Source organism: Sarcophilus harrisii, chromosome 2 (genome assembly GCF_902635505.1).
Source record: "Sarcophilus harrisii chromosome 2, mSarHar1.11, whole genome shotgun sequence".
In the NCBI taxonomy this organism is placed as follows: Eukaryota; Metazoa; Chordata; class Mammalia; order Dasyuromorphia; family Dasyuridae; genus Sarcophilus; species Sarcophilus harrisii.
The window spans coordinates 522697989-522966765 of NC_045427.1; the positions used below are offsets into that span (position 1 = coordinate 522697989).

General features: G+C 35.2%; 3 protein-coding genes, 1 long non-coding RNA gene and 1 pseudogene across 11 annotated transcripts; 2 read left to right on the forward strand and 3 right to left on the reverse strand.

Moving 5' to 3' along the window:
* Positions 1-7527: 7527 nt before the first annotated feature.
* Positions 7528-78273, forward strand: CA12 (carbonic anhydrase 12). 4 transcript variants are annotated; one of them, XM_031955425.1, is made up of 11 exons: positions 7528-7789; positions 15216-15236; positions 49474-49653; positions 51964-52106; positions 57399-57494; positions 58507-58570; positions 59547-59704; positions 62087-62213; positions 74509-74541; positions 75270-75357; positions 75979-78273. In XM_031955425.1, the coding sequence occupies exons 1-11, from the start codon at positions 7702-7704 to the stop codon at positions 76046-76048; spliced, it is 1068 nt and encodes a 355-aa protein (XP_031811285.1). In that variant the 5' UTR covers positions 7528-7701; the 3' UTR covers positions 76049-78273. The 4 variants fall into 4 exon arrangements, with proteins under 4 accessions (XP_031811285.1, XP_031811287.1, XP_031811286.1 ...); XM_023497758.2 differs by having other exon boundaries at positions 7531-7789; positions 75976-78273; XM_031955427.1 differs by lacking the exon at positions 74509-74541.
* A 10416-nt stretch (positions 78274-88689) lies between these two features.
* APH1B (aph-1 homolog B, gamma-secretase subunit) lies at positions 88690-119600 on the reverse strand. Its single transcript, XM_003755626.4, has 6 exons — positions 119251-119600; positions 118217-118387; positions 109110-109183; positions 106159-106281; positions 91382-91509; positions 88690-89143 (listed from the first exon to the last, which is right to left on the reverse strand). The coding sequence occupies exons 1-6, from the start codon at positions 119361-119363 to the stop codon at positions 88976-88978; spliced, it is 777 nt and encodes a 258-aa protein (XP_003755674.1). The 5' UTR covers positions 119364-119600; the 3' UTR covers positions 88690-88975.
* A 331-nt stretch (positions 119601-119931) lies between these two features.
* LOC116421844 lies at positions 119932-193801 on the forward strand. Of its 5 annotated transcripts, none has more exons than XR_004232402.1 (8): positions 119932-120104; positions 128033-128075; positions 142909-142969; positions 148630-148725; positions 154744-154859; positions 157085-157138; positions 163843-163971; positions 193529-193801. It is a non-coding gene; the product is annotated as an uncharacterized LOC116421844 (long non-coding RNA). The 5 variants fall into 5 exon arrangements; XR_004232404.1 differs by lacking the exon at positions 119932-120104 and adding an exon at positions 120112-120772; XR_004232405.1 differs by lacking the exon at positions 142909-142969.
* RAB8B (RAB8B, member RAS oncogene family) lies at positions 129251-205260 on the reverse strand. Its single transcript, XM_031955428.1, has 8 exons — positions 205073-205260; positions 151705-151765; positions 149245-149305; positions 146104-146181; positions 143999-144088; positions 142715-142780; positions 134428-134478; positions 129251-133669 (listed from the first exon to the last, which is right to left on the reverse strand). Exons 1-8 carry the CDS (start codon positions 205194-205196, stop codon positions 133577-133579), a joined length of 624 nt encoding a protein of 207 aa, XP_031811288.1. The 5' UTR covers positions 205197-205260; the 3' UTR covers positions 129251-133576.
* Positions 205261-259717: 54457 nt separating this feature from the next.
* On the reverse strand, positions 259718-259807 carry LOC111719400 (annotated as a pseudogene).
* Between the last annotated feature and the right edge of the window lie 8970 nt (positions 259808-268777).

Genomic DNA, 268777 nt, shown 5'->3' on the forward strand with positions numbered 1-268777 from the left:
TGAACCAAGATAGTTGTTTTGACTTCACTTTCTCCTTCTGAATTTGTATCTTGATCTTTCCTGTCAGCATAGTAACTTTTTATGGTCAGAGTCTTTCTTCTTGTTGTTGTTTGCTCATTTTCTGCCCTATTTCTTGATTTTGGACTTTGTATTAAAGATGGGCTTTGTTCCTGATATAGGAGAGAGGTACTGTCTCAATCTTCAGACTTTTTTACACTGCTGTTCTCAGAGTTAGTTCTGGAAATTTGGAGAATTTCAAAGTTTCTAAGGTGAAGTGATCTGGGAAGAGGTGTGGTCATTGCTCTACTGCTCTTTTCTCTGGTCCTTAACCAGGAAGAGTTCCTGATGCCTTGGGATCAGAAAATATACTGTTCCTCAAAGTCCCTGATTTCCTTATAACCAAAATTGATATTGCCCCTCAGAGTTTCTCTACTTTCTCCTTGATTTAAAGTGCTCTTCCTCTTTATTGAATTATGACCTAGTAGTGGTTCTAGGCAATGGAGTTGCCAAGTAGTGTCTGGTCCTACGTCCAGTGCTAATGCAGGGGTCCCCTGTAATTTCTTTTTGACCAATTACCAGGTTCCTTTACAATCTCTGGTGAGCTTCTGAAATTGCTCCTACTTCTGTCATCACCCCTAGTCTACCAGTGGTATTTCATGAACATGGTTCTGGGTCAACCTCCACTCTGGTGTCACATTTATTATTTCCTATCTTCAATCTGTTAGGCTGGAAGACTGTCTCATCTTGACCTTTTGTTAGCTCTGCCACTCCAGAATTTCATGTGAAGCATTTTTTTTTTTGGAAGTTATTTGGAGAGGGATGTTGAGAGAGCTCAGCTAAGCAGTTTTTCTATTCTTACACCAGTTCCATCCTCAGAAATCAGAAAATTGGTTTTGAGTCGAGTCCTAAAGGAATGCAGGGAAGCCAATAGGCTGAAAAAAAGATGGAGAGCATTCTAGAGATGCAGCACAGCCAATATAAAGTCACAGAGATGAAATGTCTTCTATGAGCCCCAAAAAGAAGGCTGGAGGCAGTGAAATGTAAGAAGGCTAGAAAGAGGGGCACCTAGTTGGTGTAGTGGGTAGAGCACCAGCCCTGAAGTCAGGAGGACCTGAGTTCAAATATGACCTCAGATACGTAATGCTTTCTGGCTGTGTGACCCTGGGCAAGTTACTTAACCCCAATTGCCTCAGAAAAATAAAAGGCTAGAAAGATAGTGTGGAGAGTTTACCTTTAATGGAAGGGAAGGGGCTAGGGTTGTGGAGAGCTTCCTGAAGATGATCAAAAACTATTTATTTACTGTATGCCATTTGAGGTGAATCTTGAAGGAAGCCAGAAAAGGCTGAGAGACTGAGGAGGGAGAGAGTGTCCTCTGAATAGGGCACAGCCTGGAGAAATGGAATATCTCTCCTTATGTATGGAACAGCAAATAGGTCAAATTAGCTTAATCACCATGTCTGTGAAGGGATATAAAATACAAGAAGACCAGAAAGGTAAGAAGAGATCAGGCTCTAATATCCTTTAGATGACAGAGAAATTTAATATTTGATCCTTGAAGTTAAAGGAGCTTCTGGTATTTGCTGGATGACATGGATGACATGGTCAGGTTCTACATGCTAGTAAGATCATTTAGGCAGATGAATGGAGAATGGACTGAAGTAGGGTGAGACTTGAGGCAATAAAACCAACAGGATGCAATGCAATAGTACAGGTAAAAGGTGATGAGGGAATGGTACAAAGAAAGAGAGGAAGGAGTCGAGGGTGACACTGAGATTGTCAACACATAGTAGGAATTTAAATACTTGTAGAATAATTTTATAACCCTAATAACCCAGTGAAGCATTTAGGAGAAGTATTGGTTATACCCTATCAGGAGATGAATAAATTAGGAGGACACTGAGAGATTAAGTGACTTGCCTGCCAGAGATTAAGTTAAAGATAAGGCTAGGACTAAAATTCAGAATTTTCTTGATGCCAATCCTAACTTTCAGTGACAGTCTGTGCAATGTAGCAGTTTTAAAAGGATACTTATTCAGTTTATAATTCAAAGATACAAGTGCTGAACATCAAGTTAACATAGATAACAAACAAAAGTAACTGTTACCAAGACTGGAAGGAGACAGGAAATGATTGATGAGGAAGCATAGTGAGCCTCCCTCTGCCACTCCCCCTTTCCTGTAATACCTTCTGAACATTTTCGACCTGATTTTTCTTTTTGATCAAATGGAGGGCATTATTAAAATAAGGAATTCTGGTTATTTTCTCATTTGGTTCCTTGAAAACTACATTTAAAGTACATGGTTTTTGCAGTTTACCATGTGTCATTTTGGCAGGTGTGCTATTTATTGAATAAGGGTTAAATATCCCTTTGTACCCTAATTCAGCTTGATGAGATAAACACGCAGGCAATTTTCTGGCAGAGATGATGATCCATGGTTTGCTATATAGCCATATGATCAAAGTATCTAAAAAATAGCAGTTCTCCAATGCAAAGGAGTGTAACCAGAAAAAAGCCACTTGAAGAGTTATTGACCTTGGAATATAGTAGTACTTGAAGTAGACTGACATTGTCCAGAAGAATAATTTTATCTTTGAGAAGGGTGGGGGGCAAACCCACTCTAAATTAAACCTTACTCTTGAAATGGCAGGGATTAATCTATTGTGAGGGGCTACATGAGCCAGTACTGGGAAATGAAAGTAGATTAGATTTTAGTGCAAATTGTCAGTCTCAAAGCTCTGACACCATGGCAAAAAAAAATGAAATGTAAACGCAGGTTTTTGCAGGTGCTTGCTAGTTAGATTGTTTTGGTACACCATCCTCATCTGGGTCTTTATTGGGAAGGGGTGTTGTAAATTTAGAGGGGTTTCCTTGACTGCTTCTCCAGTCTGGATATGCTATTTGGGGCTCAGTTACAGCATAGTTTGAATGGAATTTGGAAGCAAAAGATCTAAATGCAAGTCCTAGCTCTCTTTCTTGCTACCTCTGTGATCTTTGGCAAGTTACTACATTTTTCAGGGCTTCATTTCCTTCATGGATAAAACAAAGGACTTGTGGTAAATGATCCCTAACTTGCTTTTCAATTCTAAAAATTCATATAGAATCCTACTTATTCTATTTATAGTTATCTGATTGTAGTTGTCTACATATTGTCTCCCCCATTAGATTATTTGCTCCTTGAAGGCTGGTTGTCTTTTACTTTAATTTGTATTCTCAGAGCTTAGTACAATGCCTTGGCACAATGCTTAGCAAATGTTTATTGACTGTATGTTAGATTGCAGGTCAGGGTCTATATTTGCCCTATATTTGTACATTTACCAATGTAATCCAAGAAGGCAATGCATCATAGCACCATCACCACAAGATGGTGGCAAGCACAATTCCTTTCAAACCAATGCCAAATATTCTAACCCTGTGCAGGAAAGGTCCCTGTCAATTTATTCTCTGGTTATTCAATTGAGAATTTAAGCTGTTTAGCTTTATGTTATGGATCTTTTTAGTCCCCTGACATTCAATTTGAAAAATGTTCTTTTGAAGTTTAATCATTTCACTCACTTCTGATCTCTTTAGTTTTTTTGATTTCCTAAGAATGAAAAAAATGTCCTCAAAGCATTAATGGCAATTGAACTCAGTTTAGATTCTCAATCCCCTCTTTATTGCTATGAATCTATTGAATGATTCAGTACTGAAAGGTAGATTCATCTTATTCTACCATTTTCTTTGTGACAATAATCACAATCTAATGTTATGAATATACTAAATTACCCCCACAACCACCACTTCCTTCCTATCTTTTATCTTCTAGTGCTCATTTGAATTGTTTGTTGCAGGACTGATTACATTTAATATTTAGTATGGTCTAGTGAAAAGAGTAGTAAAATAGGAATCAGGAGAGTTTGGTTCTTGTTTTTGCTTCCAACTGTATGATTCTGGGCAAATCAAATCACCATACTTATCATTATTATTATTAAAATAGCTCACAAAAGGACAGCTAGGTGGCTCGGTGGATAGAGCACCAGCCCTGAAGTCAGGAGGATCTGAGTTCAAATCTAGTCTCAGGAGTTTAACACTTTCTAGTTGTATGACCCTGGGCAAGTCACTTAACCCCAATTGCCTCAGCAAAAAAAAAAAAAAAAAAAGCTCTTTATATGTGTTACCTCTTGATTCTTGAAAGAACTTTATGAGATAGGTACTACTATTATCTCCTTTTTACAAATGAGGAAACTGAGGCTGAGAGAGGTTAATGTGCTCAAGGTCACACAACTAATAAGTGTCTGATGCAGGATTAAAACTTGCTTCTTTCTGACTCCAAATCTAGCACAAACTCCCAAATCCATTGACCAACCTTAGTTATCTCATTGTTTTTTAGGTCCCATAGCTATAAAATAAGGAGATTAAATTAAATTACCATTCCTTACTACTCTAAAATTCAATGGTTTTTATACCCATGTATGTTTGTATTCAAAATTATAAAATGACATAAGCATTGTAACATACAGTTTTGTAATTCATTTCAGCTTCTAAATATTTTGCTCTTACTAGGGGAAGAAGGGAAAGAATCAGCATTTATTAAGTGCTTACTATATTCCAGGCACTGTGCTAAGATTATCACATTGGATCCTCACAACAACCCTGTAAAGTAGATGATATTATTATCCTCATTTTACTATTGAGTAGACTGAAGCAGAGATTAAGTGACTTGTCCAGAGTCACACAGCTAGAAAGTATCTCAGACTGAATTTAAATTTAGGTCTTTCTTACTCCAGGCCCAGCAATCTATTCACTGCACCACCAGCAGCTTCCTTATTCTAAAAAGGCAGTCAGTGAGAGGTAGACACTGAATAGTGTGTTGTTGTGTGCTTTCTAGGGCGCCCAAGTTGGGGTACCAAAATGTACTATGCTTTCTAGAGTCCTGACACTGGGATGCCAAAATATACCATCCAGACTAGCTCTCTGGAGATCTCGGGACCATTCTGAGTCCTTGGTCTTAGTGGAGTAGTAATGAGGTGAGACTCACATGGATAGTCAAAATATGGAGTCTGTTTATTCCAAATTCTCTCACCCTTATATATCCTAATACCCTTATATAACCAAAGCAACTCTGTGCATGTGGTGGACCACATAACAATGCTACTTGGTATCACTCTGCTTCAATTACAATTACAGGTTGTCACTGCCCAGACTTCTCAGGAAGGCCCAGAGCCCTTAGGGGAGATGGGGAGCTGAACCAGACATTGTCAGCAGGTTCCCTCTGGGCTGAAGGATCTTATTCCTCACCCAGAATTCCCCCACTGACTGCGGCCCTCTACAGTGTATGGACAGTGTATCTTTGAGCCAGGAAGACTTCTGTTTAAGTTCTGCCTCTGACAAATCACCATAAGCAAATCACTTAGCCTTTCAATGCACTAGCCAGAAGCATCAAAGGGCAATACTCCCAAGCATGCTGAACCAGATTAAAATGTAATTAGACATTTTTTACCAAAATAAATAAAAATATACCATAACATAGATAATGTCAATTTGTAGTTTTCTAAGTCAATATGCTGCCAAAGGGATGTTTCTATTTGAGTTTGACACTATTGCCCCAGGTAAGGCTACCAGTTATGGATAAGTTGTTGATATGTATTTGTATCTGAAAATTTGAGGAAATAATAAATGCTTTATTTTGCTTTATTGCTTTATCTGCAATAGTAGATGGTGATTCTCAACTGAGAATTTTCCACAATGATGAATTAATGGGATAATAGGATATAGAAAGAACCTCAGCAATTATATATTCTAACCCTCCCATTTTACAAATGAGGAAACTGAAGAATTTAAGTAACTTACCCGGAATCACATGGTTGTGTTTGAAGCTATATTTGAACTCAAGTATTCCTGATTCCAAATCCAGTTCTCTATCCATTATATCATACTACCTTTCCATCCTATGTATAGACAAAAGTAGTTGTATCCATATTAAAACTCAACACTCCTGAGAGTGTTACCTAAATACTTACTATTCTTTTATCAGAAATTCTAATACAAAAAGTCATTATCCAACAAATATTCTGCTATCTTACAAATAATACTTTATTAGCTTTTATATAGCACTTTGCACATTATTAGTACTTTATTAGCATATAGTATATTTATAGTACTTTAGGGTTTACAAAACACCTTGGAAATCTTCTTATTTTATCCTTACAAAAACCTGGGAAAGATTAATCAGTTAACAAACATTTTTTAAGAGCTTACTCTCCATATGGCAAGCACTGGCTAAATACAGGGGTTATAAAGAAAGGCAAAAACTTGCCCGAAAAGAACTTATGAGATATGTCCTCAATGACAGCATGGAAACAAGGCCGTGCAAACAAGATATATACAGGATAAAATGGAGATAATATCAGAGGGAGGACACTAGCATTAGATGAGATCACAAAAGCCTTCTTATAGAAGGTTGGATGGTTGGATTTTAGCTGCAGCTTGAAACAGGGACGTTACTAGGCAGAGATGAGGAAGGAAGGAATTCCCAGCATGAGTGACAGTCACTGAAAATGAATCAAGACAGGATATAGTGTCTTAAGTGAGGAATAACAACAGTCCAGTATCACTGGAGTGTTATTATTAACCCCATTTTACAGATGAAGAAACTGAGGCTGACAGAAGTTAAATGGCTTGTCCAGATTTCACATAGCTAAAAATGATAGGCAAACAATTATATAATGGTTACTATGTGCCAAGCCCTGTAGTAAATGCTTTATAATTATTTCATTTAATCTTCATCACAATCCTGGAAGATAGGTTCTCTTACTATCTCCATTTTACAGATAAGGAAACTGAGGCAGAGTTTAAGTGACTTGCTCAGAGTTCACACAGCTAATAAGGATCTGGGACAAGATTTGAATTCAGGTATTCTGGACTTTCAGCACAGTGCCTTGCACATAGTAAATGCTTGGTAAATGCTTGTTGAATTGAATTGATTTAACTCCAGATCCATTCCACTCACTATGCCACCTGTCATATTTATTGTGTATATTAGTGAGGCAATTGGGGTTAAGTGACTCACCCAGGATCACACAGCCAAGAAGTGTTAAGTGTCTGAGGTCGGATTTGAACTCAGGTCCTCCTAACTCCAGGAGCCAGTGATACTCTGGCCACTGTGCCACCTAGCTGCTCCCAAGCTATATTTTTCCACCACTGATACCAAGAGAACATAGCAGCTTCACCCACATAAGAGTGTCGTTTTTCAATAGTGCCACAGGGGTGAAAAAAGAAGTTCTTAATGTATGTCTACACATACAGATATGACTCAGAGGTCACTAGATCCAGCCAGAGGCAGGCGAGAGCGACATTGTCAGGGACAATGGCCATCCCCATTCTCCACTGGGCTCCTTTCTCCTGCTCTGCACCATCATAGATCACTTAGGAAATATGGAGGGTATCTATAAGGACTCTAACTTTCCTAAAGACTGGGACTCCGGTAGGCAGGGCTTTCCCCCTGCATAATGACATCATTTGTTTGGGGCTGAGTCTTCCAGGAGCGCTTATATAAAAACAGCCCTAAGAGAGTTGAGAGCCTGAAGATCAATCCCGCTCGCCACAGTGCTCCTGCTGGGAGCACGTGGTATCTATCCCTCGGCTTGTTCCAGGAGAGGCTCTTCCACTGAGTGAGAAAAAAGGAAAATCTGTGAACTGCCTACCCGGAGACAGCTTTCCCGATCATGCCAGCCCAGAGTTTTAGTGCAGCTGGGGCCACCGTGCTTATCCTTTTCTTAAAGGTGCAAACCTCTGTACCAGCACCACTTAATGGTAAAGTTTCTGCCTTTCTTTTTTGTCTTTATTAATCTTCCTGAGCTCTTAGATTTTGTGCATAGAATCACCGATTAGAAGAATTACTTGATGTCTTATTAAATAGTCCAGTGAGCTCTTAGTCTCACCTAATACGGGTGGAGAATAGTAATGTATAATCTAGAACAGCAAATAATTAAGTTATTTTTAGTTTTCCTTAGAATGTACTACGTGGGATGGTCAGAAGAAGAGGTCAAGGCAGAAAGCAAATTTACTAATTATATTTTAATCATCCGTAATGTTAGAGTTAGTAATCCTTCCCTGGATTGTACACTGAACAAAAAAGTAATTTGGGAATGTGCTGACCAGTAGGGAGAAATTGCTGTGAGACTTAAAATAGGTTATTCACGATCCACCTGCAGACAATAAAGAATTGACTAATGTTTTATGATGTTCTGAATACCAGAAGCAGGAAAATTGCATATTGGTTTGGGAGATCTCTGGGACGAGATTCATTCCCTTAGGGAAAGGATTTTCAAGCCACAAACTTCATTTAAAGATTGAAAGATGATGTATATTTGCTTCAATCGTTATCTTCTCTGAAAAGAGTCAACTCTCCCCAAACACGCACTATGTTTTTTTTTTTTCTTCCCCTGAGTTTAATCAGTGCTATAAGATTTAAAAGTTAAGATCTGAAGCTTAAGTCGTGAGCTCCAGGTATGGGTCAGTGCATTTTGCTGAACTGCCACATTATGTGTGTGGGGGGGAGGGGGATGTAGAGGGGAGAAGAAGGGTGTTAGCGGCGGCGATGACACAAGTTTTAAGTTATTTTGGGGAGACAAAATGCCAAACTTTGCCTGCTGGAGAGTGTGCAAGGTGGGGGGTTCTCTTAAATGCCTGGGGTTAGTGCCTTTCTGGAGGAGAAGACTGACACTTATGGATAGCTCATGGATAATTCATGGGTATTTCATGGATAATTCATGATGGTTCATACCCAGTGTGGGGTATGCTCTGAGACCGTAAACCCGGGTCATTTGTGGGAGTTACAAATCCAGAGGATTTACGCCTGCTCCCGGCTAAGACATGCGGGATGTTTTGCTGGCTTGGCAGGGGAGCTAAAAATCACTTCAATTCCTGACCAGAAAGCTTACGTGCCTCCTTTCTCTTCTATCCATAGTTACTTTGAAATTTCCCTTAAAGAAATTAAGGCATTGAATGCTTCATAGTATCTTACGGTAAGAAAGAAACGGCAAGGAAGAAAAGAAATAATACAGAAGTTTAAATGAAAAGTAGCAGAAGTTTAAATATATTGTGAGCGTTGGAATCTTGTTAACCCTTTCCCTCCTGCCTCAAAAAAACAACAGTAAACTAGATCTATATTCAGTTTAGGGACCTCCTCCCCTTCTCTAACCCACTTAGGACAATAGAGACAACTAGCTATTCATCAGTTCTTTTTATTTTCCCAACACCCTTGAAAGAAGGACCTTTACTCCTAGAGGGGCAGTTACCTCCCATTGCCCCTTTCGGCAACAAAAAACACTTTCCAAAGACTTTGAATGAGTGGGAGTCCGGGGGAGGGGGAAAAGTAGCCCAGGGGAAAGAGCTCTTCATCTCACACTCTAGTTAGCTGACTTTGATACTCATTCCCATTCATGAAACATATTTTTATATAGTTGCATCTTTCTCTCTCCCCTGGGCTTCTCAGCTCTTTTAAAGCTTCAGGGCATAAGTTCCAACACACTGGCTTTTCCCTCCCCCCTCCCAAATACCAATCCCACCTGTGGTATAAGACTAGACCATGGGGGTGGAGGTGGGGAAATGGAGGTTAGTATAAACTATGGTTTGTTCTTTAACTAGATTTGACAGTTTCTGATTCCTCCAGCTGCTAGAATTGGTGAATGTCAGAAAAATGCATGGGGGATGGTGTGAGTGAGAAAGCAGTGAATAAAAGGTGAAATGTGAAGTCCTGGACAGAGAAAGTCTCGCATTATGGCTTTATATGGCTGGGGCAAGTTTTTAATGAATTCTGCAGAGCCAAATCTTGTCTAGCCTAAACCAGTTTGTACTGTTTCAATGTGAGGAATTGAGTTTGCAGCTGGGCTGCTCTGCCTCAGCATAGGGTTACATCGAGAAAGTTCCTACAGTGGGTACAAGGAGCTCCAAATGCTCTAAACCCTGTGACCTGGATCTTTACAAATCAGGTTTGGTTTTTTTTTTTTTTTTTTTTTTTTGGTTGTTTTTGTTTTTTTTCTCAAAACACACCCTGGACATTTTCCCTGCCCAGTCTGTATTGAGTTTGCAGGTTCAAACAGGCATTCAAGGTTGAGTTACTCAAGCCTTCCTAAATCACTCAGATGACCTTCTTTAGGATGGAAAAAATCTCCCACACAGAAGCACCTACTAGTCTCAAGAAGCTAGAGTGGTACTGGGATGAGAAATTTACCTCACCTGTTTTGTGGAGCTTCAGCCCTGTCCTTAGGCACGAGTGTCCCTGATAATCCAGGTTTATTCTTTCACATCTTATTTTCAGGGAGGAGGAGAAGCAGCCCATTTAAGGTTCTTTCAATAAGGACCTTAACAGTCTATTTCAACAGTACAGGTGTGTGTCAATTCTGGGACGGGCATATCACCTCAGAAAGCTAACTAGCTGGATACGGCATTGATTTGTATCTGTAAAAGTAGGCAAACCTAAACCCTGCTGACTCAGTCCTTATTAACTTTGGTTTTTCATTAGGCTGACTGCGCTTCCTTTTCTGTACCCCGCCCACTCCCAAATCTATCCAAGAACTGACAGTTATTCCTCCCCCACCACACCCTACTCACCCTCTTCTCCACCCCACACACCCCAAAAGCGTAAGAATCCCAAGGCTCAGAGAGAAGACAACTCAAGAGGGTTGAGGGAATAGTTCAAATGTTATCTTCTTTGTGAAGCTTTCTTTACCCTCACTTGATTGAAAGGGTATAAGGATGGATTTTAGGAGAAGTGGTTGTGGAGGAAAGGGAGAAGATGGTATTGGTTTATTATGCCGCTCTCTTCCAGTAGCCAATTCCCAGCTTATCTCGTCAATAAGCTGATTCTTATCCCTGACCATGAGATGATGTAAGAGCTCTCACTGAGATGTTTTTAGACACTTTGCAGATGCTTTTACTTCTATTAAGAGCCATATTAAAAAAAAAAAAAAAAAAAGGCTCAACCTGGGAAACTTCTACAGTTAGCTGCAAAGATGTTAAGTAACAATCTTCTTGTTGGCAGTTATTTAGTGTGGGGCAGGTGCAATTTAAATACCCAGCTGGACTAGTCAGGGAAAATTGGCTGTTTACTTGGTGGTCTAGGGCCAGGTAACTGGCACTTATTGTCCAGAAGAGAAGTGGGACAGAAATACCTTGCCATTAGTGGAAACTTAGGCTCGAGACTTCACTTGATAAGAATTTTGAATAACTTTGTGGAAGTAGCTGCCATATGCAAACTACCATTATATTTAATAAGACAAGTGAACAAAGATTTAGGAAATAAGACAGGACAGTAAAGGGGATCTCCTGTTGTTTATCCCTTGAAAGTCCTCTTCTCTTTTTCCTTCGACCCTATTTCTGCTGAGAGAACTTGTAGTTAGCAAACCATAGGAACCCATTTGAAGAGTTTCGTTGCCCCAGAATTCCAACCACTTCTTTCATGACAGTGGGAAGCTAAAATAGTTAATCTATCCAGAATAAAGTTAGAATGAGGGAGCAGTAGATACAAAAAGACTTAGGTTCAAGGTCTACCTCTGATACACCTGTGTGATCCTAGAGGAAGTCTTTTTAACCTCAATGTCACCAGAAAACTCTCCATAATAAGCTGTAGAGAAAGTGCAGATCTTCATTGGTATAGGTAGTTTCTTACTTGGGATCTCTATTTGCTGATAATCACACATCCGATCTCATTCTATCATCCCCAAAGTCTGCAGAATCACTCTTAGAGAAATTCAGTTTGATTCCTAATTCACATAGAAGATTCAGCCAAACATTGTTCATCTAAATTCATAGTAACACACAGGCCATTCCAAAATCTGTCCCAGAGGCGAAAAGAAACCCTGTTTTCCTGGTTGATGACTGCCTTTCCAGGTACACTATTTCAAGAAATCCCAGACCAAGCTACACTTTAGTCTCCCTGTCTCTTACCACTTTCTCCCTTTCCTCCACAACCACTTCTCCTAAAATCCATCCTTATACCCTTTCAATCAAGTGAGGGTAAAGAAAGCTTCACAAAGAAGATAACAATTAAATTATTCCCTCAAGCATGACTAAGTTTTCAATAGATGGAGATGGAGTAGGCAGAGATAAAAGTAGTCTAGATATTGAGAAAGGTGTTGAGGTGTTAAGAAAGTATATGCTGTATTTGGGGTGATGCTAATTTAATTTTTCTGGGATGCAATTGTATTATGGGGTAATATTGGAAATTAGGGGTGGAAGAATAGATTGGAACTAAATTATGGAAGGCCTTGACTGTTGTACTAAAGAGTATAGACTTTAATTGGTCAATTGTGGGGAGACAGGAAAGGTCTTTGAGCAAGACAGTGATGGGAGCCTAAAATATGTCTCCAAGAAAGAACAACCGAGTAATTAGATAACGTCCTAATCATGTAGAATGATTTGGAGGCGGAAGAAATTAGGACAGAGAGATGAGTTGGGAGGTTGTTTAAAATACCAAGGCAAGAAATACAGAGGATTTTAACAAAAAAGATGGCAGTGAGAAAAAGGAAGAAGAAGAGGCTTTAGGGAATGTGATCAGGGACAATAGCATATTAATATAAAACAGAAAAAGGGCAAGATCCAAGGTAATCCCAAAAGGCTCAATAGAAAATGCCAACTGCATCCAGAAAAAAAAAAAAAAAAAAACAACCCATGGAAATTGAATGTAAATCAACACATGCTATGTTCCCTTCTTTTTTCTTTTTTTTTCTTCCCTCCTATGATTTTTACCTTTTGTTTTGATTTTTCCCTCCCTACATGATTCATAAAGCAATGTGTATTAAAAGTAAATAAATAAACAAAGAATAGTAGTGGGGAGGATCTTTGTTGTAGACTACAAATACCTTTTGGGACTGGGAGTTGCATTTAGTTATATTCATATAACAGAAAGGGAAGTTAGAGATCATCAAATCCAAAAGTGTCAAATATGTGACCCCAAAACACCTCTGAATGCAGCCAAAAACTATTTTAAAATATAATTGATAAATATTTAATAAAATAAAAAATTAAATGAAACATCGGAAACACTACTTTTTAAAACGAAGTCAATATGTGGCTCACAGGGATCCTTATGTATAGATTAGAGGCCCCCTTAACTATTTGAGTTTGACACCACTGATCTTGCCCCACTTCATTTTATATCTGAGGAAATGGAGGTTCATAGGAGTAAATTGACTTTGCTAAGGTATATGTGATGGAACTAAAAGTCTACTATCCCTGGAAAATCCTTGAAGGGAAGAATAGATAACCACAAAGTGAAGACTTCCCACTTAAACGATTCTTTGAAATGGCTCTTGGGGCTGCTACTATTCACAAGTCAAGACTAAAACAACCAAACAGAATCAGGGTTCTTATTTAGGAGCCCAGGAAAAGCAGACTTTTTAATTCAAAATAGCTGATTTGCTGAAGAGGCCCACAAACTGTGCTACACCTGAGCATCATCCTTCATCTTAATTTAATGTATTTTAAAATTAAGTTGGTCCTGTTTAGTTTTCTCTCTTGATTATCTAATCAGCTCTCATAGGTTCAATGATCATCATTATGTAGATGACTCCCAAGGTCTCTCTATCCAGCTGTAAGCTCTGTCCTTGGCCACAAGCATTTATTAAGTATTTATCAGACCCATAACCAGCACTGGAGATTCAAAAAAAGGCCAAATCAGCCTCAGCCCTCAAGGAACTTACATTCCAATAAGGGAGACAATATGGAAATAAATTATCTGCATGCTAGAAATCTCCACCTGAATGATTATAGACAATTAAATTTGCCAAGACTCAAGGTGGAATTGTGGTAGTGATTCAATATTTTCCCCAAATCTATCCTTCTTCTAAACTTCTGCTGATGATACCATCATCTTTTTAGGCTCCCAGTTTTACAGTCTTGGAGACATGTCCATCTCTTTCATCTCTTTCAGTCTTTACTTCCAAACGGTTACCAAATCTTGTTGATCTTACCTCTATACTATCTCTCTTCATTCACTCAGGTCCTACTCTCATTCAAGCCATTATCATGACTTGACTATTGCAATAATGCAATCCTGTTTGATCTCTGCCTCCAACCCATCTTTTTCTTTCCCCAATCTATCCTCTCTTAGGGTAGGGACTAGACCTGTGATTTCTTTAGTATATGGAACTCCCAGATAAGAAACCTGCTTCTGCCAATGCAAATTGATACCTTCTTTATAATTTATAGACTCAAAGTGCTGCTTGAAATTAAGTGACTTCCCTTATGCATCAGTTAGATCTTCCTGCCTTAGAGGTCAGTTCTCAGTCAACTATACCATATTGCCAATCTCTTCCTTATAGCTTGCCAAAGTGATATTCCTAAAATATGGATCTAAATCTGTATTCACTCTACTCCAGAATCATTAATGATTCACTCTTGCCTTGGTTCCTATATACTTTTCTGGTCTCATTCCATATTATTTCCCTTCATATACTCAATATTCTAGTCAAATTTTGCCTGACAGGTCACTGTGTTCCATCTTCTTTTCAGGAATTGTCTTCCAAGTATGGAATATATTCTTTCCTCACCATGTCATAAAATTATTGGCTTCCTTCAAACCATAGCTGAGGGTCACCTCCTAAATAAGGTCTTTTCTGATTCCTCCTCATTTCCCCTGATGTTAACATTTCCCACTCTCAAAATTATTGTGAATTATTTTTGCATATACAGTTTTATTCATGTTGTATCAATCTGTCCTCCTCCCTTCCATTAAAATATAAGGTGCTTGAGGATAGACTTGTTATTTTTTTTCTTCTATATTACTAGAGCCTTCAAAGCACTGGCATAGAATAGATAGAGAGTGTTGAAACCTGAGTTTGAGTTTTGCTCCTGACACTATCAGGTTGTAGTGAGGAAGGAATAAGATTAATTGTAAGGTGCTTTGCACATTTTTTAAGGGAAACATAAAGGTAAGTTGTTAGTAGTAGTAGCATTTCTTCCTAAACAAGTAGCCCATTCTACTTTGTATCACTGTTTTTCCATTGTTCTTAGGAAATTTTTCTTCACTTTGAGCCTACAGCTAGCTACCTCTGCGAAACTTCCACCAATTGCTTTTAGTTCTGGGAGCCAAGAAGAACAAGTCTAAACCTCTTCCACAGGAGAGCCTTTTAGATACTTGAAAACAGCTATAATGCCCCCCCAAGTCATATTTTCTCAATAGTAAAATTCCCTATTCTCTTAACTTGTACTTACATGTTTTAATTTTGTTTTGCAGGATCAAAGTGGACCTATGGTGGTAAGTAGTGACTTTTCATTCCTTTCATCAGGAGAGGGTTGACCTTAAGAGAGGATGTCAGAAAAGAAGAGTGATATTCTGAAGCGAGTAGGGAGATACAGTGAGGGTAAGGGCATGGGAGTGCTTATCATTGCAATCAGCAAGTATAATGAAATAATCCTGGAGCTGGTCTCTTGAGAACCCAAGGGCTTTCATTATTAAATGAAAATACAAAGGCTTCTATGAAAGATTTGTTCCCTGCTTGGTTCCTATCGCTCAGGAGGGTTGTGTTACATACTGTTCTCCAGAGGATTGAACAGCCTCGGTTATCAGCCTACCCAGTGCTCTGCATCACGTCACGACTTCCAGAGCCTCACAAGGATTCCTATGAGAAAGGAGTGTTCAGAGTTACAGATACTGGGCAAGTAGCCTCTAGAAGGGAATGTATGAAAGTGGTAGTCCTCTTTTCACCAGAGATAGGTTTACTTTCTACTTAATAATAAATAAAGGGAGCTTTTCTGAAAATGTGGCCGAAGGAGGCAGAGGACAAAAGATTTTTGCTGCCCTGTGAGAAGGAAGCTAGAAGTTCTAATGCTTAATCCTCAGACACCTATCTGCCCAAAGTTAAGAACAAAGTTTTGTTGATTATATTTTATAGGAATCAGTCAATTATCCTGCCCTATCTCTTCAACATCTCATCTGTAGGCAATGAAGTTTTCACTGGATCACTATTCAATGTGAAAGTTTTTTCTTGCTCCTGATCTCCATTTTGATCAGAACCGCAAGAGCACAATAAATTAAGCTTGCTTGGTGTGTGGAAATGAAAATAACATGTTATTTAATGATTAGAACAGAATTGGGAAGTAAAGAGACAGCATCACTAATTTTTCATATGACCACAGGCATAGGAGACAGGTCTCTTCAAGCACAGTGGCTGTATCATTAATAATGACTACTTGGAAATTGTGAGAGAAGAGATTGATACAGGTTACATTGTTAAAAAGAACAGGAAGGCAGGACTAGGGGCAGTGGCCCAGGGAATATCAAATCTGCTAACATCCAAGATCAAATGATTCATGAAAAAAAGTTCTTTCTTTTTATGTAGCAGAAGTTGAAGAAATGGGTTGTCGTAGCTATATGGTAATGTCCTTAGCAGGGTAGCCAACTATTGCAGTGGAAGCAGAGTCTGGGGAGAGAAATATTTGACCTGGATTTCTAAAACGAAATCTCAGCAGAGGCAGACTGAAAATCGGAAGAATTATATTGTAACATTTCTTTACCTATTTTAATATAATAGAAACCATCCTGGTTCATGAATAAGAGTGGTTCAAATACCATGTATGATACTTGTTATCCATGCGATCTTGGACAACCCACTCCCTGCCCTCGTAAAGTACTTTTATTTGTAAAATGAAAGGGATGGACTAGATTAGGCTTCTGAGGTCCTTCTCAGACATGATCTTGTGATATTTATATCGTACCACATATGTATGCACATGCACGTGTGCATGAGTATATATATACATGTACACCCTGATACTCATGCACATGGTATCTCAAAAGTCTTTGTGCAGTTTTAAGCCATTGAAGATTTTGGGACATGGTGTATATATAAAATCTCATCTAAACTTTAAAATAACCCAGTGAAATAGGCTGGACTGGTACTATCCCAATTTTACAGATGAAAAGCAACATGGAGTACTAGATAGAGAACTGGTATTGAAGGCAAGAAGACCCATGTCTAAGTCCCATCTCTGATACTGGTGGGATGACCCAGGGCACATCATGGAACCCTTAGTGGTCTGGACCAGAGTTGTCAAACATGATTGCAGCCCATAAAACTCTTCTGAATGAAGCCTGATCCAGATTAAAATGGAATTGGGAAATATTTAACAAAGTAAATAAAAATATAGGAGAGCACAGATAACATTATTATGTGGTTTTCCAAGTCAAAATGTGGTCCAAAGGGATTCTTCGGTGTGGTTAATGGCCCCGATTCCATTTGAGTTTGACACCCCTGTTCCAGGCAAGTTGACTACAAACTGCAGAGAAGGGATGGGCTTGCGTGGGTAGAAGCTTTTTCCTCAGCTGAGAATTTCATATTCTGATGAAATCCTGGGCCCGGTCTTTGTCTTCATCTTACAAAATAAGAAGCTGAGAATCAGAGAAGAGATCACTTGTTTATAGTTACACCACTGTAAGCGTTAGCTGGGGCTTCCTGCCTTCGAGGCCATTGCCATATAACTAGTCACATGTCTGATACTCTGCACTTGTGGCTTATGTAGCAAAACGACATTCATTAGTATGCTTCTCTGTGACTCTCAGCCCTCTCCGTTGTTCTAGTGTTCGCCTGGGATAAACAGGGCATTGGACCAAGTGACTGCTGAACTGACAAAACCTCAACCTTTGATCATACATATATAAACAGAGTACAATGGACAGGATTGAAGAACCCAAGGAAGTAAAGTTAATTTCAAATGGGCATATAATAGATTCTTTCTTACACATTGCTTATTCCCCTCAAGGCTAGTTGCTCTTGGCTTAAACTAAAATGTCCATTATCCTGTATGTTTTTCTTTGAGGAGACACTCATTCATTAGAGGATAATAATTCTTCTTTGAAATAGAGCATATAAACCTAAAATATTAATATTATTTAAGTTAACATGTGCATTTTCTTCCATGTGCCTTATAGTGTTAGCATTTCCTCAATATGATCCTATTTAAAGCTTTCATTCTCATGATTTCTCATAATAATGATGATGATGATTATAATGATAATAGTAGAAATTTATGTAGCTCTTTAAGGTTTGAGAAGTATTTTACAAATACTACTTCATTTGATGTATATACCAACCCTGGGAGGTCGATATCATTAATGTCTCCACTTTACAAATGAAGAAATAAAAAGGACAGAAATGAATGCACTGCTCAAGGTCACAGAATTATTAAGTGTCTGAGTCTGGATTTGAACTCAGGTCTTCTTTACGCCAGGTTTAGTACTCTATCTTCTGTGCCACTTGCTATCTCAAGAGCTAGAATTTACAGAGCACTGTAGGGGGTACAACACATGTTACAAATATCTTTGTTCCCCCTGGGGGGTAGGTGTTATTTTTATCCCCGTTTTATAGATGAGGAAACTAAGGCAGATAGAGATCAAGTGAAATGCAGTTAGTAATTGTCTGTGGTCAGATCTGAACTCAGCTATTCCTGACTCCAGGTTCAGTACTCTATCCACCCAGCTGCCTTTCATCCATATGGGAACACTCTATATTCTGGAACACATTTTGAATAAGTGTAGTTTAGCCTTGATTTTCTTCAAAACAATAGCAAAAGACAGGGGCCAGTGTGGGATAGTGCCCAAAACATCAGCTGTGGAATCAGAGATCTTGGGGAAATAAAAATTGAAAATCTGGGAAAGTCACTTCATTTTCTCCACCTCAGCTTCCTCGTCTGTACAAGGAGAAGTTTGGTTGTAATGATTCCTAAGGCCTCTGCCAGCTCTAAATTCGATTATTTTATGTCTCAGTTCAGAGACAGTGATAGGGGTTCACATTTCTCTTATACTCCCCTCCCCGCCTGCCTACACTTATTCATTCAGACAAGGATGATTAAATGCAGCAGCGACATGTGCCATCATGATCCCTCTCCTGGCCTCCTGGTCATCTGTCAGTTGTCACAGCAGTGGCTGTGGTCTGAAGCGGGCCATAATCTCTGTCCTTTGCAATCATTGTTAAATGAAAGTCATATTCTATTCCTCCTCGCTACATTCATTGGGATCATTTCTTGACTAACAACAGCCCAATAGGAGATAACATTTTAACTTAGCTTGAAAATTATCTATCCAGTTCTCATTTTGCATCAAGCCCATTAGTCACAAAGCGTAACTAAACCTTATGCAACCACAGGCCCAAAATGGACTTCTAAATTGCTTTTATTGGGTCACTTAAGTGGAAAATTATTACCTGTCTCTAATGATCCTATGGCCTACATAAGCATAGATTTCTGCAAGCACTAGCATTTTCTATGACCAAACCAACACCTTGGTGAGTTCTGTAGGAATTAGCTCATGGTTTTGAAGTAGGTCTTTAACTATAGTTAGATTAGTTAAGGTAGCCTGGAGGAGGCCATTTGGCATTTATACCATTCAGCTCCTATCCAAAGGAATTACCTTTCTCTTCTCTTGTCTCAGGAAATCTTAACCTCTTTTATGTCATGAGCCGGTTCTCAGAATCATTTTGTAAATGCATAAAATAAAACACATAGAATTACTTTTATTATTACTATTTTTGCTGAGGCAATTGGGGTTAAGTGTATTGCCCAGGATCACACAGCTAGCAAGTGTTAAGTGTCTGAGACCAGATTTGAACTCAGGTCCTCCTGACTTCAGGGCTAGTGCTCTAACCATTGCACCAACTAGTTGCCCCAACACATGGAATAACAAATGAAATTAATTATATTGAAATAGTTATCTAATTTTTTTTTAAATTCACAGACCCTGGGTAAAGAATATTTGTCTTAGATAGATAATTGTAGGGAACACTGAAGCATTGACATAATGTTATATTTAGGAGTCTTTCTCTGGTAACTACTTAGCTTGAACGACATTTTCTCTGTCTCTATTTTTCTATTTCTCTGTTTCTATCTCTGACTCTTTCTCTCTCTCCTCCTCTGTCTCTGTCTCTCTCTTCTTCATAACAGAACCCACTTAACTGGGAACCCAAATTATAAATTTTCATCAAGGAAGTTCTCAAGAGAAACCCTTGGGAAATTAATAATTCTTTGTTAAGGATTTCCCCTGTACCTACTAAGCTTCTGGAGATACAAAGAAAGACCAAAACAGTCCCTGCCTTCAAGGAGTTAACATTCTAATGAGGAGACAACACATAAAGACTTAAGTACCAAAGGGACATACACAGAGCAGATGGAAGGTAACCTTAAAAGGGAAAATTCTAGAAGCCGAGAGACTGAGAAAGGAAGGTCTTTTACAGAAGGTAGTATTTGAACTGGGTTTTGAAACTTGGATTTCTAAAGTTAGAGGTGAGCAGGAAGGCTCAATTTGAGGTGAAAGTCAACTGTAAAAGGCATTGCTTTTTGTTTGTTTTAATGATGATAATACACCTTAGAACAGTGGTTCTCAAAGTATGGTCTAGAGAATCCTGGGGGTCTCTGAAACCCTTTAAAGGGTCTACAAATTCAAAAATAGTCTTTATTTCCAATATGGGAAATGTCTATAAATATAACCCAGATAAACAAAACCGCTTTGGAGAGATCCTCAATAATTTTTAATAGGATAAAGATACTGAAAACAAAAGTTTGAGAAGCACTGCAGAAAGTTTCTATGTTGCTGGGTATTTGTTGTTAAAAAATAATTTAGCAACAAGGATATGAGTGTGTTTCTTCCCTCTCCCCCTTCCCCTCCTTGTTGCTAAGATACATTGTAATGATTAATAAAGCATCTGACTTAAAAGTAAAGCTATTATGTCCTGGGTCAGATTGTTACATAAAGAATGGAGGAATTTGCATGCTAGGCACTCTTTGTAGGAGGGGAGTGTGTGTGTGTGTGTGTGTGTGTGTGTGTGTGTGTGTTTAGGGGCTATTGCTGCTTGAAGCTTGTTAGGGTACTCCCTGAAGTAGAGGGGTTTCCTCAGACCATATTGACCATTTTGATTTGATGTAACAAATTTTTATTAAGTGTTTGCTATATGCCAAGGATTTCTAGGTCTTGGGACATAGTTAGCATTTAATAAATCATTTTTGATTGATTGTAAGGGCTTGTTTTAGACATTGGGGATATGAAGACAGAGTAGGCCCTGACTTCAAGAAGTTTAATATATTAGGAGGAGTAGGACACAATATGTATTCAGAAAAGCAAATATAAAACTTAGAGACAATATGTAGTCAGAAAAATAAATACAATTATATACTCGGAAAAGTAAATACAAAATTTTGAGGAGGAAGGGTATAAGAGGTGAATCTGAGGTGAGCATTGAATGGAGATATAATAATGATAGTAATGGTAATAGCTATCAGTTATATAGCATTTTTATAAGATGCTTTAAAAAAATCTCCATTGATCCTCTTGACAACCCCTAGAAGATGGGAGCTATTATTATCCCCATTTTATAGATGAGGAAACTGAGTCAGAGGTTAAGTGACTTGCCTGGGGGATTAAAGCTGAGGCTGGATGTGAGCTCTTCCTGATTCCAGGTCTGGTGCTCTATCCATTGTACCATCTTGATGCTTCTAAAGCTAGGTAGGATGTTACAGTGGAACAGAGCCTTAAGAATGTAGCCAGAGGACCTGGGTTCAAGTCTTAATTCTGAGGAACTTTAGGCAAGTCACTCATCCTCCTTGGCCTTGGTTTCCTTGTTTGTAAAATGATATGCAAATATTACAAATATTTAATTAATAAATAAAATAATGTAAAATAAATCTCTTTTCTTATCTCTTGGAGTCACAATTACATAAACCTCTGAGGTTTTTTCCAGTTCTAAATATATGTAATTGTGACTTCAAGAGGAAACGGTAAGGAAAGAGCAATTCAGGCATAGGGGACAGTTTCTAGAAACTTTCCCCTTAAACCATCAAAAAAAAAAAAAAATCCATTTCCTTTCTCCAATATCACCCTTATGCTATGGAGGTCAAGACATTACAACTAGAGCAGGTCTTTGCCGAGAAAGTCCAGAGCAGGGCTGGATACTACCAGAGCGTCATGTAATGAAGACAAATAGTAAATTAGGTGAAGCGCTACCCTTTTGCAGAGTAGGGCGGAGGAAAGGATATGGGTTAGAGAAAAGGCAATCAGCAAGTCTTAACTGGCAGCCTTTCACCGGTGCCCAGAATTGCTTGGAGCTGGCAGAAGGCGCTGGAAACAATTTGTTTCTGAACATGTAGGGCTTCTAGTCAAAGCCCCATACATAGTCTGTTTCCCAAGAGGCATGCATTGGTTCATTAAAGAAAATCCTCATAAGGGCCTGGTATTCCTGATGCACTGTGCTAAGTTGTGCTAGGGAAGATGCAAAGATAACAGACATGGTGCCTGTGGAACTCCACGTAAACGCTGCTGAGTCATCCTTCTGTTCTTAGAGACTTACAGCTTAGAGCATATAATAATGTCCTTCTACAAGTACGCAAGGACCTGTTATTGGATAGTACCTCACCAGACTGACCTCAGAAGGGGCTCCCCAGGACACAGATTTGTGTGACTACTCTCCAGATCACAGCCTCAGACAGCAGGACTCTTTCCTTTCTGATGGTAGCTCCTCATTCATGGTGATGGAGGTGACAACCAGGCTTATATTTTCTCCAATACTGGTGAGGAGTGAGAGAATGTGGATGGTGCTGCATAAGCCATCCCCAACAAAAAAAAAATCAAAATCAAACATGAATTCTGCTGCAGCTGCTTGACTACAGCAATGTTTTGTGGGGTTAGGAGACAAGAGACCACCTGGGTACCAGTCCTAGCGCTGTTACTGACTTAGGTGATCAAGTTAACCTACAAAATGATGGAGTCGAACCTCCAAAGATCCCTTTTAATTCTAACAATGTATTACTATAAAGGCAAAATACTTATAAGCTCCAAGAAAACATTTCCACTACTGTAAGAACTAGATATGATAGGTGATCTGACCTATAGGAAGAACTATTTTATGCTAAGAAGTTTCCAAATTAGAAAGCAATGCATTAAAGAGAACAACTTGAAAAAATATATTTATATTTTCATGTAATTTCATATTTATATTTAATATATGTTATAATAAATTATACATATTAATATATAATAAAATATTTATATAGATATATAAATAATATGTATTACATATAATAAAATATATATTATTACATATAATATATAATAAAATAAAAATATATTGAAGAGCACATGATGCATATGATGGATCTTTGCTACTAACATCAAGCATAAATTTGATTCTTGGTTTTTAGAAACTTGTATATTATGCACAGTGGAACAGGTAGAGTGTTAAATAGGAGTTAAAAAGATCTGGATTCAAATCTTATCTCAGACACTAGCTGTCTGGCCTTGGGCAAATCACTCTTTCTGAGCCTCTGTTTTCTCATGTGTGACTTTATTTTCCAGCAGTAATAGACATGTTTGTAGGTGGAGGTTAGAGAAGGAGAAGAGAAGGAAAAAGAGAAGGTATTCATGTGTCAGTCAGGTTATAATCTTTTGGAAGCCTTTAAGAGCTATCATTATCGTTGTCACCATTTTCATTATTGGGAAAACAGATCTTAGGTCCCATTGATCCTACTCTCTATATTTTGTAGTTAAGAAAACTGAAGGTGAGCATCTTGCCCGGGGCTATATAAATCTATTGAAATAGATTATGAGCCCAAATCCTTCTGACTGCATATTTGTTTGCCAGATATTCTCTTTCCGCTATGCCTTGTCCATATTAGAGCTGAAATGATGCTCAGAAAGGAAGGATTATAATTTGATGGACACATTAATTCCTATTCCTTACCCTTGCACTTCCCTTCTCCCTCCCTAATACCCATTTATGAACATGTCTGTTGCTGCTGGATTCAGTGTTGGAAGAATTCCCTATGAAGATCCTAATTCACCATGAAACCAAATCACATTCTTGGTCTCCCAGGCTTCTCATGCTTTCCAATTTGGCACTTCCCCTTCTCATACATGCACACAATTTTCTTGCATGTACTAGATATTAACCTATAATATTCACACTTCTGCCATATTCCTTTACCACTCCCAAAAGATTCTTACCAAGTACTATAATAGAAACACATGAAATAAAGTATCAGAAAACTGAGAAGAAAAAACCTCCACTTTCCTTATCCCTCTACTTTATTGGCTATCTTTTCTTCTGTGGTGGTAAAGCATAGATATCTTCAAACAGAAACCACAATATTAAAGAATAGGTTTTGTTAGGAGTTAAAATGAGTTTAAAATGGCAGTTACCCCAAATCCCAGTTCCACATCAATTAGGGAGCTAGTACAATTACATAGAACTGATTTAATTAAGGATAACTTGTTTTCACAAAAGGTTTAAAGTTATAACTTAGCTGAAAAGAACACAGAAGCCTTTATGCTTGGCCCTGCCTGTGTCCCAGAGGAGGAGGGTAGTCTGTATAATCATTGACAGAAGTCAACAAAGATCTTTTAGGAAAAAGGGACCAAAATACTCATGGCATGCTTTCCCCCATGTAAACATAGCCCTATTCCTATGCTCTGGGGATTTCTGTTAAGGACAGTAATCTGATCCATTATCATTAATTGAATCTGCCCTATAATTTCAGTTACTTTCTAATTGAAGTTCTAGCCTGTTATCCTGGGTTCTGTCATACCAGTTTTGTGTGAATACTCTGTGATATGCCCAATTGTAATTATTTCTTAATTTTTCTGAATTGCAGTACTTGGATTGTAGCATCTTTCAGAGAGAGCTTCACTTATTACTGGGAAATTCCCTCTGAGCTTATGTGTACTGACCAAAGACCCATATTTGTAGCTCCCAAACCTCCAGGGTTCTGGATCTTGGGGTGTTATCTTTGCAATCAGCAGAGCATTGTGGGTATTGATCAGTTCCCCCTTTTCTCTCAGTTGAGAATCTCAGGGCACTTAGCTGTCATCTCTTTGTTAAACTGGACTAGGTTCTGACCTCAGCTTAACTGTGTGTGTGTGTGTGTGTGTGTGTGTGTGTGTGTGTGTGTGTGTAATCTTTGGGTTTATATCCTTACCTACCTACTAGTCCCCTTCTTCCCCATCTCTAGCATGTGCTTCACCAGGTCATCTCTATGAAGGTCATAATGCGTTTAATCAAAGTGATAAGAGAAAACGTGAGCAGATTAGAATCAAATATATATCCGTATTAGACCACAATTTCCATTTAGTTCTGCAGTAACTAGGGAAGGAACTTTAAAATTAAAATTTAATTAAAATTAAAATTAATTACATTTAATTAAATTAAAATTTTGATGGCTCCCAACTCCTGGCCCATGAGGCAGAAAGTGCTCTGGATTTGAAATCTGAAGACTTTGATTCAAATACCTGTTTTTCTACTCAGTGCCTCTGTAGCTTCAGGCAAGCCAATTAATCCCTGTGGGCCTCAGTATCCTCATTTATGAAATGCAGGAATTGTACTAAAAGACCTCTTTAAGTTCCTTTCAGTTCTAGGTCTAGGAACTTGTTATCTTCATCTATGTTTATTCTCTGGGAACTGAACAAAAGCAATGAACTCATGAATATGCTCAGCTACACTGATAAGATTGGAAACCAGAAAAGGCCGGACAATTTCATGTTTGCTGGTAACCATCCCGGAGGATAAGTATCAGTGTCACAGTCTCCAGGATCCCTATCAATATAGTTCCTACAAATAAAATACATATATCTCTGTCCTTCAGCACAGGAACAAAAATTGTTTGGGTTAGTCAAAAGGAAATAACACCACCCGACTACTAAGGACTTGGCAAAGACAAATGACTGGAGGAGAACAAGCTAGGCTGTTCAATCCTGATAACTTTTCTATCCCTCTCTCTTCCAGTTTATTCATATTTGCATTAATCACTGGTCACCAGGATGAGTAGCAGTCCTTGCACTATTATTTTTTGTCTTTATTGAGAATTAACTAATTGGACTTGTGATGGAAAGAGCCATTCACATCCAGAGAGAGAACTATGGAGTCTGAATATGGATCAAAGCATAGTATTTTCATCTTTTTGCTGTTGTTTGCTTGTTTGGTTTTTTTCTCATGTTTTTTCCTGATTTCTCATGGTTTTAATCTGATTTTTCTTATGCAGCATGATGAATACAGAAATATGTTTAGAAGAACTGCACAATGTGTAACCTGTTGTGGGGAAGAAGGAATGGAGGAGAAAGGGAGAAAAATTTAGAACTTAAGGTTTTGCAAAGGTGAATGTAGAAAGCTATCTTTGCATGTATTTCTTTAGTTTTTTTAAAAAATTATTAATTTAAAAATTTTTTATTAAATCTTTTTATTTTCAAAACATATGCATGGATAATTCTTCAACATTAACCCTTGCAAATTCTTGTGTTTCAATTTCCCCCTCTCTTCCCCCTTCCCCTCAGCTAGATGCAAGTAGTCCAATATATGTTAAATCCAATATATGCATACATATTTATATAATTATCTTGCTGTACAAGAAAAATCAAATCAAACTGGGAAAAAATGAGAAAGAAAAATCTTTGCATGTATTTTGAGAAAGAAAATATTATTAAAGAAAAAAGGGAAGTAACCATTTGAAAGAAAAAAAATATGGCATGGGACAAATGTGGGGATTAAAGTAGGATAGGAATGTGGTGAAGATGGGAAAGAAGAATGAGAGAATGTTAAGGCTTCAAAAACCAGGTCCCAAAAGGCAGAAATTGCTCTTTTTGTCTTTCTTTTTAAATCGGGGTGAATACGGAATTCCACTTCTTAACAAAAACAATTGTACTTTGATATCCATTTTCAGGTAGCAGATTCCATGATTCCTCTCTTTCTTCCAGAGATAGGACATATGTTCATACCCAAAGCCTGCCTGTGATAGTCACAAAGAGATTATGATTTCCAGTTTTAAAGATGACGCATCAAAGGCACAAGGAAGTTGGGTACTTTCAGATGATGCAATGGAATAGTTGAGCTATACCATTCATTGACTGACTGATGAAGCTCAGAGTTCTATTTCCTTATAATCATGTCCTATAATCATCCAATTTATTATTATTATTTTTTAACAAAGATGATAAATCTTTATAAAATAGTTCAGGATAAATAGAGAAGTAATAAGAATTATATTGTCTTGTCAGTTATCTGCCTGTCATAGTATTTATCTGTTTTCTGCTTTCAGGTACAGGAAGTTGTAAAGGGCCAGATTTGGAGGCAAAGGCAGGATATTGCCCCTTTAGTAGAACATAGTAATGTAATCTTGGGCCCCAGACACGAATGTATCATAACCGGTCAAAAGGCACAAAGAACCCCTAAGACTTTCATGTAAAGAATCTCAGAAAAGAAATGGAGAAGCAAACATGTTGAAATAAAAACATGTGACAGGAAGGCCGAATTTTTGAGGGAATGGAAGGGTTAGTTTAATATGAGGAAACAAATGGATTTTTTAGATTGCTTCAGAGGAATCCCTTTGAAATCACCCATGTGATATTTATGGAGTTGAGTTTCCAATTTAATGCCAGATATTCATTGTCTTTTCTCTGTACAATAAACTTTAGCTTTCTGACACAGTAACAGGTGCTAAGAAATGACATGACAGAAGAATAAAAGCACCATTATCACAATTACCTAAGCCAAAATGTATACATCTCTAAGAATTATGTCAAAAAGCTCCAGATATGGAGCAACTAGACACAACAGTGACTTAGTGGTAAACATAGGTGCTGAAATTGTTAGCTATAAGACTGGCTTCTTTCTCCCATACCATCCAGTAACTGCAGATAGAAATGATCTTTTTAAAAAAAAATTTCAAAATTTTTATTTTCAAAACATAGTTTTCAACATTTACCCTTGCAAAACCTTGTGTTCCACATTTTTTCCCTCCTTTCATCCCACCTCCTCCCCTAGACAGAAAGCAATGCAATATATGATAAACATGTGCAATTCTTCTACACATATGAAATGATATTTTAAAAAATCATAACCAGTGGTTATGAGAAAAAACTCTTGCTCTTTTCAATTTGGGGAAGGCTGACTTTTTTTTATTTATTTTTTACCTTCTATATGCAGATTGCAGCTAGTTTTTTTGCATTCTTTTTTGGTTTGCTTTAGGTTGAGGTTGCTTGGTGATGGAATGGAGAGAGTATTTAACTTTGAGTCAGGAAGATCTGAATTCAAATTTTGCCTCAGATATTAGTTTGTCACTCTGAATCAGTCACTTCATCTCTCTCATCTGTTCTTTCTTTTTCTCATTTGTTCTTTCTTTTTTAAAAAATCAAATTAACCAATGAGGTGTTGAGATTCCTCTCTCTTTCTCCTTCCCCTTCAAGACTTGAAGTTGAGTAGGTAGGCAGATTTGTGCCCTTCCTATAGATTCCCTATCATCACCATCTCTGTATCATTCCTGTGGGGAAGAACAAGCGGCTAACTGCACTTTGTTTTGTTTGAGGTCTAATGGTTCATAACAGCTGCAAAATTCAAAAGGAGTCAGATTTACATTGGAGGCCACTAAATCTGTAAATTTTACTCATCTGTAAAATAATGGGAATTATAAACACCTACCTCCTTGGGATTATTGTGCAGATCAATTGAGATAATATATGTAAAGTCCTTTACAAACCTCAAAGCATTACATAAATGCTTATTATTATTGTTGTTATAGCAAGATGAAGAGCAAAGAGAACAAGCATTATGGGGTTGTCATTGTTGCTTTGAAAGATAAATAAGAGGATTATTGAAAAAAGTTTTTAAAAATTTAATATGTAATTTCCTGCTACAATTCCTTTATGTTTATTCACCTGTTTCATTTAAAATATTCAACTTAGATAAATTTGCCATGTGCACAATTTTTCAGGATCAATTTTGTTGTGTAAAATGACATGCAAGTGTGCTAAAATTCCTTGTTTGCCAGTTAACTTCTGATATACTAGAAAAGTTAGCTCAGTACAAATCCAGAGCTAGATAAAGCTGATAAGAAATCTTGATTTTTAAAAGTTTTCCTTCAAGTTGATATATGAGCTTTGTACCTTTTCAGGATGTGGAACAGAAACAGTTACTTATCTACAACACAATGCTAATAGAATTATTGTTAAGTGGCTTGAAATGCTCTCTCCAGTGACTCAGGAAGCTCTTTTGTTTTTAACATATGTGCGGTTTGATTTTTACCTGCTATAAAAGGTCATAATGATGTTGGCAAAATATAGTTGCTGTCTGTGTAGGAGGCTGGGTTTTTTTGAAGCTCTTGGTTATTAGCTCCTCAGAAAACATCCTAAGGCTGGGAGAAACTTGAGAGTTGTAGTTGGTTTGGTGAGAGTTATTGAATATGATATTATGAAAGCAACTCTTAAGCTGCTGGGTTTCTTTTTTTCCTGATCATTAGACTTATGAAAACTCAGGTGTGCAGGAAAGGCAAAGAATATACTCACTGTTGGGAGTAAGCAAGGGAGAAATCAATATCATAAGTTAAAGTGAAGAATTTTTAAGGTTGATCAGAATCTTAGAATCATTTAAGGATTTAGAGCTGGAAGGACAAGTCAAGTTAACAAGCATTTATGTGCTAAAAGCTTAAAGGTCATCTAGGACAAAATCTTCACTTTACACAGGAGAAAACTGAGGCCCACAGAGATGACCAGAGTGACTTAGTAGAACAGTGGCTCTCACAAGTGATCTACCATGAAATTTTGATCTTCATATATCCATTTAAAACTTCATAAATTATAAACCAAATACTTTAGTGGCCTCCAATGTAAATCTGACTCCTTTTGAATTTTTCAGCTAAGGTTATGAACCATTAGAGCTCAAACAAAACAAAGTCCAGTTTTCCACTTGTTCTTCCCCACAGGAATGGCACAGAGATGGTGATGATAGGGAATCTATAGGAAGGGCACAAATCTGTCTACCTACTCAACTTCAAGTCTTGAAGGTGGGGAAGGAGAAAGAGAGAGGAATCTCAATACCTCATTGGTTAATTTGATTTTTTAAAAAAGAAAGAACAAAGAAAAGCAAATTACCAGTATCAAAAATGAAAAGGGAGAATTTACCAACAAAGAAGAGGAAATTAAAGCAAATATTAGGAACTATTTTATCCAATTATATGCCAATAAATCTGACAACCTAAGCAAAATTGATGAATATTTATATAAATATTTATCACATAGATCAACAGAAAAGGAAACAGAATACTTTCATAGTCCCATTTTAGAAAAAAAGATTGAATAAGCCATCAATGAGCTCACTAAAAAAAAAATCCCCAAGGGCCAGAGAGGTTCACAAGGAATTCTATCAAATATTTAAAGAAAAATTAATTCCAATATTATATAAACTATTCAGGAATCCCAAGACCTGGGCAATGACTGGTTCTGGAGGCCCAGCTGCCACAGAGCTCTTCTCTGCTGACAGTTGAAATGTTTCATGTGCCATCATTCCTCATAAAAAGTATTACATCATGAACAAACAACAAAAATTTAAGAAGCATTGTAGTAGAAGGCAAGCTCCTTGAGGGCACAGATTGTTTCATTTTTCTCTTTGTAGCCTAGGATACAGCATATTATCTTTCTTTAAAATTGTTTATTGAGTTGAATTGCCCACAAACCAGATAGTGGCAGATGCAGGACAAGAACATGGGTGTCTGCAGCCTGGCTTTGTGCTATTTCCACCAAACTACTTATATGACTAATTTTTTTTTTTTTGATTGAAACAGTTGGGGTTAAGTGACTTGCCCAGGGTCACACAGCCAGGAAGTGTTAAGTGTCTGGGATCAAATTTGAATTCAGGTCCTCCTGACTTCAGGGCTGGTGCTCTATCCACTGTGCCACTTAGCTGCCTGACTAATTTTTTAAAATGTTTTTAGGGGAAAATAAGGTAATAAAAATTCAATAGACAATGTCATTTGATCAAAAATAAATCAGTCCAGGCAGTGTGAGGCACTACAGTGCACGGAGAATTGGCTTCAGAGGCCCTAGGAGCAGGGTTCAAGTTCAAGACAAACTGCCATGTGTGATTCTAAGCAAGTCACTTAGTATCTCAGTGCCCAGGGCACTCCTCTGAGACTGGAAGTCTGAGAGGAAGTGCCAACGTGCACTGGTAGTGGGAGTTCCTCCCCAGACATCAAAGCTATGAATTTATAGGTCTGGTTCCAAAACAAATCTAGGAAACAAACAAAAAAACCACATCATACCAAGTTAGCTTGATTTTTCAAAATCAAGATTAAAAAGCTCAAGGGATAAAGAAACACAGTAGACTTAGTGTCTGTTGAGATAAAGCATTTGATATGGTTTATTGCAACATATCCCTGAGGAAATGTGGATTAAAAAAGATATGTGGTTGCTGAAAATGTCAATCAAATCTCTCCATATTAATGACTGTTCTTCAGTCATTTCAGTTGTGTTCGAATCTTTGGGACTTATTTGAGATTTTCTTGGTAAGGATACTGGATTGGTTCACCATTTTCTTTTCCAATTCATTTACAGATGAGGAAAAAGAGGCAAAGTTAAGTGACTTGCCCAAGATCATACAGTTAATTTTGAATTCAGGAAGAGAAGTCTTTTTGACTCCAGATCCAGTACTCTGCCCACTATGGCACCTTCCTGTCTTGGTATTATTAATATTGGTCTCCCATTGAGAAGAGATATCAAACAGCTTCCTATTAGGATAATACTGGGTCAGTTCTGTACTAGATAGAATTGGGGAGATGACCAAACCAATAATTTGATCCATTCCAATAATATTAAGTCCCTAGTGTGTGCCACAGAGCTATGCCAAGCTCTGTGCTAAGTTAATGGGGGTTGGGGGCAAAAAATTTGGAATGGAGGATATGCAGAGAGGACTGCCCTGTGATCTGAGAGCTGAAGTGATAAAGTCTTGAATGAGGAATAGAAAGTTAGTAACCAATGAACTGATACTAGGTGAAGTGAACAGAACCAAGAGAATTCAATACACAGGGACAAGATTATGTGATAATTAACTGCGATAGACTTAGCTCTTCTCAGCAATGTGGTTATCTGCAAGACAATTCCAATAGACTTGGGAAACAAAATACCATTCCACATCCAGAGAGAAAACTAGGGAGAATGAATGCAGATCAAAGCATAGTATTTTCATCTTTTATTGTTGTTCTTGTTTGCTTTTTCTTCCTCATGATTTTTTCCTCATTTGATCTGATTTTTTCTTGCATGATATTACAAATATGAAAATATGTTTAAAAGGATTGTACAAGTTTAACCACTGTCAGATTATTTGCTGTCTTGGGGAGGGGGAGATAGGGAGGAAGAAAATTTGGAACACAGAAACCTTATAAAAATGAATATTGAAAACTATCTTTACATATATTTGGAAAAATAAAATACTATGGGGGGAAAAATGAAAATAATCAGTTGGATAGTCACAGTAGTGAATAAATGAATGAGTGAATGAATATTTATTAAACAGTTACTATGTGTCAGGCATACAAATACAAATACAAAAAAAAAAAAAAAAGATATTTCTTGCCTCCAAAGGCCTTATATATCAGTAGAAAATAAATACATAGAGAAGTAGTGGCCAGGAAGGAAGGGTTTCAGTCCATAAAGTTAGAAGGAATAATGAGTCATAGGGCCACTGATTGCCATGTCCTTTTCTAGAATGTTAATGTATGTTTGATGACTTCCCATAGTAAGAAGTAGAAATGTAAGGATTGGAAGGGCAGGAGAGGATATGGATGCAGAAGTGGTAGGGACGAGTCTAGAGTGAATTAATTACAAGAGAAATTGAGACATACATTAAGTTCTAAATTATGACATTGAGTCATATGTGTGTACACACACATCCAGGAAGTAAGTCCCGTGGGGGTAAACCATTTTTCATTTTGTCTTGCCTGGTCTCTATCATATGGCTTTATACGGTACGGGCACTTAATCAATAATAATTATATTTGGATTGGATAGGCATGCATCCTTCATTTTCAAAAAGGAGACAGGCAGTCTTATGTAGTGAAGAGAATCAGAAAACCCTACATTTGAGTCCTGATGAAACACATACTGATTGTGTGATTCTGGGTGAATCACTTAACTGCTCCAGGATACCCTTTGAGACTATAAATTTTAGAGAAGGGGCTGATCACTATCAATAAAGGAAATTCCTCTCTGGAACTCCCAGCACTGAAAAAATTGCTGCATTTTCCAAGAGATTGCTGTTGGCATTTAGAATCTTTGAATGGAAGTAAATCTGAAAAGAAACAATATTGAGCCAATTCTCTTTCCACACCATGTGCACTTCAAAACAAATTTCCTTTGAGGGTCTTTAGCTGCTTCCCAGAGTTGTATGTTGCCAACATGCCTCTACCTGCGTCAGAGAAGGCACTCTGCTCTATGAGCAAAGCAGAATAGTAGTATCTTGAAAGAAACATGAGATGTGCAAATTTAGAATCATATCTACTCCAAATGTTCAAATGGATTATTTGTGCCTGGCATGTGGTAGAGCATTTGAAATTCACATTGGTCTGATCAGTCACAGTTGGACACACTGTACATTGACCCCAACATAGTGTTGTCATTTTGGTCTCCTTCCAGTATGAAAGACAACTTTAGAAACTATATCAGCCTTTGCTCTGAAAGAATGCTATTTCTTCTTATTATTATTAAAACTTTTTATTTTCAAAACATGTTTGGATAATTTTTCAACATTAATCCTTGCAAAACTTTGTGTTCTAATTTTCCTCCCTTTCTCTCCACTCCCTCTTCTAGATGGCAAGTAACTCAATATATGTTAAACATGGTAAAAATATATGTTAAATCCAATATATGCATATATATGTATACAATTATCTAGCTGTACAAGAAAAATCCAATCAAAAAGGAAAAAAATGAGAAAGAAAATAAAATGCAAGCAAACAACAACAAAGAGTAAAAATGCTATGTGTGATCCATACTCAGTTCCCACAGTCCTCTCTCTGGGTACAGATGGCTCTCTTTATCACAAGATCATTAGAACTGGCCTGAATCATCTCATTGTTGAAAAGAGCCATGTTCATTAGAATTGAGCATTGTATTATCTTGTTGTTGCCGTATATAATGCTCTCCTGGTTCTGCTCATTTCACTTAGCATCAGTTCATGTAAGTCTCTCCAGACTTCTCTGAAATCATCCTGCTGATTATAAGAATGCTATTTCTGATATATGAAAGTCAGCTGGTTCCCAGCCATCTGAGTTTTTGTGCTATAAGAAATAACAACCAGTATGCTTTAAGTAAAATCTAGACTTACCTAAACTGATAAATAGTGAAATGAACAGAACCAGGTGAACATGGAATAACAATATTGCTTGATATAGAATTGTGAATAACTTAGCTATTCTCAGAAATACAATGAGTTAAGAAAAACACAAAGGACTAATGATGAAGCACACTATCCACCTTTAGAGAAAGATTTTGTGTGATTTTGAACTGAAGAATGTATTTTTCCACTTTCTTTGTTTCGTTTTTTCTTTTATTCAAGTCTTCTTATACAAAATGACTAATATTGAATTGTTTCATATAGTTGCAAAAAAAAGACCTAAGTTTGAATCCTGCCTCATATGTAATAACTTTGTGACACTAGTCAAGTCATTTAACTTGACTTTGTCTCAGTTTCCTCTTTTGTAAAAGGGGGGGGTAAAATAGTACCTATTTTCTCAATTTATTATGAAAATAAAATCATATAATATTTGAAAAGCACTTTGTAAACAGTAAAGATATTATTATCAATCTCTTAAAGGGAAAGACAGCTTTTCTATAATATCAATTAGCAGAGAAAGAAAATGGATGCTGAATCACTAATAGTAAGATTGTACAGAAGGAATTCTTAACCTGAGATTTGTGGACTTGTTTATGTTTGATAACCATATTTCAATATAATTGTAATCTTATGTATTTTATTATTTTTATACATGTATATTTATTTTATTAATTTAAAAACATTATTCTGAGGAGTCCATAGGCTTCACCAGTCTGACATATACACAAAAAAGGCTAAGAATGTCTGCTAAAAGTACTTTATGAGGAATATCCATTTGAAAAATCTTGGACGTAGAGCAGAATGTAGATATATGTTGAATTAAAAAAAAAAAGCCTTGGAGACATTGTAGTACAGTAGAAAGGACACTAATCATAGAACTTGTATTACAGTTTCACTTTTGATATTTTTTGTGTGACCTTGAACAAGCTGCTTTACCTCAGTGGGTTTCAGTTTCCTCATTTGTATATTGAAGGGGTTAGTGAGTTGCAGTTTCCAGGAATAGAAAAGGGATAGATAGTTGTGTTGTGTTCTGTTTTCATCATATCTCATCTGGACTTTCACATTTGGTCCAGCATTCCATAGCTTAAGAACATCGATAGACTGGTTTACATCTAGAAAAGAGCAGCTAGGATGCTGAAAACTCTTGAGTCTACACCATATAAGGATCAACTGAAGAAACTGAGGATGTTTAATCTAGAAAAGATTTAGTGAATCAGAATAGCTGTGGGTAAAATAGGTGAAGGACTCTCATTTAGAAGATGGATTGAGTCTGTTCTGTTTGGTCACTGAAGACAGAACCTGAAGCAGTGGGTGGAAACAGAAAAAAGACAAATGTAGATACCATGTCAGGAAAAGTTTCCCTAGTGGATTGCCTCAAAAGATCATAGGCTCTCCCTTCTTGGATGTCTTCTAGCACAGGATGAACAATCACTAGTCAGCCATGTTAAAGTGCATAATCCTTTCATAGAAGGGTTGAAGTAGAATAACTTTCAGATCCCATCCACCTCAAGAACTATGGTGCAATTTAAAATTGTGGAACAATTTAGTGATCTTTAGAATACTACATAGTGGTGTAAAGAATTATTCTAGGAAGTAAATTGCTTGAGAGGAGACACTATTTTTCCTTTTTTGTGTTTAATCTACTGGAAGCATATTTTTAAAAAAATCACCAAAAAACTTTTCATATTCCCTATTGATATTAAGAAATAAGTATTTCTTTAGCTTAAAAACACTTTCCATTCTTTCCCTTTAGGAAAGTGGATAGAACAAAAGGTCTTTTTTAGGGAAATGGTTAAGGGTGGAAACCAAATCTTGTACAAAGAATACCTCTGGCCATTTTCCCATCTCCAGAACGGGTTGGGCTATGTATGAACCACCTAAGGGAAATATATCATCATTTTTCACTCTGAGGGAAGTGCCCTCTTCTGTTATTCATAAAGCATTGCAATATAGATATTGATTTCAGGCAGGAGGCTCGAAGGAAAGAATCAAGGCAGAAATTGAGAAATTGAAGGTTAAATATTTGTTGTTCTGGAATGTTAACCCCAAACTGTATTTGACCATATTATAACTTTTTCTTTCTTCAAGATTCTTATAAGTATTATGTCAAATTTGCTTTGTAAAAATTAGTAGAGTAGAGATATTAGTAGAGCTATATATGAGAATGGTGGGGATAGGCTAGGGTAGGACAGAACTATTTCAATATGGACATTTTTTTCCTCTAAAATAGGAACACTCAGATATTAGATTAATGTTGAAATAATAAAAATTGTTTCTGTCAGACTTGTACCTAAAACTAATACAATATTAATATTTTTTCTTTCACAATATCTCATACCTATCAAAGTTCCTGGTATATACTGGGCACTTAATAAATCCTTAATAATGAATAAATAAATTACATCTTGGAGATTTCTTTTATGTCCAGGATTAGTTGTTAAATTAGAAGATATATATCTTTTATCTTCAGAAAAAAGCCTCCATTTATTTATTTAAAAATATTTATTGATTGCCTTCTTGTGCGAGGCACTGAGATTACAAAAATGTTCTCATTCTCAAACTTATGATTTACTTGTGAATTTAAAACATATGGATAAATAACTACAAAACCAGAGAGAAAATGATAAATCCTATTAAAAATGTGTACAGTTTACAGCTGAGTGCTGTAGTATGGTAGAGATATTCAACTTTTAAATAGGATGACTGAGAAAAGTTATAAAAAGGGAACTGCTGAACTAGATCTTAAATATGATCTTGATAAGCAAAAGCAATCTCAAGTTATAAATCAATATCATTTTCACCTCTCTTAGGAGCAAAAAATATATGTATAAAAAAGATACTAGAATTCATTAGGAAAATTTGGCTAAAAATTTGGGAAAAGTATCTTTAAGAGAAGTTAAGGAATTGAAATTAACTTAAAAATTACTGAAAAATGACTTTAATAATAGTGCTCTTACTTAAGAATTATTAGAGATGAAATAATTATTGGATCTTTTCCCACAGTAGGAAAGACTGAGAAAATGGGCTGAAATGAAGGAAAGAGGAGTGTAGGATAGATATCAGAAGAATTTCCTATTAGGATTATTAATAATATAGTGCTTGCTAATTTTGTGCTTGCCATAACTCACAGTAACTCCTCATTCACACTAGTCTTATTATATAAAAGCTTAAAAATAAAGATGATTTGCTAAAGTGTTACTTCAATGCCTCCCTGGGGTGTGTAGGTGACCCTCGAAGACTATGTAAGCCAGGGAACACAAGCCCTGGCAGGTAATGCTAAGCTGGCAAAAGTTCTTATACAGCCCTGGAGACAAACTGTTTGACAAGAAGCTGCTTACCTAAGTTTAAAAAAGTTCATGCTGTATCTTCTTACCCCAGTAATTAACACAGACCATCTACTAAGTTATAAAGGAGTTGAACTCTCCTTTGGAGAGAGATACCCACACTGACAAAATCATTAACTCTTAAAGAGCTGAAGAAAAAGAAGACACTCAACTAAATGTCTGAATTGAATCTGGTATGGCCTGAAAGAAATAAAATTTTTCTCTTGGCAATTAAATTGTAGTGACTCAGCTAGAGCTTCTCCTTCCTGAAGTTAGTGCTCTGGGGGTGGACAGGTAAAATGGAAGAAGCAAGCAATTTCTTGTCAGAAGAGATAGATGTACTGTTCTAAGAATGTACCAATAATTAAAATCACCCTAACTCCTCTTAATAATAAAAGGAATAAGTCTTAAATTTATCTTTTGGATGCCATGCTTGTTCTCATTTATTTTTGAATGTTTTTTTGAATTGCATCTAATTTAAAAGATGCCTCGATTTTTAAAAAAATTTTTTATTATTTATAGGCTTCTCTTTTCATTTAGAAACTAGGTTCTTTTACATAGAGCTATAGTTTGTCATTCTTTCATATACATTACAATGTATGTCCTAAACTCCAAACTCTAAACAGGAGAAAAACCCAAGTTTTATTTGCATTCAAATGAAATCAATTCTGACCTTTTAGTAAAAATAATAATAACAATTACAATCTGACCACATTTAGATATTTAAACTATACCTTAAAAAAATTCAGCCATGGAACTGGTAAATGAAGAATATCTAAGTGCTTTAGTCTGGTGCTGAATTCTATCAGGCTAAGAATTTTCACTGAACTAAATAAGGTGTGGACTTTGATATCTATTTATTATATATGTTTTATAAGGATCCAAAAATGTAAGCAATATTCAGAGTGACAGTTAGAGTCACATGTAGACAATTTAACCGGTAGTTCCTCCCACACAATATTCCATTTCCCTTTTCCTTCCTTTCCTTTTACCCTGACTGGCCCCTATTACTGAAATACTCTCCCTTTTCACATCCATCTCTTAAAGCTCTCAACCTCCTTCAAAATTCAGTTCAAGTTCTGCTTTCTGTATCAAGCCTTTCTTTACCCCACCTCTAGCTATTAGGACCTTTCTTCACCCCTCCCTCACCCCAATCACAGAATTAAAAGCTCTCAGAGGGTAGGGACAGTTTATTTTTGTCATTGTGTACACTGTATCTGGAAGATAAGATATTAGGATGCCTAGTAAATGTTTATTGCATAAAAGAGTTCCATAGAAGTATCCCAGCCAATTAATTAATACGTTGTATTAAGGACCTACAATGTGCCAGGTCTTGGATTAACCACAAGGGATACAAAAAGAGGCACAGACAGTTCCTGCCCTCAAGGAGCTTAATATCTAATGGAGGAGATAACAATTATGTACAAACAAGCTACATAAAGGATAAATAGGAAATAATTAAAAGAGGGAAAGCACTAGAATTAAGATAGTCTGGTAGAGACCTGCAGAAGATGAGATTTTTTGTGGGGAAGCCTAGGAAACCTGTAGGAAAAGATGAGGAGGGAGAATATTTTGGAGTAGAGGTAGGAGTTGGAGAGAGGGAATAATGAGAGAAAATGCCCATAACTGGACTGAAGAGTCCATGGCAAATATTAAGGCCATAAAAGCCTGCAAAGTTAGGAAAGGGTTAGTTTATGAAGGTCTTTGAACACTAGATGATTTTTTGATTTGGTCATGCGGATGATAGGGAGCATGGTGTTTCTTAAGTGGCAGGAGTTGAGGGGGATGTATGTGTGTGTGTGTGTGTGTGTGTGTGTGTATGTGTGTGTGTGTGTGTGTTGGTATATGTATGTGTGTAAGAAAGAGACAGAGACAGAGAGAGACACACACACACGCAGAGAGTCTTAGACTAGTGCTTTAGGAAGGCCATTTAAGAATAATTTAGGAAAATTAGGTTAGAAGATGAGGCTTTGAAAAACTCTCTCCTGGAAGAAGCAGAGAACATGGTACACAGTAATAACGATATTGTTCAAAGAAGAATTGTGAATGACTTAGCTAATCTCAGAAGCAGAATGATCCAAGACAACCCTAAAAGACTAATGAGGAAGCATATTATCCACTTCCAAAGAGAGAACTGATATTGGTTGAATACATACTGAAGCATACTATTTTTCATTTTCTTTCATTTTTTTATTTTATTCGAGTCTTCTTGTACAAATATCTAATATGGAAGTGCTTCACATAATTGCACATGTGTAATATATATCTGATTGCTTACTGTCTCAGGGAGCGGCGAGAAGAGGGAGGGTTAGAATTTGAGGATACTTAAAAAAATTTTTTTTAAATGAAGTTAAAAAAAAAGAAGAAAGTTAGTGATTCCATGAAGTAGAGGTAAATAGGAGTGCATTCCAGACATGGAGGACCTCTTGTTTAAAGCAGCAATAAGGAATATCATGTAAAGAGAGCAGCCAGTAGAACAGCATTATAGTCTGAGCATGGAGAGCATATGAAAAGAAGTAATATGAAGAAAGAAAGGAAAGATAATTGGAAAACAGACTGTGGAACCCTTTAAAATCCAGACTAAGGATTTTGTATTTTATCTGAGAAGCAATAGAAAATCATTGGAGATTGTGGACTGGAGGGTGAAGAGGTCAGTATGGGATATATATGTAATATAGTTCTATGTTTTAAGAATATTACTTTGGCAGGTGATTAATATTATAGGAATCATCTTTGAAGGCTGATGTACCTTGGCTTTGGAGCAGGCCGATTTTCATCAAAAAGAAACTCTACCTTATCTTAAACTTTGGTTTGCATTTCAGTTCCCAAGAAGAGCCCAGCTTAGTCACATCTCAAGAATCTTGCTTCCCCAATATACTCTCCCAATACATATTGGCAAGGCAGGTGCCCTCTGGATGGTACAGAAACAACATCAGTAGCAGATTCAATGGATGGAAGTTGAAACAGAGTTAAGGGAGAATTGCTCTTGAGATTTTGGTAACAGTCATATAAAGTAAACACAACTCTTTCTGGAGCTGAAGTATACACAGGAAATGAGAAAGACTCATACTTCATTTTTCAGGTGCTCATGAGGGGAAAGGACAGAACAGATTTATTTCCTTTTTTTTTTTTTTTTGAGCAAAGATATCAATTTTGTGATTTTAATTTACAGGAATATTTTTATTTATTGAAATAGTCTATAAAATTACAATTAAAATTAAAGCTATGAATAATACCATTCTATCAGTATATTTATTATTGGGAACCTTCATGCAATTTTTCCTCTTTGTGAAAAACATTGAAAGTAATTTCTTCATTCAAATTATGTATTATCACCTTCTCATGTAATTTCTATCAACTACACATTCCATGGAAAGATTACTAGATCTAACGGTATAAACAGCTTTATCTATGTCTACAGCTACACATACATACAAATATATGAATAATATATGTCCAGAATGGTCTATATAAAAGATAAGACCGATATATAACCTTATCAGAGCTCAAATATTGTTGAATTTAATAATTTATTTTGTTTTTTCCCCTAGTTTAGTCTGAGTATAATGATGACAAAGCTATTTTACTTTATACTTTCAATGTAAGATATTAGTTTCAGAATCATAATAAATGCTTGTATGTGTGTATGTGTGAGCTCACTCATATATATATGATTTTTGTGTGTGGGTATGTATGTGTGAGTGTGTGTGTATATAACAGATCTTAAAGGACTTCTGTTCTAACCTCAAGAAAGTCCAGTGGATCTCCATTAGTTCTATCAAATTCCACAGCCTTTGTTTAAATTAAGTCCTTAAAAATCTGACTAATTTCTCATGAAAAAATTTGTTTCACATTTCTGTTTTTAATGCACTTTGATGACTCATTGATGCAAAGATATTTTGATTATATAAATTTTCTCTTTGTTATAATTGTTTTTTTATTACAGCTTTTTATTTACAAGATATATGCATGGGTAATTTTTCAGCATTGACCCTTGCAAAACCTTCTGTTCCAACTTTTCCCCTCCTTCCCCCCATTTTCCAAAACAGATGGCAAGAGCTATAACTTGTATAATAAAAGTATTTCTCAGAATGATAATGGTTCTAGATTTCCTCTAGTAATAATAACTCAATAGCAATATAATTTGCATAACATGAACACACTTGATACTCATAATCACCCTGTGAAATAGGTGTTATCACATTCCCCAATTTTCATTTATTTATTTATTTATTTGCTGAGGCAATTGGGGTTAAGTGACTTGCCTAAGGTCACACAGCTAGGAAGTGTTAAGTGTCTGAGATCAGATTTGAATTCAGGTCCTCCGGACTTCAGGGCTGTTGCTCTGTCCACTGCGCCACCCAGCTGCCCTCAACACATCCCCAATTTTTAGGTGAGTAAACTGAAACTCCACAAAATCATTACATCATTACATCAAAAACATCAGGCTCACAAGGTTAATAAGTATACAGGATAGAATTCTAATCCATATCTTCTTAATTCCAAGACCAATATTCTGTTGGCTACTTTCTGGAAAAAGAATTGGCTTTCTATATTTCTATTACAAGTGTCTTTAATGTAGTATATGTTTAACATTTATTGAATTCCATGTTAATATTCAGAGGATGGGGGAGATGGGTCTGGGTGGAGCAGAGATTTGGGATGGAGGAATAGATAGGGTTTTTTGGTATTTTTTTGGCCAAATAGAAATGGAATTTATTTGTTTTGCTGAGGCAATTGGGGCTGAGTGACAGGGTCACACAGCCAGGAAGTATTAAGTGACTGAGGCCAAATTTGAACTCAGGTCCTCCTGACTTCAGGGCTGGTGTTCTATTCATTACACTAACTAGCTGCCCTGGAATTTATTTATTTAAAAAAAATTTTTTAAACATGGTAAAGTATATGTAAATTCAATATAGACATATATATTTATACAATTCTCTTGTTGCACAAGAAGAATAAGGCTAGATAAAATTTGATAGTTGTTTGCAAAAGAGTAATTTATGGAGGGCTTTCAAAGCCATCATAAGTTTGGAATATATCTAAGAACAGAGGAGTCCCATCAAAAGTTGCCTGACATGATGAAGGTGATGGCTCACAAAGTTCATTCTATTGGTAACAGGCAGAGATTAGAGGTGGAGGGACTGATTAGAAGGATTGTGCTGCAATCCTGCTCTGAAGTGATAAATGTTTTAAACTAGGGAAGTGGCAGTGGTAATGAGCAGGGAGAAAGAGATAGGAAAGAGATTTCAAAGGTGAAATCTAGAGTGCTCAGTCTCAAAAGGTGGAGAAGGATATAAAAGTAGACCCAATGTTTGGAGAGTAGAAGAATCTGTAGGTCTGTTTTTTGAAGAGTATTGCAGCATCAAATTCAAGTTAAAAGCCTAGATCACTTTTTTCTTTGAACCCCACAATACTTTTGACCAGAATATTAAAAGGGGAAAGGAAAAAATGGAATTAAATCATTTATTAAGTGCCTATTTTATGTCAAACACTGTAGTACATGCATGTTATAAATATATATATATAATATATATACACATATGTATTTTAATCTTCACAACAATCCTCCTAAGTAGAAGCTATTTTTTATACCCATTTTAGAGATGAAGAAACTGGTACAGAGTTTAAGTGACTTGCCCAGGGTCACACAGTTACTAAATGTCTGAGGCTAGATTTGAATTCAAGTTTTCAGGACTCCAGACCACTGCTCTTTCTACTGCACCATCTAGCTGTCTTGTGCTAAGGAATTATCTTGTTTACTCAATAATACACAGAAGAACAATGAGTTCCCTCAGCTTTTAATAAAACCACAAAAACTCTAACTTTTGATTTTATCTGGAAAAAAGAACTATGATTTCTTCAGTACCATGGAGGAGTTGATTTTAGGGTGGGGCCTGAGCTGGGTGGGGGAGAAAAAGGGGAAGAATTATTTTAAATAATATTTGGAAACTGTCTACTTAACTTGGAAACTTAGGCTAATTCCAATAAAGGTTTTCTGGCATGTATATGCTATGGAGGATAGAATTTAGAGATCCTGGAGTAGAGTTTAGGAAACTCCCAGCAAAGAGGTTAGAATTAATTTCTATTTACTGAGTGATGAATTTCTCAAGCCAAAGAAATGATAGAAAGATGTTACCAATTATCATTTACAAGTCTCTGTAGGGAAGACACAATGTCTTTCCTATCATTCTTCCCTAATTCTTCCTATCATTATCTCATATTTTACTCCAAAAAAAGAAAGACAGGTTTTATATATATTATAATTTATTATGCAAAGATTGTTTTTTACACACACACACACACACACACACACAGACACACACACACACAGGATCAGAAAATTAGAGCTAGAAGGGACCTTAGATATTGCCAAAATCAATTCTCTCTTATTTCTAGATGAAGAAACTAAGCCCCAGGTATATTTGACATACTAGTTCTAATACTGTATTAATGTTAGTGATCACTTTCTGAACTACCTTCTTTTCTCTGCTGCAGAACTTTTTAATGTTTTATTAAAGAGTTAGCAAATCTTAAGATCAATGCCATTAGGATGCCTGCTTCTACTCTTATGTGGCACACTGATCATTTTACATGAACAAAACTGGAATCTTTCCTTATACTTCTTGAAATGCCTGACATAGCTTTTGGTGCTTTTGTTCCATTTTATTTGCTTAACACCATTCCAGAGTCTGGAATTCCTCTTCCTAGATACTCAAGTGCACTTCTGTAGAATGTCCCTTTTAAACAATTCCAAAAAGAGGCAGCCAGAAAATTTCCTTGCCAGGAATTTCACTTTTTTGCCTACATCACATTGAAATAGTAAGAAAAGAAAAAAGTACAATTTATTAACTTCAGGTCCAGGAAAGAATTTGGGTTGTTGGAAGGAATAGTCTTCTCCTCAATAATGCCACGTTAAAGTCAACAAAAGGAGGTAGAGAATAAATTTTAACCTGAACGAGTAGATTCTCTTCTTTCCACAAATGATTATTATCATCATAATCATTATTTATGACTTTAAGATTGGCAGTGTACTTTAGACAGCATTTATTTTTCATAACAATCATTTGAGGTAAGTTCTATGGTACAGTTGAAGAGACAGGTTGTAGTGGTAAGAGCAGCCAACATGTAACCAGAGGAATCTTGATTAAAATCCCAGTTCTGCTACTACTGTCAATGTGACTTTGGCCATGAACCTCTTTGGTTTTCAGTTTCTAATCCATAAAATGAGAGACTGGGTTTTTGTTATCATTGAGTCATTTTCCAGTCATGTCTGATTCCTTGTGACCCCCTTTGGGGTTTTTTTTGGCAAAATTATTAGAATGGATCGCCATTTCCTTCTCCCATTCATTTTACTGATGAGGAAACTTAGGCAGTTAAGTGACTTGCCTAGGGTCATACAACTAGTATGAGTCCAAGGCCGGATTTGAACTCAGGAAGATTAACTTTCCTGATTCCAGGTCCAGTGCACTGTGGTGCCATTTTGTTATCCCTAAGCATTAGCGATACAAAGAAAGCAAACAGTCTCTGTCTTCAAAGAGCTCATATTCTAATGGAGAAAACAATAAAGCAATAACCATGCACATACAGTATAAGTGGCAGGTAATCCCAGAGGAAAGGTCTCTTGCAAAAAGTGTAGTTTAAGCTGAGTCTTGAGGAAAGTTAGGAAGCCAGGACAGGCAAGAGAAGGGAGGACATTCCAGATTTGCCACACAGTAAGACTACTTTAAGAATGGATCACAGATAAGGAGTAGGAAGCAACTTTAGAGCATCTCTCATCCAATCCCTTTTTTATATATGTGAGAAAATTGACATCTTGGGAAAACCGAATGATATGTTGGTGGACACAGAAGCAGAAAATGTCAGAGGCAGGATTTCAGCCCAGTCCTTTATGGCCAGTCCTCTTTCTTTCTTCTTTTTTTAAAAAACCTTTTCACTTGCTTTTTTAAGAAAATATTTATTTCATTTTTAATTTATGGAATAAAACAAGTATTTCTATAACATATCATTACAAAAAAGATGTTTGCACATGAAATTACAAATTTGTTACGTAGAACTTGCTATTCCTTTATTTTTGCTGAGGCAATTAGGGTTAAGTGACTTGTCCAGGGTCACACAGCTAGGAAGTATTAGGTCAAATTTGAACTTGGGTCCTCCTGACTTTAGAGCTGGTGCTCTACCCACTGTATGACCTAGCTGCCCTCATTTGCCACCTAGCTACCCCCTATTCCTTTTAAATAATAAAGTTATCATGTAAATTTCTTCCTCCCTTCTTTCTACTATATCATTTACTATATACTCCCTTCGTATAATATTTTTGTCCCTTTCAAATTATTTTTTCCATTTGAATCACCAAAATGCTTAAGGTGGCCTTTTAGAAAATTGGGGTAGAGGGCAAGAATTAGACATAATGGAGCAAATGAAATATTTTAAAACTCTTCCATACCCTTTACTACAAGCTAGCAATGAATGATTTGCTACAGTTTACTAAATGAGCCTTTCTTTCATGCTTAAGCTGCGATCTCTGTCACCTTGGCCTTAGGCCAAATTTATCCTTTACGAATAATTATCTTCTCTACTCTGATAAGATAAAGACAACGGTCTCAGCTCACAAGACCTATCAATTTTGTTTATTCCTCTATTCTTCCTGGTATACCTGATGTTTGGTTTTTTATTTTATTTTATTTTTTATTCTTTTGATTCCCAGTAATAAATTAGTCCTTCAAACAGTTTCCTTTTATTCCCGAATGCCGTTCCTTTGAACAAACACACAGCACTCCCTCCCCCATAACTACATTGCTTCAAGCCACAAGAATATTATAGTTTTAATGTGTGAGAGCCTCCCACTCTCAGTACCTGTCAAGCCTGATATAAAGGATCTGTCATGAGCAGGAGCTTTGAGCACTTGGACCATACTGGGATAATGGAAAGGAGTCTTGAACTAAACTCATATTCAGCCCCCACTAATTAGATGTATAACTTTGGACATATTTTATATTTCCTGACTTGTTTCTTCATCTATATAGTGAGGTGATTGACTTATCTAGTGCTAAAATCCTGTGAACAGTGACCACTTCTCTAGAGAATGTGAATTTGAAAGACCACTGATATTTTTTGTTTTAAATATGCTGTCTACGTTCTATTTCATATCATCCCTTTTTCTGTAATGCTAAGTAGACCCCAGATCATAAAGGTCTGTTCCCAGATTTAACAGAGCTTACCATGCATCCATGTCTGTTACCCAACGAGCTATAACATGCCAATTACTTGATATTCTAGAAATGCCTCAAACCAAAAATCAGCCACAATTTAATTGCTATGGAAGATAATCTTTTAAACATATGCTTTAAATTCCTTAAAGATTTTTCCCTGCAGGAACAGAAAAGTTTATATGAACTCGGGGGCAGTTTATTTTCATTTCCAGAGGATAGAATGTTATCTAATAAATAATATAAGAACTGAGGTCTTAAAAAATTGTTTCCCCAAAGTTTTTTCGTCCTCAAGTATTACTTGTCACCTATCAACTACAGGTATATCGTTTCAATGAGTTTTTAGTTCTCTTTCTCTTCTTATTCAAACAGAGCACTTAATCTTGTAATACTAACATTATAATTTTTATGTTCTTCAAACATTTCACATGGTGAGGGATGCTGTATGCAATCCAAAAGGCACATCTAAGGATTTCTATGAAATGAAATTAGATGACACAAGCAGCATAAAAATTGATTAATCTACAAAGACTTTGAGGTCAGAGTCAAAATTACTTAAATATCAAAATGCACAAGTCAGGCAGCTTAATCTGACCTAGAGAACCATGAACACAAGTCTTTAAGTGACAACTATGTGCCAGGTTCTATGCTTGGTTCTATGCTTTGAATCTGAAGACTCAAATATGAAAGTGACATAGATTGTCCTCAAGGAGCTTATCAAGGGAGACATATGAGTATACACAAAATATGGGGCATCATCAAATTCTAAAACTACATTAAGACTTTGGGGATATCTTGTCCATACAAAGTATGGTAATTTGGGTGAAGCAGCAGCTGGGAAAAGGTATCAAGAAGGGCTTTATGTTGAAGGTGGTCTTCGAAAGAAACTAAAAATTCTAAGGAGGCAGAATTCTAGGCATGAGGGAAACAAAGAAACAGAAATGGGAGATGGAGTGAGAAACAGAAAGTTTGGTTGAAACATACAGTGCATATTAGAGAATAGAAGTGTATAGAATATGTATAGAGATGTATAGAATAGAAGAATAGAAATGGATAAGGTTGAAAGATAGTTTGGATCCAAGTTGTGAAAGGCTAGCACTGCCAAGCCCAGGAGTTTGCAATGGACTACAGGGGTAGAAGGAAATGAGATGGTTAGACTTATGCCTTAGAAAAGCATCTGTGTGGAGGATGGATGGGAGATGGGAGAGACTTGAGGGAAAAAGTTATTAGCAGTAGTCCAGCAGACAGTTGACCAGTGTCTGAAGAAAAATGGTCATAATGTGAATAGAGAGAAGGGGTATAGATGTGGAGTGTGACAAGGATTGGCAACGGATTAGATATATTTGGTGAGTGTGAATGAAGAGCCAAGGAGCACTCAAATTGTGAGACTTCATGAATGATGATGGAAACAAAAGCTCATAGCTAATGTGAGCTCCTATGAAATCATTTCACTTTTGTCTCAAGATTCCCTAACAAGGAACAAAGTACCTAGCACATAGAAAAGGGAAGAAACAGGAATAAGTTTCTTTCTTCCTCCCTTCTGAATTCCCTTCCTTCTTTTTTCTTCCCTCTCTTCCTTTTTTCTTCCATCCTTCTTTCTTTTTTCCTTCTCTTCCTTTCCTTCTTCCATCTTTTCTTTCTTTCTTTCTCCCCCCACCCTTTTCTAAAGGAATCTACCTTAAAAGGTTGTTGTAAGGATCAAATGAAATCGTAATTGTAAAGCATTTAGCACAAAATTAATGCCTGGCAAATAGTTAATGCTAAATAAATGTCATTTATTATCATCATCCCTATTATTATTATATACAGCTCTTACTATGTGCCATATAGCATCTATTATGTGCTAGACATTGTGCTAAACACTACACAAATATCTCATTTGATTCTTATAACAATCCTTCAAGATAAGAGCTGTTATTATTCCCATTTTATTCATAGGGAATACACACATTTTATACATGGAGAAAGAGAAATTAAGTGACTTTCCAGGTCACATAATTATCAAGTGTCTGAGGCTGGTTTTGAATTCAAGTTTTCCTGACTTTAATCCTAGTACTCTATTGACTGTGCTACCTAGCTGCTCCTAGGAGACTAATTGTTATAATAGACTGATCATTATGGAAGCAGCACACTCTCAGAAAGAGTACTAAACTTAGCATCAGATGACCTGGATTTGGTTCTTGACTGTGCCTTTCATCAGCTGTGAGACTTTGGTAAATTAAATTAAATTTTATAAGCTTTAATTTCCTCCTCTGTAAAATGGAGTTAACACACAGGGTTATGATGAGAATTGAATTAAATAATGTATGTGAAATACTTTATAATCATAAGGCACATGTAATGTCAACTCTTCTTCTTTTTTTTTTTTTTTGCTGAGGCAATTGGGATTAAGTGACTCACCCAAGGTCACACAGCTAGGACGTGTTAAGTGTCTGAGATCAGATTTGAACTTTGGTCCTTCTGACTTCAGGGCTGGTGCTCTATCCACTGCACTACCTGGTTGCTTCAGTAATGTCAACTCTTAATAGTGGTTGGGAAAATTTCTCTTTATACTGTTCTTAAATTTAAAAAACATAAAAAATCATCAGTTTGGGTTTTTGTACAAGTAAGTATCAGAATATATGTGACCAAACTTCTCTAGGTGTTTCTGGCTTCCTCTTATGCTCATCCTGCTAAATGCAAACAGTGAGTATTGGCTAATGGAATAGGGCGAGAGTTGTTGTCTTTGAAGAATTTGCTCATTGCTTTCTCGTTGGAAACAAGAAAAAAGTAATCGTCCTAAAAGAAAAACTAAAAGACAGTGATCACAGTATGTCTGCTTCAATTTTTCTTCCTAGGTGATGATGGGGAGAAAGCCTGGCCAAAGTCTTTCCCTTCCTGTGGAGGAATGTTCCAGTCTCCCATAGATTTTCACAGTGACATCCTTCAATACGATTCTACTCTCTCATCATTAGTGTTAGAAGGTTACAATATATCTTCCAATGAGGAGTTTTCTCTGACTAATAACGGACATTCAGGTAAGTTGGAAAGCTGACAAGTCTGTTTTCCCACTGTTTCTCTCCCGTCCCCTGCTTGATAACATAGGAAGCTCCAATAACAGGCCCCAGTGTAGCAAAGACTATCTACCACCTGTGCGGGTTCTCTAAGGGAGAATGACTTCTCATTATGGGATCTGCCACGGAGTCACATCATCTAAGACTAGGTGAATCTCCAGGAGTGAGAGAAGGAACAAAGAGAAAGCCAAATTGAAAGAAATTAAGAATAAAATATAACTAACAGGATATACTCTTTGGGAAGCTAGGTGGTACAGTGGATAGGGTACCCAGCCTAGAGTCGGGAAGTCTCATCTTTCTGAGTTCAAACCTGACCTCAGACACTGCTTACTGGTTGTGTGACCCTGACAAGTCACTTAAGCCTGTTTGCCTCTGTTTCCTGATCTGTAAAATGAGCTTCAGAAGGAAATGGTAAACCATTCCAGTATTTTTGCCAAGAAAACCCCGGATCAGGTCAAAAAGAGTCAGAAGTGACTGAAAGGACCACACACCGTCACCACTAGCCCCACAGCCATTGTTACTTTGCCTTACAATTCACCCAGGCTATTCAAAGTCTGAAAACTGAGTCATGGCAAAGTCATCTTAGACCACAGCTTCAGAATCTAATCTCAAAGTACTATCAGCAAAGTACTATGGTTTCTCATTGATTTAAAAGATAAGATTTAAAAAAAAACCAAAAAACCCTATCATTGGTCAATGAAGTGAGCAGAACCAGAACATTGTACACAGTAACAGCAACATTGTGCAATGATCAACTATGATAGATTTAACTCTTCTCAGCAGTGCAATAAATCCAAGACAATTCCAAGGGAATCGTGTTGGAAAATGCTGTCTATATCCAGACAAAGAACTACAGAGTCTGAATGTAGATCAAAGCATATTATTTTCATATTTGTTTTTTCTTTCATTTTTGTGTCTTTTCCCTTTTGTTCTGAAGTCTTTTTTCACAAAGTGACTATTGTGAAAATATGCTTAACATGGATTGTACATGCACAATCTATATCAGATTGCTCTCTTGGGGGGAGAGAGGAAGGAAGAAAAAATTGGAATTCAAAATCTTACAAAGATGAATGTTGAAAACTACATGTAATTGGAAAAATACTATTAAATGAAAAAATTAACTATTAATGTGTCATTGGGTAGTGGATAAAATAAGTCAGTGTTTTGTATGTAAATAGTGGTTGCCATAGTTCTACATGCATTCAATCCTTTATTCTGATTTTATATGAAGAGTTGAAGGTGTAACAAATAGCTGGGTGTAATACAGATGGTTCCCAATTAACTTAGCACCCCCCTTTCCCCATGGTTGGACTATATGGCCTCTCAGAATCCTTTCTGATTGGAGATCTATGGTCCTATGAAACTCCAGGGATACATTAAAACTCATCTCGTACAATTAGGATGTAGGAATCCTAACAACATAGTGTGCCATGTTATCACTCTAAGCCTAGGACCACAACTCTTTTTTAGCACACAGAGCTCAAATGATGTGCTGTCTTCCATCTCCCTAGAAACTCAGTGATCAGTCTAAACACCAAAAGTATGCTGGGGTTTGCTGTACCTAACTTCCATGTAATTGCCATGTAATCCCTTCCCGTTCTTCTCTCTTTCCCTCCTCCCTCAAGTGCTCTTCCCAGATGTCTATTATTTCTGTCGGCAGTGCCCCAGAAGTGTGGCCATTCCACATCTCTATCAGCTTTGTTGCTATTAACAAATGGTTTTCAAAAGATGGATGTGGGTCTCCTACTGCTTTCAGTTGAAATTTCACTAAGAATTATATCAAGAATTTCAGGATCTGTGAGAAAAATGCCTCGTGTGGAGCATTTATCTCCCCTGATTATACTCACAACAGCAGCAGTAACAAGAGATGAGTTTCTACATCTCAGCCACCCAGCTTAGATGACTTACTGATACCTGGTCCTGGCTCCTACTTACAACCTAAGGTACTTAATGATAGTAAAGATTAATTAACCAAATGCCTAATTGAGAGTACATTATTATATGCCAAGCACATAGATTAATAAACTCTTCTGAATTCTCCTGTGAAGTAGGTTCACACATCAAATGCATTTTACAAGTAGAAAAATTCCCTGAAGGTTCACAGAGTTAGATCAAATCCATCAAAGATGATCCTATCAGGGTAAGAAGAAACCTAGGACTTTGATTCTCAAATCTCTTTTATCTCTACTTATCTGGGTCTCAGAGTTTTGTTTTCTCATTGTTTTTAAACCCTTGTTCCTGCATTGATACTAATACTTCCTTTTTTTCTCACAGTGAAATTAGAACTGCCTGCAAATATGTACATTAAAGGCCTGGGTCCCAAATACAGAGCAACAGAAATTCACCTCCATTGGGGCAATCAAAATAACCCCCATGGCTCTGAGCACACAGTTGAGGGAAAGCATTTTGCAGCTGAGGTAAGTAGAGTGGGAGAGAAGATTGCGGTCAGAATTCAGTTTGTCCCTAATGCTGGCCTGAAACTGTTTCTGGCCCCTGATGGGCCCACGTTTAGGTGACTAATGGTTGTGTTTTTTGGAGGCAAACAGTTCAAATGTTGATGTTATTCATCCCTATACCACCTGGCTATGTGAATGATAAGGGGAAGATCTTGAGCAGCAATCTAGCTATTGTTTATGGGCAGGAAGTATATGAAAATTCATTTTATTTCTTCCTCAACCCTCCCCAATTAAGGTGAAATACCCTAATGAACGTGCTGGGAGCCTGTCCTGATGCCTTCATGTGGCTAATTAAAAATCAGATTAGGATAAAGGAGGATACACCATCATACAAATAAAATATTAGTTTTTCTTCATTTTAATTACTTTTAACTACATTTATGAATTCAGCAAATTGCTCAGGGTGACTGCTTCACAGAGATTTGTGATTTGTCCATTTCCCAGGCAGACAATAGAGACATACTACAGTCTTTCAAGGGGCCCAGATAGGGGAGGATTACTTCAGAGAATATGAAGACAGGCTGTCAATATTTTGTTATCTCCTTCTCAAAGATGAGGGTGCAGAGGCACAGAGATTAAACAACTTGGCCAAGAGTATGGCATCTAGTAATTGTCAGATTCAGGCTTTCCACTCCCAAGCTCAGTCAGTCAGTTAGCATTTATCATATACCCACTAAGCGCATGGCACTGTGCTGAGCCCTGGAGATGCAAAGGGAGGTGAAAATCAGTCCCTGCCCTCAAGGAGCTTGCAGTCTAACGGGGTCCTTATCGTCTCTGCAAAAGCCCCGAGTTCAAATCTCACCTCTGCCACTTACTATGCCTTTGGCCTTGAACAAGTTCCTCTGAGCCTCAGAAAAGGCTTATATAAAATAAAGGGCTTACAAAAGATGACCTCCGAGGTACTTCCAGCTCAAAGTCTATAATGAGCCATTGAAAATGGTCATGTACTCCTTCTAATATCATCACATTAGGTACTAATAGTCTCCCTAACCTCTGCATCCCACACTTCTGTAACATCATGATAATTAGCTTCCCTTGCCAGTAACGGTCCATTATTATTATGCCTGGCCTGTCCAGGAGTGTGCTATCACCCCTGCTGTGTATTGGAGCTTTAGTGATATAGAATCGGGGCACAGGGACATGGGCTGGAGTGAGCCCCACATTCTCTAATCTTTACTTTATCCCAGCAGACTCTTAGGAGATAATAATGAATGGTACCAGAATATCAAAGCAAAAAGCCCAAACTGCCTTAAACTCTGGGAGAGAAATGATGTTTTCTGCTTAAAGATCTGCTGAGAGGTAGCTTAGCGTTATAATACATCACTGGGTGTTATGCTGCACTGCCCAACCCTGGTGTGCAAATCCACAATGTCAACAGAGAATGGGAGGAGGGGCAGAACATTATTCCCTTAGTGACAACTGGGTAATTGTTGGCTTTTTACTCCACTTTTTAGTTCCTACAAGCCAGAACACAGGGGAGCAGTTGTGAATGTTTATAGTGCAATACAAGGGATAAATAGCACAGATCAAGAAATGGATTCTACAGTGAATAATTACATGTCAATTCTCTACTGTTCATAACCACTAAATGGTTTCATGTCTCAGGCTAATTATAGGTCTACTTACAAGTAAGGTGGGGTATAATTCTGGACCTGATATATGATGGCACTATTAGAAGCTCACACATCTTCATGCCCCTTTCTGAACCTCATACACTGCAATTATTTCTGGCTAATTGTTGAGTGGAGACTTCCCTTCCTCAGGGGGATATAAGGAAGCTAGGACACAGGTGGGAATCAGGGTTTAGGTGGTTGTAGATCATTCTGGTTGCTTTTCTTTCTGCTATGAAGACTCGGGTTATTATATCTATGTATGTATATGCATATATGTATATGTGTGTATATATACTTCTGTGTGTGTGTGTGTGTGTGTGTGTGAAGAAAAAAATCTGATAAAAGGAAGCATTGTGGTGTGGAACATTACTGTCTTTGGGGTCAGGAGACCCAAGTTCAAATTTTGCACAGGCCACTTGCAAGCCAAGTGCCAAGTGATCCTGAGTAAGTTATTTTCTCTATGTCCAAATTTCTTTATTATATGTAAAATGAAGGTAATGACTCTTATGCTGTTTTCCCTTACAGAGTTAAGGTAAGATGCTTCTTTAAGAAAATTTTAAGTAAAGTAAAAAATTTAATTGGGGTAGAGCTGAGATATTGTAACAGCTGAAGATAACAAATATATAACTAATAGTAAAGAGATTTGATTCTTAATTAGCTTTCTGGATAGAAAACAAAAATCAAATACATTTAATTTTAACTAAACTAAATGCCAAGTTGTCTTTAATGATCAGGATTATCTTTTTAAAAGTACCTTTGAAAAGCCTCAAAAACTGGATAAAATATGGCTAGAGGGCCTTAAGTATCCTTGTAAATCTGACATCATAAGGAACAGAAACAGTTAAGTTAAACTCTATCTCATCTCTTTGTTTCTCAATTGTTATTTTAAGAAAGGTCATATTGATGATATGGGGTTAAAGAGTATATTTTATTCCTGAGATGATTTAGAAAACTACCTTCATACAGAAATTAGGTAGCTGTTTGTGTGATCAAAAAATGACACATAAATCACCAATTTAGAATTGCAAGGTTTTGTTATATATTAACCTGAAAGACAGATTTATATCCAAAAAGGAACCTACAGACTTTGTTTAGCTGTTTAGCAAGCCCAATTCAAGATTTTATTTTTCAGGCAGCATATTTTTAGGAAGATATCTTAGACATTGGAAGATTGTTAAATGGGGTCAGTTTTATATCTATCTATCTATATATTTACACACACATATATATCACATGGAACATTTTATTGAAGTACCTGTCTTAATTATTAGATAGAATCTGCATCGTACAGTGTCAAATGTGCTTCTAATCCCAGTGCTTTTCCTCCAAGATTATCTTCCATTTATCCTTTGTGTGTATGTGCATGTGTGTACCCAAACGTGTGTATATATATTATTTATATATATATATATATATTGCAGATATAATTATTTATGTATTGTCTGTCCCATTAGAGCTCCTTGAAGGCAAAAACTGTTTTTGCCTTTCTTTGTATTTCTAGCATCTAGTACCGTACCTGGCACAGAGTAGTGTCTTAAACAATGTTTGTTGAGCTGACTAACCTTACAGAACTCTACAAATGTGAGCCATTCTTTATGGCAATTCCTTAAAAGAAAACCTAATCTTCATGACTAAATTCAAATGAAGATTATTTCTGAAGGTTAAAAACTCTTGATGCCTGTAACAGATTCTCATATAAACTCCAGATCTTATTTAAATACCATTAATATTAAATACTACATTGGCAAAGTTGTGGTCTTACTAAGTCACCCATGGAAGGACATAGTACCTACTTTAACCAGAGCGGAATCTTAATTTTAAAAAATCAAGAAGTATGATGAAGGAATCAAACCTATATAAATTTAATATTATTTGTTAACTCTTTTTTTCTTTTTAAAACAAGATTTCTTGTCTTTATTTGATTTTCTTGGACCTCTATTGTAGTATTCAACCCAGCATGTAATTGTTATAAACAGGAACTTGTGTTTCATAGCTAGTGAACCAAAACAGTCAGAATTCTGTTTTTCCAAATCAAGAAGAAACAGGACTAAGCTAGTCTAGGGCTTTGCCCAAAGCTAGGTGAGATAGTTAGGGTGAAGAACTCCTAGACTGAGTGGAAAACCACTTTTTCTTTGAGTAGTTGACCCTTAGAAAAAAAAGTAATCAGGGCCACATTTTTTAAGTTTCATTTTTTTTTAATTTGGGGAAGATGAGGTCAAATGTCCTCAATGATTCATAGATTATTAAAGCATACATTATTATAGATCTTCTAGTCCAAATCTATTCTAACAGTAATAATAGCTAGCACTTAAATACCACCTTAAGGTTTGCAAAGCCCTTTATATATGTTATTTCATTTTGATCTCATCACAATCTTAAGGGATAAGTGCTATATTATTATAACTATTATTATATATTACATTAATTTCATTATAATATATTGTTTTAAAATATTATGTTATGATATATTAATGTAACTAATACATATTACATAGATATATTATGACTATATTGTTACAGCCATTTAAGGGATGAGGAGACTGAACTCAGTCTATTAACAAGCATTTATTGTGATCACATATAGGCCATGCATTGTGTTAAGTGCTTAAGATATAAAGAAAGGCAAGACACTGATTGTTCTCAAGGAGCTCCCATCTAGTGGGAAAGATAAACCTGAAAGCAACTAGGTACAAACAAGATACATAAAGGATAGGCTGGGGGCAATCAGCAGAGGGAAAGCAAGAATTAAAGGGGATTGTTAATGGAGAGTGTTACACAACTAATAAATGTGAGGTAAAATTCAAACTCAAGTCTTCTTGACTCCAAGAATGATATTCACCAAGCCACCTATCTCTTTCATGTTCTATTTATCCAGTTTTAAAATTTAAAACAAAAAATTTTGTATTTACTAAATATGATCTCTACACACATTAAATTTCTATATTAGAGTCAATTATGATTGATATGTTGAGAAACAGAAAGGAGAAAACAGGAATGGGGAAATAAAGACTCAGAGAGACAGTTTCAATGGTTGCCAAAACCTTAAGAGCCAAAGATTTAAATAATTTACTACTACTATTTTTTGTGTGGAAAATAATAATGATAATTGTGAATAAAATGCAGCCAACAAAGTGGGTAAAAGTCTCAGAATGTATTATTAAAAATATATAGTTTGCTCATTTGATAGGGAAAATATTTTTCTTGATTGGAAATCAGAGAATATTGTCATTCATTTTAAAAAAGAAAATTATCTTTTTTCATGGAGTAATATTCTGTTTTTGTGGCATGTTAGAATATTGTTGATAAAGACAAATTAAATTACTTTTAAAACCATGTTTTCATAGTTTACAGGCAAAATTCTGGCTTTTTAGGCTGAATGAAAATAAACTGATGGTGGTTGGAGAGTTCTCATCTCAGCTCTTGAATACTTCTAGATTAAATGGTATTTAGGAGTGACTGAGTTTGAGGGGACTATGTAATAAAAACAGCCTTACCATAGGATCAAGAATACCTAGTCATAGCCTGAAAAAAGGAATGCAATTTCTCTAAAATAGTTTAGCTTTTCTATGACTTCTTACAGGAACAAAAGTTGCATGTTCCTTTGACACTGACATTTTGGCCTTTTCTCTCTCTATTATAGTTACATATTGTCCATTATAACTCAGACAAATACCCTGATATATCCACAGCCAAGGACAAATCAGAAGGACTAGCTGTTCTGGCTGTTCTTATTGAGGTAAGAAGTTCATTGCTCTCCTCCCCCTTCATCTTTTGGTTTAAAGAGTTTCCAAATGTGATTTCAAATATGAATTAGCAATTTTGTCCCTGAACTTCTATCTCAAAGATTCAGTTGGCTGTATTGTGTGTTCTTTAGATTAAAAAAAAAAAAGCCTGTGTGACATAGTGCACTTCTTTTGAGAAGATTCTCTTTGTCTAGAAGTAATGTTTTCTTTTTCTTGGGGGATGGGGGGGGGGGAGTAGGACTACAGTAATGATGACATCCTTTTAAACTGATGAAAGGTCTAGGTAAATGGAGCTTTACCTAGACCTCTCAAATGGTATATTATTAGATGAACTTTTATTCTTAGCACAATTCTGTATTAGATTTCCCTTTTAATTGCCATTTCTTCAGTATTATAGCAAAATAAAGAGTATAATTTAGTACTGAGTATAATGCTTTGGAAACTCGAGAGGTACCAAATTGTGAAGGGATGCAGAATGACAGGAACTCAGTGGCAATGCTGTAATAATAGAACAATATCATATGATCATCCTTGATAATTGTACTATCAAAGAAGATCTTCAGGAGATTGAGGTTGCTAAGGAAAAGCTAAGTGGATATTGCCTGCTAAAGACTGAGATCTTCCTCTAATCCAGGAATAATTAGCTTATAGTCCATGAACATATTTCACACATATATTTATGTATAGATAGATAGCTATAGATATGTGTATACAGGTACATATGTGTATATTTATACACATATATGCATGTGTGTATATATATGTATATATATGTACACTTGGATAACTATTTCAACATAATTTGTTTTATGTGTGATCTTATGTAATTTAATCAAACATTTAAAAATTTTATTGTAAGAAGAGATCTTCAGGGGCTTCATCAGACTGCCAAAGGGGTCCAGATACAAAAAAAAGGTTAAGAAAGCTTTAATCTGATAACTCAAACTACCTCAGTTAGAATCCTCCCTCAGTCCAAGCAGTTCAACCATGTCATTTGTATTGCAGATAGGTTCCTTCAATCCTTCCTTTGACAAGATCTTCAGCCACCTTCAGGATGTTAAATACAAAGGTAAGTGGTCAGAGTCCCTTATTTGATCCTTCAGTCTTTTCTGGGGGTTGGATGCAACCACTGAGTATGACAAAGAAAAATACAGATAGTGGTATCCATGTTCAGAAGACTGTGGACAGCGAGCAGTTGTAAACAATTTGAGAGAGGAACAAAGCTGGTCCCTGCCTACCCTCAATGTATCACATTCTGAGGAGAAAAGGCAACTCAGGAAGAGGGAGCTGGATATGCAGAGAGAGTAGGGACATAGTAGTTTGGTGTAGCGATGGCAGGGGAGGGACATAGAGACCTGGTTCCTGGCAAGATAAGGTAAAAGCTCACCTATTAGATATAACGTGGCAAGAACCCCCAGCAGAACCAGGGACAGAATCCAACACTGTGGTGAGGAGGACAGGTGGGCAGCAAGGCAATGGGGAGTTTGTGAGATGTTGTGAAGGGAAGCAACTGTCCAGCCCAGGAGCCAGCACACTGGTGTCAAACTCTAATAGAAACAATGTCCTTCAAGCCACATAATGACATCCTCTGTTTTGTTAAATATTTCCCAATTACATTTTAATCTGGTTTGGGTCAAACTTGGGTGTGTTGAGGCTGCTTGTGGCCTGGTGGCCCTGGTCTGCAACACCTTTAGTGGGTTAGAATCAAAGTCAGGAACACCTGGGTTTAAATCCTACCTTAGATAATTATTAATTGTATGACACTGAGCAAGTCAACAACCTCCATGAACCTCAGTTTCCCCATATGTAAGAAAGGAGATAATAATAGCACTCATTTCCCAGCACTATTGTAAGAATCAAATGATACAATTTGCAAGTGCTATATAAATGTCAGTTATTATTCAGTAAATTTGTGGGATGGTCAGCAGTGATAAAGTAGATTTAGGGTGGTAGAGAAATATACTCCAAGTTTTTATTAAAATAATATTTCTATGTGTTGCAAGCTGTTAATATCACTCTCTCCACTTCCATTGTGCTTCTTTCAGATCAGAAAGTTAAAATTCCAAGTTTTAATATTCAAGACCTTCTTCCTCCGAATTTAGATGAATATTACCGCTACCAAGGATCTCTGACCACTCCTCCTTGTTTCCCCACTGTGCTCTGGACAGTCTTCCGAAATCCTGTTCAAATCTCCCAGGAACAGGTAACTTAGGAGCTACTCTGGAGTCTAAGTCACACTTCATTTTTTAGCAAACTGAGATATTGCATCATTTGAGTAAGTTTGGGAAAACTATAGGAAAGCAAGAGGCAAAATGCCCAGGTCCTTTTATTTCCTATACCAAAAGGGTATTGGAAGTGGAAACTTGACGAAAAATGAGAATCACAAATACATACCACCACAGGTCTTTTAAAAACGATCAAAAGAAAGTGGAAAAGAATATAGAACGGAGAAGGCCCTGGAAGTCCTTATCCTCCAAAAGCCCTACCTTGCTCTTTCCCTAAACATTATTCAATACATAGCCCATGTCAATGGAATGAAATGGTGACTTTTTACTGGAGAGTAAAAGTCTAGCCTTCTTGTACACAGGCTTTGGATTAAAGTTAAGAACAGGTTTTAGATTAAAGTTTAAATTAAACACTGCTTTCCTGAACAAAATAAAGGGACAATAGTTTAGGAAAATAAGTGGACCCCTCTTCATTAGGGAGTGGTCTAGAGCAAAGCTTCTTAGCCTGTGGATTACAACTCCATATGTAATCACGTAATTGAATATGGGGGGGTGTCATGAAATTATGATTTATTATCAGTAAATGTTTGATTTGTATACCTATTTTATATACTCAAGATTATATAAAAATTTCTTTAGCAAAAATTGGTCATGAGTGGAAAAAATTTAAGAAGCCCTGGCCTAGAGGATAGAGACTGGTCTTAGTATCTAAAAGCCCCACATTCAAATCCTGCTTCAGAAACTTACAGATTCAGTGACTCCTGGGAAAGTTATTTAACCTTTCTCAGCCTTTCTTCAATTGTAAAATGGGGATAATGGTATCATACCTCACAGGGTTGTTGTGACAGTCAAATAAGGTGACATTAACATTCTGTCTACCTGAAAGCACTATATAAATATTAATTTTCATTATTTGCAAAGATAATACTGGGTTGTTTTTTCATATTCTTACCTTTTTCTTGGCTTACTGCTTCTCCTTCTCTTCTGTAAGTTTTTGGTATAAGTGGTCTACATCAATGGATAATAAATGTTCATTAAACTAATTTGGTTGGCAGAAAGGAATTAAGGGAAAAAAAGTGATTTCTACAGTGAAATAAATTTTTCAGCTCAAAAATTATTTTGAAAGAGATTGCATAATTTTCATAGGTTCATGAAATCATATACAAATAATAGGCAAAATGCTTGTGCCCAATGGTGTGCTAGTAAGTGTTTAATTATTGGTTCTCTCTCTCTCTCTCTCTCTCTCTATATATATATATATAGAGAGAGAGAGAGAGAGATACACATATGAGTAACATACTTTTAAATTTAATCTGCACTATTTAAATTTTTCCTTCATCTTCTTAAGTCTAGACATTTAACAAAACCGTAAATCAATCCTTGATTCGTAATAGTTGCCAGTTTCCAAACTGTAAATGCTCACACCAAAAATTTAAACACTGATTCTCAGAGCTAGTTTCAGCATACACCTGCTTGAGTCCCTCGTAAATATTTAATATAATTCAATGTGGTATTGGGAACCTACTGGAAAATACTCATCTACAGCTTTTTGTCACAATTCTGGCTTTTTTGACTTCTCAATATAAAGAAGACTTAAATTTATATTGTGCCTTAGATATTTATCAACAGTATAAGCCTGGGAAAATCAGTTTCTTTTGTCCCCAATTTCATTATCTGTAAAATGAGAGGATTGGACTTGATGACCTCTAATGTCCTTGCTAAATCTAAATCTATAATACTCAATGACCTATGACCCCAACCAGAGTATATTCTTTCACAACTCCTAAAATGATCTATAGGTCAGATTTCAATTAAAATAATAGAGAACTATTTAAAAAAAAAAGCAATTCTTCATGGGAAGTACAGTGGAGATGAGAAAAAAAATAGAATAACAAACCAATAATTATTTTTGGTAAAATAAGGGGACAGCCAAATGTAGAAGGACAGGAGCAGTCTTTGATTTTCTAAAGTGAAAATGCTTGCTCTTGAGTCAATCTTCCAAAATACATTGTACCTTGGATAGCAACAATGATTTCCTGAGCCTTTCAGGGGCTAAGAACTAACATTCCTCAGAAAGAAACCTATGGTTCAAACCTGGTGCATTTGCATAAGCTTTCCTCATGAGTAGCAAGAATGATTCCATTGAGTGCTCCACGTCCATGTAAAGGGCAGAGCTGGCAAGAGCTTGGGAGAGTGGATATCCTCTGTGTTTCTGGTTTCCAGCTTTGAAAGCAGACACCCATATACAGATAAGTGGGGCTGGTATCACGCTTCACCCAACAGAAGAAAAGCCTGAGCACTGTTCTTTTTCCTCGTAGTCGCAGTATAATTTGAGAATGTGTGTCTCTGCCCCTTCACAGCTTCTGGCTCTGGAGACAGCTCTGTATTGCACCCATATAGATGATCCCTCACCTCTGGAAATGATCAACAATTTCCGAAGAGTGCAAAAGTTTGATGAAAGGCTTGTACGTGTCTCCTTCCACCAAGGTAAGGGGATGCAGTCCTTTCTCAGTGGGGGAGGGAAGAAAGGGAGAATGATGGAGAGACCTCTGCTCACCCAGGAAACAAAGAACCTATTATTTTCACAGCTGTCTGACCTCATTAGAAGTTGAACTAAGGAAATTGGGGGTGACTTAGAAGACTTGGGTATACTAATAAACAATTTGGGAGGTACTAGAAAGCTTTCCCATCCATTCTCTCAATTTCCCACCTTCCAGCTGGTGTTAATAGAGTTTAAAAAAAAAAAAAAAACAGGAATTCCAAGAAAAGGACTCAGGACGTTAGGCCCTTATTAAATCAGAAAGACTTTCAAACTTAAATCAGAATGGAGCTCTTCTAGACTTGCCCCTCAGTACAAGAGCTAACCTTGAAGTTATAATTCTGCCCAAGGAATTCTTTTAATTCCCAAGATACTCAGTGAAAGAGAAGCTGACTTTGATTAGATATTCTGTTCAGCCCCATATGGCCTTTTGCTGCTGACACTACCAGCTAAGATTTACCACCATCTTCTCCACAATTTGTGTTCATGCGCTAAATTATTGACAGACCTTGAATGCTTTCCCATAGTAAAGATGTTAATCATATTTAGTATGGCCCTCCAAAACAACAAAGCCCATCATTTGCTTCTCTTTTGCCAAATTTTCTTGGCACTCCTTTCTATGTACATACACTACTCAAAGAAGCTTAATAGTTTTTACTTCTGATGGTATCATGAAGAGAAGTTGGTTTTTCCTTTTAAGCATCCAACCATGGTGTCCAAGTTTGATGGAAAAGAAATTAAAAAAAAAAAAAAAAACAACCCAAGAGTTCTTAACTTTTTTTTTTTTAATGTCCTGGACAACTTTTGACAATCTGGTAAAACACTTTCCAGAATAATTTTTTCAATGCATAATAAAAGAATCCACAAAATCACAAAGGGAACCAATTATTTTGAAATATAGTTAATAAAAATATTAGGAAAAATACAAGTCTATGGACCTCAGGTTAAAAATCCCGTCTTCTCTGGACCTACTCTCCCTGACTCACATCCTGCAGCTTCTGAGAGAATAATGATGGAATTAAGTTCTTTCTCTGATGTTCAACGGCAGAGGACATATTTTTTGAAGGATGTTGTTTATACTACCTTAGGTTTTAAAGTTAATTTTTGTCAGAATCTATTTTCCATTTGTCTGTTACAGACAAGGGCTTTATGTTACTGCTCCCAAAAATCACTACAAGTATTCTTTCTAGTTGGAGGTATCTCATATAAAGTGATTCATCAACTGAAAATTGCACATTGTCTCTTAAAATGGATTTTACCATCTATAACCATCCCCCCTGCCCTAGTGCTTAAAGCTATGAAAGTAAGGTCTTCCTGGGGCTCACATGTCTTTTTGCCATCTCCTCTCTGATTGAAGATAATTAGAACTAATCTCTTTACTTCAGAATCATTAGCAGGACAATTTTCATGTTTAAATCTCATTTTCTGTCCAACTTACCTTTCAACACTTTATGAAATACTGGAGTTTTCAAGAATACACAAAGAAGCCACTATTGATCCTTTGTCAGAACAGGCTTCAGATTTAATGCATTTCTCACTTGGCAATGGTCTTTTCTTTGACTGCGAGATGATAATATTTAACCATTTGGGTTAAATTGAACAGATGAGGGTTTTTGTCAAAAAGTATTTTTTGGAAAATGTTCTAAAATAAGAACTTTGGGATTTATCTAAATAAATTCTATTTAATCAATTATATTTTGTTCTGTTTAAGGTACATTGAGAAAACCTATTTTTGTTGTTGTTGTTGTTGTTTCCTAAAGGCAGACAGAGTGCCTATGTCCTGTTCTCCTAAGTTTTCATTTCTGTAACCTCAGGCAGTTATAGTATCCTCTTTGTTCCTCCATTGGAAAGCTCCATCTACCAACACTAATGGTTCCTAAGAACTTGAATGTGCATCACAACAACTGAGTTTGGAGTTCTTTTGGGAACTTGAAAGGACTTTATTTGCCTGGCATTAGCTCCTGCCGAGATATGACTTCTTTTCCATTTTTTTCAACTGCATACTTCATTAAATAACTTTAAGTGTTAGAACTTAAATTATTCACTTTTTAATTTTTTAATTTTTATTTTTTTTATTTATTTAATAGCCTTTTATTTACAGGATATATACATGGGTAACTTTACAGCATTAACAACTGCCAAACCTCTTGTTCCAATTTTTCACCTCTTACCCCCCCACCCCCTCCCCTAGATGGCAGGATGACCAGTAGATGTTAAATATATTAAAATATAAATTAGATACACAATAAGTATACATGACCAAAACGTTATTTTGCTGTACAAAAAGAAATCAGACTCTGAAATATTGTACAATTAGCTTGTGAAGGAAATCAAAAATGCAGGTGTGCATAAATATAGGGATTGGGAATTCAATGTAATGGTTTTTAGTCATCTCCCAGAGTTCTTTTTCTGGGCATAGCTAGTTCAGTTCATTACTGCTCCATTAGAAATGATTTGGTTGATCTCGTTGCTGAGGATGGCCTGATCCATCAGAACTGGTCATCATCTAGTATTGTTGTTGAAGTATATAATGATCTCCTGGTCCTGCTCATTTCACTCAGCATCAGTTCGTGTAAGTCTCTCCAGGCCTTTCTGAAATCATCCTGTTGGTCATTTCTTACAGAACAGTAATATTCCATAATTTTCATATACCACAATTTATTCAGCCATTCTCCAACTGATGGACATCCATTCAGTTTCCAGTTTTTAGCCACTACAAAAAGGGCTGCCACAAACATTCGTGCACATACAGGTCCCTTTCCCTTCTTTATAATCTCTTTGGGATATAATCCCAGTAATAACACTGCTGGATCAAAGGGTATGCACAGTTTGATAACTTTTTGAGCATATTAGAACTTAAATTATTCACTTTTTAATTAATAAAAACTCAAAATTCTCCCTTGAGATAGGAGAATATACCAAGCTAGATGAAATAGTATTCTGGTTAAGTTATTATGAACTAGCAATAGGTACTTCAACCAATATACTTTATCTTCCTTGTCACTATTAGAAAACTTCTCTCCTAGAGATGTCTTCCTTGTTGAACTGCCTGTGAGTGGGCAAAGTGGATATTTATCAATCGAAACCTGATTTTACATTGCAGGCACATTCTATGAGGGCAAATACAGAGGATCGGAAGAAAGCTTGCAGGACTTTGGGTTTGCCATCTAAAATAATCATTGCTCTGTAATGCTGAATTGATGTATTGAGAAAAATTAGCCATCTTCTTAGACCAGACCCAGGTCTAAGGTCATCGCTTCAAATGTAGGCAGATTAGTGGGGCATGCTAGAGAGTGCTTTAGTATCCTATTCTGGTTCTGCTGGTGGCTTTATGGCAGAGGTGGAAGCCCTTGGGGCACCAGGCCCAAGGAGTCAGATTTGCTCTTCAGAACAGCAGCAAAATGAATGTCCCATTGAAGCTTTGTCAGTTTTGCTAGTGCATAGCTTGGCTGTGAATGCTGCTTCAGAAAACCAAGACTGGGTTTTCTCTGTGGATGGAAACTGACCATCTTGGACAGTAAAAGATGGATTGTAGAAACTTGGTCAGATACTTCATTCTCTCAGTATTCCACTTTTTAAAGACAGAATTGGGGAAAAGGCTATTTTCCCAATATTTATCAAGAGGCAATATTAGAAATATTAAATTCAAGATCTTTTGGAAGCTGCTAATATTCAGGAGTCTCCCTATTATCCAATGCAGTTAAATCCAACATCAACAACGAGTTTCCACACAGTTTGAGGTTTATGGTGTAAATCTTCTTATAGAAATGTATTTTAAATTATTAGAGTTCATCAGCAGCCTGAATTATTAAAACAAGAATTATTTTGAAGTTATAATTAGATTCATTTAAATTATTAAGAGTGAGCTATGAGCCCTAGAAACAGTTAGAATGAAAGTTATTAGTCTCTAGAAGAGGGATAGTTAATTTTTTTTTCTTAATTCTTAGTAGGAGAAAGCCTGAAGTGCTAGTGTTAGAAACTGATTACTCAACAAGGGCCCACAAGATATCCAGTTCTGTTCTTAATTCAATTTAGTATACAGAAGTAGAAGACATGATGTGCTTATCCTCCAGAAGTTTACAATCTAGCTACAGTTTAATTGGGAAAGGAGGAGAGGGTTTGTTTCTAATTTGGCTTCCCAGAACTCATTTAAAGAAATTTTCAGCTATAAGGAACCAACCAAATATTGTAGAAAAAAATTTAGATTTTTTCATGATATGAACAGAAACTTAACACTTCTGTGCCATGAAACTGAGAGTCTGGTAACATTTATGATTCAATCAATCAACAAGCATTTCCTAAGTTTCTATTATGTACCAGACACTGTGCTAGGTGCTCATAACAATAAAAAAGATTGAAGCAATTTTAAAAAATTTAACTGGACAGGACTGTGGGGTCCAGAAAATCTTAAGACAAATGAGTAATACAGAAACAGTATGGTGTACAGGATAGAGGACTGATCTTGAGATCAAGGAGAATAGGGTTCGATTTCTGCCTGACTCAAACTGGTTATGTGATTATAAGCAAATCACAACTTTACAGAAATCTAGGTAACCCTCTAAGATTATAAATTACAGACTAATCGATTATATCAGTGGAGGGAATTTCTGCACTAAGTTCTTCATAATCAGGAATTACCTAGTCTAGATCAGAAATAATAATAACAATAATAATGATAAAGATAATAATTCTAAAAGCATAGAACCCAATTTCAGGGTATTTAAAATTTTCTATTATTCTAACTAATTTTCCTTTCCCATTTTATTATTTATATCTTTTCTACCAAATCCTTTCCTGCTTATAGACAATATCTTTTTGAGATAGAAATCATATTAGGTGTTTTCTTTGCTCTGGAAAAGTATTCTTTCCCTAAGGCATTAGTAAGCTATAGGACTTGAAAAAAAGGAAATAAGATTTGTGTTTGTAAAGGTAGGGTCCTTAGAAAGGTATATGCTTTGTCTTCTTTGGCTCTCATTTAGAATCAGATTTTTTAAATAAAAAAACCCTATTATTTACGGTATAGAAATGAGAAAAGTGGCAGGGAATGAACATGCTATTTGCTTCTTAATGGGAGATTCAGTGTTCAATTCTTTGGCCAAATTCCATTGGAGACTCTTTACACCAAAGACAACATTGGATCTAAATAAAAAATGGTAATCAAAGCAAATAACTCTTAGCTTTAAAAAACCAGCAATATCATGCTATGTTTTCATAGGTCAGGAGTAGGTAAAATGTTAAATAGGTGTTTACTTGACTGAGTGGGTCCAATAGTTTCTATAACCATAAGCTTGCTTCCTGGGTAGACAATCTACAGCTAAAACTAGAGCCCAGTCAAATCACACTATTGCTCCAGAGATGTAAGGCATGTGAACCCATTCCTTCCTAAAGCCAAATCTATGAAACAACAATTAGAACATTAATGCCCAAATTATTCAATGGACTTTGGTGTTCTGGAGTTTATGATAAAAGCCATAAAACCTTGCTATAAAAGGAATCATTCTCAACACAGCTCTCAGGGATTAAATATTTGTGGAGAATGAGAATGAGGTGAAAGATGGTTTCTTGGTGAACTAGTTTTCAGCTTGACCCTAGTAAAAATTAGTAAATCTTGCTTAGCCCTAACCAATCTTGCAATTCCTTAAAAACCTAACAGCATAAAACTCCCCAGAGAACCTAAAAAAGCTAAGATGGCTAATTTTGGAATTGTTGGGGAACTTAACCATCTTAATTGATGTTATTGTATTTTACCTGTGGTGTCTTGAGGCTTCATTATTTGAAAATAAAGAAGACTTAATGGTAATTAGTGCATCAAAATTTTTTTCTGAATTAGTTCAAATTGGAGAATAGTATGGTATGACAGATTAAAAACATATATCTTTTTGACTTTACCTGGAGTTAATAATACCTGGGCTCCAATCCCATCTCTGAAACTCATTAGCTGTGTGGCTGTGGACAAGACACCTAAGCCTCAGTTAACCCTCTAAAATTACAAATTAGACAGAGGTTGGGATCTGCTTCAAAGGCCTTGATCTACGAAGTTAAAGTCATCACATTGCAAACACGTAGACCAGGAAACAGGGTGTCCAAAAACAGGGAGCACTGGACAAAAGCAAAGGAAAAATCACTTCATTTAAATGAATGATACATTTATTGCCTGTGCACCTATTATGCATACCAGCACTGCCAGGAAAATGAAACTCACCTAAAGTGAAGATTTCCTGTGAAGGCTATTCACTTGCCAACAAGGCAATCCTGCACTGGATTGTCAAAGTAGGGCTTGAGAAGCACAGATAGGTGGGTAAACATTGCAGGGTAGAGTAAATTCCAGGAGCCATCCTACTCTCTAATGAAATTTCAGGGGTCCTCAAACTTTTTAAATAGGGGGCCAGTTCACTGTCCCTCAGACTGTTGGAGGGCCGGACTATAGTAAAAACAAAAACTTTGTTTTGTGGGTCTTTAAATAAAGAAACTTCATAGCCCTGGGTAAGGGGGATAAATGTCCTTAGATGCTGCATCTGGCCCGCAGCCATAGTTTGACCCCGTGTTTGATCTTAAATGCAACATTTTTCAGTGTTCAATATTCAAACTTTAGCTTTATGTAAGTGTTGATTTGTAAGAGTATTAATTCACTAATGGTGTTAAGAAGACCAATTTCTTTAGAAAAATTAAAGATCTAAATAGGTGGAAACTCCATAAAACTCTCAAATTTACATAATCCTCTTTTATTGGATTTACAGATTTGAGATTTTTTTCCTACTTACCTTATAATGTCTTACTGTTGATTTGATTTGGAAAATGGATGGGGGTGGGGGGAGACTAATGCTGCCATCCATCAATCTTCCCATCACAAACATCCTTGGTATCTGTAGAGTTCATTGACCAGGGACCAAAGCTTGCAGTGAATTCTGGAGAACTCCTAGTTTGAACTAAATCCCACAGAATACCATAGCATTCACTCTTTAAAATAAAAATTTCCCATGGGGAGAATTTTTTAGAAGTTTTTTTTTCCTAAAATCTGGAAGCAAATGAGTTAGTCTGGAACTGAGTTAGGAATCTTTTTGACAGAGCATGCTATAGAGTGGTTTACCTGAAAAGTAGCAAAATTTTCAATTTGTCACTACTGATGCCCTCATCAATGGAAGTATTCCTCCAATGATGCAATTTACAATTTATATATGTCTCATTCTTCCTGAATTCTTGCAGCACAGGAAAATTTAACAGATGGTCAGTATTATGTGATGAACCTCTCCAAAGTTAGCAAACTTGGTCCTATAAATGGCAGACATACAATCTAGTATGATTCCATTTTCAAAGCTTTGCCATTTTGGCCTTCACATGACCTTCAAGATGCCAGAATCAAATAGGGCATCACAGAAGAATTATGGTAAAGGAACTCTATGTTATAAACTCTAAAGTTATTTTTATTCTGTGTGTTCCATATTCACCCAGTCTAATTTTCTTTAAGATGAATTTAGTTCTGGGGACAACTAGGTAGCACAGTGGATCGAGCACCAGCCCTGAAGTCAGGAGGATCTGAGTTCAAATTTGATCTCAGACACTTTTTTTTTTTTTTTTTTTTTTTTGATCTCAGACACTTAACACTTTCTACCTGTGTGACCCTGGGCAAGTCACTTAACCTCAATTGCCTCAGGGGGGAAAATGAATTTAGTTCTTTGGTAAAAACTCATCCAAAAAGAGAATCAATGTTTTCAGGTATTTGGTAGCTATGGTTTTATATTTAGTGTATTTCTCCAAAGATTTTGCAGACTCAGTTGGCAAAAGGTATGTTTACATCTCAAACTTCAGTTCATTCAATTCTGTGAAGTCACTGAGAATTATGCTGTCTCTTTCATCATATCCTATCATCATTATGTCACACATTATCTGCAGAAGGTTCTTAACATTTCTCTGAAAAGAAAAGAACATATTTTACCTTTAAATCAAATACCAGCTCTTCTTAGAGAATGCCAGATTGATCCAGGAACCACAAGCTGTATAAATGAGGTGCGTGTCCCTCCTTTTGGATTTTTCTGTGCTTGTACTTAGGAACTGTAGAAGATCCTTAAAAACCAATTCACCAGTTTCTCTTGGTCCAGCAAGATGCCAGTGGAAGAACTCCGCTCTTGTAACCATGGAGACAGTTTTAAGAGCAGTGAGCAGTGTGCTCTTGTGAGAAGTGGTGGGCCCAGTCATCCTACTTAAAAGTATTCTGCAGCTTGCTTGAATTTGCAGCTTTTCTGAAGTTGGTCATATATTTTTCACTGTACAGCTTTCCTTTTTTGTGTATTATATGTTCCTGTCTTTGTTGTACCTTGTACCCTTTAAGATTACTCAGACTCAACTCTCCCACCTTACTGCAAGACATTGATCTTTGATGAAACAACTCTACCTTCTGTTGAGTTGAAAGCATTTTTTCCTTTTCAAACTCCCTAATTTCATAAATGATAAAAGTGAACTAGCTCTTCTTTTTCTTCCAGTTATTCTATTTCCCTCAAAGAAAACTGCTTGTCTCTTCTCCTTGCTTTTTGGATTCTTAGAGGGGGCCAAAGTGTTAGAGTCACAGATTTGTCTTCTAAGTTAAAGTTTTTGACAGGAAATGATTTAGCACCATTCCTGCATACAGATTCCTGCTAATATTGCTTAGCTTTGAGCTTGGGGAGGGAGAAAACATTACTACAATTTGAAAATCAATGTGTTTTAGTTCTGTCTTTCTATCGATATTGCTTGTATTTTCTCTGGGACATAACATTCTGAATCCTTCCTGTAGGCTAAGGTTGGGCAGCTTTGTTTGGCATTATAAACAAATGCTGCATAGTAGCAATAGTGGTGGTGGTAGTAGTAGTAGTAGTAGTAGTAGTAGTAGTAGTAATAGTAATAGTAGTATTAGTAGTGATAGTAGTAATAGTATTAATACTATTAATTATAATAGTTTGCTTTTATAAAATGCTCTAAGGTTGCAAAATGCTTCATAAATATTATTTCATTTGATCCTCAAAATAATCCTGGGAAATAGATGCCATTACTATCCCTATTTTCCAAAGGGGAAAATGGAAACAAAGAAAAGTTAAGTAGTTTGCCCAGGGTTACACAGCTAAAAAGTATTTGGGGAAGGACTTGAACTCAAATTCTCTTTACTCCACCACCAGCATTCTATCTTCTTTGCCAGCTGTTTGATTATATCTCTTGAAGGTAAAGATCCTTATATGGAGGATCAATAAAGCTGCATTTTTCTTCTTGATAAGCCATGAAGTTTGAGTATGTGTTCTTAAGGAAAATTCCATCATCTTCCAGTAGTTCAGTTTCAAAAAGGGATTATTAAATGCCCCCATGGTAACAGGATGGAAATCATGTTGTTAGGCCAAGACTGGGATTTCTTAGCTGTGTGTTGTACTTTTCGTGGTATCTAAGTGATTATTAGATTGACAGCTTTAGAAATTCTCTAGCTTAGAAGGCTTGGTCAAACAGTCAAAGTTGCCAAAATTGTCTTATGCAGAGAGAAAAGGGTTGGCAATAATACATATCCTGGGATCCAGGAACAAAGCACAAGGGCTATTTCATCCAAAAAATGGGAAATTTTAAACCACAAGTAAAGTTTTTCCACCCAATGCCTTATGATTAGAAACCTCTGGATACCTTAAAACACATCTAAAACCCAAATTATACTATTTCAATGCTACAAGCTACAGAGGATCAGAGTGCAGGTTATATAAATAGTATAAAGCCTTCCCATAAGGAACAGCATTTCTTAAAGCCACAATGAAGTCCTTGTGTCTGGGCATGGGAAGAACTACTGGGAGCAGTGGATCTGAGCAAAGGAGCCAACTCTCTCTTGCCTGTTCACCAAAGTATTATCTATGGCAGATGTAGAGTGAATGGTAAACATAGGCAGATGGCCTCTTAGATTGATAAGTGACTTATTTCCAGGCCATTTCTCTCCAGTATCTCTGCTTATCATAATGAAAAGTCAAAAGCTGGGCTAGAGGAAGACAGATTAAGCAGGAGATCAAATAGAATAACAGAACAAGAGAGAATATGTGGATTAAAGGAGATACAGCTTTATAGTAAAGATTCAATGTAGTCGGACTCCAGCCTTGGCAAGAAAAAGGAGGAAGCTCCTTCTTCCAGGGCCTTGCATGTATTATCTGTTTGATAAATGTTTATTGACTTTCTTAAGTAGATGTGACATTGTTTCAGAGCTTAATTGAGTATGATGGGAGGAATTAGAATTGCTTTAGGTGTTTTATGACCATGATCTAGCAATAGACAGAACTGCTTCCTACTTGGATTAATAATCAGTCTACTTCAGGGATCCTCACTAATGGGATCCATATCATTTTGAGTGTTCATTTTAATATCTTGCTTCAGAAAGAAGAGAAATATGACCCTTTGGGATTTTTCAGCTCATAACAAAAAGTTTTCAGGGAAAAGTCACAATTTTCAGAGGTTCGGTTAGGCCACGGGAAAGATGAAAGTAATTTATGTATATAATTGAATCCAAAGTCAATGAACACCTCTCAGATTTGTCTAGAACCTTGAAAGCTAAGAATGAATATTGTTTCTTCTCAAGGCAGTATGGCACATAGTACTGGCCTTTGAGACAAAAAGACTTGAATTTAAATTTCAGACACTAGTTGTATGACATTGGGGCGAATCACTTAACCTGTCTGCTGTAGTTCCCTCAGCTGTAAAATGGGGAGAATAATAGCACCTGTGTCCTAGGGTTGCTATGAGGATCAAATGAAATAATATTTGTAAAATACTTAGCATAAGGATGTGGTAGACACAGAATAAATGCTTGTCTCTTCTTTCTTTAATGGGTCAGGAGGTTTATGGTGGGCATAACTAGGCTGCAGCATATATTAACAATGACTTGCATGAAAGAAGTGGCATAAATATATAATCTAGGAAATGTATAAAAAGAAATGAGGTGGGTTGGCCATAGTGATGATAGATAGATTATTCAGGCGCTATACTCTATCCATAAAATCTTAAAAAAAAAAAAAAAAAAAAAAAAAGACTAGGAAAATCCTCCAAGTGTTAGGTAATTCTTATGGAGGATTGCAATTCTGGAGAGGCTGAAGGTAGGGAGACATGAAAGTCATCGCAGTAACCCAGGAGAAAGGTGATAAGATCCTAACCAAGGGTAGTGATCATGGAAGTGGAGAGAGTCCAGGGGGTTTATGAAAGAAATTTCAGAGCCAAAATAAGCAGAATTTGTCAACTGACTAGATGTGAAGGAGAGAAGAATATGGGGAGAGCTAAAGTTTCAAAACTTATTGGTTTGAAGAGTAATAGTACCACCAAAAGAAAAAAGCAGCTATGGGAGAAAGGATGAAAGGATCATAGATGTAGAGGTTTTATAAATGAGGAAAGAGGCTTGGGGAAGCTAAATGATTTGCCCAAGTTGATATGAAGGATAAGCATCTAAAGTAGGATTTGAACACAGGTCCTCTGCAGAGGTTTGGGGAAAGAGATGAGTTCCATTGGGAGAAATTTTGAGTTTGAGGTATCAACAGAACCACACTTAGAAATGTCATAGGATCGATTATTTAAAACTGGAAGGGACCTTGGGCATCATAGTTAGATCTCCTCAATTAATGGATGAGGAAACAGCTCCCTAGAGGAAAAAATAGTTTGCTTAGGGTCACAGTCTGACCTTTCTGACTCTCCATTTAACTCCTAATTCAGGGTAAGAACTGAATAGAAGGGAAAGGGGTGCAGACATTGTAGTCATCTATCTAAAAGTGATCAATGAGGCCTTAGGTGTAGATGAAATTGCCAAGGAAGAAAGTGTAAAAATCTCAAGAAAGCAGAAAATAAAAGCCCAGGAGTTGAACCCAGAGTAAACAACTGACCTTCCCAAGTTAGCCTGCTTCTAACATAGCCCTTCTTATATCTCAAGCAAGCATCTCTCTTTCCTTCTCTGGCAGCACTATTTATGACAGTAGCAGGGAAGTTCCTCTGAAGAATAGTTCTAACAAGGTAATATAGCAATTTCTCAATAGATAGGAATGCTTGTGGGGTCTCTAGAAAGAATGACAACCTCTCTTCTTTTCCTGGAAGAGAATTTATCCCTACCAGTGGTAAACCTGTCTCTAAGTTTAAACATTCCTAGGAGACCTGCATAACCTCAGGACCTCCACAAAATCAGATGGGATAGAGCCTGATTCAACACATGGAGTCCAATCAGAAAAGACTTGATTCTGGGTTAATTTCCACTTTTTTTTTCCCTCCTTTTTTAAGAGCAAGACTTTTCCTACGCAGGACTGAGTATGGGTATGTGGCTGGCTAGCCAGCTGTGCATGTTCCAGCAGAGTGATCTTTGTGATTCTGTTTGTGATTTGTGCCTGTGGTAACTGATTTTTCTTTCCTTGCTTTTTTTGTGCTGTCGCTATGGGTACTTTCCATGTCTTTGCAATGGGTCTTATATGTGGAGTAATTCCTGCATTTTAAATTGAAATGAACTTAACAATCAGACATTCCCTTAATGAAAATTTTAATCAATAGTATATTTCCAACAAGTCTCTCTCCTAGGCTCACTATTGGCCAGGATATGAAGCCATCTCCTAAAGATGTGCTGGTGAAGGTTGGGTGAGCCAAAGAAAAATTGTTGATTGGGTGTATAACCTTGGGAATGGGCTGCTTCTTGTTCTATGGATGCCTAAAATTCTGCTTTGTAATTTCTATTAATAATCAGACATGAAAATTGAAGAATATTATCGAATTTGGCATATAAATTTGCCAAAGTAAAAAATATATATATTCACATAATTCTGTAGTATCCTTGTTTGTAGCTGTCTCCTTTCAAATGCCTCATTGGAGGATATCTAATTTTGTCCTGCCAAGATGAGGCACTGGAATCAGATATTATTTTCCCAATTTATTTCTCTAACAGTGAGTGATTTTACAATTGTGATTCACCTTCATATCTATTTACAATAAGATTAAGTAGCGGGGAAAGGAAGGTCAAGGTTTAAATGCTGTGTTGATTCTCTCATCACCAGGAGTCATCCTCTCTGTGGCAATAGCTGGTGTTTTAGGTGTTTCGGTCATCCTTGCACTATCAATTTGGCTTCTCCGACGAAAGAAGAGGTGAGTTAGTTTGGTGTCATCCTGCTCCAATACTGTGGAAAGGCTAAAAACAGATTCCATTTCTCCATTGATGCTACTTATACCCCAAAGCCTAGCTAGAACATATGTCAGAAAGCCTGTGAAGTCCAATGAAGATTAGGTATAGAATGAGACGAGGGGAGCATCTTCATAAACAAATATAGATTTTAAAAATAAGATTATAGATTTAAGTCTAGAAAGAATTCCAGATTCATCCAGTCAAATCCCTCATTCTTCAGATGAGGAACCAACATCCAGAGACTTGGTGATGCATCCAATGTTACAGTAGTAGTAAGGGATAGAGTCAGGAGTTGAACTCCCTTCCTAACTCATGCTCTCTCAAGTGAAAATGACCTAGACTTCTGACTATAAATCTGACACTTATACTGAGTCATGCTAACTCTCTGACAAGAGAGAATGATCAGGCCTATAAGTAGTAAAGAGTGGGCTTGACCCTTTTTAAGGCATCCTATCCCAAGCTTAGCCATCCCAGTCATGAACTGGAGAAAGTCCCAAGGGCCTTGCCTCCCCCAGGATGCTATAGCAGCCCCGCACTTGGTGCTCTTCCCTCAACTGACTTGTGTTTTTTCCTCATTCCAGCAGCAAGAAAGAAGAAAACAAAGGAGTGATTTACAAACCTGCTGTCAAGAAGGAGGCTGATATCAATCCCTGAGAACTCTCGACCTCCTTTGAGTCCCTCATCCAAGGAAAGCTCCTTTGCCTGGGACAATCTGGAGCCACCAGGCGTTCTCCAGAGCACACCAACCCAACACTCCCACTGGTCTTGTTATTTTTATTTGACTTAGGTCATCCCCTTATGTTTTTCATTCTTTGTACCTTCAATAGGAAGAGTTTTCCTATCAGGAAGAACGAATGCTGAGCCATTTGGTCACTCAAGGCAAGACACTGAAATGATCTGGATTCTCAGGAGCAGAGCTGGTTAGCTAGATTAGCCCAACCACGTTCTGCTAAGGAATCTCTCCAATACCTTAAGGATAATTGTATAGGGTCACTAGGCCATGTATCAAGGACTTACATATCATGCTATGCTCTTGCCATCTATTTTTAAAAATAGAATAATAATAGAGTAATTAGATTTTCTCTCTCTCTCTCTCTCTCTCTCTCTCTCTCTCTCTCTCTCTCTCTTTTTACTACCTTTCCCCTTAATTACCTGCATAGAATTCAAAAGTATTAAAATTAAAGTCCTATAAAAGGCAGAAGATAGATCCAACCATAATCACTAACAACTCTCATTTTCATAACCTTTAAATCTCACGACAAAGAATGTATTGTTAGGGAATGTATTTGTTCTTTAAAGCTCACTTGTAAGGTCTACAAGCCTCTTATTATCATAGATCTAGTCCCATATCATAGACCTAGACCATTTAGTTCCATCCCCTAATTTGACAGGTCAGGTAACTGAGGCCCAGGGAAATGAAGTGAATTGTACAAAGTTACCCAGGTAGTAATAGTTTTTAGTAGGATTGGAACTCAGGTCCTCTGACTTCAGAGCCAGTTCTTTTTCCCCTGTATTTCTGCTAAGCTAAAATGAATGTTCACTTTCAAAGTTTGGTTTGTGGAAATAATTTTCCTTCTGGTTAGGAGAGTTGTCTTCCAATTCACTCCTTTTAAACAATGGCAAAACATTTTCACGTATTATTGCAAAGAGAAGACCTGGGGCAAGAAAAGTTATACACTCTTATGCGAAAGGCATTTAAATCAGGGTTGATCTTGGACGTTAATGTCTGCATACTAATTAATTGGAGAATCTTGACTTTTCAGAGTGAATCACTGAGTCAGAGATGCTGATCTTGGGTTTTGACAATGATGGTCAAGATCTAAATGCTTTTGTATGTGGGAGGGGAGAGATGAACTTGGGATGGACAGTAGTATTCAACCTAGAGATTTTAGATTGCTTGCAAATTTTCATGTAAAGTTCTGAGTATTCAGTTACTTAAAGGCATTTTCTAAGCTCCTAAAAACTAAAAATTAGCTAAGTACAGCCCTACCCAGGATGCTTTTTGGTAAGACAGTGATGTTTTATGTTTTTCAGATTTAAGAAATAGACATATACTTGGACTCTAGAAAGAGATTATTAGGATAATAGAAAGCTGGCATCAGGTAGGATGATTGCTGTTTCGATTTTGCATCTGATACAAATAAGTTGTTGAGCCAGAGGAGTAAGTACCCCTCAGATAACCCTCTAGGACTTCAGAGTGCTTGCATTGGCAGAGGGTTTCCTCAACATCAGTTTCTTACACTGAAATCAAATATTCCGAACAAAACCAAAAACAAAAAGAATTGTTCAAACAGCAGAACAGGGTAGAGGGAGAGGCTGTAATGTACTATTGCTGTTTTCCACACCAGAGCAGAAATGATATCAGAGGATACTGAAATTATCTTTGGATCTTAAGGAAAAAGCAAAAGCAAAGAATTGGTAGATTTTTATGACCACAGCCAGATGTCATATGTCATTTTGCTTTAGGGAGGGGAAGATCTATCTACAACAAACACATCCATCAGAAATATGAATGTCCTTTGTATTCATGGACTACAGTCAGTTAATACATCTGTGAGCATTTTCTTGAGTGTACCAACTAAATATAGTTATTCCACTTCACAAAGTTCTTTCTGAAGGGCTTGTCCCCTCATTTTTTTTTCCATCAGAGTTTTAACAGTAACAGGAATCTAGTTGCAGAAGCCTATATTTAGGATAATTCCCCACATGGGCCCCTCACATATTTGATTCCTAAGACTTCCTTTTTGCTGCTTCCTCCTCACTTGGCTGCCTATACAAAGCTGAAGGGGTTCTGCTGACCAGTAGGACTTCTTTCTAGGAAGACTCAGGAGTAATTTCCCATTCTCCACAGGGCTTGGACATCTGATCCCACTGAACACTAACGTATTCTTAATGAGGCCTGTTGTATGAGAACCACCCAGGAATTGAGGAAGATATAGAGATCTAAGGACTGTTATTTAACAATTTAGTAGACTCTTAATCTTGCAATATGATCCTTTTTACCCTATTCTGGAGGGTACAGTCTTTTTTAATGAGTAGTATGAAACTAATGAGATTTGTTTGCCTTGTCCCACGGCAGTCCATCAGAAATGAGTACAATTATTCCATAGCAGAGTGAGGGCCCTTTAAAATATTCTTTACACGCTTTATAGACGGGTTTTATGTCAGAAACCAGAAAATCAATCATTGTACCTAGCACAAGGGTAGTCATAAAATAGAAAACTTAGTGTTTGATGGAGACATAGCAGTATTTTTCCTCTTCCTTTTCTTTCTACAAACTCTGAATGCATGGCCCCAAGAGAAAGCAAACCCCACAGCATATACCTAAGAAAATGGAAGTCAGGTTGCAAAAATTCAAAAGCTCCCTTCCAAACTTTCAAATCCCTTGTGCAGGTAAGGCAACAAATTTAGGAATTATTTTTCTTAAACTACCAATTGCTTTAGCTCCAAGAAAAAAAAAATATGATGATGAATGAAGATAATATATTTTACTTTTATCCTGAAACTATCGTGTGTCCAAAGAGATTCCAAAAATTTCATTTCTCTTATGCTTCCCATTGATTACAATAAGGATCTAGGTCTCTCTGTCCAGTTTCTCCAATAATATCTGGTTGAAATGATGAAAAACCCTATCATTTTCATTGTCAGATACTTACCATCTTTTGTGTTATGAGTAATTTTAATGAAAATGTACATTGTAAATACAAAAGATTACAAATAAAATGTTTTCCATTTCAATATGTGGAGACTGAAAATAAATATTAGCTCAACATCTGCTAAGTGTGAGGGAAAATGCTATTTTCTGGTGATATTAGCCCAAAACAGGGTCATTCTTGGAGGACATTGTGTTGGAAGATCATAACGGATAGTAAGGATACTATATGTGTGTGTGTGTGTGTATACATACACGTATAATCCTACATATATACACACACACATAACCCTATACACACACACACAATCATACATATATACTAGATAATTTGATTGAGGAGAGGAGAAAACATTAACACCTGAGGGCAGTTTCAAAAAGGATGTGTTAAAACAGTTAAATAATCAGGATGGCCATAAACTATCAGATCCACCTTGCTGCCTACTGTTATCAACACTAAAGTTCTGCATATTGGCTCAAAAGAGATAATTACAGTTGTACTTTCCTTTGTCCAATCAGATAGCTCATATTTTTGGAGACCTCTTCTGTGCTCAGTGCCGTCATTTTACCCAATTCAAAGACAACATCTAATTACTGGTAAATTGACTGCCTTAGAGAATCACAGAATCTCAGAGTTGGAAAGAATTGTAGTGATTTTTGCACAAAGCTGTAACGTTTGCATTGCAGTTTACATACTTGATTTCATTGACCCTCTGTACTACAACAGAATTGTCAAATACTGGTCTACAACACTCCTAGTCAGAACTGGATTAAAATATAATTGGGAAATATTTAATTAATTAAATCAAAACACAATAGAACATGTATAATATTAAATATAGTTTTCTAAGAGTAACTAGGTGGCTCAGTGGATAGAGTGCTGGATCTGAAGTCAGGAACACTTATCTTTCTGAGTTCAAATCCAGCCTCTGACACATCAACTGTATGATCCTAAGCAAGTCACTTCACCCTATTTGTCTCAGTAAAAATGAGCTGAAGAAGGAAATAGCAAGCCACTCCAGAATCTCTCCCAAGAAAATCCTTTCTCAAGAAAATTATTTGAAATGCATAAAATAAAATTCACAGGATTACAAAGGAAACCAATTATCTTGAAGTATTGCTATTAAAATATCTTTTAAAAGTAAGTTCATAGATCTTTGTAGAGAATTTTCCTCTTTAATAAGAAATCCTTCCAACTGGACACTGGGAAAGATGTACATGTTAGTACACATAGATTGCCCTAGATTGTGCCTTTCTTGATGTTAATAATCATAGAGTTCTTGAAGAGGGTTTTGTCATTGATCAAGGAATTTTAAGATAAACATATGCATGAAACACTCCTTGAAGGAAAAAAAAAAATATATATATATATATATATATATATATAGACCACCTTTTGTCCTAGAAAATCAAATGCTTTTGCAACAGGTAGAAAACACCAAGGGATCTTGTACCTTGGAACTTTTTAGTCAATAGTGTGATGAAAAAGATTTGATTCTTAGAAGAAAATTGTTGTTTGCACATTTAAATTAATGATATCCTGAAGATGGTGAAGTTAGGCATGGAGTCAGGGAGACTCATGTTGAGTGCAAATATGGGCCCACTTACTAGCTGTGTGACCCTAGGCAAGTCACTTAAGCCTATTTGTCTGTTTCTTCAGCTGTCAAATGAGCTAGAGAAGGAAATGGCAAACCACCCCAGTATCTTTGCCAAGAAAAGTCCAAATGGGGTCACAAAGAGTTGCACATGACTGAACAAATCCTGAAAAAGTTATGCAGATCTTTTTATAAAGATTTTATGTAGATTGAGAAAATAGGCTTATTAACTCATGAGTCAGGAGTGATTGTTGCCTCTATTGCTTTTGGGGGAAAATTACGGAGCAAATAGGAGAAAAAAAAAACAAGTACAAAAATGTGCCCCTAAGCAAGGGGCATATTCTCCATTTTATTACCTCAGTCCCTAGGAATTGTCTGTTGGTCAGTCATTTTTTTGTTGTCCAACTCTTTGTGAACCCATATAGGGCTTTCTTAGATACTTGAATAGTTTATCACCTCCTTCTTAAGCTCATTAAAAAAAAAAAAAATTTCCCTCAATTACATGTTAAAATAATTTGTAGCACATGCTTTGTTTTTAAATTTTAAATTCCAAATTCCAATTTCAAATTTTAAATTCCTTCTGTCCCTTCTCTAGCCTCTCGTTGAGACAATAAGCAATTCAATAAGCAAATGAGAGCATAAACTGAGACAAATAGGGTTAAAAATTGGTCTAAATTTGAACTCGTCTTCCTGATTCCAGGTCCAGTGCCCTATCCCTTTGGGGATAGTGGATTCCAACTTAACACAGTTATTACAAGGCACCACCCCTTCAGGTCAACTGAACAAGGTGTTTCCTTGCTGAAGGACATGGTAAACTAGTTATCAGGGTGATCCAATGATGGGATGCTACACTGGTGTACCAGGCTTAGCTGCCAACAAATTCTGGTATGATCTTCTATCAGTGGACCTCTATTCTCCAATCTTTTGAAGTTCACAAATCCCTATATGAAAAAAGGAGATACAAATAGAAGCGACTCTATTCCCAGCATAAATTTACCTGGGAGGCTATGGGCTGACCCAGTGTGAGTAAGGGACCTCTTCATTCCTACCTCACCTGGTCCTCTGGAAGGACCAGAGAGCTGTCTTTCTACTTCAGACAGAACCAGCAAGAAAAGAGTGAGTTTTTCCAATTGAGACTTCTGGATATGCTGTCAATTCTAGCTCAGATACTTTTTTGCCTTTCACTTATTACATAGTAAGTTACTGGAAACAGGCACAGAAGTCTGAGCATACTTTGAAGTAAGAAAGCTAAACTCCACCAATCCACATTATTACAGATTTCTGAAAGCAGGTCCTCAAAGAAACAAAGTTCTGGATCTTCATCAACAGCTCTCTCTTTTATAATACTGTAAGATATAATGGCACTTTTGTTTACCTAGTTCATAACATAGTCCTGCACATCATAGGCAATTAGTAAATGTTTGCTGAATGAAGGGTTTGAATCATGTGTAGTTTTTCCAGTCCTAATATCCTAAAATCAGCACAACAGTACTAGTTAGAGCCTTGCCACTGAAATTTCCAAGGGAAAAAAAAAGTAGAGAAAGGCCACATAAGTTCTAAGAGTTGCTACCCAGTAGGCTATGCATCTAATATATGCCAGTGGTGACCTATGAAATTATCCTCCCAGGAGCAGCTTGCTTAAGTCCGAAGAAGCTATGCCATGTTGACTGCTGGCTAACTGATTAATCAGCCACACTGTAGAGCTTAGTTGTGGAAAGTCTGTGATCTGTGCCTACCTCCTGAAGTAGTATAGTTATTAAGTTTAAAATATTCTTTTAGTCTATTCTCTAAGCCTATTTGTCTGTTTCTTCATCTGTCAAATAAGCTAGAGAAGGAAATGGCAAACTACCCCAATATTTTTGCCAAGAAAACTCCACTAATACAAACTTTAGAATGCTTTTGTCATAACTTATCTGGAGTACTTAAGTTCGGGGAATGATGTTTAAGGAGTTGAATAAGCTGGAGAATGTCCAGAGGAAGGCAATTGGGATGGTGAAGAACTTTTGAATTCATATCCTATGAGCATCAGTTGAAGAACCTAGGTCAGTTTAGTCTGGAGAGAACTCAGAGAGGATATGAGAACTGTCTTGAAGCATTTAAAGGGTTGTCACTTGTAAGAGATTTTGGAGTTAGGGGCAGCTAGGTGGCACAGTGGATAGAGTACCAGTCCTGAAGTCAGGAGGACCCAAGTTCAAATCTGACCTCAAACATTTAACATTTCCTAGCTGTGTGACCTTGGGCAAGTTACTTAGCCCCAATTGCCTCAGGGAAAAAAAATTTAAAAAAAATTATAACTGTCCCAAAGTGGATTGAGCTGTCTTGAGTAGTTAAGTTCTCCCTTCTTGGATTGCTTCAGAGGCTAGAAAGTTACTTATGGAGCACATTATAGGGATTTCTTTCATGGATGAATTGAATTAGATGGTCATTGAGGTTTCTTCCAGCTCCCAAATATTATGGTTCTAGGAAGGCTAAACTACTGGAACTCACACCTCCAACTAGATGAGAACAGCCTCAGTGAATGACAGCATTGGGTTGTTTTTTTTTTTTTTTTTCTTTCCCTATTTTTATTTTTGAATAGCAAGAGGAAGAGAAAAAAAATGATATATATTAAGAATATAGTGTAATGGATGGAATCAGAACTGAGTCAGTGTGGTTCACTCAATTCCCACAGTTCTCTTATTAGTCAGCTTTTTCCTCTAAGGTGATACTTTTTTTGGTTCTGCCCCAATTACTTCTACAATTTTTATGAATTTTCAAGGATTTCTCCACTTTGGGACACATAATCATCTTTCTTCCTCCCTGATTTGAATACTATATACTTGTAGGCAGTTCAGTTTTCATAAAAAGGAAATGAACAACAGAATGACTTTGTTTCATGTAGAAAAGTCACTTTTTATTAAAAAGTCTTTATTAATAATTAGGAGAGGCCAACATCACTGCTATTCATTGCTTAGAAGGTACAAAGATGTTGATCCTTCTTATTCCACATCCCTTAAGATTTCCCATATAAGGTTATGTTAATTCCACCTGCATTTTTGCTGCTATAAATTATACAAGAACCTGCACAATTAATGACACCATTTAGCTCTTCCTTTCATGCAAGGCCACCAGGAATCATGAGTCATTGCTTAAAAGTCAGAGAACATGAACAACTGGAGCCATCTATAGGGAAGTCTGGGAGTCACAATTTTCAGGTTAGACTAGCTAGTTTTATTTTCTCAGGCAGAGCTGCTATGATTTGATTTTGACTTTTATTTGCTCCAAAACTTTGCCCATGAATCTATCACCCCTGACAGCTGAAAAGGATTAGTTTGAACCACTACAAGAAACAGAAACTTTATAATTCATTCTTAGTTTGTCTCCATTAATTTCTGGTCTCTCCCTAGAAAGAATTAGAATAGCAACTCAAGTGAGAATTTGGAGATCTGGAGTGAATTCTAGCTTTGATACTGACTTGGTCAAGTCATTTAGGATGATAAGATTTTAGAACTAGAAAGGATTCTAGAGGGTAAAATCATTTCACAAATGATAAAATTGTAGCTCAAAGTTAACTGATTTATTTTAAGATTACACAGGTAATAGGAGCAGACAGAGAGTACAATTGATAAAAAAATTGAATTTGATATCAGGAAGACTCATCTTTCTGAGTTCAAATCAGACCTTGGACACTGAATAGTGAAACCTTGTCTGTCTGTTTCCTCATCTATAACATGAGCGAGAGAAGGAAATGGCAAACTGCTAATTTGTCAAGAAAATCCCAAATGGGAGTCACAGAATCAGATATAACTGAAACTAAATAACAAAGGTGATATATCAGGGAACAGATTTGAACACAAATACTGGACACTCGATTTCTTTTTACTGTAGCATATCATCTCCCTTTCTTTGCCTCACTTATAAAAAAGATAATAGTTATTCATTTCACAGAATGACTGCGAAGTAATGATGGATGAGTTTTTTTGCAGACTCTGAAGTGTTATGTGCAACTGATGCTATTTGTCAAAGAGTATTCTATCTCAGTCTATCAAGTTCACTTATAGCATATCTCTGCCACAACCCATTTGGAACAACTTTCTATTCATAACTTGGAACTGGCATGATAGTTCTCATCTATATACTCTAAATATGAAAGCACAGGAAAAAATGTGATCTCCATTCACATAGTAGAAAATGACCTCTCATCTTTTAAGTCAAAGTCATTACTTCTGTTGTTTATTTTCAAACATTAACTTTTTAATTACCTGCAGTGAAAGCCAAAACTTGCTGATTCCAAGGACAAAGATCTATGGAGTACAATAGCATGACAATGTCCAGTCAATTAGTGCCTGTTGTTATAGAAGTTGAGTCTTTATGATAAAGAAACTAACATCACCAGTATAATCAATGAGCTCATCTGCAGAAATTAGCTTCCTAAGTCACCTATTTCAAGTTCACTATAAGTCCAACTTAAGACACTTATTTGATCTCCCTTAAGGTAAATGCCAACTGTACTAAGATGAAATTCAATATGGTTAAAAATAAATCTTTACATTTGGGTTTGGGGAGCCATGGTTACTTACCAGTTTATCAGAAAAAGATCTCGATAGCAATTAAGTGACATGATAAACTTTAAAAAGCTAATGAGATCTTTCCTGGAATAAGGAGAGCCCTCTGTGAGCAACTAAGTGACTCAATAAAAATTGAAAGTGTCAAACTCAATCTTTCTTTGAATTTTCAATGATAAATATTGATATTTGAAAGATGCTGCTACATTTACATATTGAAACTAAAGTCTGATGTTGCAATTAAATATTAAATAATGGTACAACTTACACAGAAATTTATATATTTTTAATACCAATACATCATTTTAGAGCATCATTTGCTCTCAAAGCCTAAAATGTATATTTCCTATCTTTTAATTATGAAAAAAAATGGATTAGAGTATCTCATTAAATAGAAAATATAGAAGTAACAGTTATGAATAAAATGTAGCACCAAAATTGTTAAGAAAAGCAAGTGTGACACATATTCTATCTCGGGTTAGAAATGGAAAAAATAACCAAAAATAAAAACACGTTTTGGAAGCAATTGTGAGGAAAAATGATTATTTCCTGGATATTTACCCTAAATACAAGGAATACCAACTCCCAAGACAAAAATAAGAGGTAGCTCTCCTCAGAAGGCAGAAACTACTATTGTATCCTAAAAACTGGCACTCATATTCAGTGAAATAATGAAAAATCTGTTTAGAATGAAATAATTTCTTAACCTTTAATCTAGAATCTTCAAGAAAGAGCTCAGGCATGGTGGAGTGTCAGAAGCAATGCTTGTTTATGCTTATCACTTACTTGATAGTTAAAAAGATCTAAAAAGAATTTTAGAATGTCAATCTACCACTCAACAAAGACTTATATTTGCTTAAAAAAATACAAAAAAAAAAAAAGCCATTTCCTATAGTTTATAGACTTCATAATTTATTTCTTTGGCAAATTTATAATTTTCAGTTACCCAAAGAGACATTTACTGTATCTTTATCACCAGGACCACAAATGGTCACAATCTCCCCATTTAAAACATGCTATAATTTCAAAGACTTAAAAAATAAATATAGATTCTTAAATAGATCTAATTTCTATCACATGCCAATATATCAGAGCACTGCAAGACAGTGTTCACAATTTCAAGGTCACGTTAACTTCATTTTTTTACATGCTACAAAGATCCTGCTTGGGGGACAAACTCTCCATAAGCACCATCTCTTCCCTCAAGCTCCTCGAGGACTAATAAGGCTTTTTATAAATAAACAAAGGCAAAAAAGCCTCTTAATACAAATTCAGTAAAAAGGGAGAACATAATCTCCCTTTTGTGTATTCCTTAGAATCAGGCTAAGCATTAAAACAATCAAATTAATAGATCCTATCTCTTCAGCTTATCCTGGCAAAAATGAGAAGGAAAAAGAACTTGAAAAGGCCCTTTACTAATGGCTATTCTAGAATCACTAGATAATGGAAATTTTTCTAAATGAAATGAACAATCTCAAAGTAAAGGATAATTTTCTTCTGCATCATGACTAAGTATTTTTTGCAATAGAGATTTTAAAAATATTCTAGACTTCCTTATATATTATTAGAGTGCTATTGCTAGAGTATTTCTCATACTCCTGGTTTATGCATAGATTTTATTTCCATATATGTGGATTATGTTTTGAACTCTCCTGTCTAATGAGAATTTTTAAAGGCAAGAAAATGAGATATTCAAGTTGTCCTACTCTTTGCCCAAGGTAAAAAACCAGGGTTGAAGTAAAGCAAAATAGTTAATTCTAAAGGAAATGGCTATAGCTCCTTGCACATCTGTCTGAGGTATATTAGGATTTCATTTTCCTCTTCATTCAACAAAGTAAAATGTGCAATTTAGACAGGACAAAAAATTTACAAAAAAGGTCAAATTCACACACAAGGTTTAAACTCTCTGGAACTTCATGTATAATCAGCTCAGGACACTGGTTACAATCTTTTTAAAAGTCTTCATTGATACACTACTTCCCTAAAGTTTAACTAGATTCATCAGTCTGTTAAGTTAGCATTCAGTACTTCTCAGTATTTCTCCCTTCTCTTTTGGCTAAAATTCTAGTGCACCCAAAGGATTTGTTGATTTGTCACCTTAACATGTATATCTATCATGTCCATTGCATACCACACCATTTTCCCTAAAGCAACTGCTGGTTAATAACAGCATGATTTACTGTTTTTTTTTTTTTTTTCCTGAACAAATGAAGGTAAAAGAAGATTTAAAAATTGAATAACATTGAGAATATTGCATCTTCTATTCAAAACAAACAAAAACACTAGTTTTGAAAAATATACATATCACATAATGCATAAATTTGTTAATTTCAAATATATTTCAATTTTATATTACTCCATGGTCAAAAGGATCATATACTATTTTGGGGAATAAAATACTATTTAGCATTTAATAGCAAATGAATAAAGTAAAACAGTCAATACTTAGCTGGTTTTTCTAATATTTTCTTTTAACCTTTTATCTACTTTGTTGAGCTTTATTCAAGTACACACTATCTGGCTTCTTAAAAAGGACATTCAGAGATAAAATATAATCTGAGCACAGTGAAACAATTTAAGCTGAAAGCCACAAGAACAACCCATTAAGAACCTCAAAATAAAAAATGGGGGGAAAATGTTGATGAAATTTAAAAAAAAAATTCCCAATTTCAAATACCTTCCTGGGCAATCTGTTAACTGTTAAGACAGATTCTGGTTATAAAAATGTTATCTCTGTTATTTTCTAAACTTATCTGGACTATGTTGAGCATGCTTTAAGTAAGCGAATCCATGGTAAAATTGCTAATATCCTTAAGGATTTTTGTTCTACATTGTACAATGTACACAGTAACACCAATATTGTACAATGATCAACTGTGAATAATATCTATTCTCAGCAATAAAATGATCCAAAACAATTCCTTAAGATTTATGATGAAAAATGCTATCCATCTCCAGAGAAAGAACCTAATGGGGCCTGAATGCAGGTCAAAGGTGTTTTTGGTAACTTTCTTTATATCTCATTTTTCTTGTGGCTTGGGTTTTACAACAAGGACTAATATGGAAAATATATTTTACAGTACCATGTATGTAAAGCATATATCAAATTACTTGCCTTTGCAATTGGAAGAAAAGAAGTTATTTCAAGCTGAAAAATTTTTTTAAAATATTAAAAATTGCTTTTACATGTGATTGGGGCAAAATAAATTATTAACAATTTTTAAAAGGATTGGAGTTTTAATCATGTTACTTCCCTATACTTCAAAAATAATTTTTAAATCCCCAAAGTCAATTCTGAATGGGAAAAAACCCTTCAAAAATAGAATTATTAATAAATATCTTATTTTGAGTAAAGAACATTTGGAATTTTATGTCTCATAAGCCATTAACTAACTTAATTAACCTAACCCTAAAAGGGAAATGCTTTAATAACACACTCAAAAAAGACCATAGAAATGATAGCCCTTTAACTTTTTGTGGATCTATAACTTAAAAGACGCAGGTTCAGCAAAGAGTATATTCTTGATGTATTAATTTAACCATACTGAATGTATAAAGACACAGCTACATATTCCTTTCATATATTTTTGGACTTCCCCCAGGAAGTTATCATTCATATATGCATTTCAGACAGCTGCTATATAGAAGCCTTATTAGATGAGAATCACGTATTTAGTTAGCATTTTCTTTTCTTCTAAATTCAACAAGAAAAAGAATTTTAGAAAAAGGCACACTTGTGCTTCCTCTAAAAACACAAAAATCTGTTCAGGGAGGTCCCAATTCTCAGATGTTATCTGGCACGCTGGTTAGAAAGAAGGAAGTCCTTGTCTCGGCACAATAGGCATCGTTTCAAATTTCTACAAGAGCCACCAGCAGTGAAGAACGCCCAGGTACCCATGAATAGCATGATAACATATGATGCTGCTAAACTTGCTTTATAATAGGGATTCAGGAAGGTCTGTAGGGAAAGAAAAGTAAATTAGCTGGGGTGATATAAAATTTTAAATAGCTGAAAAGATTAAAGACAAACACAAAATATATTCAATAGCTCAGCCTTATTTCACCAAATATTTAACTTATGTGATGTACGATAAGTACTAAACCAAAAAGTCTAAAATTAAAAAAGAAAAACAACTGAAAAGGCAAGAAATTGGTTTAACAAAGAGTGAGCTTTGTCTACTGTAGAAAAATTCAAATGGAGGAAAGTGAAGGAGAATCAATAAATATACATTCCCTAAAATGAAAGTGAGAGTCATGTGCCGAATTCATTGAGGAAAGAAGGAATGACTGTAGGTTTGCAGGCAACAGCTACCAAGATTTTGATTGGGTGGTAGATACTGATTTCATGAATGTAAAGGAGGAGAAGTAACTGAATGATAAAGGTAGAAAGGGGAACCTAGAAGTGGCAATAGGGAGCAAGGAATATTCCAACTCTTTCCTCAATCAGTGAGCCAAGGAAAATGAGTGAAGGTGTACTTAAGAACTGGAGAGGGTTTCTGAGGAAGCTGTGTTATCATGGGGAAGCCAGGTTCAGTAATTGCTAAAAGATGGGAGAGGAATTAATTAATTAATTAAAATTAGTGGGAGAGGAAAAATTTGTTTAGAAGGGAAATTGTTGCCAATGGAATAGGCATTCCAGCCTGTTGAGTAGAAAGGGGGATATTATCTAGTTAAGACTCAGAGTGAGAGGGTTGAGGTGGATGGGAAATGGGATTTAAAATGTTAGGTATAAGCCTCCCAGATGAAACTGGAGATCAGGTATGAGGCAAGTAGAGCATAACATGGAATGCACATGGTCAGATGAGAGGCTGCTTTTCACTTCTCCCCTTTTTTTTGAAGGTTAAAGACTAGGCAAGAGACAAGTGGATGAGAAGAAGGAAATTGAAAGCAGGATAATAAAGTCTCACTTCCTGTTAACTTTCTTCTTCCCTAAGGGGACAGATGTAGCAGAAGATGAATGACACAAGATACATTTGGAGGTCAGCCTTGCTGCCTTCTCTCAGGAAAGTGTTGAAGGATGACAATGACATAGCAAACAGACAGCACTGGAAAAAAAAAAGGCTTGTTTTTCCAGAAACTGAGATAAAGGGGATAGGGATATGCTAACCACTAAAAAGTAAGTCTAGACAGAGCATCAATAGGTAGGAAGAAATCCAACAATAAAGATATGTGATTAGAAAGTGTAAGGTCTCTATTCTCATCACAACCATCAACAGCCCTGTCTTGTGGAAGGAGATACCACTGAATCTTAATGGGGCAGCATCAGTAAATTCCTTCAGGGAAAGCCTGAGCAGGAGGTAATATGTCTTGGGTCTCATGGAAAGCACAAGCAGAGTCTGGCAGTGCTGTAGCCCAAGATCTTCAGCAAGCCCAATACTGTTGCTTCCATAACTATGAGTTCTTAAATGGATTTCTGTCACTTGCTTTTCCCCTTGGATGTAGAAACTTGTTTGACCCTGGGTTGATTTTTGTTTATTTTCTGATTGTTTTTAAAGTTTATTTTATTGTTTTTTTGTTATTGCTGTTTCTCAATATTTTGAAAGTTTAGGAAGGGAGATGAGTAAAGAACAAACCACTTAGGCTGTTATTCCATTATCTTCTCAAAGGTCTTTTGTTATTACTATTATTAATAATTGATAATAATAGAATAAAAGTACTTCAAAATCCCAAATTATTTTTTTGTTCCCTTGTAAAACAGGAATAAATGAATAATTTTAAAGTTAAAATAGTACTCACAAGAAGTATATGATGTTTTTAAAAACTAATTTTTGAGACTAAAGTACAGACAAATGAGAGTACTTTAATTCTAAGAGAAACCAACTAAATGCAGATGAATAGAAAACTAAAGATTCTAAAACAACCTGAGAAACTACAAAATAGAAAAATTTATGAAAATTTATGAGTCTTTATATATATATATTTTTTTTTGGGGGGGGGAGGGGGGGCGCTAAGGCAATTGATGTTAAGTGACTTGCCTAGGTTCACATAAGCTAGGAAGTATTAAGTGTCAGAGACCAGATTTGAACTCCAGGTACTCCTGACTTCAGGGCTGGCGCTCTCTCTACTGTGCCACCTAGCTGCACCCTCATATTTTTTTTAAAGTCCTATTTCTAAATGTCATTTCCTTCTTTAAGTATATGAAGAAGTATGTAGTTCTAGAGAGTGGCTATAGTATGAACATATAAACTGGACTCACCAGACCCGATACCAGCAGATGACTCACAACGACCACGATCAGTGCCCACCAGTTTTTAGTCTCACATGCATCGAAAAACACAACTCCCCAGAAGACATGAAGCAAAACCATAACTAGAGTCATGAAAGCTGAAAGAAGGTGAATATTAGTGAACAGTCATATAAAGGATATTAAAATTAGGATATAAAAATTCTCTGAGTGAACTGCTCTTTCAATGTAGATGTGTGTTTTTGGGCTATCATTCTGCTTATTACTTACAACAGAAATATGTAGGCATTTCTCTATCAGTAAATACCATAACATGCTATACAGACAACATGTGAGAAAGAAATGGATGTAATTTTTGCTTTATGATAATTATGTTTCAATAAATGCACTGAAAAAAGTTGCAACTTCACATCTAATGTGTGTGTGTGTGTATTAAATAAATGACAAATCCAAGAGTTTCAAGCAATTTCCTTAAATGGTTCAAGAATACTGTTTGTTTTGAATCCAATTATGTCTTTCTCTATTTGCTCTGTCTGCAAGAAATAAAACGATGTTTATACTTATTCCTTTTAAGTGAAAAATATCTGACGCCCTTATATATCCAATAGCCTCAAAATTGATACAAGGTCCAAAGTAATACCACAAAAAAATTTTATGAGAAAACAGATCAGATACCTTTACAGTTGTGGCTAAGTGATGAATTCTTAAACAAATAAAATAGTGGTTTGAAAGCACAGAAGAGATAATTTTGATTGAAATTAAAAAGCTTTTTTGAAAACAAAATCAATGAAACTAGGATAAGAATTAGAAGGGAATATATATGCATTTAACATATCTGATAAAGGTCTGATATTGAAGAGATATAAGGAACAAATATCAACATATAAAGCTAAATGCCATTCCCTAATAGATAAGTGATCAAAGGATATGAACAAATAATTTTTTAAAAAATTGTAAATAATTAACCATATGAACATATTCTTTAAATCATTAATATTAGGAATGTAAGTCAAAACAAAACCTCCTATCCAACAAATTGTCAAAAATAACCAAAAAAATTGCAAAGAGTTAAATTTAGAGCATATGAAAAAATAAGCACAAAAAATATATAACTGACAGAGCTATGAGTTAGTATAAACATTCTGGAAAACAATCATATCCTATGAGAAGCAAATATTCCCAAGGAAATCAATGATTAAGGCCCCATATATATCAAAATATTTTTAGTTCTACTTATGGGAGGAGCAAAGAACTGCAAAGCAGATATTTATCAAGTGGAACTAGACTCAACAAATTGTGGTACACAAAGGTAATGGAATATTCTTGTGCTATAAGAAAAAATAAATATAGAGAATCATGGGATGACATACGTTTGGTGCAAAGTAAGCAGAAGGAAGAAAACAATATACACATGATGACTATATTAATGTTTTAAAAAAACCCAACAACAATATAAAATGGATGCCATGGAATTATTATGGCCACGATTAGCCTCCAAAAAGATATATAATGTCTTTCCTTCCCTATTTATAGAGTGGGAAAACTTTGGATATAGAACTATCCATATAATGTTAAAACTTGGCTGATGTTTGATTAGTCTTACTGATTTTTTCTTTTCTTTTATTCTTCATTATAAAGAATGGACTTCTAGGGGAGAACTAGACAGTAAAATAATGCTAAATACGGGTTATATACATGTATGTGTGTGTATGTATATATATATATATAATTAAAATGTAAAAATAAAATAAATATGATTTTTAATGAATCACATCACTAAACTGAAATTTTTCCACTAAGTTTTTGAACAAAGACAAATGAAAGAATACTAAAATAAGGAAAGATAACAATCAATGCGGAGGATATCCTAACTGTGCTACTATGAATGCAACGGGTATGTGAAGGACATAGCAGCTAAGAAATAAGGTTAAATTGCTGTTGATGATGTGTCTGGTCCAGCAGCAAAACTACTTTATGCTATCAATCAGTTCAGGCGGTTGGAAGGCCTATTTCTATTCACGGAAAGGAATAGACGGGTGCCTCTACACACGATCCTTTTAGTTACAAATGGTGAAAGCCACATCTGTCCCCATGTTCTACCACTACTGTCATGAAAGAAAAACTGAACCTTCAGTTTTGTGTCACTGCAAATGGCAAAGGAAGGCAGATGGGGATTGTTAAAGAAGAAGACATATGACTATCACTCTGGCCAATACCAAAGCCCTAACTCCTCACTAGAAATGTGATAAGAGGGTGGTAATGAAGTGGACACATGCTACCAAAGACTACATGCCTCCCTCAACATATAGTCCTTAATGCCATCCTCTGTTCCATCCCCTCTCTCAAAGACTCTTACTGAGATAGGACTAACTGCTTCCTTCTTACCCTCTGATTACTTTACCACTGAACTTCCTCTCTCTTCTTCAACTCTTTATTAACTTATCACATAATCAAGTGATCCTTTGCCTATGGATAACAAATTCTGACCTCCCACTTTCTTAATCCCTGTGATTCAGAGATTCATCATTATTTGCCAAAATGAAAACTTCTTTTCTCTGTATCTTTCCAAATTCATTCCTATCTTGATCCAGCTTCAATCCTTTCCTTCCTTCTTTGCTTCCACTCTGCCCTCTGACATTGTTAATCTATCTCATTCATCCTATATCTCCTTCCATTCACAGTCTTTCATTGTTCTTTTGATTGTGGAAACCTGGCTTTCATTGGTTCAAACTTCATCACTGGCCATGCTCATATTGTTTGTTATTCCTCATACGAGCCACAACAGACTGGGCTCTTCTGGATACTATCCCTCTTTTATTCAAAGTAATGACACATTAACTTTTTTGGAAGGAGGAAGGAGGCGAAAGGAGCATATATCTTATTTGCCAATGCCACTTACATATCCTCCTCTTTGCAAACATGACCCAGGAACGTCTTTTGAGGTACATTCATTCTCTATGATCCTTCCCAGATCATTGTTTCTTGTTATTTCTAAGTCTAGGTCATTATTCTTTCTTCAAGAGTTGAGTACTTGACTTTCAATCATCTTCTCTTTTATAATCCAGCGGATTCTAAAATAATCTTTTTAATCTCACAATACTTATGTGTAGATATTGTTACAATCTTACTCCAAATTGAAAATGTCCATTTGGAGGTATGGGCAGGGAGTAAAAACATTATTTCTTCACATAAACATATACAAAGCAGAATAAGTGGCTTAAGGCAGCAGATGATTATCTTTCTCTTGAATTTTTTGACTTCTTATTCTTTTGAAAATCTTGTCCTGCCAAGTCTCAGTCTGAAATTACTCCTACCATCTGCTGCCTTCATTTCTTCTCATGTGTTGCTGAATAAAACTGGAGAAAATCGTGTAATTTTGCTGACAATACAGAATTACATGACACATTCTCAAACAGGCCGTCACCATGGAAAAATGACCCTTTCTCCCTAATCATCACAGTGCCTTTCCCAAATCTTTTCCTCTCTCCTCAAAACTCTACTGGCTTATACCTAGCTCCTCATCTTCCATTTTCTTCTCCTTTACTCCCATTTCACATAAAAAGGTAGCCCTTCTTCTTGCCAAGGCCAACCCTTCTATATGCCAAGTGATCCCATTTCATCTAGCATAGAAGATTTATCCCTCTATCAATCCTACTCTCTCATCAATCTTCAATCTCTCCCTCTGTACAATCTATTTTTTTATTACCTACAATAAGCTCTGTTCCAAGTCATCTTCTCTCTACTATTTCAATTGGTGAACTCATTGTCTTCCATGGATTCAATTATCATTTTTGTGCTGGTGATTCTCAAATTTACTTATCCAATTCTAAATTCCATCCTGACTTTCAGTCTCACATTCCAATTACCCATAAGATTTATCAAATTGGATATCCTGTAAAAATATTCAACTCAATATGTCCAAAGTTGAATTAATGGGGCAGCTAGATGGTACAGTGGATAGAGCTCTGGCCCTGAATTCAGGAGGAATTGAGTTCAAACCTGGTCACAAACACTAATGTTTCCAAGCTATATGACTCTTGGCAAGTCACTTAACTCTAACTGCCTCAAAAAAAAAAAAAAAAAAAAAAAAAAAAAAAAAGCTGAATTCAATGTTTCTCCTCAAACTATCTTCCTAATGTTCTTATTGCTATCCAGGGCATCACCAAGGCTCACAACCTAGATGCCATTCTTGACTTTTTTTTTTAAACTTTTTTTTCTACTCACCTACCCCCATGTTGTATAACTACTACAAAATCCTGTTGATCCTACTTTTGTAATATCTTTCACGTGCTCCCCCTTTCTCATCTGACACTGCTACCACCATCTTAGTTCAGGCCCTCCTTATTTTACTCCTGAATTACTACTAACAGCCTGATGGTTGATCTCCCTGGCTCTATTTGGTCCATCCTCCACTCAGCTATCAAACTGATTTTCCTAAAGCACAGGTTTGCTCATGTCACACACCTATTCAGTAAATTAGTGGCTCCCTATTACCTCTAGAATCAAATATAAAATTCTCTATTTGGTTTTTAAAGCCATGCACAAGTTCAACCTTTTTATCTTTCTAGATTTTTCCACTTGTGTCCTCTTCCACATCCTCCATGATTCTGTTTACAATGGTTTCCTTGCTGTTCCTTGTTTCCTTTGCTCAGAATTTTCTCCTTCCTCATCTCTGCCTCTTTTTTGTTTGTTTGTTTCCTTCCAAGGTTTAGCTAAAGATAAAAACAGAACAGTGCCCTCCCTTTACAGAGCTTATATTTTATTGGAAATGTGTATGAGTGGATGCAAAATATACACAAGATAATTTCAAAGGGAAGTGATACTTGCAGCTGGCGGGGAAGAGGGATAGGGAATCAGGCTTCCTAAGGGGTGGTATTTAAACTGGGCTTTGAAAAGAACTAAGGATTCTAAAAGGCACAAATGAGAAGGAAGTTCATTCATACAAGTCCACCTGTGCAAAGGTATGGAAGTGGGTCATGGAATGCCAAGTGTGAGAGACAACAAGTAGGACATTTTGACTGGATTGTAGTGTAATGAAAGAAAGCAATGTAAAATAAGTCTTTAAAGGACAGAGTGTTCAGATTAAAATGCCAAAAAGAGGAGTTTGTATTTATCCTAGAATCCTAGAATGTATTGATCCTAGAATCAATAGAAAGACAATAGCGTATTAAGGAAGAGGACCAACAGGGTCAAACATATGTTTAAAGATGGTAATCTGTTTAAACACTGTAAGTGGTAGGGAGCTATTTGATGAGCTAGATATTATTCACTGTCACACAGTTTTTCATGTTATAAAATGATTTCTTACTTTAAGTCAAACATTGCCTATTGTAGCTTCCATCAATAGTTTTGTTCCTATAAGCAACAATGAACAAATCTATATTTTTCCTTCTACTTGGCAGTCTTTTAAACAAGGGATATTCCAAAAGTCTTTGGGTAGTTTTCAGCTATTATAAAGCAAGCAGCTTAACAATTCACCGAGACTTCTGGGATATCCTGTAAATGAAGATAGGCATCATGTTCCTGCTTAGTCTTCTCTTATTGAAGCTAAATAGCCTTAACTCTTTCAATTATTCTTCATATGACAGTTTCCCAACCTTTAACAGCCTTCTAATTTTCTTTACATGTGTTCTAGTTTGTCACAGTCCCTCTTAATATTGTTACTTCAAACTGGAAAAAACAACTCAGGGTTATATGATACAGAGGAGCTTATCACCAGTAAGTTGGCTTCTTGGTGACATAACAAAAATACAAAATGGTCTCCAGACTTGTATAGCAACAGTGATGAGGTAGCAGGAAAGGATCATAAGATGATAGATTGTAGGCATAAAACACCTTAAGAGGTTATCTAATTTTTTAATTTTGGAAGTGAAGAATCTGTGTTTCAGTGAGATTAAAGCAAGTTACAAAAGTAGTTAAATGGCAGAGATGGGATTTAAATTGAGTAGACTAGGGGTAGCTAAATGGCACAGTAGATAGAGCATCAAAGCCCTGAAGTCAAGAGGACCTGAGTTCAAATCCAGCCTCAGATACTTCATACTGCCTTAGCCTAGATAAGTCACTTAACCCCAATTGCCTCAGCAAGAAAATAAATAGTAGGCTAAGGGCAATAAATGATAATATATGATGGGCATACAGAGGCTGCAACATATTACTAATCATAACCTACATGTAAAAAAGTAGTGTAAAAGTAAAAGACATTAAGTAAAATAAATGATCAGAAAAAGATCATGTAAAAAGAAGAGAAAGAACTGAAAGCTAAAATATGAAATTGCTACACACATAACATTTTTTAAAAGGACTTCCAGCACACTGAGATTTTTCCATATAAAGGCTTATTTAGAAGCACATGAACAAGAATTACATGGGATAAAAAGATATGAATGGATTGTAATCTGGGCCACTAGGCCACACATGTTCATGAGAACATGAACTGAAGTTTAAGACTGCATTGATCTGGGGCATCTAGGTAGCATAGTACATAGAGCACTGCCCTGGAATAGGAGGACCTGAGTTCTAATCTAGTCTAAAACACTGATTAACTATATGACCATGAGCAAGTCATTTAATCCTGACTGCCTCTCCAAAAAAAGAAAAAAAAAGTTTCACTGATCCCTAATTTTCCCTGTATAATTTATTAATGTCAAATTTCATACTCTTGCTTTCTGTTTACCAGTTTCTGGGAACAAAATCATTCTAAATCCTTTTCCTGAAAAAATAATTAAAGAACAAAATTTGGGGGTAAGATGTATTATTTTCATTATAATCACAAGTGAGTTTTATGACTGGGTGGGCAAGCAACTCCACATTGGTCAAAATATATGTGGTGCTTTATGCTCACTACAGAATTCACACATTAGAATAGATAATAATGAATTAGAACATGAAGCGGAGGATAACCATTATGATGAGTGGTTTGGAAATTATTTCTTAGGAGAAAAGTTTGAAGGAAATGGAAATGCATAGTTTTGCAAAAAAGAAGCCTCAACAAGGATATAATAACTGTCCTTAAATATCTGGATGTCATGAGCATGACTTATTTTGAACTGCCCAACAAGGTAGAATTAGGTAAAAGTTCAAAGTTATAAAGGAGTAGATTTTGATTGAGTATTAAAAAAAAAATTAATATAATTAAAAATGTTTCAATAATGGAATGAGCTGCTTTACAGAACAGAGTAAGCTTCTCATTAGCAGACATTCAGAAGTTTAATCTAGATAAACATCTGCCAAGAAGTTTGTAGTCAGGATTCCTGAATAGGATTTATAAGGTTTATGGTTTTAACTTCAAGGCTGCAGAAGTACTAAGTAGCAGAAAAGCTGATATGTAAACCCAGACTCCAAATCTAATGGTTTTTTTTCCTCCCATTAAACTGTTACCCTTCATGCTAGAAGGGAAGAATAAATTGAACTCAAAGGTTCATTTCAAATCTAAGATTGCAATACACATAGTGCTTATTATTGCTAAACACTGTACTAAATCCTGTAAATAAATACAAAAGAAAAAAGAAAATTTATATCAGAAAATATAGTCGGACTAATATCCTACTACAGTTGTTGTATGGTTGCAAATAATAACACAATCAGGATCTCTGAAGAATTACAAATGAGTATCATCCAGAGAGCAATAGGTATGAGCAAAATGCAACACATCACAAAAAAAGTAATTAAGAAGGCAAACAGGAGCAAAATATGGCACTAAAAAAATGTCTGGAACAAAAAAGATGATGGGCTAGTGACACAGCTAGAATAAAAGATAACTAATGAATAGTCCATGAATTCCACTGATAGGCTTGTGATGTCAGAATAAAGCAAGGAAAACATTTAGCATAATGGATGTAACTTAGAGGAGGATCTGGAACAGAATTAGTTGCAAAGGACAGGCAGACTCAAATGGGTTGAGACTTGCACTGATGAAGGAAATTTAAGTACTATTATAGCTGGACATCCTTGACTAACGAAGGGCCAAAACCTGGCTAAGAGATTTAATTAAGCAATTTCTTTGTAAAATATATTTATGTGTTATGTAGACATTTTTGCTGATGACAATTAGAATATCTATTCTATTAAAATTTACCACAAAATGTTAGCCAATATTATAACACATTTTCACTTGGGAGTGGCATAAAACTTCCAAAACCCAAAACAGAACTAAAAAGAAATCTGTAAAACCTAGAAGTCCAAACTCACATTTTGCATATGAAGAAACTGAGAATTTGAAGACATGCCATTTTAGTTCTGGTCGAGTTCTCTTTCTAATATATGTGTCCCTTATTGATTGTTGCAATATTTTAATCATTTTAAATTTTGATTCTATCATGTTTTGCATTAACTTTCCCTCTCAGTTTGACAAAGTTCAAAACTGTCATAACTGAGAGTCAATCAACAAATGCCAAAAATCTTATTCATGAAAACTACCTTTAAACCTACAGTACAATATATCATAGGAGTATTCTCTAGTGCATGCCCTCATTACTTCATGAATGGACTATTGCAATTCTCTAGTGCAACTCCTCTGTTGACAAGTCTATTTGCCTTAAGTCTTTATCTACTTAATCTGCCCTCCATTAGGTTATCAAAAGAATTTTCCTAAGGTCAGACCATGTCTCTCTGTCTGTCTGCCTGCCTCTCCCTCCCTCCCTCTGTCCCCCTCCCTCCCTCTCTCTCTCACTCACACACACACACACACACACACTCACACTCAGACACACACACCACAGAGACACATACACACAAAATAAATTCTAGTGGCTCTCTATTGCTGCCAGGATCAAATACAAAATCCTGTTTTGTGGTGAAAGCCCTTCTTAACCCACCCCCCTCCTACTTTTCCACTCTTCTTACTTTTCACCACATACTCCTCAATCCAGTGAAATTGACCTTTTTTTGGTCAGTGAACAAGACATTCCATGTCTACACTGTGGGCATTTTTTTCTGGCTGTCTTCCAATGTGTGGAATGTTCTTCTTCAACTATGCCTCATAGCATCCCTGGCTTCCTTTAAATCCTGATTAAAATCCCATTTTTTATGGGAAGCCTCTTCCAAACTCTCTTAATTTTAAATTATTTCTTAAATCAAATCTCTCAAATTATTTTCTAAGGGCAGCTAGGTGGTGCAGTGGAATAGAGCACCAGCCCTGAAGTCTGGAGGACATGAGTTGAAATCTGACCTCAGACACTTTACACTTCCTAGCTGTGTGACCCTGGGCAAGTCACTTAACCCCAATTGCCTCAGGAAAAAAAAAGAAAAAAAATCTATTTATCCTGTATATAGCTTGCTTTGTATATATTTGTATCCTTTCTCTCTTGTGAATTTGTAAGCTATTAGAGAGCAGGGGCTATCTTTTGTCTCTTCTAGAATTAATATTGTGTCTAGCACATTGTCAACACTTAGTAAATGTTTACTTATTTATTATCCCAGACCAGAGAGTCTTCACCTGGAATCCATAATCCCAAGATGTTCATAAGCTTAGGTAGGAAAAATTACATCTTTATTTCAAAATAATTAGTTGATTTTATGCACTCAAAAACATTATATACTCAAGGTATCCAAAGGTTTCCCTACACTGCCAAAGGGGTCCATGATACAAAAAAACCCCAAAAAACAAACAACAATAAAAACATTGTTCAGAGAGCTTAAAAATGGCTAAAATTGATAGTATCTTTATAAAGAACAATTAAATGAAATTTAAAATTAATGAATCCTCTACATTGCATACAATAAAAATTTTAAAGTTTGACTCTAGGACTACTCACAGTTAAAAATTAATATAAATTAAAAGGAGCTCTGTATTTAATTTGCAAAGTTCTAGCTACAACATTTTGCCATGGAATAAGACTCAAAGACACATGACCAATAAAATGGGGAAGAAACTGACACTCCTATATAATTCCGAACAACCTATTAGTAAAACATTTTTCTGACCTTAAAATCTAAAAACTATATTGCAGTATATGTTTAGTCCATAGAACAATTCCAATAAATCTAACTGAAACTACTATATTACTTTACCAAGGCTTCAAGAAGAAATAATTTGAGTCAGTAGATGTGTTAAAAGTTATTTATTTTTCAAAATTTAATATCCTCTACTTCCATTTTTCCTCTACTTACAGATGATGAAACATCATTTAGCTGGGATGTCCACCTAAATCCTGCAAACTATCAAGAAACTGTTGTGGTACTTTCATTCTTTGTACATATATTTTTAATAACAGAAGATGAAAATGAATTTAGGAATTTGCTATAACTCAGAGTTGGCCTTAAATATTAGGATGATTAAAATAAGTTCTAAAATCATCATGAATGTACACTTTAAAAATATTTGTACTATCTTTCAAAAGCAAGATTTAAAATGATAAAAGAAAAAAACTGCTTGACTTTCTGAAATAAGTCAGCACCATCTAGTGAAAAAACCTGGCATTAGAAAAAGTTAACATTTCATTAAAAAAGTGTCATTTGGCAGCAAAAATTAAAATAATTTTTAAATGGTTAGAAAGCATAACCATTGATTACTACTACCAAGGCAACAAATTTGAAGAAACCATCAAAAGAGGATATTGAATTAGTTTATAAATTGGGACAATAAGCCAGGCTCTAATTATTTATTACATGTGAATAAAATACAAGTAATATGTACTAATTAGTACTATATGTGAACCATAATTAAAAAAAGAAACAAAAAGTATCAACATCGAATTATAATTTTTTAAAGTCCCTAATTTTGTTAATAAATTTAATTGTGGATTGCTAACAAGATAATTTCTTGTACAGTGCCACCAGAACTATCACAAAAATAAAGTATTAATAGCATAGGTTATACTAACTCAACTAACTTCTACAATAAAATTTTCTCTTAATAAAAATTACTAAATGGTCCTCTCTGGTTATCTATATATTTGCAACAGCAACCACAGCTATATCAAAAGTTAAATACATTAAAAAGTAAAAGAAATGGACTGAATTAGTTCACAATTTCATGTTCTCTGGAGGAAAGAAGCTTATCAAGAGGTTATGCTTAATATTTTAATAGCATTTTCTACTTCTACACATTTGGTTTTTGACATTTGGCATGTAGAAGAAGAAAGGTCACCTTCTTCATGTACATCAGTAAAAGAGAAAAAAGTGGGGGAAGGCACTTGAGTGATATGAGAGAAGCTGGGCATGAGGAAGCTTTCCTTGAATTGTCTGATTTTTTTTCAGGGAAATAAGAGCAACGTTCTTAACTTTACTCAATATGAGAAGAGATGCCACAGGAAGTTTGAACAGGAATGAAAAGTGTGTTAATTGGCTGGGTCAAAGTTTTTCAAAATAGTTACTCATAATTCCAAGAAAAAATAAAACAAAACACCTTTAATAGACTAGACTGAGTTCTAGGAAACTGGCAGGCAACTGCAAGGAGAAAAACAATTTTTTCTTCTAATCTACCTGGCTATTAAAAAACAAGTGACCAAAAAGAACTATAAATATACTATGTAGCCAGGAGAAAATATCATATTTCTGAAAATACACACACTTATCATAACAGGAAGATAAGATTCATTAACTGAATATACACTTTTAAAAGTCGAATATTAACAAATGATGTAAAAATAAACATAAAAGAGGAAATCTTGTAAGTCAGAGAAGAAATACATAAATGGGGGCGGGGGGGAGAATCTTACAGAACCTGGTTCTTGGAAAAGCAATAAACATTTAGCTAATCTGCTCAAAAAGCAAGGAAGGAAAAGCAAATTGCCAAAATAAAAGATGAATAAGTCGAAATCACAACAAATGAACTACCAAAAGGGATAAAAATCTGGTCCTGATGGATATGGAAGTGAACTCTAATATGTAAAAAGCAATGAATACTTATGCTATATAAATTATTCTGAAAAATTGATAAAACAAAATATTTTATCAAACTTTTTTAATGAGACAATTCCAGTCCTAACACCTAAACCAAGAAAAGAAAGAGAACTATAGTCCAGTCTTAGTAATGATACAGATACAAAAATTTGGAATAAAATTCTAACAAATTGACTGCAGAAATATACACAAAAACCCCTGTCCCTTAGATTTAGTTTGGTTTATAGCAGGAATGCAAAGATGAACAGACCACATGAATATCAAAAAACAAATGAATTCAATAATCAGTATTTAATAAACTTAAGAACAAATTATTTGAGGAAAAATTTGTTGGGTTTTTTTTTTTTGTCTTAATAGTTTACATTGCTATATTAACTTAAGTTTATTGGGAATAAAATGTATAGTCCATCATATGTTTTTATATTACGGATATAATTCAGTATCAGAATAGTAAACAAAATTCGGACAAAAATACAATGTGATAGAATAAGGTAATTTAAAACTGAAATGGCTTTTATGGATGAAGGGAATCTCCAAACAAAAAAATCTGATGTTTATAAAACTAGCTATTCTCTCTAAGGGATGACAAAACTCTATTTTGAGAATAATTTGGTCAGTAAAAGGGCAACAAGTTATTTGAGCTTAAGAAGAAAGTGAGGAAAAATTTGTTAATGGCCAAGAACTAAAAAGAAGTTTAGTGAGGTTTAGAGCAACAGCTATATCATCTGATGATAGATGCAATATTCTGTACCCCATGTTCATCTCTGCAAAGAAGAAACAGAGGTGCATTTTTCAACTCTTTTTTAGAACCAAGCTTACAAATCACAATAAGCTAAAATTATATATGTGACCTGAATACTTAAGAGATATATCATTAAAAAAGATCAGATCAGTTATCTTTTATAGATATAGCTAAGGAAAAAATTCTTAACTAAAGAAGAGATTAACATAATAAAAAGGATAAATATAATTTGATTGGATAAAATTAAAAGGCTGACAACAAACAAAATCAATAGATGATATCAAAAGGGAAAATTTCAATCAGGGGGAAAAAAACACTGCAATTTTTATCTTTGCTAAGGGTCTAATCAAACATACAAGGCCACAAATCATTCTCTAATAGGTAAATGATCAAAGGCCATGAATAAACCATTCCTAAGAGATTTGCCAAATATTAACAATCATATGAAATAATGCTCCAGACCGTTCCTAAGAGATTTGACAAATATTATAACAATCATATGAAATAATGCTCCAGATAATGTAATAAGAAAAATGCAAAAGAAAACAAAACTGAGATTTCACTTTTCATTCAATCATTTGTTAGAGATGAGACAAGATAGTTAAAGAGGCTGTAAAAATTAAGTATACTACTAATATGACTGAGGCTGGGAATTGAACTGCTCAAACCATTCTGGAAGGAATTTTGAAAGTGGCTAAAATGTTCACACTCTTTAACACAGAGATCGTACTATTAGGCACATACTTCAAGAAAAATACAGACAGAAGAAATTTTTTTTAAAAAGGTTCCATATTCTATATAATATTCACAAAAGTATTTTTTCTGATAGCAAAGAAATATAAACAAAATTGGTGCCCAGTAAATTGAGGAACAGCTTCAATGTGATCAATGATTGTAATCAACTATTATTATACCATGATAAATGATTCTGAAGGATTTAGAAAAAGATGTGACATTGAAAATATAGCTGCCAAGCATAGATCTAAAAGAGTTGAAAGATGCATCTCTATTCCTTCTTTGCAGAGATGGGTACTAAGGGTACAGAAATCTGAATCTATCATCAGATACAGTCAAAGTGCTGGTTAGTCTTGCTGATCTGCCTTTCTTTTAAAAGTTTTCCTCTTAAATCTTTTTACAAGGAATGGATTGTTGGTTAAGGTAGGGGGAGTGTTGGGGGGGTTGTTTTGTTCATAATGATGATGACATGAAAGTAAACAACATTAATAAAAATAGATTAAGAAAAATAAAGTTAAAGCATAACTTATTTGATAATCCTTCTCTACTTCATTTCAAGACACACAAACACAGGACAAAGAACAGGAAGATTCATCACAAGATCAACCCCTTTCCCTTTGTAGATGAGGAAAATGAGGCTCAGAAAGAGGAAATGATTTGTCCAAGGTCTCAAGCATAGGTAGTAAATAACAGAGCTAGAATCTAAACCCATGTCTTCTACTATTTTGCACTGTTTTATGTCTGTAAATCTTTTGTCTCCCAATATTATAAGACTGGGGGAAGAATTCTGACCAGTACTCACCATTATCGATGTCAGAAAGAAATCAAAAACAACAAACTAACTATAACTCAAGAAATATTCTGAAGATTAATAAAAACTAAAGAAAACTTAGGAAGTGTGCTGCCCATCTTTACTTTCAAAATTAAAAACACAGCAAAGTTCTTAATTTGGCATAAAAGAAACAATTCTTATCTATATAGTTCTTTAAAATTTTATGCAAGTCTTGCTCAGTACATCCTTTGTGGGAGACAAAGCAGAGCATCATTATCATCATCATTTTATAGGCAACTAAAGTTCAAAGTTTAAAATTATTTAACAAAGAACAGAAACCTAATGAGCACCTTTGCTGGTTCTAAACCCTTGTTTCTCTCCAACTATAAGCTCTTGGTTGCTATTATTCCACAGCTACCTTTCCTACCTATATCAGACTAAGTCTATGTGAGCTATTTTGAAAACATTTAAAATAAAGTTGCCATTTTCTCATGTTAATCACTTTAGCTATCAAGCTAGTGAGGGAAAAATGTCTTCGGTTCTCATCCCAGAGTAAGCACCAGCTCACTAAACTGGCTTTTTTTGTGAGACTAAAATGTCTTAGAGAAAATGTGTAGGATTAAAATAGCTAAAATCTATGAATTATGTTTGAAGACAGACACAAAGTCTTCATTATCAATAGCTTTATCAACTACATACCTGATGCAAGGAAGAACTGAGGAGGATCTCCATGTATGCCTACTATTCCCGGTCCCAAGGAATCAGATAGGATATTAACAAGGGAAAATACTCCACTCATAATTCCAAAACCTAAGCCAGACACTGAAAGAAAAAACATATGATGTTAATTGGTGACCAAAGGTATCATGGTATAGAAAAAAGATTACTGTATTTGGAATGTGGAGGACTTGAGTTCAAATTCTAGGATGAGATTTTGGGAAAGTCACTTACTCTCTGAGCTGTTTTCTCACGTAAAAATGAGGAGATTGGGCTAAATCCAACATGTTATGTATACACTAGAATGAGGGCCATGCATAATCTAAAATACTTCTGAATGCTGCAAAATGCACACATTTTAGTCTAGCCCAAATGTTCACATCGACAACCTATACTTGGCCTGTGGCAGACATTATTCTAAGCCCACACTGGACTGATCAGTCACAGTCAGACACACTGTAACTCAACTTTAACATAGTGATGTCATTTTGGTCCTCTTTGAGAATGAAGAACAATTGAGTACAGGCCAAACTAGATTAAAATGTAACTGGGAAACACCAAAATAAATGAAAATACAATAAATATTTCTTCAAAGTGATTCAATTGGATTTTCTTCAGCATGAATCTCAGAAACCCACACCAATATAAAACCAGACCAAAATTTTCAACAGAATTATAAAGGAACAATATGTCAAAGGGGAAAAGCATATTTAATATACATCTTCCTCAAGTACAGACCTGACCATGTCCCCTCCCTAACCCTACCCAATAAATGCTAGTAGCATCTTATTAATTCTAGGGATAAATATAAAATCTTATTTGGCTTTTAAAACCTTTTCTTTTTTTTTTTTTTTTATTAGCCTTTTATTTACAGGTTATATGTATGGGTAACTTTACAGCATTGACAATTGTCAAACCTCTTGTTCCAATTTTTCCCCTCCTTCCCCTCACCCCCTCCCCCAGATGGCAGGATGACCAGTAGATGTTAAATATATTAAAATATAAATTAGATACACAATAAATATACATGACCAAATTGCTATTTTGCTGTACAAAAAGAATCGGACTCTGAAATATTGTACAATTAGCCTGTGAAGGAAATCCAAAATGCAGGTGTGCAAAAATATAGGGATTGGGAGTTCAATGTAATGGTTTTCAGTCATCTCCCAGAATTCTTTCGCTGGGCGTAGCTGGTTCAGTTCATTACTGCTCCATTGGAACTGATTTGGTTCATCTCATTGCTGAGGATGGCCAGGTTTAAAACCTTTTCTAACCTCGTGCTTTCTTACTTTCCAATTTTTTATTTTACTTCCCTCAATTTGATTCCTCTATTCTGTGATCTAGTGATATTGACTTCTTTGTTATTCCACAATTTCTTAATTTCTCAAGTATGCAATTTCACTGACTGTCCCAATGGTTGCAATTCCCTTCTTCCTATCCTCGTCTCCTAGTTTCAATTAAGTCCTTTAGTACCCAGTTAAAATAGCAAATGCAAAAAACTTTTTCCAAATCTCCTTAATTCTAGGGCCTTTTTTATGACATTATCTCCAACTTATCCTTTCTAGATCTTGTGAGTATATAGTTATTTACAAGTTGTCTTCCTCATTAGATTAAGACCTCCCTGAGTGCAAGGATTAATTCCTTCCACTTCTTTGTATCCCCAGCATAGTGCATGGCACATAGAAAGTGATTAATATATGCTTATTAATTTGACATATATATTCTTTCCTTGTGGTGCTCCATTGTGAAAAACAATAAATATCTCCTTCAATACCAAGGATATTGAAAAAAAGAACAAGCCCTAGGAAAGTCTGTATTCTTACTGACTTTTGGAGATCATGAACTTCTGAAGGAACAAAAGATGTTTCTCTCTTTAAGGATCTATTTGATCATTGTTTAGACCTTTTAATCTACTCAAAACTTAATTTACCTAAGATTCTCACCTACATTTTTGTTCAAAAGATTCTAACAGCTTTCAATTATGTTAATTTCAATTAATTCGATTTTCTTCTGATTAGTATTAAGTTCAACTTGGCACAATAATTTCCTTTGCCTTGAGATATTAATCTTGTAATCTTTTCTTATATTTGTTCAGTAATTCTATATAATTCCAGTTAGGATTTCTTACTATATGATTTGTTTTTCCTTGGTTGCTTGAAGTATACTTTTTGACTGGATAATCCTGGTGTTTGGAAATCACATTTATGGATGTATTAACTCTGGTGTTTTTGCTGGGGGTTTTTTGGGTAGTTTCTCTTTTAAAGTTGCCCTTGGGTTCTAATAGCCCTGGGCAATTTTATTTTGATTACTTGCTCAAGTTTTTGGTTTTGCAATGGTTTTAGAGAAGCCCAAACATAAAGTTCTCTTATTGCCTTCTTTTTTCCAACTTACTTCTCTATCATAATTCAAGTAAACATTGATTAAGGATCTAAAACAGTAGTTAAGGGGTGATGAGAAAATACATAAAAGATATTTTGGATATGGAATAATAAAAATATTTGGGAGAATAAACCTAATGAGTAACACATTAGACTTAAGAATTAAAAAATGTTGATGGGAAAAATAAAGTACGGTTTGATTAAAGTGAATGCACTCTGAAATTGAGCTTCTTTATCTATAAACTGAAGAATTGCATTATCTAGTTTACAGAGTTGTTTTTAGGCAAATGTTTTATACATCTTGAAACACCATACAAATGTTAACAATCATCATCATTGTTATAATATACTCTCTTCTCAGAATAATTCAAGATACCTTGAATTATTTGATTTTTTTCCCTCCTTTTTAATTCTTTGTTATAAGGGATTGCTATCTAGGAAAGGGAGAATGAAGGGAGAAAGTTGAAAAATATAAATTATATAAAGCCAAAAGATATCGGTAAGATTTTTGGAAAATAAAATTATACACAAATTTTTGATTGAATTCTAACTTACCATAGGCCAGCTGTCTTATAGAAATGGGTGATGTCTCCTCTTGGCTTATAGTCATCAAACCCTTATTTGCTTTTCTGAAATATATACATGTATAATTTTTTAAAAATGAAAACCTAACAGAAAAATCTGAAACATATTTCAAATTTAGATTTATAAACCTATGTGCTAAGTCATGAATTACAATATTTAAGTGAATATATAGTAAACCCATCAATTAATTATAACTCAACTGGCTAGAATTATCAATTCTTTTATGATTTACTTACAATATATTAAAGCACGAGAAAAGCTATCAATCAAGGATTAATTCAGAAAACTCATTTCAGTTTAACCTTGAATTCAGCCCAATCTCAGGCTCCCATTGTCTCCCACACATACAATACTTTTCCATCCTTGTGACTTTATGAGCTATAGTCTGTTGCTGTAATGTTCTCCCCTTTATATTTTGTCCATTCTAATTCTATATCCTCTAAGACCCATCATATTGAATTCTGCCTCTTCTAGCAAGTTTTTTCAGTCTCCTATAGTAAATACTGGTGTTTTCCTTTTCTGAATATTATCTAGTATCATTATGCAAAAGTATGTCCTGTTTCTTCAACTGTTTTGTAAGACAGTGCAGAAATTCTTATGCTTTTTTTCTATTCAGCACAAAAAGATTTTTTGAACTTCAACTTGACAGAATATAAGTTTCCTTAAGGGCTGGGACTGTCACTTTTGTCTTTTAATCTTTAGCGCTTGATAGTGCCTCAGTGCATGATACCTTTAATGCTTGTCAGATATCTGAATGAAAAAAATTCTTTATAAGCACATGCATGACTACACTGGTTCACTTGAAAAAGGTCTGCATTTAGTGGACTCTGGAGGCTCAATGAATTCAGTATGATCCAATAGCCAAAAAAGTTAGTAAAAGCCGGGGGTACATTAAGAAAGGCCTGCTCTGGTCACATTACAGCTAGAATCTCATGTTCTATTCTGGCAATCACATTTTAGAAAGGACAATGACAACTTGAAGAGTTAACGAAATAAAGTAGGATAATCAAAGCAGTGAGGTTTTGATTTCATACCATATGAAGATAGACTGAAGGGAGAAGATTTGTAAGGGATGGAAACATGATAGCATTTTACATTATTTAAAGGGTTTTTACATGGAAGGAGGATAACACTTTCTATTTGGCTCTAAGAGCACCAAAAACCATGGGTAGAAATTGCAAAGAGGCCTAAAATAAGGGAAAATCCCTTAACAATCAAAGATATCAAAAGTAAAAGCCACTGTCTCAGGAGGTATATAATGGGATCATCCTCTCTGGAAATCTTCAAACAGTCTAAAAGGGCATTTATTACACTATGCTGCAGAAAGGATTTTGTTCAGGTATGGGTTGACTAGGGTTGACTAGCTGTAATGATCTGCTCACAAAACATTCATTCAACAAGTTTAATTAAATGAGTACTCATAAAAATGACCTTAATTTCAGCAGACTTTGAAACAAATAAGTTTCCATTGTAGTCCCCATTTTTTATGGGATTCCCAGTAAGTAAAATCTTTCTACTAAGGTAGATTAGTACCTACTGTGCAATTTATAGCCTTTTCAAAGAACTCTAAAAGGCTGTGCCAGAAGAGGGCAAACTCTGGATGGTCATACCAAATATAAAGGCTTCACTCAGAAGGTGATGATAAACTGATGCTAAATTTTGTCATTAATAGGCTCAATAAGAAAAAGAAGACTGAACACTAGATTTTAAACATTTTTGACCACATTAATTCATGAAGGTTACCTACTAAAGAATGAAAAGGTTGAATCCCGAATTGGTGACAAAATTGTGGGGATGAAAAAATGAATCTTTTGAAACTGAATATAAATACATGTTAAATCCTAAAATTTGAGATTACTTGTTGCAAAAGAAATTCCTTTCTTAAATGTACTAAATTACTACATATAGAATGTTAATCCAGTTTAAATGTCATCTCTTTTTATGACCTTACATTTTTTTAAACCAGGATTTCATAGTATTTTTCATTTCTCTATACACTTATTATACGTATTTAACATTTCAATTATTTGTGTTTTACTCTTCTAACTAAAATTTAAATTATAAGGACAAATAGAAAAGGGTAATAATTAATTTTCAGGATTAGTTAGGTCTGTACCATAGCTGTAGCTTCCTTTTGATGAATATCAGGAGTTCCCAAGGTCCCAAGATTTTCAATCACAATGGGACGGAAAAAAAAAAAAAAAAAAAAAAAAAAAAAGATTCAATTCTACTGCTAGGTGGTAGAGTAGGGAGCTGGGACCGGAGTCAGGAAGACCTAAGTTCAAATCTGATCTCAGATGCTTACTAGCTATATGACTATACAAGTCACTTAACCCTTTTATCTTTTCCTTATCCGTAAAATGGGAATAATACATCTGTTTACCAGAGTGGCTGTGAAGTTAAACATGAGCTAATATTTGCAAAAGCACAAAGCACAATTTTCTTTCTTACGATTTTTCCCCCTCTTGGCCTAATTTATTTTCTATAAAATGATAAATAGAAAAATATATTTAAAAGGATCATACATATTTAATCTATATAAAATTGCTCGCTGTCTTGGGGAGCAAGGAGTGAAAAGGAAAAAATTTGGAACACAAAAATCTAACCAAAATGAATCTTAGAAACTATTTTTATATGTATTTGGAGAAATAAAATACTATTGAGGGAACAAAAGCACATAGTATAGTGCACATTCTAAGTGCTATATAAATGTTAGCTATTATTATTAGTTCAACTATAATGGCAATTAAAAAAAGGAAGAGTGATTTCCTATTATAATTAACTTACTAGAAGGATTGCAAGAAACAACTAAAATTTTCCCAAAGGACTTCTCTGTGACTATAGATAACTTACACCCCAATATTCCTATCTAAGCATATTTATTTAGTCATCATAACAAGACCATTAAAGGCTCTTCAACTAATACAAAATATTTATTAAATGCTAAATGCTATGTGATTGGTGAACTCTCCAGTACATTTTTGCATATATATATAACTAGCACTGTCTTTAATTATCTAAATTCTTAATGAATCTATCTAACAAAGTGTATGAGCAAAAAAAAAAAAAAAAATCGTATCATATGAATAACTTTTGTAGCCAGAAAATGAACACTTAAAGTTTTCTTCTAGAGAAAAAATTCTTAAATCTATCAAGTCAAAAAGTATGTTGGTTTTTAATTTAGGTCTTATGAATTGTTCAGAGATGTTCTTATCATGTTAATACTGCCTAATGGTCAAATAAAGAAGTGAAAAAGGACATAGGAAGATTCATTTCTATGCTTCGGATGATACAAATAAAAGGATGTTGAAAATTCTATATATATAAAGAGTTTTCTGTTCTTACAGTTCCAAGGGCACTTCATTATTATTGTTTCTAGGGCAATAAGATAAATAAAACACTGTAGGAACTTGATTTTAAAGTATCAAAAAAATCAGTTATATTCCTTTTTTTGCTTTTATTCTTTTTGTTATATTCCTTGCTCTTTAAATTTAAGATTTCACACTATACTTAACATTTATGACAGTTAACACTGCTGAGATTTAATGTTTCTGTCAATCCAAAAGGTAGACTGTCATATGATGTCATTTTTTAAAAATAGCTTTTTATTTTCTAAACATATGTAAAGCTAGTTTTCAATATTCATCCTTGCAAAACCTTATGTTCCAAATTTTTTCTCATTCCATTTCCCCTGACTCCTGCTCTAGACAGCAAGTAATGCAAGTTATGTCAAACCTGTAAGTCTTCTATAAATATTTCCACAATTATCATGCTGCCCACACACATACAAAAAGATCAAAAACATGAGAAAGGAAAACAAAAAGCAAACAATTTAAAAAAAAATACTATGTTGTGATCCACATTCAGTCCCCACAGTCCTTTTTCTAGATGCAGATGGCTATCTTCATCATAAGTCTATTGGAATTGGCCTGAATCACTTCATTGTTGAAAAAACCATGTCCATCAGAATTAATCATTGCAAATTCTTGTTGCTGTGTACAACACTCTCTTGATTATGTTCACTTAGCATCAGTTCATGTGACTCTTTCCAGGCCTCTCAGAAATCATCCTGCTGATCATTTTTTACAGAACAATAATATTCCATAACATTTATATACCATAACTTATTCAGCCATTCTCCAACTAATGGGCATCCACTCAGTGTCTAGTTCCTTGTCATTACAAAAAGGGCTGCCACAAACATATTTGCACATGTAAGTCCCTTTCCCTTCTTTAAGATCTCTTTGGGATATTGGCCCAGTAGTAACACTGCTGGATCAAAGGGTTTGCACAATTTGATAACTTTTTGAGCATAGTTCCAAATTACTCTCCAGAATGATTGAATTTGTTCACAGTTCCACCAACAATGTATTAGTGTCCCAGTTTTCCCATCCCCTCCAACATTCATCATTATCTTTTTCTGCCATTTAGCCAATCTGACAAGTGCACAGTGGTACCTCAAGAGCTGTCTTAATTTGCATTTCTCTGATCAATAGATTTAGAACATGTTTTCATATGACTGGAAATGGTCTCAATTTTTTATCTAAAATTGTCTGTTCATATCCTTTGATCATTTATCAATTGGAAAATGGCTTGTATTCTTACAAATGAGTCAATTCTCTATATATTTTAGAAATGAAGACTTTATCAAAACCCTCGAATGTAATTTTTTCCCCGTTTTCTGCTTCACTTCTAATCTTATCTGCACTGTTTTTGTTTGTACAAAAACTTTAACTTAATATAATCAAAATTATTCATTTTGTATTTCATAAATGTACTCTATTTCTTCTTTGGCCATAAATTCCTTTCTTCTTCACAAATCTGAGAGGCAGACTATCCTTTGTTCTCCTAATTTGCTTACTGTATCACTCTTTATGTCTAAATCATGAACCCATTTCGATTTTATCTTGGTGGGTGTTGGTCAATGCCTAGTTTGTCATACTATTTTCCAATTTTCCTAGCAATTTTTGTCAAATAGTGAGTTCTTATCCCAGAAGTTGGGATCTTTTGGTTTATTAAACACTAGATTACTATAGTCATTAACTATTGTGCCTTGTAAATCTAACCTATTCCACTGATCAACTACTCTATTAAACAGTATCAAATGGTTTTGATGACCGCTGCTTTAATATAGTTTTAGGTCTGATACAGCTAAGCCACCTTCATTTGCATTTTTCCTATTAATTCCCTTGAAATTCTTGAGTAATTTGTCTTATTGAAGGAATAAATATTTACTGTGTAAAGAGAAAAAAAAATTAAAACTAAAGTCCTTATTTTTTATATAGTATAAACAGCAGAATTAAAATTATTGTCTTAAAACAAAAATGACAAAAATGACTCATGTTATGAACATCTCTACTGCAAAGGATTAGAAAATCCATTATTCATTTTGGGGAATCTCTATTGACATATTTAAAGATTACTAATCAGATACAAAGGACTGTCAATCCAGGTCAAATCAAATAAATTTTCATCACAAATATCCTAAATTTGTCAGATTTTACAAACAGAAAAAAAGCAGCTATTGTACTACACTTCCTCTCACATCTCCATAGCCCAATATGCTTTAAAAAGTTTCTCCAATATTAAAAACCTTCTCTTAAAGTTTCTATCTCAACCAGCTATTGTTTTATCTCCACTCCATGACCAAAAGTCTTGAGAAATGAAGAAGATACTTCTACTTCCTCAACCCATCTCCCCAAACCTTTGTTTATATCCATTAGGACCAAACACTGTATTGAGATTGCTCTCTCAAAGGTCAATCAATTAGCAAACATTTTTTAAGCACCTACAATGGACCAAGCATTCAACTAAGATACAGGGATACAAATTGGCAGAAGACATTTCCCAGCCCTCAAGGAGCTCTCTAAATATGGTCTTTCTCACTTCCACCCTCAGTCCCCATCTTCCTTGGTCCCTCTACATAACTGGATATTGCTCTTTTTGATAACATGTTCTTTTGAAGCCTTTTCTTTCTTGGCTTCTAAAATACTCACTATCCTCAGTCTTCTCCTACCCCTAGCACCTTTTCTGTCTCTTTCACTGGTTTCCCTGGCCTCCTTTCTCTACACTCTCCTATGGCAATCCATTTACTTCCATATCTTCAATAATCACCTCTATGCAGATGATCCCAATTTCTATTTGTAATCCTGACTTCTCTCCCAAGATCAATTTGTAGATCCCTTTTACCGCCAAAAGCAATGTTATTTTTTTTTATTCACTAAGGTTCACAATTTCAACTCTTCATTATCATCCAACACATACAATCAGTACACCTAATCTTTTCATAATTATTTCTACCACATATATTTTCATTTTTTTCACATAACCACCACTGTTTCCAAAGTCTTTAACATCTCTTGCCTGGAATATTACAATATTCTTTTATTTTGTTTCCCTTTCTCAAGCTTTTTGCCATACTAATCCACCCTCAACTCACCAAAGTGATTTTCCTAAAGCACTGGTCTGACCCTGTAACTCCACTACTTCAATGTCTTCTCCTTCATCTCAAGAGTTAAATATAAACTTCTTCATTTGATAATTAAAACTATTCAAAACCTGGCCCCTTCCTACTTTTCCAGGCATTCTACACCGTTCCATACATTATATAATCCAGCCATATTGGTATACTCAAGTTTTCCATATATGATACTTCATTTTCCAATCTCTTTTCAACTTGGTACTGACTGCCCAAAATGCCTAGTATGCATCCCTTCTATCTTTTAGTATCTCTGACTTCCTTAAAGATTCACTATAAACTTTGTCTTTTATACAAACCCTTTCATGAACCCTTCTGCTCCTTTCTAATCATCTACATTCTTTCTCAAAACTATTTTGTAACACACATACACACAGGCACGCATTCATATGCTGTCTCTCTCAATAGACTGTAAACTCGCTGAGTGCAGGAGCTGCTTTAATTCTGGTTTGTATTTGTGACTGGCACATAATAGAGATTTAATAAATACTTGACTGATTAACTGAATTATTTCTGTCAGTGGCACCATCCAATTTCCTATGTTCAAAACCTTGAAGCAAGTTTTGTATAAAAGAAATGGGCAAGAGGAAAAAATCTATCAATCAGTTACTGTCTGCCATTCTATCTCCAAAACAGTTTTGCCTTCAGTATCCTTAACGTGCACTTAGTATAAGCTCTTTTTACCACCGGGTTAAATTGCTGTGAAAATCTCCTAAAAAGATCTTCCTATCTCTACTCCATTTCCCTTCCAATGAATCCATCACATAAGTAAACTACTGCTGAAAGGTTAAATTTAGCCAGATCCTCGTTTTTGTATAGCCTACAACTAAGAATAATTTTTACGTTTTGTGAATTCAATAAAGCTTTCCTTAAATATACAAACCCCATTTTTAGCATGTCTGTCATACAAAAGTAGGTAGCTGTAGTTCCTTTGTTTTACTGTATTGCTGGATTAATCTCACTTGTATTAAATCTAGTCATGTCACAATTCTGCTCAAAACTCAACAGTGCTCTATTTCCCATCAAATAAAACTTAAACTCCTCTACCTGGCATTCAAGGTCCTATATCAACTGGCACTTCCTTTTGGGACATTACATATGGCTCATTTTCAAAGTACTATGCACTCTAGTCAAACTGCATTATTCATCTCCATTTCATGTCCTTATCTTTCCTACTTCAATACATTTGCTCATACAACTTTTCTACACTTGGAATACCTTAGTGGTCAACCCCAAAGTCGACTGAATTCTGAACCTTACTTTAAAATACAATTCACATGCCATTTTCTTTAGCAAGCTTTCTAGACATCTCCAATTATTAATTTCCCTTATCATATTTGGCAAAATATTTCTCTTTGCACTTTTCATCAATTTTTTTTTTGCATTTTATTAACCTTTTTATATGTAACATCCTCCAAACCAGACTGAATACTCAAGGAGGAAAGGGCTGAGACCTTGGCTAAAATTTGACACCAATCAGCACTTAGCACAGTGCTCTAATAAATGTTTATTGAACTGAACTCTTAAAGAACAAGGAAATCATTAAAACTGGAGAAACCCTGATCAATTACTCTGGAAAACTCATGTTTGGGTATCTTTTAAGAGCAAATATTTTAAATCTGGTTTCTAATTTGTGAATTACAGTGGTGTAGTTTATGATAATGATCCCATAAAAAGTCTCTATTTTTTAACCAAATAAGAATGATCTTTTAAATATCAAAAACAATTCCAATCAAATTCTTATTTGAGGAATATGTTCATTGTTCTAAGATATTATTAAAGATAAAAATATATACATAACTTTAAAATCTTTTTTCCAAGAGTTTTGCATGTAAGCAAAGTGTTCCTAATTCTTCATTGAAAAAACAAAATCTGAAATATGGAGCAACTATTGAGAAGATCTTATCAAAAGAGCCAGTTAGGAATTGATCTGGTTAACTCTAAGATATTCACAAAAAAAGGTTCCTAAAATAAAAACTTACTTCATAAGAGTCAATTTCATGCAATCTGATCCTTGACAGTGGGGATTGTTTCATTGTATTTGTATCCCTAGTACCTAGCAAATGTCCTGGAACAAAGTAGGTTCTTGTGCATTGTTGTGTACATACATCAAAGCTCACCTCATGTCACTCTAAGTTCTAAATTCAAGTTTTAAGTTCAACCAATAATTCTGAGTTTGTTTTCAAGACCACTAGGGTTTCCCCCAAGGGTCATCTAAATGATTCATTGTATGGTCTAGGATGCAAATTATATTAGCACTATATTTTTTAAATTCTATTTTCTGTCATAGATGTACCTTCATTCATAAAATGTAGCCACAAAAATGGCTTGAGCTTTTGAATCTTTGTGTAGGAGGATGGGTTTGGAAATGGAAATAAATAAAATAAATAAATAAACCACAGAAATGTTCCTCTGCTTTGTAGTTCAGTAACAAAATAATTTATGGGTCACTGACTAAATATATTTTATATTTTGATACTAAGAATTCTGACTCTAGCAAGAATTTGGAGGAAGAGGGTATGAACAATATAGTGAAGATCTAATTTACCATATTATTCAAATTTATCTTTTAAAAAAGCAAAACAAAATATTAACTTACTTTAAAAGTCTATAATATGCAAACCGGAAGACCTCTTGGATTAAGACTGAACACAATACTCCAAAGATAAGCAAACCTTTCTGCACTGATTCATCTTTGGTGCTACTAAGGGTTACTGCAACGAACCAAATGAGGGAGGAGAGCAGCAGAGACACCAACCAGAAGAATGCTCTGAAAATTTCAAAATTTACAAATGTAGTTTAAGTATTCAAATCAATAAAATGCATCTTTTAAAAAAAAAAAAACCGCCTCTAATTCTACATGAGAAGTTTGGAATTTAAAAAAAAAGCTTTTTAAAGTACAATGATGCTCTAGATTCTAGAGGATTTACTTCCACAACTTCATTTTAAAACACCCCAGATTGTTTTCACTTACTTCAAGGAATATTGTAAAACTTTATTCCTTCAAAATTATTTTAAAATTTTAATTCACTTTAATTTGCAAATTAAACGTAACATAGTCACTTGAGTCAGGGAGGTAACCAGCAAGTCAGGGCTAAAGGATGGTCTCTACCAGTCCTCCTCCTTGTCTCGAAGTATGTAAGAAATACATGGGAAGGGGGTTTTAAGCATATTCCAGACTACAGGAGCCTGCAGAATCTTTTCTAGAGCTCGTCTGCAGCGTAGTTTCTACCCCTATGCGAACCCGCCGCTTGGGGAACCGCGATTTACGAACATCCCAGGAGAAGGGATAACGGGATGTTTACAGAAAGCATCCCGGACGTGGGGGATGGGCTCTGACACCCGCAGCTCTCTTTGGACTCCAGATCCTCTTTTTAGAGCAGGCCTCAGAGGAAGCGGAGAGCCCGGCGGCCCCTCAGGGGCGGCCCCGCAGTGGATCTCGCTTCTCTTATCCCGCTTCCTCCCCACACCCCAAGGCCGCAGGGCCAGTCCGAGCAGGCGGCCCGGGCTCCTCGCGAGGCCCGGCAGCGTTGCGCTGCGACGGAAAGCACGGAGAACGCCACGGGGCCAGGCCCGGCTGGGCTCGGGTCGGGTCGGGTCGGGCCCGCTGGGCCGCCTCAGCCTCGGCCTCACCCGGCGATAAGGAAGATGATGCGCAGCGGATCAGATGCGATGGTGAAGACGTAGAGAGCGAGCGCCGGCCCGAAGGCGATGCAGGTGCAGCCGAAGAACACGGCAGCCGTCATGGCGGCCCGGGGCTGCTGAGACGGAGGCGGAGGAGGGAGCGGCGCGCGGCTGCTGGGGGCGGCCCAGGCTGGGCAGCGCCGAGCTGCCCGGCCCTCTACCGGCGCGGGACGGGGGCGGGGGCGGAGGAGGGGGCGGTGTCCGGCGAGGCCCAGGTGAGCGGGCGGCCAACCGCACCCCCCTCACCCCCACCTCCGGAGAGGCAGCGGGGTTTCCAGAGGCTGCCGGCTGCAATGCGCTCACCTCGCGCCACAGCCGGCATGTAACCCCGCCCCCAGCGGGCCCGACTCCGCCCCTCGCACCGCCCCCGCCCCGCCCCGCCCCGCCCGATGTCCCAGACTCCTAGCGGGAAATAGCCCCTAGTGCCTGCCCGGAGAAACGTCACGGGGGAGGGGGGAGGGCTGAATTCGGCGGAGTCATTACCTTAATTATAATTACTGTGACCATCTCCGCGCAGTCAAGGAGGGGAAGAAGGATAGCGTCCGAATTCGGTTATCCTTATGTACATTTTCCTCAGAGTGGGAGAACTGGCCTAATGTGAGTGGGCGGGTGGGGTTGAAGAGGAGGCGATCACTACCTTCACTCGTAATCACCACGTACACAGTCTTTGTCTCTTGGGGGGAGGAGGGGGAACGTCCCCATCCGTCAATCACGCAGCCTTTCCCCTGGCGGCTCCCGCCGGAAACTGACGCACTGAAGATGAGGAGCGCGAGGGGCGCTGAAGCACGGCCCTCTATCCTAGGGTAGGCGTATCCAGTTTAAAAAAAAAAGTTTGATAATTATTTCAGTACGACTGCTTTCCTTTGTAACCCTGAGCTTTTTATTTGACCAGTCTTTATTTATTTATTTATTTGAGAATAGGACCCTGGGTTTCACCAGATTACTGAAGGAAATCCATGACCTCTGCCCTCATTTTTTTCCGCAAACACAATGCGGAAACAGAAATGACAGGTCAGGGTTACGTGGGTCTGAAGAAATAGCCAAGTTTGCGAAGTGCAGTGAGTCATCTTTGTTTTCTTTTTTGGTCGGTTCGAAAATTGCGGCATATGGGAACTTCACTAAGGCTGTGCTTGGGGATCCATGCCCTCTTCTCTCTAATTCTCTTGTCTTAAACAATCTGAGCTCTGTGGGAGTTGTGGACTAGTTAAGCAGGACAAAAAGGCCCTTTTTGCGGAATACCTGTACTTCGTTTCTTTTCGCCAACATACACAAAATAGAAGTCCTGTACTTTAAATCCCGTGCTCCTTCCACGCTGCGAAGCTGGAGAACCATTCTCTAAATTGTTAAATTCTATTATTATTCATTTTTATTATTTTATTATTAACGTTTGTTGAAAGGAAGTGAAGCAGGAAAACAATTTTCCCCAGTTTTACGCTCATCATGAAGATTTAATTCTAGAAAGGTCAAGATGGTAAGAAAACTAAATAAAATAAAACTTATTAAATTGTTAAAATGTTTTCTATTTTTTGGAAGATACAAGCTAGTACTGAATGGAAGACTTAAGGAGTGGGGGTAGGGAGGTGAAGTTAGGAGTAAATTTACAGCGGTGTAGAAAACTTAACAGAAACTTATTTCCAAAATTTGAGTGCATGAGTCTGTCTAGTGGTTTTATTGGGGATGGGGATGGGCAAAGAAGGGAACTAAAATTTACTAAGCATCTACTATATGCTGCTAGCTGCTTTACAAATTTATTTTGTGTTCTAAAATTAAGCATCCTAAATATCTACATTTATAAAGTCTCTGAATCATCATCTATAAAATCATCATTCTCAGCTCACAGCTCACAGCTTAACTGCAATTTGTAAATTCAAATTATTCTCTTCAAGTACTAAAAAGAGCTCAGAATTATAGTTATTTAACATGACACTATATTTAAAAAAAAACAATTGTCATCATTCATAATTAATGAAAACGTTATTTTTGCAAACAGAAGGTAGTTATTAAAAATAAATCGTAGGTCATTTCAAAAAAGTTTGCATCACTGAAAATGTACAATGAAGCATAAGAATTATGTTCGACTGACACCTAATGGAAATGTTTGTTCCCCTAAAAAGTTGGCAAATAAGACATGCTAAGCAAATAGGGTTTAAGGCTTGACTTTGTGACTCTACTGTTTTCTTGGCAAAGATATTGGAATAGTTTGTGATTTCTTTCTCCAGTGCATTAAGTGGGTAAGTGATTTGCCCAGGGTCACAGGCAAGTGAGTTAAGGCCACATTTGAACTTTCTCAACTCCAGGTCTAGTATTTTATATCCGATAAGCCTCATAGCTGCGTCCCAGAATATATCAATAAGGTCTTTTAAAACATTGTTAGGAGAATTTCGTTTTCTTACCATCTTAACCTTCCTAGAATTAAATCTTCATCATGACAGTTGTTAGGCAAAATTATGTGAGGTGTTCCTGCTTCACTTCCTTTCATTTCAACAATTATTAAATGCTAACTATGTTCACTGTACTACATTCTGGGAATACAAATGATGTGATGCAGATATGCTCTAGAGAAGCTTACAACAGAATCACAAGAGATAAGAGGTAGCTAAATGAGTATAAGTTAGAAAGCAGTAAGTACATATTAACTTAAGGGTTTTTGCAAGCAAAGCACTTCATTTCTTATAAATTGCAAAATACTATACTGTATAAATATTTGCCATCATCATTTGAAAGTGATTTTACTGACCAAGGCATCACTCATTGATCTTTTAATGAGAAAGTACTATTTATTACCATTAAGGGATAAAGTTCATGATGACTGAAAAATCCTTCATGTAGAAGAGGTTTGCAGATGCCATTAGCCTCCACAGACTCAGTTGGGAATCTCATTTTCAGGAAAATTGTTGAGTGGAGTTAACATGGTTGATGGGGTGACAATTATCTCAGAGGATTATCAAGGCTGCCAACTGATATTGGCTGGAGAACAATGCATTAAAAATGGGATTTCTCAATTCTTTTAACAGTGGTGCTAATATATTTGCTTGGATTCATAGATTTTTATCATTTCCCTAATAAAAAGGAATGCATCTTAAAAACAGGTGGTATTTAGGGTAGAGTTTGTAGCCATTGAACAGATTAAAGTTAACTGGATCATTTGGGAATTAGCCTTATAGCTTTGGTCTCATTAGTCACACTTGGTACTTTATTTTAATGGTAAAATAGAATCTTTTTACTTTTTTTAAAATCAAATTAACACATAATAATGACAAATTGTCGTTAAATACTCTTGGAATTAAACTTTATCTTTTACCCAAAGAGCAATACTGGATTACAGAAAAATATAATGCAAGAGGAGAAGGGAATATAATGGGTATAAAAGAGAGAAGTAGGTCATAAGGAAGGATAAACTATTATTTCATTTCTTTGGAAAGTAGCCAAGTTAATTCCTTGTTTGTTCCATATATATACATAGACCTGAAAACAAAAAATAATTACCACAAACCTGTATTTACAATAGAAGTATATAAATATATGTATTTTTTTTAAAACACCAAATGCAAAAATGATAGCAATTTTACTTCACTATATGAGGAACAGTTTATGAATACAGGATATTACAAGATCCATTAGGTAAATCAAAGTGCTATTTCATATGATTGCAGAATATTGAAGAAATCAAGTTCATCTCTCCCAGTTAAAGGGGCTGAGACCCAAAGATGGCATGACTTGTTTTGCCTATAGATCTCACAAAAGGCAAAAGCAGGTTTAGATATTGGTTGATTGCCACTGGCTGGCTCAAAGATGATTTGAAACATTTTAGGTGACTGGTAGGGTATCTATTTCAATTATCTTCTTTTTCTAAAATTCTAAACCTATAAATGCAGTAGTCAATTCTGCTTATCATATTTGAAATTCCTTAGTAGTTTTTTTTTCCCGTGACCATTATTCTATTTTACTTGACAAAAAAAAAAAAAGAGAGCAAAATCAGTTAGCATAATTAAGAGGGTCTCTTATTGCTTGTATAATTTCTAAATTAGATCATTTATTTTTTCATTCCACAATCATTGTTTTGTGTAATTACTGTGTGCAAGGCAGTGGGAGTGATAGATGACCTAGTTGTCCTTACAAAGAATTTACAAGTTGCTAAGGAAGATACAAGTCAAAGGCAGACTGTTAAGTGCATAAAAGAAGCTAAAGTGTTAATAAGAGTTCAGAGGAAATAGAAATTCCTTAGTGGAAGATCAGGAGAGGCTTCAAGGAAGGACTGCATTTATGCTGGCAGGTGAAGGGGGAAGGTGAGGGCACAGCCGTGTTTATATAGTAGTATGAGCAGATAGGATTTGAATACCAAGGCATCAAGTTTGGAGTTAAATGTAGAATAAATAAAGGCAAGTAGGTTGGAATCAAGTTGTAAAATGGAGTTGGGAACAAATTATGGAGAGCTCTGAAGGCCAGAATAGCTAAGGAACTGGAAGATTATTTAGTGTGAAATAGGAAACTATCTTGTTTTGGTTTTGTTGCTGTTAATGGAGTAGTGATATGTTCAGACTCAAGTTTTCTAGATTATAAGGAGTGTTAGAGGTAGGAAGACCAAGAAGCAGTGTAATACAGTGAGTAGAAAGAACAAGGTTTTGATGAGGTTTGTTTGTATCCCCTCAATTCCTGGTGGTGATGAGGTTAGTGGCGATAAGAGAGTTGTTAAAAATCCCCTTTTTAATCAGCTTCAGGTTTAAAGTGAAAAAATTCACTTATTCCCGAATTATTAATTGCAAAATGAAAGTTTATTGTTATATAGAAACTAGTTTGCTAAGAGACAGACTTCTATAGTGTCAGAGTCCTATCGGGAAATAGAATTTGGCGCTGAGAATCCCTTCTCAGCAAGCAGGGTCCTAGCAAATTGCTTGGTCCTCTGCAAAGAATGAACCTAGATACTCCTCTTTTTAAGGAGTCTTAGGGCTTCAGGAGCCAAGGTTCCAAGGATTAGATGCTTATCAGTTTCTAGCCCAGATCTCCTATTGGAATTAACAACACTTCAAAGGAGTGCTTTTTGACCAGGATTTCTAATTGATCAAAGGCTCTGACATCTCAGAAAGATAATTTATCTGGGGGGGGGGGGGGGGGTGGAATATACCTTTCCCAGGAGGGGCTGAGACTCCAAAAGGAATCAAAAGGAAATAGTTTCTTAAAGGGAAAAACATCAGTAAAGGGAACAGTTTCCCTTCCACTTCAGTTTGGATTCCGATGACCTAAGATTGAATACTAGTTTAATGTCTTAATTGAGCTTAATATGCTTAATAACTCTGACCTCTGGCAGATCATTTACTCTGCATATCTCAGTGTCCTGAGTGCATTTGATAAGATGACTGCAAAGTGTGTTCTAACTCTCAATATATGATCCTACGAGACAAATTAGGAGCATGGTGCAATAGTTCATTCAAGCAAGAGCTGCTGAGAATTTGACCTAGAATGTAGCAGTGGAAACAGAAGTGGGGTGACGGTAGATATAAGAGATTAGAGAGTTGAAATTACATTTTAGTGATTGGTTACAGGGGGCAGAGCCAAGAAGTTGAGTAACAGGAAGAATTACAACAAATTTCCTTCCTCCCCAAAACTCTAAACCCATCTAAAAAAGCAGACCAAATCCTGTCAGAGAAATTTAAGGAAAAGTCAGTGATTCATTTTTCCAGTTCAAATTGGCCTAGGGAGACAAAGAGATTTGTGAACACTGGGAACTGGGTCTGGCCAAAAGCTCACTCAGTCGGTTTGTCCAGCTCCCAGTGATTAAAAAAAGACACTTGGGATTCCATAATCTCATGCATGGTGTGGGAACAGGTGCCAACTGGCCAAATTTATCACTCACTACCCAGTCTCTGGGTCATAGATCTAGGACAGACTAAGGGCCTTGCCCCTATGGTTGGAATTTCAGAGTGAAGAGTCATTGGTCATAGCATCATACACTGCAGAAAGCCCGAGGAGAAGCAAGACCATTGAATTTGGTAACCAGAAAACCTACTTCATTTTGATTGGAGTGAAGAGTAGGCAGGTTGAAAAGGATTAAGGAATGAGTGGTGAAGAAGTGGAGGCAATGAATATAAGACACTTTTTAAAAGTTTGAGTAGGTGATTCCTCACAGAAGAAGGGCTAAGGGTAGGTTCTTCAAACAGGGAAGATCTTAGTTTATTAAACAATGGAGATGGAACCAGTAGAAACAGAGAGATTGGATGATTAATGGGACAAGACTGGGGAGGAAGCAGAGTCAGAAAAGGGTAAGTGGGGGATGAAGCAAACACATTTTGCTCTGGATCAGACCACTTGAGCGCCCTGAAAGCTTGCAAGTACCCAGCCTTACCCTGACATCCTAGATACCTTCACAATACTCGATACCTTGAAAAAAATCAGCCACAAGACTCCAACCCAGAACTTTTCTCCAAAAGTGTATAGTTAAGCCATAATTTTAAGTCTGAAGTCAAGAAGTAGCCTGAAAATATGAGCAATTAAAAAGAAGAATCCCACCATATTAAGTTAATATGGTAGCAGGAAATCTAAAAGACACAAATGCAGGAAGAAAATAACTACCAACTATTTATAAATAAAGCCTTAGAGAAATAAACAATTTGAGAAAATTTCCTTTAGAATTCCTGAAAGAGATGATATGAGAGTTTAAAAAGGAAGATTTTTAACTTAAAAAAAAAAGGAAAGCATTTGAAGAAAAAAAAAATGAAAAAGAAATGTTAGGAAAGAAGGAACTGGAAAAGGAATTAGTAGTTTGGCACAAGAAGTACAACCCTTGCCCAAGCAACTATAATGGGCCAAATAGAAGCCAGTGATTCCATGAAGCAGCAAGAAATATTAACAAAGTCAAAAGACTGAAAATACAAGGAAAAAATTAAGTTTTCTCATAGCAAAAATAACTGATCTGCAAAACAAATCCAGAAGGAAAAAAATCTGAGAATCATAGGACTCCTTGAACATCATGACCAAATATAGAAATAAAAAATCTTAATAGAAAATCACTCAAATCTCTTAGAATCAGAGAGCAAAGTAGAGATAGACAGAATCTACTAGTCATTGTCTAAAAGAAATTCCAAAATGAAAACACTTAGAGGCATCATTAATCAAATATCAAAATTTCCAAATCAAAGAAAAAATATTGCAAGCAGCCCCCCCAAAAAGAATTCAAATACCAAGAAGCCAGTCAGGATTATCTATGATTTAATAGTCACCATTAAAAAGAAGCAGAGAACTTGGAACACAATATCCTAGAAGGCAAAGGATATGCACTTACAGCCAAGACTAACTTACTCAGCAGAACTGAGTGTAATGATACAGAGTCAGAAATGGATCTTTAATTACTAGGTCTCCAAACATTTCTGATTTAGAGACCAAAACTAAATATAAACATTTAAGTTCAAACACAGGAATAAAAAAATACATAAAAAGATAAATGTGAACAATAATAAAGAACTAAACTAAGATAAACTTGTTACATACAAATAATGATATATAAACATGTTCCATCTGAGCAATATCACCATCAGGAGGTCAAAAAAGGTGTCTAATTTGACAGAAATCCTTGAAATGATTCTATTATGGCTTGATAATTTTAAAAGAAGGATGGAAGGTGAAGGGAAGAGAAATACATTGATTGAGGAAAGGGAGAGGAAAACCAGGGAAAATTATTTTATAATCAGCAAATGCAAATTGACATCTATACAAATCTGGAGAAAGAAATCAAAGAGAGTAGCTAACATTTGAACTACCTACTCTTCTGAACTAGTTGAAAGAATACAAACACACACAGAGAATGAACTTAACTGAAAAAGGGAAGAAGGGGAGAAGTAGAAGGAGAGGAAGAAATAGGAGGGAAACAGATTAAATGAGGGATTAATCCTAAATAGAATAGACTTCAAAGATATGTAAAAATATTTGTAGCTCTTTTTTGAGATGGCAAAGAATGAGAATCTAAGGGAGTCCTCATAAATTGGAGGATATATGAAGTGATTTATCTAAATGTGATGGAATACTATTGTACTCAATTCTCAGCAGTAACCATTAATTATGAGTCCAGAGGACTAATGACAAAATATGCTACCCATTTCCTGATAGAAAGGTGAAGGACACAAAAGGAAGAATGAAATAAAATTTTTTTCTGGACATGGCCAATGTGGAAAATTGTTTGGGTTGACTATATATGATTGTAATGGGTTTTGTTTTTCTTGTGTTCTCCATATGGATGGATCTTAGCTGATTGAAATGAATACAATTTTAAAAAACAAGACAGAAATAGCCATGAAAGTACTACAATTTAGAGTTAATTGTGTTGTAAATGAAGAACACTAAAGTTCATAAATGAATTCTCAGTGTGATATCAATTCAAAATTTTGTTCCTTATGTAAGAGGCAGCTTGGTGATACAGTAGATAGAGAGCCTGGGCTGCAGTTAGGTAGACTCTTCTTCCTTAGTTCAAATCTGATTTCAAATCATTTACCTGTGTGATCCTGATCAAGTCATTCAACTTAACTCTGTTTGCCTCAGTTTCCTTTCTGTAAAATGAGCTGGAGAAGGAAATGTGAAACCACTACAATTATCTTTGCTAAGAAAACCTCAAATGGGATCATAAAGAATGGGACAACTAAAAAAACTACTTAACAACAACTTCTATGTAGCTCAGAATTACTTTCTAACCAGCACACATAAATTAGTTAGAGAACTAATCTTTTTCTGCCTTTCAACTTTTCAGAAATATTTAAATGAAAATGATACTGAATAATCCAAGTTTGGAGGTAAGTTTCATTAATTAATATAAAGGAATAACCTCTTCTCTCTCATGTGTTTTTAATTTTAATTACTTTTTTTTGCTAACTTTCCCCAGACTTTATTCCTGCCATCTTTATCCTTTTCCCATGTAATATAATACTTGCAAATCCAAGTGTTTGTTTTTTATTTCACTCATATACCTACCAATAATAAAGTGTTCTTTAAATAATCATCCCATTACTTAAAGGAAAAAAAGTTATAAATCATATTTAAGAACATTTTTTTACTTTATTCTGTCCATCTGACTAAAAATAAAATCCATTTCCCTTACTGTTGGAATCTTTACAAAGTGTTGAGCCATTGGAGTTGATTTGATCTTAGAAAGAGATATTTGGGGCCAGAACTTGAAACAAGGTACTAGGTGGAACTGATTGAAACAATGCTTGTGTTCACACCTCTAGGGAGCTCATAAGTATCTAAGTACTCAATGGAGTTCACACTTTTGGGAGGATGCAGGGCTTAGTAGGGCTTAGTCCGAATTCACACCTCCCTTAGGGCTAGAGAGCACTCTGGGAGATAACCCAGAATCCCTCTCCGTCCAGAAGGCGGAGTTAACCTTTGGGAGATCACATATATAGGGATCTTTTGAAGCTTGAACTTACTTCTTTTTGTGGGACTGACTGGAGTTAATTACTTGAGGAGTTACTAGAAACTCTGGGAGCTCGAGAGAGATTTACTTAGAGTCGGAGAGAGCTCTTGGAACCCACAAGCCCTATCTTGGAGGCAAGAGATTCATTGCATCTTCCAACTTGGTACTGGCTGGAGGTTGAAGAAAGCAGAGGCTGAAGCCAAGGACAAAGCTCTCTGCCTCAACTAACGGGGCTAATTTTGGAAGGAGAAATAAACGTTTGCATTTTTACTAGCTGGCTGCATTTTGGAGTAATTATTTATTTCAACTGAGACTAAGGCTACCTCCAGAAAACCTTCACACCTTACTGCTTCCCTGTTCATCTTTACAAGTTTCAAGTATTTGGTTCTCCATGCTAAAACAGAAATTTGGTTAGGAATCAAGTTCATTTAAATGATCAGCTTCTGTATTGTGTTTCCATTTTTGTTGAGAATACTGAGTCACATGTCAGTTAAGATTTGTTTCTATTCTTGGTAGACTAAAGGAAATTTCAAACAACATTATGAAATGGAATGTATTTCATAATTATGTAGTCTTTATTTTAGACACATTGTTATAATAAAAAAATGTGACATGAAATAAAATCCATTTTTTTTCCTTTTGAACACAGCATCAATATCAGTACACAGTTAATGATTATATTCAAACAAACTTAACCACATAACAAGTCCATTTATCTGCAGGAGTTTTTCACATTAAGCTTTTGGAACAGAGATAAAATGTACTTAAACACACAAAGGGTAGGGCAAATCTATTGAAAAATTGAGCTTTTTCTGTTAGATTTTTAATTTTTAGTCAAATACTTAAACTACATATTGCATTAAAGAAGTTGGAGATCTATTTCAGCAGTGTCAGTTGCAAATAAACAAAAAATACCCATTTATAAGGCCATAGGAATGCACTGCAATAATTAAATTCAGTATAAACTAAGAAAATGAAATGGAAATTATATTTTTCTTGGCATAATTAAATCTAATCAAATGTGGCACAAGCACAAGAGATGAAGTGATCTGAAAGTAATTACAAATAATTATTTAAGCTTCATATCTGCATATTTCACTAAATAAAAGTCAGATTAAGATAAATTTCCATATTGAACAAGAAACATCAATTTTATTAGCCTAAAAACATTTTAACTCTACTGTAAAACTGCTAGTCAAATAATATTTTTCACTAACATCCTGTTTCTGTAGGTCACATGTTGAGGCATCCCTTTTCTTTCAGATGGTGCAAAAAAGAAGAGGAAATGCTCTTTCTAAAAAGAGACATTTGCAAAGTCAACTACAAATAAATGCCCTACATTTTACATAAGGAAACCAAACATGGTTTTAACTTAAGGAAAAATCAAATATCATTTTCAAAGGTGAAGTACTAAATTTATATAAAAGTCTTGCTCATGGAAAAATAAAATCTAAAGAACAAGAAAAAAAAATCCAATGAATCTTTTACTTGTTGATCATAAATTCAAAACTTTATTAGCCAAAATAGAGATTATTACCATTGAGGACCTAAAAGTAAACTGTAATCTAAGAGGAACTTTTGCAGAAGTTTACCTATATTGCACAGCTACACTTTTTTAAAAAGCTGGAATTATTTTTTTTGCATTATTGGATATAACATCATAAATTCTAGTCTAAACTTTGAAATGTCCCCTTTTAACCTAAAGACTAATGATGCCTTAATTCAAGGCAAAACAAATAAATCTATTCTGTAAAATGTATTAACAGCTGGCTCACCTTTGTTCTACTAGATATTAGAATACTAGTTTTCAAACTGAGGTATAGTTTTAAAAAGTCCTTCAAAGTAAAGATAATAGTCTTCTCAAAGCTTACAAAGACTGCACAAAATATTCATATGGATAGTAAGAAAACCTGCAGCACCCAGGAATTGATGCACAGGCAAAACTTAGAATTTATTGTTATCTGTTTTTCTAAAGTAAAACATAGCTAAAAGAGGTTCCCAGCGAAACAGTACAATCAATGACTTACATGCTACTTAGATACAGCACATTTTTCATTGTCTGACACTCTCAGACTAGTTGAAAAGGTCTACACCAACCATTATAAAAAGATTAGCACATTGATAATAAAGTGCAGCCACTGAACCACTTAATACTGCTGCAAATATCTGCATTTTATTTTATAAGACCAAAAAATATTCATGTGAAACTAGAATTTAGTTTCATCAGGGAACAGCCAAAATTGCCTGTTATTAAATCCTTCTACAAATAGAAAAAAATAATGTATTATATGAACATTATTAAGCAAAATGAAATATTTACTGGATCATTTTACCATGCATAAAGTGAAATTTCCTATGGTCTCACTTCAAATTTATATACAATTTAGCATGGCTAGATGTAAGAAAATAGCAAAGACATCTTGTTTTTTTTTTTTTTTTTTTTTACAACAGAGCAAATACCCCAAATGGCTGCTACTTCAAAAAGCTAAAATTTTAGACTTATAACTTTTACAGGCTCTTTCAGAGGGAAATTCATGGAGACTAGGTATTTACAAATACAGGACAAAACCAGAGAGAAAAATGGAGCAAAGGCAAAGCATTCTACTAAAAACAAACCAACAACATTGCTATCCACAGATTATGTCAGTTTTGGTTTGCAGACAACCCCTGAGATAAAAATCAGTATTAAGACACCAGATAGTCAGAGGTAAATTACTGAAAGATAATTACATTCATAAATGGTGTCATAATACTTGCCTTTATAGAAAGCACTTTTACTACCTTACAGAAAACTTAACTACTTGACCCTTTTCTGGAAAACATTAAGTACACACAATGATTAGAGATGTTTTTGAACATTTTTTTTTCCCTTAAAAAAATCCATCTGAGTAACATATAGTGATTTACAGTCAGGTTATAAGGAAACATTATATGTGAAATAGCAACAGGGAGCATTGTTTCATCTATAAACACCTTAGCAAATCAAACCTATAAAGATGACTACAAAGTCTTAGGAGATTGATGATTTTTTGTAGTAAGATCTTAACACCAATCAAATACCTTTTTGCATATTTAGTGCTGATTAATTTGAAACATGGAGATAGATAAACCAGTCAAAGCATCCTAATGACAAAATCTCGTTTCAAACGAAATTCTCTGTAGTTACAGCCAATTCATTTTCTTCCTATTACTCCTTAATCATGGTGGTGACTACAGTAAAGCAGAACAAGTATACAAAGAAAAAATTTCCTAACAAGGATACATTTCATTTATTCATCCTTTTAATCATTCCTTTCTATGTTACCACTTGTGCTATTAAATACATTGTTGGGTTTGCCCTGACCTGATTTGGCACCTTAATAAACACTAATTTCTCTTATTTCTGCTCCATGAACTTTTTCTTTTCCTTTAAAAGAATATCTGCAGAGTATAACAGGACCAGTGTTCAATGAGAGAAAGACTGGTAAGCTTTTGGTTGGCTTTGCCCTAAATAACACCATCAACTTTTTTACTCATTAACTTAGAATGTGAATAGATAGAATTAGGTTTTACAAATTCATTAATAGCTATTTTGAAACTAAAAACAGGGTTCATGTTTCCTTTTTCAAAGGGTATTATTTACTAGAGGCTTCACTAAGTTCCATAAAGTATATACATGTTTTTAAAACCCAACTCCCTAAAATTTCCCTGTTATGCTATCTACTCAGGTTGCTCTCTTTAGACAGGTAAGCTTTCTGCAAGCTAACAGACTATCCTGCTAACCCTAATCAGAGTTTATGTTATAAATGGCTGGTATAAAGGAGATATCCAAAAGCAAAGGGACTGTAAATCCAAGAAGAAAATTTTGAGCATTGGCTGGTGGAGGAATTACCATAAGCCACTAAAAAAGAATGAACAAAAAACCCAAACATTTCCAGCCACACCATTGTGTGTGTGTGTGTGTAAATAAAAGTATACTGGGATAAAGTTGGATGTGATTACCTGTAGAAAGCTCCTTCAGAGAAACTCCCAACAGAAATAAGGATTAGCAACTTGTCTGTAACCTGGGGCACTGACTAGAAGATAAAGTGATTACTTGTAAGTCTTCCTGACTCTGAGGCCAAAACTTCATCCATTATATTACCTTGCATCAAAAATTTTTAGAATAGTCAAGTAAAAGTGATTTAGAGCAGTTTTTATAAACCAGGAAGAAAGGATATAAATTTAGAAAATTACAGTCTTGGGTACTCCTAATATCTGTGTGGTCAAATAGGTAAGAATGAAGCAAAGCCCTATATTTGGAAGAAAGGAAGAAGGTGTAGCCTCAGTACAGACTGGTGCATTTTCTTGAATTTAAAAAATTCTCATTAGCAGTTAACTTTTCTTTTTAAGAAATTCACATATGAGAGCTCTTCAAAGCACATGCTACAAATTACATTCCTCTTGATGAACCAGATGAAGTCTCTAAATTTGTGTAAATTTAAAAATTACTCTTTTGTAAACTTCCCTGAAAATGCACAAATCTGTTAAGAACTTCACAAGACAAAACTGTGCAAATACAAGTATAGATTGTGCTGTAACAGGCAGGGACTAACACTGATGTGCAAAGTTAAAAGAAAGATAGCAGCTTTTGCAACAGGCAAGAAAACAAACAAAAAGTTAACTCCTGCGTGTGTCTCCACTTCACTGCTTCCATGTTTGAGGAAAGGAGCCTGACCTGCTGAAAGACCAAGTGGCCAAAATCCATACTGTATTTTGTTTAAAGAAGTCTGAGTTCCATGGAGCTCTCAGTGGCAGCTTGGTGGTATTGTGTCTCTGGGGCTACATGACCCTGTGCTTTCAGAAAAGCAGGAAAGGTTCTTCTGGGTGTGCTGCTTTAAGTCCATTATTAAGAGTTTATCAAAGGAGTGTACAGCGGAAGAAACTGCTCTTCTTTGATCTATTTTCTGTTATTTTCACTGGTCCTCCTGTCCCTGGTGAATTGCTATCATTCTAAAGAGAATAGAATAAAGTTAATTAATAAATGATGTCATAGTTTACTTCACAACCCAACAGAAAATTAAGCTATCATAATATAAAGGTATTTGGCAAAAGCTAATTAAGAAGGTAACTTTCAAAATCTTTCAGACTTTTTTTTTTAAGACTTTGCTATAGAACATTTAGATTATATTACACAGGAAGCTCTTATTCCCATATTTAAATAAGCAAAGGAATGCCTTTTTATGCTTATGCCTAATTATAATAGCACTGCTAGCATATTTTGGCACTCTAAGATAAGTATCAGTAGCATTATATTCAGTCATCAAATTAAAATGTGCTACCAGAATTGTCTATTATATATCACTGAGATAGTTTTATGATTAAGCACATTTTAAGACCAGAATTATATGTTTACATAAATGTCTATTATTTAATAAAGCATTTCACTTATTCAACTAAAAGTAAGTTGAATTTTTATCAGTGAATCTCTTTGTATTATCAAAGACCATTTAATGATGTTGTCAAGAAAAGGAATCATAAAAGCTTCCAGAAAAAGATAAGGATCAATATTCATAGAGATCATTTTCATTTCTATCACTTATGTTCACCTGGATGCACACATCCTTAAAACACCTTTTCTGTTTTTGCTTTTCTATCTCTAGATCTTGGCACAGTGCTGGCACATAGTAGTGAACTCTTAATAAATGTTTGTTGATTAATTAATAAAATAAAAGACCCATAATAAAATAAAAATTGTAAAAGGCACAAACCATTTTTCTGTTGAGTTTTGTCATTATATCCCGTGCAAGTGTAAAAAATGCCTGAAAATTTTAAAAAAATCATTATTACACACTCATTTTTACACTAATAAAAACATTTTTATTAAAGTTTTTTTATTAAAACAGGCTCTTGTGATCTAACTCAGTTTCAATTAATCAAGGATGGACAGAAGCAGCTACACCCAAAGAAAGAACACTGGAAAATGAATGTAAACTGCTTGCATTTTTGTTTTTCTTCCCGGGTTACTTATACCTTCTGAATCCAATTCTCCCTGTGCCAACAAGAATTGTTCAGTTCTGCACACATATATTGTATCTAGGATATACTGTAACCTATTTAACATGTATAGGACTGTTTGCCATCTAGGGGAGGGGGTTGGAAGGAGGGAGGGGAAAAATCGGAACAGAAGTGAATGCAAGGGATAATGCTGTAAAAAATTACCCTGGCATGGGTTCTGTCAATAAAAAGTTATTAAAAAAACAAAACAAAAAACAGGTTCTTGTTCTTTAACCATCTATTTTTGCCAAATGAGAAGCCTCACACTTCAGGAAGAAAAAAAAAGCTCAGATTTTTTTTCAGTTAAAAAAGTAAAATGATCTTGAAAACAACAGGGATTAGTTTCAATGGTCTTATGATGTAGAGAGCCAGTTACACCCATAGAGAGGACTGTGGGGACTGGGTGTGGATCATAACATAATATTTTCAGTTTTTTGCTTACATTTTGTTTTCTTACTCATTTTTTTTCCTTTTTGATCTGATTTTTCTTGTGGCAGCAAAATAATTGTGGAAATATATATAGAAGAATTGCACATGTTTAAAATATATTGGATTACTTGCTGTGTAGGAGAGGAGTAAGGGGAAAGGAAGTAGAAATAATTTGAAACACAAAGTTTGCAAGGGTGAATGTTGAAAACTGGCTTCACATATATTTTGAAAATAAAAAGCTATTATTAGAAAAAAATGAGATACATGACAGTCCACCTTTTGGACTGACATCAGTGCTGTCAAAAATGTTTTGAAAATAAAGTTTTAAACAAAACAATAGGACATACTTTTTCATTCAAAATTTCATTTCTTGTCTTTATATTCAATTTTAATTTTCCCTATTAAGTATTTAGTATCTGTTTTTATTATTAATTTGTATTTTTATTATCATGTTTTATTATTATTTGTTTATTAATTATTTGTATTATTAATTTGTTTTGTTATCAATATTTTTATTATTATTATTGATAATTTGTAATATTCCTTTCTCAGAAAGCTAGCTTGAAGAGAAGTCCTATTCACTAAAGCGTGTTAGAAACATTCCAACTCTTTTTAAAGCATCTGGCTGGGCCTCAGTCAAGTGGAAACTTACTGTCCTTTTTGTGGTGAAGGGAAAGGGAACCAGTCCTTGCTCCCCCTTCATTAGAATTTGGGGCTATCCAGCTCATGAAGGAGAAACCAAGCCAGAATTTGATTGGGGTGCCCAGATTGCTAAAGGGAGCTGTTAACTCATGCCCAAAACACATTCTCAGTTGAACCTCCTATAATTAATTAAGTGATTGGGAGGAGCTGAGGGCTCTTAGCCTCATTAAATGTCAACATCTGGGGAGTTTCCTGGCAGAAAGAACACACCTGATTTAAGTATCTTTCATAGTAAAAGTTTTTCCAAATATGGTTAGGAGAAAAAGAAAAGAACCTATATGTTCTAAAATATTTATAGCAGCTCTCTTTTGTGGTGGCAAGAACTGGAAATTGTAGGGATTCCATGTTAATTGGGGAATAGCTGAACAAGTTGTGGCATATGATCATGATGGAAGACTACTCTATTATAAGAAATGATGAGTTTGATTATCTTAGTAAAACATGGATAGATTTATACAAAGCAATGAAAATCTAAATGAGCATGACAAAGAGAACATTCTATAACAGTAAAGGGAATAGTTTTAAGAACAACTTTGAGCAACTAAATAATTTTGATTATTATAAATAGCCAAATTAACTATAAAGGACCTATGAAGAAAAATGCCATCTACATCCAGAGAAAGAACTGATAAATAGAAGTATGTGGAGAATGATTTTATACACACACACACACACCCCTTTCTCTTTCTCTCTCTCTCTGTCTCTCTCTCTCTCTCTCTCTTTATATATATATATATATATATATATATATATATATATATATATATATACACCTACACACATATTTATGTCTAATGGTAGCCATCTCTAGAGTGGGGAAGAAAGGGGAAAAAAAGGAAAGGTACATGATACTTTTAATATATATTTAAAAAGAATAGCAAGTTATTACACATAATGGATTTGCAGTTTCATGTGCAATTAACTTTCCCCCCATTCTATTATATATGGTTGTATTTCTTAAATTCAGAGTAAAAAAAAATCTTTTATGTGTCTGCCTTCTTTCCTTACAGTGAATCACAATTATTCCAAACTCTGTAACTAGAATTCTGGGATTCTCACCTTCAAAAGTTACTGCCTTCCTTCTTCATAATCTCACCATCTTTAACTGTTCATTTTTATTTCTAACTATTATCCAACACCTGAAAATCTAAAGAGGTGGAAGTATACAGGAGGAGAATATTATCAATAGTATCAAGTGTAGCACAAATCAAGCACGATGAAGATTGAGAAAAGTTCATTCGATCTGGCAAGTAAAAGATAGTAACTTTGGAGAGAACAATTTCAGTAGAAAAGTGAGAACATGGCAGAAAATTTAGAAGAGAATAAGAAGTTAGGAAGTGTAGATGGCTTTCTCAAGGAATTTAGGCATGAAGGGGAGAGGATATATAGAAAGGTAAGTATCAGAATTGTAGAATCAAAAGAGGATTATTTTATGGATATCAGAGATAGGTGGCACATTTGTAGCCAGCAGAGGAGCCAAGAGATAGGGAGAAACTGAAGATGAGAATGGGGAGGATAGTAGAGGAAATCTGCTGGAAAATACAGGAGGGGATGGGACCAAGACTATATGTTAGAAGGGTTGCTTTGGCAAGGAGAAAAGCTATCTCTTCACCTGAGACCACAGTAAAAGAGGAGATAGTGGATGATTTTAATAACATTATTGAATAAGGACCACAATTTTCCTCCTTTCCTACTTCTTTATCTAGAAATCAATCACTATGGAAATTTTTGCTCAGACTTACTCAGCCATGAAAGCTAAGATCTAATCAAAGACATCAAAGAAATTCTAAGTTTAGGTGAATGGGTGGATTCCAGATCATTCTGTTTATGACTCAAATAAATCTGAGAAAATGTAGATTCTTCCTTTTGTCAGATAGGTAATAAGGAAATTGGTAAGTTTTTTGACTAAGATATGGGTTCTCATCGTCATGTACCCTAAGACCCTCTCTTTGGCCTCATGGAAGAGGCCTCCTCTTATTATAATATTAATTTTCTCATTGCTTATTAGCAACCCAAGTTGATTGATACCCTCAGGAACACCCATTCTTCCAAGGGCATATATGCATTAAGTGGATTCCATGAGAGGTCTTTGGCATTAAGAGTGTCACTGATTCTTTTATTAATAAAATGTTAACATTATTAATAAAATGCTTAATTATCCAGAAACTGTGCCTCTTCAACCATCATAAGGATGATGTCTTAATGGTCCAAGGAGAAGGAGGGAAAGAGCAAAATTTAGGCCTTCACATTTTTAGTGAAGTTTTGAGGCCAGTTCCTTAGCCTGGAGGCTGCTGGAGAAAGTATACAGAAGGCTGGAAGAAAGACACTGTTTTGCTGCATTAAGGGCCCAGTTGAGATTTGATAACATCAAATTATATGAATAATGTTAGCAACATTTCATGATTTCCTCCAGCTCCACTTACTAACATGTGAATAGAAGCAAAGGAAATGGGTTTTAAAGAGTAATTCATTTTCTGTTACTTCCTCATTTTCCTCCTTTTATTTCACTATGAAGCTCCTTTAGAGAGGGTTTTTTTTCTGATCCCCATGTGAACTTCCTGTCAGATACCTCGCTCCTGGACCTCTTGATTTCAACTATCTATCCTTAACAGAATTTGAATTTACTATAATTACTAGCTTCCTCACTATCCTATAAATCACATTAGCCAATACCTAGGTATTTCAATTCCTCTCCTCTTTGTGGCTAGTTGACTAAACCACACTTGCTAACTTGACTTGCTTACTCAAGAAAAGTGCCTTATACTGGCACCTCTATTCTTCTCCTTTGACTCAAACTGTAGTCTAATTTCCAATCTTTCCAGAATTATCAGTGACCTCTTATTTGCCAAATCTAATGTCCTCTTTTTGATCCTCGTCATTCTTAACCTCTCTGCAACCTCTGACACTGCTGATAGTTCTCTCTTCTGTTTATGGCAGAACATAATATTACATCTCTGTATTTTCATCGTCTGTGCTTCATGTCTGTAATTCTCTCCTTCCTCACCTTTTCCTCTTGGCTTCTCTAGCTTCTTTCTTTAAATTTAGTATTTTATTCCCTCCCCCCCCCCCAGTTATATATAAAAACAATATTTAAATTCATTTTGAATTCTAGATCCTCTTTCTCCCTCCCCAGTCCACCTTGTTGAGAATGCAATTACATAGAAGTTATATATGTGTAATCATGCAAATAATTTCCATAATAGTCATATCATGAAAGAAAACATAAACTAAAAAAAAACCCTCAAGAAAAATAAAATTTAAAAGTATGCTTCAATCTGTATTCAGACACCACCAGTTTTTTTCCTCTGAGAATGAACAGCATTTTTTATCATAAATCGTTTAGAACTGTCTTGGATCATTGTATTGCTGAGAATAGTTATGTCATTCACAACTGATCCTCTTACATTGCTGTTATTTTGTACACAGTACATTTTACTTTGTATCAGCTAAAGGAAGTCTTTCCATGCTTATCATTTTTTATAACACAATAGCTTTCCATCACGATTACATAATACCACAATTTATTCAGCCATTCACCAATTAATGAGAGCCCCTCAATTTTTTGCCTCCAGAAAAGAACTGCTATAAATATTTTCTGTATATATAGTTCTTTTCCTTTTTGTTTTTATTTCTACTACTGCTAACCTAGTAATGGCACTACCAGATAGGAGGATACGCTTGATTTTATAACTCTTTGGGCATATTTTCAAATTGCTCTTTAGAATAGTTGATCAGTTCAGAACTCCACCAACAGTGTATTAATGTTTCATTTTCCCCACATTTTATCATTTCCCTTTTCTATCCTATTAGCCAATCTAAAAGGTATGTGGTAGTACTTCAGAATTGTTATAATTTAAATTTCTCTAATCCATAGTGAGAGCATTTTTTTCATATAGCTATAGATAATTGTGATTACTTCATCTGCAAATCTTCATATCTTTTGATCATTTATCAATTGGGGAACGGTTCTTATTTTTATAAATTTGACTCAATTTTGAAAAAGAAGGCCTTTATCAGGGAAACTTGCTTCAAATTTTTTTCACAATTACTCTAATAAATGTATTTCCCCCTAATTATTCTCTTTTCTCTCTCCTTTTACCTTGTTCCTCTTCAAACATGTTTTGCTTCTGACTATCCTTCACCCAATCTATCCTTTCTTTTATTACTGCTTCCCCTCTTCTCTTATACTCTTCTCCTCCTTTCTCTGTAGAGTAAGACACATTTCTATACCAAACTGAATATGTTATTCTCTCTTTGAACCAATTCTGATGAGAGTAAACTTCACTTACTCTCCCTTATCCCTCTTCCCCTCACTGTAAAAAGCTCTTCTTTGCTTCTTTTATGTGTGATAATTTATCCCATTCTCCCTCTCCCTTTCTCTGTTTACATTCTTCTCTAATCCCTTCATTTAATTTTTTAAGATTTCATTACTGCACATTCAACTAACACCTATGCCCTCCTTCTTAGTACCCTAATAATAAGAAAGCTCTTATTAATTATAAGTATCATCTTCCCGTGTAGGAATGTAAACCATTTAACCTTATTAAGTCTTGCATGATTTCTTTTTCCTGTTTACTTTCTTATGCTTCTGGAGTTTTGTATTTAAAAAGTCAAATTTTCTACTCGGCTCTGGTCTTTTTCATCAAGAATGCTTGAAAGTCCTTTTCTTCATTGAATGTCCATTTTTATCTTGAAGGATTGTACTCAGTTTTGCTGGGTAGATTATTCTTAGTATTATTCTTATATCCTAGCTCTTTTGCCCTCCAAAATATTATATCCCAGGCTCTTACATCCTTTAGTGTAGAAGCTGCTAAAACTTGTGTTATCCTGACGTGGCTCCACCATACTTCAACTGTTTCTTCCTGGCTGCTTGCAATATTTTCTCCTTCCCTGAGAGCTCTGGAATTTGACTATAATATTCCTGAGAATTTTCACTTTGGGATCTCTCTCAGGAGGTGACAGTGGATTCTTTTAATTTCTATTTTACCCTTTGGCTCTAGAATATCAGAGGAGTTTTCCTTGATAATTTCTTGAATTATGATATCTAGACCTTTTTTTTTTTTTTTTTTTTTTGGATCATGGCTTTCAGGTAGTCAAATAATTTTAAAATTATCTCTCCTGGATCTATTTGCCAGGCCAGTTGTTTTTCCAATAAGATATTTCACAATGTCTTCTATTTTTTCATTCTTTTGATTTTATTTTATTGTTTCTTGATTTTTCATAACATCATTAGCTTCCATTTGCTCAATTCTCATTTTTAAGGAATTATTTTCTTCAGTGAGCTTTTGTACCTCCTTTTCCATGTGTCCAATTCTATTTATAAAAGACTTATTTTTTAGTGGATTTTTTAGCCCATTTGGCTAATTCTATTTTGTAAGGAATTTTTCTTCATTAAATTTTTGTGCTTCTCTTTCCATTTGCACAATTCTGCTTTTTAAGACCTTCTATTCCTCATTGGCTTTTTGTACATCCTTTATCATTTGGCCCAGTCTGATTTTTGAGCTGTATTTTTTTCAGGATTTTTTTGTGTCTTCTTTACTGATGACTTGTTTTTCATGACTTGCATCACTCTCATTTCTCTTCCCAATTTTTTCTCTACCTCTCTTACTAGATTTTCAAAATCCTTTTTGAGCTCTTCTATGGCCTGAGACCAAATCATATTTTTCTTGGAGACTTTGGGTATAGGAGCTTTAACTTTCTTATCTTCTGAGTGTGTGCTTTGATCTTTTTTGTCACCATAGCAACTTTCTAGGGGTAGAATCTTTTTCTTTCATTTCCTCAGCCTATGACTTGACTTTTAACCCTCTGTTAAAATGGGGTTCTGCTGCTAGGATGAAGAATGTACTGTCTCAAGTTTCCAGGGTTTTGTTTGGTGTTTTCAGAGACACTTGTAGCAACCTATAAGTTTTCAGTTTTTCCAAGGGGATAGATCTAAGGAGAGGTATGTTTATTATTCTCCTGACTTGCAGTCTGGTCTGTGAGTAATCAAAAGCACTCTTTTCTACCCTGGAACTGAAGAGGGTTCCCAGTCCCCTGTAGCTACAAGCTCTGGTGTAGTAGTACTCTTCATCCCGAAACTGCTATCCAGCACTGTGATCCAGATTCGGGTATGGGCAAAGAAATAGAGTCCTGCCTCGGTACTAGCAAAAAGATCGCTATAAAATCCTTCTGCTTTGTTGTCTGTGGGCTGACAGCTCTGGAAGCTGCTGTGGCTGCGCCTGTCAGCCATCCCAAACCTGTTCCTAGTTTGCTGGTGCTAGGGCTATGTTGGTGTGGCCCATGTTGGACTGCATACCACTCACCCTGGTATGACAAGCTTTTCCTGAAATTCTTCAAGGTGTCCTGGATTGGAAAGTTGTTTGATTCTGTTTTTTGTGGGTTCCGCTACTCTAAAATTTGTTTAGAGTGATTATTTAAAGGGATTTGGAGGGGTTTAGGGAAGAGCTTAAGCAAGACCCTGTCCTTATTCTACCACTGTGGCTCTGTCTTTGATCCCTGGTTTTTTTTTCAAGATTCAACTCAAATTAAGTCTTCTCTATGAGGCCTTCCTCATTACTTTCTCCCCCATTGCTAATGTCTCCTCTGTTACTCTAAGATTTCTAACTTCTTAGATGAATGAAAAAATGAAATTATCTTCCCACCTTTAATTCAATAGCACTTAATTATCTATTGAGCAATGGCAATCTATGTGAAGGGTGAACAGTAGAAATCCCACAACAAGAGTCAATGTAAAAGTCAGTTTAAAAAAAATATGAATAATGCATTGTCAATAAAAGTCATTAACTAGGTTAAGAGGCAAAATGGTTAAGGAATTTGTTCTGTCACATGCTTCTAAGTACTAAAAAAATTAATTAACCAAGAATCTCTTACCTCTTCTACATTTATACTGGATTTTGCGCTTGTCTCAAGGAATTTAATTCCATAATCGATGGCTAACTGTAAAACAAATTGAAAATATTTCTATTTTATAAAAAACTATTTACATAACTCAAAGCAGGTGTGTGTGTGTGTGTGTGTGTGTGTGTGTGTATTGCAACCTGATATAAGTTTCTATTTTCTCCTAGTCCTTCTCCACAGTGGATCAGACAAAGGATGTTCCTAAGATTTACATTTAAAGAACAAGAAGTAAGCCATCTAAGTTAAAAGTCTTGAGTTATGCTAACTTCTTATTCAGATTATATTATAATCATAAATATAATAATTTGACTTAGGTATAAAAGGTAGGTAATAAAGTTATTACTTTTAGTTTGAGAATACCTATGATATCCTCTGTTTAGCTATAAATTAGAAACTCTTGCCATTAACTTGGGGTATGCATAAGTTAGCTCATTTGTCTAAGGACCTAAACTGGCCCTTTTGATACAGTTTTTCAAGAGACATTATAATAGATTCATTGATGTAACAGAATCCTGCTGTATAAAAACAAGTTTAAGTACCTAAAGATGCATGCCTTTTATCTTTTCTAGATTAATGAAATATTTACATAAACTATATCTTATATATGTCTTTTAAGTCAAGCATAAAACTAAATTATTAGAGTTAAAAATCATACCCTACTAATATTTGAAACCAACTTAAAAGATATATAAAAGAAATGCTATTCTTTAAAAATGAATTCCCAAGTACTTGAGTTAAGCAAACATGAAATTATGAAAATTCTAACAAACAGTATGAAAAGTTATTAAACTTTTGAATCATAGCTTGAAGAAAAGACTGACTTATGTAGTAATATGTGACTACTACACAGTTAAAACTTTCTTATAAAAATTAGGTATAGAGAATTAGCTGTTATTAAAACTTTACTGATACTGATTACCCCACCCTATCTCTTCCTCAAAGTTTCTGGGTATGTTTACATAACAAAACAAACTTAGAGACAAGACTTTTAAAGCTATAAAAAATTTTAAAAGCCTTTCTTTTTCATAGACAATATGTAACACATTTCTCAGGAATGATTTATTTTCAACAGCCTTAGATGCTTACCACTAATTTATATCTTTTTGATTTGTAATATTTCTTAGGTGAATATCCTTTAAAGAACTATAAAACAGATAAATACTCAAGATTGTGACTGAAAACTGATTTAATACTACAGATGATGCTTGCTTATCTCAGAGAAAATTTCAATTATTTTGATATTCAATCAAAATTTACCTTCTCTCCTCTTTCTTTTGATACTTGTCGTTTGTCATTCATATCACTTTTGTTGCCCAGGATCATTCTTTCAACATCTGAAGAGGCATGCTACAGAGGAAAAAGAAAACCTTGTAAAGAGATATTTAGTAAAGTAACAATTATTTAACAAATTCTACATTTTGTCAGAAATATGTACACATTTTATAATAAATAAAACCAAATATTTATTTGATGTAAAGCCTTATCCTTAAAAATAAAAAAGTAAACGACATAGAGAAAGCCAAAAGACTTTAGAAAGTCTGAGCAAAGATTTACTTTCTTTCATCCTGAGATCTGGCATGAACAAGTTGAAATGAAACTTATCTAATAACAAAATGTTCACTTTTTGAATTATTATTATCAATAACAAAATCTGGAACAAAATAATAGGAAAAGATATCTAGGATCCAGAAATATTGTAGGACTTAAATTCTTTGAAAATTGATATGAATATGGCTAAAAAATTACATAATGATAGTGTTTTTTAATAGAAGTCAAAGAGAAAAAGAACTGTCCAATTTTTAAAAATATCAAATGAACTCTAAAGTAAATTACAACTCCTATACTTTCAAATATAAGGATTCCTAAGAAGTGGAAAAAAAAGTGATAAGAATAATGTGACCTAGTGAGAAGAATATTGTATTAAGAGTTAACTTGGATTCTTAAGTCTTTCCAAGTTGATTGTCTTTACAATATTATCATTATATAACTTGTTCTCTTGCCTCTTTTCATTTCACTCTTTTTCAGTTCATGCAAGTGTTTCTCTGAAACCAGCTCCAGTATTTCTTAAAACACAATAGTTTTATATAACATTTATATATCATAACTTGTTCAGCCATTCCAATTGTTGGAACTCTCCAATTTCTAAGTCTTTGCTACCACAAAAAGAGTTAGAAATATTATTTGTACATTCTCAGTTTGTTTTGCTTAAGACTAAATCCTTTCTAAATCTACCTACCCTCTAATTTCTCCTTATCTCTTCTCCCACTTCCCACTATTTCTGTGTTAAGTAAAAATATATATTTCTGTACCCAATTCTGTGCATGTATGCGTGTGTGTGTGTGTGTGTGTGTATGAACTTTGATAGTTTAGTTGAGAGTGAAGTGCAAGTGGCAGATATTTTCCCATCTTTTTTTCTTTGTATGTTGGATTCGGGTCATATGGCTTTGATGCAAAGCCTTCTCCTAGCTATAATGCTTCACATATGTGTTCCTTGCCAGACTTCTCGAGTTTTCTTCCTTTGCTGACTTGTGCTGGAAAAAAGTAACTCATTCACTCATTTTTTTCTTGAATCTCCCAATCAGAATTGAGTCAGGCACATGTTCTAGATCTGTTTGGAAGGGATTTTGGGGAGAGAGGGAAATGATGCTGAAAGGAATGGGAAGGGAAACTCACTGTACTTCTTCATGATATTCCTTGGATTAGACCTTTTAAGGTTGATTTCAACTCTAAAATTTCATGAAATCCTCTCATTTCAATTTTTTGTTGTAAAAATGTAAATGATTTGCATTTACACATAGTGTCCCAGAAATCTTCTTCCAGTGTTGATTTATTAAAGCTTTAACAATTAATATTAATAATTTAATAATGAAAGCTTTATTAACAACGCAAAATGGCACTAAGATTTCCGGGACATGCTGGATAGCACCTCCTCCCCAACAGCCCAGTAAGGTATATACTACAGATAACAACCTTACCATTGAAATTCAGAGGGGTAGACCAATTTTCTTAAGGTTACCCAGCAAGTAAACAACCTAATCCTCCTTTTCAATCCAGTATTCTTACTCTATCATACTGAGCAATTTTGTATGGAATTCCAAATCAAATCAAATCTCCATAGTTCAGTGCCATTTTTGAGAATTCAATTGCAGTCAAGATTAAGTTTACTGTTAATGAAAAAAGCCAGATTGATTATACTAGAAATTCTAATATTCCATAATTTTATAGAGTCATGGAAGTAGTATTTGGATCCTACCAAATCAAGCTTCACATCTTCAGCCCATCAGGAAAAGTTATTTCAAAGATTATCATTCATTCTGCCCCTCCCTTGTATTCCCATTAAACAAAAAATTTTTCCCAAATACCTCTTCAATGTTTCTTATCCAGTTTTTAATATTTTCAAAAGATTTTTCATTAGTGATGTCATATACCAACATAATTCCCTAAGAAAGAAAAAAAATTGATTATTTTTTACATTATACATCATTATTACTTATGAGCCTTTCCTAAAAGCACCCTATAAAGATGTTATGAAACTTTGATCATAATTAAGCTTTAATTAGTAATTATAAGAAGTCACATTATTTTTAAGTAGAAATAACCATTCCATTTTGTCTCCTATGATACAAATCAGAATTAAGTATCACTGAACAAGTATTTTTTAAAATTCAATTTATTTTAGGTCCTACTTCTTTCCCTCTACTTCACACTCTTTCTCCACTGAGAAACCACAATACAACCTATAACAAACCTGTATAATCAAGCAAAATAAATTCCTATGTTGGCTATATAAAAAATAAAACAAAATAATCCCTTAAACCCAATTGTGAATTCTAAATCCTTCACTGTTCTATCTGGAAATGGGTAAAACGTTTTATTATGAGTCCTCTGGAACTGTGGTTGTTCATAATGCTAAAACAGCTCAAAAGTCTTTGAAAAAGATGTTACAATGTTTTTACAATATTATGGTTATTGTATAAACTGTTTTCTTGGTTCTATTCACTTCATTCTGTACCAATTTATGTAAGTGTTCCAGATTTCTCTGAAACCATCTCTTTAATAATTTCTTACAGCACAATTGTATTACACACATTCATATATCATGACTTTCTCAGCCATTCCCCCAAATAAGGAACACATTGCCTCAATTTCCAAAATCTTAATCACTAAAAATAGAACTGTCGCAAATACTTTAACTATATGGATCCTTTTCTTCTTTGATTTCTGTAGAATAGGGACCTAGTAGTGATATGACTGCATAAAAGTTTAATAGCTTTGGGGACACAGTTCCAAACTATTTTCCAGAATGGCTGAACTCATATTGAAAAAAGTATTAGAATTAAAACATCCCTAATTGATAAATAGTCAAAGGATATAAACAGGCAATTTTCAGATGAAAAACTTAAAGCCATCCATAATCACATGAAAAAATGCTCTAAATCACTGTGATTAGAGAAATGCAAATTAAAACAACTCTAAGGTACCAGCTCACACCTCTCAGATTGGCTAAGATGACAGGAAAAGATAATGATAAATGTTGAAGGGAATGTGGAAAAACTGAGATGTTGATGAATATTGGTAGAATAGTAAAATGAATCATTTTTGAGCCAATCATTTTTGAAAGCAGTTTGAAACTATGCCCAAAGGGCTTATAAAACTGTGAACCTCTGAACCAGCAGTGCCACTACTGGATCTATATCCCAAAGAACTCATAAAGGAGGGAAAATCATAAACCCACATGTACAAAAATATTTGTAACAGCTTTTTTTGTGGTGGCAAAGAATTGGAAAACAAGTAGATGCTCATCAATTGGGGAATGGCTGAATAAATTATGGTATGTAAAAGTAATGGAATATTATTATTCTTTAAAAAATGATGAACAAGCTGATTTTAAAAAGATCTACATGAAAGATTACATAGTAATAGCAAGATTGTGGGAAGATCAACTATGACAAATGTGGTTCTTCTTAGTGGTTCAGTAATCCAAGGCAATCTCAATAAAACTGGGATGGAGAACAGCATTTGTATACAGAGAGAAAACTATGGAAACAATGTAAATCAACACTTGCTATGTTCACTTCTTCCCCCCTTTTCTTCTGTTTTCTTTTTCTTTCATGGTTTTTCACTTTTGTTCTGATTTTTTTCCCCAACATGATTCATAAGGAAATATGTAAAAATAAAAAATTAATGCACATACATAAGCAAATAAATAAATAATTTTTAAATGTTAAAAGTAGCAACATAGTGGATACAGTACCAGCCCTGAAGTCAGGAGAACCTGAGTTCAAATGTGCTTTCAGACACTTAACACTTCCTAGCTGTATGATCCTGGGCAAGTCACTTAACCCCAATTGCCTCAGCAAAAAATAAATAAATAAATAATAGGAAGAATGAGAAATATACCTTCTACCCTGAAATAATTTATATTTTGGACTGTATACTTCAATAGAATTATACAACAAATAAACTGTATTTTAAATATGTATGATTTACCTAGATTATTCTTGAAATTTTGACCAGCCTACTTTTAGAAGAAATCATTTAAAAGTAACCTGGTTTCATTCTTACTCGGTAGCAGTATACAAGGCAATTTCTTTTTGTTTTCCAAAACCTAGACTTTCTTCTAATACATTAAGACTTCAGTTTAACAAAAAATGAATCAAAAGCATGGAAATTCAGGCAATTTGTCTAAAGCTTGAAGGGTTGTGATAACAGTTGGATATTCCTATTTCTCACCTTACCAACAAGCCATTTAAACTTTGATTTCTCTTTATAGGAATGTACCTTAAAACATTCAAGGTCTAGTTGATATTAAAACCCTAAAGTACATTTGAACATATTTAAATTTGTATTATAATTCAAGATTTAAATGTGAGACTTCTTGATTGTAGGTCTGAAAGCCAGAGATAAGCCATGGTAACAAAAACTGAACTCATACATCAGACTGGCCTTTCTCCCAAGCTACCAGAGAAAACAATAGCTTAAAGGTAAGGGATCATATAGGGACCATGTCAAGAAGTAACAGAAGGATGTGGTGGGCAAGATGTATATGGACAATATTTCCACTAGATTCCAAGCTTCATAGAGCTACAAACCTTCCAGTCACTTATTTCTTCACTAGTTAAAAGGCTACCAAAGAAATCCAGCAAAGTGAGCCACAGGAAAGGGATGATAGAATAATTATAGAAAAAGATGAAAGGTGACTTAGTGACAGAAGGGTATGAATAAAGGAGGCACAAGAAAAAGGTGAGCATAGTGGATAGTTATAAGGCCAGTGATATGTTAAAACATAATATCTCAGAACCTGTAAGCATGTGATTATCACTAAAAGGTGACAATGGTAAAGAGCATGGAAGAAAAAAAAAGCCATTTTAGTTCTAGTTTTTCTCCATTAGAAAGATGACAACTTTAATTTAGACTCTAATTTGAATCCTATAATCCTAAAAAAGGAATAACTAATGTTTTATTTTCACCTGAATAGTCAGAAAACCTTACTATTTACTCACCATGGCTCCTCTGTAATATGCTGTTGTAATTGTTCGGAATCTTTCCTGGCCAGCTGTGTCCCTAAAATTTAAAACAATAATATTAAAATGTCATAATTGTTGAAGAAGAACTACAAATTATGAGTGACATCATGCTGGGTAGTAAATGCAATATTTTCTTAAGGAAGTAGAAAAGGAAAGCCTAAAATTAGGAGGTGGTAGCAGTTATAGAACCTGACAGGAGATCACAAAGACATTTATAAAAACCATGGATTTCAGGCATCCATAGAGCAAGAGAAAAATAGGTGAATTCTATTAGAAACTGGAATATAATGCCATTCCAAACTTGTGGGAGGATGTAATAGTTTCAAATTTTCTGATTCCAAGATTTTTCCAATTTTTTTTTAACAAAGATTTAACAAAAGAAATTTTATTTTAATATAGATTTCCTTACAAAATAATCAAGTGAGCTGAAATAATGCAGAAACTACTCAGTAAAATGTACTATATAGGGTTTGTTGTCTAATTTTGTAAGTAATAGACTATTATTAAACTGACATCAGAGTCTAACATATATCCTTTAGTAATCCTTCTAAAAATCCTTCTAAAAAGTATTCCTTCTTTAAAAAAATCCTTCTAAAATCAAACAAAAACTCTAAACTATTTAAATTCATTTATTTTTATGTAGGTATTATACTATAAGCACTAACTCCATGTAATGAATAAGCTCTAAATTTGTTACATTTATGAAGAAACATACATACAGTGAGAAGTCAGATTTTCTTGATGTTTGGGAAAGTCAGTGTCCTAAGATTTGCGTCTTACATCTAGAAATAACTTATTTCCTGGATTCAGAGAAACTAAGTAGCATTAAAATTAGTAGACAAGATACATGCACAAATAAACCCAACCCAAAACAAAAACGAAAACCCCAGAGCAGAACTAAATAAGGTCTACACACCTCAGGGAAAATTGGGTAAATCTATTAGAAAACTGAAACATCTGTTTTGATCCATGAAAAGACAAATTAGAATAGTTTCTTCAGATTCATTGTCCGTAAGAAATGAGAAGCTAGAGGTTTAAATGTAGAACTAGTTGCTACTAGAAGTGATAAATGAACAAAATCACAAACATTTTGCTCATTCTAAGAATATCAGCAGAAAGCAATCTTGAAAACGTAATCCAACTCTCTAATTTGTGATTATCTTCTCATCAACAAGTTCTTAAAGATTACTGCACTCATGTTTCCTTGTTCCCAAACCCAAAATTATAACTATGTGGGATCAAGAATTCTCTCTTCTAAAATATAGAGGAAATAGCATTCGGATAGAGCATAAAGGTAAGAGAACTCATCATGTTAAAATCAAGAATTAAATGTTTAAAGGTTCAAAGAATGATGAATGATGTACTTAATACTTTTTATGCCAGAGTAAGAATGTATCAAGAACACTGGGAAGTAAATTATTAAAGGAAAAACCTGTGTTGTTAATACTGTGTTCCAATGAAGACAGCATGATCTGATGGAAAAAGCCTTGGTTTGAAAGTCAGGAAACCTGACTCTGTCACTAGCTGGTATATAACCTTAAGCAATATACCCTTTCTGGAATCAATTTTCTTTATGTACAAATTAAACTAGCTATCTCTAAGTTCTCTTTCAGCTCTAATATTTGTGATTCAATGAAAATAGGGACAACTGGTTTCTGCCCTCAAGAGAAAACCATTTAATTTGTTAATTTTTAAGAACCATCTTGGTTAATTGTTTGGATGAATCCATGGCTGTCAGTGCAACAGTGCAGATTGCAATTCAACTATGCTTTCTCATCCTTCAAGATTCTCAGCCATATTTTCCTACAAATACTAGACAAAAGGTCTATCTAAAATATGAGGATTCTTTCTCTAGATTTATTTACATTGCATGGTACCAATATAGCACTTAGATTATCCCTCCTTGGCTTTCTTTTTGTTACATTACTGGTCCATTTCCCTAAATATTTTACTGTATTTTTACTCAGTCTACTTATAATTACTTTTGTAAAATCTTTTTCATTACTGATTTTACACAGGCCCAACCATGCATATTTACATTTGGCCTTTGGATCTGCAACTTTAATTCTTTCAAGAAAGTATTATTCCATGTTTCAAAGTCTTATAGAACTATTAGGTCACCAATAGAATGTTGGTGTTCCAAGGAGAAGTCTGGGGTCATCAAAAATGAAGAGAGATATTTCCATCATAAAATTATCTAGTTTCATTGCTTCAGCTTATGACCACTTGCTATGTGGGTGGGATGTGTAGATACCCATAAAGGTTAAAAAAAAAAGAAAGAAATCTTTTCCATATTTGTTTTAACTGAACTCACAATACAGTATTCAGTACTTTCTTAGTTTTCTCTAATACTATCTGACAAAATTAAGATGCTTTTGACATTATTACATTGTTCATAATCTTAATGAAAGGGGGGTGCATTTTTATTTGACTTACCATATCTGCAGTTTGATTTTCTTTCCATCGAGTTCTATTGTTCTTATTTTAAAGTCAATTCCTGTTGAAAAAAAAAATATATATATATATATACATATTTATATATATGTGTGTGTGTGTATGTATATATTTGTGGTTAAGTTTCAAGAAAAAACAAAGATTTCAATTGAATTAGTATTCTCCAACACACTAGAAAATGTGCACACAAAGAGGGTGTGAATGGTATGTTTTCTTTGAAAGATATAACTCATCTAAAGAAAGGAATGTCAACTACTTTGCAAAAATTCCAGCACATATAAAATTTGGCATATTAGAAACTTTAGTATATCTAAATGCAATACATGTAAAAAAATCCCATAATTTGAGATTACATAACATATTCTGTTTCTAAAATAGATGCTAATGTGAGCTTAAATTCTTAATTTTTTTTCCTCATAAAAAGAGTAGAACTCTCCAAGAAATTCCCTTTCTCTTCTCTGATCTGACAACATAAGCTCTATAACTAGATCATAAGTTCCCTAAAGGCAAGAGCCATGTCTTTAAAAAAATTTTTTTGTTTCTTTCACCCCCTTAGCACTAATGTACTACACATAATTAAAAAAAAAATTAATGGATGGATAAGTCTAGAAAGCTATTTAAAAAATTCAAGTCCACATTGAAATAGAGCTAGCACATATTACATCAGTATTTCTACAGTATCATCACAAATAGCCTTCATGCTAGAATCTTAACTACCTAGACTAATTTAAGTGCATTAGGCCCAAAGACAATGAGAAAATGTGGGAAAGCTATCAAGGACTCAAGCATCTTAATCTCCCTATTTTGACTAGTAATGCTTAACACTTTATTTCAGTAACAAATGCAAATACTTTCCGGTGTCAGCTTATTTTCTTAAAGTACTGCTTATTTATTATAAATACATTAAGCTTTAAGGCACCAGTTAGTAAATATGATTGAGTAGTGACTTATTAAATCCTTGCCATTTCTCTATACAGTGTTATTGTGATAGTTGTACACTGCTATATAACATTCTTTAAGCTGGTTCTAGAGGCGATTTCACTTATATATTTGGCCTCCCCATAACACTATATTAATAATTTTAAAAAATGAAAGAATGGGAACTCTGATCAATATAGTAACCAATCACAATTCCAGAAGACTCACAAAATGATGCATGCTATCCACCTCCTGATTCAGAAAAGAAACTGAAGCTTATTTTTTTCTTATTCTTTTTCAGTGTGGTTAATATGGGAATTTATTTTGTATGACTGTGTGTATGTAAGAGAGAGATAGGTTTTGTTTTCCTTGCCTTTTTAATTGGTGAGGGAAAGAAGGAAATATTGAAGAGGAGAGAATTCAGAACAGAAAATAACAAATTGAATTTAAAGAAAAAAACAAAAATTAAGACTAAAAATATTAAAAGCTCAAAAAGAAAGAATTGTAAGGAGAATATCTTAGAACTGAAAGTGGCAAATCATTTAAGTAACAGCCTCCAACAAAAATAGAATGTATCAAATAGAAATAAATGATTCCATTAGAAAGCCAGAGATATTGAAACAAAGTCAAACAACTGATAAATGGAAGAATATGTAAAATACATTTTAAAAAAAGTGACTTGGAGAGAAAAAAAAGCTCCAGATGAAACTAAGAATCAATGGACTCCCTGAAAACTACAAATCAAGAAATATTTATTAAGTGTTGTCTATGAGGCTGTTCTAGTATCTTTGCCAAGAAAACCCCATGGACAGCATGGTCCACAAGATCCTGAAGATTCAGACATGACAGAGTAACAACAATGAGGTTGATAGTTGGCACACTGGATATAGTCCTGCACTTGGAATAAGGAAGATCTGTGTTCATATCTGACCTCAGATATTTAATAGATGTAGGATCTATAGGCAAGTCACTTAACCTTTGACTGTCTCAGTTTCCTTATTTATAAAATTAGGAATAATAATAGCATCTACTTTATAGGGTAAGAATCAACTCAGATATTTGTAAAATACTTAGCACAGTATAGGTGCTTAATAAAACTCTACCCTTTTCCTCTATATGCCAGACACAGTTAAACAAGACTTATGCTCTTCAGAAGCTCACAGTTTAATGGAGGAAACAGCATGGAAAGACCTTGTGTAAACAAGATATATGCAAGATAAATTGGAGATAATATGAGAAAAGGCTCTATCATTTAGGGGATAAGAAAAGGCTTTTTATAGAAAATAGGATTTTTAGGTGGGACTTGAGGGAAGCCAGAGAAACAGAGAAAGAGGAGGAAAGTATTACAGGTATGGGGGACAGTCCATGAAAATGCAAGGAGTTTGCAAGTCAGTGTCACTGGTTCTTGGAGTACTAGAAAGTAAAACTGGAAAGAAGGAAGAGATGAAAATGTGAAGGGCTTTAAAAGCAATCCTGGAAGTAATAGATAGCCTTTAGAGTTTATTAAAGAGGAGTTAGGAGTGAGGGCATAGTCAGATTGTCCTTTAGGAAGATTAGTTTGACAGATGAGGATGATGGCAGTGTGAAACTGTTCCCTTTTGATCTGTAAAATTAACACTCTAAAAATGTGTACCCTTTTATCTGAAGAGAAAGGAATCTCAGGCCCTCCGGGGAAGCATATCTCCCCAGACAAATTAAGTGGTATCATCCAACAGGACCACTTCTAAAGCAAATCACCTCCACTAATAGCCGATCTTTATTCAAATTCAGGCTGAAAAATCCTTTAAAGTAATTTCATTTGGGAGATCCTGGTCTGATCAGCTCAAACTGCCCCCTTTCTCCCCCAGTCAAGATCTGCTCATATAATAGGTTTTTGTTTACTCATTTCTTTGCAGAATGTCCAAAGCAGGACTATGTTTTGTCCCTTGGTATAGCTGCCAGGACCTGCCGGCTGAGAAGACATTCTCTCCTCAGTGCCAGCCTCCATTTCCCTAATAGGACTTTGCCACTATGAAGTCAGTTTTCTAGCAAAGCTGACTTCTCATTCAATAATTAACTTCCATTTTGCCACCTAAAACTCTTCGGGTTTGTGAATTCTTTCAGGTAGAACCTGCGCCTCTGACTAAAAGGGGATTTCCAAAATTCTCTGACTGCACTAGAACCCCATCAAGGGGAGCTTGGATTGGAAGAGGAAAAGAGGCAGGGAGATCAACTAGCAAGTAAGGAGTTGAGGGTGTTGTAAAAGTTGCACATCTAAGTGACTGGGAAGATTGTGGTGTCCCTGAAAGTAATAGAAAAATTAGGAAGAGGGGAGGGCTTTGTAGAAAAAAGATAAATTTCAGACATGCTGAGTTTAATATCATCTCCAGACATCCAGTTTGAGATATCTGCTAGAAAGTAGATGAAAAACTTAAAGTCAGAAGAGAGATGAGAGCTGAACAAACAAATCTGAGAATCATCTGCATAAAAATAATTGAATCTAAGATAGCAGAAAAGAATAGATCACTAAAGAAAATCCTATGGAGGGATAATCTGGTCCATAAAGAATCAGCAAAGGAGACTAAGATAAGACAGACAGTAGAACCAGGAGAGAGCTATATCATGAAAACCAAGACAAAATTCAGTTAAAAAAAAATAAAAAGCTGGAACAATGTCAAAAATAATAAGAACTGAGAAAAGAATATTAGATATGAAGAGGGGACACCGAAATTCTAAAAATCCTTAAAGGAGAAAATCTCCTTCAACTCTGCCTCAGTGAGGGACCCCGACCTGAGGAACAAACAGTTTCATCCTTGTTATCTAGGTGGGGTCGGCTCAGTTCTGAAACTCACTGAATTCAATTCAAATTCCAGCTCAAGCTGAAATCCAGCAATGAGCCAACTTGGCATTCCACCCACAAATTCCCTTTAGCTAAAGCTCCCATTATAAAAGAGCCAAACTAAAACCTCTTTGTAGAGGTTCCAAACATGCCAAGCTATGCCATGCTTGGGATGCCAAGGGCTTCTGTCCACTGGAATATTCTTTCCAGTGCCATCCTCTCTTTATCCTCATTTATTTCCTAACCAGACTTTATGCCTCTCTGTCAGGATTTCTAACCTTACTTCCAAATCCCATAATAAGCCTCTTTTATCAATCTAGGTTTTTGGGTCTGTAAATTCTTTTACAGAGAATCTCCATACCGCCAGAAAGGAGTCCCCAAAACTCCTTACCCTTGTGCCAAATCCTAAGGGATTGCAGGGGAGCCAAACCTCTCCATTTGGTTCCCTGAACCCCGAACCTGCCACTAGACCTTATCATTTAACTCCCTGTCCACCAGAAATATCTTGGTTCCCTAAATTTAAACCTTATCAGATGCAGTAATTAAGAGGTAGATTTGAGTTATCTGCATGTTTTATTGAAAATTGAATGCAAGTGAGCTAATGAGAAACCAAGCAAGATAAGAAAGAACAGAATTTGGAGTCACCCATGAATAGGTGGTAAAACATGAATATGCCCAAATATTCAGCAAGTAGATTAGTCACTGGCAGAGCAGGAACTTAATCCCAGGACAAAGAGGGCTCTTGACTCAGCTTCCCTTGTATGTGTAATGCCAGAGAAACTGAGCAAGATAGAGATTAGAGAAAAATTTAATAATTTACTTAATGGAGAGATTTACTGGGACCAAATGGATCCATGTTTGGTCCCAGGGCTGAATGAGACTATCGTCTCAAAGAATCCAGCACTGAATGTCAGATACAAGATTCTTTTATAGGGTAACAAGAACAATAACATAATGGGGGAGGTACCTGGATGGGGATGACTTAATGGGGGGAGGCACCTAGGATGACATAATGGGAGGTCCTGAAGAGGCTCCTGATATTCTAATGATGTCTAAAATGGATAAAGACCTTTATCCTATCAAACATTAGGAGGGAATAAGTATAGCCTAAAGTCTAAGATATAAAACCTTTTTCCTATCAAACATTCAGAGGAAATGGTTATAACCTGAGGCAGAGTAACTGAATAGGACAATTAGGGAAACTGGGTCAGACATTAAAAGGGAACTGTGGCACAACAGTATGATGTTGGGCAAATCACTTAGCTTCTCAGAGTCTTAATTAATCTCATCTATAAATTAAAGGAAATGAATTAGATCAGTAGTATAAAACTCAAATAGAAATGGGTCCTGGCAGCTATATATCCACTTAGAATGTCACAAATTAACATTATCTCTATTGTACTGTATTTGAATTCATTTGGTTAAATATTTCCCAATTACATTTTAATTTGATACTGGCCACACAGTTTTTTGATCTGCTTCACCACTGGACTAGATTATCTCTGAGGTCCTTTCAAGTTCTAAGTTTATGAGTGAAGGCATTAAATATTTTTTATAAATCAAAAACTACTGGTTTTAGGGTAATGCGCCATGAAAATGTAAGTAAATATAATTTTGTCTGTTTAGATTTCAGAGTGAGCGAGACCAAGTGAAGTTTTCTCAAGAAGTCTATGAGATAAAGTAGGTCGAACCTTAGGCCTAAGTTATATGATCCCTATTCCCAGAAGTCTGTGGAGCTGGAAGATCAGACCCAATTTACAGGAAGTCACATGATTTTTAAGGCCTAGAGGTCTCTAAAAGTCAGACTCTGTCAGCTACAGGAAGTGATGACATTGGTGATCATTGGTCAATAATGGTTACTTCCTTTTAGTCTATCCAATGAAAAAACCTGGGTCTTTTGCTGTTTAACCAGCTTTACTGTTTCCAACTTGTCAGGTGCGGCACATGTTGGAAACTGAGATGCCTTCCAGCATGTGCTTAGGCCTCTCCCCTGCAGGGACTAAATAAATGCTTTCTCTTTGTAACTGAAAATGTCTCTAATGATTAATTAATTTAAGGAAGGGGGTCCAGCATGCATCTCCAACAAGCGTCCCCCCAAAACAAAAACAAAAACAATTTACACCATTCAGCATATACTTTGAAGGGCTAAAATGTTACATTTCCTTACTAAAGATTTTTATTAAAGTCGGTGAAATTTCACAGCAGTTAAATCTTTAGCTTATAGATCTCAAATTTTAATAATTTTGTCAATTTATTTTATTTTATACTTATAAAGGAATTTTAAAATATTTTAAATATCTCAATTTTTTATTTGAAGCAAATGTAAAGTGAAATGTATGAAATGAGTTACAGACTGAAATTTTAATTTGTCTCAAGAAAAAGTATTTTAATCTTTTGCATAGAAAAAGTAAGATTTCAAAATTTTATTTCTACTTAATTATTAATGCAACCTTTCTTTGTAAAAAATATAGTCTTAATTCACAACAATCTATTTTCACAATGTACCTATTTGTCCTGTTTTTTAATTCACTCAATATTTTTCTGAGGGAAATCACTTGGGATTCCCAGGTTTCTATTAGAACTCTCTCCAAAATAAAATCAGCCTAATTTTTAGAATATATTTTAGTATTAACTTGGAATAAACATGAATGAACAATCATTTCCAACTGAGTCTAACCTGACCACAATAAAGATTTTTTATAAATAAACTAACAACTATCTAGCAAACATTTTGAACTTAAAAAAAATACTGAATACCAACCACATAATCAGAAAACTAAATAAAATAAAATGAAATAGAAAATTTAAGATATGTAATATATATCCATTCATTTTAATAGTGGCTTTCTATTTAATACAAAATTAAATGTGATACTAAACACTGAGGATGGACCAGCTACAACAGCAAATTCAAAGCAAGAGGCAAAAATTAATATATGAATTATAAATATGAAAGGTTTTCTTATTTTTTGTTTTGAACAATAACAATATAAAAGCCAAAGGCTAAAACATTGAAGTTAGTAATATAGCTAGGCAACTCAAGGTATCTTACACATTAAAAGGTAAATTATCCACTTAACTCTCAAATTTTCTATTAGGAGATATATTACATGACAACTAAAAATAAAAGCATAAACATATACTCAGTTGTAGATAAAGGATCTTTTAAAATACTAAAAGTATCAATATCAAAGGTTAAAATGTGACTAGAAAATAAAATGCAATCATATTGTGAAAAATTCTGATGAGAATGTTGAAAAATCTAGAAAAAGTTGATTTTTTTTTTAAACTTGTACATCTGGTCAATAAAATGTAGTTGGCATTCCTATTATCATTTGAGAATGACAAAATTGATGCACGACAAGTCTCTCACAAATTTCATACATTCAAAATTAGGTGAAGTGGTAATATGTGTGCATGCCCCGTCAAAACTAGCTTTAGAGTTGATCATTAAACATTTATTTTACCTTTAATTTTACCTAAAATTCTGGAAAAGTACCTTAATTTTGTCATATGATCAGATTCTGATTTAAAACTTTTTTTATAGAAAAAAGGCTTTAAATATTCCTAAGACTTCTATTTCTTTCCCTACCATAGATTCATGACAACCTGTAACGAAAGAAACCCCAAAACAAGACTACTGAAATTCAGCTATTTTTTAAATTCATAAATGTTTATTATAAAATTTACCTTAAAAACTAGAAAACTACTTGAGCCTATTAATCTTCTAAACAGGGGATTTATTTGTTTATACTTTCTGCATAAGGACCAGATACGACTTTCATCTAAGCTGAGAATCTTCAGAACTAATAAATGAAGTAAAATCTGTCTTTATGATCCATTGCTGTGAGAAAATCCAACTAGTTAAGTCACAGAAATTATCATTGGAAAAAATAACACATCAATGACATTTTCTCCAAAATATACTGAAACTGATTCTTTGGATCCAAGCATTGAATATGTTTCACATTTTCCATTAATTCTGAAACAAGTAAAAAAAAAATTTAAGTTGAAAAAATATTCCACATAAAGAATAACAAAGCTAAACAGAACTATTGATTTAGATTTTACCAAAAAGGAAAATAATTATTACTTGTTTCACTGTTTTCCAAAAAGAGTTCCTCATCTTATCCCTATAAGTATTATTTTTATACCTTTCCAAAAGCTATAAAATCAAATAATTTGCTTTGCCTAGTCAGTATGATTCAGCTATTGAGAAAAGGAACATTCTTTTAAGAATGCATAAACTAATGTCTGGAGTGGGGGGAAAAAAATGAAGTCATTCTACCATCCAATCCAAAAAGAAAGCAGTGCCAGATGTGCAACTTACAATACTAAGGATCCTGTAAGCCTCTTGAAACAAACCAGAGTATTACTGTCAGTAAACTGCTGCAGAATTAAGCAGCACTTACAATCTACCATATCTAGTACAACAGATGGGTAATTTTAACAATGTATTGCTGACTAACAAGGTTAAAATAAACAGATGGAATATAGGCAAGTAAAAAGATAAGAGAAAAATCAACATAAGTGGCATAAAAGAAAGATATTTTCCAATTAAGCAATAAAAACAACTCCCCTTTCTGTCTTTTCTTTACTTCCTCCTTCCTTTCTGCTTTCCTAATATTAATATTTGCATAGCACTAATTTAATAGTGGTAAAACACTTTGCATATATTAGCTCATTTTAAAATTCAAATTTCTACTACTATAAAACCCCTAATTATTCTGATATAAATAAAATACCTCATAAAATAGAATTTCAAAATGTATAATATATAACCTAAAATATATGCATAGTTTAATAAACTTATAAAAACTAATCAGAAATAAACAAAGAGAATTATGTCCCAAAATAATCTGAAAAACATTGTTTTCTGATTCTCGGAGTGATAAAGAATTATTCAGCACAATAGGATCATAGGAACTATACAAGCCTATTTGGCTCTGTGAAACAAACAAGATTATGTGACTGGACATATGCAAAGGAAAAATCTTTTACTTCAAACTGAAACATTATTATTAGCTATCACTGATTATACCACTGAAATCTGGAGCAAATAGTAAAAAGCTTCATCAGCCATTTTCTTCCATATCCCATAGCCAATTTAAAACTATGTATTCCCATGAACACAAGTGATAACTATATGAAATATAAAAATAAATGCAGTGCCAAAATATTTTAAAGGGCTTTTATATTCCTTACTGACATCCATACAATACCAAACCAAACTACATTCTCAGGAGCCTATTTTAATAAAAAATATCCCATAGAATCATCCAATATGGCACTGACAAACACTTTTCATCCAATTGAGAGCACTATATATAGAAGTCAATTATTTCTATAGAGGTGAGAAAAGAAAGTCTGCTTTTGTAAAAAACCAAATGTCAACAAAGCAGTTCCTTTTGAGTTTTTCTTTGCTTAAAATATTGAGGTACTGTCAGCATTTATAAGAGAAGTTATGTTTCCTGTTTCTTCCAACTATCCCTAAAGTTTCAGTTAAGAAAATCCTCACACTTATTTCCTTTTACCATATATTTCAAAATGTGCTATTTCCAAATAATTAGAAAGCAGTACTAGGATCACTGATTATGTTTTAAACACTTTGAGCCTCTTGGGCAAAAAGAAACAATTTTTAAAGATGTATAGTATGTGACTTAAAAAAAAACCTCAAAGGAGTCCCCAACTTAAAAATATTTATGAATCATACCTATATATGAACAAGTTTTTCCATATCCTCTGGGTATGCTTTATATTTCCTAATTCAGAATATCTGAGTAAAACTGAACTATAGAGATGCCATCCCTCATCCAAAACCAGAAAGTTGATTTTCTCTCATGCAAATACAGGCCAGAAAATTGTTAATGGTGCCCAGGGCTATCTCTAACCTCTGTCCAACAGAGCCAATGTACCTAGATACCTAGAAGTGGAACTCGGAATACATGTTTTGTTTTGTTTTTTCTAGAAATGAATTTATAATCTACTGGTCATCCTGCCATCTTGGGGAGGGGGTGGGGGGTAAGAGGGGAAAAATTGGAACAAGAGGTTTGGCAATTGTCAATGCTGTAAAGTTACCCATACATATAACCTGTAAATAAAAGGCTATTAAAAAAAAAAAAGAAAGAAATGAAGTCATATACAGTGATTAAGTATAGAATTAGTATAGTATTATTGTTACTATTATTATTATATTTCCTGCATATTATTAAATAGGCTTTTGAAGACTGGCCTAATACCCTATTGTGTAACATACTATACCTATTAGAAAATGTGTTTTGAGTGCCAAAACCACTAACTTACAACAGAACTTGAAGAAGAACATAACCTCAGCTGGAGAGCTGATTATCCACTAACCTGATAATTTCTTCTGAGTCCATTTGTCGTACTTCACTGTTTCAATTTATGTTAGTACTAGTCAAAGACCCTCTGAATTTATAAAGGTAATTAAAATTCAGTTAATAAGATACTATTTATTCATAGCTCAACTAAAGCTGGGAAGGATTTATTAAGCCCTTAATATGTGCCAGGCAGTAATAGAGGAAGATTCATCTTATAAATTCAAATGTGGCCTCAGATACTTCCTAGCTGTGTGAGCTGAGCAAGTCATTCAATTCTGTTTGCCTCAGTTCCTTGGATCTGTAAAATGAGCTAGAGAAAGAAATGGCAAACCAGTACAGTATCTTTTTACAAGAAAACTCCCAAAGAGGATCAACAGAGTCAGAAACAATTGAAAACATACACATACACACAGCACTGGTTAAAGCATCAGTGATACAAAGAAAGGCAAAAAACATAAGCCCTATCCTCAAGGAACTAACATGGAGACAATGTACAAGCAAATATATACAAATTATATACAGAACAAATTGGATATAACCTTAGGGAAAAGACTTTAGTATTAAGAAAGACTGGGAAATTCTTTTCGAAAAAAGGGAAAGTTTAGAAGAGACTTTAAGGAAGCCACACTAATGACAAGAGAGAGAGAAGTACAATTTCAGTTAAAAATGTGGAAGGAAGAGGATTGAAAATAAAGATTTCTGTAATTAATGTATTATAATCATCTGCAACTAATACTATTATTATAAGAAGGAAAAGGGTAACTTGAGTCCTCCTTACTGAACTGAATCTAGAATTTAAACAACTCAATACTATGTTGGATTTCCTATCACACCCAGAAAGGTCCTGAAAGATGTTGCTTTGCAGATTTTCCATTTCCTCTTCATTCTGTAAGAAAAGACCCTATTCTTAGGACTCATGGAGTTTTTGTTATTGTTGTTATTTTAAAAATTTGAATGCAATGGGGAAAAAATAAATCTAATTTCTTGAACTTTGGGAGATGACTAAAAACCATTACATTGAATTCCCAATCCCTATATTTATGCCCACCTGCATTTTTGATTTCCTTCACAAGCTAATTGTACAATATTTCAGAGTCTGATTCTTTTTGTACAGCAAAATAACGTTTTGGTCATGTATACTTATTGTGTATCTAATTTATATTTTAATGTATTTAACATCTACTGGTCATCCTGCCATCTAGGGAAGGGGATGGGGGGTAACAGGTGAAAAATTGGAATAAGAGGTTTGGCAATTGTTAATGCTGTAAAGTTACCATGCATATAACCTGTAAATAAAAGGCTATTAAATTTTTTAAAAATCTAATTTCTTGCATAGAGGTGAGAGGGAGTTGTCTCAGCTCATTCAAAGGGCAATATTTACCTAAAAACACATACACACACACACACAAGCAAGCACACATAAATGAAAAAAATCTGTCATGTTATAACATCGTATACGTAAATATACTTATTTACACAGATCTTTACTTAATAAGAATTTCCCTGAACTAACTTAGCAATACTCTAATTGCTAAGATAAACTGCAGGATAAAAACATGAAGAAAAACAATAAACCACGCATTCACATGATTACTATATTAGAAAACAAGTAATTTTAACAATGTAGTGAGAATCAAGCCTGGGGTAAGATTTTCACAACGAATAGTTACAATTCTGGAGTCCTGAGATTGGGCAGAAGATAGTCATTCTATCAGGAAACATATCTATCAGTGATGCAAAGTAGTTAAGAAATATGACAATGACTATGTATTTTTCACCCTGGATAGTACCTAGGCATATAAAAATAGGAATCTTTTAAAGTACTAGTTGATCTAGATGGTTGCTACTATATTCCTTACAAGTCTAAAATTCTGTTATACATATATATATATATATATATGTATATGTGTATGTAATATACATTCTGTTATATATACACATATATTCTGTTACATATATGTATATATACATACAAGATATATATGTATAACAAATATGTTACATATATTACATATAAGTAATATACTTTCTTTTTTGTTCAAGGAAATGGAATTTACAGAAGGAAACATCATAATGAGCATCAGGAACTGGAAAAAAACAACCCACAACCATTGAGTTTTACTTCTTTAGAACAGTTCTATGCTGATGAGAGGAAAGCAATATAAGTTCAAGGTATCAGAAAACTATCTGAAGTAGCCCAAATTTTGATAAGTAAAAAAGCTTTTGCAATACACAGGATAGAAATCTATGTTAGTCTTTAAAATGCAGAATGTTTCCCACATAGATTATACAACAGAAAAACTTTTCATTTTAGTTGCATAATAGAATTGTTTTTGTTTGTTTTTTAGAGACAGTAAAAATTGATACAAGTTGTTCAAAGAGGATAAACTAAATGAAAGTTATTATATCTTAGTTAACAGTCCAAAGGGGATGCTTGAAGAAAATCAAGTTGACTAATGAAAAAATTTTTAAATGACATATTATGTTTCACTGTTTTAAGTAGCTCTTAATAATGAATGACATACTGGGGAATCATTTCTAAATGATTTTCTATGATACAAAACTCCTTGAAGTAATTTTGCCATATCAACAAGTAAGCATATAATTACTTCTCCCAACATTAAACAAGTAGCTTTTGTCTGTCACAAACAAAAATGGTGGCTGTGATTTTTTTCACTTTTTAGAAAGCCTGATTTAGCACTTTGAAATTGAAATTCCATATTAAAAACCATGCACAGGAACAAATAACAAAACATCCTCCTCCACTCCTGCCATATATGCCTTTCTAAGCTCTCAATAAATAAATTACATTCTTGGCAAATTTGAAATTACTTCTGAATCCCATGTAATTAGAATATTACATTATAAGGTAGATAAAATTAATTTTCAAAAATTGAGCTAGTGAATCTAAAGTTATGAAATCCACTAGAGATAAATGAAAAATCTCACATTTAGTGAAATCAACTTCACAAAGGGGAAGGCACAGAGAAGGCATTGTTAGGAAGAAGTAATGTCTGAAAAAAGGAAGGGGAGTTTTAGTGGACTAAAGCTCAACATAAATCAACAATGTGTTGTGGCAGCCCAAAAGACCTATTATGATTTTGGTCTGCATTAAGGAGAGGCATTAATTCATAGGAATCATAAGTTGAGAGTTACCCCTTCCTCTCAGAGTTCAGACCACATTGGGAATTCTGTGTTTAGGTTTGGACTCCATTAGTTTAAAAAGGATATAAATTAAAGGGCATTCAGAAGAGCAATTCAAAGATAAAGGTCTTGAGACCATATGTTATGAGGATATGAGAAAAGAACAGGTATGTTTAACCTAGGGAAAGCAAGACAATTGTCATGTGAAAAATGTCATGGAGGCAGCATGGAGTAGTGAACAGAATACCAGACTTAAGAATATGAATGATGTGGGCTCAGACAAAACTACACTTAGGAGTTGTGGATTCTTGAGCAAATCACTTATCCTTTTTGTGCTTGCACTTTGCTCAACTGTAGAATGAGGGAGGTAGAATCAATGGCCTCTGGGATTCCCTCCAATTTTGATCCTATTTTAGTAGCATCCCTCTTAATGGATTACATGTGTTCCATTTGGCTCTAGTGGCAGAACCAGGACCTGGGTAGAACTTGGAAAGCAGCAAAGTTAGGCTTAATGTCAAGAGCTTCCTAACAATTAAAGATATCCAAAAACTGAATAGGCTGGTTCATGACATAGTGTATCTCCTCTTATGGTAGATCTTCAAGGAGGGACTGGATAAGTACTTATTGGAAATGTTATAATAGGAATCTTTTAAAGTACTAGTTGATCTAGATGGTTGCTACTATATTCCTTACAAGTCTAAAATTCTGTTATACATACATATATATGTGTAACATACAATCTGTTATATATACATATACAATTATGTTATATATATTACATATATGTAATATACTTTCTTTTTTGTTCAAGAAAAGAAGCTATGGCTAGATAAGAAGCACATTATAATTTAAGATGTCTAGTATAGTTATCCATATTCTTTGACCTTTTGGATAATGTGAATGAAATATCATGAAAGAGACCTGAAAGAACTAAATTGGCAGTCATTGGTAAATTTCTCAAAAGCTATTTTAGTTTCCAAAACAAAACTAGAACTAGGAATGCAGATTACAAAGACCTTGCTGAAAAATGGAAAAGGTCTGTTTCCTCATGAAGATTTTTCAGAATAACATGTCTAGCTCCAGGTGATTTATGATTAGATTGTTTAAAGGCTCAATCAACCAGATATTAGAGTCTTCTCTAAGTTATACCTAGAGATGTAGTTTGATTCTTAATCCATGAGGTTTCCCTAGGTCCAACAAAAAGTAAATTTAAATCTCTAAATTAGCTCTAGAGTTGATCTGGTTTCCCTGGAGGGTACTGTGGAGCAGAAATGACTTTAAAACACTGGGGCTGTTCTCAAAGTCATTTGTCCTTCTTAAGACTTGATATTCCATGATATCAAATGTATTATTTTTAGATCTTGGTAAACATAGAAGAGATAGTTGAGATTTTGTAAGACTACAGAATGAAATTCTGCTACAAATTCCAATACTCTGTTGTAAAATAGATAACAGAATTGTGAAATAAATAGAAAAATGGTATTTACTGTTTGTAATTGTTTCTTATGTTAAATATATTTTCTCTTTATTTAATTTGCAAGTCTGTCACAGTATAGTCTAGTACATACATATATGTGTGCCTGCCATTGGGGGCTGAATCACAGACCCTTTCACTACCAACTTGTAACTTTTTGATCAACTGTAAATTTCAGGGCAGTATGACCTAATGAACTGTAACTGGTCTATGCCAGCACACTAATTAGCCAGACCTTCCAAATCAGAAGTTGGGCCCTGCGCCAGCAACATTTTTAAACTCTGAGCCAGAACAGAGCCACTACCATTATAGCCCATGAACTGAATCTGAGCCTATTGGCACTCCTCCCTAATCCACAGATTGCCAACTCTATAGTAAATAGTGTCATAGTGATCTGAATTTATGTCCTGTCATAATTACCTATTTTAAACACCAAGGTCCCACTCTACCTCTTAATCCCTAACATAATCAAGGAATATCTACTTATTAAGCTCTTTCTATGTTTTATGTTCTGTATTAAGCACAAGGATACAAAGGCACAAACACTTCCTGTTCTTGAGAACCCATACTAATGAAGGATGCCACATGTTAAGTAACAAGTACATTTAAAAACTAGTTTTTGATGGTATTGGGGAAAAGCTCCTGCAGAGAGTAGCCTCTAAGCAGAATTCTGAAAGATTCTAAGAGACAGCAGGGAGGAGGGAAACCATTCTAGGTCTGCGAAGGAGATCTAGAATGTAGAATGTGAGGAAAAGCAAGTAAAGAAGTATGACTGTATTATAGAGTGCAGGAAGCTGAGTAAAGTACAAAACTGGAAAGGGAGGAAGGGGCTAGTTCGTGCAGAGCTTTAAATGTCAGTAAATCAGTAAAAATATATTAAGTGCTATACATTAGGGATCCAAAGGAAGCTAAATCACTGCCTTGGAGGAGTTCACAATCTAGGAGGATACTCCCTCCATTTTAAATGCTAAACAAACCTTTGAGCCCAGAGGTCTTAGGCTTTGGGAAATTCCTATTGGCAGTTGTATGCAGAATGAATAGGAAGTCATTTAGAAAGCTACAATAGGAATCTAAGCAGGAGGCAATAAGGATTTGAACTAGGGCAGTTGCTGTGTAAATGAAGAGAGGAAAAGTAGAAGAAATAGTGTAAAAATTAAAAAATGCCAAAATTTGGCAAATGATTAAGTGTCCTGAGTGTGAATTAGCAATAGAGTAGAATCTAGGTTTGAAAACTGGGTGACTGGAAGGATGGTGGTACCCTTGACAGTCATAGTTCATAGTTTATGAAAGGGGACTTTTAGGGGAAAGATGAATTCTCTTTTGGGTCTTCTGAGTTTGAGATACTTCCAGAAACCCAAATTCAATATATTTAATAGGAGCTTTATGATGCAGGACTGGAGCTAAGGTGAGAGATTAGGACTGGATATACAGACATGAAAATCACCTGTACAGAAATACCTATGGAAGCTGATGGGAACATAAAGGAGACAGCAAAGAAAGAAAAGAGAAGAGGATCCAAAGAAGAGCCTTAAAGGATACCCAAAGTTAGTGTGAGTGCCATGGATAAAGATTTGTGAAAAGATCTTTTCATCTAAAATGAGAAAAAGCAGATAATTGGAAGAGAATTAAGAGAAAGCAGTGATCAAGAGGAGAGGCCGATCAATTCTCAAATGTTGCAGAAAGCTCAAGAAAGATGAGGACAAAAAAAGGACATTAGATTTGTCAATTAAAGAGACCAATTGTAACTTTGGATAGAGCAGTTTTAGTTGAATGCTTCTATGTTACAGAGGGTTTAAGGAAAGGAAGAAAAGGAACTAAGTATACATGGCTACTTCAAGGAGTTTCGCTGAGAAAGGAAGCAAATACAGGATGACAACTAGCCAGGATGATAGGATTAGATATATTTCTAGGCAGGCAAGAAGAATCAATAGAGAGGAAAAGGCTGAAGATTATAGACAGAAGGGGAAGATTGAGCAAAATCTATGGGAAAAGGCAGAACAGGATCTCACAGAATAGGGGCACTGAGCTTGGCAAGAAGGGCCACCTCTTCAACAGTTGCAAATTCTCAGTTCTAATCAGGCAGGTTTGCTTCAATATCTATTTCTTCACATATCCCTCCCCCAATATACACCTATCATACTTGTTTCCATCTCAGTGCTTTATTTACATAGTTCTCTCTATGAGGATAATACTCTGTCTGACTATTAAAATTCTATTTAGGGGCAGTTAGATGGCACAATGGATTGTTGTTTGTCCTTCCCTCTGACATGAAAAAGTGAATTGGATTGAAGTGAGGGAGAACTGGGCAAGTTCACCTGCCTCATTTTCCCCTCTAGAGCCATCTGGATCCAGTAATCAGATATAGATCAAAATGACAGAAGATCTTGGATGCAAAGGGGCTGTTTTCAACAGGTTTCAGTTTGATTGAGGCTGCACCCATTTAGTGATTAAGACTAGGTAACAATGGATATAATACTGGCCCTGGAATTCAATCTAAATTCAAATCTGGCTTGGACACTTATTAGCAGTGCAAACCTGGGCAAATCCCTTAACTCCGCTGCTCTCTCTCTCCTTCCCCACCTCCCTGCAAATTCAATCTATTCTTCATAGCCTAAGAACCATTCCTCCTAGCTTATATTGATCGCTCAATTTTTTGAACTCCAGATCACTTAAAGAATCACATAATTGGTTCTGCTACTGCTTCAATTGTTAATATTTATTTTTTTCTCTTTCTAATTAAATTATAGCATAATGCATTATCTAAAAGAAAAGATGCTCAGTAAGAGTAATTATGAGGAAAGAACAGGTCAATCAACTATTAAGTTCCTTGAAGGTATCTACCAATAAGTACTTATTCATTTAATCAATAATTCATTTTCTAACAGGTAATTTACATCAAAACAACATTATTAAATTGTATTTTAGTGACTGATAAAATCAAACATGTGAGTCTATGATTTCAAACTCGAAGTTAAAGATTATATTTAAAAATTAAATACTACAAAAATAAAATTTTTAGGACAAATCAAAGTTACAAAAATATAAAAAAGCCCAAAGCACAGAAATTGTTTTGATCATCCAAAATGGGTACTGCAAATGGTCAGAAGACCTTGATTCAATTTAGCTGATTACTCATAAGCAAATCATTTCATCTTTTTTGATGTTTTCTCATCTGAAAAATGGGAATAATAACGCTTTCCACCACTTACATGGTATTTTTGTTGAGAAAGTGCTTATTGTGATACAGAAATGGAAACTGATTTCTTAGGGAAATGAAATTAAATTTAAAATTTGGCTATTATTGTTTCTTCTCGGTTCCTCAACACTTTCTGAGTTATTTTAGCAGGACAAGGTATAAGAAAAGGAGGAAGACACTAAATATGACAGTGACATTAAAAAAAAAAAAAAAACACTGTAACTAGACTCAGACATTCATGTGTGTTTATTAGTTCAAGAAATAAGAGCATTTTTGTGTAATGCATATGGTTGAGAAAAATAAAAACTTACTTTAATCAGAAGGATAAAGTATCCGTAATAAGCAACTATCAGACTTGTAAACTTCATAAAGGCAGAAATCTTGATTTATTTAAACCAGAAGTTCTTAAAACTTTTTGTGTGTGACTTAAACTTCATAAGTGAAGCCTATGGATTCAGTCAAGTATCAGTTAATAGTGATTAAGTGAACATTTACTATGTGCCTCAGCACTGTGCTAAACACTGGGAATACAAATACAAGGAGAAAGAAAAATAGCCCCCACTACCTTTAAGGACTTTACATTCTAATGAAAAAGGTAACACATAAAAGAAAGATCAAAATGGAGTGAATAAAAGAACCCCACATATAGCAGAAAAAGTCTAGAGTGCATTCTGGAGAACAAAGAGACATGGCTAGCCTGAGTGCCCTCCTAAAATGGAGATTCTAGAAAGTGTTACCTAATGCGAAGACAACAAAAAAAAAAAAGGTGTAGAGGGTACTCACAATGTATAAATTCTAGGACTGGATTGAGTTTCTTTATCAGAATAATGTTTTTTCAAATGCACAAAATAAAACATAGAAATTTATTAAAGCAACTAATTATATTGTCAAAACATTTTTTTAAAAACAAGTACATGGCCCCTAGCTTAAGATCCTATGGAAAAAACTCTGTCTCTTCCAATCTTGAACAGAAGGTACAAATGTTAAATGGAACTTAGTCTTCTGAACATAAACTAAAGCCAGGTGATTGTATTTCAGCATTCAACTATGAAAAAATGCTGAATATTTGTATGTTTGGTGATTCTTTTTCATATGAAAAAAAATTTTTTTTACTGGGATAGAGATGACATCTAAGATACAAACAATATATTTTTCTACTTGAAACAATTGAGATATTAAGTTGGGAACTTTGATTTCTGTATCTAAACAACTACATGGTTTGTGGTTACTTTTAGGGGTGCAATAGAAACTCATTTATTATTGAAACCACTGGATAGCTTCTGTGGATCAAAATGGAATTAAAAGCAGGCCATCAAAAAGCAGCTAGTAGATTCATGACTCTCTTGGTCTTAATCAAAACAGTTAATTAAGCCTGTAAACAAGTCTTAGGTCCCTAAAGGCTAATCTGTTACACTAAAAAGTCATGTCATTTTTAGGCAAAGAATAGGTTTTTCCTTACAAATGTGGTTAGTTTGTAAAGAGCAAGCCTTCTTCCCCCCCCACCAAAAAAAATTAAAGAATCAGCCTTCATTTGGCAGTCCACTGCACAGAGTATATTCAAGAAATCAACCAAAGGTCACAGGTTTGTTTTTGTTTTTTATTCCAAAGCTAGTAAAAATAACACCCTCTAGTTTCTCTTGAGATGGGTAAAAAGAACAGTAAGCAATTTCATCTTATCTAACATGTTATTTAAATAAGTATAATACTAAGATATTAGGATAGGTTTGTAGGGTTTGGGTTTTTTGAGGAGGTTTTGGCAAGAAGGAAAGAAAGGTGGTTAGAAAGGTGGAAGAAATAAAAAAGAAAACCCTCACCCTTTTCAAGTTGACTCTAGATCCATGAAGTAGTTAGTCCAACTAGCATGTACAACAGAGTGGAAGTATAAAAAATCAGCACAGAAGTATTATACCAGAAAACAAAACAAAAACAAAAACAAAATATGACATTAAAGGAAATTAGAAATAAAGAAACCAAACTTATTCCACACAAGTTAATTCTAAGAGATAAATTTCAGAGAAGTTATATGACTAAGGGAGGATGGAATCAATATGGAAGAGTAAGGCAGCAACTTGCCTGGGCACTTCAAATTCCCTTCCAAACAACTTTAAAATAACACTTCATATTCTGGAATGGCAGAACCAACAAAAAGATGGAGTGAAACAATTTTTCAGTCCAAGACAATTTAAGAAGTCAACAGGAAAAGTCTGTTTCATTGAGGTAAGAATTCAGCATAGTCTGGTGTAGGTAGCCCAAGCAAACTAGCACAATATCCTGCCTTGGGCTGTCCTGGTGGAAACTCACTGAAGAAAATAATTCCTTAAAAATTAAAATTGGTCAAGTGGAAGCTAATGACACCCTGAGTCAACAAAAGGCAATAAAACAAAATCAAAAGAATGAAAATAGAAGAAAATATGAAATATTGGAAAAAATAACTGAACTAGAAAACAGATCTAGAAAACACAATTTAAGAATTATTGGACTATCTGAATACTGTGATCAAAAAATGAACCTATATAAGACTGTGCATACCCTTTCTAGCTCTACCTGGTCTAAATTCCAAAGAGATCATAAAAGAGGAAAAAGGATCCACATGTGCAAAAATGTTTGTAGCAACCCTTTTTGTAATGGCAAAAACTGGAAATTGAGTGAATGTCCATCAGACGGGACATGGGATATGAATAAGTCATTGTATATGAATGTAATGGAGTATTATTGTTTTATAAGAAATGATGAGCAGACTGATTTCAGAAAAACTTGGAAAAACTTGATGCTAAATGAAGTGAGTAGAATCAACAGAACATTGTTTACAGTAACAACAAGATTATGTGATCATCACATGGCATTTTTCACTTTTCTTCAATTCTTTTTCATTTTTTGGTCTGTTTTCTTTCACAACATTACTAACATGGAAATGTGTTTTGCTTAATTATCCATGTGTAACCTATATCAAATTGTTTATCACCTCAAGGGGGGGGCGGAAGGATAGGTGAGAAAAGAAAGGAGAGGATTTAGAATTCATATTTTAAAAAAATAAATGTTAAAAAATCATTTCTATATACAATTGGCAAAACCAATTTTTTAAACAAATAGTTACATTTTTCACTATAAGTCAGTAACATGTCCAATTTTGGGGAATATGACATCAATTATACCGCTGAAAAATTTCATAGCTGACTTACATGAGATCCTTAGTTTAAAGCTAGCATAGGAGGGTATTTCACACAACTTCAATTAAGATAACTAAAAAGATGGCATGCCTTGATATTTATCTAATGAGAATGCCTGTTTAATTGAATCACAGAATCATTGAAGGTATAAACTAGGCTCAAGGAAAGGCAGCTTCAGAACACTATAACACTACATGGACCTGAACGTGGACATCCAACAAAAGGCTTTAAACAACTTCTGAGGTCTTCGGGGAGTGGGGGGTGGGGGGGAGATCCATCCAAACAAGAGCTACTAGTTACCCCTTTGCCATACTCTACACTAATTTTCTTTGGACTATGAATGTATTTGGAGAGGATATCCTAGATTTCTGGAAGATGTTTTTTGTATGACTGCTTTTACTATACATACTTAATTACATACTTAGAAATATCCATTTCTAAAAACTAAATGAAGTTTAGGTTACTAATTGTTAATGTAGAACACACTGGATAGGGGCTCATAAAGCCCCTGGCTAAACGAACTTTTAGAAAAGAAGTCAGCTGACCCATGAATCCAATGGAAGTATAAATAAAGGAAGTCAGTTCAGAGGAGGCATATCATTGGAAAGCATAAAAAGCTACAGCATTAAAGAGAAGTATTTAATAGGAATAAGAAATTAATTCCACACAAACTAAATTCTTTAAAATAAAAGGACTTCAGAAAATAACAGGGATACGCAAGATAGCTTTGAAAGTTACATGATCAATTTATAATATTCTTAAAAATGGAAAGACAAGCTATTTATAGATTCAATTTCATGTAAAAGTCTCTTTTTCTATCCAACTTTACATACTAAAATGTTCATTTTAGGTTCATATTTTTTTTAAAGAAGCCTTCACTCCCTATCTAGCAAATTGCCAAAGCAAATTGGCAAAGACAATAAAAATGAGAATAGTCAATGTGGAAAATACATATGGAAATGTGTACCATGGAAAATAAGGAAATATTGGTAGAGCTATTAATGGATCTGACCATTTGGAAAAGAAATTTGAAATTATAGTATGCTAAAAAAAAATAAAATGTCTAAAAGGTCTACATGCAAATATCTCACTATTAGGTACATACTTGAAGGCTAGCAAAAGCAGAAAGAACACTTATACATTTAAATATTAATTACAACTTTTTTGGGGGGAAGTGGAAGTTGTAGTAGCAGAACTAGTAAATATAGTACTTGAAGTGATAAACTGGAAACGAAGTAGGATTGTCATTGACTCTGAAATGGCTAAATAGTGAAATGGCTAAGTGGTAAATGAAGGTAAAGAGGTTAATACATTTTAAAATATGATTAACTAATGCAGAGGATTGTCATTGACTCTGAAATGGCTAAATCGTGAAATGGCTAAGTGGTAAATGAAGGTAAAGAGGTTAATACATTTTAAAATATGATTAACTAATGCAGAGCAAAGTCATCAAACCCAGTAAAACAATCTATATAATTAAACAACGTAAATGGAAAAACAACAAAAACAAACATTTTGAAATTAAAATAACTGAGATTGAGTGAAGAAATGACTGAACCAATGCATATTTTGTCAATATTGCCTGGCTTTGTTAAACTGCTTCTCTAACCCTCTCATTCTCTAACCACCCCATCTCCCCTTTCTACTCGATTCTTTGTTGCAAGATACTCTGGCCAAATCTCCCTCAGGTGAGTCTGTAGATTTAAACTTGGGATGAGAATGTAATGAGATAACTGAAGTCCATAAAACCTTTAACAAAATTTAATCAATGATAGTATGGGGAAATATTCAGAAAAGATACAGCATTGGTTTGATTAGGCACAACTCTTCTCATACTACCACATTTGATGGCTTGTGTTAATTTGCAAGGAGTGGACTTTTTATGCCTTTGGCGATTGGGAAGATACGTGAATGGTTCAAATCTTAGTCCTCTACATTAACTAAGCCTCAAGAAGAATTTTACTAATTTTTAAGGGGAAATTAGTCTGGATGACAGGGAATTTACAGTCTTAGGGTATACATGGTCAATTTCTAGCTGTGTAATAGAACCGATTACCAGAAGTTTCAACCAGAGATATTGCTCCTATCACAATAGATGTAGCTCAATGGTTAAGAAAGTGAGCATAGATATGTTCAGAAATTAAGATGACCTAAAAACTGGAAATATCAATAACATTTTTTTAAATGACAAGATAAAGTGACTTTAATTAAAAAAAAAACAGAATGGATGCAACAAAGTCTGCCTGAAAGAGTAAAAAATAGTCTGGTAAATAAAATATTAGTTTATCCTGTGTAATGGAATAGAAAATTAGAATATCTACTATATCTTTTTTTTAATTTCTCTGATTTAATAGATATACATACAAATGAAATGAAATGAATTGGACCAGTCTAATAAAGGCTTGATTTTATAGCATTCTAAATCCACAAAAGAGTCTTTGCTAGCAAATGAATGTGAATAAAGTAGATAATATTCAAATTATTTAAAAGAATTATTTTAACATGTTATACTTGAGTCTTATCATAAAATTGGATAACCATTAAAAAAAAGTTTTCCCTTATATTGAGGGACTATGATTATAATATATGAATATAATATAAATGATTGTATTTTAATCTAATATCTTATTTTTTAATTTTAATGATCTTTTGTTTTGATATTATCTTAATTTCCTAATATATGCTAATTACCTTTCCCAAACAGAGTAATTCCTTCCAACAATGAATTTTTTTTAAAAAAAGGAAGAAAAAGTAGTTCAGCAAAACTAAACAACGTATAAATCCAGGCATCAATTTGGATTCAATTTTTTTTTTTGCTATTGCAAAATGTGATGCTATAAATATTTAGTATCTATTGGATCTTTCTTTGTATGTTTAGTCTCCTTGGAAAATATGCCCAGCAGTTTTACCTCTTAGGCAAAGAATACAGATATTTTATTCACATACTAAGCATAATTTCATATTTCTTTCCAAAAGAGTCAGACCAATTCAATTATAACAATAATAAATTTAGTATGCTTGTATTTCTATAATTTCTCTAATAGAAGCTATTTCCATTTTTTTTTTTTTTGGTCAATCTTGTTAATTTTCTAAGGGGTGAGGGCTCTCAGAGTTGTACTTATTTGAAGCAATTTTTCAAATGGTTATTTGTCCTGAACTTCTAGTAATATATTAAAATTAGGAACTATAAGAGCTCTATACTGTTGCATTAGGGGGCCTAGACTTTAGGAAAAAAAGAAAGACTAATTTCAAACTGCATGTTTTTGCTTCTAATTCAAAGACTAAACAAAAGCAATAATGTATCTTCTTTTTCCTCTGTGTCTTAAGTAGCTTTATTTTAAAATGATGCATAACTTTTCATTCTCCAAAACCTTACATGCTAAATTAGAATAGAAATAGTATTAAAATTCTCGCTTTAAGAAAGGCAGTTTGGTATAAGGGGTAGAAAACAAGCTTCTGAGTCAGAAGATTGATTTCAATTCCAGCTTCAGTCATAAGCAAGCTAAGAGACCTTAGGTAAATCACTTAATTTTTCGATGTCCCCCGTTAAAGTTCTCCCAAGACTAAAAGTTCCAGGGAATATGTTGATCTACAGGAAATTCCTGATTAAATCACAAGTCCCATGAAACAAAATTCTTACTTTAGCTACTCCTATGAGAAAATTCACCTATATACAGGCCAAGTATCTAACTGGCCAAACAAAGCCTGAAAGAACAATTTTAGGATCCTTCAAAACCACTAATCATGAGTTCTGACTATAGCAGAGCAGAAAAAAACAATAGTACAAATGGGATTTTAATACCAAACAGTTTTAGTTAGCATAGTCTTCTTAATGTAAGACTATGGTGTTGCATATGCATCAATTTATACTCTCAAACATGAAGGTTTGTCAAGTGTTATGAACTAAGAATACCCATTGCCAAAGAAATTGGCACCCTAGCAAAAATAATTTTATCTATAATAATATTCAGCTCCATGATCAGTTATTCTATTCTGCAACTGGGGAATATGCTGAAAGGAGGGGGAAAAAGGTTTAAAATCATAAATGCCTGAAATCCTGTTTTGACAAAATTGGTGGAAAGAAGGGTATATATCCTGGCATACCTTATACCAGAGGTCCTCAAATTTTTTAAATAGGGGGCCAGTTCACTGTCCCTCAGACTGTTGGAGGGCCGGACTATAGTAAAAACAAAAACTTTGTTTTGTGGGCCTTTAAATAAAGAAACTTCATAGCCCTGGGTGAGGGGGATAATCGTCCTCAGGTGCCGCATCTGGCCCGTGGGCCGTAGTTTGAGGACCCCTGCCTTATACAGTACAATCTATGAGGATTTTATTTTGTTCTTAAGAATAAGGAGTAAATAAAAATGTATGTTGTGGTAAGGAGATTAGAACTACTCCATTCTAATGTTATATTCAGGAGAAAAAGCTGAAAGAACTTCTCTAAAAATCTGCCATCATCAAACCTCCTTATAAGGTAGTTTATTAGCAGCCTTATAGCTTTTAAATTTATAACAAGTTTTTATGCACTTTAAAATTAATGATGCTAGGATAAATTTGCAATATAAATAGCCATAGCTACAAAACTGGTATATACATAATTTAAATGAATGATAGATTATAATAGTCTTGAACATAGACCTACTACAGTAACTCTATTAAATTTGAGTAATGCAGACATCTTAAGAGGATATAATTACTTTTTAGGACATTTGAGTACAATTTAGCACACTAGAGAGATTTACTGACAAGTCAGTGACCTAAGGGTTGCTCACTCAATAGCACTATACTCCAAGTAAATCTTGGAAGAATCTGACCAAACTTAAATTAAAACAAACTAGAATTTCTCCATTTATATATATACTAAAACAAAAATGATCAACTTTGATATTAGCAAAATAAAAAAATAAAATACCAATGTAAGAAAACACAAATTCTAGTTGGACAGATCACAAGTGCTGATTAGTGAAAATAATGAATTTCATGAAGTGGTCACATGCAATTATGTAAAATATGGCAGTTGGTTTCAGCCCAATGGAAGTATGCAGTATAAATTCAAATAATGCAACTACTTTATGAAGAGAATTTTGTATTGCTGTTTGCACTAATGGGTACTTGGCTGAAGGTAAAACATGAAAACGTAAATTCATCAGTGAAACTGGAACTGGAACATTTTTATTCACTGCAGACTTTATTTTTAAAGAGAGCTATAGATAGGAATTATGCATTACCATAATTATAACTGAAAATCTCCACTAATGAAGCAAAATCTACCAGTAGGCTGAATTTACTCATGGCTATACAAGTAGAATAACTGCAAGGCAGAATACTCACAATATAGTACGAGATCAGTTTTGCAGATTCTAAAAAATCTTTTCTTAAATAAACAAAAAAATTTAGATGAATTAGACCCTATGACACATTTCAGGCTCCTGCCAAATAATGTAATAATAAAAATATAAGTGAACATCACAGCAAACTATTGCCAATGACATGTGCTTTTAATTACATCCTGAAAATGTGCAAGCAAGCAAAGCTAAATTATATCATGCTTCATCCAGCATCCTTCACCATGGGAGTATATAACAATATGCACACATCTGGGGATTATTACATATGAGGAAAGGCCTTTTGGGATCTAGTTTAAAAGTTCTAATATCTTCTGATGATGTTCCAAATACTGGACAATTGACTAAAAGGATTCTATAAGTCACTAAACAGTTAGGGAACTACAATAGCTGGCAATTTTTCCATTAAACATAAATATTTATATTACTTATTCTGATTCATTCTACCTGAAGCTTAGAGGTGTCATTTCTTTTCTCTCATCCAATTATAAGAAGCATTTTGTATCTTAGAATTTTTTTTTCATTTAAAACTATTTTTTACTAGAAAAAATTGCCTCAAATTAGAACTATTAATTTTGAAGTTTGTTGAATCCAAACTGGACTATTTTCTTTTCCTTAAGTAGAAAAGAATATTTTCCAATTTTCTAATAATTTTCTAATCATAATTGGGTTGAATTGATTGGGTTGAATATGATTCAGAGATGAACATGAACTGAAACAGAATATATACCAATTATATTCCTGCTTTAAATGGATTATGTTATTTTATACTGCCTTGAAAGTTTATAAGATGGGTCTGTATTTTCTGCTTCTAGATCAAGTAAGACTGGAAAAAGTATTTGCTAAATTAGCAGCAAATTAAAAGCATTCATACTTTCAAGAAATTGCAATAAAGGATGAATAATATTTCATTTTTATCTATTATTTATTAAATGTTTGACCAGTCAAGTCATGGTAACAGAAGGAAAGTTTAGTATATATCCAATATACAACAACAACAACAACAAACTGCAGTGTTAAGATTTCAATTGAGACAGGCTTTTGGACAACTACATTATTTCACATTAGTTTGTATTTTCTCTCTATAATGACTTATTTTAAGAAAACTCAATTTGGTTAAATTCTTATAAATATAGAAAGTACAATAATTTTCAAATTAAAGCCTTTCCTTAAATTTTCTTTTACATTTTCTCATCAGACTGAGCACCAGAAATAAGCATATAGGACTAATAAGTAAGCCTGTTAAGTGATAAGTCTGGGGAGTATGTGTAGATTAATATGGAGAAAAATTTATGCCATGTTGAACTACTTTCCCAAACACCCAACAAGTAAAGGGCAAAGAATTCACTCAATTTGGCTTTAGTTTTAAGAACATCTGTAAAATATTTTCTGATATTATTTCATTTCCTGTGATCTACAAAATGTATCCTTTTAGCATTTTTCTCCTCACCAAAAAAAAAAAAAAAAAAAAAATTAGTAATTAACAGGTAGAATTAAAATCCAAAATTTTAATATCAAGAAAATATATAACCCTATGGTAAGTCCTTCATTCTTCCCTCCTCCACCCAACCATGGCACATATCTTAAATAAAACAAAGAAACCTCATTTATGACCATGATCTTTCTTCTACTATCTTATAAAAAGAGGTTCCATAAAATACAGTTCTAAAAATCATTTAAGAGACAAAAGCTTAATTTAAGATAAGGCAATGTTCTTCAAATACATACTTTAAAGTAGAGGTGTCAAATTAAAAGTTACATGAGGCCCCTACAACTCCTGAATGCTCCCAGAGTCAGATTAAAATGCTATTGTGGTAGATAGTTAGCAAAATAAAAACACAATGCAATATAGATAATGTTCACTTGTGATCTTTCTGCAAGGATCATTTTTCTATTTGAGTTTGACACAACCGCCTTAAAGTAATGATTACCACCTGATTTTAAAAAATTACTTTGGTACAACTCTAAATATTGGACTTTTAAAGAAATCATTCAATTTCTGACCTTTTATTTTTATGTAAGACAAGATACTAATTACATGGAAGGAAAAAGGCAAGTATCTATAATGTGAAAATTAGGCTCTAAAAGTCCTGCCTGTAATATTCCGTATGTCCTTCCTTCTCTACCACATGTCCCAGCCAAAAAAAGATCAGAAACCCCTGAAGTAGTGATTACTCAACATTGTTATTAATAAGAGTTTCAAAGGGGAAACAGACACCTTAACAGATTTATCTAAGTTCCACCTACCTAAGTTTGCACTTCTAACAAACAAAAGGCTGAGAGAAATTGGGTCAGGCAAAGCAAGATGAGTAACTGATAACTAAAAGTAAATGTTTAAGTAAGAGTAAAAAAAAAAAAGTGACAGCACTAGAAAAGGAGCAGATTGCTTTCTCTTAAGTATATTTAGAGTTGTAGCAGATGAACTTGTTCTAATTGCCTTAGATATTTGTTATATACATCAGGCTAATGTTTACATGGTCCTTTCTATTCCAGACAAAGTCAGAGACAGCACTTTAATAGCATTTGGTAACTAATTTGCAGCCTGAAGAAAGAAAAGAATTTTAATAAGCTTTTTGGTAAAATTTAAATAAACTAATTTTAAATAAAAATTTCATATGAAAGTATGAGATGATATATAAAAAGTTTCTTACTAAACCATATTTTCATAGCAGAACTTAAAGCACTTAACATGTCCATAATAATATTCTAGAATAAATTAGGAAAGATAATATGGTGGTGTAGAAATCTCCCTGCATAAGGTCAATATTCTTATATTGGCTTTGAAATTTAACTAGCATTATTACTTTAAAAATCATAAATCTATCTGTCAAATAAGATAATTAGACTAGATAGATCCAATCATTTCGAATTAGTTTTTGTTAGACATAGTTTTAGAAACATAAAGGAAAAGGCTGAAACGAAAAAACAATTCTCCACCCCACAAGACTAAAGAATTATTTAAGTCAAATTGCTTTGAATAGATTGTCCTAAAATTTTTCCTAAGACAGTTTAATATATCTACAAGGCATAGAAAAAATTTCCCCACTATTTATAATTTACCATACACATTAATAGATGAAAACTCATGATACAGTAAAAGCACATACAACCTATTCCTCAAAACTGATAGTTCTGTTATGTCCTGAATGGGCTAGCTATGCCTTAGTCCTTCACAATTATAAAACCTCAGAGTTGGAAGAAGCCTTATTATTGTTATTTAGTCATTTCAGTCCTTTATGATTCTTTGTGACACCATTTGGAGTTGTCTAGGCAAAAATACTGGAATGGTCTATCATTTCCTTCTCCAGCTTATTTTACAAATGAGGAAACTGAAGTAAACAGGGTTAAGTGACTTGCCCAGAATTACACAGCTAGGAAGTGTTCCTCTACTGGAGGGATACCTGCTCAAAGATAAGCAAATACTGGATATATATAAAACCCATAAAAAGAAATTGCTGTGGTAGAACAACTGCAGGAACCAGAAGAGTCTTCTAAAAAGTAACACCTAAGTTAAGCTTTGAAAGAAACAAGAGTTTACAAGAGGCAGAAGTAAAAAGGAAGAACATTCTGATCATGAAGGACAATCTATACTAGAAATCGGAAACCTTTTTTCTGCCAAGGGCCCTTTGGATATTTATAACATCATTCGTGGACCATACAAAATTATCAACTTATAGAATTCAAGCAATGAAATTATTGTACCTAGCTTTCAGTTCATCAGCTGTGGTTGCAAATGATTTTGTGAACCTTATATGGCCTGCAGGCCACACATTCCCCACATCGGTGACAGGAAGTGATATTTAATAAACCTTGAATGACAAGTTACCACCAGATGGGAAAAGCCTAAAATGCCAGAGGAGTTTGCATTTTTTTTTTGCTAGAGGCAATGAAAAACCTCTGAAGGGAAGTGACATAGTCAGATTTGTTTGGTAACCATGAAAAAAAAGAGACAGGGAGCAAGGAGACCAATTGGTAAGCTATTATAATAGTCTAGAAGAGAGGTGATAAAGCTGTACCCTAGGAAAATTGCACTAGAGAGAAGAGTTGGATAGAAATGATGTTAAGGAGGTAGAAATGAAGATGTAGCAACCAACTAGATGTGAGTGGAGTAGATGGAAGCAAAAAGCCAAGGCAAACTCCTAAGTTGTTCATTTGAGTGATAGAAGGAAAAATGGTATTCCAGTTGTTAGTACAGTGCTTGGCACTAGTAGGTATTTAATAAATGTTTACTGATTGATTAGAACCTGTTAGAAATAGGGAAATTAGGAGAAATAGTGAGTTTAGGGGAAAAGATATGAATTGAGATTTGGACCTGTAAGTTTGAGATGTCTGTGTCCAACAAGGCAGTGTGTTAAAAGTATTTTTTATTGTATGTATGGCTCCTCATCAAGCACCTTCTGAAAAATGAGCTGCTCTGTTTCTAGCAGATTAATCTTGGAGATATTTAGATAGCTGTGAGACTCAATGGTGATTATATAATGGCTATATGCCAGGCTTATGATTTTACCACTTTCTTGAAGAAATTTTTCCAACTTTCCCTTAAAACTAGTGCCTTTTCTCTGTGTTATCCTGTATATACCTTGTTTATATAGAGTTGTTTGCATGTCATAGTTCCCATTCAATTGGAAGCTCCTTGTAGGCATGATCTATGTTTTTGCTAGGTTTTGCATCACCAGTGTACTGTACCTGGCACACAGTAGGAATTTAATAAATGCTTTCTGACTCTACTTATTTCCTGAACTCAGAACACATTTCTGTTTTTTTGGAACAGGATTTTTGTTTGTCTGTTTTGTTTTATTTTTTTAAACACTACCCACTCACCATAACCTTTCTTCTATTTCTCCCTCCATTATTCTTCCATCAAAAGGTCTCTACCCTTGTTTTACTATTAGTTCATGGATTTCTTCTCATGAATATAAACTCTACTGTTTCATTTATCTAAATCTATTCTTTTCTAAAAAAAAGTTTACCCTTCTGCTGCCATATTTCAGTCATCAGATATGCTACAAAGTCTCAGTGATGTGAAATTTACTTTCTTGCATTAAGATCTCTAGTTCATTTTATTACCATTAGACATTACCAAAAATGACTTATGAGCAAGTAGTGGCATATAAATCATCAAGGAGAAGTATGATCAAAAAAGAAGCTTGGTGGACATGAAATAAAAGTGTGTGTATATATGTGTGTATGCATACTCACCCAAATGTATACATGGACATGCAATGAACACCTCAATTACTATGCCAGCAGCCACAAAAGACCTCCTTCAGATTGGTTAGATGCTTTATAGAGGATGTATGGAAATTCAGATTCAAATAGCATAACAATATAAAGGAGTAAATAGATTACAATCTGTACCAGTGAAGGGAATACACTACAACAAAGGGAATATTAAACTCTCTAACTCATTCTGTTTAAATAGCTATACTCTGGATATTTGTATATGGATATCTAATGATAATAATAGTTAAAATTTTCATAGTAACTACTATGTGCCTGCACTAATTACCTCACAAATATTATCACATTTAATCCTCACAACAACCCTATAAGATAGTTTTCTATTACTTTCCTTATTTTACAATTGTGGAAAACATGTTAAGTGACTTGCCTACATTCACACATCTAGTAAATATCAGAAGCAAAATTCAAATCAGGTCTTCTTGACCCCAGGTCCAGTACTCGATCCACTATATTAACAATTATCTAAAAGTCGTATGTTTGATTATTGCCCCCATTTAGTGGACATTACCTTCTGTGAATTCCTGGATCTCTTAAATGATTTTCTTCTTCCTATTTGTACCTGATACTCTCTGATATTTGAGTTAGTAGATATAAAAAAGCAATTTTCTCTCTAGTTCTTGATTTGATTTTAAAGACTACTTTATTTGATCAACAAGCCTATAGAGAAATATAATCTAATGAGATAATTTTCATTAAATTTATTTCCATCACTAATCAAGAGTCTATCGATAATTTCTATACTTTAAGCCCTTATCCAGAAATCCAAATCCCATTTTCAGACAAAAGAAACATAAACTATTATTTCTTTCTTTTATTTTTTTTTTCAAATTTACCTTTCTATTCTAAAGGCCTTACATTTAATTAGTAGAAGTGAGGAAAATTCATCTAGGCCTCTGAGGTGTTTAGTTTGCATTCCTAAAACTTCCTAATCCTTGGCAATGATTTCTAGATTCATTTGTCCCCATATGAATCACCAAAAATAGGTGAGATTCTCAGGTCTAACAGGCCTAGAAGGGACTCTTATCACATTTCAGAAACACACCCTAGAAAGAATATCAACTCCCAAATATTAATTTCATGGTGATATATGGCCCCCTCAGGATTTCTTACAACATGCTGCTGCAAAGAACTATTATACTTTAGTTCTTCCTCTGACCACAGAATCATGGATGTTCAGAAATGGGAAAGAACTCAAAGATGACCTAGTCCAACTTATGGACTCAACTCATGAAAAAATCAAATGGATTTTCTTCTGTAATATTCCTTAGAAGTCCTTTTTGGATAGCTCTAATTGTTAAGAACTTTTTTCCTTTTCTAGGCTTAAATTTCCCTGCTTCCAACTTCACCTAGTTTGAAACATCTGTTCCATTTTTTCAAGGAACAGTTCATAGATTATAAGCTCTCTGAAGACAGGAATTGTCTTTTACCTCTTTTTGTATCCCCAGTGCCTAGTACATTGTTGTTATTGTTCAGTCATGTTCAACTCCTCATGACCCTATTTGAGATTTTGTTGTTTGTGATTTTCTTCTCTACCTCATTTTATAGGTGAGGAAACTGAGGCAAACAGCTTTAAGTGACTTGCTTACAGAACTAGTAAGCATCTGTCAAATTTGAACTAAAAAAGATGAGTCTTTTTAACTCCAGGCCTGCTACTCTATCCACTGAGCCATCTTGGTGCCCTTGGAATACAGTGAATACTTAATTAATGTTTGCTGATTGAGTGATTCTTATGGTAAACCAAAAAGTAGAGTCATTCTTTCAGATCTTTCACTGCACATAATACTTGTTATTTTGTATTAGCATTAGAGGAAATACAAAAAGACTGCAATTCCTGTAGTTAAATGAAATATTTTACTTTTGAATGGATGAACAAGTTATGATATATGCTTGTAATAGATTACTATTGTGTATAAGAAATGATGACCAGGATGCTTTCAGAAAAATCTGATATGAATCTTTATAAAAATCTTTATATGAATTGATGCATAATGAAGTGAGCAAAACCAGTGAAACATTACAACATTGTAATAGCAATGTTGTAATGATGTTCAAATGTGAAAGAATTCTCAGCAATATAAAGATCCAAGACAATTCCAAAAGACTCATGATGAATAATGCTATCCACCCGTACAGAAAGAACTGATGAAGTGTGATTACAGATTGAAGCATACTATTTTTTACTTTTTTTATTAATTTTTAGTCTGTTTTCTTTTATAAAATGATTTACTGGAAATGTTTTACATGATTGTACATGTATAACCTATATCAAACTGCTTGCTGTCTTGGGGAAAGGAGACTAGGAAAAGGAGGGAGAAAGTTTGGAACTCAAATTTTTAAAAATGTTAAAAAATTGTTGTTACATGTAACTGAGAAAAATAAAATACCATCTGATTAAATAAATATGATAGGGGAAGAAAAAATATTTTCCTTGATCTCCAGATTTGTTGATCTGATCTACTCACTGCTCTAAGAAATTTGTTGCCAGATGTTCTTGAATAAGGATATCTGACAACATTTGCATAGATGTACATAATCTAAAATTAGCAAATTTCTGCCAATGCCCTATAAGCACCAAATGAATCTTAGGGTTGGCTTTTAAGCATTTCTTTTCTTATTCTCTCTCCTACTGTCACCAGGATAGTAGGTTCTTCTATATCTGTACTGCCTCTTTGATGTTGTCTCTACTGCCTTTCAGATACCAACCAGTAAAACTGAGATTCACTATAAAATATTTAGTTCATTCAATTCAAATATTTATTAAACACAAAGTACTAATCAGAGACTAAGGCAGTGATTCTAAACTTTTTTGGTTTTTTTATGATGGTAGTACAGTAGAATACTGGCACACTCCACACAGTGTTAAGAAGGCAACATCATGAGAGAGATAGAAGAAACACTAGGCTAAGAAATACAAGGATGATGAAAACTGCAAGCTCTTGTATAGCTTTTACAAGTCTTTGGATATCAGACATTTTCAAGGCATCATAGGACTTGAGGTCATGTCATATCTTTCCAGGTTTTCATAGTTGGCCCCAAGTACCCTCATTTAAAGATGTCATTATCAATACCATATTGATGTTTCAAAGATTTAAAATATGTTCCTATTCATGAATGAAAACAAACTCATTAGAATTCATAAGGCTGCTACAAAGAAAGAATGCTATTACATCAGCACTTAAAATTCACCAGCTCAACATAGAAAACTGAGCTAGAATTTTCAAATTAAAATATTTCCCTCCTCCAGAAAAAGCATTGTCTAGAGTTTCCCCCAGCCCTTTCACAAAAGATTCCAGGACACCCTAAAAGCCTGCCAACTCTTGTGGACCATCAAAATCTAACTTCTTGAATTTATGATAATATTTTGTACCCAAAGCTATTCATACACTCTTTTCTCAAACTAATTAGAGATGGCAACAAACTCCACCCCAAGAATAGGCTTAAGGATTTTCCCTCCTAAATTCACATTTTTTATTACTAGCTGAAAGGGCCATTTCACAGGATAATACTCTCAAAAACATTTAAGAATCTTGTGCAAAACACTGTGCGAGATGCCTCCTCATGAAGCTCAGTCTAATGAAAAGGAAAACCATAAACATAGATCACAATATTACATTATGACGCATAGCAAGTAAGTGCATTTGAGAGTTGATAAACAAAGTGCTGAAGGGCAGCTAGATGGTGCAGTGGATAGAGCATCAGCCCTGAAGTCAGGACAACCTGAATTCAAATGTGATCTCAGACGCTTAACACTTTTCTGGCTGTGAGACCCTGGGCAAGTCACTTAACCCCAATTGCCTCAGCAAAAAAACAGAAAAAACAAAGTGCTGAAATTAAAGGGAGAAGGCCCCTGGAAGACAGAGCATTTGTGTTGGACCTCAAATTAAGAGCAGAAATTAAATAAGAATGGAAAAGAGCATATTCTTGTTTTTTTTCCACTCATATAGTAATCTGTTTATTTTACTTCCAAGCTTTTTTTTTCAGTTAACAGAAATTTTTCCTCCCTCCCACCCCCCCCCATTGAAAGAAAAAAAAGTAAACAATATACATAATTAGGCAAAACTAATTTCTTCATTGTCTAAATTCATAAATAAATGTCTTAGCTTTGTCACAAGATGGGTAGCAAGTTTTTATCCTGGGTACTTTTTTTAAATTTATTTTTTATGAAAGCTTTTTATTTTTAAAACATATGCATGGATAATTTTTCAACACTGACTCTTGCAAAATCTTGAGCTCCAAATTTTCCCCTCCTTCCCCCCACCCTTTCCCCTAGATGGCCAGTAATTCAATGTTATACATGTTAAAATATATGTTAAATCCAATATATGTAAACATTTATACAATTATCTTGCTGCACAAGAAAAATCAGATTAAACAGGAAAAAAATGGGAAAGAAAATAAAATGCAAGCAAACAACAACAAAAAAAGAGTGAAAATGCTATACTGTGATCTACACTCAGTTCCCACAATCCTCTCTCTGGGTGTAAATGGCTCTTTTCATCACAAGATCACTGGAACTGGCCTCAATCATGTCATTGTTGGAAAGAGTCACATTCCTCAGAATTGATCATTGTATAATATTGTTGTTGCCATGTACAATGATCTCCTGGTTCTGCTCGTTTCATTTAGCATCAGTTCATGTAAGTCTCTCCAGGCTTCTCTAAAATTATCCTCCTGATCATTTCTTATAGAACAATAATATTCCATAACATTCATATATCATAACTTCTTCAGCCATTCTCCAATTGATGGGCATCCACTCAGTTTCCAGTTTCCAACCACTACAAAAAGGGCTGCCACAAATATTTTTGCACATATGGGTGTCCCTTTCTCTCCTTTAAGATCTAAAAAGAGCATATTCTAAACATAGATAACAGCATGCATAAAAGTCCAGAGAAAGGAGACTTAGTGTACTTTGAAAAGGCATTTTAATTGGATCATACAGTATATGAGAGGAAAAATAAAATAAGACCGAAAAAGTGGGATTATAGCAGACTATGGAGCACTTAAATGCCAGGTAAAGGAATTCTAACATTGAGATGTTCTGCTTTACCTCCAAGATATATGCCCAGGGAGAGCACCATACCTCTTCACTATTTCTCCTCAGCAGGAAGTTACAAACCATAATCACTCATCTCTTCCTCTGACCAGTACTGAATGGTCTATCACACAACTACAACTATTCTTTCATCTCACTATATAAACCCAATAACCCATCCTTCCAATTTTGATCAGTAAATTGATTGGGCAATTTTATAATCTAAAATCATAACCCTAAATAAAACTAATCTCTGCTGACCATCTATACTATCTGCATTCTAACCATCAATCTCATTCACCCTTTTCCCCAACCATTTCCATTGGAACTATGGATTTTGTCCTTGGAATGCTGAGCTCTGAAAGGTGAGTTCTCACTTTAGCTTATTCAAAAGCAACTCACTTCCAGCTCACAATTTTCAAACTATGCTGCCTTCCCCCCGCTACCTCCCCCATTGTATTTATAACCTTTGCATTAAAGTATAGTGCCTAGCACATTGTAAGAACTTGATATATGCTTTAATTATTTTTTTTATTATATCATTAGGGAATTAGCTGCTTCACAAAAGTAAAGCTTCCAGCTAGAATTTAATAAATATTTACTATGTTTGTCATGAGAAAGGCTTGTGTCAGATCTAGAGGACACAAAGATGACATAAGTAGTTTAAAATAGAGGATTTAAGACAACAAAGGATATCTTGAAGGCAGAATCCAAGAAATGCAAAAGGTAAAAATCTAAAACTAAAAAATATAAGAAGGAAAACATTAGTTTTAACTGGAAGAATTAAGAAAGGCTTAATAGAAGTGGTGGTATCTAGATTATCTTAAAGGGAGAGATTCCAATAGGCAAAAGAAGAGATTTAAAGAGCCCATTCAAGGGATGAAACAAAAATATGAAGATGGGAAAGGGGTAGGATGAGAAGAACATAACTGAATATAAGAGTACAATAAAATAAGCATAGGAGAAACAGGAGGAAATGAAACTGTAGTGAATCAGAATGCTAGGATCTAGATTTGATTGTTTGGTAAGCAATGGGAGTTACTTTGGGTTTCTGAGAAGAATGACATGATCAGATCACTTGAGCAACAGACTAACAGATGAGAGAGCCGAGAAAGTAGAGGCAAGAAGACTATTTAGGAGACCCTTAGAACATTCAGGAAAACAGATAGGGTATGTTGGTAAATGCTTAACAACGGGTTTTCTTGAAAAGAAACTTTTATGTTAAATCTGCATGGTTAACATTTTCTCATCATTTTCTTAAATCTAGACATTCAACAAAATAATAGACCAAGCCTTGATTAGTAGGATTTGTCAGTTTCTCAGGTATAAATAGGCACATTGAAAATTCAAGCAGTATGAGCAGGCTCTAACACACTCCTGACAACAGAAGATAGAGACTTCAACTGAGATGTTCCCAATGAGGATGTAGAGCAAAGAACAAATGGGAGAGATACTGTTAAGATTACTCCATTAAAGTACTAATTCAATGTGACATCAAGAGTGACTCAAAAGTTGATCCTAGACCAGTAAAACAAAAGTTTCTGGCAGGTCCTGATAAGCTGAAGAGGTTTGAGTATGTACAGTTTGTCTTCTGAGTACCAGTCTAAGAAAAAAAGGAAAAAAAAGGCTTATCACTAGATTAGTGAATCATCTACAAAGTCATTGTGATCTGAGTTAGTGGAAGGAGTACCTGAATTGATGAAATCACAGAGCTCTTAAACTATATGGAAGCAGAATTTATAGGATCTGACAGATTATCATTAGGAAATAAAGAACCAAGAAGAATCAAATATGATTTAGAGATTTTAAGCCTGAGTGACTTGGGATGGAAAATGGTGGTGACATAAATAGAAATTGAAGTTGGGAGAAGGACAAAGCTTTGTTGGGGGTTGGGGATGGAAAAGATTAATATGGTAAATATCTAACTTTGCAGTATTGGCAATACTAAGTGGCATTTATATAATGCTTTAAGATTTACCAAGCTTACATATGATAATAACCTTCAAGTTAATTTCCTTCATTTGCCTCAGGTACCACCTTTTCAGTGAAACAAACATTCTCTGATCCCCACAAACAGAATGCAAACTTATAAATGTTCTTTTTTTATCTATGTATCCACAATACCTAGCAAAGTGCTTTATACTCAGTAAGAATTTAATAAATGTTTAATTATATTAACTCATCTGATCCTCATACTATACCTATAAAGTAAACAGAAACATTTGTGGGTATTATCTTCATATTATGGGAGGAAACTGAACATCAGAAAGTTTTAAAAATTGAAACAAGATCACACAGTATCACAATCAGAAGATGAATTCAGGTCTTACCTGACTTCCAATTCAGTATTCTTTCCATTAAAACAAGATTTCCTCTCAAAAGCCATAAAAGTGGAAATATTCAAAAAGTAATGGAAATAAGAGGTTAGAATAATAAAAGAAGTTCAACCTGAAGATATGCATTATGAAGTTTTCTGCATGGGAATAACAGAAATCACAGGGGCAAATGAGATAAAAAGAAGAGTAAAAAAAGAGGTCTATGGCTAATGCCTTGAAAGATACCTTAAAAAGAAAGATGATGAGGAATAAGGAAAATATAAGAAGTTGTCAGAGAAGCAGAAGCATAGGAATGCAGCACTAGAAAATTCAAGGGACAAAAGTATGCCAAGAATAATTGGAAGCTTGTGCCTTTATATAACTTAAAACCTGTGTAAGTATAATCCTTTTCCATGTTATCATTTCTGAAATTTATTACATACTTTGCTGCCTTCTTAAGTATTAAAATAAACACAAACTGACCTTTTTCCCCCAACAATTCAAGTTCATTATGAACAGTATTGCATTATGCTGTAAAAGAATGATAACCTCAAGGTCTACTAAGGTATGTGGGGTCTCAAACTAAAAGTTATCTGCTTATACTTAGGTTATTTGATATTTAGTTGTCAATGTATGTCTCTCCTATGTACCCATTTTCTTTAATCAGCTAATTCTAATATTCAAATGGCTACTAAGTTGGACAAATTTAGAACTTTATGAGACAGTCACTCAGAGATTTCATACTCTTATGAGTAAAGTATATTCACTTCAGTTAAGTCATAGACTTTGTGACATCAATTTTAGGTACTCTGAGGACTTTTTTCTTCCTGGCTGTCAACTGTGTTCTAGAAAATTGAGACTGCTAGAGAAATTAGGTGTTACTATATATTAAAACTTCACCTCATGAAAAAATTGGTAAATAAAAAGTTGCATAAACTAAAACATGCTTTTTTATCCTTAAAAGAAAGATCACACTAACATAAAAGTTCTTAAGTGAGTATACCAAAGGAAGGAAGTTCACAGTTAGTGTTCCAACCACATTCTATCTAGGCCCCACAACTACTAAAATATATTTCAGGTCCAATGTGAAGAAACAGCGATAAGGTTTAAACTACAATTATGTTTCCTTCTATTTTTGAGTTCAAGTCTTATCCTGAATTTGCCTCAATTCAAACATGTGCAATACTTTCCCCTGAGCATAGAGCACTACTTCTCAAAAGGCAGTGTCAAACCTGAAAGTTATGGCCACTGGAAGGAAGTCCTCAAAGTATAAATTTTTCAACCCTCTCTCCTACATAGTGTTTTTCCATAATCTATTATGTTGGTTTATAGAAAGGTGTAGCTTTGTTATGATTTTTAAAAATTATTCTTTCTTAACATATTTCTTGAAAGCTTGGTATCCATGAGTCACTGAAAGCTTCCCCCTCCCCCCCCATTTTTTTTTTTTTTTTGCCAAATAAGACTATAAAACATGACTTCTCCCAGAGAAAGGGATATAGATTCATTCTCTAAAGAGAGAAACTACAAGTTCAAAGACAAGATTCTGTGATTCCTTTAGTATTAACATTCTCATTTAATGAAAATTACAATTTTTTAGTAGTCATAATAATTACTTAATCATGGCCATATATACTAAGCACTGCAACCTTTTTAAGGATAATTCTATGAAGTATATACTACTCATTTATATTCTCTGATAAGTTTTTGAAAGAATTTTCATATAGTGGAAAACAATTTAGATCTGGAGTCAACCAACCATGGGTCAGAACTGTGTCTCTAACATGTACCAGCTGTGTGAATATGGACAAGTTACTTTTACCCATTTATCTTAAGTTCCTTATATTTAAGTGGTAATGATATCTATATGGCCTACTCTGTGAGATTGTGAAGATCAAATGAGATACCCTACAAATGATACTTTGCAAATCTTCAAAAACTAAGTAAGTGTTTGCACTAATTATTACCATAAATGTGAACTGCAAGCCTGTTCACAATCATCTTCTTTTGAAGAGTAAGAATGTACTACTATTAAATATATTTTTACATTCCTTCTTCAGTTCTTACCACAACAATCACAGGACTTAAACATTTAAGTTGAATATAATTAGAAGAAATTTCTAGTTGTTTTAATTAATTTGTGTTAAATAGGCTGCACAGTGATAATACATTTTCTTAGAAATATTATCTTTTGGTATGTGTATATAGACGTGTATGTGTATGTTCTAATATTTTTTCTAGAGTTTTGGTGGCAAAACTGGAATTCAAACCTGGTAAATGCAAGAGCCATAAAGACAGATGCTGATACTTTGATATAGTTGGTGCTACCATATTTGCTTCCCACAAAGGAGCATGGTGGTAAAAGAGAAGCAGACTCAGAGGCAGAAAACCTGGATTTGGTTCCTAGGCTGACTACTTATTTACTGTGGGACTTCAAGGAAATTATACCATCTTCGTAGGTTCTCAGTGTCTGGGTCTGTAAAATAAACAGGCTGTTGTAACTCAGAGACAATATGTCAAACAGGACAAAGTGCTGGACTAGTTTTAATCTTGTCTCTGATACTTCCAAGCTGTGCGACTAGTGCCACATGCCTTCTTTCTATGTTTCGTATTACTAGGGATTAAAACAATATGACCATTTCTATATAAAACAAGACTACTTAACCAAAGATACTAATTCCTATTGCAATCTAATAAATCAATAACTCCTAGAAACAATATATATTATACTTCTTTAAGACAGGGACTTAATTTTCTTTGGATATTTTTTGAGTATACTGATAGTTTTTTCTCATGGCTTGCTTTTTTTCAGAGGATGGATGTTAATTTGCATACCTAATTAAAGAACCACAATCAACTTTTAAAGATCTTTGGTAAAGGGGGACCAAAGCAACTGAGTGAAAATCATTAGTAATGTTCAAACTCCATTTTAGGCAAGAGTTTTCCATTCTCCCTCATTAATTAACCTACCTTTCACCTAATAATAAAGTAGACTGCAAATAAGAGGAACAATAAAGTTTGAGTGACCTTCAGGAGATTTTCTAATTTTCTCCCTCTCAACTATGGTACAGAAAGTGCTATCAAGTAGTAGACTGAGCAAAAGCAGTCAGTAAGTGGCACCAATCATCTCCAAATTGAGATAATTAACTCTCTACAAAGACTCATGGTCTAATTCAATAGTTCTCCGCAAAGATGAAAGTTAAACTGCAGTGAACTACTTTGCATTTCCAAAATTCTTAGATGAGTTTTGGAAGGATTACTTAAAAATACTTTTTAAGTCATATCTACAAAGAAAAACAAAATATGTTTTATGCATTCAACTTCAATATTAAATAAACAAATGCAGTATAGAACAACAACAAAAAAAGATCATACTTCAACTTTTAGATTGGTCATGGTATTAGAATGGTTTTCCCCAAAATTTTATTCTAATTCATCAGAGATCTGCTTCCTTTATCTTTGTCTTTAAAACAATTTTTAATAAGTGGAATGATTGAGAAAAAATAAATACAGATTTTTCAGTTCTTGTAAAGCACTTTGTAAAAATATGTAGTTATCTCAATAGGACCGAGGCAACATTTCTAGTTATAGATTCTTATGCCCCTAAACAACTTTGTGATAGGGGAAACTTTGTAACCTGGACCACTTCCTGCCATGGAGAAATTAATGAAGTAGAAATCAATGTTATCCAGACTTTTTAAAAGTGCTTTGAAACTCTAAATGATAACATAGGACTACAAAAAGGACTATCTTAAGTAAACTAAATGTTTATTGACTGACAGATGACAATGTGAGATTAACAATACCTGTATGTATAACTTCAGTTAACACAGAAAAATGAAGAACTTTAAAACTTTAACTAAAAAACTAAGAATTAAGATACTGAGCCCCAGGAGAAAAAGAGCTACCTGGAAAATCTCCAAAAGTTCAAGAATGGGTAAATGCCAAGGAGCAAAATAATAATTTTTACTGAATGCTATAGGTATTAAGGAAAGGAAAACACTCAAGGAAAAACTAAAATGTCAGGTTTTAATCGTGTCATACAAAGTAACCCTATGAGTTTAGCTTTTAGCTACATAAAGTATGGTTAGAGTGTTTTTTCTCTTTCACTAGAAGAGGAAGAAGAGAAGAGAAGAGAAGAGAAGAGAAGAGAAGAGAAGAGAAGAGAAGAGAAGAGAAGAGAAGAGAAGAGAAGAGAAGAGAAGAGAAGAGAAGAGAAGAGAAGAGAAGAAGAGAGGAGAGGAGAGAATGAGCACTCTAGCTGGTCAGAACCTGAGTTCAAATTCTACCCCTGACACTTTCTACTACTGTGACCTTTGGCTAGTCAATTAGGTACTTCAGCTCTTCAATTTTCTCACCTGCACAATAAAAGATCTTTGAGGTCTCTTCCAATTCTAAATTTATTGTCCTAAGAAGCTCTGCAAATAATTCTAGACATATTAAGCAAACCTGTGTGCAGCAAAGTCCTTAAGTCTTTGTCCACCTGCCCTCATAGAGCTTCCTTACAGTCTAATACAGGGGTCCTCAAACTTTTTAAATAGGGGGCCAATTCACTGTTCCTCAGACTGTTGGAGGGCCCGTCTATAGTAAAAACAAAACCTCTGTTTTGTGGGCCTTTAAATAAAGCAACTTCATAGCCCTGGGTGAGGGGGATAAATGTCCTCAGCTGCTGCATCTGGCCCGCAGGCCATAGTTTGAGGACCCCAACAGGAGTGTAAGTACACAGATATTAATGATACCCCATAATGCATTAGTCATTCATTACAGAGGTTCAAAATAAAATAATTACCTGAAATTCCAAGGTGAAAAAAATTCTCACAAAGATACCATCAGAGAAGGTTTTGTGGGGGAATTAGCATTTAAGCTGGATGGGTAAAGCTTGATAAGGTTAAATTTTTTTTTTTAATTTAAAAAATGAATAGGAAATTCAAAGGTGAAAATGAGAGAGAACATACTTTGCAAAGTGAATGGCGTAAAGAAAAAGAAAAAAAAAAGCAGAGTAATTCAAGGAGCAGAAAATATTACAATTTGACTCTAAGATGGTGCTAGTTTATGCTAGACTTCCACAAATTTTGAATGCTAAATCAAGTTTCATTTTTATTTGATAAGCAATAAGAAATACAGATCAATGGAGTGATTGGATTAGAAACAGACTTATGCAATAAGATTAGTCTAGATATGACATGATGGACAAAGCAACAATGAAATATATAATGCAGGAAAGGTATGACAGAAAGTGTAGGGGTTATAAAGTCTGAAGAACTCTTTTCTTTAGGTAAAAAAAGAGAAAGATTTTAGCTCAGTAGTTAAACTCAGCTTGTAATTTCCAAGTTTTGCAATTTCTATGGCAGAGGAGGCTCAGCACTTCTGGGCCCAGATCTATACCAATCAGACTAGGTGGGGACTGAGCTGCTTCATGCTGCACTAGGTTGGACCCTTGGGAACTCAGCACAGGCAGTGGGGGAGGCAGGAGTGTTAGTATGCTCAGAGAGCACCTATCAGAACTTGAGGGCACATAGTGCCTTTCAATTTTTTTTCCTCTACTGCACATAGTCACAAATATGCATGAAAAATGAAGTTATTAATAAAATCACATGAATGCTTGAATTCACAAAAGTTAAACATGCAAATGCTGATAGTTGACTATAATAAGTGCTTGTCACAGTATTTGACATACAGTAGGTATTATATAAATGTTAGTTATTATCACTCTAGCACCAATGAAAAGCTACATCATCTTACTACTTTTTACCTGCAGCCTATCTTCAGGAAAAAAAAAAAAAAACAGCAACTATATTTCAAATTTCAATCTACTTATAATTGCCTTGTAAATAACATCCCAGGAACCAAAAGCCATAGACAACTTTAAAAGGCAGATGACAGTGTACTGGATGGTGTTCTGTGCTTAATTAAGTAGGAAGACCTGTGTTCAAAAGTCCAACTTCTGACATTTACCATTGGCATATCACATCCAAGTCTATTTCCTCATCTGTAAAATGAGGATAACACCTGAAGTATCTACTGCTTCATGGGTTTGTGGTAAAGAACAAGTAAGGTAATTTATGTAAATTGTTTTGAAAACTTTTTAAAGGACTATGTAAGCATCAGTTATTATGAAGACTTATTATGAAATACCTTTTGTTAAAATTCTAATTAATGCAAAACAATGAGAAAAAAACAAAAAAGTCATAAGACAAGTTCAAAGAGCTAGAGCTGGAGTTCAAAAACAATTTTAAAAGTATCACTTGATCACATCCAATAGTTTCATATCAGTTTCATATCATATTAAATAGATTATTAACATATAATACAAAAAATGTTATGTTAAGAATATTCTGTATCTGTTCTTTAATATAATGGCAATAGGCCAAAATTTTTTAAAATAGTTTTAAATTTTGTTGCTGTTTTGCTAAGCAGATATATTAATAATTAAACATCGGTATGACTCTAGACATATGTAAATGATACACAATTAAATCTATACAATAAGTATAAATGTACATATTCTCTTTTACAAAGGAATTTGATTTAGTCAGCTTAAATTCCTAACAACTCTAACCTACTTCCCTATATGGGACAGAGAACAGAAACAAACAGCCCCATCTGCCAATTAAAAATAAGGAAGAAACTATTAATGGGCATCTGTTGCATTGTTTCAATCTAATGAGCAAAGACAAAAAAAAAAAAAAATGGCTCTTCTAATGTAAACCAAGTGATCTCACCCATTTTTGATTTGGTATTATTTAGTACTTTGATTTGTTAAAGGAGAGAAACGAAAGTTTTAAATGTACTCCAGTTCAACAATTTGGAGAGGTCAATAGGTAAATAAAAAGACTTCATCCTAAAATATCATTTTAAAATTAAGGCTTTGTTGTACATATTCTTTGACCCAGCAATACCACTACTAACTCTGTATCTCAAAGAGATTTAAAAAAAAAAAAGAAAAGTAAGAAAAAAAAGTATATTTACAAAAATATTTACAGCAGATTTTTTTAATGGTTCCAAAGAATTAGAATTGTGAAGGGCTATCCATCAAATGGGGAATAGCTAAATAAATTGCGGCATATGGTTGTGATGGAATACAATTGTGCTACAAGAAATGACAAGCAGAGTTTCAGGAAAAACCTGGAAAGACTTACATGAACTAATGCAAAGTGAAATGAGCAGAACCAGAAGATCTTTGTATATAGTAAGAAGCAACAGTGTACAATGATCAATTGTGAATAACTTAGCTATTTTCAGCAATACAATAATCCAAGGCAATTCCAAAGAACCTGTGATGAAAAATACTATCCACCTCCAGAGAAAGAACTGATGGAATCTGAATGCAGATGGGAAGTATAATTTTTTTAACTTTAATTTTTTTTTAGTCTGTTTCCTTTTAGTCTGTTTAGTCAATACAACTAATATGTAAGTGTTTTGCCTGACTGTACATGAATAACCTTCATTAAATTGCTTCCTTAATGAGGGGAAAGGGAAGGAAAGTGGGAGGAAATTTGTACTCAAAATTGTAAAAAAAAAAAAAAGGTTAAAACTGTTTTTACATGTAATTGGAAAAAATAAAACATTTTTTAAATTGAGGTTTTAAAAAATATATCTAGTAAAATTCAGGGAAGGATGCCACAAGGGTACAGGAATGGATATTTGTTCCTTATTAAATGTTCAAGTATAATTACTCCTATTCATTTTCCATTTTTATTCACATCTAATACAGTAACTTGAATGCCATAAGGTCTAACTTAAAGTAATTTTTTGTGGGAGAGTGTCAAGAAAGACCTTGCATAGAAGTTAAAATCTTATCATTCCTAGAAGGAAGGGATTCCAAAAGCTCCATATTCTTTATAGTTCTAATTGGGCAGTTAGATAGAGCAGATGGTACATAGTGCACTGGCTCTGTAAACAAGACAACCTGAATTCAAATTCGGTCTCAAACATTATAATAGTTGTGTGACTAGATAAATCACTTAACCCTTTGCCTCCATTTTTCCTTATCTATAAAAATGAGCTAGAGAAGAAAATGGCAAACCACTCCAGCATCTTTACAAAGACACAACTGAAAATGACTGAACAACACATGATTTTTGTCTCAAATTCCCTATCGTGTACTTTCTAGAGGCCCCAAGTTAGGATGCCAAAATGTACTATGCTTTCTAGAGTCCTAACACTGGGGTGCCAAAATATGCCATCCAGATTAGCTTTCTAGAGGATTTTGGGACCAGCCGGAGTCCTTGGTCTTAATGGAGGAGTGATGAGTCCCTTTATTTCAAGTTCTCTCTAAATACTTTAGTATAATTACATCACTACAGCACACTGAGTATATGCTAACTATAAGCACCCTGCTAGTAATATTTAAATGCCTCTTTTACTGTAAGTATCTCTGTTTCAAGTAGAACACAGGTTGTCACACACCCCCTGACTTCTCAGGAAGGCTGAGATGCCCCAATGGGAGATGGGAGCTGAACCAGACATTGGTAAATTTTTTCCTGATTCAACTTTTTCCAGATGTAATGAAGAATGCAATATTACCGAGGTAATATGTTGTTTATCTTTGATATAAAATATGAAAATGACAGTTTTTAAATCTTAGTATGAGTCCTGAATCACTATCCACCAAATTAAAATTTTAGTCTGAAAGAAATTTAACTTTAGAAAAAAAAAAAAACACAAGACTAAAAATAATTTGTCAAAATCATTTCATTTTTTAACAAAGTTTAAAAAATCTTTGTTCATATGTTCCTGCAGTTTGGAGATATACTGCCCTCCCCCTCCACTGATCTTCATCCAGCACAAAAGAAAAAAAAGTTAAGTAAAGCCAACTGATATAGGAATTATGTCTGATAGTACATGCAGTATACCATATCCATAAGTCAATCAATGAAAAGATATTTATTAAGTGCCATATATTTGCACAAGTAATAAGCCACACAGCTGAGATTAGAACCCAGTTCCTCAGACTCCAAATCCAGTGCCTTTCACTGCCCCACAATGTCCTAAAGTTCAATCATTTTAATGCACTTTAATTTTCTAACCTGAAACAATGGAGCACAAGGAATATGTAAAGAAAAAAGCACAGGTATGAATTCAACTAACCCTTTAAAATAGTAAATATTTCCCTGAACAAACTAAGTCAATTGAAGCAAACAAGAATATTTTAACTTTTAAAATTTAAATTTATCTAAATTCTATCTAACTTCCTAACTGGAAAAAGTAGCAGCCTGACCCACAGAGTTATCTTCCCTGTCCTAGTGAGAAAAGTCCTAAATGACTATGAATGCTCAGAAAAAAGTTCTGGATAGTAAACCAAGAAACCTAGATTCCTGATTTCTAGCTGGGCCAGCCAGGTTACTCAAACAAGGCACTTTACTCTCATTCTGTGTTTCCTCATTTATAAAATAAAGAGGTTGCATTGATATCTTAGGCTCCTTCCAACTGGGAAAAAAAAATCTATATTATGATTCTAAGTAGAGGTAGATTTCAATTACTTAATAAATATAAAAACAAAAATGAATAGCATGGGGTGAGGAGTTCAACAAAGGGAAACTACACTGATCTGGATTGTTTTCAAAACTATATGTCGACTACAAAAGGGTAGGAATAATTTTTCTTTTTACTTTTTTTTTTTAATCTCCCACATGATTTCTGGACACACAAAATTTAATAAGAGCTTGTTGTTTGACGCATATACTAAAAAATAAGTCACTCCCTGGTGTAAAGAAGCATAATGGAAGAAATCAAACACAAAAATAAACCCAAAGTTCTCAAGTAATTTAAAAAATAAAAATAAGATAATTGGGGGGGGGGGCAACTAGTGGGGAACAGGGGGCCATAGTGTGAGAAAAAACATCACATAGAAGATAATATCTGACCCCAGTCTTCAAGGAAGTTAGGGATTCAAAGAGGCAGAAGTGATCAAAAGATGTATTTTAGGTATGGGGGCCATCTGTGAGAAAACATATAATATGTATAAAAAGGAATAATGTGTATGATGAATGGTAGCATGGAGCCAAGATGTGAAGGGTTTTAAATGTCACAGACAAGTTTATGGTGTATATCATAACTGTCTGAGGGGAAGAGATGATTCTTTCTAAGGAATGATAGTTGTTTGGATCTCAATTTTATCAGGAAACCTGTGGCAGTCCTCCTTAGAAGTCTGACCAAAAACTTCCACAAATTGCATAAGTTTTTAGGAAATAGCAATAACTCAAGCAGTAGGAGGTGATCTTCTTTATCTGTTCTAACATAAACCTCTTGCCCACCATTAGTGCCAGTACTGTTATTAGAAACTCCATCAATTGCACTTACTTATATCTGTAATTGGTATGGTACTTTCTACTTGAAGGTTGCTAGTCTTACCATTCCCATTCCCATACCCACACTACCCTCTATCCATAGCCTGATTTCATAAAATTTCATGAAATCTAAATTTTTCTGCTGTTTCAAAAGAATTTTGTTACTTTCTGCCAGGTCATCCCTTCTTTCCTATACATCCCAAGGATCGCATGAGAGCTAATGAGAACAGACTCAATTTTATTCCTGCTTCTATCCTAAACTGTTACATAGAACTACTAGAAAGACTGAATAAATGTTAGCCTCCACAAAAGTTGTATTTCAATCATTTAGAAATAGATTTCTTTCGGAAACAAATATTAAAATTCTTTACAATGAAAAGTATTTTATGAAAATATTATTTTAAAAAGAAAATAAAAAGCAACATACATAACTTATAACTATATGAAACATTAAAATAAAAATAATGTAATAAAAAAGAACAAGAAAAAAAACAAAGACATTTAGTCTGAGGAGTTTGAGTAAAGCAATACATATGGATTCTGTTTCCTTCAACCCTAAAGCAGCTGAGGAAGCAATATGTTACTCAACTTATTTGTAAATTCCTTATTATCTATAGTCAAAAGCATATTTTCAACAAATTAAAAAGTGTTTTGCAGTTTTGAAATTGGTAACATTTTAAGACATTCACTCCTTTTAGTTTGTGTATCAGTTCCTACAAAACCCCTTATGGAAAACACATAAAGGATGGCATTTAAAATCTGCTTCCTCAGAAAAAAAAAAGCCCCACTAAAAACTGTCACAAAATGTACTTTTGTGACATACATGTCAAGAACCAGCAGCCCAAAGTTCCCTAAACTCTAAGAAGTACATATGAAAATTAGAAGGCTAATAAGCCAATTTAAAAAATAATATTTGACTTATAAATATGACAAAATAGTTATTTTTAAACATACATGTAAGAGAGAAAAACCATAAAGGTGAATGACTCAAATACATTCTCCCCAAAAGTACCTCTTTTGGTAGTTCCCAATTCAGCAACTCATAATGAAACAAGTTATAACTACTATGCTCATATATGCAAGAATGACATACTAAAGTTTTGAAGCTCACAGGTTAATTTGCTAGGAAAATCATGACAGTTTCTTATGCAGATACTTTTTTAATAAGAAAAATGAAAGTAATACCAACTCTGTACCCAGCATAAAATCAGCTTTGATTCTAATATGAAGTTTGCAATATGATTGCTACTTATCTTGTTACCTGAAAATATAATGGTTACCAGTGGCAAAATTACAAGGTCAGTTCCCAGCAAAACCAAAAAATAAATAAATAAAAACCCTTGTCAAATCAATTAGAAGTCACCAACTGAAGTAAATAACATGTTGTAATACATTTAGCAAATAATTATGAAAACCACAGAAAGATATACAGCAGAGCTCAGGAAGAAAGAGCAAGAGATAACATTCTTTAGCTAGGAAGTTAACAAACATTAAAATTTTAAAAGCAAACAAAAATAAAAACCTAAAAGTATAGCATCAGAAAAGGAAACCTTCAGTTACAATTTAATACTGTGAGTATCAATTAAAAATTAAATCATTCCACTATCATTCACTTATATCTTTGTCTCTTACATTTGATCCCAAAGAAGTAAAGGCAGAGGAAAGTGCAAGCTACTATGGAAAGAGTCCAGCACTCCTACTCATTTCCATTTCTTCTTCAACTCTCTTGTATTTTCTCCCCCAATTTCTTCCACTGTTCATATCATATTATCTGTATCCTACACTTTCCCTTTTTGTTTTTACTTTTACAGTCACTTTTTCCTACTAGCCCACTGCTTTTCTTCATTTCTTTCCTTCACCATTTGTTCTCTAACTTTCTATTCCCCTCCTAATTTTGTCTACTCCAATGATCCCTCTTTCCAGGACTCCCATAATCCCATTCTTCTTTTTTACTCCATTACCCTATTTTGATCTCTTTCACTCTACTGCCCACACTTATTTAGATTGAGACTTCTCTTGTTCCTAAGATCCTTCAATATGTCACTTTCCCATTTTCTTCCTTTTCCTACCATTATTATTCTCTTCTTCTTTAACTTGGTTCTCTCAATTACCCCCATTAAGTTCTATCTCCTCCAGTCTCCTATTTCTGTCCTCTACTGTTCTTTTCCTATCCCCCAGTTTTTTCCTTTCTCTTTCTCTTCCTACAACCTCTAGTTTTCTTCTTTCCTCTGATATCTTCTCTCCCTAACCTCTTACCCTCTTTTTGCCTTCTCTTTTCCCCTCTCCTTAACATTCTTCCCAAACCGACAAAGTTCCCTTCTTCCTTATTCTGTTTTCTTCTTTTAAGCATGTTTCTTTTCCTTTCATTTTCCCCTCTGCGAGGTCTAGTACTCTAATATTTTTGGTTTTCTTTTGCCCTCTTTCCTCTACCCTGCAATTCCTTCCTCATGTTTTCTTCCTGTCCTCTCAAATTCCTCTTACAACCTCTTCTCATTGCCTCTATTCTCCATGGTCTTCTGTCTCCTGGTCTCCCATGATATCTCCATGCTCTTCTTCCTCTGGTTTACAGCACTCATTACCTATTCTTTCATGCCTCCTCATTTCTTATTTCCTCTCTTGTCCCCCAATTTCCTCTTGTTCACCCTACATTCCTTCCTCTTCCATCATATGTCCTTCCCCATGCCCTAATTTCTTTTGTTCCCCTCGTTCCATTTTGTTCCTCTTTTATTTCTTTCTCTAATCATATCCCCCTCCTTCCCACCCTTCCATACTCCATTCCTTCTTATCCCCCCAACATCCCCTTTTGTCTTCTTTGTACCTTATTCTTTTTCTTCAATTCTCTTTTCTGTCCTTCTTCCCTCTCACTCCCCTTATTTCACATGCCCCTTCTTTTCACCTCCTCTCTTCTCACTCCATTTTCCCTTCCTTCCTGTACTTCTTCATGCTCCTCTTGGTCCTATCACCCGTGTTCTTTTCTGTTCCTTCATGTCCCTCCCCTTTTCTTCTCTCCTCTTCCAAACTTTCTTCTCTTTTATCTCTCTTGACTCCTTGCCCCTTCTTTCCTCCCTCCTATCCCCCGAAGCTTTCCTCTCTTTCCTCCTGCCTCTCCCCTTCATGCTCTCTCTCTCTTTCCTTCCTCCTTTGCTACTGTATTCTCTCCCTCATAGTCTTCTCTTTCTTCCCTTCAGTCCTCTCATCTCTTTTCTCCCTGCCGGATTCTTCCCCCCTGTCCACCTGTAGTGCCCCCATATCTTTTTCTCTCTCTCCTCCCTTGAACCAGGAACCTTGAAATGTCTCTCCTCTTTCCTGTCCCAGCAAGGTTTCCCCTTGTCTCACCTCCCACTTTTCTTGTATTCCCAGTGGGTTCCTCACTTGTACCCCTTGTAGTGCCCCCCATAGGCCTTTCTGATGCCTCCAGTCTTCACCCTCCTACATGATCTCCTCCCTTCTTTCCATCTGTCTCCTCACCTCTAACCCCGCTATGGTCTCCCCTGTCTCCTTATCCCCTCTCTCCCCTCCATACCCCATAGCCTTCCTCCTTGACATGCCCGTGGGCTCCTCTCTTGCTGCCCTATGCTCTCCACTGTCCCCAGGCTCTCCCTTTGGCCCCTTCTTCTCACCCCAGCACCCAGGGTTTCCCTACCCCTCTCTTCCTCCCGGTCCCCCAGGCCCTCCCCGCCTTATCACCTCTGTCTCCCCTGCAGTCTCCTACGGTCTCATGGTGCCCTCCCTATCCCTCAGGGGTCTCCCTCTCATCCCCCCGCTTTTTCCTTTGTATCGCCTCCCCCTGCCCCCGAAGCTCCCTACTTTTCCCCTCTCCTCCCTGACCCTCTCTGCTCGCCGCCCCGTCCCCCTTCCTTTCCACCGTCCCCCCTCTCCTCACCCTGCCCCTCCCTCCTTCCCCATGCTTTCCTCCTCTCCCCGTCCCTCCTTCTCTTCTCCCCCCGCCCCCCAGGGTGTCTCTCTGTCCCTCTGCCCCCGTCCCCCAGAAGCTCCCCCCATTTCCAGTTGTTGTCCCCCCTTCCCTCCCTCCCGAGCAGCGCTTCCCCAGCCCTGCGGCCCCTCACCGATGGTGGAGATGAAGGTGGTGTTGAAAGCGTCCTCGGAGAAGCGGAACAGGAGGCAGGTCTTGCCCACCCCCGAGTCTCCGATCAGCAACAGCTTGAAGAGATAATCGTACGTCTTCGCCATCTTCTCGCTCTGTCCCTCTGACCGGGGAGGGAGCCGAGGGGATGGGGGGCGGAGGGCGGGGGTGTGGCCTCATGGGGCCGCTCGTCCCGCCCCAGCCCCGCCTCCGCCACCCGGCGCGCCCCGCCCATCTCGGCCAATCCTGGGGATCTTCGTCATCATTACTCGCGCCCCAGGAGCCCATGGGACTTGTAGTCCCCTCCGAGGTCCACGGGCGTTCCCCGGCTCGGAGATGCGCAACCTTTTGGAGTGGATGCGCTAAACTGAGTAGGGTTCGAAAGACCTACTGCAGACAGGGACTCGGAGATTTTTCTTTATCCCGGGGAGGGGGCGGAAGGGAAGGGATTAAAATATTGTTAGCCTTGCCACTCGAGAACATCGACTGAATCCTTCCGTTTCTTTGTGTGTGAGGCATCTTTCATATCGACCACCCCCAGTTCTGAAGACCCCTTCTCGTAGAGTTTACCCCAGAAATGCTTGGGCCAAACATGACCCGGGCCCGCGGAGCCGACGTTGGGGAGAGTGGATCCCGCCCGTCCCGCTGCCTGCAGATTATCCGCTCTGTCCCAGACTACTCCGCCCCGCAGTTGTCTAACACCACTTCTAGGCCCTTCCCGCCCGCTGTTAGTCAAGAATCAACAAGTCTGTCTTACACACCCGCTGTGTGTTGCGTTCTGTTCCAGGTGCTAGAAATGCGCAAATGCAAAAGTGAAAACAGCTCCCGTCCTCCAGAAGTTTTCCTTCTGTAAACCGAGGCAACTTGTAGATAGAGAGATAAATGCAAAATAATTCCCCACCCCCACCCCACCCCCGCCCCCGCAAGGGATTGGGAAGCAGTGTCAACGGAGGAAATAAGGTAAGGGTCAGGAAAGCCTTCGGCAGGAAGAGGCCCTTTCCCTGAGTTCTCCATGAAACTGGCCTTGTGAGCAGCAGTATCGCATTCCAGCCCTAAAGAGGGAGGTGGAATGTTGAGTGTGAGCGAGAAGTAAGATCACTCTGCTGGACGGTTCTTGAAGGGGGATATCTTATAGGAAGTTTGAAAAAATAGGTTGTGAACAGGTGAAGAAGGGATTTAAATGCTAGACAAGTTTGCGCTGGATCCCAGAAGTAATAAGGAACCACTAGCGTTTGTTGAGCAGGATAGTGACATTATCAAACTGATGTTTTAGGAAAATTACTTAGGATTTAACTGGGGAAAGGAGAGGAGGGGATGTCTGTTAGGAGCCTACTGCAAAAAGGAAGCTAGAGATGAAGTTGGCTTGGATTGAAATGATGGCCATATAAGTGATGGTCGGATAGGTGCCATCCCCAATAAGGAAGATGACGATATTAGTCTAAGCAAAGCATTCCCTGGTCTTCTTCCTTCATCTTCTCCATCCTTTCCCCCCCCCCCCCCCCATCCCAGTCTCTTTGTCTCATTTTCCCTACCACTCTTATCCCATCATGCATTGCAAAGAATGAGTTTTACATTACCTACTATTGTAGATTGTGTATTATTCTCTTTCATTCACATGAATATCATAGAATAATAGTTTCTATTAGGTGGATGCCATATATTTTGGCATTTCATTAGATTTAGTTGAATATTGTGGCACTGTCTTTATATTGCTCTCTGTTTCAGGTTTCAGGACTGCTTCCAACTAAACCATAATCCTCTACTGGATATTATATATTAAGACTAGAGTCCTCGTGCTGAATTTTGAAACAAGAAAAATCTTAGATAGTTATAATAGCTCCTATTTAGTGAGTTTCCAGAAACCTTTACATAATATTCTCATTTGATCTTCACAATTACACAGCGATATAGGCACTTTTATTGTCCCCATTTTACATATAAAGAAAGTAAGGCTGAAAAAGGGTAAATGATTTGCTTAAAATCACACAGTTAATAAAAGGTTTGAAACAGAATCTAAACCCAGATCTTTCTAACTCTAAGTAAAAGGCTCTAATGACTTGTGTGATCTTGGCTAAGACACGTTGCCTCTCTGGATCTGCTTCTTCATTTGTAAAATGATAAAATTGGACTAGCTGATTCTTAAGATGCTTTCCAGCTCTTAGATTGGATCGTTCTATGAGGGATATCGTGTCCTATTTCTTCACTCCCTCATCCCTGGTAACAATTATAGTATCATAGATAAAGCTGGCAAAGACTTTAGACATTATCTCATCCAATCTCCTCACTTTATAGATGAAACCCAGAGGTTAAGTAACCTCTAATTTTGATTATTCTGATGATCTTTTAATTTTTTCAGAATTCCCACAGTGTCATTTCCTTGCTTTTATTCTGTTTCTCCCATGTTGACCTCCCTCATGTTTTCCACTTATTTAGATTAACGCTCCTTTTGTTCTTCTGATTCCCCATGGTCACACAAGTAAGAAGTATAATATAGATACAGGAGTCAGAAGTCCTCTAGCTCCAAATCCATTGCACCTTCTATAATACCACACTATCTTTGTAGATACTGGATAAATACCTTTGGATTTGAATTTTGATTTGAAAAATACCTTTTTGATTTGATTTGAAGTGTCCTACACATCAAAGTATTTGATCATTTGCTGATTATTTGATTATTAAGATTGAGTGGTGAAAAGTACTGTTATTCCCTTGATCACACAGTAAAATGCATTAAAAAGAGGATAAGAGCAACCTGGAAAGCTGTCCCAGATCAGCCCAGGATCTTGTCACATGTAAGTTTCTGTCCAACCCTTTTTACACAAAGCTCTCTTAGGAGGCTAAAGTTCAACTTTTCCAAGGTTCCACAAGCAATCAGTGTCTGATCTTTAATTGACCGCAGTTGCTACATTCACATAGAAGTTCAAGAAGATGAATGTTGATAACATCACAAGAAAAAATGAGCTGGTTCTGGCAGGCACCCAGCAGCAGCACATAAATACATGATGCTAGGAAGTACCAACATTAGATTTGACAGAAGAAAAAAAATCCAAGAAATGAAAATAAATGCTGAATTATTAAAAAAAAAAAAAAAAAAAAAAAACTCCCACCATATAGCAGAATTCCCCCAAGGAAATTTAGGGATTTAAATTTTCTGATTCCTCTCCCTTTTATTATTATTATTTTTTTTTTACCTCAACTCATTTCGCAACACACAAATGTTTTCTTTCCTGTAGAAAGAGGATGCTATTGACCTTTAAGCTGTTTTTCCTGTAATGATGAAGTTTGCTATCTACTGCCTTACTTAAGTCCTGATTATTATTACAAATATTTACAAGGATGCTAGATAGAGTAAATTCAGCTTGTGACTGAGCCCCAGTTTTTGCTCACATTTGAATCCCAAAATAGAATTGAACCTGTGACCTTGACCTTATTAGGACTACATCCTAACCAAGTGCACTAACTGAATCAGACACTAGAGTCAGTAGCAGCCTCTGGGCACTGTACAAATCAATAAATGTTAATTAATGATGCAAATGCAGATTTCTTATCTACATAATTTGTTAAGGAATCACTACTAGAGTCAACAGTCACATTTATAAGGTTAAAAATGAAATACTGCTCTATATTTTCTCTAAAGAAAAAAAGCAATGTAAGAAAGGTATTCAAAAGATCTTTAGGATTTTTAATTTAAAAAATTAATATTCAAACATTTTTCTTCCTCCTACCTCCCCCATCCCACTGAAAAAGGAAAAGGAAAAAAAAATCATAACAAATAAGCATAGATAAGCAAAATAAATTCTCCTATTTTCCAAGTTCAAAACTGTCTCAAGAGGTTTTTTTGGAGGACTCTGATGCTTTAATCAGACAATTATCCCATTTTTCCAAAATCTCCACTGAACTCGCTTACACTCCTGTTTTAACTATTTATACTTAGTGGTTCTTTCTATCTTCTTTTGAACTTTTCTTGCCGTAATATAAATCAGCTTTGGGTCTCCTAAACAATAGCAAACACTTTCTGAATGTTTCCTAACTTCCTAGATGGAATTTAAATGGTTTTAAAGAGTATGCTTTCTTTTCTTCCATCTAAGAGTTGTAACCCTGAGTAGAATATAAGCTCCTTGAAGTTTGGCACTTTTTTTTAGTTTGTTGTTCTATTCTCAGTGCTTACCATCATGTACTGCACATAGTAGGCCCGTATTAAATGCTTGTGGAATTGAATTTCTCATAAAGATTTCACAAACTTAAAGACAATAGATCAATGACAGCTTTTTTCTTTATAGGACAAATCATAGCATAGTATTGAAATTTAATTTGTTGTTTTACCTAATTAAAATCCCACTTAAAATATGCATAACAAAACTGGATGCTGGATAAGAGTCTAACAGCATTGTGGGAAGGTAGCTTTATAATTCATACATGTTCTATCTCTAATAATAGATTTGAATATAATGCTAACTGTTAAGATACCATAAAAGATTTACCTTTATTTACTGTGTTTCCAAAAGATAACAGTAATACCTTCAAAAACCTAGGGGAAGGGGAAAGATGATTACAAGTAAATTTTATGTATGTTGCTATCATCTATATCTATATCTATTTTTGTTATATGTGTGTTTGATTCTTAACTAGTCTCATTTTCTCTAATCTTTCCCTTCTCTAGTCCATCCTTCACACAGCTACAAAACAATCTTGCTAAATACTTTGTAGCTCTAGAATTTTCAGATTCCCTCTAGAATAAAATGCAGACTTCTCTGTGTAATTCCTACATGATGGGGAGTTAGTCTTCCTTTTCAGACTTATTTCACATTGCTCACCTTCATATAGTCTATGGTTCAGCTAACTTGGCCTATTCGCCTTTTCCTGTAGATAATATTCCATCTTCCTTTTCAAATACTTCCCAAAATCTGTCTTCCATTCCTAAAATGAATATTCTTCCACTTTTGATTCTTAGAATCTCTAACTTCTTTCAAACTTAGCTCAAATGCTACCAGTTATAGTAAGCCTTTCTTGATTCTGTCAGCTGTTAGTGCTTTTCCCATTCTGAAATTACTTTGTATTTATTTTTTTTTTTAATATTTACCACTTAGAGGCAGCTGGTTGGTACAGTGGGTAAAAAGCTCAGCCTGAAGTCAAGAAAATCAGTTGTGAAATGTGGTTTCAGAATTACCCATGTGACCCTGGGCAAGTCACTTATGTCTGTCTCAGATTCCTCAACTAAAATGGACGTATCAATATCATCTACCTCCAAAGATTGTCTTGAGAATCAAATGAGATAATATTTGTAAAGTACTTAGCACATTATAGATTCCTAATAAATACTTGCTCCCTCTCCTACCCTCATTATTTAGTATATACATTTTATCACCTTAAATCTTGTCCCCTGAGCAGAATGAAAGGTCTTTATTGAACTAGGTGTTTATTAATATTTGTTGAATTATTCCCAGTCACTGCTCTAATTTGTTAAAATCACTTTGAATGCCAAATCTTTTAAAATACTAGTTATTTTTAAGGATTTTATCCCCATAAACATGCTATGTGCTTATGATCCTTCACAATATAATATTCTAATGATCTTCTAATAATTAAGAAGGAACAAATGCTCTTTCCATCAACAAAATTTATCATTTATTCATTAAACAAATATTTATTGAAACTTTACAGTGTCAATAGCACTGTAATAAGAGCAAGTCACGAGGAAATATAGGACATTGTTGGTTTCCTAAGAGTTAACAACTTGTAAGAAAGAAAAGAAATATATAGCCGTACAGTTAAATACAGCTAGGTGGCACAGTGGATAGAGCATCAGTCTTGGAGTCAGGAAGATCTGAGTTCAAATTTGGCCTCAGATATTTAATTATTGTGTGATCCTGGCAAGTCACTTTACTCTTTTTGCCTCAGTTCCTCATCTGTAAAAATGTGCTGGAGATGGAAATGGCAAAGCACTCTAATATAATCTTTGCCAAGAAAACCCTAAACGGAGTCTCAAAGAGTTAAACACAACTCAATAGCAAACAACAAAACAGTTAAGTTACAAGGCAATAGTACAAGATGATACATGACAAAATAGCATCCCCTAAAATAATAAAACATCTGAGATCAAAGCTTTAAAAATACAGTATTGGCAGAGTGATATGGGTTGAGTTGTATAGTGTTACATATGAAACTAGTTGAATGAAAGACCAAAAAAAATAATAATTTTTGTGGCTTCAGTCATTTTCAGTCACATCTGACTTCTTCATGACCCCATTTGGAATATTCTTGGTAAAGATACTAAAGTGATTTGTCATTTCTTTCTCCAGCTCATTTTTCAGATGAGGAAACTGAGGCAAACAGCATTAAGTAACTTGTTCAGGATCAACACAGCTACCAAATGTCTGAGGCCAGATTTGAACTCCATGAAGAGGAGTCTTCCTTATTTCAGGCCCAGCACTTTATCCACTGGATTACATAGCTGTTAAAAATAATCATTAATAGATTAATTAATTCAATTATCAATTGAAAAGAAAACCTATCGTAGAATTCCTCAAGGATCTATGTTCTTGGCCCTACAGGATGTAACATTTTTACAAATGATATGTTTAAAAGCACAAATAGCATACTTCTTCAAACTTGAAGATGACATAAAGCTAGGAGGGATACTTAATACAGTGGATAACAATTAGAATACAGAAAAATTCTATCACACTAGAACAGTGAGAAAAATCTAATAAAGGGGAAAATCAGTAGGAATAAATGTAAAGACTACTACTTCGATTCAAAATGGCAACATTATAAATGTAAGATGGGGAAGTTATGTTTCAGAAGTGGTTCATGTAAAAATGTTTTGAGGTATGTAATAAACTATAATCTCCAGATGAGCCAACAGTGTGAGATGGTAGCCCCCCAGAAATGTAACCTTAAATTATTTTAGGAAAGGCAGATTATAAAAAAAAAAAAAAAAAAAAAAAAAAAGATGGAGGCTGCACTGGTCAGTCTATTAAAACATTGTATTCACTTTGGAGTATTTCATTTTAAGGATTAATCAGCTGATGAACATCCAGATAAGGGCTACTGGGATGATGAAGAGATGTAATATCATGTCATAAGAAGATGAACTGAAGCAAAAAAGAATATTTAGTCTAGATAAGAGAAAACTAAAGGGAAACAAGAGAGATATATTCAAAAATTTGAAGAGCTGCCACAATGTAAGAGAAATTAGACTTGTGCTACTTGAACCCAGAAGGCAGACATGTAAAAAGTAGAAGTTCCAAAAAGAAAATTTAGGTTTGCTGTAAGGAAAAACCTCCTAACAAATAGGACTATCCAATGAGCCACTTTGGGAAAGAGTAGGCTCTTCCTTAATAAATGTCTTTTCTGCAAAAGTCATATATATGTGTATGTGTGTGTATGTATATATAAATATAAATATATATATATATATATATATATATATATATATATATATATATATAACTTGTTAGGGTTGTTGTGGCGGGAATTCTTGTGTAGGTACGAATTAGACAATATTAGGTGATCCTTTCTCATTCTGAGATTTTGTGATTCTGAGAGCAGAATCAGGAATTTCCAGTTTTACTTGTCCTGCCTTAGAGCTGAGGGAGCTGGGAAAAAAGAGGCTGTCTTGGTTACTAGTTTTTCAAGGATTGACACAAAATTAGGCTCATTAAGAGGAAGGAATTGGAAGCTGCTATGTTTCAAATTCCTCATGTATAAAATGGGGATAATAATATTTTCTTTACTTATTTCACAGACTTATGAGGGAATTATTCTATAAACATTAAATTATTATACAATATATGAGTTGTTATTGCCATCCAGTCCATGGAATTAGGGGCCTATAGTCCATGGAATTAGGGAGCTACAACCTGTCTCACCAGAATATCAAGGAAAAGGGGAGGATTACACCTGGAGGAGGGGGAAAATAGCAGGTGGGGAATTTGCATCGTGTAATAAATTCTAGTACCTCCTATATTATTTCTAACTCTGGTAAAAGGACTTCTGACAATAAAGTATATTATTAGAATCTAATCAATTCATTAATAGAGGTATTACTAATTATTAAATTCCAAATGAGTGGCATAGAGAATCCATACTATGAATTCTGCTTTAAGGACTAGGAGGAAGAAGGACTTGTGCTAATTCTTTAGTCCATGGTCAAGATAACATAAAATTCTATAGAGATTTTTAGAGTATGTATAAGATAGACTATTTTTATTTATTTATTTTTTTTGCTGAGGCAATTGGGGATAAGTGACTTGCCCAGGGTCACACAGCTAGAAAGTGTTAAGTGTCAGAGGTCAAATTTGAACTCAGGTCCTCCTGATTTCAGAAGTGGTGTTCTATCCATTGTACCACCTTGCTGCCTCAGACTACCTACTTTTAAATAGATTATAATCCAGAGGGAAAATTTAGCTGCCACCTAGATCACAACATGCACACATCTGAAATCATCTTCTCTTAAATCTAATCTTCCTAAATTCTTAATTTCTGTTGAAGACACACTATCCTCCTAGTCACTTTTAAGCTTCAAACAGTTGAGTCATTTCTTACTCTTTTCTCTTCTTCACCCTTCATATCTCATCTTTTTTTTTTTTTTTGTTTTGTTTTGTTTTGTTTTACTGAGGCAATTAAGTTAAGTGACTTGGCCAGGGTCACACAGCCAGGAAGTATTAAATGTCTGAGTCCAAATTTGAACTCAGGTCCTCCTGACTTCAGGGTTGGTGCTCTATCCATTGTGCCATCTAGCTGCCTAGCTGCCCCTCCTCCCCCCATCCATTTTCAAAGGCATCTCTAGAATTTCTCTTAAATCTGCCCTTTTTTTTCATTTTCAGTTGCTACCTCACTTCAGACATTTATAACTTCTTACCTAAAATACTATAGTAGCCTCCTAACCAATCTCCCTGGCTCCCATTCTTTCTCGCTCCAAGCAATCCTCTGTATCATTATCAAAATATTTTTTCCAATGCAAAAGGAATGCGCATTTTAGTCTCCTGCTCAAAATCTTGTGCAGTTGCCTGTTGTCCATAAGGTAAAAGGCAAGCTCCTTAGATCCTCCTGAAAAATGACATACCCATTTTTATGCATTATTTCATATTATATCCCTATTGCAATAGTAATAGTAAGCAGTGATGATAGGGCTTAAAGGAGGGTGATATGTGCATGAATACAGAGAAAAGAATGAGAGATGTTGTGAAAGTAAAAATAACAAGATTTAACAATAGATTGGACATATAAAGGACACAGAAGTTGCAGATCTGCCCTTTCTTTACTTCATTGTTTTTGACAAGCTGGCTCCCCATGATTGGAATCTACACTTTTCTGTCTGCTGAAATCTCTCCCTTTAAGTCCACTTTAAGTGTGATTTCTGCCACGAAGCGTTCTCTCATCATCCTGTCTTCCCTTTACCACTTCAACTTACTCAGCAAAACATTAAATCTCTATGGTCAAATTTTTGTAGAGCAATTTATCTTCTATTTCCTTATCACATTCTACCTAGATTATACTTATCTGAATAAATATAATGTGTAAATATCATTTTCCCACCTCTCTTTAAGTAGCCTGTCAATCAACAATTGACAGGCTACTTAAAGAGAGGTGGGAAAATGATTTTTAAGTTTTATTATTTATTTTTAACATTCTTTTAAAAAATTTTTTTTGTGTTCCAAATTCTCTTACTCCCTCCCGCCTCTCCCACTTACCCATTGAGAATCGATTACACATGTGAAATCATGTTATAGTAGCCATACAATGAGTATTTATTAAGTACCAAGTCCTATACTAATCATTGGATTTATAAAGGAAAGCAAAAAATAGCTCCTGCCCTCAAGCATCATATATTCGAATGATGAAGACAACATTAAAATAATGAAGTACATATAAAATATATGCGGAAGAGATAAAGATAATCTGAAAGCAGAAGGTTTTGGTAGCCCTAGGAATCAGTTAAAATTTATTGCAGCACTTAGGAGTTGACCTTGATAAGCCATATAAACTAAGAAATGGATATGAGGGGGGCAGAGTATTCTAAACAATGGGGACAAACAATACTAAGACATATAGATCCGAAATTTCTTGTCTGAGAAAGTGAAAGTAGTCTAGGGAGCTGAATTATAAAATGTGGGTAGTGAGTGGGAGTGGAGGGTAGAGTTAGATATAAGGAGACTGGAAAGCCAAGAAAGGGCCAGAATATAAAGAACTTTAAATGCTCATCAGAGGACTGTATATATAATTAAATAGGTAACTGTGACATGATCAAACCTATGTTTTAGGAGAATTCCTTTGGTAGTTATATGGAAGAGGAATCAGACTGGGAAGACAATTTAAGTTGGGAGACAATTAGAGGATATTGCAATAGTTCTGGCAAGAAATGATGAATACTTAAAGGAAGATGGTGTGTGTGAGTAGAGAGAAGAGGATGTGTATAAAGGAGAGATGCCATAAAAATAAAATAAATTGGATATATGGAGGACACTGAGGTTAAATATCTTGATGACTTTTGAGGATCCTAGATAGTGATAGAAAAATTCAGAAGGGAGAGTTTTAAGAAAGGGGACTATGAGTTCTGTTTTTAGTATGTTGAGTTTGAAGTGACTAAGATGTCCAAAAGGGAGTTGATGATGAAGTGGAGTTCAGGAAAGAGAATAAGGCTGAATTTAAAGATCTGGAACCATCTGCCTAAAGATGATCATTAGATTCATAAGAGTTGATGGGCTCAATAAATGAGATTATGTGGAGCAGGAGATCCAAAACAGAGACTTGGAGACAATTCATGGTGATAGGCTTTGACATGAATAAAGACTAAACAAATTATTAAGATTTACTCAGTAAAGTAAGCAGAACCAGGAGATCATTGTATATGGCAACAACAAGATTATATTATGATCAGTTCTAATGGACGTGGCTCTTTTCAACAGCAAGGTAATGGAGGCCATTTCCAACGGTCTTATGATGAAGAGAGCCATCTGTACCCAGAGAGAGGACTATGGGAACTTTGTGTGGATCACAACATAGTATTTTTCACTCTTTTTGTTGTTGTATGCTTGCATTTTGTTTTCTTTCTCATTTTTTTCCTTTTTGAGCTGATTTTTCTTGTGCAGCATGAAAATTGTGGAAATATGTATAGAAGAATTGTACATGTTTAACATATATTGGATTATTTGCCATCTAGGGGTGGGGGTGGAGAGAAGGAAGGGGAAAAAATTGGAACACAAGATTTTGCAGGTGAATGTTGAAAATTATCTGTGTTTTGAAAATAAAAAGCTTTAATAATTATATAAAAAAAGAAGAAAGCAGTATCACGAAAACACAGAGAGGAAAGTATCCAGAAGGGATTCAGCTACATCACATGAGACAGAGAGGTCAAGAAAAATCAGAATTAAGAAAAGACCATTAAATTTGACAATTAAAAGATCATTGATAACTTTAGAAAAGATAGTGTCATTTGAATGATGAGGCTACAAGTCAGAATGCAGAAGAAAGTACAGAAGTGGAAGCACTGATTATAGATGGTTTTCCTAAAGAATTTAGCTAATGAGGGGAAGAGAAATATGGCTATCATAGATGATTGGATCAAAGGAGATTGGGTTGTTTTTGTTTGATGTTTGCTTTTTATAGATAGGGGAGATAAGGAGATATTTATAGGCAGCAAATAAATAGGGAACCAGTAGATGGAGGGTAGAAATTGTGTCATTTTTCATCTTTAAATACTAGCTACTAACATAAGTATTTCTCCCATCTCTAATTCATCCTTTACACAAATGCAAAAATTATCTTGAAATACAGGTCTGACCAAATCACTTCTCTATTCACTACATCCTCTTAAGATAACATGCACATTCCCTAGCTTATACTCAGCTCCAGAATATTTTGAGCCTTATTTCACATTAGCCCCTTTTATTCCATTTAGCCAAACTAGACTACTAGTTGATTCCCTAACTCAGTTTCTCTTTCCCACCTTCTGTAATGCCAGGGAAACTGCGCAAGATAGAGATTAGAGAGTATTTAATAATTTATTAAATGGGAGAGATATAATGGGACCAAATGGATCCATGGTTTGTTCCCAGGGCTGAATGAGACTATCGTCTCCAAGAATCCAGCAAACAATGTGAGTTCTCAATGACATATATACATATGGTTCAGACACAGGAGATGGACTGAGGCAAGGGCGGAGTCAGGGTGCTGAGAGCAGGAACAGGACTCTGACAGGGTGGGGGAGCCACCAGAGAGGGGAATGACATAATAGGGGAAAGGCACCCCAGACATGGGGAGAGGTATCTTGATAAGATGGCATCTGACATTCAAATAGCTTGGGATGGGGAGAGTCATTCTGTTAATCTAAAACATAAGATCTTTTATCCTTATCAAATATTCTGATAAAGAGGGAGGGGAGGTTTTGCAAGACTGAGCTTTCAGAAGCAGGGAAATTGAGTCAGGACAATAAAAGAACTGTGGCATAATATTTCATGCATTAGCACAAGTTATAGAGAGAGATAGGGAGTCAATTTTGGGGGGCAACTATTTTATTTAATCAAGTTGTACTAATATTACACTTATTATAAAATAGTCTTAAAATAAAGCATTTTTTTTAGCAGTTATCAAGGAAATCTTCATGGAAGAAATAGTCGTTGCTAGGGTAGGATGATATCTGAGGGGGCAGGGGAACTGGAGGAGCTAGACTTCATTTGAACACTTTCCTAACCAAAAATTCTGTGCTCAGTTCATTGAGAGATTTACTTTCTTTCTAAATGTGTCTCCAATGAAAAAAATAAAATTCATTTCACAGATTGTTGTTTTACCACCAATTGTTGCTGGAATATAGGTATCTCTTACTATAAGTTTTTAAAGTTCATATGAAAATCAATCATTTGAAACTAAGAATGGATTTTCCAATGGAAATTATGTTATACTTGGTGGTTAGGTTTTTAGTCAGTGTTGTTGATTTGGGCTTCAGCTTCTTCCACTATAAAATGGGAGAATCATATGATGGTAGATTTAGAAGTGAAAGGGACCTCAAAGGTCACCCTGTTCAACTGCCTCATTTTACAAAAGAGAAAAGTAAGACCCAGAGAGCCAAATGACTTGTGCAACAGAAAGGGAGGGGAAGGAAAGCGAATAAAGCACCTAATGTGCACCAGATACTGGGCAAAGTGTTTCTTTTACAAGTATTACCTCATTTAATCCTGATGATAACTCTTCATGAAAGGTGCTATTGTTATTTTCATTTTACAGATGAGGAAAATGGGGCAGACAAAGATGAAGTGGCTTGTCTAAGATCATGCAGCTAGCTAGTAAGTGTCTGAGGCCAAATTTCAATGCAGAACTTTCTGACTTATTCCCTCTACTTCATAGAAGTAGATAGCAGAATTAAGATTTGAACCCAGGTCCTCTGACTCTAAATTTAGGATTGTAGTACTAACTTCACAAACCTTCTGTGAGGATGAAATAAGATGATGTATATAAAATACTTTGAAAACGTTTATGTTCTTTATTACATTTTAAGCTTTCCTTCCCACCAACTCACAGAAAATTTCCCCCAAAGAAGGTTTTTGTTGTTTCTGTTGTTACTGAGTCACATCTGACTCTTTATAATCCCATTTGAGGTTTTCTTGGCAATGATCGTGGAGTACTTTGCCATTTCCTTCTCTAGCTTATTTTTATAGAGAAAGAAACTGGGGCAAACAGGATTAAGTGACTTACCCAGAGTCATATAGCTAGTAAATGTGTGAGTCTTCCTGATTCCAAGCCTGGCACTCTATTCATTGTACCACCTAGCTGATCCAAAGATGGTTACTTTAGAATTAATTTCAAGGTACTCTGCTGGGTCTGCATTAACTTATAACATTATAAGTCACAAATCCCACCTGATGTGTTTAGCTTCATTCTGGTTTAGCCAGAAGATTACAAGTAGTTCAAAGCAAAAACATTTCATAAAATAGCATAACAAAAGTAGGGATAAAACATTCTCCATTTTCTTTGTTTTGAGATTGTCTCCTTATTTCACCCACGTTGGAAGGGCAGCAGCCATTCACAACTGATACCAATAATGATCAACATTGAAGCTCTAATCTATCTGAGGTTTTTTTTCCAACCTGGGTTAGTTTGTCCCTCCTTAGGCAGTCTGGTAGTCACTATTCTTGGGGCTCATCATATTGGTACTAGATTTAGTGTAGACATCTGATTGACTTTAGCTCAACTAAAGCTCAGGGTACTACCACCATACCTAGAAGTACAACAAAACATTTTCATTATAAATTTTGGTAATTCATTCACACACACATCAATGAGACAAAAGGCACATGTAAGGACTATGCTATACATAGTATACATGTAAAGGACACATGAGCAGAGTGAATATGTAGAAAATAACTCATACTGGCAAAGCTGTAGGGCCACTGAGTTCTGATGATGGCATCACACTAAACTTGTCTCATTGTCTCTGCCAGATAACAGTCTTCTGGACACATAATTTCCACTATATTCTGGGCTTGTATCAGTGAAATTTTTCCTTGCTCCCAGTTTTTGGCTTCAGTTGAAGTTCTTGGTCATACTGTTATTTATTCCTCATAAGAAGAACTGTTTCTGCCATGCTCTTTCTATTTAAATCCCTGAGCCATATTTATAATTCTTGTAAAACAAAACAAAACAGTCTTTGCTTCAATCATAAGATTAACAAAAATCTCCCTTAAAAAAATAAACTGAGCTGTTCTTTCCTTTCTTCCCTCCCTTTTTCACTTCTTCCCTCACTTCCTTCTTTCCTTTCTTTGTGATCCTTTCATCTTACCTTTCTTTTTTCTTCCTTCCTTCCTTCTTTCTTTCTTCTTCCTTCCTTCCCTTTTCCTTCCTTCCTTCCCTTCTTCCTTTCTTCACCCTTATTCCCTCAGTGCCTCTTTCTTTCCTTTCTTTCCCTTACTCTCTTCTTTCCTTTTTCTTTCCCTCTTTCCTTCCTTTCCTTTTTATTTCCTTCCCTCCTCTCTTTTCTTTCCTTTCTTCCTTACTCCTATTCCTTCATCTGTTCATTCCCTTCTTCCTTTTTTCCCTTCCTTCTTCCTTTTTCTTTTTTTTCCCTTCAAATATTTTAGCAATAGTAGTAGTAGTAGTAGTAGTAGTAGTAGTGCTAATAGTGTTGCTGCTGATGATGATAGATTTATTTTTCTCTCTTCTTTCTCTACTCTCAAGGTAAGGATGAGTAAGGAGTAAAAAGACTTTCCTGATTTAGTCCTCTTGGACAAGGCAAGGAAGCATCCCCTAGTAACTTGAATAACTCCTCCAATTTACACTTAGGGAGGCTTGAAAGAATTTCAAAGATAATTTAAAAGAAATTGGGATGCTTTGTTAGGCTTCTCACTGGGTGTCAACCTATTTTCAGTGACCAATACCAATTCAAAGATAAGAGTAAAAAGTTTTCTGAACTCTTAGGTGACCTAGACATCAGCAGGAACCACAGTGCAATCAAGAGCTTCCACAGTCAAGATTCACTTGACTAGCACTATATCTGAATTATAAATGAGGTAGAGCATAAAAAAAGATAACTCTTGTGCTTTTCTCCCTGCAGTACCAGAAAGGGTTTATAAAAGAGAAGAGTTTTTCACTGGAAAAAAAAAAAAGCTAGTAACAACAGAGGTACTACACAACTCCTTTGTAGATCACACTATTGAAAGTTTTACTTTATTTCTTTGACTTAGAGAAGACTCTGAGACATAGAACAAAGATGGGGAACAACACTGACATCACCTTCTGAGAGTATTAGAAAAATACAGGAGGCTCATGGGAAGTGGCACTAATACTACTTAATGGGAGCTATGGAGAGTGTCAGGAGGAACTACTCACTGATAATCTAAGACAAACAACATTTGCTTAGAATAATACCATAAATGACTGAGATCATATGCATCTCTAGAGATAGGTTGTCCTAAATTTACATTCCTTAGGTATACTTACTCTGAAGGTATCATTATTTTCCACAAGTTCTATTTGCTTTCTCTATTCCACAAATAAAACTTTTCTAAAGTTTTATAACTATATACTTACAAGGGGAGCTGTGATAACACACTGAGGAGTAACAGTGAGTTTTCCACATTTTCTGGGTCAGAGTAATCTACTAGAGAAGTGAGAAATCCTCCAAAGTACACCTAGAATTTTTGAGTCATATGAGAGCCACAGTAGTTACATTATGTGTCTGAGAGTAGTCTATTGGCAAACAAAATATTGAAAAAAATCATCTTAAAAATGTTTGTTGAAATAGAAACCTGCAGGTTATTAAGTATATTATTCTAAACAGCTAGAAGATAATGTTTGTTGATAACTGATAAAGATAGCAAACAGGAAAGTATTATCCTGTACTGGCAATATGAGGGTGGTAGTAGTAGAATGTCTATATGATACAACTTTTCAGTTTAATCTGCATTCTTAACATTTTCCCTATCACTTTCTTAAGTCTAGACAATCAACAAAACAGAAAATCAAGCACAGATTTGTAGCATTTGCCACTGATCAAGGTGTAAAGGCTCACAATGAAAATTTAATAATTCTAAAGAGCCAGTCCAAAATGGTTCCAGCACACCCTTGGGTGCACTTAAGTTAGATGACTTACTTATATTCCATAAAGCAAAAGATGCCTGCTCTTATGACAATTATATTTCTAATTAGCTAAAGCAATGCACAAGGGAAAAGATAAAAAGAAAATTAGATGCATAGTATTAAGAATTATTATATCATTAGTTTATATGTAAAATAATAAAATGTTATGTGTGTTGTGTGGGATGGATGCTAGACCCTCCTTTCCCAAAATAACTAATCAGAGTCATCTTCAGGTATAAAGAGAAAGCATTTATTTAATCCCTGCAAGGGGAGACTCAGCACACCTGGGAGACATCTCTGCTCCCAAGCTGTGCTCATTGATCTGAACAGTTGGAAGCTGGAAAGGGGTTAAGCAGCAAAAGACCCAAGAGAGACTAAAAGGAAGTAACCATCTTTGACCAATGGTCACCAATGCTGTCTGCTTCCCGTGGGTTATGTCACTTCTTGTACCTGACTTAGGGATCTGACCTTTAGAGACCTCTAGGCCTAGGGATCATGTAACTTCCTGCAACCTGAGGCCCAAGACCTGATCTTCTGCCTCTGGGAATAGGGATCACCCGACTTAGGCCTAGTCTTATATACTTCTTGAGAAAGTTTCACCTGCCTATCTTACTCAGTGTTTAGGTACACATGTACGTATGTGTATATATATATATGATAGATATTATATATATATATGATGGCACCAGAAAGTATTAGACCAGAAAGGGACCTGTAAAGTCATTTAACCCACTTCCTACATTTTACATAGGAGGAATCTATGACCTTTACAGGGGAATTGTCTTACCCAAGATCATTAGCATAGATTCAAGGCCATAATCAAGAATTTTTGACTTCTAATCCAGTATGACTTTCTCACTGAATACATTCCAGTATTACTTATGATTCTAGTATGGATAACCCTTTCATGATAGGATTCTTCATGTTATCCTCCAAGAAAGTCCCAATGTGTTGTCCACTGATCCAGGAATTCTGGGCTCCATTTATCCTTTAATCTATATTCTCTCCTGGCCACTCAAATCACTGCTCCTTTGGGTATTAGTAGAACTAGGCTTAAAGTTGACTCTCAACTCTAAAAAATGAGGTGCCAGTCTAGTATTTCCTCTTAAATATCCCTTAGGTTCATCAACTACCATTCCTACTCCTATTCTTATTGCACATACAGACACTCATGTAGGAGTTGGTACCTTATCTTAAACCTTTACAATAATATTCATTCTTCTTCAAAGTTTCTCAGGATCTCTATGTGTCTTCTCCCAACTCTCTCTCTACCCACAAGTATCAAGGAGAATCATTAGTAATTCAGTTTATTTCAGGTAAGTGACTGTATCCTTATTGCAACTTTGTTAAATTTCAGACTTTTTGATATTAGGGTTCTGTAACCCTTCCTCCAAAAAACTACTCCCTACTGACTAACTGACTAAGACACTCTTATTTTCCCCAATTCAATTCCATTAGATACTGAGTGATATTGTTCTATGCATAGTATTTAACCATTTGTCCGTGATCATTGAACTGACATGATACTTTCTAGGATATCTGTCCATTCAAAGATTATCAGAAACCAGTGGTATACCAGACAGCCTTCCTAGATATCTGTTCCCTTGCTGATCTTGCTAGTTCTTCAATAACTTGATAAGTTTAAAAGGAGCTGGTAAAAATTTTGACAGAATCCTGAACTATATAACCATTTTAACCAAGTTCTGCCATGAAGATGACAAAGTCATTTTGAGCCTCAAATTCCATTCTGCTCCTTGGAATCCACCTTTCGTTTTCTGGGTTCCAAATCATTATGAGATGTTCTCAGAATAGGTAGGGGGAGAGGGACAATTGTTAAAAGCATGCTGATTTCTGCCCTATCTCCTCCAGCCTCCCGACACTCTTGCAAGGCAGGACAACTTATCAGACTTTCTCAGAGACGTGCAGTCACTCACTCAAGGCTTTGCTGGGAAAGGAGCCCAGGACACCTAGTTCCTTATTCTAAATAGCATTTCATACTCCTGTATTACTCAAACTGTACTTCTCCCTTTCCACAAAGTGTAAAGTTTCAATCTTCTTGAAGAAGCATGATTTGTACCTAATAGGCTACAAGGAAAATAATTGTGTCTTATATTTGAATCCGAGTACAGTCAGATTCGTAACTAGTGAAGAACAACAACTCCTATTTGTATAAGAGCATACACGTTGATCTGGGAGGGAACTTTGAGATAATGTCTTTTACAAATGAAAAAACTAAGTTTCAGAGAAGTAAAATGACTTCCCAGAGGACATAGATCTAGAAAATGTTGATCAGGGTTCAAAACCCTTGTCTTTCTTGATTCCCATATTCAGCAGTCTTTTTACCATATCTTTGAGCATAAATATGAAAAAGATAAAGTATCATCTTAGATCATGCATTTTCCTACAAACATGGAAAATATTCCCACAATATATTAAAAAGACCTTAGGCAGGGTGGATAAGAGTGACAAGTCTGGAATAGGAAGACTCATCAAATCTGAACTCAGACATTTACTAGCTATGTGACTGTAGGGAAGTCATTTAATCCCAATTTGCCTCAGTTTCCTCATCTGTAAAAATGAATTTGAGAAGGAAATAGTAAACCTCTCCAATTTCTTTACCAAGAAAATACCAAATGGGGTGGCAGAGTCAGATACAGCTGAAATGATTAAAAAAGAAGATGGAGTTAAATGGAAAATATGGCTTATTTTTCCTCAACTTTTGTCAAAACAAGCCTCTCTGTACAACTATGTTCTTACTTCTGTTGTTCCAGCTGAATTGAAGGAGTGTTGAATAATTACAAGGTATGTAATTAAGAAGTTATATTGGTTTATTCACTTTAAGAACTAAAATTATAAATGATGGTGACAATTTAATCAGAAACTGAAGCTTGGTGGCTAAATAGGTTAATTATTTTAAACTAGTGTGAATAATCTGATTAAGAGAAACTGTTAATGAGCTATCAGCCATAATTATTTTTGAATATCATTTTTCTCAGGCTTCAGCAGTAGCCTAAATTAGGGCCATTTTAGAGATGACCATACCACTGTACTTTTTGCAATGAAGGGCACAGATTGGGAGGTTAATATTCATTGAGGCTGTTTTAGAACTAAGAGGTTTCCATATGTCTCTAGAGCAAAACATTTGGGCTTGCCATCTGCTATTTAAGAGTAGTTTTATAAGAAAAATAATGCAAATTGCTTCTTTCTTTAATTACTTTGGTGTTGTGCGATCCTGTATTTGGAATTGGGAAATGGCCAATTCACTGTCATCAAAAGACAGTTGTTTATTTAGCCACTAACAAATATTTCTTTATGAAACAAAAAGTCATGAAAACAAATTCAAGCCTAAAGTTTTTTTTTTCTTTTGAACATGTGACAGCTATTATTGTAAAATGAAATGCTTTGTAGCATCTTTTAAGAACATGCAAGTTAAAGACACATGGGCAGAAGGGAGTGACACAATAGATATATAAGGTGATTTCAGGGAACTAAGTCCTAGTAAGGAAGCTCTCTCTACCAAAATAGATCATCAACTGTGCTGCAATTGTGGTCTTAAAAACCTACTTGAGGTCACTGACTGGTTAAGTAATTTATTTGCCTAGAATCACGCAGCCAATATATATCAGAAGCAAAATTTGAATCCAGGGCTTCTTGGCTTCAAGGACAATCAACATTTTCCCCCTCATCTCTTTCTCTTCCCCTGCCCCCCACCCCAACTCAATCCATGTCAAAATTCAATTAAATTCAAGCAAATATTTACCTTGCACCTACTACATGTGTATGATGATATAAAAATAAATAAGATGAAAAATGATACAGCCTCTGAATTTGCAGCCAATATATAGAGAGGTGATACATACACAAATAGGTATAACATAAGATGGAATATGTGAGAAAAAAGTGAGTATGCACAAAATGCTCTAGGAAAATTTGAGGGAAAAAGCATTTTCAGCTTTGGGGTGAGGTGGGAGTTGCATCTAGGAAACCTTCATGGAGGTAACAGTAACTGAGCTGAGTTTAAATAAAGAAAATTTCAATATTCAGAGATAAGGTGGGAGTGCTTTCCAAGCAAGAAAAATGGCCTGTTCAAAAAAATGTGAGCAGTACACTATAATCTTCACAGTCACCTACATTAATAACTTGAGTACCATTCTCAACTCTTCATTTGTGCTCATCCCATACACAAAATCTTCTGTTTTCTTGTTATTTCTACCTTCAGAACATTTTTTCTCTATGTTCCCTATCCCACCTCTATCTCTAAGAAAGTAGATTAGAAATTTACCTTCTGTTCCAAATCACTATTGATCAGAGATATGCAAATTAAGACAACTCTGAGATACCACTACACACTTTTCAGATTGGTTAAGATGAAAAGAAAAGATAATGACGAATGTTGGAAAGGACATAGGAAAACTGGGACACTGATACATTGTTGGTGGAGTTGTGAATGAATCCAACCATTCTGGAGAACAATTTGGAACTATGCTCAAAAAGTTATCAAACTTTGCATACCCTTTGATCCAGCAGTGTTACTACTGGGTTTATATCCCAAAGAAATCTTAAAGAAGAGAAAGGGACTCGTATGTGCAAGAATGTTTGTGGCAGTCCTCTTTGTAGTGGCAAGAAACTGGAAATTGAGTGGATGCCCAACAATTGGAGAATGGCTGAATAAGTTGTGGTATATGAATATTATGGAATATTATTGTTCTGTAAGAAAGGATCAGCAGGATGATTTCAGAAAGGCCTGGAGAGACTTACATGAACTGATGCTGAGTGAAATGAGCAGAACCAGAAGATCATCATACATGGCAACAACAAGACTATGCGATGATCAATTCTGATGGACGTGGCTCTCTTCAACAATGAGATGATTCAGACCAGTTCCAGTGGTCTTGTGATAAAGACAAGCATTTGTACCCAGAGAGAGGACTGTGGGAACTGAGTGTGGACCACAACATAGCATTTTTGCTCTTTCTGTTATTGTTTGCTTGCATTTTTGTTATCCTTCTCAGATTTTTTTCTTTCTTTCTAGATCCGATTTTTCTTGTGCAGCAAAATAACTGTATAAATATGTATACGTATATTGTATTTAAAAATATTGTAACACATTTAACATGTATTGGACTACCTGCCATCTAGAGGAGGGGGTGGGGGGAAGGAGAGGAAAATTTGAAACAAGATTTTGCAAGGGTCAATGTTGAAAAATTACCCATGCATATGTTTTGTAAATAAAAAGTTATAATAATAATAAATTAAAAAAAAAAAACTTACCTTTGTTCTTTTGTAATATTGGTCCCATTAGATTCGTGTCCAAATGAAAAATGAGTGTTAGCTGAGCCTACATCTCAGCTATATGGGACCTCACTGGACTAGGATCCTAAAGGTCACTTCCAATAGTTGCTATTTGGAGCACTGATATTGTACTGGCTGAAACTGATGAGGTCTAGATATGGGGTACCTAAATGAAATTAGGATTTAATTGAAGTCTAGTGGCAGGTTCGGGGTGCAGGGAGTCAAATAGAGTTCCCCTGCAACCCCTTTGGATTTGGCACAAGGTTACGGAGTTAAATAAGGTCTAGAAGCGGTGCAAGAGTTCCCAATAAAGGAATTTATTGGCCTGAAAAGCTAGATTGATAAAAGAGGTTTATTATCGGGTTTGGAAGTAAGGTTAAAGTATAGTTAAGGAAATAGGTGAAGGTAGAGATAAGAAGGGCACCAGAAACAGGGTTCCAGTGGACAGAGGGTCCTGGCATGCCAGGTGTAAGGCTGCCATGTTTGGGACCTCTACAAAGAGGGGGTCCCAGGTTGGCTCTTTTATAATGAGAGATTTAGCCTGTGGGTGGAGTTCCAAGTTAGCTCAGATCCGGGTGGAGCTGGGACAGGCTCGGATCTTCTATTGGAATTCAAAGGGACCAGCATTTGTGAATCAAAAGGTCCTGGATTGATCAACTAAGAGGGGTTGGGAATCAGAAAGAAAGGAATAAATTCTTAAAGGGACCACACCTGCATCAAAACCTATGTTGCCTCTTCAGCTAAAAAGCTCCATTTTCACTATGTGGTTAGCTGACTGGAATGTCTCTATATTCTCTCCAAGCTACTTTCCTTACATGTCATCATGATTCTCCTGGAATAAAACTTTCCAAGTTCTCCATGTGGAAATACATTATCCAGGTACTCAGGGAATGCCTCAGGCCTCTGTTACATGTAAATCAGAACACTGAAGCCCAGAGTTGTTGAGGTTTTGATTCTTTTACTTAAAGTCACACAGTAGTAGGACCAAAATTCTTTGATTTTAAATCTAGCACTTCATTAATTATATCATGTTGCCTCAAAACAATTAATATTCTATTTTTTTTACTATGTAGAACTATAATAAATAGGTTACATACTAAAAGATTTTTGCAAGCCCCCTACTTAGGAAGATTTTAATTTAATTTTTAGGTTGTATTGAAGATTTTATTTCCCCTATTGTTGTGGCACAGTTCTCTTTTAATGTCCTGACCCAGTTTCCCTAATTGTCCTATTTAGTTACTCTGCCTCAGGTTATAACCATTCCCTCTTAATGTTTGATAGGATAAAGGTCTTATATCTTAGACCTTAGGCTATACTTATTCCCTCTTAATGTTTAATGGGATAAAGGTCTTTATACATTTTAGACATCATTAGAATATCAGGAGCCGCTCCAGTACCTCCCAGTATGTCATCCTAGGTGCCTCCCCCCAATAGGTCATCCCCATCCAGGTACCTCCCCCATTATGTCATTGTGCTTGTTACCCTATAAAAGAATCTTGTATCTGACATTCACTGCTGGATTCTTTGAGACGATAGTCTCATTCAGCCCTGGGACCAAACATGGATCTATTTGGTCCCAGTAAATCTCTCCATTAAGTAAATTATTAAATTTTTCTCTAATCTCTATTTTGCTCAGTTTCTCCAGCATTACACTATGATATTTACCCACTAACTTCTTCAAGAACTTTTTAGTATCTAATCTTTTGGAATATGTCATTGAAGAGTTTTCCAGTTCTCAGTCAGTTTAATTCAATTGAATTCAATTCAACAAGCATTTTTTTTTCTTATTTTAAAATTTATTGATGTCTTGCTTTTATATCATAGTCATGTGCCTTTAATTTCCTCTGGGTCTATCTTTTATCTTCTCCAAGGTGAGTCTTCTCTAGTAACAATTAAGAACTGAATAAAACATCAACCCTGGCTGACTATGAATGTAACATTCCACACCTAGAGTACTCCACCTCTCCAAAGAAAAACTTATTTACTCTACTGCTTATATAATGTGCTATACTAGCTTCTGGGGAAACAGACATGATGAAAAATAGTTCCTTGAAGAATTTATTTTCTACAGGATACAAACAGCTGTAACAGACTCACTGGCTCAGGAGACAAGGAGAGGGAGATAGGGTCCTCCTCTATACTAAAAGTAAAGCTAAAAGGTTCCCACTCTGGGTTCATTTGACCTAAGTGCAGTCTGGGAATATTTGGCCTCTGGGAGTTAGACTTTTTCACAAGGCCTTTGGCTTTCCTCACTCTGGAATAGAATTCTGAGGACAATCACTTAAACAAAGTTAGGATTTGATTAATGTACTACTTACTCCCTTACACATGTTGGATCTCTGCAAAAGGGATTAATAGGGTCACTTTTAGAAAAAAAACAACTCAATTTTATAAAGTAGGTCAGGGACAGAAAATATATCCTCCACCACCCTCAAACATCCCACCTCAAACATCCTGTTATATAGAAAGAGAATACTTATTGGCTTATCTTTTGCCAGATAATGTGAGCAAAGGAGGAACATGTTAGCCCTTTCTCTCCATGCTCATAGAGCTGATTGTTAAAATTGAAGATTTGCTATTAAAATCTAATCATCAATAGAATAATGATGGATTATATCATAAATCTTAGAATCACATCAGATCATCAAAATTTGGCAGTAAGGAGTCAAACTAGATAGAATCCTGGGCTTTAGAAGTCCAGCAAAAGCAAGACAAGTTCAAATCCTGTCTCATACTCACTAGCTGGCAAAGTCACTTAATCTCTACATCTCAGGTTGCTCATTTGTAAACTAAGATAGTTGGACATAATGACTGTAGGGGTCCTTTCCAGATCTAAATCTATGGCCCATGAAATTTTATTTAAACATAAAAGTGTAGATTTAAAGTAAATAGTTTCCTTAATAGTTCATTAAAGCTGCTAGAGTAGATGATCAGCAAGATCCTTCCCAAATCTAAAATCCAGTATGCCAGTCCCAAAAAGGGATCCAAGCAAGACCCAGGTCAGTGGTAAAAAGCATATCTTTTAAATATTCTTGTGGTTGATTGGTATTTTGCAATTACTAGGGATTGAAAGATGAGAATGAGCTATCACTTAATCTCCATATAGTTTTCATTCCATAAAAGCTTGCTTCATCTGCAGGGAGCAAAACTTAAGTCCAACTAAGATGAGGAGTTGGTTCAATCTTTTATCTGAAAACGCGAACTGAAAAAGAATTGACTGTCAGTTTAGTTCAGCCCTTGAATAGAGAGTTAAGAAAACATTTCATGGGAGTAACAGAGTAAGGGGCAGCTAGATAGCATAGTGGACAGAGTGCCAGACTGGGAGTCAGGAAGACCTGAATTTAAATGTGGCTTTAGATACTTACTAGCTGTATGACCTTGGGCAAGTCAATTAACCTTTTTTACCTCAGTTTCCTCATCTGTTAAATGAGCTGGAGAAGTGTTAAGGCCAGAATTCTGTTATTGAAACAAGGATTCTTACAAGCTGCTAATTTAGTGGAATGGATAAGACAACGGTTATCTAGTTTAGCATGGGATTAATAGTTCTCTAGTTCAGTACCTGAATTTAGTACTTTGTATAGTTCTATAAGATTGACACCTATTCTACAAGATTCACACCTACGATAATGTAATTATAATAGAGCATATAAACTGGGACAAACTCAGCCAGATTGATTCATTCCATCTCACACCACCAAGGTGGCAGGCCTGTCCTCCTTCATTTCTCCACTAAGACCAAGGCCCGTCTGAGCCAAAGACAGACTCAGAGAAGGACTCGGAGACAGACTCCAGGGTCAGACTTGGAGGGGCTTGGAGACAGAAAGAGGGTTGGAGGCTGGAGCTCTTGGACTCAGGCAGACTTCAACACAGAGACTGTTGTGGTGGTCCTCCTGCCTCCCCCATAGAAATCAAGATACATTCAAGAGGACCTCAAGAAAGCTAGCCCTGGCCCCAGGCAAGAAAACTAGATTTAGAAGGAGATTATAAAGAATTTGGACTTTATCCCTGGCTATTCTTGTGGTGATTACTCTGTGGAAATGCAGACTGGTCCAAAGACCTACAGAAAACTAACCCGAACACTAGAGAGAAGGAAACAGCAAACTACTCTAGTATCTCTGTCAAGAAAACCCAAATGGGATTGTGAAGAGCTGGACATGACTAAAACATCTGAACCGAGCTAGATAGCCAGCTGAACTCTGAGAAACATGAGAATCCAGATCCAAGAGACCTACTGACCTGGGCCACAGGTCCTAAGACTAGGGGAGGTCATGACTGAAAGAGAGGATTTATCATTAAGATCCAAACTGGCTGAAATAATCTGACCATCAGAATGTTCTTCAGGTTCACCAGCAGAAAGGGGGAGGACCAGGAAAGATGAGAGAAAGAACAGTTTCTAGGAACCAAAGCGTCAAAATCTCTAGAGGGGAAGTGTGGAAGGCACCAGGGCCTGAAACCTGAGGGGAAATTGCTTTGGGGCAGATTTAGGGAAGAGTCTTTCTTGCTAGGAGTTTTGAGGTGGGGCAGAGTCTTGTGACTACCAGTTGCTGATCCAATACCCTAACCTCTGACATAGGCAGGCCTCCGAAAATAGGGAAGTGTTGAGAAGGTGTAGTCTGGACCGTAGCGTCACTGAGCGTGTGACTCAGAGTCACCAGTGCCCAGCCGGAGAGTGTACTCCGTGCTCGGGACCTCAGGAAGTTCAGCGCACTGCCCGATGCACAGAATTTTCCCGGGTTCACATAAAACACAGGGGATTACAACACAGTCTTACGGGTAAAGTAAACATTATGGACTTGACAGGGGAGCATAACAAAGGTCATCAAACTCCCCAGAATCACCACATCCATTGTGGGAGCCCCAGTTGGCTTTCACTTAGCTCTTTTCTCTTCCTGACAACATACTCACCTTTATGGACACACATAATAAAAAGACCAGCTCAGGAACACTAGGTCAGAGAGAGGTATGGGCTCTCCCCTTACACCCCCCCCCCCTTTTTTTGGAATACTTTATATAAGCAACCTTGACACTAAAGCCTCTTAGAAGTAGCTTTTTTCCCTTTCTGCTTTCCCAGCTCAGTCACCCTGCCTTTCCCATGTTACATCAGGCAGAAAGGACTTGGTCTGGCCGTGGCCAGTCAGGGTGAGGCAACTGGAAAATGACTAAACGGGGTAACTGTAGGAGAAACAAAACTGACTAAATTCTAGACTCCTCTGGTTAGAGTGTCCCACCCAGGGCAGGGCTGACATATGGCTTAACACTGGCTGGGGAGGGGCGATCACTTCCTGCAGATGCTGGGGGGAATGGGATCCAAATCAGAAACATAGCAGTGGAAGCTAAAAGGCCAGACTGGGTCATTACCAAGGTTCCTCCAGAGTGCTGAAATCCAAGGGGTCGGGATGAACAAGGAAAGCAGGTTCAAAAAACAATCCTGAATCAGAAAGGCAAATTCAGGATGCCTTGGAGAAGGTGGGCTTTTGTCTAACTCAAGCTACCTCTAAAGCTTTAGTCCATTACTACATGCATTTGAATTCCAAATCTTAGCCCCTTCACTGACATTCTGAGGCCTTTGTATTCCCTCCCAATTTACCCACACCAGTAAAGCTATATAGAGCGTAGGACAATTCCTATAATTGAACAAAAGCAAATTTGGAAGATTTGAGATATAGTAGTTCAGCCCCTTTAGTTCATAGCAAAAGAAATAGAGCTGAATCAGAATCAAGGCCAAGATTGGGTAGGAGTTTAAGAGCAAGTCTTACTGGCTTTGTAGTTGGTTAGTATTAAAGAATAACAATAATAATAATAGTATTATTATAGCACTCTAATGTTTATAAAACATTTTGCATGTCTTACCATTTGATCTTCATAATAGCTTTGTAAGGTAGGTTTTTGTTTGCAAAAGCTCAATTTTACCTACGAGAAAACTGAGGCTGAGAGGTTAAGCAAATTACACAGGGTCAGACAGCAGATAAAGGTCTAAGGGAGGATTTGAACTCAGTCCTTCCCAGCTCTAGCTTCAGAATTCTGTCTACAGTGACAACCAACTGTCCCTAGATAAAACTATTAACTTTTTCATCAGTCATGACATCCCCTTATCTTGTACACTTACTTCTCTTATATTATAGTGAATTTCCCTTACTGGGAGCAAGGAAAATGTATGTATGTAGGAGGAAGAAAACCAAAAGTCTTCCTCAAGATTCAGGAAAACAGTTACATTTGATCATCTCAAGAGAAGGCAGATTGCAGCATTTTAAGAAAGATGAAGCACTCCTATAACTCCTATAACTCTCTTGATGCTAGTGATTCATGTTTGATGTGACAGCCCTGGAGCTTCTCCTACTCCTACTTGGGGAAAAGGATGATAGATAGTTATTAAGGGTGAAAATCCCAAAGAAAAGTTATTATTCTGTCCACAATTTTTAATTACTCCTTCCCTGTAAAAGTGTCATTGGATCTTAGATTTGGAAGGAAGCTTAGAGGACATCTAGTCTAATCCTTTTAGTTGACTGATGAAGAAACTTCAGGCTCAGAGAAAATGACATGCTTAAGACAACATGTAGCTAGCAAAGTAGGCTTCACACTTAAGTCACCAGACTCCAACTCTAGCATTCTTTCCAAGAAATTCCTCTAGAGACAGAAAGACCTGAATTCAAATCCTGCCTTGGACACTAACTAGCTGTGTAATGCTGAGCAAACCACTCAACATCTCTGAGCCTCAGTTTCTTCATCTTAGAGGGGTCCTCAATTTACAGCCCGTGGGCCAGATGCGGCAGCTGAGGACAATTATCCCCCTCACCCAGGGCTATGAAGTTTCTTTATTTAAGGCCCACAAAACAAAGTTTTTGTTTTTACTATAGTCCGGCCCTCCAACAGTCTGAGGGACAGTGAATTGGCCCCCTATTTAAAAAGTTTGAGGACTCCTGATAAAATAAAATAGGGAAGATAATAACACCTCCCCCACAAATGAGATAATATGTAAAATACTCTGCAAAGCTTAAAGTGTTATCTAAAAGTATCATTCTCTTTCTTGATGATCCAGCTTTGAGTAGATTTGTAGTGAAATGGTTTATTAAATGCAGAAAGCAGAAAAAGGATATGAGGAATCCTAAAGAGTGAGTATGAAGAAGGACTTTTGGGTTCAAACCTTTCATGCCAATTTTGTGTTCAGAGTGAATGAAAGGCAGGTTTCTGGGGCATGTTCAGAGAGGAGAATGAGTTCAGAGAGGAACAAGTGTTGGTGCCGAGAAAGGTTATATGTCTATAAATTCTACTGCTGATTCCCATAGGTTATTTTATTATTTAGGGACAGCACAAATCATATGTGTGTGTGTGTGTGTTATGTCAAAGGGTACTAGCCAGGTAGATACTGGGTTGGCAGTTATTGGGAGGAATCAATGATGGCTTCCAGCCAAGACCCAAGGACACCATAATCCTTTTTTTGTCAAAATATTTTGGAGATACCCTATTGCCCAAAGCTAAGGAAATAACAATAACTAGCAGGCATAACAATAATCCCTTGAACTCGGAAAGATATCACCCTCTGGCAAAGTATGTTACTTGGTACCAGGTGTTCACTGAGGGACTTAGTTTCCCTTATTTCTGAAGGTCATCCTTCATATATTCATAGTTCTTCTTCCTTGTCACTGACAGGTACTGCTGTCCCCCTACAGAACTCTGGTCCTGTGTCCTGAAGGGTGGGCAGACCCCCAAGATTAGAGACAATGCTGTTCTCTCAAGGCCCATGGGAACTCAAGACCTCAAAATGATTATGTCATAATCCATCCCACTTGTGGTATATAAGATCTGCCTTTGATCCAGCATTTTGAGTCCTCCCTGGTCTCTAGACTGCTTTGTGTGGCTCTGGTCCACTGAAGGTTAGAGGTCAGTTCCAGTACAGTTGATAATTGCTAATCTTTATCTTTTAAGAATAGACTGGACTTTTGGAAACAGCCAAAAGTCATTCAAAGCCAAGTCTGGTAAATTAATCTGGGGAATATCATTTTGGGTCAAAAAACGATGAAAAAGCCCCCAACAAGGCATTTTGTTTATTCCTTTTGGTCTTGTTTTCTAAACTGATATTTCTGTTTAAAAAATTATGAAAACATTCAAAGTAGTAACAAAACTATTACAATGAGTTGTACAGTCTCACAGAAAACACTGAAGTTGTTCTAGCTTAGCATAGTAACTGGCATATAATAAGCACTATTCATTCATATTTAGAAAAGGGAAAGCCCTGATATATTAGAAAGAACACTGGGATTTGGAATCAGGATAGCTGGGTTTATATTGCAACTAGTGCTTCAATCAATCAGCAAACATTTATTAATTGCCTACTATTTTCCAGGCATCATACTGGAGATAAAATTATAAAGACTGAAATAATCTCTTAGTATAAAGAAATCTCTTAAGGCATTAGGAAAGACAAATGAGCAAAAGAAAGTGATTTGTGAGAATATCTCCAACCTAGTCTGTAAAAAGTTAGAACTGGTTTTGGGGGTCCTAATCAACATTGATGTTTTATTTTTCAAATCTCTGCTCTGAAATTATGCTGACATAAAATTTTAAAATATTTTATAAAGCTAGAGACTCATTTATATTAAGATATCTCATGAATTATCTGACCACTAGTTGAATACACATTCCATCTCAAGTCAGAATTAGGACAATCATTCAGCGCTAATTTTGTGCTATAAAGTTCCTCACTTTTAGTGGTTTGGATTTTATGATGACTAAGTTTTTATTTATTTGTTTTCAATACTGCTTTTTTAGTTTAATATTTTATATCTTCCAATTAAATGTTAAAAAAAAAACAATTTTTAACATTCTTAAAACATTTTTTTTTTGAGTTCCAAATTCTCTCTCACTCTCCTTCCTGAAAGTAAGCAATGTGATATAGGTTATACATGCACAATAATGCAAAACATATTTCCATATTAGGATGACTAAGTTTTTAAGTGAAACTTATGGAATGCATTTCTACTTGTTTTTCCATTAAAAGAATACTCTTACTTTGCATGTCATTATCTTTTTCTAAAATAAGTAATCAATTCCCAGAGAATATTAGGCAATATGGGCGTTAGGACCATGATAGTTTCCAGAGTTCTCTGCTTTCTATAGCAATCATCAGTACTTTCAGAGTTGTGTTTTCAGTTAATAAGGTACCACTAATATTTTCACTCTGTATATATGAAATTAAAATCAGAATAGAGGACAAAGATGTCCTGGACAGGTCTCTGTCTTTGCCCTATAGATCTTACCTCCCAAGATCCAAGATCTCCCTTCCATCCTCAACTGAATTTGACTTTAAAAATTGATTTGAGAGTTTAGTTACTGCATGACTCAGGACGAATTTTTTGATGCTTTCCCCAGAGACCAAAATTGTTAATTAATGTTCTGCTGGTAAGTGATGTACAGAGTGAGATGGAATGGGTCAGATCTTGAAAGTCTGACCATTAGATAATGGCAGAGTTGGGAATCTGCCTAACTTACTTTTTAATTTGTGTCCAACAATATCAATATAATACCTAATTTAGGAGTTTATTAATTATAGCAACACACAAGAGGTTCTGAGACTTTATAACCCTCATAAGAGAACATAGATCAAGGGCCAACTAGGTGGTGAAATGAATAAAACATTGGCCCTGCAGTGAAAATGAGAGGGGTTAAAATCTACCTCAGATACTGTTTTCTCATCCTGAGCAAGTTATTTAACCTCAATTGCCTCTAAAATAAAAAAAGGCATAAATAAGAACCAAATCAAATAATTGAAGACAAAAGATAAAACATAAGATTTTCAGCTCCAATAGAACGGTAATGAATTGAACCAGTTACACCCAGTGAAAGAACTCTGGGAAATGAGTGTGAACCACTTACATACAATTCCCAATCCCTCTGTTTTTGTCCGCCTGCATTTTTTATTTCCTTCACAGGCTAATTGTGCAATATTTCAAAGCCTAATTCTTCTTGTACAGCAAAATAACTATATGGACATATATACATATATTGTATTTAACTTATACTTTAATATATTTAACATATATTGGTCAACCTGCCATCTAGGGGAGGGGGTGGAGGGAAGGAAGGAAAAAATTGGAACAAAAGGTTTTGCAATTGTCAATGCTGAAAAATTACCCATGCATATAACTTGTAAATAAAAAAACTATAATAAAAAAGAAGAAAAACAAGTAAGGAATAAAGATGATAAAATTTGAAAAAAAAACCCATAAGATTTTGACATGTGTGACATTTTGATCGGGGTTGGTGGCTCATGCTCAAAGCTGTATTTAGGACTATGCAACTGGCACTTTGATACAGATCTCCTGTTGCTATAACCGGACTTAACACCAAAACCAAGAGTTCTGTTTTTGGCTTAAACCTCTGGTTTCATTTGTGTAGATAACTCCCATGAAGGGAATCTCTACAACACAAATTGACAAATAACAGAAGCCTAGAGCACTAGGGTCACACAGCTAATAGTATCTGAAACAGAACTTGAATCCAGTTCTTGCTGATTCTGAATCAGGCTTTTATTTAGTAAGCTATGGTGTCTCTTGTGCCTAGTTAACAAGAATAATGAGTTTAAAAAGGAAGCTACCAGATTGCTTCCTCCCACTAGTAACTGCCCCCCAAATAACCTCTCTCCAGGCGGGCCCCAGCCTATTTCCTTTTCCACATCTGCTTTCCTAGTGTTGCTCTTTCAGTGTTTAGGATTTCTGCCATGGGAACTTGTATACCAAACTCTGAGGCATTTTTTATCTTCAAGGGAAATTGTCTTAAAAAGTTGATTCAACAGGGTCTTTTGGGTATACCTGGTCCTGAGCACATTTTGTATTGTTTGTCCCAGAGAAAGAAAGCCCTAGTTACTGTTCTGTGGGCGAGTATTGCAGAGGAGATTTCAGTAAGATAGGCCAGGACCTTGAGAGTCAGACTGGCCAGGTATTTCACGTAAAATAACAGGTAAGGAGATCCAGGTGAGAAGTACAAAGGAAGAATTAGACTAAGGGAGTTTACCAAATCCAAGTCAGGAATAAGGAATCAGTGTAGGCTGAGAGATCCACAGGTGCAAGGTAACAAGAAAAGACCAGAAATGTCAGCCAATGTAGGAAGTAGGACTCAAGAAACAGGAAACACTGAGAACTCCTGACATCAATTCCATAAAATAAACTTGCAGAAAAGTTAAATTCTGTTTCCTCAAAGACGATGAAAAGTCTTCTGCTTTTTAAGCCCACTTCTCCAGCTCAGGTCCAATGAAGCTCAGCTGGCCTTGACATAGATAAAAATTATGCATTTAAATATAGAGTTTTACAAAACTGAACAATCAGCTCCTCTCTCTCTCTCTCTCTCTCTCTCTGTCTCTCTCTCTGTCTCTCTCTCTCTCTCTCTCTCTCTCTCTCTCTCTCTCTCTCTCCCTCTCCCTCTCCCTCTCTCTCTCTCTCTCTCTCTCTCTCCCTCCCTCTCCCTCTCTCTCCTTCTCCCTCTCTCTCTCTTCCCTCCCCCTCATTTAAGTGATTTGAGTTTGCCAATATTGGATGACAGCTGGCCCATGAAGGGTAATAAATACCTTCTAGTTGGCTTCATTACTTGCCAATGTATACCCAAGAGGCCAACTAGGCTTCACTGACAATCAGATCAACTGCCCATCCCTACAACCCAACTTAATGCTGCTTCTGCCTTCTGAAAGGTATGATTCTCAATAAGGCAAGTCAAGAACAGAGCTCTGTTTTTAGCAGAAATGAGATCACCAACAGGAATCTAAATAGTTGGAGTCCTTAATTATGACTTCAAAGCCCAATTGTAAAGTATTTCTCCCCACTTAGAATAGAGAGGTAGTGGACACAGGTACAGAGAAGGCATATGTTACCTCTTATAAACATTGAATTGATTTCTTTAGCTTAATTGATCATTTTTGCTACAAAGGAAGATTATACTGGTGGGGATAAGGAGGAGAGTAATCATCAGATAGTAGCTTTAGTGTTTTTTTTTTTTTTTTAAAGCATTAATAAGTCCTCTGCTTAAAGAGCAATTAATACTATACAATGTAATTCTATACAATAATTGAGTTGTCCCATCATTATAAAATCTTACCTATGAGACAAACTTGTAATCTGTATCAGCATGTGTCTGGGAAAATGGTAAGGAAAGGACAATTAAGAAAAACTGGATTGGGGCAGCTAAGGGGTGCAGTGGATAGAGCACAAGTCCTGAAGTGAGGAGGACATGAGTTCAAATGTGACCTCAGACCACTACCTGGCTATGTAACCCTGGGCAAGTCACTTAATCCCAATTGCCTCAGGGGAAAAAAAGGATTATGGTAGGTTTTAGTAATTAGATAAAGGAGGGGTAGAGATGATAAATAAAATATGAGCTAATTTAAAAAACTTTTATAGAGTATTTTATTTTTTTCAATTATAAGATAATTTCTACCATTTATTTAAAAAACTTTTAGTTCCATGTTTCAACTTCTCCTTCCCCAAAACAGTAAGTAATTTGATATAGATTATATGCGTGAAATCTTGTAAAATTAGTTATGTTGTGAAAGAAAAAACAGATTAAAGGAGGGGAAATGAAAAAAATAAAGTGAAAAGTCTTCTGCTTTTTAAGCCCACTTCTCCAACTTGGTCCAGTGAAACTCAGTTAGGCTTGACATAGATAAAAATTATGCATTTAAATACAGAGTTTTACAAAATGGAGCATTAATCTACATTTAGACTCCATCAGTTCTTTCCCTGGATGTGGATAACATTTTCCATCATTAATCCTTTGAAATTCTCTTGGATCACTAATGCTGATAATAGCTAAGTCATACATAGTTGATCATTGCACAATATTTCTGTTACTGGGTACAATAATTCTCCTGATTCTGCTCACTTCACATTGGTTCATGTAAATTTTTCCATTTTTTTCTGAAATCTGTCTATGAACCAATCTTTTAAACCAGTATGACTGAGCTAATAATAATGCCACTGAGAGAAATGAAGAACAAGGTTAGGAAAATGAACTGACTTGGGAAGATAAAGGGGAAGACAAAATAAACAAGACAGTCCATCATTCAGCTTTGAGCTTTTGCTCCGTCTTTTCCTCATACCTAGAATGTTCTCCCTCCTTATCTTTGCTGACTGATTTCTCTGACTTTCCATAAGACCTAACAAAAATCAGATCTGTTACGAGAAGTCTTTTCTGTTCCCTCTTAATTGTGGTGCCCCGCCCCTCATTTATTTTCATTTTAAATAGCTGTTTGTAGATATAGGTTTGCTTGTTCTCTTCTCCATTAAATTGTGAGATTGTTGAGGGCAGGAACTTCTTGTACTCTTTTCTGTATCTTCAGCACTTAATACAGTGCCTCACACATAGAAGGGGCTTACTAGATGCTTAGAGATTGATTGAAAAAGAGCTTAATTTTAGATATCAATTTTTTAGATGACTTACAGAATATCATGGTAGAAATATCCACCAGGCATTTAGAAATTTGAGAATGAAGCTTTCAAGAAAGGATAAGTCTTGAGGTAGAAATATGAGAATCTTGGCACAGAGATGATTGTTTAGCTAGCTGGAAGTTAGGGAAAACTCTGAATGTAGAGAGAGAATGAAAACTGAACCTTTTGAGAATGCCCAGAGTTAAGGTACTACAGAAAAAAGAAAATGAGAAAACAGAAGGAATAGGAGAAATGGAAGAAAAAACAACCAAAACGATATTGAATCAATGAGATAGGAGCAACTTCATTGACATGTAGGCCAGGCTAATTTTTCCCTAAACTGTCAATGAAACCATTCTCACAACTTAATTGGTCCTGGGGGCTAAGCTCATAGCTTCCTGCTCATATCTGGCATAAAAATCCCAGCCCATAATAAGTAGAGACCCTCCTCGGAGTTGTTGACATCCTTACTACGACGTAAACATGCCATTTTAACAGAATCTATCTCTCTGTGCATAAAAAGAACTATGTCCATCTGAATCAATGCTATATTCCTGTTGAATATCCTTCTCATGTTATTGTTAGGAAAATCTTTTATTAAATGTTTTGTGTAGTCTGCAAGAACCCTCCTTTCATTCTGGTACCAATCCTAAATCACCAGATTGACTGAAATAATTCTGCTCTAGGAAAATCAGTCAATAATGTTTATTGAATACCTGTATTTTGCAAGGAACTCAGGTAAGTTTAAGAGATTTCATGAAATAACTCTTTTTTTTAGTGGATTATTTTTTTTTTATTTTTAAAGCTTTTTATTTTCAAAACATATGCATAGATAGTTCTCAACATTCATTCCTGCAATACCTTGTGTTCCAAAAATTTTTTTCCTTCCTTTCTTCCTCACATCCTCCCCTAAATGGCAAGTAATCCAATATGTTAAACATGTGAAATTCTTCCACAATTATCCACAATTATCATGGTGCACAAGAAAAATCAAATCAAAAAGAAAAAAAATGAGAAAGAAAACAAAATGCAAATGAACAACAATAAAAAGGTAAAAATATTATGTTGTGATCCATACTTGGTCCCCACAAGTTGCCTATAAAAGATCATTTGTGCTTGTCATGTGACCAGACTATCCTCAATTATATCGAAAGTATGATTCTTCTCTACAAGAGTTATTTCATGGACTTACATGAACTGATGCTAAGTGAAGTGAATAGAATCAGGAGAACATTGTACACAGCAACAGCAAGATTATACAATGATCTGTTCTGATGGACATGGCTCTTTTCAGCAATGAGGTGATTCAGGCCAGTTCCAATGGTCTTGTGATGAAGAGAGTACCCAGGGACCATAGATTATGATTATATAAATAGGATGAATACAAATGGAATTTCTAAAGGAAAGAAAATAACTTTCACATCAAAGAGGATAGAGGGTGAAGATCTATCTAATACTTGATAAGACTGGAAATTAGCCCTTTAACAACAGACCTATAGTTGATATCTCTAGCTTGACATATTAATGGTAAGTAAATGGTGGTAAGAAAATTAAGTTAGAAATTCTTTTATCATAGCCCAACCACTGTAATTCCCATCACAATTATCAGTGGATATCAGTTAGACAGATATAATTAGCTTTTGGAAAGATGTATTTAGAAAAGTTGGTATAAAAATCTTCCTACCAAAAATCTGTGATATACTTTTTTCCACCAACACATCTAGAATCTAAGGAAACTAGGCTCAAACATGGAAAGTTTATGTGGCCAAGGGATAATTCATAGCTCCTAGAAGTCCCTTTTGCATATATCCTCAATATGTTCTTTTTAAGTGTAAATTTTCTGTTACACTCTTTGTATATGCTTGATTTTTCTTTTCTTTATTACAACCAGTCTGCCTTGACTCTAAATGCTGTGTCTTGACACTGCTGTCAGTCACTGATATTGTAGGAATGATGTGATGGGAAATTGGGAAGTCCAAAATGCTTTGGGAAGCTCAAAAGATCCTCTGGCCAAGGAGTAGGTAAAATGAGACTTTGGCAAAGAAGAGCTAGGGTTTTGCTTCTTCCTTCCCCCCCAAGCAGTTTATTCTTAAGAGTTTAGGGCAGCTAGTTGGTGCAGTGTATAGAGCACCAACCCTGAAGTCAGGAAGACCTGAATTCAAATCTAACCTCAGACACTTAACACTTCCTAGCTGTGTGACCCTGGGCAAGTCACTTAACCCCAATTGCCTCAGGAGAGAGAGGGGAGGGGGAGAGAGAGAGAGAGAGAGAGAGGGGGAGAGAGAGAGAGAGAGAGAGAGAGAGAGAGAGAAAGTGTTTAGTTAAAATGCCCTTCTTGACTGCTAAGACCTAGCACATGGGGTTCTGAACTGGTGTTATAATTTACAGAAGATCCACTGGGCATGAAAAAATTTTTTCATCCAATTGGAATAGTGAGTGCACTTAGTGATTGTTCAGGTCACATTTATACCTAATGAAAAATCTAGATGTTTTCTCTCTCCAAGATAGAGAGGCTAAGATATGTTCTCACCTGATAAGTATGTCTAATTTAAATAAGGTGGGATTATTTCAACTTCACTATTATACTTGAAGAAAATAAGTTGTACCTAATAGTGAGTCAAACTTTCACATGTAATCTTCTCTTACTTTTTCTTTGAATGTAGGGAAATGTTGGTGTTTATATTTTTCAAGTTCATTTTTTAAAAGTAATTTATTTTTAAAAATAATAAAGCAAATATGACTGGTGGCATTTTAAGTGGACTTCTGTGGCAAGCTTATGGATGAACACAGATAGAATCACAGAACATGAGCAATAATTCTGTGTCACTAAGGACAAATGAGCAATTTGTATTGAATTCATCCAACTAAGTATTCAATTTAACTAAGTCAAGCACCACACCATTCCTTTTTATTATACCTTCTTTTCCTCTATTCCAGTCTCTGTTATGTTATTCCTTTTCCAGATGCCATACTTTAAATACTCAGTTAAGAGCGATGTACTTAAAGGAAATTTTTAAGGGCTTAAGGGAATGAAATAGATATGGAATTGGACCATGTTTACCTAAAAGAATAGGTCTGCATTTTAGCAAAATACTGTTTTTCTAATTCCTTACTGCAAAATTAGGGAAATAATTCAGAAGCATCTCACAGGGACAATGAGAGGTTTGACAAATAACAACTGTAAAGTACTCTGCAGTGTGAAGCTCTATGAAAATGAGAATAAACAATAGAATTTTCATCTAATATCCAAGTTTATGCACCCTTCTCATTTCTAGTACCAGAACAAAGCCTTTATCTTTTCTCATATAGAAATGAAACCATTTAGCTCAAGAATTATTTATTAAGCATTTATTATATGCAAGATGTTGGGTATACAGCAATGAAAGTGATAGTCATTGCCCTCAAGGATTTTATGTTCTAGTAGGGGATGAGAAGTGTACAAAAATAATAGTATGTTAGAAAATGGTTAACTTCATATTTCAATACTTTGAAGGGCCAGTGATCTCGTCAATGGATTTCCTTCAATAGGCAAAATTGTGATCTCTCCATGCTATCTTATCCTGTGTTATTCTTATAATTCAATTAATCAAATCAACTAAATGAACTAAATCAATAAATATTTATGAGACATTTGCCATGTGTCAGGTATTGTGCTTGGTACTGGGTAATAGTCTTAATCGTTGTGTAATAGTTTATTTAGAATTAAGAAAAAGAAGCACAGGTTATGTTCACAGAAAACTTACCTGATTGCAATTTATTAAAATTAAAACAAATGACACATGGGAGACATGTCCCAATCTGTGACATAGCTACTTAGGACTTTATTATTATAATCTAGGGCATGCCCCAGTATACATAAATCATGTCCAGGAACTTGTCAGTTCTGCAAAGGAAGCAAACTTTTCAAAGCAGCTCCTGAACACTATGGTGTACATTATTTTATATTCAAGAATAAATTAAGAGAGGTGATATCTTTTATTAATTCACCACTTTAGGGTAAGCCAATTCTAAACACCTCTGAATGAGCTAATTATGAATAGACTACAAAAGGATGCACACAGAGGTTGGTAAAATTACTTTGGCACACAGAAGTTATACTTAGAACTCATCAATCACTCTAATTGTTTCTAAGTGTCTCTACTCCTCCTTCTGGTGTAAGGAGGTTAGATTTGCAAAGCAGCTTCACCACATTTTTGAAGTCCTTTATTCCAGAAGTTCCCTCTTTATACAAAGAATTAAATGCATTGGTCAATGTTTTTATTTCTGTGGTTCATTGTCTGCACTCAGATAATATAGAAACGAATATTTGACACTGGCATGAGAGACAATCACCGACTCCCTTATAATAAGGCTCAAAACATGAGGGGCTTTATTTAGTAGGTAGTTTTCTGTGGATGGGATCTGATCCCTATGGCTTTTAAAATCATCATCATTATCATCTCATTTACAATATTGTCTTAGGTATCTAGGCATCTAATAAGCAATACATGAGTATCATTCACCATATCAGTACTTCCCTTCTCGCCTCATTACAACTCTTGCCTCCAGTGAGTGGGTGAAACCCATTGCTACTTCCTTCCTAAACTCTTTTTGCTTTCCTGGCTCAACTTTTAGCTCAACTTTTAACAGATGACTATCATTTACTGTTCTCTGTCACATCATCATTTTGACATCCGGGATTGCTCCATATCAAGCTTTCTATAGCTTCAATGGTGATACAAGATATCTTAGCTAAAGGCGAGAATAGTTCTGTGTAGGACTCCTGTTTAATCTGTCTCTCCTTCTGCAATTCTTTTCAGTTACCAATAAGCCACAATTATTTCCGTTCCAAGGAATAGTATTGTTTCAGTACCTATAGAGGGATAATGCTTAAGAATCTCTTTCAGGGTGGTGGACAGAAGACAGGGCTTTGCTTGAGCTCCTCCTGACTTCTCTCAGAATGAACACTAGATCAAGCCTCTGAATGGATTTTTGGATTGGCAGAGCCCACGAATATTTGGAATGGAACAAATTTCCAGCAGAAAATCTTGGAAGGACTTCAGGAAAGGTTTGTCTTGATTGGACAGGAGTGGACGTGACTCAGTGCAGGCACAGTACAGAAAGGCAAGAGTGGAGAGGCCCCCCCAAGCAAATCTAGTGGGAGGCTTTTAGCCACAAAACAGCGGTGTTGGCTACTCTGTCCTAGTTCAGAAGTCTGCCTGGATCAGCAGAATAGCTGTGAGACCTCCAACACAACTACAGAAGGCAAATGGTAAGTCCCTGAACCCCAGCATAGCAGGTGGGTCTTGGCCACACCCGTCCAGTGTAGTGGGAAAGCTTGCAGCACCAGCACCAGTGAAACGAGAAGCCCCTCTTCCTCTGTGTGTTCTCAACCTTTAAAAATGAGCAAAAAAGGGGCAGCTAGGTGGTACAATAGATAGATCACCAGCTCTGAAGTTAGGAGGACCTGAGTTCAAATGTGGTTTCAAACACTTCCTAGCTGTGTGACCTAGGCAAATCCCTTAATCCCAATTGCCTCAGCATAAAAAAAAAAAAAAAAAAAAAAAAAAAAGAACAAAAAAGAGCTCTGACTATAGAAAGCTGTTATGAACAAGAAAGAATAGAACTCAAATCCTTAGCACAGTAAAGGCAAAATGCCTCTATTTGAAGTTTAAAAGTGGGAAATGAGCTGATCTCTTGGAAGAATTCAGAAAGCATATTAAAAGAAAGTTAGTAGAAAAATGGAGAAAGGAAATGAGACTTTGCAGGGGTGTTTGGAAAAGAGAAAACAGAAATTAACTGAGGAAAACAACTCTTTTAAAAATATATCTGTTGAAATGGGAAAAATATATTGAAGAAAACTACTTCTTAAAAAATAGATTCGGCAAAATGGAAAAAAGAAAAAAACTTCTTGAAAAATAGAATTGGTGAAATGAAAAAAGAGAACAACTTCTTAAAAAAATAGAATTAGTGAAATGGAATAAAATTCAATGAACAAAACAATCCCTTTAAAACTACAATCGACTAAATGCAAAAAAAAAAAGCAAAAAAGCTAACTGAAGAAAATAATTCACTAAAAATTATAATTGGACAAATAGGAGTGAATGACTCAATGAGAAATCAAGAATCAGCCTAAGAATCTCTTTTAACAGAGTGTATTTATATTTCAAGTACATTTCAACTACCATATCTAAATGCTGCTTTTTTCCTGTAGTTCTCATCACATGTTTCACAAAAATAAGATCTTGCAAGAACTAGATACACTATATTTCTTTGTACCCTCTAAGATCTCTCACCCCATTATATTCTTTGCTTAGTGCTTGACACATAGTAAGTACTTAATAAATGCTTTTTCATGGTCCCTTCATTTTACATGGACTCATGCTGAGTATTACAGTTTTTATAGTCTCTCAGAACCTCCCAAATGTGTTAGTACTCCCTATATATCTGGAAATCTATGAGGAGTATTCTCACTCTATTCCTTATTGTCTTTCAGTTCAGAAAGATTTTCCCTAGGAAGCTAGATATGGTTATCCAAATTTCTTGTGGCTGAAATAACTTTGAGAAGGAAGAAGGATCAATTTCAAATCTGGGGACTATATGAACACAATTACAAAACACTTTTCACACAAATAAAGACAGATATAAACAATTGGAGAAACATTAATTGCTCATGAATAGGCCAAGCTAATGTAATAAAAATGACAATTCTGCCTAAAGTAATTTACTTAGCCATATCAGCCATATATATCAAACTATCAAATAACTATCTTATATAGATAGAAATTAATATGGAAGAAAAAAAATGTCAAGAATATCATGGGAATCAAAGAAAAATGTGAAGCAAGGTAGCCTAGCAATACCAGATTTTGAACTATATTACAAGCCAGTAATCACCAAAACAATCTGATACAGCCTAAGAAACAGAGTGGTAGCTCAACGGAATAGATTTGTTATACAAGACACAGTAGTAAATGTCCATGGTGTAGTTAAGTGTTTGATAAACCCAAAGATCTAAGTTGTAAGAACTCACAATTTGATGAAATTTGCTGAGAAAATTGGAGAGTGGTATTGTAAAATCTAGGCATAGACCAATATCTCATACCATATATCAACATAAGATCAAAATGAGTATATGATTTATACATAAAGGGCAAATTTGCTTATACATAATAAGCAAATTAGGAGAATCTGGAAAATTTTTCCTGTTAGATCAGAAAATAGGGAAGAGTTTATGAAGAAACAAGAGATAGAGAGGATCACTGGAAGGTAAGTAGATAATTCTGATTACATAAACTTAAAAAGATTTTGCACAAACAAAATCAATGCAGCAAAAATTAGAAGGAAAGCAGGAAACTGAAAAAAATTTCTATAGCAAGTTTCTTTGAAAAAAGCTTCATTTTTCAAATATATAGAGAACTGAGCCAAAGAATCATTCACCAACTGATAAATTGTCAAAGAGTGTGAAGAGGCAATTTTCAGAAGAAATCAAAGTAATTAATAGTCAAATAAAAAAATGTTCTTAGTGGTAGAGAAAAGACAATGATATACCTGCCAAATGTCCCTCTGAAGAGCTTTAAATAACACTTCTTTTTTTTTTTTTTGAGTCAAAATTTTATTTTATTTGTATTAAAGCTTTTTATTTACAAAGGCATATGCATAGGTAATTTTTCCAACACTGATCCTTGCAAAACCTTTTGTTCCAAATTTTCCCTTCTTTCACCTCACCCCCTCCCCTACCTGGCAGGTAGCCCAATACATGTTAAATATATAGAAATACATGTTAAATACAATATATGTACACATATTTATACAGTTATCTTGCTACACACGAAAAAAATTAGTTCAAGAAGGAAGAAAAAGAAAAAGTGAGAAAGAAAATAAAATACAAGCAAATTACAGCAGAGTGAGAATGCTACGTTGTGTTCCATACTCAGTTCCCATAGTTCTCTCTCTGGGTGTAGATGGCTCTCTTTATCGCTGAACAAGTGGAACTGATTGAAGAGAGCCACGTCCATCAGAATTGACTGTTGTATAGTCTTGTTGTTGCCATGTAAAATGATCTTCTGGTTCTGCTCATTTCACTTAGCATCAGTTCATGTAGGTCTCTCCAAGCCTCTCTGAAATCATCCTGCTGGTCTTAGAGCAGAACACAGAACAGAATAATAGTATTCCATAGCATTCGTATACTATAATTTATTCAACCATTCTCCAATTGATGGGCATCCATTCAGTTTCCAGTTTCTTGTCACTACAAAAAGAGCTGTCACAAACATTTTTACACATGTGGATCCCTTTCCCTTCTTTAATATCTCTTTGGGATGTAAGCCCAGTAGAAACACTGCTGGATCAAAGGGTATGCACAGTTTGATAACTTTTTGAGCATAGTTCCAAACTGCTCTCCAGAATGGTTGGATCCGTTCACAATCCCACCAACAATGTATCAGTGTCCCAGTTTTCCCACATCCCCTCCAACATTCATCATTATCTTTTCTTATCATCTTAGCTAATCTGACAGGTGTGTAGTGGTATCTCAGAGTTCTCTTAATTTGCATTTCTCTAATCAATAGTGATGTGGAACACCTTTTCATGTGGCTACACATAATTTCAATTTCTTAATCTGAAAATTATTTGTTTATATCCTTTGAGCATTTAGCAATTGAAGAATGGCTTGACCTATTATAAATTTAGTCAATTCTCTATATATTTTAGAAATGAGGCCTTTATCAGATCCTTTGGATGTAAAAATGTTTTCCTAGTTTATTGCTTCCCTTCTGATCTTGTCTGCATTAGTTTTGTTTGTACAAAAACTTTCTAACTTAATATAATCAAAATTTTCTATTTTGTGATTAACAATGATCTCTAGTTCTCGTTGGTCACAAATTCCTTCCTCCTCCACAAATCTGAGAGGTAAACTATTCTATGTTCTTCTAATTTGTTTATAATATCATTCTTTATGTCTAGATCATGGACCCATTTTGACCTTATCTTGGTATATGGTGTTAGATGTGGGTCTATGCCTACTTTCTGCCATACTAGTTTCCAATTTTCCCAGCAGTTTTTTTCAAATAGTGAATTCTTATCCCAAAAGCTGGTACCTTTGGGTTTGTCAAATACTAGATTGCTATAGTCATTGACTATTTTGTTCTGTGAACCTAACCTATTCCACTGTTCTTAGCCATAAATAACACTTCAAAATGAATTCTGGAGTGACAGACCCCATAAAAAGATGGAATGAAACAATTTTCCAGTCCAAGACAATTTAGAAGGTTGCAGAAAAGGAATGTTATATTGGGGTGATTGTGGAATAGAGTCCAGTGCAGGTATTTCAGCTCAGGCTGGGCCCTAGGACACCAGCAGCAAGCTTTGGAGGTGACTGAATCAGTGGCAGCAGCAGCAGCAGTTTCTGAAGTTCTTCACCTGTGGAAAGTAAGAATACTGGTTAGAAGATCCCTTTGCTGGTACTAGATATAAAATTTCATTTCATTGACCATATGTGAATCCAGTTTGTAGTTCTTAATCATAATCCCAGAGTAAAGAGGAGCTTTAGCACATTAATGTGTGTGGCCACAGGTGAATGAAGATCTTGCTTATAATTCCAGGGTGGAAAAGAGAATTTGTGGTTGTTCATAGCCTGGATCACAGACCAGGAGAGCAATTACTTTACTTTTCTTCAGATCATACCACTTTGGAAGAACTGAAAACTTACAGACTTTCAGAATTAGTTCTGAGAGCAGTAGCAAGAAAAGCTAGAAACTTAGGACAGTATTCCCTCCACCTTGGGAGCAGAGCCCCACTTTGAAATAGAGTTGAGAGTCAAGAAATAGACTGAAAAATGAGAAAAAACAGCAACAAAGAACTTGACCATAGAAAGATACTATGGTGACAGGGAAAATCAAAACACAAAGGCAGAAGACAACATAATCTGCATGATTACATCCAAAGCCTCAAAGAAAAATGTGAGCTCAAAAAATATTTTAAAAACCAAATAAGAGAGGTAAAAGAAAAATTGGGGAAAGAAATCATAAAAGAAAGTCATAAAAAAAGAGTCAACAGCTTGGTAAAAAAAAAAAAAAAAAAAAAAAAAGCACAAAAATGGGAAAGGGTATGCAAAAATTCACTGAAGAAAACAATTCCTTAAAATAGCACTTTAAAAAGATAGAATAAGCCAAATACTAAAAGAGGCACAAAAATTGACTGAATAGAATTCCTTAAAACACAGAATTGGCCAAATAGAAAAAGAAGCACAAAAATTAATTTTAAAAACCTCATTAAAAAGTAGAATTGGGGAGGGGGGGGGGAAGGTAGAATTGGCCAAACAGAAAAGGAAATACAAAAACTCACTGAAGCACACATTCCTTAAAAACTAAAAGTGAGTAAGTGAAAGCTAATGACTTTATGAGACATTAAGAAACAGCAAAATAAAACCAAAAGAATGAAAAAATAGAAGACAATGTGAACTATCTTGGAAAAAGTGACCTACAAAATAGGAGAAATCATTTTAAAATTACTTGACTATCTGAAAGTCATGATTTAAAAAAAACAAACAAATCCACCTAGACATCATCTTCCAAGATTAATTGTCAAGGAAAACTTCCATGATAAGCTGGAACCAAAGGGTAAAATAGAAATTCAAAGCCTCTGCAAATGATCTCCTGAAAGAGATCCCAAAATGAAAACTTCCAGGAATATTATTGTTAAATTCCAGAGCTCCCTATCAAAGGAGAAATATTACAAGCAGCCAGAAAGAAACAATTCAAGAATCGTGGAGCCACAGTCAGGATAACATAAGATTTAGCAGTTCCTATATTAAAGGATTGGAGGGCTTTGGAATATTATATTCCAGAGGACAAAGAAGCCAGGGTTACGACTAATAATTATCCATCCAGCAAAACTGAGTATAATCCTTCAGGGAGGGAAACAGATATTCAATTAAATAAAGGACTCTCAAGTATTCCTGATGAAAAGACCAGTGATGAATAGAAATTTTGATTTTCAAATACAAAACTCAAGAAAAGCATAAAAAGTAAACAGGAAAGAGAAATCATAAGGGATTCAGTAAGGTTAAATTGTTTACATTCCTACAAAGATGTAACTCTTAAGAACTTTCTCATTATAAGGGCAGTTAGGAAGAGTATATACAGAGAATATAGGTGTGAGTTTAATTTTATGGAATGATAGCTAAAAAATATAAAAATAAGTTGTGAAAAAGAATACAGTGGGAAAAATTATAAAAGAGGCACAAAAGAGGTTTTACGGTAGAGGAGAAGATGAGAGAGTCAGAAGGAGTACTTGAACCCTTCTTTCATCAGAATTGGCTCAAATAGGAAATAACATACTCAGTTGAGTATAGAAATCTATCCTACCTTACAGGAAAGTAAAAGAGTCAGATAAGGGTCAGGCTGATGGAAAGGAGAGTAGATTGAAGAAGCTAATAGTCAGAAGAAAAACACTTATGAGAGTGGACAGGATGAAAGGAAAAAAACAGAGACAGAGACAGAGAGAAACAGAGACAAACAGACAGACAAAAAGAGAGACAGAGACAGAGAAAGGGAGGGGAGAAGGAGAGGGTGAGGGAGAAGGAGAAGGAGAGGAAGAATGATAAAGAGGAAATATAATGGAAAAATATACATTAATCATAACTGTGAAAAAAATTTTATAAGCAAGTTTTTCTGATAAAGACCTCATTCCAAAAATATAGAGAGAATTGAGTCAAATTTATAAAAATGAGAGCAATTCATCAATTGATAAATGGTCAAAGGATAAAAACAGACAGTTTTCCGATAGAATAATCAAAACTATCTTTAGTCAGTCATATGAAAAAAATGCTCTAAAACACTATTGATCAGAAAAATGTAAATTAAAACAACTCTGACATATTATCCATAACTATCAGATTGGTTAATGTGCCAGAAAAGGAAAATGGCAAATGGTAGAGGAGATGTGGGAAAATTGAGATACTTTTTTAAAATTTTAATAGCCTTTTATTTACAGATTATATGTATGGGTAACTTTACAGCATTGACAATTGCCAAACCTCTTGTTCCAATTTTTCCCCTCCTTCCCCCCACCCCCTCCCTCAGATGGCAGGATGACCAGTAGATGTTAAATATATTAAAATATAAATTAGATACACAATAAGTATACATGACCAAACCGTTATTTTGCTGTACAAAAAGAATGTGGTAAATAGGTATGATGGGATACTATTGTGCTATAAGAAATGATGCTTTCTGACAAACCTTGAAAGACATATATACTGATGCAAAGTAAAATGAACAGAACCAGGAAAACATTATATATAAGAACAACAATATTATACTATAATCATGTATAAAGTATTTGACTATTCTGATTAATATAATGATCTCAAAGACCCAGTATAAAATTCCAATTTTTAAAAATCAATTTGCTAGTCTTCTCTTGTTCACACCCAGCCCCCATATTTTCAATAATTTTTCAAAGAAAAAGAAAACTCTTACAACAAACATTCCTAGTTAAACAATGTGGTTCTTTTACCATTGTGGATACCAATGCAACACTTGATCTATTCATCTGTCATTGAACATTCATACTACATGTTTAATCCACTTCCTTTTCTGTTCAATCTATCCTTGATGATATCTTCAATATCATTACTGGGAATATACTCTATTCTATTCATACCCAGTGTATATCCTTCTATTTGAATCGCCTACAATTTTGATGCTCCTGAGATTGTGATTTTCCATGATTTGTAGTTGTTTAGTATCATTAGTAAAGCAATGATATTTTAAAGACAGGCTTTTTATAGCAGGAGAAACTTGAAATTCTGAAAGGCTATATAATTTCACAAGTAAAATTCAGGTAATTTCCTTATACTATTTTTCAGATCTGGGACCAGCTCATTACTTATCTGCAATATATCTATATATTTATTCAGTTCTACCTAATTCCTAGTCCAGTATCCTCTAATACTAATTCAAGCTGAAACTTTTCTGTAGAGAATGCATACAATACTATATAGAGATAGAGATAGACAGACAGACAACCATTAAATCAATGTTACCTAATTATAGATTAAAATTTGTCCAAAACATATATATGTACATAAATATATGATAGATTAAATCAATGCATGACTATTTTAATTATATGTCAAAATTTAGACAATACACATTTTTAATCCACTTTGTTTTTCATTTGCGGATGGTTATACCAATCTTTTTTTTTTTTTTTTTTATTAACTGTGGGCATCATTAAGGGAGTCCTGCAGTATTATGGGTACTCAACACAACAAACATACTATGATCTAAGAAAAGGAGCACCTAGATTATTTATTGATAAGGCATTCCTTAAATTTTGCAAGGATATCCTTCAAAAACTTATAGAAAGAATATTCCTCCTTATTGATTAAGTACATAATGGACATCAAACAGAGCATCCTGGTATATTTTTTTTTAAATGGGAGGAGCTCAAAGGTGAATAAAAATACTTTTTTCTTATACTGACACTGATAAAACTGAGCAAACAATTTGGTGATGGAACTGGATATCAAAATGAACAACTGCTCTGTAATAATAATAATAGCTTGCATTTATGTATGGTACAGTTTGCAGTGTCTTACATACATGATTTCATTCAATGCTGGCAACAACTCTATGCTATTATTATTATTCTCATTTTACAAATGGAGGAAATAGACTCAGAAAGGTTAAGAACTTAACTAAGAAAAGTTAAGGGTAAAAAAAGCTCATAATTATTTGTCCAGGGTCACACAACAGTTATATTTGGTAGGATTCAAATTTAGTCTTCTTAATTCCAGGACCTTCTTTCATAATCCATGCTGCCTTTCTATAGTCACTGACTATAACACTGAATTGTTAACACTGCTGGTTGTAAGCAGCAGACTTGTTTTTGTAACTGATCTATACAGAAAATAGCATCTCTTTGGATTTGTTCTTAAATGGGCTTTGAGATTCTGAAAAGCTTTGTTAGTTGGGAAAATGGTAAGCTATATCATTCCATGATTCCCATCTTTTTGGCTGTCCTACAGTTCATTTTCTGTAGCATTTTTCTTAGTGACAGTGTTTACTGACGGGTGGCGACTCAGATCAGAGGGTTGTCTGGCATCCATTCCTTCCTCGAAAAAGTCTTACAAGTTGCATTTTATTCAGAAAGGTCACATTCCAGAGTTCAGTTAAAATGAAGAGTTATAAGATTTACCAGAAACCATTCTATTCTCCTTGAGAATCAGCATCTGGGAAGCTTCTGGTTGTTTTCATCATCATCGTGTTTTACTAGTTCTTTTATGCAGTTTATCTCTCACAGTGTTCATATGTAACAAATCACAACATTTACATTCTAATACTAACATAGATTATAAGAAAACCAATAAAATCTAACCCAGATTGGAGATAATCTGATAGTCTTAACATTTATTACTGATTTTTTTCCTAAAAAGTATGTTTTCCTTGGCCAGTTTGGAAAAAGGAGTCTCTATGCTTTAGCTTTCAGAGTTGTAAGATCCTATTTGTCTAGTTAATTTGAACTTTAATACCATAGAGAGTAAACTAGAATCTGGGAACTTACCCAGCCCTAATCTTTCTGGTTTTCTGTTCTTACTCTAGGAATTTTAGGAGATTCATTCTTTCTTCGTTGGTTATCAGAAACCCTTGAAGCAATATAAAATACCTGTCTTATAAACTAAATATAGGAGAATGATTTCAAGGAAAAAAAGTTTACAAAGATAGTTATCCATGCATGATATACCTAGGATAACAATTCTGAATTTTGTATTTGGACAAATGCCACAAGAGAATTTAAGACATATATAACTGCCAAGTAAAATTCACTGGTTTCTCTTTAATTAAAATTAGCTGCTTTCTGTCTGACATGATATTTCTAGCTAAAGTTTGAGCTGTGATTTGATTTTTAATTTTGAAAAGTGCTTCCACTTTAGAAATTGATCAACAATTGATAGGGATTTAAATAATTATTAGGTGCTTACTATGTACAAGGCACTGAAAAAAATCTAAAGACCAAGATGAACTTGTCCCAGACCTTAAGGAGATCAACATTTTATTATAAGTAGGAAGTATACATTAAATAAGTATTTTATATAATATAGAGTAAAGGGAGAAAAGGAGAGATCTAAATGTTCTAAGAAAATTTGAGCAAACACTAACAAAAAGAAGAATCATGAAGGCAGGGGGTAACTTATTAAAACAAAGCATGAAGATAAGAGATGGAGTTTTGAGGTTAAAAAAAAGAGCTAAAAGATCTTAGCAGGAATAATTTTTCTCTTTTTCTTGAACGGAGGTTAGATGGCAGAAAAAAAATATCGTCTTTTTTCAGTCTCTGTCTGAAATTCTGTTAGCAGTATAGGCTTAGCTGGAAAGGAGAGAACATGAAGAATAGATAATGATAAATTGAATGGAAAAATAGGAGCCAGAGTGTGTGGAACCTAAAATGTCAGTATTAGGAGTAAGTATTTTATTCTAGAGGCAACAAGAAGACACTGAAGGTTCCTTTGTAGGCTAGTAGTACAGTCAGAGCAGTTCAAGATTATTTTGATTGCTGTTTGAAAGATGTTTGAAAAGTAGGGAGAGGAGTGGAGATAGAGAGACTAATTTGGAGGTGATTTTAATATTCCAGGTAAGAATATCAAAGTGGTTTACTTTGTTTTGAGAAGGAAGACAAAGAAACAAAAATGCTGCCCAAAGTGAAAAGATAGAAACTACAAACTCTCAGCCAAGATATAAGTCCTAATAGGTCAGAACAAGTCAGGAGGGAGCAAACTAGAGTTTCTAAGGCCCACAGGGAATAGTTACTAACAAACATGACTAGACAATCTGCTCTTAGGGTAGAAGTGTTCTGCACAAATCAGACAATCTTGGCATTCCATCCAGAGCTGTCAACTGTACAAGGTTATTCCATCAAAACTTCTAGTGTAGGGTACAGAACTTCAAGACAATGACAAGGTTGGATCAATCAGCCTCAATGCCAAAGTAGCAACCAACAGAGACTAGTGTTTGTTTGTGTGGGGGTGTCAATACCCAATATAAATGATAACTTCCACATAGACTTTGTATCCAGAACATGCTGGATGGGGACTACCTCCAGAATAGAGCCTAGGGAAGGGAGCAGACAGGGGGGGCAGGTGCAATGACATCATCAGAAGATACTTACTGGTCCTGTACTTACAGAGTTAAATCTCTGTGTATATGGCCTATCCTCATGTAAGCTTATGCATGTATTTTTGTGGGAGAGCAGGCCAGACATGGGAAAATATTTAATTGAGGTTTTTTTCTTAACTTGATGGTTCTTTAAATGCCTTTGCTTTGAACTTGTGTCTTCTGGATAAGAAAGGTAAACACATTAGAATACTAGAGGAATGCAAGCTGAAATTTTCAGTCAATGTGGATACAAGGAGAACTTTGAACATGGAATTACCTTGTCTGGATGAATCATATGTGAATGGGGAGAGGAAGAAAATACCTCCATGTCCTACAACAGAAAAGTAGAAATAAATTGTCCTAATGATTACTTATCTTTTTTTTAAGGGAGTATCTATAAATATTTGTTGTTAAGTCTTGTCTGACTCTGTGACCCCATTTGGGGTTTTTTCAGCAAAGATTCTGAAATAGTTTGCCCTTTTCTTCTCCAATTCATTTTATAGATGAGGAAACTAAGGGAAATAAGATTAAATGACTTTCCCAGCATCATGCAGGTAATGAACCTGATTTGAACTTGGAAAGAGGAGTCTTTCTTACTCTAGTTCCAGCATTCTATGCACTACCTACTTAACTGCCCACTTTTAAGTATAAATACAAGCAAACAATTGAGGGTTGTGAAGAAAATTTATCAGAAATGGTTCATTCTTTCAGTATTATTTTTACATTTAAGACAAACTGTACTGTGAGATGAGGCATGTATGTTTCAACCAGTTGAGACAGACATTCGCCTTCTCATGACCTTACCAAAACATCTTCATTGTAAGATCTCTATCCTCATACTCATCATTGCACTCAGTAATGAGCAGACACAAAGGTAATCAAGTTTCGCATTATGAGGGTGAATCAATTGTTGCATGTTTAATGCTTTGTGTTTTCAAGTTTTAGTCACTATTAGGATAAATTATAGGTAATTAGTATGAGCCATAAAAATACATCCTTGATTTTTTAAGGCAATTTGAAAAATTTCAAAATGTTGATTTCTCTTTTAAAAATTAGCACACAAGTATATTTTGAGATGGATGGTGATGCTTGTAACAATCACTTTCTTAACTTTTTTTTTATTAAAGTGTTTTATTTACAAAACATAGGCATGGGTAGTTTTTCAACAATGACCCTTGGAAAACCTTGTGTTCCAAATTTTCCCCTCCTTTACCCCACCCCCTCCCCTAGATGGCAGGTAATCCAATACAAGTTAAATATGTTAAAATATATGTTAAATCCAATATGTGGATACATATTTATACAGTTATCTTACTGCACAAGAAAAATCAGATTAAGAAGGGAAAAAAAACTGAGAAAGAAAACAAAATGCAAGCAAACAACAACAACAACAAAATTGAAAAGTCTATGTTGTGATCCACACTCAGTTCCCACAGTCGTCTCTCTAGATGTAGATGATTCTCTTCATCACAAGATCATTGGAACTGGTTTCAATCATCTCATAGTTGGAAAGAGTCATGTCCATCAGAATTGATAATCATATAATCTTGTGGTTGCCATGTACAATGACCTTCTGGTTCTTCTCATTTCATTTAGCATCATTTCATACAAGTCTCCTCAGACCTCTCTAAAATCACTCTGTTGATTGTTTCTTATAGAACAATAATATTCCATAACATTTATATACCACAATTTATTCAGCCATTCTCCAATTGATGGGCATCCACTCAGTTTCCAGTTTCTTGCCACTACAAAAAGGGCTGCCACAAACATTTTTGTACATGAATCACTTTCTTTAAAATGTTTGTGGCAGCCCTTTTTGTAGTGGCTAAAAACTGGAAACTGAATGGATGTCCATCAGTTGGAGAATGGTTGAATAAATTGTGGTATATGAAAATTATGGAATATTACTGTTCTGTAAGAAATGACTAACAGGATAATTTCAGAAAGGCCTGGAGAGACTTACACGAACTGATGCTGAGTGAAATGAGCAGGACCAGGAGATCATTATATACTTCAACAACAATACTAGATGATGACCAGTTCTGATGGATCAGGCCATCCTCAGCAACGAGATCAACCAAATCATTTCTAATGGAGCAGTAATGAACTGAACTAGCTATGCCCAGAAAAAGAACTCTGGGAGATGACTAAAAACCATTACATTGAATTCCCAATCCCTATATTTATGCACACCTGCATTTTTGATTTCCCTCACAAGCTAATTGTACAATATTTCAGAGTCTGATTCTTTTTCTACAGCAAAATAACGTTTTCGTCAGGTATACTTATTGTGTATCTAATTTATATTTTAATATATTTAACATCTACTGGTCATCCTGCCATCTAGGGGAGGGGGTGGGGGGGGTAAGAGGTGAAAAATTGGAACAAGAGGTTTGGCAATTGTTAATGCTGTAAAGTTACCCATGTATATATCCTGTAAATAAAAGGCTATTAAATTAAAAAAAAATGTTTGATAAATTTGCTTTCTGAAAAACCCTCATAGATTCTTGGCAGTTGAAGACCTTAAGAACAAACATAATAGGATTAGATGGAAATTTTGAGAAAAAAAAAAAAAAAAGAAAATCTCTTAGCCCACTATAAGTGCTTAGTGAATATTAAGTAGATCAACTATCCAGTATTCAAGAACTGGTTATTCAGTTTGTGGATTATCATGATCTTTTGTTATTTGTCTTTTTCCCCTATCAATGTCTTTTGACCATTTTCCTACATTTATTAAATCTTTCCCCTACAGAATGGGCAGAAGACTTACCAACCAATTAATTTAGCTTTTTGTGAATAGCTGAGACAATTTTGAGAGGAAAACTGACAAATTCTTTCTAAAACCAAGCTTTGTTACTTTTGAGGATTGAAGTTATTTCCATTGTCTAACTACCACGGATAAAAGAACACTTGTATTAGAGCAAGGATGACAATAGGTCTGTAACAAGTTTTTGTTTTTTTTTTTTTTTCCAGTTTTACAGCTTAGAAAGAGAAGTATACAATACTGAGGGAAGGACAAACTAGCCTGGATGTACATTAAATTTCATACCAATAGAAGAAGAGATGCAAATATTTGGGTGGATTTATTTCACTTCCAATTCAGCTTCTAGTCTCTTAGTCTCTATTCTCTACAGTAAACTCATTACTATTCTTAGATTTTAAAAGTCTCAATTACTTGTTATGAAAGGGAAATTGATATCCTGAAAGGCCAGACGGAAAATTTATTTCTAGAAATTGCATTAGATGATATATAAAGTCTCCATTGTTATCAAGGGGGTGCTAACCTTCTCTCCATTTATATAACACAGGAAAAGCTAGGCGGTCTGGGGGTTAGAGCACCAGGCCTGAAACACATCCTCCTGGGTTCAAATCTGTCTTCAGACACTTACTATGTAACCAGGGGCAGCAGGCTCTCAGTCCCATTTGTTTCAGTTTCCTCTTCTGTAAAATGAGCTGGAGAAGGAAATGGCAAACCAGCCCAGTCTCTAAGCCAAGAAAACCCTAAATGAGGTCACCACGAGTCTGAAGCAGCTGAACAGCCACATATAAAAAGGGCTCCTCATGCCATCTATTGGATTTTACGTGAACTTCATGTCTTTGTTAGATTTACTCGGTACTTATTTCTCAGATCTAGGATCATGGGATTATAGATTTAAATCTGGAAAGGACCTTAGAGGTAACTTAATCCGGTCTCCTCATTTTAGATACCAGGAGACTAAACCCCAAAGACGCTGGGTATTGCTGGCAGAGTAAGGATCTGAACTTGGCTTGTTGGGCTCCAAAGGCAGCACCCGTTCTCCTGGATCTTCCCTCTCTTCATGTAGAGGCAACGTGGACAGAAGGCCAGCCTTGCCATCCTAAAGCTGGGGTTCCAGCCCTTCCTCTGACATATACTAGCTGTGTGGCCACAAGCGAGTTGCTTCACATCTTCAAGATACAGATGGGTTAGAGTTTCTATATCAGGGGCTCCCTGCATCAAGAAGTACAGATCGGGGCAGCTAGGTGGCCCAGTGGATAGAGCACCAGCCCTGAAATAAGGAGGACCTGAGTTCAAATCCAGTCTTAGAGACACTTCCTAGCTGTGTGGCCCTGGACAAGTCACCTAACCCCAATTGCCTTGCAAAAATAAATTAAAATATTCATGGAAGCTTCCTTGCTTACAGACTTATAGTACTTTGGCTGATGGGCATAATGCTGGGTTGGTTCACTGCTGAGCAAGGCCACACAAGATGCTCAGTCTCTGCCACGGATTCCTGCCACTGAATTTGATGTCTCTTTTGAACTCTCAGAGCTTATAAGGTCATTCTGGTAACAGTACTGCTTCACCTAAGCTTGCAAAAGACTAAACCAAATAGGAGTGGAAGAAACAACAGGTCCATGCATTCATAAATCAGGTAATAACTCCCTTCTCCTTCACCTGGAAATTTAGATTAGTTCTTCCTCACCTGAAAGTGAGAACTTATGTTCCCCTTTTTGAGCCCTCTGTGTGCACTCAGTTCTGGGTCCACAACTAATTGAAAAGTTTTGTCTTCCTTTCCCCTAACCCCTCAATATGAAGAAAGTAAGCAAGAAACAATCATAGAATATATTCTGAAGAGGGAAGCAGGGCTCATCTGTTACAAACCACTGTGCATTTTCAGAACTAAGCTCCCCGTGGCTCTTTGTGAATATTTAGCAGACTGACAATTTTGCTAATGTGTCAAGGACTGCACCACTATTGGCTTATTCTCCATTACAGTCCTCCCTGACTCAAAAATTTGCCATCCTCAGCAAATCAGTCAATATATTGGACAAATTGTATATATTCTCAATTCAGAATTACTTTTTAGATCCCTAGGTGGCATAAGTATTATCCTTTTACTTGCTTTCCTAGGGTCAAATAAAAAAGAGTTTCAAAACCAGTCAATGTGGCATAGGTCTTACCATCCTACATGTACAGGTGAACATTATAACTGTTCCAAAATATTGAGTTATGCAGATTCAACAACAAAAAATATTTTTAAACAAAACTTATCAGAAATTACTCCTTAAGATTTAAGAAAGACTTGGCTAGGGGCAGCTAACTGGTGCAGTGGACATTGTGGGAAGTGAGCTATTATGCTGAGTCAGTCTAGGTAATTTCATTTTTAAAACCTTGTTGAAAACTTTGAATACATGGTAGCTAGCCTGCATAGGATGTGGTAGCACATATTCACTAATTCTATCTCTACATAATATTTGTAACGAGGGAGAACTGAGGTGACTTTAAAACTCATCTTTTCATAAATTATATGGACCAATCAAAAGCCAAGGTAGGAGGATAGAGGCAAGATGGTGGAGTAAAGACAGGGACTCTTCTAAGTTCTTCCAAATTCCGCTCCAAACAACTTTAAAATAACACTCAAAATGAATTCAGAATCAACAAAAAGATATGAAACCAAAAGTGTAAAACAATTTTCCAACCTAAAATAACTTATGGTTGATAGAAAAGGTCTGACTCACTGGGCTAAGAGAGAAGTACAATCCAACACATCTATGCCTGCTAGCCAGCAGTAGACCTTGGGGATGTTTGAATTGTTAACAGTGACTTCTGGAGCTCTCAACCCACAGACAATAAAGGGATGGGACAACTGGTTAGAAAATTACAAGGGACCCTTTGATGACACTGGATACAGGACTCTGTTGCACGGACCATACAGGGATACAAGGCCAGTTCACAGTCCCAGGGTGAGTCCCAGTGGAATAGAGACTGTAGTCACAGTTCAAGGAAGAAAAGGGTCCTTGAGATTGTTCACAGGCCAAAGCATAAGCTGGGAGAGCAATGACTATATCTCTCTTTAGATTATGCTACTTTGGAAGAACCAAAGACTTACAAACTCCCCAGAACTAGCTCTGAAGCACAAAAAATCTGAAACTTTTGATAGAGTCCCCTCCACCCTAGAAGCAGAGCTCAACTTTAACATAAAGTTAAAAGTCAAGAAACAGGTTGTAAAAAATAAAGAGCAAACAATAAAAAAGATCCTAATCATAGAACATCATAGCAACAGTGAAAATCAACACACAAATTCAAAAGAGGACAACAATATCAAAGCAGCTACATGAAAAGCCTCACAGAAAAATATAAATTGGTCTCAGGACCAAAAAGATTTACTGGAATAGCTCAAAAAGGTTTTTTAAAAATCAAGTAAGAAGGGGCAGCTACATGAGTGGATAGAGTTCATATTCATATTCATAATCAGGAGGACCTGAATTCAAATGTGGCCTCAGACAATGAACACTTAGTAATTATGTGACCTTGGGCATATCATTTATCTCCAATTGTCTCAATACCCCTCTTCCTCACCAAAAAAAGAAAAAAAAAAAAAAAAAAAGAAAAACCAAGTAAAAAAGGCAGAAGAAAAATTGGGAAAAGAAATAAGAGTGATACAAGAAAATAATGAAAGTCAACAATTTGGAAAAAGGAAGCCCCCAAATAGAAAAGGATGTACAAAAATTCACATCTGCTCTATGATCCTGTTCCAACAATCTGTTGTCTTTTATGTATCTTTTAAGGAGTTAAGTGAACTTCTTAAATTCACTTTAAGGAGTTGTTAAGAAAACAACTCCTTAAAAAGTAGAATTGGCCAAATGGAAAAGCTCAACAAAGAAAATAATTCCTTAAAGATTAGGATTGGACAAGTGGAAGCCAAAACTTTGTGAGGCATCAAAAAACAATAAAACAAAGAGTTGAGATGACACTAAATCCATTTCCTTGCGTAAAATTTGGATTAATTTAAATCAAGATCATCTTTCTGTTATATAAAAATTGCTTATACCCATCTATGAAAAGCAGAACACAGATTGAATCAAGGCCAGTCCCTCATACTGCCTTGGAATACTGAGAAATTTCTTTCAACTTATTCCCTGAATTTGCCTTAATTAATCAGGATGAGGCTCTAACATAGACTTCTTTCAGTAACTTCATAATTGTAATGATTTTTTATTTCTTGTCTTCTCAGTAGTAGGAAGGAGGGGAAGGAAAGAAAAAAATCTGCAACTGAAAATTAAATAATATTGAATGGGAAAAAGAGAAAGAAAAAAGTCAAGTTTAATTTGAAGAACTGTCATATGAAAAAGGGATTAAATTTGTTCTGCTTGGCTTTTAAGGGGAAGGAAAGGAATAAGGAAGGAAAGAGGGGAAAAAGAAGGAAGGAGAAAAGAAAGAAAGAAAGAAAAGGAGGAAGAAAAAGAAGAAAAACCTTTTCTTGTAATAAATGTAGTTGAGCAAAACAAATCTATACTTGGTCTTACCTGAATAATTATGTCTCATTCTGAAAGTTTAGTCCTGTAGTTCTCATATTTATGGGTCTTAGGATATTTTATAATTATTGAGGCTCCCTTCCCAAAAGCTTTTATGTATATTATCAATATTTACTGTATTAGAAATGAAAAGTCTTAGCAGAATTATGAAAATATTTTTGACATCACAAATGCTCTGAAAAGGTCTTGGGCGTAGGACCACACACTTTGAGAACAATCTCTTTAGTCCATCATCTCTATGCCAAGAGATCAGTATCAAATACTTTTGATGATTACTTCTTTATGATATAATTTGAAGTCTGGAAGTGCTCATTTCTAGCCCCCCCTTTGGGATTCTATAATCTACTGTCTTTTTTTATTTAGATCACAATAAACTTGTATTTCAGTAATCTATAAATAAATAAATGCTTGTTAATTTGACTTGTAGACCAGGAAACTGTCTAAAACATTACCAGGGTGAATAATTTGCCCAGGATCATAAAGCTATTGTCCTCCCTTTTTCATTTTCAAGGACCCTAAACTTAACCTAGTTCTCAATCCTCACTTTATTTTGGAATTCCCTTTGGAATTGAGAAAAAAATTCAAGGGACAGTGGCCTATCTGTACAAAACCTAAAACTGTATCATAAAGCAATCATCAATCATCATCAATCCATTTGGTAGTAGCTAGGAATAAATTGGTGAATCGATGAAATAGGTTAGGTATATAAAACATAATAGTGAATGACTGGTAATCAACGATTTTAGAAACTCAGAGAGTAGCTTCTGGGATAAGAACTCCCAATTTTGACAAAAACTTCTTACTGTGACATATTTAACATATATAGGACTGCTTGCCATCTAGGGGAGGGGGTGGAGGGAGGAAGGGGAAAAATCAGAACAGAAGTGAGTGCAAGGGATAATGTTGTAAAAAATTACCCTGGCATGGGTTCTGTCAATAAAAAGTTATTATAATAAATAAAAATAAATTAATTAATAAAAAAACAAAAACAAACAAACAAAAGACAAAAACTTCTGGGAAAACTAGAAAACAGTATGATAGAAACTATGCATAGACCAACATCTCCCCCCCTTTACATTGATAATAAGATTGACACATGCATTGCCAGAGATAGGTCAGTATTTGGGAGTTTTGGGGAGGTGAAGGAAAATGTGTGAGAGGAAAGGTATTACACTGACTACCAAACTGAAGGTCTACAGAGACATTGTACTGACCTCATTGTTGTATACCTGTGAAACTATATACCAATGCCACGCCAGTAAAGAGAATTGCTTCCATTTGAATTGTTTTAGGAATATTCTGAAGATCACCTGTCAGGATAAGATACCAGACACTGAGGTCCTTTCTCTAATTAAACTACAAAGCATTCCAGCTCTACTGCAGAGAGCACAACTTTGTTGGACTGCCCACATTGTTCAAATGCCAAATGTACATTTGCCAAAAAATTATTTTGTGGAGAATTCACACAGGTCAAGTGCTCACAAGGTGGTCAGAAAAACCTTTACAAGGACACTATCACGGTCTCTCTTAAGAATTTTAGAATTAAGAATTTAAGAAAATTGAGGAAAAGGAGAAAGAAGTCCATGGACATTCAATGTCACATAAAAAATCCCAAAAAAAAAAATCTTAAAAATTTTTTTAAAAAAAGAATTATAGAATTGATTTATGAATGGGACACACTGGCACAGGACTGCCCAGCATGATGTGCCTTCATTAAAGAAGGTGCTGTGCTCTATAAGCAAAGCAAAACTGAATTAGCCCAAGGAAATGTGAAATATGCAAAATTAGAGAAGCTATCCCAGATGTTCGTATGCACTATTTGTGTCTGACCTGTGGCAGAGCATTTCAAGCTCGCATTGATCTGAGCAGCCTCAGTTGGACACACTATAACTTTATTCTAATATAGTGAAGTCATTCTGGTTCTCTTTCAAAACAAAGGACAACAACAACCATCACCAAGATAAGGTTGAAATAAATTCATGATTTAGACATAAAAGATGATACTATAAGCAAATTAGAAGAGGAAGGAATAGTTTACCTGTCAGATCTCTGGAGAAGAGAGAAATTTATAATGAAACAAGAAATAAAGAACATGCAATGAAAAATAAATAATTTTGATCACATTAGATTAAGGTTTTGCACAAGCAAAACCAATGCAGCCAAGATTAGAAGGGAAGCAGAAAGCTGAGAAACTATTTTTACAGCCAGTGTTTCTGACAAAGGCTCTACTTCTAAAATATCTAGAGAACTGACTCAAATTTATAAGAACACAAGTCAGTTCCCAACTGATTTTCAGATGAAGAAATTAAAGCCATCTATAGTCATATGAAAAAATGATCTAAATCACTATTGATTAGAGAAATGAGAATTAAAACAACTCTGAGGTACAGCCTCCTACCTATCAGATTGGCTAAGATGACAGGAAAAGATAATGATAAATTTTGGAGGAAATGTGGGAAAACGGGGACACTAATCCATTGTTGGAAGAATTGTAAACTGATTCTTTCATTCTGGAGAGCAGTTGGAATTATGCCCAAAGAGCTATAAAATTGTTCATATCCTTTGATCTAGCAGTATCACTACTGGGTCTGTATCCCAAAGAGATCATAAAAGAGGGAAAAGATAATTGAAACATAACTTTATTATGATCTAAACAAAGAAAGAATGGGAATAACAGTAACAAAAAAAATTCATCACTAAATTTTGCAGCAATCTTATATTTGATATATTGATGATACATTTGATATATCAATGGGCTGTAATTGTGGGGCAAAACAGCTAAATATGCAAAATGTTTCTAGCAGCTCTTTTGGTGGTAGCAAGGAACTGAAAATTGAGTGGATGCTTATCAACTGGAAATGGCTAAGTAAGTTATAGTATATGAATGTATTGGAATCCTACTGTTCTGTAGGAAATGATGAGCAGAAAAAACTGGAAAGACATAAACTAATGATGAGTGAAGTAAACAGAACCAGGAGAACACTGTATACAGAAAAGCAGGATTGTGTGATGATCAACTATGATAGATTTAGTTCTTCTGAACAATACAGTGATCCAAGATAATTCCAATTGACTTTTGATGGAAAATGCCACCCACATCCAAAGAACTATGTGTGGGTGTTTTTTTCCCAAAATACAACCAGGTGATAAAAGAGTTCAGATCTTTTATTGTGTCCTTCAATATAGCCCAGTTAGCTCTGGCCTATCTCTCCGCTTGGTTCCAAGAGATCTTGCAGCTTTGTCCTTGGCTTCTGCCTCTGTTTTCTTCAGCCTCCAGCCAGCACCAAGTTGGAAGATGCGATGAATCTCTTTTGCCTCGAAGATAGGGCTTGTGGGCTTCCTCCCAGAGGAACTCCCTCCCAGAGGAAGCTCCCAAGAAACTCTCCAACTCCTGGGAATGCTCCCAAGTAACTCTTTCGAGTGGCTTACTGGAGCTGTATTTATGCTACTTCTCTGAGAGTGGGATTGTGGGATATCTCCCAGCATGCTCTCTAGCCCTAAGGGAGGTGTGAATTCAGATATCTCTTTCTAAACTCTGAATTCTCCCAAACGTGTGAACTCCATTGAATACTTAGATACTTATGAGTTCTCTAAAGGTGTGAACACAAGCATTGTTTCCATCAGTTGTACTTAGTACCTTGTTTCAAATTCTGGCCCAAAATATCTCCTTCTAAGATCAAATCAATCATATTGAACCATGCCAAATTAGATAATTATTGTCTCTATCAATTCCAATGTCTTAACAGTTTGTAAAGATTCCAACAACTATGGAGATTGAATGCAGATCAAAGCATTTCATTTTCATTTTTGTTATTTTTTTTTCTTTTTCATGGGTTTTCCCTTTCCTAATTTTTCTTTCACAATATGACTAATATGGAAATATGTTTTAAATGATTATATATGTGAATAACCCATATAAGATTGCAAGCTGTCTAGATGAAGGAAGGAAGGGAGAGAGGAAGAAAAAATTTGGAACTCAAAAGCTTACAAAAATGAATGTTAAAAATTTATCTTTAATTATAATTGGAAAAATATTATTAAGTTGGGGGAAAGTTCCTTCCTCTTTTTTTTCAGAGTCCAACTCCAGTACCAGCTTTTTTCAAAAAGCTGCAATGTCTTCTTAAAGGATAGTCATATCTCCTTCTCAGATCTCTAATAGCACTTTTTTTGAGACCCCTTCTTTGCATTCATCTCATTTTCACTTGTATTTTTTTGTGAATGTTTGTTCTTCCGTCTCTCTAATTTCCTTGACAACAAAAGGTCTGAATGTGTATTTCCAGCACCTTGCATGTAACTATGCTTTCTTTATGTTAGAGATATCTATGAAATTTTAAAAGATTTAGAAGGTCTTGAGCATATTATGTGCACAAGATTTATGAGAACACAAGAATAAGAAATGCATAGTTTGAAAAAATGTAGATTGTAATCTGCAAAAGTAAGGAGTGTCTATATTGAGGAGCTCAATAGTCTAAGTATACGACTTGATGGGTGAATACTAAAATTAATAATAAACGTTTTTGCAGCCATTTTCTTATATTTCATTATATAGTGGAAAGAGTGATAGATTTGGAATCAGGAGACATCAGTTCCAATTTTGGCATAAATACGGACAAATCATAATTAGAAAAAAGGCTTAAAAATAATGTTTTGGTCATGTATACTTATTGTGTATCTCAGTTATATTTTAATGTATTTAACATCTACTGGTCATCCTGCCATCTAGGGGAGGGGGTGGGGGGGTAAGAGGTGAAAAATTGGAACAAGAGGTTTGGCAATTGTTAATGCTGTAAAGTTACCCATGTATATATCCTGTAAATAAAAGGCTATTAAATAAAAAATAAAAAAAAAAGGCTTAGAAATCTATAGGTCTGATCAAATAGCTGTTGTTTGCGCATCTGGAATTCGCCTGGAGAAAGGATCAATAGCTTTGCATTCCTATTTCCACACGCTTCTTGTGTATGGATTCCACTTTCTGTGTCAAAGAAATCAAGGACACAC

Excerpts from the sequence above, each read along its gene's own strand:
- CA12 (XM_023497758.2), top strand. The coding sequence starts at position 7,702 with ATGCCAGCCCAGAGTTTTAGTGCAGCTGGGGCCACCGTGCTTATCCTT. Across the intron at positions 7,790-15,215 it reads TGTACCAGCACCACTTAATG|GATCAAAGTGGACCTATGGT; the intron begins GTAAAGTTTCTG and ends TTTGTTTTGCAG. Across the intron at positions 74,542-75,269 it reads CTACGCAGGACTGAGTATGG|GAGTCATCCTCTCTGTGGCA; the intron begins GTATGTGGCTGG and ends TCTCATCACCAG.
- APH1B (XM_003755626.4), bottom strand. The coding sequence starts at position 119,363 with ATGACGGCTGCCGTGTTCTTCGGCTGCACCTGCATCGCCTTCGGGCCG. Across the intron at positions 106,282-109,109 it reads TATAAGACAGCTGGCCTATG|TGTCTGGCTTAGGTTTTGGA; the intron begins GTAAGTTAGAAT and ends TTTTTCTTTCAG. Across the intron at positions 89,144-91,381 it reads ATCTGCTGGTATCGGGTCTG|ACCTTCCTGAATCCCTATTA; the intron begins GTGAGTCCAGTT and ends CTTTCCCTACAG.
- RAB8B (XM_031955428.1), bottom strand. The coding sequence starts at position 205,196 with ATGGCGAAGACGTACGATTATCTCTTCAAGCTGTTGCTGATCGGAGAC. Across the intron at positions 144,089-146,103 it reads GGATAAGAAACATTGAAGAG|CATGCCTCTTCAGATGTTGA; the intron begins GTATTTGGGAAA and ends TTTCCTCTGTAG. Across the intron at positions 142,781-143,998 it reads CAAAAGAAAGAGGAGAGAAG|TTAGCCATCGATTATGGAAT; the intron begins GTAAATTTTGAT and ends TTTGTTTTACAG.